The sequence below is a fragment of the Candoia aspera genome, chromosome 3, assembly GCF_035149785.1.
Source record: "Candoia aspera isolate rCanAsp1 chromosome 3, rCanAsp1.hap2, whole genome shotgun sequence".
Classification (NCBI taxonomy): Eukaryota; Metazoa; Chordata; class Lepidosauria; order Squamata; family Boidae; genus Candoia; species Candoia aspera.
Window position 1 is genome coordinate 50,987,118 of NC_086155.1, and position 269,246 is coordinate 51,256,363.

At 40.0% G+C, this 269,246-nt stretch overlaps 3 protein-coding genes and 1 long non-coding RNA gene across 5 annotated transcripts; 3 read left to right on the forward strand and 1 right to left on the reverse strand.

Moving 5' to 3' along the window:
- The first annotated feature begins 35,541 nt into the window (after positions 1-35,541).
- IP6K3 (inositol hexakisphosphate kinase 3) lies at positions 35,542-60,867 on the forward strand. 2 transcript variants are annotated; one of them, XM_063300100.1, is made up of 6 exons: positions 35,542-35,658; positions 42,780-43,175; positions 55,742-55,952; positions 56,894-57,072; positions 58,037-58,212; positions 59,443-60,867. In XM_063300100.1, the coding sequence occupies exons 2-6, from the start codon at positions 42,977-42,979 to the stop codon at positions 59,893-59,895; spliced, it is 1,218 nt and encodes a 405-aa protein (XP_063156170.1). In that variant the 5' UTR covers positions 35,542-35,658; positions 42,780-42,976; the 3' UTR covers positions 59,896-60,867. The 2 variants fall into 2 exon arrangements, with proteins under 2 accessions (XP_063156170.1, XP_063156171.1); XM_063300101.1 differs by lacking the exons at positions 35,542-35,658; positions 55,742-55,952 and having other exon boundaries at positions 43,087-43,175.
- Positions 60,868-66,182: 5,315 nt separating this feature from the next.
- Positions 66,183-70,507, forward strand: LOC134493241 (ubiquinol-cytochrome c reductase complex assembly factor 2). Its single transcript, XM_063297635.1, has 4 exons — positions 66,183-66,366; positions 67,427-67,501; positions 67,849-67,918; positions 70,089-70,507. Exons 1-4 carry the CDS (start codon positions 66,229-66,231, stop codon positions 70,181-70,183), a joined length of 378 nt encoding a protein of 125 aa, XP_063153705.1. The 5' UTR covers positions 66,183-66,228; the 3' UTR covers positions 70,184-70,507.
- Positions 70,508-71,050: 543 nt separating this feature from the next.
- Positions 71,051-204,403, reverse strand: ITPR3 (inositol 1,4,5-trisphosphate receptor type 3). The gene is made up of 58 exons (XM_063297634.1): positions 204,141-204,403; positions 171,025-171,095; positions 152,607-152,728; positions 142,452-142,538; positions 140,586-140,744; positions 139,894-139,992; positions 139,658-139,741; positions 137,693-137,839; positions 137,091-137,186; positions 135,626-135,670; positions 133,488-133,630; positions 132,520-132,619; positions 131,647-131,807; positions 130,842-130,983; positions 129,409-129,570; positions 128,651-128,823; positions 125,322-125,441; positions 124,537-124,719; positions 124,108-124,359; positions 123,643-123,787; positions 123,230-123,377; positions 122,670-122,866; positions 122,349-122,478; positions 121,774-121,831; positions 121,366-121,531; positions 120,333-120,497; positions 119,765-119,833; positions 116,324-116,449; positions 115,940-116,062; positions 113,642-113,842; positions 111,613-111,864; positions 110,755-110,880; positions 109,223-109,348; positions 108,565-108,685; positions 107,430-107,614; positions 106,721-106,869; positions 106,161-106,269; positions 105,802-105,892; positions 104,553-104,722; positions 102,403-102,577; positions 101,524-101,708; positions 101,017-101,217; positions 100,683-100,793; positions 100,014-100,109; positions 94,424-94,525; positions 93,469-93,555; positions 91,136-91,246; positions 88,084-88,276; positions 87,058-87,183; positions 86,234-86,406; positions 85,705-85,869; positions 84,863-85,055; positions 79,871-79,978; positions 79,299-79,420; positions 78,116-78,281; positions 76,184-76,344; positions 72,975-73,136; positions 71,051-72,385 (listed from the first exon to the last, which is right to left on the reverse strand). The coding sequence occupies exons 1-58, from the start codon at positions 204,227-204,229 to the stop codon at positions 72,317-72,319; spliced, it is 7,998 nt and encodes a 2,665-aa protein (XP_063153704.1). The 5' UTR covers positions 204,230-204,403; the 3' UTR covers positions 71,051-72,316.
- Positions 204,404-206,843: 2,440 nt separating this feature from the next.
- LOC134494856 (uncharacterized) lies at positions 206,844-214,902 on the forward strand. Its single transcript, XR_010067713.1, has 3 exons — positions 206,844-206,885; positions 209,661-209,718; positions 214,643-214,902. It is a non-coding gene; the product is annotated as an uncharacterized LOC134494856 (long non-coding RNA).
- Positions 214,903-269,246: the final 54,344 nt, after the last annotated feature.

Genomic DNA, 269,246 nt, shown 5'->3' on the forward strand with positions numbered 1-269,246 from the left:
TATACCCCCTATATTGCCCAAAATATAAAATTTCTAACAGCAGCACAATTCCCTGCCTTTCCGCAAAGGATACCTCCTCTTGCTTGCTTATTGTGTGGAGGAACAAAATGGTTACTACACAGGATTGATTTTTTTTTTATTAGCAATGGGTTTAGCAACAGGTTTACAAGGATTTTATTCCTGCCTGCCGATTAATGTAACAGTGGCAGAGACCTAATGCATACCTACTTTAAACAAATGAACAATTTATGGTATTAGAGCAACACAAATTCTAAAACCCTGTGCTCAGCCACAATGCAGGCAAAATACTGCTATAGGTACTGTCCCTCTGGTCTGTGCCAGTGCTAAGAAGGTTTGCTTTGGGTCAGCATGTGATCTGTTAACATGAAAGTACCCCAGAAGAAAGGTGTTCTTGCATATTTTGGGATGGTGCTGAGAACTTCTTCCCTCTGCTTGCCTATCTCAAGGCTGGTGACAAACTCCAAATGAAAATAGAAACAATTTGCAAAGCACACTGAGTGAAACCAGAAACTAATCTTCAAATTACCTGTACAATACAGATAAAAGAACAATGTGGTTGAAATCACTGCCAACACATAAATCACCACCCTTTTTTCTAACAGCTCTCTTTGTTCAACCCAGCTCATTCATTTTGGTAAGCAGCCCAGTTAAAAATACTCCATGATAGTAAATCTTCCTGAAGAAGGCTAAAGGTAGTTTAAAAGAGAGATTGTCCATGGTCAGCACACATCCCAATATTGTTTGGATTGATAAGTTACATTGCAAAAGTTCCCTTTCTTTTATTACCTTAAAATACCACCAAGTTTGGGTCATGAACACCTTTTCATATTTGACTCTTGTACTCTTGGATTAGTGAAGCTCATACTTGGAGCCAGACTGCGAGAAACACACACTGAAAATAGGTTTGCTACAAACTTACGTCTGTCAAACTTACAGTTTAATCTAGCAGACCATCTAGATTAATATAGCAGTTTGAAATTCTCCTTCTGAGAAGCATTGATTAGTCACAGAATGTTTGGAGCTCCTCTGAGAAGAGTCAATAGATGGTGGGGCAGGAGGGGAATCCTCAGTATAAAGCCTTTGGCACAGATTTTCTCTTTATGGACAACTTTATACTGGAGCACAATTTTCACTAAAGCAGAAAAGAAAAATGAGCTACGTTCCTGTCAAAGTCTCTAATACTAGTATGTTTAGCCCTGTTTTAGCCCCATTGATGGATGGTTATACAAAAGTCCCTGCATGTTTGAATGAATGCATTAGGCATGAGTCACATTTGGATCTGAACCTTAAGCAGTATTTCCTTGTACTCCTTGCCACTGCCCACTATCACATGCCAATCTGATTTATCTTGTCTGATGCTACTGGATATTTTTTGCAGATGGTCTTAGTCTTCATCCCACTGGCATCTGCAAAAGAAAAAAAAATCTATCTTGCGAAATGAAGGTTACCAATCTCTTGGTATCATCATAAAAAAAGATGCAGTATCAACTGTGTACTCTGAAATTTGTTTGTTTTTCAAATACAAGGATAATGAATATGCAGATTTCTGTGCAGCTTTGGTGTATTATTTCATCTACGGTCTCAAGCACCCCTTTTAATTCCCAAGTGACTCTGTCTTGCACAGTTATTGCTATCTTACATGATAATAAAGGTTGCACTGTTAGCAGTTGTTCATTCTGTGCCTAAAAATTTCTTTCTCTTAAAAATATTAATGTATATTCACATAATCAATTTAGGACAAATAAGCTGAGTAGGTAAACATGAAAACAGTTGCTTGAAATGACTTTATTGGTGAACCAGAAAGTATATGCTTTGTTTTTGATTCTAACTGAAACCACAGTGCAGGGCTGCCTCTCCATTAGGCTGAATGAGGGGATTGCCTTGTAACAGATGTTGAGCAACACTGGCAACTCCCCCCCCCCATCTGCCATTTTTCCAGCACCTCCACAGCCATACCCTCTCTTGGAGAATAGTATTACAGGAACCATGCAACCAGTCCTGCACCACTTTAAACTAGTTTCAGATATGGTGGGGGAGACTAGCTCATCATCCATATTGATGTACAAGTCAACTGGCAGTCCAATCAGCTTCTTCATGTGGTATCATTGGAGAGAACCAATTTGTCCTATACTTTAGACCAGTGTTTCTCAACCTTGACATAACTGGGTAGGGAATTCTGGGAGTTGAAGTCCACCCATCTTGGGTGTAGCCAAGGTTGAGAAACATTGCCTTAGACAGTCCTGTCATTAATGGTCCTTCTTCAAGGACACTCAAGGAATTGAATGCACCTAACAGCTGGAACAGAAAAACACTGCATTAACATAAATGCAGTACAAAACACGCAGATGACTTCATCATATTCAAGATGAGAGACAGGTGGGAAAGCAGGTTTATGTTAAAGATGGGAAACCGCTGGCCCTCCAGTAGCTCCAACTTGCATGACCAGTGGTAAGGGATGTTAAGAACTGAAGTTCATTAACAGAGAAGGAAGCCAATAGATACTCCAGCTGTGCTTTTAGCCATCAAGTTACCTTGCCAGGATGATATCTGCCCACATCCTGCAGATGTCCATCAACAGCCTCTATGTGTGGAGGCCCAATATCCTTTTTTCACATTGCAAAACAAGATTGCATCAGTGAAGTACGTTTTTTAAAAGTTTTAGGAAAATATTCAACCTTCTGAGGGGAGAGGGGAAATATTGGAGACATGTAGCATGTACCAAATCTGGTGCTCTAAACACCAGACCTTTGACTGGGAGCACAGAGGATATGACATGGTGGTTTATAGGCCTATATAAGCAAAGTAAACTAATGCAAACTTTGGATCACTAAGCCATGTGGTCTCGGAAGAAAAAAATATGTTTTATTGACTCGGTCCTCTTCCCACTTATATTTACTTAATTCTTCCTAGAGAGCAAAATACTGACAACATCTAGAATAGATTCCACATGACAACTGTATAAACAGTTCTCAGAAGGCATTCATCCATGTCATGCTAGATGAATTCCTGAGGAAAGGGAGCTTGCAAAGCGGGTGGCAAACGAAGGCAGAGCTAGAACATGTGATAACTAATAAGAGTGTAGATCAAGGGCTGATTTACTCAAACAGAAATGACTTTCATATATTCCATCCAATGGGGAAGAGAGTGGGGGCCATCCAAAGTATGGTTTAGCATTGGCTATGATCTGATGATATGATCCTTTTCATTCAAAGTGGTAAAACTAATTCCAAGAGTATTTTCTGTTTTCTAATATTTTCCTATATACTTAGCCACTGATTTTAATCATCATGTCTTGGAATTTCCTCGCGGTGGGGGCCAGCATCCAATAGACTTTCTCAATTATTTAAAAGAGCTCAGACTTTGCCACTCCTGTTCCAAAGTGTAAGCAGTGCATGGAGAAGGAAAAAGTGTGAACTACCCTTGATCTAATCTGATTTCTGAAATGTCACTGCAATTACAACCAGGACTGGAATATACTGCTGGTCACCAGTCACTTCACACAGTGGAGGTAGTCTGAAGGACAATTGGGGAGATTCATACAAAGGTAATTTGCTGTTCACCAACTCTGATCCTTTTTGCCTGTAAAAATGCAGCAGTGCATTTTTTAAAAGTTACCTAACATTTGTATGGATACAGTGAGCAACAACTAGAAGCCATAACACTATGTTTAAACCCAAGTGTATTCATTGAGCAAGTGCTAAATAATAGCAACATCCTGCAAAGCAGTTTTCCTCCATCTGAGTGTCCTTTAGATCCTTAGACATCAGAAAGCCCCTTCATTCCTCCTGTGTAAGAATCTAACATATGAAGCACGCTAAAGACTGCTCTAACAAACTATACAACTATTTCCTATACAACAATGTCCTGTATTTGCTTGCTCAAAATTCCCAGTGAGTCCAGCCAGGCATATTGTCCCATAACTAAGCATAGGACTACATTCTGTATGTTTTTGAATGTATACTTAAACAGGTAATGCAGAAATGAACAATCCAAATTCCCAGGGCCACATAAGTCCTGGGGAGGGAAGTGGGGTTGGATGTGTTCTACCATCTTTCAAAATCACCATCAAAGTGTAATTTAACAGAAGAGACAAAATAGCATACATAGAGAGTAAATCATGTCAAATGTTAATAAAGCCTCCTTCAATTCAAATGCAGCCAATGGCCATCCAAAAGCTGCAATCTGAAGTTGTGTATGAAACAAACAGATGGTGAAAATATATCCTATATTATCCCTATTGAAAGCACTCTTAACAGCAAACCTAGGTTTCCTGTCACTGCATGAATTGATCCCTGGGTGTTACATGGAATTACTTTTTCCCCCCTAAACTAATTGAGGTTAATATTTACAGATATACTTCTATCACACAGCTAAGATTGCCATCCATCAAAACGGGGCAGCCATGATGAGTCAAATCAGGACATAGAAATCTGCTTTAAAAATCTAGAGAAGCAGAATTACATGAGTTAGGCACAGGTATTTCTCTCAAAGCGTATTTTCTATTAAGTTCTCTGGGTGGAACCTGATTGCCATTAGTAACATCAAATCATCCTGAATTACTTTTGCTGTCAGCTTGCAAGGGGGGAAAAAAACTCCCAACAGATTTGTAAAGAGATGGTGAGTCTGATGTCTGTAATTAACAGCACTGCCTATAATGCTAACTCAGACGTAAGACAAGCACACCCCTTTGTTTCATTGAGACATTATCCACAGTAAGTAGGTATAGCATTGCAGTCCAAAGCTATTTAAAGAGCTGAGGTCAGTCCAGCTAGAAACATTGTGTTCTTCTGTGTGCATGTTATCAGTTTTCAGCAGATTTATATTCTGCATCAGATCATAATGTCAGGGCAATGTAACAGTGGCAATTGATGGCCTAAAAACAGTTGGGGCATAACTGATCATCAGCCATAGGTTGAATCCCAAATTGTCAGCAGTAAGCTACTGCAGCCTTTGGTCCCCCACTCTTGAGGTGATACCTAGGAAAAGTGAAATGTGAAAACACTCTGAGTTAGGAAAGTCTCTGTTAGTCTAGAGGCACAAGGAAGAGCCTAAGGCTGACTGATAAGAAAATTATTCCAGATGTTGCATTTTTGGCAGTGCTGTTCCATAAGCTAATGTATGTACAACTGGGAGGAGTTATTTCAAATTTTCCAAGGTTAAATAGAACCTAGTGTCTGCAATAATCTCATTCAGATCAGTTGAACTTAGTTAGCACAGCCTCCATTTTTGCTGTGAATATTTGTAAACTTGTGATTACAAACTCAACAGAAACATCTAAGCATCTCCAGCCTGCTGCATTTCCCCAATTCTCATATATTGGGGTGCATTCGACCAATGTCTCCAAAATATTAAATTGTAATATTGGACAATTTGCAAAGGAGCGAGGAAAAGAATTTCCATCGCTAGCCTAACATCAGTGTTCCAGAATGGCCAAAAATAGCCTACAAGCAACATGAATACAATGCTCTGGAAACAGAAGGGAATATAAGATAACAAGTGAACAAGAAAAGGGGTAGCTAAGTTTGGGTAATTTCCATTCATTTGAAATCTTAATGGAAGGTAATGAAAAAAAAATGCTCACATTACATCTAGAATGCACTGGCCAAATATTAAACACTGGCCACTCACGAAGAATATAAACCACAGATTAAGGTGAAGAGCCTTTTACTTTAGCAGATCAAAATATCAAGAAAATAACTCAGGAAATCTGGGCTGCCAAACGCCAAGAGAAATAATATCCTTGTGCCTGTCATTAGTGCTTATTAATATTCTTTTCATCAAAAGCAGGTTGCATCAGTGTCCTTTAGACAAGAGGCTGAATAATTGCCTTTGGTGCTTCCTGGCCCCTCCAGCTATGGTAATCTGCCTCGTCAGTTCCCCCAGGGAATTTGCAAAGGCTACAGCCTCACGGTATGTCATGGACTCTTGTTCAAGAATCCTCAGGTCTTCATGTTCTTTTTTTTTTGTATAATTTTATTACAGATTTTTTTTAAAAAGAAGGTAAAAACTAATACAAACTAATATAAAGTGAGAAAAAGAAAAGAAAAAAAATCAAAGAGAAAGCTAAAAGTGCAAGAAAAGGGAAAAAAGTAAAAAAAAATAGAAAAGAAAGAAAAAGTTACAAAGAAGTAGCTTCTGATCTTCTTTACAGCAATTAGAAGTACAATTATAAATTTACCTCTTACTCTATGGTTACAACATAACTCTTCTTTCTATAATCTATCCTGTCTAATCATCGAAACCATGAATCATAAGTTAATTTTTTTCTGTTTCACGCAAAAAGTCTCTAAGGAGTTTCCAGTCATCAAGAAACATAGATACTGCTTTTTTTCTGATCAAAGAAGTCAAGTTAGCCATCTCAGCAAGATCCATCATCTTCACCAACCACTCTGGTAGTAATAGACTAGAATATATGTAGCTCAGGGTTGAACTGTGGAGTCCTTGGTGCTCTCTGAGCTTGGTGCTTGCTTGCAGACGTTTCATTGTCTGATTAGGTACCATCATCAGTGCAAGTGAGGGTGGGGTTTGTTCCCTGTTTATATACAGTAGCTTGCCCTGCCAGTGTTGGTGGGGGTGTGGTTTTATCCTTGGTAGTACTTTGACTAGGGTATTGCTTTTTGCTTGATTGTTTGTCTCCTGGATAGTTCTTGGTTTGTGGGTAGTGCTGAACCTTTCCATCTTTGTGCATACAATAATCGTGCTGCAGCTATCATGTATAAAAGACGTCTTAATGATATAATAATTTGCAAAGGATGTATCTCTTGGCACTATAATATATTTAACATAAAATTTCAATCTCTTCAAATAATCATATGTTGTGAACTGCACACTTTACATCCATTTATCTTGGCACAGAAATAGCGCAAAAGGGGTCTGACCAAGCTCTACCATAACAATCTGAGCCCTCTTCTTTGATCTGATTGAAGGCCTTCCCATATTATTGAAATACAGTGACACTAATGCAGAGTTTTCAATCTGTATTTGGAACTTTTTTTTCCTCCTGGATCCATACAATAGATGTGTCAATCATGTATGAACAATCCATATTATCCAACAATAATGAGCCAATCTCTACTACATGAAGACTTAGTTCAGGCATATGTATCTCATGCTACATCATAGTATAGCATAAAACACTGTATATTTGTTAATCTCCTATTGCTGATCTTTTGCAACTCTCCATTAATGGAATCACAGCTTTATCAAAGTTAGCTAGGTAGAATGCCTCATAAAGTGATACATTAAATGAGTGAAATCCACTCATATAGCATAATTTGTTCACACTTCTTTTCTGCAGAGAGAAGCACACACTGAGAAACCGTAAGTGGCAATCGCTTCTTAAAACAAGGTGAAGCCTAACCACGCACTATAAAATAAAATACCGTGAAGCCTGAACACACAAATTTACGTGTTTTCCCACTTGCATGCCAGAGTCTACTACACCAAAGCCTTCCACCAAAGGCTTCTGCAGGGAGGACTGCTAGTACCCCTAAGACTTCCCTTAATGGATTTGTAATTGAGGGGTTTTCGTCCCCTAAAAGTAAAAAACAAACTTGTGCCTTCAAGTCAGTTTTTGACTCCAGACAACTGCCCCCCGCAGATTACTTGGCAGCATTTTTCAGAAATAGCTCTCCGGTTGCTACTTCCTAGATGCTGAGAGAGAGTGACTGGCCTAAGGTCACCCAGTTGGCATTGTGCTTAAGGCAGAGATTAGAACTCACCATTTCCTGGTTACTAGCCTGGCGCCTTAACCACTGCTCGGAACTAGAACACACAAAAAGGCAGAAATAGTGAGAGGGAAAACATAGGAGGTTTACAAATACACAGCAATGTCATCTCCTTCATAATGTAGAGCCATGGCATGATAAAAAGCTCCACCTGGAAACACCAGCATTAGTGCTTGAAAACATTGTAAAGCTGATCCAATGGAAATGTAACTCAGCCTAGAATGGATTCCACCAAGTTCTTCTATGACCAATAGAAAGTTGTGTTAAGACTGAACAGGGTAACACTGAGATCCAGTTGGAATTCTGCCCTTACTCATTAAGGTAGTGTCTTTGTTTGGAAAAAGGATACTTGTTTCAGTCTCGGGTGAATATTGCTTTTGAATTGAGGATGAGAGCTATCTTAACATGGGCAGTTTGTACACAAATCTGAGCTCCTGTACTGTACTCTTTCCCCACAGCTGGGTCAAAGGCCAGGCCAGAACTGATTGTTGAGTTGGATTCACATTTCCAGGCTGAACTGAGAAGAAGAAGTGTGCTGGGTATAAAACAGAAAAGATGCTACTTCCTTCTGTCCTGGCTAATGGCCAGTATGATATAGTGGCAGGAAGATGAGGACTACTGGTAGTCCTTGTTTACCAGTGCCTCGTTTAGTGACCATTTGCAGTTATGATGGTGATGAAAAAGTAACTTTGTGACCAATCCTCACATTTACGACCTTCACAGGTCTGTAAAGCAAAGGAAAGCTGAAGTAAGATCATAAGCACAGTTGCAATTTCACTTAGTGACCACTTTGCTTAATCACTGAGTTGCCGGTCCAACTCATGAGGTTGCTAAACGAAGACTACCTGTATAGTAATTCCAGGAGGACTGTGGTGTCCTGTGTTAATAACTGAGCTATAAAATGTTTCAGCTTTGGGGGGTGGGGTCTGTGTGTGTGTTTTCTAAGAGATAGGAAATCTCTTTGAAATCTGCCAAATTTGGACTTTCTTTAAGGTGATGTTGACAATAAAAGTCACAAGAAAATGGAAAAGCGTGAAGAAGGGTCCTGAGCAACTGAAAGCACATCCTGAAAGATATACTTGAAGCAGGGGGGAACTGGAGTGAGAAAACTCCATGCTCTATATTAGAACAACATTAATTCAGAAGGAAGTGAGCTAGATAATTAGAAATATCACAATGTTGAGCATCAGCAGCACAAGCAGACCAAAATCACAGAGACCCTACCAATCTCTTGGGACTACAAAGCAACTGCACACATATGCAGACAGAGCTATAGAGATTGGAAGGTAAAAATTGGCGGGGGGGGGGGGGAAGCTGCCAGACAGGCTACAGTAGGTTGACTTCTCTTGAGTCTTAAAGGGCAGGTCATTTTAAGGTGCTTTTCCACTGCTTAAATGCAGGACTTGCGAATAACTAGTTGAATCAGATCCTAAGGTTGGATCTATAAATAAGCTAGCATGTAAAGCAAAGGTTTCCTGAGGTTACTATTCTGCTACTGCATGCAACTAATGTAATTAACAAGCTAGAGCCAGATCATTGAAGCTTGTTCCAAAAATACTTCAGTACATTTCATAATTGTGACATTCTATTGATTATGATTAACAATACGCCATCAACCCAGTGTTAACTTGTAACAACCACCTAGACAGATTTTCTCCAGGATGATCTGTCCCCAACCTGATCCTTCAAGTCTTCCAACATTGCCACTATAACTGCTGCTGGTCATCCTCTTTTTCCCCTTCCTTTCAGCTTTCCTAGCATTACAGACTTCTCAAGAGAGCTAAGCCTTCAACTAATGTGTCCAAAATATGATTGATTTGAGGCTGGTCATTTGTGTCTGGAGAAAGAACTTCGAATTGAATTGTTCTTTTGTTCTCTAATCAATTTGTTTGTTTTCTTGGCTATCCATGAGTCTTCTCCAAGACCAACATTCAAAACTATAAATACTCTTTCTATCCTGCTTCTTTAAAGTCCAACTTTTGCTTCCATAGAGTGTCACAGGGAATACCATTACTTGCACTATTCTGATCTTTGTAGGTATAGCCACATCACAACATCTGAAAATCCCTTGATACCCCTTTGAAAAATTCCTCTCCTGATTACATTTCAAATGTCTTTGCTATTTACCATCAAAGTTGTTTCCAATTTTTTCCTGGTTTCTTTTACAAAATTCTGGAGTTTGCACTAATGCCACATATTTCCAAACATTTCTGTATCCAACAGTATGGAAGAGAATATAACGCCTTCTTATAATCAACCCAAGCCATTTGTAAGTTGTTGTTTTCTGCTCTTGGAGTTTTTTAGTATTATTTTATCAATCAGCAATTGATCTTTTGTTCCCTGTGAATTTTGGCGGTTATCACTTTGTTCAGGTGAACATATAATGAATTTTTGAATACGTTACTCAAAATTTCAATTGCTAATATACCAGTTAGCAGCTTGAATACTGTCGGCAAACAAATAATTGGCCCATAGTTACTTGCAACTACATCCATATAGTTATTAAAAATGTTCAATTTTCTTTGAAGTAGCCATGACTTACTGTATTAATTCTTTTGAGACTTCTTTGTCTTCATACCAAGATCAAATCTTTTATATGTAATAATATATATTTTTATGCAACTATGTAATCTGATGGGACCCAGGAAGGAGGCCTTGTCTATCGTAGTGTATGGAATTATACTCTTCTAGAGATTTATATGGCCCCCACCCCGACATTCTTTAAATAAGCCTTAAAACCTGGCTCTTCTCCCAGGCCTTGGCTAGAGTGTACAGTGATCCTTTTAAGGCAGTGTTTTTCAACCTTGGCAACCTTAAGCTGTGTGGACTTCAACTCCCAGAATTCCCCAGCCAACAGGAGAATTCCACACATCTTGTGGAAGTCCACACAGCTTAAAGTTGCCAAGGTTGGGAAACACTGCTTTAAGGTGATGATTGGTTTGTTTAAATTTTATGTACTTTTCCAGGTGCCTGCTTTTTGTATTGTTTGTATTTTATTGTTTTAAACTTATACTGTACACCACCCAGAGTTATGACGGAGTTAGGCAGCCTATGAAATAAAGGAAGAAAGAAAGAAATCTGTATATAGTTCCAAGCAAAGCTATTTTTGTAAGCTGAAGGTTGTGGGGTCAAATAATTCATTTTTTTTCAACTGTTTTGACAGTTCTACTGTTATAGCTCTGAACGCTCCATTAACTGTGGGGGTTAATATCTGTATTTCAATTGTTAAATCCTAATATTTTACAATCCTTTCCAGTTCCTTTTGAGATACTCTGCTGTCATTTGGTATTGCCACATCTATAAGTAAAACTTGTTTTTTTCTTCAACTACTGTGATATCAGGGGTGTTGTGTCTAGATGTTGGTCCATCTAAAAGTCCCATAAAATGTTTACATGATCATTCTGGACCACTTTTTAAATGTTATGGTCATACCAATATTTGCCAGCATCGAATCCATACTTTTCACATAAATTATTTGTGAAAAGACTTGTCTTACCTGTGCAATTTTGCAACAATTCCTCTTGTCTTTGCATGATCTGCATTCTTTTAGCTATTGACCAGGCAGAGATTTATTTTTTTCCAATTTTTCATTCACTGTTGTAACTGCTCAGTTTTGTATGCCACCTTTAATTCTGTCACATTCAAAATGTTTTCCTTGCAGATATCTATTAGCATTTTCTCCTTGCTTGCTTTTATATAATCGTTTAAGCCTCAGATTTCCTCCTCTGCTGTCTGCTTCGCATGCAACAAACTACAAACACCAATTTTCCTTGCTAAACACAAACAATCTTATTCACTTTTGGGGTGTCATGCATGCTGTATTGTCATAAGTTTTTAGAACTTGTGATCTAAAGCAGTGTTTCTCAACCTCGGCAGCTGAAAGATGTGTGGACTTCAGCTCCCAGAATTCCCCAGCCAGCATGCTTCAAATCACCAAGGCCGAGAAACACTGATCTAAAGCATCTAGTTCACCTTGTTTACAGCCCACAATACCTGCTGTAGAGTATATCACAGGGACGCCCCAAGTATTAATGGCTTAGATTGTATTATCACCATTCAGCTTCCACTTTAAAACTTTCCTTATTTTGATTATTTCTTTTTCAGGTGGATCTGTTCAGTTCCATCTGAGTATTAATTTCCTTTTTTATTGCCAGTACTACACATGTATCCAATCCAAATTCCATTTTGCTGTCATCAGTAATGTTGTAAATTAAACTTAAAAGTGATTGTATTTCTCTAGATGATTTTGCATATAGGTTCAAATCATCCACAAGGCCCAAAGGTGTTTCATTCAAAATTATTATCAATGGAATTGCAGCCATTATTAAAAAGTAAGGGGAACAGAGCCCTTGAAAAGTTCCTTTTCTGATTTTGACTTCTCCAAGTTCTATGTATGCTCTCAGTGTTGCTTTTCATTTATTCATTGCATTATTTTAAAACTTTGTAATTTTCTTATTATTCCAAAATTTTCCAAACATTTATGTAATCTAACTGTGGGGTAGGAAGTCTAATGCTGTTTTATCATCAATCCAAGCCATATAGAGATTTGTTTACCCTAAGCTGCTTGTCTCCCATACTGTTCCGAGCTGCTTCCTAAGTCAACTTCAGAAATTCCAGTCTGGGTTGCACTGGGTTTGCAATGGGGCTAAGCTGGTGCTCAGTCTGGATTAAAGCCACCACAAGTGCTAACTGGTTGTCCCCTTGTTTCTTGCCTTTCCCATCCCTCGCTGGATGTCTCTTTTGTGGACCGGTAGACCAGTGTCTGTCCTTTCCTTTTGGGGATTGTTCTTCCTCATTAGTTCCTGTGCTCTTCCTTTGCTTTCTCAGATACCTCTGCATACACATACACTTTCAACATTATCCACATTCCTTTTTTTTTTCTTTTTCCCCCCTTTGTAGTGCCAATGCTACAATTATCAAAGCAAAATTGAACAGGTTTTTTTTTTCATTTTTACATTCCTCTGCAGGTCAGTGCAAACATTGTAGCAAGAAAAAACTGATGATTCAACTTAAACAAATGAAGGAAAAGGAAGGGAAAATTTGCAATACTGTGGGCAGAGGGTGGAAAAGCAAAATCACACTTCACCCAGCTTGGGCAGAAAATGAAAGGGTGCTCACTGGGAGTTATAAGAGTTGAATGGGGCACGAATTAACAGATCATCATTGGATCAACTGCAGATTCCTTTTAAAAAACATAGTAACTGCTGACCAGCAGAGAACATCACTGCCCAGCAAGCCAGGATGAAATGGCTGTACAGGGCAGTGACCAACCACCAGAGGGAAATGGGTGTGCCAATCCCCACAGCCAATCACAGCTGGGGCTGCTTTTAGAATGGAACAAAGCACTGGAGATAATCCGCTCTGAAGAGCATAAAATGGCTCAGGACAGAGAACACCAGTTTTGAACCAAAGCTGGAAAAATAGGTATGAGGTACATTTGGAATGAGCTAGGAATGAGAACAGGACGACATCATCTGTTCCTGCATTCAGGAAGCAGTGAGTGACCCATAGTGGTGTTGGGCCGAGAAGAAAGTATGGATCTATCCTTAGACATCAAACTTATGAGTGCAATGTAACCTCTTCTTTACCCTGAACTGCTCCTCTGAGAGATAAGGAGAAGCCTTTTCTATTGCTGGTCCACAATATTTTTATTCTTATTCTGGTCCACAATTCAGGGAGTGGGTGGTACTGTGGCTGATAAACTATAATTGCCCTCTATATGTAACAGGAGATACAACTGGGCCTCAGGAACCAGTGAGAAACTGCTGGAGGGATTATATGAGAGAAAGCAGGGTTGACTCTTCAACTGCTTGCATTGCAGGGTTAAAAAAAAATGCACCTTAGCATGAGCATATACAATTCACTTTCTAATTCAGTATGTCACGCAGCTCACTTTCTAATCCTCTTTGATTTCCGTATGTCACACAGTTGTTAAGGCATACAGAGCCAATTGGATGTGTTCAGAGGACTTCCCCCCCCCCTTGTTCACTCCATTAATTCAGTACAGCCATTAAATTCAATCTCGTTCTTGTTCAGTAAAAAGCTATAACAAGCAGCTTTATTCTGAACAGTTACCAGAAGAGTGAAGAAAACCGGGGCCTTGGAATTACTCAATTTAAATCAACAGAATTGGATCAGCATGTCTGCTTTTGTTGCAATTAGGTCTTTCAGCATTAGGAGTAGTTTTTGCACAATCTACCAGACTAGATGAGTTTGGGGTGATTTGTAACTCAACACAAGCCATTGTCCTAATGCAAAGCAGACCATCATGGGATGTGGGTTTTTTGGCATAATATGTTAACAGAGCAACTGTGCTTTGTTAACTTGGATTTAGGGGTTAGCATGTTGTGTGAACCTATTCTAGCTATATATCTGGGGGAGATTTCAGAAGCACATATCTTTATTATGATGATAGGCAGAAACAAATTCTTCTGATGTGATGATGAAACACTATGGCTGCTTTCTCACATGTGATTTATAGCATCCTATATAATCATCCAACCATTGTTATAATTATGATGTCAGGCTTTATGTTAGCATGAAAATAACTGGCTAATGCTACAAGATAATGTAAATTACGTACTAGTAAAGAAATGGCCTAGGGTGGGAGGTTTGCATCTAGCATTTACAACAATGTAAGGCTATTTTCCCACTAGCAACCTATAGCATTTCCCAGAATCATCCCACCAGCATTGGGCCAAAATAACAGTAATGACAACAAGCTTTATATCACTTCAACGATGGCTGTATGGTACTATGACGTCACTACAGGTTTCTAGACAGGAAATGACCTCTGGACCTTCCACCTCTTCTCTAAGTACATGGTGAAGACTTCTCCTCCAAACTCCAGCCATCAGGTTAGTGATCCATCAGAGGAGAGAATGACCTCTTCTCCTGCATTATCAGAAAGCTTCCTGCTTCTCCATGCACCAAGAAAATGGCTGCATGGAGTGGTAATGGGTGGGTGGGTGGATTATTTATTTATTTATTTATATTTTGGATTTCATCACCACCCATCTCACTCAAAGAGCAACTTTGAAAAAGTCTGTGAAAAAATGTATTTTTATATTGGAATTGAGATGGAAATATAACAAAGACATCTCTAGCTTCTTTCCAGGATACTTATTTAAGTAAATGCTAATAATTTCCCATAAGCCTCCCCATAAAAGCTCATCATCATCACTTTTACTAGCTTATGTGACATCTGACTGAAGAAAAAACTTGACTTTTATGCCTCTAATATATTTATCATTTGCAGGGAGGGTAGTTATTTTGCCACCTGCAGACTGTGGCAGGCTCCGCAATGGGAAGAGGATGAAAGTTATCTCTTGATTTTTCTTCCAGATGTGCAGCTGCTTTATCCAGAGGTCTGGGGGAGGGAATGCAATTCTGTCAAGTTAATCTATAATTACATCCAGGCAGCCTAGTGATGGAAGTAGCCTCTGATGAGGTGAACAGCTACACAGAGAGGGAAACTGAATTTGTGGCATTACTGCTTCTGAGCCATGGCTGTGAATTTTGTTAGGCCTCTGCTTAATTATTTAATGGCCGTGAGCTTATTTCCATGATTGGAGTGGGGGAGAGGCAAAAATAAGGATGCACAGCAAAAAGAAAAGCATCCCAATCCAATTCTCTTAACTGGAAGGGGAGTGATTTCAGATAGCGGATACTGGAAATCATTGTGTGGGATGTCACAACTCCAGTTCTTTGATCCCATCTCCGGAAATGAGTTTAAACTTTAGGGAGAAAAACCAAGAATCTGAAGAAATTAAGTGTTCATGTCCTCATAAGCTGTGGCAAGTAGCAGGTGTTCTTGGATCCCACATGGTATTAACGAGAGACTTCTCTGAAAGAAGGCAACCAAGTATTGTCACAAGGGAGATGCAGAGAGCCAGAGCTGCATGTGGCCTGCTCCTCGGAGGAAAGCTTAATTGCCTTCTCTGTGGGAATGCTTTATCCTCAGCTCATGAAATGGCAATTCACAATAGGAATTAAGGCACTAGGACTTTGATGTGGAGTAGTTCCAATCTAAAACAGCCTATAAAGTAGGTTCTGAGTGGGAAGGCATGGACCACCTCCTGATTGTATAGCCTTCCATCTACATTAACCCAAGTAAGGCATTAATTTCAATGCTAATACACTGTAAATGACAACCCTAAGGAGTAATCCAGATAAAGCCATGGTTAGTTCCCCTCCTATCTCATGCATGGGTCCTGATCCAGTAGGAAAATGGGGTAATAAGCTGGACGGGGTATTTGTCTCTCCCAACGGCAAACTGCCTGTTTAGAGTTTCTTTCTGGAACTCCTGTTGAAGATTATGTGGGGATTCAATACTAATATGAAAACAAGAATCCCTGATGGCTTATAGGTATCAAAAGCTTCTCCCCAGACAGAGGTGTCTTTAGGATATGGTAAAAAAAACAACCCCAAGATGGTAGCCACAACAGAATGCACATAAAAGCAGGCAGAGCTTCAATCACATCATTGTGGGGCCCCATCTTGTTTTTTTCACCATATCCTGTGGACACATCTATACCCAGAGAATAAACTTTTCTACAGTCACCTTCAAGGTGAATCTAATATTTTTTACTTCCTTTTCTGAGTCTGAATAGATTTTTAGTCTGCAGTTACTCTACCAGGGTAGGGGTGCGGAATCTTCTGTTTATAATCTTTCCTGTATTATCCATTTTTTTGATCCTCTTCTTCCCATGGATCTATTAAGAATAGAATAGCTATGAATGTCTCTCAACTGATAGTATAAGATTCTTTATTTTATAGCACCCATAGTGGCTGCAGAAGTAATTCAGCATCTTCTGGAATCTGTTCAAGTTTTTTTCTATTCCTTTCACTGTCCAACAGGTAGCACAGAAATTTTATAATTCATCCATTTTTTGCTGGTACAAAATATCCCTCTCACTAGAAGAAGAATCCAAACTAGCTGAATAAGATGTTGATAGGTTTAATTAGTATGAAAATTACTAGAGGGAAACTTTTGTTTAGAAATTTGCCCTTGGTATTCCGCCCCCCACCATAAATCTCTGCAGTGGATCCTCTAGCAATGCAAGTCTCAATAAATTCCTGTTAGATCCAAATGCAATTCTCCTATAGACCATTTCCTTTTATTGTTAGTTAGATAAGTCTAGGGGGAGAGTCTTGACACCTAGTTGGCTAAATCCTTGAGCAAGTCAACTCTTTTCCCTTGAGGCTAAATAACAAGGGAGGACACATGCCTTGGTCACTTCCCATTTGGATTATTGCAATGTGCTGTACATAGGGCTACCCTTGAAGACCAACCAGAAGGTACAACTAGTCCAGAATGCAGCGGTACAATGCAGTGATGGTTGCCCCTAGGTTCACCTACATTATACTTCTTCTGTGTTAGCTGCAATGGTTCCCAGTTTCCTTCCGAGTGCAATTCAAGGTGCTGGTTTTACCTTTAAAGCCCTATATGGCATGGGACCAGGTTATTTGCAGGACCACTGCTCCCTAAGGACATCTGCTCATCCTACCAGATTGGATAGGGTGGCCATGCTCCTAGACCTCTCCCTTAAATGTTGCCATCTTATGGGACCTAGTAAGTGTGTCTTCACTGTGGCGGCCCCCGCCCTTTGGAACACCCTTCCTCCTGGAATTCAGCAGGCCCCCACCTTTTTAACCTTCTGAAAAGCGCTTAAGACCTGGCTTTTCCCCCAAGCACTGGGATAGGGTGAGATTTTTGAGATTACTTGTTATAGGCTGCATGGAAATTTAGCTATGGCACTAGGTTCTCAGGTTGTAATTTTTTGTTTTTAATATCTTTATTGTAAATATAATGTACGTTATTTTATCTCTTGATTGTGAGCTGCCCAGAGTTTGGTACAAGATAGGCGGCTATATAAATGTTTGAAATAAATAAATAAATAAATAAATAAATATTTATATTTCAAATTTCATCATTGCCCATCTCCCTCAAAAGAGGGACTCTGGGTGGTTTACAATAAAACTAAAATAAATACAGATTAAAATACAATAAAAACAGTACCACTTAAATATAAATATAAATAATTATAAATATGAAATTTCTAGAGGTGACGGACTTGTCCCTGGGGGAGCTGGGGGTGTTGACGACCGACAGGAAGCTCTGGCGTGGGCCGGTCCATGAAGTCACGAAGAGTCGGAAGCAACTAAATGAATAAACAACAAACAAATATGAAATATAAAATATAAAATTCAGGAGGGTGACATTAATAGTTCTTAATTTTAATTCATAAATACATGGGGGCCTCTTTAGGGTGATAACTAACAGGGTCTCGGAAGCATGCCTTCTCTGCTGTAGCTCCCGCCCTTTGGAACATCCTTCCCCTAGAGGTCCGGCAGGCCCCTTCACTCCTGGACTTCCGAAAAAGACTAAAGACCTGGTTTTGACAGCAGGCTTGGAATGGGAGGGGGAATAGTTATACCTGGGGATGGCTAGTGCCCTAAGTGATTTTGTAGGGCTTGCTACATTCACGGACTGATTAAAATCTCTTGCCACTTAGATTTTACTATATTCTTATTTTATTGTATTGTTATACTGAAATGGTTTTAAGTTTTAACTGCATTTTATTGTAAACTGCCCAGAGTCTCCCATGAGGGGGAGATGGGCGGTGAATAAATTGATAAATAAAAAAAATAATAAACCATCCCCAAGATTGATTACCACCCCCCCTGCCCCAAGTGAGATCGCAGAGCCAGATCTTCACCCCTTTCCAGAAGGCCAGGAGACAGGGGGCCTGCCTCACTTCTAGGGGAAGAGTGTTCCATAGGGCAGGGGCCACGGCAGAGAAGGCTCTCTTCCTGGGCCCCGCCAATCAACAATCTCTCATGGACAGGGACTGTAATATGCCCTCTCTGCCTGACCAGGTGGGACAGGTCGATGTAATGGGGGTGAGACGGTCCCTCAGGTACCCTGGACCCATGCCATGTAGGGTTTTAAAGGTGATAACCAACACCTTGAATTGGACCCGGAACAGACTGGAACCCAATGCAGCTCTCGCAGCAAAGGTTTTACGGGTGCCAAACTTTGGGCGGGGCACCTAAGATAGCCCGCGCAGCTGCATTCTGGACTAGCTGCAGCTTCCGGATACTATTCAAGGGTAGCCCCATCTAGAGTGCATTGCAGTAGTCTATAGGGGAGATGACTAGGGCACGAGTGACTGACTGGAGGGCTTCCCGATCCAGGAAGGGGCGTAACTAGTGCACAACACGAAATTGAGCAAAGGCCCTCCTGGCCATGACTGCCACCTGCTCTTTGAGGAGGACCCCCAGATTCTGCACCAGGTCTGTCTGGGGCAGTGCAACTCCATCCAGAACCAAAGATGATAAGTTCCCAGATATAGAGGAGCCCCCAACTCACAGCTACTCCATATTACCAAGGTTCACCTTGAGCCTGTTGTTCCCCATCCAGACCCCTACAGCCTCCAGGCACTGAGAGAGGGTGGTCACAGCATCACTTACATCACCCAGGACAGAGATGTATAGTTGGGTATCATCTGCATATTGATGATACCTCATCCCATGGTGACAGATGATATCACCCAGTGGTTTCATGTAGATGTTAAAAAGGAGCGGGGAGAGTACCGAACCCTGCAGCACCCCACAAAGGAGGGGCCATGGGTCAGATCTCTCGCTCACTATCACCACCGATTGGGACCAGACCTGGAGGAAGGAGGTGAACCAGCACACAACTGTGCCACCCACCCCCAACTCCCTGAGCCGACCCAAAAGGATACCATGGTCAATGGTATTGAAAGGTCAATGACTGCTGAGAGGTCAAGAAGAGCAAGGATGGATGTACTGCCCCCATCCCACTCCCACCAGAGATCATACAAAAGTGCGACCAATGCTATTTCTGTCCCATATCCGGACCTGAAACCTAACTGAAAAGGGTCCAGATAATCTGTTTCATCCAGGATCCTCTGGAGCTGCAGCACCACCACTTTCTCAACCACCTTCCCTAAAAAGGGAAAATGGGAGACTGGACAAAAATTGTCCAGCATGGTAGGGTCCAGCAATGGTTTCTTGAGGAGGGGGTGCACCAGCACCTCTTTAAATGCACCCAGGAACACTCCCTCCCACAAGGATGAATTCACCATCGCCTGGACCCAAACACACATCACCTCCTGGGCTGCCTTTACCAACCAGGAGGCACATGGACCGAATTGAGAAGTGGTGGCATTTACAGTCTGGAGGACCCTGTCCACTTCCTCAAGCCCAACAGGATCAAACTGTTCCCAGATAACTGGGTAAGTACATTCCACAGGCATCTCCACAGGCCATGCCAGATGCTTGGAATCCAACTTGGAACAGATCCAAGCGATTTTATCCTCCAGATGCCCAGAAAACTCTACACGGCCCTGCAGGTAGATGTAATGATTGCCTATCCTAACAGAGCCAGACTCACAAGCAGGTACTTAATGATATCTGATTTATTGTAAGAATAGTATGCAAATACAGAGAAAGCTGAGAATGAGTAAAAGCGCGCCAAATACAAACTAAAAACCCTCGGCTCAAAACGTAATCCCTCCCCTCGCCCGGCCGTAGCAAACTCCCCCCGCCCCCCAGGTGCTGGTAACCATTTTCTACTGATCCTGGGAAAGTAACCTTGAACACAATGAGATAACCCAAACACATTCCAAACCAGCAGCCAACAGATAACGACTCCCCGAGATGGAATCCTCCTCCCTTCCCAGATCAAACATGTATCAGGTAAACGACATGCGAAACGTTACGATGTACCAGGAACATTGGAACGGTGAACATGACAGTAGATCACTGGGCCCGCCTTTCCCAAAAGGAATTGAGTGATCTTAAACCGGACTGCTGGGCGGCATTCTGTGGATGCAATAAGAGTGGAGATATATTGACATTTCACCACTCTTACCGCCACAAGGTAGGCCTTAGTAGCAGCTCCAGCTTGTGTTCGGTCAGGTTCGGTCCTTGTCTTCCTCCAGCGGCACTCTAGATGTCTCTTAATCCTCTTCAGAACCCTCAGTTCCTCCATAAAGCATGGTGGGTGTCGGGTTCAATGGGACAAGAGAGGTCTCATGGGCACAATTGTGTCCAAGGCCCCAGCTGCCTCCCTATTCCAGGTGGCAACCAGGGCCTCTGCTGGACCATGCAGCAGAGAGAGAGAGAGAGAGCGTGCGCACGCTAATATTTGTGTGGCTGTGGCTAAAACTTCGTATTTTTCTTATGATATCAGCTCTTCATCTCACCTTTCCTTAACATGAATCAATGTTCTTAAGAAGAATCTGTTCCCTCATTCATCATATTGACAACAAGTATTGCTTTAGGCCATGACTTAAGTTTGCCTTTTAGTGATATAGCAAGCCTTGTTAGAAAAAGAAATACAATGTGCAACTGAACCCATAATGTATACTTTCCATTTCAACATTATAGGTTATCTAAACACATCAAAGGATGAGCTAAAGTTGTTTTTCCTGCTCTAGAGCACTTTACTGCTGTGAGTGAACAGTCAAGGATGTACTCTGTGGAGCTTGCAATGTGCAAAACAGTGACTGGACCACACCATTGTTTTGCTTCTCAACCTCATTCCCCTATACAATGAGCCCCTAGATGTTGCAGGTATCAGTGTTCCTCTGCAGCAGAAAGCCTTGTATATGTTGGTCCTTCTCCATAACTGTTCGTCATTGCTCATCCTAATAAATCTAAATCTTAAAGGGCCCTACCCAGAGAGGCTGCTATACAGTAGCTATAAGCTATGTAGTCTCTCCTTTCTTCCAGATGTGTGTAGAAGTTCAAAATGGAGCTTTTGAGCAGCACAGAGAAGTATAAATTCCACCTATACTAGGAGAATTGATATGCACAGAGGCATTGAATACATTTGATTGATTGATTGATTGATCGATTGGACAATCATGCAATGTTCTCCATGCTGAGATCCTGGGATATGTGCTAGAAATCAATTCCCATTGTAGTAAATTTCTTAGCTGTCTCCATTGGGAAGCGATGGCTGTTGCTATGTGTCCTGACTAACATAATCCTTGACTGGTAGGCTTTGATAGCGTTTCCTGGGTTGCTGTGGACATGACTGATGCTTCTAACCTATTTGGAGATTTTTCCAAACATTTTCGTTCTGTTTCCCCTTCTCCTACAGGTTGTGCCAAAGAGGAGTGACATATTTTCTCCCCTCCCCTTATGCTCCTGAGACAGGAGTATAGGATTGCTGTGAAATTAATGAACAATTGGCTATTTTTAATGGCATCTAAAATGTGCCATATGTGGTTGCCTCGTGATCTCATGCTATCTTAGGCAAGAACTGACCCAGGGGAGGTACTTTTCCTTGTCACTAAAAAATGAGAACTAGACTTGGCCAGCTTCTACTCTGGGACCCTTTGGCTGATAGGGGCAAGGCAGGGATTATCACCACTGTTTGGCCTAGTTACACGGTGCTCTTTCTTGGCCTGATCGGGACCAGCTGAAATGTCAGTGTAAGTAACACTGTGGAACAGGCTAGTAATTAGACAAGTCAGAATGAACATCCTCAAAGTTGCCAGGGACAGAGAGTGAGCAAACAAGCTGCGTCATGACTAAGAACTCATTTGCCATGGAAGAAAATGGGCCAGTTATAGATTTAAGAGTTTAGTCAGAATCTAGCAAGTGGCTTTTAAATAAATAAATAAATAAAATACATACATACATACCCATTGCCTGACCCCAATATATTGCCTGTTCTATTATGACTGCATTACTGTAATTCTTACTGCTGGTGGTTAATTGGTTATGTTGTTTTATTATATATTGCATTTAAATATTGTAATTTTGTAGATAGAATATTTTTATTCTATATTCTATGCTATTGTATTTTTCCTATGTATGTAAGTGCCTCTAGGAGAATTGTTGATGTGAGGCTTAAAATATACATGTTGTTCCAAAAGTCAGGCCCCTCAGGCCAATCACAATATGGTTAATTTTTTTTTCCAGAGAAAATTTACTTTACTTAGGAATGTTCAAAGGTCATGCATCAAACAAGTAAGGATGTATTTAGACAAAAATGGCAACCAAACATTTAATGTAATTTATATAACAATTTGTCTATGGGGCCTGGTTTTTGTATACCCAGCGTGTGTGTGTGTGTTTGTGTGTATGTATGTATGTATGCATACTACTATATATAGCATATACCTAAGGCAGTGTTTCTCAACCTTAGCTACTTTAAGATGGGTGGACTTCAACTCCCAGAATTGCCCAGCCAGCATGGACTCTGACTGGGCAGGTTATCTCCAGTGAAATGACAAAGGCACAATCTGCCCTGGTTATCTCAAAAGAATTTGATCCTCTGATTCCTGAGGAAGTGGACATGATCCGTGGAACTGTCAGCACAACTGCCTGTTTATTAGATCCTTGTCCCTCCTGGCTGGTGAAGGATGCTCAGGAGATGACAGGTGGCTGGGTCCATATGGTGGTGTCTGCCTCTCTGAGAGGTCTCCTCCTTTCTCTGCAGCTGGTTCCAATCAGGTTGATAGGAGGTGGGACATCAAGCCTAAAACCCCTAGTTTGTGGGGTGCCTAAGGACTTGAGGCTCTCATTCCTCCTGTTTAACATCTAGATGACTTGGGACCCCAAACCAATAGATGACCCCCCAATGGGGCCATTGGGGGGTCATCTATTGGTTTGGGGTCCCATATCATCAGTATGCTGATCATTTCCAGTTATACATCTTATGCAAACTGACCAAGCACTGCTGTTGAAATCTGGTCCCAGTACCTGGAGGCTGTTGGTGTCTGGATGGGGAACAACAGGCCCGGGCAGAACTCTAGCAAGACCAAGTGGCTTTGAGCATTGGGTCCTTCTGATTCTGGGAAATTTTCCATCTTTATTCCTAAGGCTGGGTTGTACTGCCCTGCTCAGGACTTGTGTGCAACCTGCGGTTCTTACTGGAATCTCAACTCCTACTTGAAAAGCTATAGACAAAAAGGCCTTTGCACAATTTCATCTTGTGTGTCAGGTGTACCCATTATGTGTCAGGTGCATCCATTCCTGGATTGAGAGGCCTTCCTCACAGTCATCATACCTTGGTCACCTTGCAGTTGGACTACTGCAACACAGGCTGCCCTTAACACTCACCAAGAAGCTATAGCTGGTCCAGAATGCAGTGGCACAAGCAATGATGGACAAGCTTCACTATGCCCATGTAATATTCCTGCTAGATGTGGTGCACTGGTTGCCAGTTGGCTTCCTGGTGCAATTCAAGGATCTGGTTATCACCTATAAAACCCTTCATGAGGACCTAGCTACTCGAGGGACTGCCTGTCTCCTGTAGTGTGTACCCATCCTATTCACTCTGATAGCGTTGGCCTGCTTCAGGTCCCATCAATTAAATAGTGTTATCTGTTCTCTTCTCTGTTGCAGCACCTGTCCATTGAAGCAGAAAGCCCCCCAGATATCCATGCAGATCTCACTGTGCCTGCCTTGTGTCCCAAAAAAAGAAAAAAGAAAAAGATCATCTGTACAGCATCTTCCAACAAAATGGATACCCGCTCAACTTTATCAAAAAAGTGCCTCACCACCCAACCCACTACAACCCAACCAATGGAAACTATGAAAAGGATAACACTGCCATACACCAGAAACATCTCAGAAATCACCCACAGACTGTTACAATCACATGACATCACCGTAGCACATAAACCAACTAAAACTCTTCAAAACATACTGTATTAAGCAAGCCAAAAGACCCAATAGCCCAAGAAGAAAAAACAGGAGTTATTTACAACATACAATGCAAAGACTGGAACAGCCACTATGTAGGACAGATAGGCAGAAGACTAGCAGAGCGCATCCACGAACACCAACTAGCAGTCAGAAGACACAGTGAGAACTCCTTAATTTCACAACACATGGACAGACTCAACCATAGTTTCAACTGGGAAACTGTGAGCATCCTAAACCAAGCCAAATCCAAAAACGCCAGAGAATTCCTGGAAGCCTGGCACTCAGACAAAGCAGCCATCAACAGACACATAGAGGTAAACAACATTTACATACTATTCAAAAGAGACAATAGAAAAGCCAAAAGACCAGTACACTCCCTTGCCAACAATCAACACCCAGATATGCAAAAATCAACACTAGGATTAACACCAGATGAACCATCAAACAGCACAATACACCCTAATCAAGGAACTATTAACTCAGGCAATCAACCAAGCAGCAAACAACAGCCCAATCAAAGAACTCCCAAGGAGAGAACAACACCCCTACCAACACAAGCAGGGCAAGCCACAGTATATAAACTGAGAGCAAGGCCCACTCCCTCTTTGCACTGAAGATGTTGCCTAGTCTGGCAATGAAACGTCTTCAAGAAAACAACAAGGCTCAGAGAGCACCAAGGACTCCACAGTTCAACCCTGAGCTACAAATATTCACTTCGATTGTGTCCCAAGCCTGAGACTAGATGGGTTGAATAGGTTCCCTTTTAGTATTGGGTACAGAGAAGCTATGTTGTGTCTTTTTGTGGTTTCCCTCAATATGCCAGTTATGTTTTATGCTTTGTTTTGTACTGTTTTATATTATATTCTGCCTTTAGTCTGTGAAGCTGCCGAGAGTTATCTGGGATCTGGGCAGCCAGGAGTGTGATAAATAAATGGTTTAGAGGTAAGAATCGGGATCAATTCTTATTTGTACAAGAAAAGATTGTGTTTAGGGACAACATCCTCTTATTGCATTTAGATACATATCTGAGAAAACTTCATTCTAGACATCACATGGATTAGCTGTGGCTCCAGTAGATTTTCACTTGCATTCCAGACTCTAAATGCTTGCAGCAACTAATGGGTTGAACTTTCTGTATGCTGGCAGAAAGACAGTATATAAAACTTTGACAACTTCTATACAGTACCTATTTTGCAAAGCGATCAATAGCTTCATTTGGAAAATTAGTTCATGCTTGCCCCAGACATGCCAAGAGTAGCTGGAAACACCTGCTTGCAAGTTTCAAAGGAACCTTTGTCTCCCAATAGATACTTCCCTTGTAGCATTTAGCAAGTTCTTCACCCTGGTGATTCTGGAAGCCACTGGCTGCCAATCTGTCTGGTTGCCTGTATTTCACCCATATGAATTATGTCACTGCAAGAATACTGATGAGGGTTAGCATGTGTTAAGTAACTGTTTTGTGCTAATTGAGTCAGCAGCAAAAAAAAACCTTTCTGAAAAGTCTAAGAAAATTGTAAATGTTATATGAGCTCAACTTTAGAAGGATGATAAAAGAAAACCAAACATAAAAAGCCAATCTATCAACCAGATGGTTCCTTTGCTCCAACAATGGAATTAGATTTTATAAAAGGTAAAAAGGTAAAGGTTTCCCTTGACATAAAGTCCAGTCGTGTCCGACTCTAGGGGGCGGTGCTCATCTCCGTTTCTAAGCCTTGGAGCCGGTGTTGTCATAGACACTTCCGGGTCATGTGGCCAGCATGACAACTCAGAACGCCGTTACCTTCCCGCCGAAGCGGTACCTATTGATCTACTCACATTTGCATGTTTTCAAACTGCTAGGTGAGCAGGAGTTGGGACGAGCAACGGGAGCTCACCCCGCCACGCGGTTTCGAACCGCCGACCTTCCGATCGGCAGCTCAGCGGTTTAACCAAACAGATATAATAATAACAGTTTAGCAAACAAATCCCAGAAGTGGTGCCTTTTTTGTCAGTAGCAAAAATGGCAAAGCAGAATACTCTGCCTTTAGAGATTTACTCATCATTTGACATAATTTTCTTGTAGGCAAAATCTTTCTTCATCAGAACATGTTGTGGACAGATGAGAGTTATGTAGAAATATGGAATGAACACTCACTGTGTTGAGTCTATAGCTGCTTCATAAGATTAGGAAACCAAGTTTAAGGGAGAACAGAAAGTGGGAATAGAATGTACATTGAGCCAATGTGTAGCCTGCATATTCACTCTATCACACAGTCCATTACTGAACAATTTATGCCTCATATAAATACACTTATTGCCAAATGGAAAAACTGTTTTAATGAGAAAACATCTAGATTCTTTGTTCAAAGCATAAAGCCATGTAAGCACATAAGAATCCTGAGAAGTCGTTGCATCTGACTGTGATGATCACACTGGCTGAGGAATTCTTGGAGCAGAAATCCACACTTCCAGAGGTTGTTCAGGCTAAGAAGGGCTACTTTAAACCATTTGGGTCACCACCAAGTCCTGCTTGACAAGGAGTTGCTTCAAATAGTTGCTGTCCAAGAAGCCCAGCATTGTACATCCTGCAACCATTGGGGAGATGGAGCACTAGAGGGGGAGAGGTCAGAAAACCACTGCTGGAAAGTATTAAGATAACCTTTCCTATGGTTCCACATTTCATGCCACAGAGAATGCCATAATGGTACAGTCTGGAATCTCAATTCTCTCTTCTACTCGCCAAGTTATAGAAAGAGATGAAATCATTTGGAAAAGTACTGCTGCACATCCTGACTGACTTTCCTGGGATGGGAAGCATTATGCTTAAGGGGCTACATCAGCCCCCCCCCCCAAATCCATTCTGAGTAATAAACTGCTTTTGCAGAAAGAGTAAATACTCTCTACGTTTTGTTTACTTGGCTTGAGGTTAATTGGTGTTGTATTCTGAGGTCCGTACATGACATGCTGTCCTAAGTTCATCTTTCTAAGCAAAGTATGGTTCGAACATTTGGAATCAATCAGGGAAAGTGCCCTTGGACTGGTAAAGTCCAACAATGAAATGCTGAAGCTTTGTTAATTGTTTTCAGGGTATGAGGTGGGAAGGCCATACTGCTGTAATTTTTATTTAGATGACTTTATCGCTCAAGCCTAAGGCTTTCAATTGGCTGCAGCAGTACTATACGTTTATATTGATCTCCACCATAACTGCCTGATATTCTTAGCACAGGAACTCTGACTTGCCTAAGGCTACCCAGAAAGTTTACCCCACTTTACATATGGTAGTAAATTAGCATGCAATTACTTCTTAAATCAGCTTTCTCCAAGTTGAATATCATCCCTGTCCACCACCAATTCCCAGAATTCTTGGCCAAAGCTGTGCTGGATGGTGCCCAGTTCAAAAAATGCTGCCCTAGATGCTGCTAGATATCTGTTACTTCGCTTTGTAAAATTTAGCTCAGTCAGTATATAGAAATGAAACTGCTGGAAGGCTATGTCCAAGCAGTCAGTATGTATGCTGGCTGATGCTGTTTTATGTGCGTAGGTGTTTTGTTGTGAGTTGCACATTTAGTGTATATCCTAAAGGACTGAGATTTGCAGAGAGGGGCACACACAGTACCTTTTTGCGATATGGCCATATTTACTTCCTATAGGCAGATCTGTGCCATGGTTATACTTCTGTATTCAGATGTTACCTCTGGAAGTAACAGACCAGAACTGCAACAGGCAAAGAGCTCCTACAGAGGTTTTAGCTATGACATGCTACTTTCCTATCTGTAGGCAATTTTAAGCAGAGAAAAAGGGGAAACATTCTAGACCAGTAATCTGGAGATTCTGGGCAGACTACCACTCCCCCAGTAAGACATTGTGTCAATGAATTACCAACCATTAGCTATCATTCATACCAAGGCTTAAGATGGAGTCATTATCTCCTTCATAAACAGACTGTTGTTTATGGTCCTGTGAATCTCCCAGAAGTATTCAAGAGAGTTTCTCCAGATTGCAAAAGAAAAAGTAAGATCAGAATTTAAATTTCCCCTTGCTTGACTTTCTTCATACCATTACACTGAATCTTTAAGTTCATTTAAACAAAGCTAATAACCTGCTTTCACCCTCTTACCCAGTCCTGATGTAGCCAGAAGAAAGATTAGTCAAATAACTTTTGAATTGCCTATACATTTTTAAAAGGCAGTCTATGGACTAGACATTAGAAGCAAGGGCTGAAGAGTCAGTTCAGCAATGACCCTGAGATGGGAGAGATGATGGTCTTTAGGTTATTCAGAGCGAAAGACCAAGATAAGTTTGATAAATTTACCCAATGAATGAACAAAGTATTCTACTTAAAAATAAAGCTTTCCAGAGTCTTTTAGAATTGACCATACATTCTTCTTCCTCGAAAATTCATCATTTTTCATACTGCAAAATTTGCTTTGCTACTATATTCCTCTGCATGAATCACTGTGTAGTGCTAATGATTAGTTATGATATATGTACCAAGAGGATCCAAAATAGACCGTACAGTCAAACAGGTTAGATGTATTTAAAAGAATATTGGGAATATGTAGCTGACCTAGATGCTTCCAGAAAGTTTAACCCCACACCATTCACTATACCTTTCCATGCCTTTCTATCCTTGCAAACCATGTTTGCTCCAACCATATTTATACACTGATTCATAAGTTGCCTTTTGTTCTTTAAACTTCTCACCCCTTTGTTTTGAAGGATCTCATCAACTTTATTCAATCATAACCTCTTTGGTGTTGCCCTTCCTCTCAATCCATGCAGTCTGTGTGTCTGTGTATGTTGTAATTGATTCTTCATCCATTCCCTCTGTGGCTACACCACCTCACCGCACTTCTTTCACACTGGTCACTACTCTCACACGTTCCTCAGTTACTGCTGTAGAGCAAAAAACTGGTCTGCAAACCCTTTGCCTGACATAAAGCCAAACTGCACTTTCTCAACTTTATGCATTGTCACCGCCCAGGCCCTTTCAGTCAGAATTCTGCCAGATGCCTTCCCAGGTGCCCTTAACAGATTAGTTTCCCTCTATGGTTTGCTTTCACTCTCATTACATTTCTCTTTGCACAAGGGAACAGAAACAGTATGCTTCCAAGCATTGGTCACAAATGCATTCTTTATACACATTAAATAAGTTGCATAGCCTCTCCATAAGCAAACCACATGTATATTTTAACATTTCTCCAGTTATACCACCAACACTCACAGCTTTTTTTTTCCTTCCAACTTTCTCATTCTTAGTCTACATTATGACTTCCTTTTTATCCATTTTTTTCTTGGACATTAACATTAATAGGATCCCCTTATTGGAGGGTTTAACATATGTTGTATCTGTTTTGTGGTGAGTTGTCTAGACTGCCATTTTGTTAATTCCTGTTTGTTATTTCTCTTATTGTATTTTTATTATTATTATTATATATATATATATATATATATATATATATATATATAATTTTATTTTTATTTATTTTCTATCCGGCTTTTATTATTTTTATAAATAACTCAAGTCGGCAAACATACCTAATATTCCTTCCTCCTCCTATTTTCCCCACAACAACAACCCTGTGAGGTGATTTGGACTGAGAGTGAGTGACTGGCACAAGGTCACCCAGCCGGCTTTCATGCCTAAGGTGGGACTAAGACTCTCAGTCTCCTGGTTTCTAGACCATTGCCTTAACCACTAGACCAAACTGGCCATCCAGAGCCCCTTTGGGCAGTGCTGAAATTAAATTTAATAAATAAATATGTCTATAACATTTGTTTTCAGTTCACTCATCAATATATCACCACTGTTCCCATACAGGTTTTGAAAATATTCTTTCCTGCCTTTCCTTAATTTCAACCCAAAACATTTCTTTTATTCTTAATTCCATTCAATCTACCGGAGGTTCTTTGTTGAGTTTTCTCACCCACTTCCAAAACAGCTTATTTCCACTGAAAGAGGCATTTTCTCTGCCCTTTTCCAACTTCATTGTTTCTTGCTCTCTTTGATTGCATTCTTTGTAGCTATCATTTTCTTTCTATACACATTATACTTTTTTTAGCCTCATTTTGCAATTTCTTATATCTCATCCACAGACTCTTCCATTTCAGCATTCTACCAAGCATCTTTTTCATATGTCCCACTTGCTTGACTTCACAAACGCAGTAAGTTCTGTAACATTCTATTCCAAGGAGCTTTCTCATCATCTTTTCTTATGTTCATTTTCCATTCATTCAATAAGGAAATTAATCCGTCTTCTAATACTTCTTGTGGGTCTCCCAGTTTCTCTTCTTGCAGTCATTCTACTTTCATTCTGGTTTCTTTCTTTCTTTTTCTTTTCTTTCATGCCCATTTTCCCCTAAGATGCATTCTTGACACTACCAAATCATAATCTGTCCTAAATTCAGAACCTTTCATCACCCTTTATCTAATTGATTTATTCATTGGATTAATTTATTCAACTTGTAGCCAGCCATAATCTGCCAGCAGCTGACAAACAAATATTCATCACATAAAATGTTCCCAGTAAATATGAATAAAAAATTATAAATAAAGACCTCCTAACCAAAGTCCAGAAAAAAACCAGCAACAGGCAGAATTTCAGCCTGCAGTCACTCAGGCTACAAAAGCTCTTTGGAACTTCTCAAGTCTTCAATATTTTCTAAAACACATAAACAATCAAATTGTGCTTTTAAATTTATATTCATTCTTTTGCCATATATGTGCATCAACAGACTTATGGTTAAATCATATATCTGAAATAAAGAAATCTTTTTCTAATCTGAAACTGATCAATCAGTCACCATTTCCCTTCATTCCTGGGTCTTCAAGTTATGTACTTTCTCGCCCTCTTTCCACCCATCCATTAATATCACATCACAGGTTGCATATTCATATTCATTCAGAATTTTACACCTTTTCCCCTAAAACTTATTCCTGTTTCATTCATTATCATGATCTAGTGGAATGTTAACATTCACTGAGTCACCAGCCTCTGAATCCCTACTTTCATATACATCCACAACAATGTAGGTAATATTAGTTCATACTTTTAGACATACATTGTAGCCCTTTCATTCATAATTAAACCTACCCATTTATAATAAAGGCGGGATAAAAATTAATTAAATAAATAAGTAAATAAATAACATATTTCCATGCATGTATTCAACTTCACAAGATCAGATCAGCTTCATTCAGATCTGTTATATCCTCCTCCTTTCTCTTACTTTTATGGACACAAGCATTCCTGTTTTTCTTCCTTTAATTTCCTTCCTTCCTTTATTTATTCTTTATTCTTTCTTCCTCTATTTATTCTTTATCCTTTATTCCTCTTACATTCTTAGTTGCAGTCTTCCATATATCATGTTTATCACCAAATGGGCCCATAAATATTGGCCTCTGGCATGTTACAGCTTTGATTTATCAAGATTTTCATATAATAGTAAAAGAAAGAGCAAACTAGGCCACACCTTAGGCATTCCCTGACCACATGCAGCATTCCCTGCTAACAATAAGAACACTGCCAGTCAGTTTGGGCAGTACACCCCACGTAGAGCCAAAATCCAGCTTTATCACAAGTATGCTATTACTATTATTGTGCTATTCTATGTAAGCTAAGATCTCTATTTTGGAGACTATCTTGCAAACCAACACACTCTTGCCTATATCCCACCAACTAGGAGGTGCATGCAGTATACTTAGGAATATGCAATTATGTTTCTGCAGTTATTAAAGTTATTAGCATACTCTGCTAACTTTGCAGTCTAAAACCATAGGTAATTCAGGGAAACCTTTAAAATGTGTATGTTTTTAACTGTTTTTATTTATTTATTTATTTATTTATTTATCTATTTTGGATTGTGTAAGCCACCTAGAGTCTACCAGAGTGGGCACCTATATCATCATCATCATCATCATCATCATCATCATCACTGAAGTGGTCAGCTGAGCAAGTAGAAATACATAACCACCCCAGCTGGTATAGTTCAACAAAACGGGGGGGTACCAACATGAAGAAAAATGATCAACAGTACATTTGTCAGTGAAAGAGAAACTGGACACTACCAATTTTGGGAACAGCATCTATGACATCTATGAACAGCCAGTTGGAATTTATATAGAACACACAGAATGTTCTTCACAGTTATGTTCATCTGCAACAAAAGTGGAAGAGGATGCGTCAATAGTGGTCAGGCTGACCTGCAAGAGTTTGGGATTTGTGTTTGTGTGTGTGTGAGAGAGAAGATCAAGCCCTACCTTATGATCTGACCTGGCCAAATGATAAGAATCTGCTTTGCTTTGGCTGGTTGTCCTGCAAGAGCTGCCTAATTCCAATCAGATTCCATTTTCAGGACCCACCACGGGACTGAATTCTGAAACATCCCCATAATTTTTGCAGTAATGTATCACTTCCAAGAACGTTCTGTGCATTCCATGTCCATGTCTAATGGCTGGAAGAGGTAAATTCTGCCCCTCCACCCCAACTGGTGGTGTCCTCTTTCACAAACACAGCTTCTCTTGCTTTTTGTATGCTTTGGAGAAATACCTACTTTAGGAGCATATCCTAGAGAAAAATGATATTCTAACGCTAAAAGTATTGGTTGCTCTTGCTGCCTCCCTCTGCTTTATTTCATCTCACTTTTCTTCTGCCTCAGCTAATTTGGCCTGTACCTCTCAGCATTTCATAGAGCCTTGCCACTCCCTTGCATTTGGCATGATCTGAGACTGGAGGCTTTGAACATTTGCCTGGCTCCCAAAGTGGGATCTATGAATCAGATTTCCCCACCCCCATTCCTTTTAATAGTATTCATAGTAACCTTGGCAGCTGGAAGTATAGCCCTGAGGGAAATTACCCCCTGTACCATCCCGTTAATTAAAAATATTTTCTGGAAGCTTCTATTTGCCTTGGAGGGTAAAAATATACAGGTACTCAAATTATATCTGTACATTTAACCATGGATAGTAGCAGTCTCAGAAGTCATTGGAAAGATAGCGCAGGGGGAAAGGATTATTCATATTTATTTATTTGCACACACTATTACATTGGCAACTACAATCTTGATCCAATCTCCCTTTTCTCCCAGCAGTTTTGAATTACTTGTTTAATTATAGTTGCTCTTATTCACAAATCTCACCTTCCACATTTTATAGTTTGGCCTATAGCAGCTCCTAAAGGAAGCTCGCAGGAGCAGCCTGGTTTTCCTTGAGCTAATTAGATTAGAGAGACTGACGTTGTTCCCATATTGGGTCTCATTGTATATTTTGAGGTAAATTAGTTAAAATCCAATATATTATCAATGTTCTTCTTGTCCATAGAAAACAGACCTAACACTGCAATACAACACTGAGTTTTTCTCTCAAAAGGGAAAACAAAATATTGTTTCTTAAACAAAAAGCCAAGACTGGGAGAGGGGGGCATAAAATGCTAAAGGGGGGCATCCACTCTCCTTGGGCTTATGAACATAATTAGGAAGCTGACAAAAAAAAAAAGATATTTTTACCCAGTCTACCTTCTAGCCCCTGTTTGCATTACATTCAGCTTCAAGAAAAAATGGAAATGGTATCCAAAGATGTCCTGATTGTAGACATAATCTACTTCTGTTTAAAGATTACAAAAATAAGAAACAAATGAAGTTCTCCTTTAGGTCATGCTCAGCTCCAAGTGATTTCTTGGTAGTTTTGTTGACCACAGGATAGAAGTATTTTGCCGCAGCCACCTTCTGAGGTGTTTTCTGGTTTCTCAATCTATCTTACAACCCTGATATTCTCTGGAGACCTTCCATCCAAGTATTAACTATGCCCAGCCCTGCTTAGTCCTGACCAGGTTGTCCAAGGGCTGCTTTCTGTTGAGACCAACAGCTCCTGCTTACTCCAACAGAAAGTACCATGTTCACCCAAATGTCCAACATCACCCAAATGTCCAAACTTGCATGAAAAATACCTCTAAGCAAGAGGAAGAGAATCCTACCAAATGCCTGTAAATCCGCCTAAGTTCAAAGATCTACTGGATTTCAGAGTTAAAACTAAACCAAACCACATGACTTACAGGCTCTACCCCACAAGTATCCAGTGAGCCCCATGTAAAAAGCAGCTCAAAGGGAGGGAGAAACAAACAAAGGAAGTAAAGAAACAAACACACAGTGATGGTGTGTGAAAATGATGATGGTCAGAGGTAGGAAGAAATGCTCTGAGGAACAGCAGCAAATGTGAATAAGGATAGGGTGGGGGAATCGCCTCCTATTGCTACTAACTAAAAGGCACCATGAAGCAGTTCTGTCTTTTCCTCCTTAATTGATTTTTCTGAGAGAGAGAGAGAGAGAGAGAGAGAGAGAGAGAGAGAGAGAGAGAGAGAGAGAGAGAGAGAGAAGTGATGGAGAAACCCAAGAAAATTACAAATGGAGGACCGTAGCAGCCAGACTCCTGGTAGAATTCTGCAAGCACTCTTATATCCAACAATGCTATTTGGGGATTTTACCAGTAACATCTAAGTGTTATTCTCTCCTTGTGACATTAATCAGCTCAGGACTGTTTCGAGCTTTTCAGTGAAAGAAAAGGTATTGGGGGAAGGGGGGCGGCTCCTGATTGCTATGTGGATGCATTTGTGTCGTTTTCCTGATAAAAATACAGAAGGGGATTGCCATTGCCTTTTATTCTGGGATTTGCTTTGTTTCTTTATTTTTGTTTCTTTACCTCCCAGTATAGCCTACAGCCTAGGGATTTCCTAGTGGTCTCCAATACTAACCAACTCTGATCACACTTAAGCTGTTTCAGAAGCATTGAAGATGGTGCTGCTACTTGCTGTGAAAAATACTGATACATGCTCCCACACAGAGGCAAGTGACTGTCATGGCTTCTCATGCACCAATTCAGTGGACCTTTGGTTTGTCCTGAGACAGCAAAATGGATGAGGCAGCCCACAATCACAGTTTTGTTTCCTTCAGTGTCATAGGTGTTTTTCTCTTTCCTCGTGTCTCCATTTAACCCCTACAGTCCAATTGCATCAGCTGTTGGCTGAGCATAACACATGCCTGCCAAGAATGTCTAAGAAGGTCAGGTGATGGTCCATGTTCCTTTTCCTCTCCTACTCGCAGCTCACACACTAAGACTACACAACCTAGCAAGACTGCCATGCTGCAAAGCAACCAAGCGGATTCATATTCCTGCTGATTGTGAGATACTCACAAAACCACTGGCGTCCATGCATGCAATGACTATCAGCAAAGGAGCAGCTAGGTGAGTAACTGTTTTTAATGGGATTGGTCTGTATTCATCATTTTTTTAAAACTCTAAGGAAAACTCTCCCATTTGATTCTGGAAACATGGTCTATTGGAGCTGATCTTTAAACTTTAAACTACCTTTTCCATTTGGATCAGGAAGGAGCAGGGCTGGTATGGGTGATGAGGGATGAAATTAATCCAGAGGCCTGAATAATAAATTCTCCCTAGAGATGGCTGTGTAAAATGTTATGATTTCTATTACAAACTAATTAAGATAACTAGCCAGCCTTTAGGATTTGCTAAATCAATTTTCTCCAATGAGCTGACTTTCAAACCTTGAGCTCTCATAGCTGATTCAACTGGCTAGAAATAGTAATTAAGGTCGATGAAGTCCAGCACATCTGGAAGGATATGACTGAAAAGGCCAAGAGACTGTGAAGAACTGCTTTGGATAAGTACAAAACTCAGTGTCTTCTGTGGTTGTAGGTTTTTTCCCTTTCCAGATCCTGACCTGAATGTTGCTGTAAGCATAGAGAGGAAATGAATTATTTTTATATGGTCAGTGGTCAGCTTATTCCATTAAAACACTAACCCTTCCTGAGTGATGTAGTTTTGGAAAGGTTTTCTCCATCCTTTTTAAATGCTTTTTGATAATCCTAGTAAAATAGTCATAGCCTTTGAAATCAAATGGGATTTGATACATTACAGGAAAAAGCTCCCACTAGTCAGCCAAATATAAACCTGAAGCAATTACCAAGAACAGTGTACATTAGTCTCCTAGTCCTACCAAAATATTTCTGACAGATGAGCTGCTAGAGGCTAGTGAAGGGCAGGCACCCTCTGCAAACATGTAATTTCTTCACTCCCACTTCCCTGCTTTGACAAAATCATCAGTGCAAAATTAAAATACAGCTGCAAATGTAAACCACAGAGAGACTTCAGGAGTTGGCAGTATAAGAAGCTAAATAAATAAATAAATAAATAAAATGATAAGCATGCTTATCTGAAAATAAACACTGGTACTCCCCATGGGTTCAGCTTCAAAGGAATGTATGTTTAAGCTTTGATGGTAGAGAGAAGTATATTTTTATTTTTTATTTTTGAAATTTATCATGAAGTTCAAAGTTCTTGTCTGCTCCTGGAAATTCCCTTTGCCTCATCAGTGCCCTCATCTCTTGTGTTTGTTTGGGTATGATGCCACCACTAAATTCGGACCACAGCTTGCTTTAATAAAAGCACTGTGGAAAACAATGGAGAAAGGAACACAGGTTTGCCTTCTCCCTGGACACCTTGCACAAAACCAAGGGGCATCTTCCAGATCATTCTAGGCCAGTGTTTGTCAACCTTGTCAACTTGAAGATGTGTGGCTAAGGAATTCAGGAAGTTGAAGTCCACACATCTTCAAGTTGACAAGGTTGAGAAGCACTGTTCTAGGCCACATGCTCAACCTCTTCAGGGTTGGGAGAAAGCAATTACTGTATTTGTGTCTCTGAATCAGAAGCAGATTTCCAGAATATTCTTTGATTCAGCTGGGTTTTGAAAGCCAGTTCTGAAAAGAATTGGCCCAAATCTACACTGCAAGGAAAATATTAAAGCCAGGTGCTTTTACCTGGCTGAAAGATTGCTTAGACAAGTATTCACAGGGAAATATGATTCAGAGCCACACCCTGTCAAATGCCTCCTTTGAGTCAAGCTTGACTCCTGGTGACTATGTAGACTTATCTATGTAGCTTTTTGGCAACAAAAGTGTTTGCTATGGCCTTCTTCCAGGATGTTTGTTCTTGTTTTTTACTTCCCCATCTATCTTATTACCCTGGGTTTTCCTTGTGGCCTCCCATCCATATGCTAACCAAATTTGATTCCATTTAGCTTTTCAAGAACAGACAAAGTTGGCTAGCTGCTGCCACCTGGCTGGGCTTAGCCAAATATGTATTCTGATTAAAACTTTCTGATATATAATTATTGCACTGAATATTTAGATCTGATGCATACCATCCTGGAATCCAAACTTAGAAAAGTTGTGGCTTATACCTTTTATAAAAAAATAATTAAAAAAGGAAATAACAAAGGATAGCCATAGAATATTTACTAAATGCACATCAAGCACTAGTGCTGCCATGCACACCTGATCTCACCCCCATTATTCCAAAAGCCTGGCAAGAGACAGAGCATCTTAATGGCCAATCAATCCAGGAAAATGTGACTCCCATCTTTTCTGCAATCCTCCAGCTTTGCAAAGCAGTCATATAAATCTTTCAGTGAAACAAATGGTATCTTTCTTTGCTTCATGTACATGAGGGATGCTGGGACTAGCTATAAACTTTATGAACATCATATTCTTTCAGGAAAGGAAATGCAAGATTAAAAGGGCTCAGGGTTTGTGCAAACAAGGATTTATGGCATCAATGCTGAAACCTGGCTCCTTGCAGAGAATGGAGCTTTTCATTTGCAATGCTCTTGTCACCAAGGATAGTTATTCTTTTAGATGAGGGAAGAGGAGCAAAAGCAGATTTAGAAATACACGGAAGGATAATGCAGCATCTAGTCATCATGCACGAAACAGCCACATGGAAATATGTAAAGAGTCTGCTAAAATTAAGCATATTTCCCCTCTATCTACAAGCAGCTGTTGATCAGACATTAAGTAATGCAGGTATAAATCAACAGGGAGCCTTCTGCGTATATATAACTCTGTGGCTGTAATGGGAAACTGAATTACACAGAGGAACAGTCAGCAGATTGCACCAGTCAACTATTTTTAGACGTCTGGAGCTAGAGCTTGGTTTCCTTTTCTCAGTGTTACTCTGCATGCTCTTAAAAATTGGAGCTTTTCAGGAAGGAACGTGAATGTGTAACAGTCCAGTTAAAGTTACTCTTGGGAGTAACATTTTCTAAAAATCTGACTACAGTGGTAATTACATTTGACCCCTAAGCCAGACAAAATTGCTTTGCAGCCTCCAAAATGATAATTCTGCATTTGCCATTGAATACAATGGTCAGTGAGCAGCCAGTACTGACCATCAATCTTGTTTCATTCGGAAATAGCACAGTTTGTTTGCAATGTTTCTGTTAAAATTAACCATCTCACAATAACGAGTGCTAGTATTGTGTTTAGTGCATCTGCAGCAGCCACATTACACAGTGGGCAGTCTAGTTCCAAAGAGGGTGTCATTAATACATTCACAATCAATATAGGCAGTTTGTATAGGGTGTGAAAGGATGGTGCTGGTTCTCCTTGCCTGAAAATCAAATTATTATGATTCCTTTGAATTTATGAGCAGAAATCAGTCCCGTAGCCTGTAGAAGAGCCCACACAGGACAAAAGGAAGAAGCTAAGCAGGTTCATTAGCTTCCCAGAACTGCTAGTCACTGATTCAGTCAATGAAGTTTGGAAATTGCATACCTTCAGAAATTCAGAGGAATCCAATCAACTGTTGTCCAAACTGAACACACACATGCACAGCCCAGCTCTTTTTTAAGAAGTTGTAAGCTTAGGCCCATTGCCATGTATAAAATAATTAAGCCACTTACATTATTTCAACCTATGGCCAAATGAGCTGCTACCATTTAATAGCACTGAGGAAAAGTTTGCATTTGTTTCACATGATGGTTTCTAGTCTATCCTTAGACTCTATGAGGACAGGAATGAAGAACAAGAATTTTGTGCAGTAGAAGGATTAGAATGTCCAAATATACAGAAGGACTACTGCTTCCTTTGCTGTTGTTATCAGAGAGTGTTTTAATAGATACTATTTGCTGAAATTTCTTCATAGTTGCAGACTTGCCCCAGTCTGCATGTGGCCTCCTGTAAGGTCAGCAAAACCATTTTTTAAAAAAGTTTATGAAATGTTGAAATGGCACATTTATTTGGAAACCGCTTGCCTTGATTCTAACTGAACTTTCTTCCAGTTTGTGCTTAAATTAAATTAAATTTAAATTTAAAGTTTAATGTAAAACACTTGCAAGCTCGCAATTTTACTGTTTAAATACTATAAGTAAAAAGCCACCGTGCAGCACACATCCAGAATTAACTGCATACACCCTTGTTCTCTGCTAGTTAAAATCAGCATTTTTTCTAGCATTTGGATGATGTTTATCTCTTGTCTTCCAAACTGAAAACATAATGTCTCATAGGTCTGGTACATAATACTCCAAGCATGATCTCACCTCAGTGTTATTTAAGAGAAGTATTGTACTGGCAATTCTATCTTCAATTCCCTTCTAAAGATTCCAAGCATGGAATTTGCCTTTTTTACAGCAGCTGCATATGGGTTGACATTTTCAATTATGCTGTCCATCCTGACTGCAAAATCCCTTTCCTGATTAGGCTCTGCCAGTTCAGTTCCCATTAACTTATATATGAAGTCTGGGAGCTTTTTTGTCCCACAGTCCATCACTTTACTCTTGTTTACCCTGAATTGCATTTGCCATTTTGATGCACAGTCACCAAGTTTGGAGACACCCTTTCAAAGGTCTTCACAGTTTACATACAAGTTTAAAAGTATCAGTTCCATTATGCCCATCTCACCAGTGTTACCTATATATTCCTACTCTCTTGTTTCCTGTTTTTCTAATCCTAATGGCAAGACATGATGGCATCTCTCCTTTTATTCCATAACAACTGATTTTGCTATGGTGAATGATTTTGTTTTTGAAAATCTAAGCATACAGTAACACCTTCTCTACATGCTTATTGATGCCCTCAAAAAAAAAAGTTGAGAAGACGAGCAAAACAATACTTACTTTTGCAGAACTCATATTGGGTTCTTTTCAGCAAGGCTTGTTCTTGTATGTTTGGTTATGTTCTCTTTAATAATACTTCAAATTCAAAATAGATGTGAGGATAACTGGCTTATAATTTCCCTTATCACCCATAAGTCTCTTTTCAACAAATTAGGTCACACTGGCTGTTTCAGACCTTGGTAACAGATGCCGAGGTTTAAGAGAAGTTGCATATTTTTGTGAAAAGGTCAACAATTTCATATTTATGTTCTTTAAGAATTCTTGAGTGAGTACTGTCTGGCCTGGGGATTTATTTATCTTTAGTTTGTCCATCAAATTTCTAACATAATCTCTCCTTATGACTATTAGTATCCGTTGTCCAGCTTTCCCCTTGGAAAACCCAGCTGAGGCACAGGCATCTGTTCTACACCTTTCACAGTGAAGAGAGAAATAAAGAATTCCATTCAGTTTCTCTGCTGTTTCTTTATCCCCCTTTAGCACTCCTGTAATTCTCCAATTGTCGAACTATCATTCTAACCAGTTTCCTATTCTAAATAACCTGAAGATTTTTGTCTTAATACTCTTTGCCATGTGTTCCTCTAAGTCTTATCTGCATCTTTCTTGATTATTTTGGTGGCCAAAGGATATGCGGGCAGGGTAGTGACATAATAATGTTGCTGGAAGAAGCAGAGATGGCTGGGGGGGCAGGGGGAGGGAGGTTGCCTGTTTCCTGTTTGTTTCTTACATTTTTCTAGGTATATAAACCTGTTTAGACTAATACACTGCTTTTTGTGTGAAGTTTCCCACTGAAAATTGGCAGGAGACGTAACGTTGTTGCTCAACAGTTTGCTGTCAAATTTCAGTGCCATAATCTTAAAACTGGGGACAACAATAAATAGGCTTGGAAACAGCTTGCAGGCTACCCATCCTGTAATGGATCAATGATAGTATGGAGCCAAAAGACATACTGCTGTTACTCCAGACCCTGAGCCAAATGAAGATGCCGGTACCACGGTCCTACCTGGCTCTACTGACCTTCCTCAGAGTTCTATTCAGAAACTAGTATAAGGCAGGTCATATTAGAATGCGGGTATCTCCCCCTCTCTAGTACCCACCATCCTCAGCCACAAAATCACAACATGTGTAGGGCATGATCACAGTCTTTATTGGCTATGCCTTAGGTACTGGGTGTACCTTGAAAGATAACAATGCAATGTTTCTTATGGCACCAACTTTATGTTAAGGCATCTTGACCTATTGCTTAACTATAGCTGGGTTCACATATTGCACTAAACCTTGTTTAGTTTGTTGAGTAGGCCACAGCCATCTTTGTCAGCCACAGTCCATAAAACTACATTATTACCTAATGGGAAATGTCAACCCAGTCTTCGTGTTGTGATGTGTGCAAAAGTGAAGGACTCTACCAGAACTGAGTGGGTTGTCAGTTCCAGAGGAGCTGTTAGGAATATCTATGGTATACACAGACAGGGTAAGAGAATGAATCCTGAATCTTTGGCAAGTAAGCTGTAGGAAGTGAGGGGAGGTTGAAACCCACCTCCTCTCCATCTATCTTTTTTAAAGAAACCATCAGATCAGGACATTTTACATCAACATGGAGGTACAACCACAGGTGTTTTTTTTTCTTCCTTTCTCCTGAACTGACATCAGGACATATGCTTAATTTATTTTGAATTCACAAAAAAAAAAAAATAAATAAAATGCCCTGATGTGACTTCAGGAGGGACAGGAAGAAAGAAAACCCTTCTCCAAGTCCTAGTGCTGAAGTAGGGAATGTCCTGACCTGAAGGGTCTTCTGGACAGATGGATGGTAAAATGATTCCCCGAGAGAAGGGTGAATATCCCTTTTGCTAACACCATACTGTTAAAGCCCAGAGACTATTATTCACAGAGCAATGTTAATAACTTTCTTGGTAGGGAACATTCTGCTCCTGGGCTCCCTGAATGAAGGTTGAAAAGCTAGTTGGGAGCAGCTCCCTGGTAAACAAATTAAGTATTTTTTTCCCCCAACCTGGATCCTCTTTAACAAGGAGAGAGAAGGAGTCCCATGTTAATAGGTTAGTGTTAGATGGCTGTAGGAATGCCCAGTTAGGCTGCTGTCAGAGCAGCTCTTAACCTGATAGCTCATCGAGCTTAACTTTCCACATTTTTTTTTTACTCAGCTACTGCTATCCCTGCAATCTAAGTAGGATCCATTTTAATCTTTCAGGCCTGGAATCCCAGGCAATACTGCCCAGACAATACTTTTCCCTAAGTGAGGAAATCATTTAACATGTGCAAAGTTATGGACCAGGGTACTTAATGTTATATGTTGTAACAATTGCACTAGGGAGTGGATAAGTGTGTGTGTTACAGGAGGATGAATGACACCATTTGCTTTTTTCTCTTCCCCTCAGCTATTGAATTTATCCTCTAGGGTGCAGAAAAGTTCTGGAAGGATTACTGAACTGCCAGGAGGTATACATGCTTTATAGCTGAGTTCACTTGCTGGCATAAAAACCTCAAGCCATCTTCTGATCCTAGTTAGAGGGTGTCTCCATTTGAGACCCAGCAACATTGTACAGAAAAAGACTCCAGTACCTCTGGTTACATCATGGTGGTGCAGAATAATCTGGATATTGGGGAAACTAGGAAAGGAATCCTGCTGGAACCATTCATCCACCAGGTTGGAGGACATATGAGTATGATGAAATATGATGACTGCACAGTCTGCAAGCCCCTTGTCTCCCAGGAACGATGGTTCTATGAATCTCTTCCAACAGCAGTGAAACAGTTCACTCCTCATTACAAAGGTAGGACTAAGACTCAAATCTTGAATGTACCCATTTGGAAATAAGGGCCAGTAGATTCTGAATAAATATAATAACGATCATGTTGCAAGGTTAATAGTGAGAGGTTAAGGACATGTGCTTAGCGAATGATGCTTATAAAAATATATCAGGAATACCACCTCTTCTTCTCTGGTTGCCGAAAGAGAAGTGAAAGCAACAGGCCTCACCATCTATAGTTAGTTACTAGACCCCGTCACACAGAGAAATGATACGCTGTTCAAAACCATTAATATATATATAGGCCAGTTGTTAGCAGCTTGTGAAAAGAATGAAACCTGAGACAAGAGCAAGAAAGTGACTGTTATGTCTTTCTTGGTATTTGTAAGGAAAGATGACCTTGAGATTCAGGTTGCTCTATAAAAGCCTCCCTGGAAGCAATTGCCCTGCCTTGGTCACCAAATTTTATGGACAGTCCAGACAGCATTTGTCATTTTTTCATATTTCTATCCATATGTCGTTGTCTGAGTGCCTCACATCTGGAAACACCTTCCAAGTTTCAGTGGAACTGTGTCTAAGACCCTGCAAATATAAAGCTAAGATACGTTATATGCAGGGGAAAATGAGTATGTGATGGAAGATGGCACATGCCAATGTTTAGATAATCTACCTTCCTAATAGGTAGGGTTTGCGCAGACTAAGAAAACAGAAGAATTACATATTGTGTGGTCTTACCAATTATAGATGCAAAGTGAGTCTTTTACATGAAGTTGAAAGTGAGGGAGTGAATTACTTCTTTGATATTTGAAATGACAGATGACACCATGGATCCTGTTGCCCAATTGTCAGCCCCTGGAAATAATTGCATGGAAGTTATTTTAGGATAAGGTTTGATTCTGGCGATTCTCATTATATTTTGGTGAGGCTGGATAAAAAAAACTTTAGTGCCTATCAGTCAGGATGCAGCCAATGTTGCTTTAATGTTAGCTTTGCATCAGATGAACAAACTCCTGTTGGTTAAAAGCTAGTTGCAGTTGGGATTGCAATCCCAGATGGTTAGAATGCTTTACCATTTTTACAGCCTCAACTTGGCGGGTGGCGGGTGTTGGAAACATTGAATACCCATCAGAAAAAGGGGAAACAAAAGGGATAGCTGAAGTTCTTTTCCAATACACAGAAATAGGAGAAGAAGCCAATTTAGTACCAACAGACAAGATCTCCAAAGTCCCCTCATTTAAGAGTTTTTTCCACTGATGTGGCAGATATTTCAGCAGCAGCAATATGTGTTTGTAAGTTAGTCCATTTGGACTTTGTAATGTTTTGTTTCCATTTGAGGAGACCATCTGTGCACATTATGCCTCCCATAATGAGATGTTGCCTCCTAGACTGGGCTGGGGGGGGGGGGGAACAAGCCCAAAGATGACTAGTAATGGGAAGGGGGGGGGGGCAAAATCTCTAACTGCAACCAAAAAAAGTATTTTTCCATAGGTTATTATTTTTTATAGTCTGATTTGTTTTAAATCATGTTATTTGTTACGTAAAAACTTGGCTGGGAAGGACTTAAATTGCAGAGAAGCTCCCCCTCTGGTTTTGATCATTGCCCTTTCCATATGCAGGAGGCACAATGATCTTGGACTGGAACCACCCTTGCATATCCCTTTGATGTTGTGGGGCTTCCAGTTGTCTTAGAAAGATGAGCCAATATTCAAGGAATTACAAATAAAAGCATGAGCGGGGTGGCAAATGAAATGATAATAAGCTTTAAACGACTTAATGAGATGATATTCATCCTTGCCCATTTCCTGGTGTGCGTAGATACACCATAAAGTGAAGTGCTGGGCAATCGATACATAATACCAGTCCAGACATCTTATCTAATTTTGACACTGGTATCTGGAGCTGAAGCTCCAAAGAAGTCGCACATGCTCCAGGATTTCATCATCTCTCAGCCACAAGTGTCTTTTATCAGGAAGACTGTGAGAAGATTTCTTTGCATTCTGTCATAGGCTCCTTAGAAAAAAGGTAGAATAAAAATAACACAGAAACAGAACACAAACAAGCTTTAAAACAGTAGAGGTTGGGTTGGATCCATTGCATGGTAATTATTTGGATGACTGCAATGTATTATGTAGGGGGCTGCATTTAAAGTCTATTCATAAATTCAAGTTTGAGCAGAATATAGCAGTAAGATTGCCAAGATTCAGGGTTATGAGTGTGTTAAGCCAGTTCTTCTCCAACCTCTCTGGCCCACATTCCATTTCTAGGCCTAAGCTGCTAGTCTGAACCTCACTGCCAATGTGGGAGTAAGATTCAGCTGCCTATCCGGTCAGTTTCCACATACAAAGTAAAGTAGATAAATGTCTTCTGCCAGCCTGATGGACCTTAAGTTTGTTATGACTGGGAATCAGGTTATCTGAAAGATTGTCTATCCAGTTATTAATATTTTCAGCAGAAACACTTCTCATTCTATAAGTTTAACATTTTTTCTGAAGCCACACTAGGGCCCTAGCTACTTAATAGACTTTAAGGTCTGGAAAACAAAACATAAATTAAAAAGTACAAACCAGGTCAATAAACCCATAGTCTAAACACAGGTCATTTCAAATCAGCAGTAGAATTTTGCATAATTTTGCTAAATTCAATTCATGCAGACTCAGAATTTGGAACAAGCCCATCTGTGTAAGAGAAAACCTCATTTTGAGATATAAAAAGAGCTTACAGTCAATAATTTTCAAAATGGGATAGGGAACAAAAACATCAGTATGAATTATATAATAAGAAATATTGCTGCTTCAACCAAAAATATTCTCCCATTCTCTCCAATTTTTTAATATATTCAGAATGCACATCACCTCAGCCATTGTTCATTCTGTCCTGGCTGTGGAGCAATGGAAGATGGGCTGACCCAATTAAAGCCCCTCCCACCCCATTTCTTTCTAAGAGGCAAGATTTAAACGTAAAATTGTCCCCTGGGGCTGGGCTGGCATTTTTCCAGCAGAGAGCGGTTTTGAAAGAGTGCCTGCATTTTAAGCGTTCTTATCTGAGCTCACTAGAATATACAATCACTTCCCACATCTCTTTGTTCATTCTCTTACCATTAACATGATACCATCAAGGTGGCTCATTTTCCCTTGAAAAATAGTGCATACTTTAGGGATGTTCTTTGTATTTAAAAATATAATCTCTCCCTTTCCACAATTTTGCAGAAAAAGCTATGAAACTTGAAGTCTTTTCACAAGTTCTTGCTCCCAACAAAAAGTTGTCTGAAATGCCAGGCCTCTGTAGCAGAGCTACCACATCTGACCTGTAGGAGTCCAGATGAGACTCTAGATGGCAACAAAAACATACAAAAATCTTTTCCCCCCCTATCATCTAATGGTTATCTGAATTTCTGCAGCTTAGATATGGTAGGACTAATCTATAAAAATTATTATTTTTCTTCCTGTCTTCTTTCTTTTTCCAGCTATTGTTCTCTTTTTACTGGCCACTAGTGTCCCCAAAAGGTTTTCCCCAATGGCAGATAAATTCATCCAGGCATGTTGTGCAAATTTTATCGATCAACAGCTCACTTACATGAATCTTGCACAGATAATTTCATGTGGAATGTATTCAGAGATATCCTTGTTGTGATACCACTCACAGGCAACAGGTTTTTTGTGGGCGAAAAAGGAACAAGGACCCCCCTTTTTCTTTTTCAGGATATGCTTTGTTACTTTTAGCAAGAAAGCATTTCATGTCTGCAGAAACCCCTGCAGGAATTTTCATAAAGTGCTGCCATTTTAAATAGGTTGATGCACTTTCACAAGAGTATATCACACAGGAATACTCAGGCTTCCACTTCAAAGGGCAGGCTGGAGTGTTAACAACAAATAGGTCCCCAACAAATACATTTGCTGGGAAGTAGAATGCTTCGTCAGGCAGCTGTGTGAAACTACAGATATGAAAGAACAGTTTTTCTTCATTTTGCTTCAGATATTCTGTGGAACATGGCTGTAAATTTAATACCTTTATAATGAGGATCTAGTTTTCCTACAGTGGAATTCCAAATTAGGAATACTAGAATGAAATACAAATTTCACTAACTATTCACCCACAGTTTCTTAGGGTATGCCACACCAAAAAAAAAAAGAGCATCTGGCCTAATATCAACATATCCTTAAACATCACCTTTGAAAGAATCTGAATGCTTTCCTAGAAAACAAACGTTCAGGCTGGATGTCAACAGAAATAGCTCTATACTTTTTGGCATGGATTCACCAGTGGAGTTACAGAGTTAGATATTTTTATAGAGTTGCATGTATTTATAAATCCTGAAGGTTTTGTGGTAGTTTAGGAACCATTATGTAATGATGTCACTTGGCAAACTTTGCCCAGCTACCACAACTTAAGTCTAATACCAGCTAGTACTATTTCAGAATGCCATTTCCATAGAAAGCAGCCTTTTTATTAATTTCGGTATGTACAAATTAGACAACCTTGAAACAAATGCCTTCCTTTGTGCAACATCTTCTCTCCCAAAATTTCTTGTCTAGTGTAGAGCTCACTATGAGATGAGACTTATTTTCAACCAGGTTTTGTTCAGGTTTATATTGCACATGGCAGTAAATAAATGTACCTATTCATTTAAAAATGCACACCCAGGAGCAGAGCTATATAGACGCACAGCAAAACAGCTTCTAAGAATTGCTGAGATATTTCTAACATATCTTCTGTAAATATTCTCTTCTGCCTGCCATTGCCATGTACATAACCGAACAGATTTGAGCACTGCAGAAGCAAATGTACTGAAACTATGTTGCATATGTTGATGGATTCCACAATCATATACTGCACATCTTGATGCCACAAGAGTCTTGATTGTTTATGCTGCAACAAGCTAATTGGAGTCTGGGACATTGTTTTATTTACAAGCCTTTCTCAACTCTCACTTTACCTGACTTTCTCCACTGTATCCATAGTACTTTCCAAATATAAATCATGATGTCAGGGTTTTTCTTCCCACTTCTGCTGACTTATCCCTAGGATTTATTTATTTTTTTCATATAGAAGGAGAAAGGTTACTTTAAGGATTACAGGCCACCTGGCCTACATTCCTTTCATTTTCTCTCCTGTGAGGAGAAGGGAGCTAGGGGGATGCATATATGGCAGGCAAGCATGCTTCAGGCTGCACCTAAAATGTGGGGGAGGCAAAAGCTTGGGAGTGGCCAAGAGTTTTTACCAGATTGCAGTTGTCGCCAGTGGACTGGCTTCACAGGAGCACCAGACATACCCTCAATAGGAGACTTTCAGTGTTCTCTGCATAGGATAAGATGTTATGATCATTTCTTTGGAATAAGTGGCAATTGCATAACTCATCCACCCTTCCAATGACTGTTGCCGTCAACTGAGTGATTAGTCTTTCACATTAGTGTATGCTAATTGCATCCCTTTAGTTCTACACAAAAGAACAGACCATAAGGTAAGCTAGTAGAAAGATTATCACATCATAATAGGCCAAGGTCTGTTGAAAAAATTCATGGTTTGCCAAACAGAGTGGCCAAGCTTACCCAAGATGCTATTCAAAAGATGCTATTCAAAACCAAACTACATTATGGCTTATCACAATGTGGAAACACCACCATAAGAACATTTTCTGGTTCTGTGGTCTCTCTCCAATGAACTGATGAACAGTCCTGGAACATCCAAAAGCTTATAACTTTGCAATATTTCACTTGGTCCTAATGTTGCAAGTTTTGAATTTTTTCCATCAGCCAGCAGCGGCATGAGCCCTTCATCCATACTGCATAATAATACAGTTTGGAAGCCTGAACAAGGGGAGGTCCACTTGTTCAGTTCTTTCCCACTCAGTTACCACCCTCTGGGTCAAGACGAAATTATGCAGGAAGTGGTCTTATGATGTCCCTCACCTATCAGAGACCTCCAAATGTTTCTTTTCAAGATAAGCAATTGGGAAGTGGCTCCCTTATATCCTAGAACATATGAAAGAGACCTTCTTTTACATTAATATATAAGAATTTATTTATCAAATTTTTAACACCGCCCATCTCCCCCCACAAGGAGGGACTCTGGGCGATTAGGAGGGACTCTAATCCATTCATATTAGTTGCATTCTGGTTTTACTACTGGCTTACATTTGATCAATAAAATGATTTGCCCTTTTTTCAAAAAAGCATTAATAAAAAACAAACCAGAATTTATTGCAGACTTTTAAAGACTCAGTCTGGGCTGGTTCTTAGAACCCATTCCAGAACTTGTCATTCTATCCCAGCTCATAAATTTAGGTTATTTTAAAACTGTTTTGCTTTAGCTATGGAATGTGCCTTTCTACCTGACAATTCAGGATTGAATCTGAATTTTTGGGCAAAGCACAAAAATAGACAGCTTGATTCATGGGTCAGAATCGCCTTCTCCTGTCTCTTCAGGTACATCCAGAACAAGCATTTTTAGGAGCGGAGAGGAAGCTGATTCAGCATGCCTGACATAAGAAGGAGGAATATATGAAGAGCTCTATCTTGATGTCATATGATCCAAAGACTAGGGGGATTAAATCTGACAGTGGAATTGATACACTATCACACCAAACCCCTCTGATACACAAAAACCCTTGTTACAGATATTTCTTCTTCGTTTTTATACATTTAGCACTGCAATACAAATGCCAGATGTTGGGTGAGCATTCTTTCAGATATAGTCCTGTATTTTCCCTGGTCTTGTTTAAACAGATGGGAAAAGGAACAGCATCCAGATTTCCTAGTAGGTGAGAACGGATGTTTAGGACATCTTGAAACGTCTGAGCTAGGAAAATGTAATGAATGTTAAATACAGGCAAAACAAAGTTAGTAGAATAAGATGCTGCTGCTATGCAGGAGCTTTTTTACTATAAAATTTTAAAGCAATAGATACATTCCCTGGCATCTTCTAGTGTATGAATTATCTTTGGAAATTGGCTACAAAAATACCATTTCTTGTCAATTGTTGATAAAAATGAGAATATCAATTGTTATTCTAGTTTTTGGAATGAAAAAGTTTGATATTCCATCACAGCTTCTACATTTGGTGTCTGTGGGTCTATTTAGTTTGTAGACCATCTTAACAACTGCTGTTGGTTCTAAAGTTGTCCCCTTCTTACATGCCCCTTCTATCCCTTGAAACGTTTGAGCTACAGACCCTAGCAGATTATAATGTTTATCTCCATATTGGGAAAAGTATTCAGGTTTTTTTTTATAAAGGTACAGCAAGAGATCAAAAATAGTCAGTTGGCAACTTTGCTTTGCCCTGACTTCCCAGTCTAAAACCTAGAATTATTCAGACACTGCTTCAAATAACTCATGTTGCTGAGGGGGACCTGACTAATCCTAAAAGAGCAATGCTATGTAAAAGACTCCCAGTTGGAGCAGCTGAGAGGAAGTTAGAGCTAGAATTGAAAATGCAATGCTTACTAAGTAGAATCTGTGATATCCTTGAGAGGTGTCCCACTATCATTGGTGTGTCATCAAAAGGTCAGATGCCTTATCCACCAGCCATGCCCAAAAGTAATCTGTCATTGGAGACTATGAGCTGCAACTATGTCCCCACCAGGCTTTATTGGGAATGGGATAAATATGTCAAGGATTGTCTGACACCTTGGCCATGTGAGCCCCATTTAAGTCAACAGGAGAAGCATGGCTGAAATATAGAATTACAGAGTACTGTTTATTATATGGTATAAATATTAACTTTTTTTCATAATACGGGTTGCCTTGTCACAACTTAGAGTTAGTCCTATGCCTTTTGAAAGTAGGAAGTGGGAAATGACTGAATAACTGTGATTTCTCCCACTCATTCCTCACCCACTTCCCCCTCCCAATCTTGTACGCATTTTGCTTTTTAGCAGGTTGGATGAAAGTATTGATGGAAGAACCAGTGGGAGAAGCTGCAGTTTCTTTGTCTACCGCAGCTGGGGATTTTAACAGTACAGGATGAATCGGTAGCAGACCTAAACTGAACATAAAGATCTAAGGCTTACTCAGACATACCGCCCCAAATTCTCTGCTGTAACAGTGCTTGCAAGCTTGTGGCACTATCTAACTGGGAAGGAAATGTTCTTTGAAATCTTTTGGACTGTGCACAATAAGATTAATTTCTTTACTACTGAACCCCTGAGATATATAATGGCACAAACTTGTCCTATTCTCACTATGGGGTATCTATCTCATTTTGGAAATCGCAGCAATTTTATATCTTAAAAATCCATTAAGCCCAAATCATAGCTTACTGACAAAATATTACATAACTGAAACAGACTTGCAGGATACCTGTTTATTTAACCATGGTTTTGCTCAACTATGGTTTGATGACTAAGCCATTTTTGGCTGGGTCCATATATTATACTAAACCATGAACATGGTTTTCAAGACCACATTGGCTTAGTTCACCCAACAAGCTAATCCAAAGTCAAACATGCATTTTGTGGCTGATCATACTGTTTGAACTCAGCTAGAGTATATAGAGCACTCTGTGTTCAAGGCAAGTGGCAGAAAGATTACTATTCTATTTCTGAAGATCAGACATCAGAGCAGGCCTGTAGATTACCCAAATGGTTCCAGTGTGCACAAGAGAGAAATATCAAAAGGCTTGAGGGGAGGGGGAAATAGCATGTTCAAGTTCAAAAGAGGCAAGGCTTGCCATCTTGCCAATTTTGTCGCCCCTCATGGACACTGCTGGAGGATCCTAAAGTTTTGCAGAAATAAATTTTTTAGGGGAAAACCCATAGTTATGGGGAGGACATGATGTCCTAATCATGGACATGGCATACTCAACAGCTGTGGAATGCTGACCATCTTTGGGGAAAGAAAACAGAAAAGAATGCATGGGAGAGAGATGGAACTAAATATTCTCAGGAGTGCCAGGGTGATTGACTGACAACTCCTGTGCTGTGATAGAATGTGAAAAACAAAGATGCCACTAGCCAGAGCCATCTGCAATACCTGTGTTTCACCAATAGGTGAACTGTTGGTGAAACAGTCACTCTATGTTTGCCATAGAGAGGAGACCACAGAAGTATTAACCTCTCTCTCTTCTTACCTTGTCTGCATTTTGCAGTTGGGTGCTTTTATGGAACTTTTAACAAGCCAAGCATTACTGAATAAGGTTTAAAAAATGTATCTTTCAGAACATGCTAGAGTTTAAAGTGTTTGCAATATTTTTTTCACCACAAAGATAAATTCATGCATTTTATGAATGCATGCAATCAGAAGCATAAAATGCTTGGCATTATTCTTTCATTAGAAATCCTAGGAAGCTGTATCTTTATGGGCAAGGTAATAATCTGATCTGTGCAAGTAGTCTGGCCTCTTCCATTACTCCCTTTCTTCTGTTGTATTACATTTGTTTCATCTTTGGACAAAGAATATAATTTTTGCTTGCACTATTCCTGTATAGGATTGTGGTAACAAACAAAAATGTGGATTTATTTATTTACCTATTTTTATCCCACCTTTATTATTTTTATAAATAACTCAAGGCGGCGAACATACCTAATACTCCTTCCTCCTATTTTCCCCACAACAACCACCCTGTGCTCTTTTTAAGGTAAAAACATATACTGAATGATTGATCTGTCACATAGTACAGATTATGTATTCTGCAGTACAGCAGATTTTTTTTTTTAGTAAATAGTTTTGGGGTTTTTTTTAAGAAAATCACTTTTACCATTTTTTTGGTTTATGGTCAACATTGCAGGTGAAAAAACTCCTTAATTTGCAATTACTGCCCAAGCAAGCAGTATTGAGAATGATACAAGTCCATTACCCAGTGAACTGTTCTGAGCTTTCAGCACTTGGGAAATGATATAAACATATGAGAGGACTGTTCTAATTTGATTGTGTCATGTTTGGAAGATCCTCTTCTAAAGTATTTCAACAACGAATTCTACTTTCTGGGTAACTGGCAGCCCCCACTTTTACTTTCCATGGTATATTATTTTTAGGCAAGGCAGTTTACTCAAATGTCGCAATGTGGGAAAGGGCTTGTTCTATTTTAGAACAAGCAAAGCAGCAGACTAGATACCTAAAGGAAAGGTTAAGAGTAGATAATAAGGCTACATACTATTTCTTAATCACAGCTTACATTGGGGTGAAATCAGAAGTGATCTTCTTCTTTGCCTGATTTGGATTTTGATTTCAAAAGATCATTATCTCATCTGAGAAAAATTAAAGGTGCCTCATGCTCTCTTGCCACTCAACAGTGAAGACCAAGGGGAAGACTGTATATAATAGTAGATCTGTAATTTGTAATCAGATAACTTCAAAATTGCTATGAAGTGGGCACTGGGATCAATTTGAAATGCAGGAATAGGGTGCTGAATAGGATAGCCGTAACTTCTCTTTTACAGAGGCCAGTCCTGGAATTAAAGAGCTATGTAGTCCAAGTTTGTTTTAACAATAAAGGATTTTGAAATCTCCAGCCAACAGTTACTATCTGGGCAACAGATTAAGCACCTGGTCATAGTCTTCTCCAGTATTCAGTGAGATGTAATATATTTCAATTTGATTTACAGTAATTGTTTCTAAATTTTTATCTATACATATATCTTAACTTGTGGAAACTTTATGCAAATTATAGTTCATTTCTGTCTTCTTTTTTGGTGCTGTGAAGATGGCTATCCCATCAGAATACAGACAACATTTTCTTGCCAAGATTCCTCTAAATTCCACTCCTTACCCAAATTGCAGGACAGGGAATCATACTGGAAGAAAAAAATATGGGTAGGGAAAACAGTTTTTAAGAAAGGGGGTTATTCTAGTCTCATCTGCCCACTCTACAGTTTAATTTGTATACTTCATTCTCTACTTTAGAGGGGGATTTGACACACTCTACATTTCAACACAGGGATAAGGCCACTGGAGTGTCTAATTTGCTTGCCAATCTCCTGTAATTCTGGAGCTTGAGAATGCAGCAGGGAATTTTGGATCAATGTCAACACAGAAGACAGAGATTGATTCTCCCCCATTCATGTGTTGACATCTCCACATACTTTAAAGGAATGGCAGCACACCAAAATAATATATAACTGTCAGACCTTCAGGGTAAAACAGGTCAGGAAACAGATACTACATGAAATACTGGGAACTCTATTTTACTGATATAGGCTATAACAACAGAATCTCGAACACCTGACAGCATTTCTTCTTCCCTTCCTCTTATATCAAACAGAGTCAAGGCAAAGCAGTCTTGAGTTTCTTTCTCACACTTTCCCGGCCTAAGTTAATGTTTTCCTAATAGTTGCTGCATTTCAAATTCAATCACTTTAAATTTCCTATTCATGTGGTTTTGGATAGAAAATATAAAATGATTGAAGAAAACATGTGACAAGTATTAAACTGAAATGAAGCAGGAATTTTATTATTTACCAATTTCTGTCACTCCAATGATTTCTTCATAGTTAACACTGTTTTCACACAACCAAAACAATGCCTGAATACATGGACATCACCAGATGGAGTACATAAGAAACAAATTGACCACACTATTCCTAAAAGGAGATACTGTAGAGCAGCTCAATTATAGCATCAAAAGTATGGCCAGGTGCTGACTGTAGATCACAAACTGTTCATGTGCAAGTGCCAAGTTAAGCTAAAGAAGAAGAAGAAAGCAAACCAGTTTCCACAATATGATCTTGACCCAGGATTTTCAAGAACATCAGGAATCACTTTGAACCTCATTGATAGAGAACCAGAGGAACTGTGAAATGAAGTTGAAGAAGTCATTAAGGTAGAATTTGAAAAGATACAACCAAAGATGAAGAACACCAAGACACATTATGCGAAGACCTAGCACTCTGGAGAAGGTTTTCATGCTGGGAAAGAGAAGAATAGGATGACCAGAAGGAAGGTATATGAACTTAGTTACAGTGGCGATGTATGCACCATTGAAAGGCCTGTAGGACCAGGTTAGGGACAGATTGTGATGGAGAAAATCTATGTGGTCATTAAGAGTCAACACTGACTTGATGGCACCTAATCAATCAATCAATCAATCAGTTTTCTTCAAGGCCATCTCTATACTCCTCTACAATGTCTCACATAAATGTGCTCTGAAATTATGTTAAGCAAATAACATTAAGCAAATGTTAAGCTGTATCTGATCAAAGGCTATCTAATGCAGCATCTTGTTTCCATGGTGGCCCACCAGAACATGATGGGAGACTCATAAGAAGGCTTGAGAGCTGTAGCGTTCTCTTAATTACGTTCCCTAGAAATTTGTATCAAAAGATTTGCCATTTCCGTTATTGGATCTGTATTACATACACATAGCTAATACTAGTCATTGCTAACCTTTCTTTCTATGAATTTGTTTATGATCTTTTAACATCATCCAAGGTAGTAGTCATCACCACATCTTGTGGCAACCAGTTCTATAGTTTAACTATGTGCTGTGTATGGAGAACTACCGTTTCTTTTATTTGCTCTGAATGTAGGGTTCTCAAATTAGCAGTGAACATTTGTTAAACTAGAAAAAAAAATCTTTTTCTGGGATTGTATGGGATTTTATGTATATGAATTTACATATCAATTCTCCCAGACTGATGCAATTCATTTTCCCACTTAAAGGTGTAATATCTGTACATCTCAAGAAGAACAGCATGGGAAATCTGAGTCTCATAGCCTGTCCACAAATAGATAACCACAATTCCTTGGATAACAGCTCAAAGGAGTGTTCAGTGACAATATGGCAGAAACTCAACCAAACAAACACCAGCAAGAAAGACCACACACATGTCAAATGGAATCACAGCCCACTTACAAATGTCATTGAAAGCAGGTAAGCAATCTATAGCCAGCAATGCAGCACAAAAGAAGAAACCTTAATTTTCTGGTTTCCATCCATTAAATTCCTGACAAAAATCCCATATTTAACTATGGGCCTTGCCCCACTAATAGGTTCTAGGGCTATCCAATCATTTTGAGTTGACAGAGAATTATACTAGTATGAATATTTTTAAATAATTTGTTAGATTTATATTGTACTTTTTCTTCCATTGCCAATCTCAATCCTGCTTGTATTGCCTCTGTTTCCAGCCCAGATACCTATCTCCCTCTAAGATAATAGATGACAAACAGATTTTACACACCTTGAGACTGCCCTTGGACAGCTTCACCAATATAGTAATTGAGGCAGATGAGTTTTTTCTATCTATTCTTCCTTTTATCGGCAGGAGAGTGGGAAGAGGCATCTTAAGCTTAAGAACATTTTCCTTTTATATAAAAGAGTACTTTTGGACTAGGTCTGAGTTATTTGCACAATTTGAGGGATTTATTCAAGATTAAAATGTTGATTCACTGTACTGTTCTTAAACTATAAAATAAAGAAAGATTGCCTATATTCATTAATCATAAAATTGATTGCTGGTCATGAGTAACTGATAACTGTGTGCATTACCTATATGTAAATAGTGCTACTACTGGACAGGTTACAATCCTTAGCATTCTAACTCACAATGAAGGCTGCAATTTAGTTCCCACATTCTTGAGAGTAAGTCAGACTGAACTCAGTGGGGCTTACTTCTAAGCAATGTACAGAACTGCTCTGTCAGACTGCAATCTGAATTGCACAGAAACTCACTTCTGACTAAATGGGTTTAAGATTATGTCTAAACTCCTGCTGAGATTACAAGGATTTAGAAACAAGTATATATTGCTGAGACTTACACTGCTCATATCTTCCTTTCGGACATTAAGCTAATCAGATTCCTTTGGGTCTAGCTGCCATGGGAAAGCACTACTGCAGACAGATCTTCAGTGCCACCAAGATGCATCATCACTTATGGAGGATGCCAATGGGAACCGAAAAGAAAATAACAGCTTTAACCCCTGGGGATTGCACTGCCACAAACAGCATCTAAACCGCATGTCTTCCAAGTATAATGAGAATAAGCTTCATCGTATCTTTTTTCTGAATTAGCTAAACATTGCAGTATACACTGTATATACAACTGATAATTTGTACTTTTTTATAGGTTACTAGTAATGTAATAAACATAAGCATAGAAGGGATAGTTTATCAAATGTTTAAGTGTATATGATAACGACAAAATCCACATCTTAAACCTAGATTACATATTGGTTATCTAGATAAACACTGATTTCAGAGGGACCAAGACTGCAGTAATGTACACTCTAAACTCGATGAGACTTACTGTCAATTATTTTGATCTGGATTTGCCTATAACAGGAAAAAATGCAGATTTGAATTTATTTAACATTTAACAATTATCAGAAAGGCAGCTGTGTTTCTCTATTATAGTAATAGTTAAAAGTGTTAACCTTGTTTATACACCCTATTTCTAGATATTCCTATAAGAAAAGTTTTGTCATAACATTTTTGGCAAACATTTGCAGGAAACAAAATTTGCATCTCATATATTTTGAGTTTTGCTGTTTATATCTGATGTGTAGCAACTCAGAGTTTTGCATTCCTATAATCCAGATTCCACAGTATTTAAAAGATTGCATTTCCACTAGAATGTTACAAAGAGACATGACAAAATTTGAATTTGTGCTGAAAGTCTTTTCAGCTATAATTTACAAAAACAAACAAACCATGCACTTAGAAATTCTATTCAATGGCCCATGATACCCACCTCCTAGAACTTATCTGAAAGCCCAACCATGTAATTAAAACTATCCATCAACCTTTGTGCATTGATTGTTGACCTCTCTAGGAGGAAATATTCCATTGACCTTTACCAGGGAAAGAAAATGATGGACAGATAGCTCTGAGACACAAGAATCTTGCCAGGATGAATGAGCTGAAATGGAAACAAGAAGCTAAACAGGGAAACTAACGAAGGAAAATTGCAAAGTAAATCTAAGTAGAATAGTTATTTCTTTAACTAGTATATCCAGAATTTCTGTTGCTTGAAAATGTTGTATCCAAATATAAATACCCATGCATTCTGGACTTAAAGATGGGAATCAGGCAGCATGGTGATGATGCATCAGAGGAGAAGAAAGCACGCCAAATTAGGAAATGTGAACAGAGTACATCAGCCTCCCTTGGAGTCCGCATCTGTGGCATGCAGGTGAGAAGAAATCTATTCTGAAAATTACATGTGTTACTATTAATGAGTACCATGAATTTACTGATTGTAAATAAAAGAGAAAAAATTAATAAATTAAAATATGGTTTTCCATCCAAGCATCTCTGTGTTAGCCTAGGTCTGTGCTTAGAAAGACAAGATATATCTGAAATGATTGTTGATTGAAGACAATTATCTGATGAATAAAAGTAAAATATACCTCTTCAGACCTAAATATAGTTTTTTAAAAAAAAATTGCAAAAGTTACATATACTTTTCTGAAATCTTCTGGGCAAAAGATTAGACCATATGCTGTTGAAAATCAGTAACAAGCGCTCCACAGAACAGCTATTATTAATCTAATAGCAATAGCAACAAAATATAATCTGGTATCAGAGATAAACAAGTGTATGGAGACCCAAATATACAATGACTAGAGTCCCCTATTCAGATAAGGAATGTCCAATTATTTAAATGCATTTGAATTACACTTATACCTTGGAGAAAGCTAAACCACAGCTTCTTTGCCACTGAAAAAATAAGTATAATTCATACAAAGTAAACATGTTAGAGCCGCAGATTTTATTTTAGGGTTTAATCCTCCTATTAACTACTTTAATTGAGAGAGACACTTTAGCAAATGATCTAAAGACAATCATCAACAAAATGAATTCTTGCTTAGTGGGAAAACAGAAAGCTTTCCTATGGCTTTGAATAATTGCAGCTGTGTAATAGTAAAGCAGTCATTTCTATCAGTGTTGCAAGTGAAAGAAAATTTCAGAATTGCCTGAGTGTAAATCTGTTTTGCCATCAAGCACTATTAGATTAAATTCTTTGCCATATACATTTTTAAAAGATAATATAGTAGCTATGAATATTGCTGGGTAACATGGAAACCAGTAACTGTCTCAGCCTAAGTACGTCATTGGTCTATTGAAAGAATACACTACAGAGACTTTGAAAAGAAAGACACTATACAAATATAATAAATAGCCTTAAAATGAATGCAAAACCTTGATCCCAGCTTGTACTTTCTCAACACTTCAATTCCCATATCTATGCAGGACATTATAATTCTGCCTTGCAGAGATGAAGATAAATATATTAAGCTTCTAACGCACACATTCAAAATGTACTGTTGAGGCTTTCAGAAGGAGCTACATAAAAGGACTTAACGAATTACAATTTGCAAAATAGATGGCTAATGTAGATTGTTATTGTTTTTAATTCAAGGTTTACCAGGCAGATACCGTCCAATATATTTGCAAGGATAAGTACTACGGACGGAAACTTTCACCAGATGGCTTCAAGCAAGCCCTCTGCCAGTTCCTTCACAATGGGAAACGTTTTAGAACAGACCTTGTGGAACCAGTTCTGTTTCAGCTGAATACTCTGCTATCTGTCATCAGAGACCAGAATTCTTACCGGTTCTTCTCTAGCTCACTTCTCATAAACTATGAGGGACTGGACAAAACAATGCCCTCAGACAGTGACTTTCAGGGGCGTTATCAGAACATAGGCTGCTCTGCTTCACATGGAAATAGCCATCCTAAAGTTGATGTTCGCATGATAGACTTTGCTCACACAACCTACAAAGACTCAAGGTATGAGGGACCAGATCTTGGCTATATTTTTGGTCTAGAAAACTTAATTAAAATTATCCAGAGTATACCCATGGGAGAATGACAACTGCTGAATTGAAAAAGCCGTCTTGATTTTAAACTGCAGAACTTGTACATTGGGCTGATAGTAGGAAGCCCTCCCAGCTACTACAGCAATAAAAAGGGCAGTTTGCTAAGGAAAGCTCAAATGATGCTATATGCCACTATGGATTGAGCAGAATTCCTCATAATTGTGAACCATTAGAAGATTTCCTTTTCTAACATTACTGTTGCCTATTCATGTCATTTGTGAAAAAGAATACTTGAAAAGAACTTGAAGAGTTAAGGACTTTTTTTTTAATGAAGTGCCATCCAGATTTGCTGGGCTAGCAAGGACCAAGCAACTACCAAGCTCATGAAAAGAGCTATGCAGATATGCTGGCAGGTCCTTAAAACAATTCAGCTTAATTCATCCAATTTGATGGGTTAAGAAGGGCAATCACTGTTCAACAAGCTTAGCTACTAAACAGCAATACTTTAAAAACTTTAATTCCTTGTTCCTTTGTATTCCATGCTAGTCTGTGCACCAAAGTATTTTCCAAGGGATAAGTACAATCAGAGCCACAATCAGAAGCAGTAGGTACCAGATATTCTCAGAGAAATAATGCAAGATGTAGATGGAAGAAGAAGAGACTTGTCACAGAGAGGGTGCAAAATCTGGAAAGGGCAGTTATTCATACCTTGATACTTCATGTTGGAGTTACATTGCCTGAGGAGTTAAGACAATCTTGAAATGTGGGTGCACTGATATCATGCTTAGGGCCCAAAAGTCATTTTATGTCAACATTTCTGTGCATGTATGTATTTTTTGTGCTTGTGGGTAACCATTACAACAAACTTTACAAAATGTTTACAGGAGTCTGGGATATATTATTGGTAAATAAAGCAGCACTGCTCCCACATCACATGGAAAACCTGTTTGAGTATTGTAAATGCAGAATATATTTAGAAATATGCAAACAAGATAGAATGTGAAACTGTAAATAAAGTGTATGGGTCCTATAACGTATTGTCTGTGTCTGTATTTCTTTTACGCTATTTCTCACAGGTCTGTCAGTATTTACATAATTGCTGTAAAAATCGTGTTTCCCTAGTTTAAATGCCAGACCTCCAGGGAAATCTTTTTGCTGTCTAGCTGCTTATTTAATGTGGCCTATGAGTAACCACAAATTGTGAAAGGCAGATTAAATCATTAGGACAAGTACATATTCCATTTAGCCTGCTGCCCAGCTGTGGGAAATTGATAGAAATTATTCACAGTGTGAATACAGCTAATGTGCAACTGACATCACAAAATCCAAAATCCTATTCCACATAGACAATCATAGTCTCTGGGTGCAAATGGCTTTATCTTCATTTGAGCAGCTTGTTGAATTCAAATCCTTATTGTGTCAAATATTTAAAAAATGATAATTTGACTTTAAGAAAGCAATGCATGCATATGTTTATTTTCTGCAACGATCTAGATTATAACTGTTAATGCAAACTTTAAGATATTGAGCTAGTTCTTCTGAATTAAGCATATTGACACATCTTTGATAGAACATCCTTCAACATTTCAGAGAATGCATAAATAAAAGTTGCAATCGTACCCTACTTCCAGGCAGGACATCCTATCAAGTTCAGTGGGATTTACTACAGCGTACAGTTGTTGATAATTGCGCTGTAAAACATCAGAGCTGTAAAAGCTTACTTTCCAGTAAGTCCCACTGAGCATTCTTAGGGAAATGGCATTAAATTCCTCTTTTTTTCTGAGTAAATCTGCATAGAATGGAACAACCCAGTTACATCCTAAATTTCCTAGTTAAATTCAGTGAGTATTATGACCAGATACATGGTTAAAATTATGTTGTATGTGCATTGAATAAAAATATTGCAGTTCTAGAATTACATCCAGCCCTTTCCTTCCTCTTAAAATGGGTCTGTCAGAGTTACTGATCAAGTTGACTGATCAAGTTTGAGCAATGTGGAAGTATAATAGAGAACACAGTGCCCTAAAATTATGGTGTGCCCTATGAAAAAACATCTGTCTAGCTATACTTCAAGCAGCTGCCAGCAACACCACCACAAGTAGGTCTTCATGAATGGTGTTATGCATTTGCTCTCAACAGTGAGAAGTTTCAGGGGTGCCTGCACCTATGAAGGGTTCTGCTGCTTTGTAAATACATCACTGGAAAAAGAGCAAGTGGAGTTGCCATATCATTAACACTCCAACAATTGCTGGGTTCCCTTCAGATTTCTAAGGAAACTCACAGTTCCCTCTTGCTTTGCTCATTTTTAGCACAGACCCACTTTTCCTTTCATACACATATCTCAGACCTTTCCTCACCCCAGCCCACTCTGCCCCACTAAAGATGAGTCATCCATTCACACCACTTGGCACCAGAACAATACTTTTTTTTACTCTCCAGGAAAATAAATTTGCACATATTTTAAGGGGAGAGGTAGCCTTCCATTCACCAATCTTGACTGGCTGGGCCATGCTTTAGCTAATCTGTTTGAATCCATTTATCAAATTTATATTATTATTATTATTATTAACATTATTATTGACTTTTATCCCACCATTCTTTATATTTTAGTCAACTCAAGGCGGCGAACATACCGAGTACTCCTGCCTATTTTCCCCACAATAATGCAACACAACAACAATTTTCCCCACAACGCCAACTATTTTCCCTAGAATAGCACCTGAGAGGTGGGTTGGGCTGAGAGAGAGTGACTGGCCCAACAGCTGGCTTTCAGGCCTAAGGGAGGCCTAGAATTCAGCCTCCTAGTTTTTAGGCCAGCACCTTAACCACTATACCAAACGATTTCCACCATCCCTCTCAATTTTATGACTCTGGGTAGTTCACAATACAAGCATAAAAATGAGAATTAATAAACAACATTGTTGTTGTTGTTAGTTGCCATCGAGTTGTTTACGACTCATGGCGACCCTATTGTCAATGTCCCTAAAACTATGGTTTAGTCTTTGATTTATATTTCTTCTCCTTATATCCATTCTTAGAGCACTCAATGTAACAGACATAATATGCTCCAAATGTCCCCATTAGTTGGGGATCCTGAAATAGCATTACAGAAATGAGATTGGGAGTGGGGCTCTATATTCTGCAAAGGGCTTGGCTGGATATGTGGTGAGGGAGGGCTGAAAGCTTTTGTATTGAGAGAGGAGAATCAGGGGGATTTAATATAAAAAAAATTAAATGCACTGGGAAATTGAAGGGACTGCAGAAATGCAGTTTGGACCTCATCTATGGTTGCCCAGGCCTGACCAAAACTAACAGCTACTTCTACACTGAGAAACAGCAAAGGGTCTCTTTGGGTCCCCTGCAGTTCTATAGGCTATACTTTGTGTAACCTAAAATGGCTATTCTGCCCCATCGGGTTATTCTGAAGATAAAAATAATGTTCCCATATGTCTAGTCGAATTCATAGTGACGTCATGGACCTGTCCATGTTATCTTGACAAAGTATGGAAGTGGTTTGTTGTTCCCCATTCCAATTTTTTAATTTCCCAGTCCAGCCTATAGTCCTGGGATTGCTTACTTGTCTCTCATCGAGGTATTAATTAGGTGTGACCCTTAGTTTTTTGAGAGCTTTTTCAAGGCCTAAAGAAACACAAACAAAAAAGGCACAAGAAATAAAGCAGATACTATAATAATAGGCAGAACCTTCAAGTCCACATATTTATTGCCACCTTCTGGCAACCAGTGATTGACCAGACAAGACTGGTCAGATCCAGCATACATTTTGTGCTAGTCTCACAAAGATTGTGGGGAACATATAAACTTATGAAGTATGCTGAGATTTTCAACATGCCATTTGTCCCTTTCTAAAAAATAAAATACATGTCAGCACTGGAATCCCTAATTACCAACACATATATGTGTGTGTGTGTGATTCATATACACATATACATATACCATTATAATATAAAAATGTAATATATAATAATATTATAACTATAACAATAATAGTAAATAATATATACAGGATGTACCAAAGGTACCCCATAGACAATTTAATATAAATTACACTGAATGTTCAAATTAGTTGTATTTTCTTCTAAACACTTCCTTACTTATTTGAGGCCCAACTTCAAACATTCCTAAGTACTGTAACTTTTTTCTGAAACAAACAAACAAACAAACAAACATATTGTGATTGGCCTATGGGGCCTGATTTTGGGTCCATCCTGTATATTTCATTACAAAACATAATGGCTCCAGATAAAGACTTTTAAAAGAACACAGAAAAAAAACCACTCTGATGTGACCTTCTTAGATAAAGCTCACTGAAGAGATTACAGTTCAGCATATCTATCCCTTCCTGGAACATCTTTCTTAAAGGATATTGAGCCTAGATTTTTTTTAAAAATCAGATGGATAATTCCATTATCTGAAAAATCTTTAGGAACATATATTGATATGTTGCAAGAAACAATGTTATGGCCTCTTAAAAGGCTAACAAATTGATCATCACAAAAGCCTGAATAAGCGAGAATCCATTTCATCAGACCTATGTCTTAATTGCTTCTTGTGCTGCACAACCCTTTCTTGGTAGCAATAAAATGGTAATAGGAAACTAATTTAGCATAACAGGGTACAGTAGTAGGGTACCATTATCACTTTCAAAATCAGATGCGAAGATGAAGACTTCATGCTCTGACCTTTGACATTGGAAGACACTATTTTTGATGCAGAACAAAGAAGAGAAGCAGAGGTTGCCTCTGTAGCAAGCTGGGGTTGGATCATGCAAGCAGGAAGTGCAGATCAGCTCACTGACTCCGTTGCTGTTCTTGAGCAAAGGAGATCCCATGTCTTCAAGGCCTCCAAAGCAGCCTTTCTCAACCTTTTGACCCTGGAGGAACCTTTGAAATATTTTTCAGGCCTTGGGGAACCCCTGCACATTCAGGCTCAAATATAGGCCAGGAGTTACAAAAGTATTATATTTGTTTCATGGGTAGGCCTGTTTATATCCATTAACGGTGTTCTTAAACAAAAAAATAAAGAATGAAACATACCTTTTTAATATGAACTTAATATGAAGTTGCTCAATTTTGAAATAATTTTTTAAATAAATCGTGATCTCCCAGAGAACCCCTAGTGGATGTGGTGGATTTCGGCGCTGCCGCTGGAGGGAGCACATTCCAAGGAGATAAAGAGAAGGCACAGTCCAGGAGGCAATGGTGGAATAACAATGAGGTTCCTGATAGCCCCGCCTTAGAGTCTTCCAGTTTATTTCCCCTTAGGTTAAGTTAGAGTAGCTTTAGTCTGGCAAGATTCTGTATGTACGGTGAGAGCAAATAAAGAACTGGAGTTTTGAATGCACTGACTCGTCATTGTTCTTGGGCTCCGCCAGAAGCCACTGTCAGGCCAAGCAGGGTTTCTCAACTAGGAACCCTAGTTGAGAAACTCTGCTCCAAAGAGTACTTGGGGTGTTTTCCCTAAAGGCTAGGGGACTTTGTATTTTAATATTTCTTCCAGTTCGTAAGAATAAAAACAGGGGGTACTATGCATTAATGAAATATTTGGTGGGTATAGAAAGCTGTGACAAAGCAGGAATGTCAAGGGGCACAAGTGCTTTTTATTGTTTACTGGGAGATTCTTCAGCACAGACAGGAGAGGATGTTTATTGCAAAATAATAGTATCTTTTTAAAAAAAATTAAGCTCCTGACCTTCAGTTACAAACCCTGACCTACCAAGACACTTGACTACATTGCCGAACTGTTAAAAAGATGCAGCTATTGATTCAACCACCAGCACACCGGAGCCTTGTTAATCCTCTCAGCAGGGGTGTTCACGGGAGGGGGAAGTGATGAAATGTACATCCTAGTGGAAATTCTGCCCCTGACGTTTTTCATGTGGGACAAGGCACACACAACGGCAGAAGAGCAGCGCTTGTGCTGTGATGATACGGCACACATATCGTCGTTTTGGTACCGTCATTCACTGTGGACTCCAGCACACTGAGGAATTCTGGGAGTTGAAGTCCACACATCTTAAAAGTTGCTGAAGTTGAGAAACTGGGTTAGAGCACGAATGCTCAAAGCCATTGGCCGCAGTCCAATACAGTGCGATCCTGGTGGATTTCTGATTTCATTTCTAATTTCTCATTTTCTCCCGTGATTCTTCTACTGTGATACCGGTGATTTAAACTACGAAATCCCCACTTTTAATCAACGCTATGATCCTGATGCCGGAAGTGCTACTCGCTTTGCGCAGGCGCAATCTCCGTTTCTCGGGCACACTTAATCAACCCGCCCAGCCCCGTAGACCAAACCGGAGTGACGTTGTCAGCCCGGCTAGATCACGTGAGCCGGCCGCCAATCGCGTCGAACAAACGTCCGCCAAGATGGCGTCGGCGCGTTACCGGCGCTTCTTGAAGCTCTGCGAGGAGTGGCCCGTGGAGGAGACGAAGCGCGGGCGCGATTTGGGCGCCGTGGTGCGGCAGAGGGTGATGCAAGCCTTCCGAGAAGGAGAGAACACCCAGGTGGGACCCAGGTTGGGCCGCAGCGTCAGGGGGCTTCCGCTGTAAGGGCTGCGCTGGGTGGTTGGCAACAGCCAAGGTCGTTTACCTTGCAGCTATGCAGCCTCTTCGTCCCGGGACAGAGCGAGGAAGTGTCTGTGCGCTCGCGCTCTTGGATGGATGTGTGCAGAAGAGGGATTCCGGCAGGGCCGCGCTGCGGGCAGGCGTTCCTGCGCAGGCAGCTATGAAAGGTTCAGAAGTTGCCCTTTTTCCACTGGTGTCCTTACCAGTTTATGAATGGGGATTAAGTGCTTAAGAGCCAGGCTCGCGAGTTGACTCGAAGGGAAGCCTCGATGTGTTTTTCAGTTCCGGATCAGGGAGGACTTGTGGGTCTCCAGTTTGCACGATGCTTCAGGAGTTTGTTTCTTGTTTTTAAACATCATGGAAGCATTTTCTCATGAGTAAGGTGAAAGAGTTTCTTATCTCTGGCATTGTAACATAGCGAAAACACATGTAATGATGAGAAAGATTCTCCCTGCCCAGAGGCGAGGAGATCATATCCAATGCCCGGACAGCTCCTAGCACTTCAGTGCAATGGAAAATAGACAGGCAACATCTTGGCATCAAGATTTTGCAAAATCTATCACTGTCATATTCTAGAGCCAAAATATGTTAGGAAAATGAAGGGACCTTCATCCAGCGCTTGTGGGACTGTAGATGTTGGTGTTAATCCACCATGGGCATCAGTTATGATACTGGATTCTATTTCCCAGTGATTTTTTTTCTTATGTTCATTATGTTGGCATATTTTAGGGCTCTTTACTCCATAATCACGTATCTACTCTGTTGATTATCTATATTGATCTGCAGAAGAGTGACAAATAAACAGAACTCACAGGATTCATATTAAATGCATTTCAGGAGGTGTTTTAATTTGATAACGCCATTGAATAGGCATGGCAGTTAAAATTGGGGTACATTTTGAACCTTCTAAAACATTAAGAACATACAGTCTGTTTTTAGCATGTTGTTGTAAACTTTATAAGATTTCAATTCCTTTTTTTCCTACACACTGTTCTTGCAGATTGCCGACCCAGTGACTTGTGATGAAATCTTTGAAAGTTTAGTCAAAATCCATACTAACTATTATAGAAATAAGGTGAGTTCTGTCATAGTGGTAAAGTATGATTATATGGTGACTGCTTTCTCTAGATAGTTTCTAATCCTGATACTAGGCAGACTGTTTAGATCTGTTCCTAGTCTTAGCTCAAGAAAAAGACAAGCCTGTTCTTCTAAAGTTGTGTATGATCTTTGAAAATAAAATCTAAAATATGTATGTGTGCATTTATATACCCAAATATGCACAAAGTCTGTTAATGATCATAACAGTACTGTAGCACGTAGCAAATTTATTTCATTCTTGGCATATGGTAAAAAATACCACTGTTTCAGGCAGGAGAAGGACAGGTGCGTATTTATATCTGTCTGTTTTTCTTTTTGGAATAGTATCCACGTCTGAGAGATACAAACTTCTCTGGAGTGCCAGTGGAGGAATGCAAGTTGGTTCTTGCAACAGGTATTAGGCTAGTAACTGCTTGATCCTATTTGCTGGGGCAGCAACATTTATTGGCATAAATCTAGTGTCTTTTGTACCTTCTCCTTTCTTCCTATGTGGGCTCTTTTCCACCCAAGAATTTCCTGCCACTAACTCCTTCTTGTCAACAGCCCTTCTGTGAATCCAAGCATATTCTAAAAGCACTTATAAAGGACAGGTTCAGTGCCCCTCGTTGAGCTTTGAATCTTAGTGGCTGTGAGTTGCATGTTGACATAAAGTGGTACACCATGATCCATTTCTAATCCAAAGAAGCTGTGAACAGTTTAACGAATCTTTTTTTGAAAAAATGCAATGAATCATTAAACATAAGAAGAGTACCCTTCGTCAAGGTGCCAGCATCCCATCTTCTAAGCTACTGTAAGCTTAATGGAGCAAGCTATTCTCCATAACCCCACCTGCCATTTCCATATTTCTTCCATTTAAGGTCACATGACTTTAAATTCAGTGGGTATGATATAATATCATTCCATACAACTCTTTCAGTATTTAATTGCCCTATTTGAGAAGCCCAAAAAAAGAAATGTATGTATGCTGAGCTAATGAGGCTCAGCCAGAAACGAGCATGTAGTATAAGAACTGTAACAGGAATTCCATTATCTATCGAAGCAAGTATTTGCAGCTCAGGGTTGAACTGTGGAGTCCTTGGTGCTCTCTGAGCCTTGTTATTTCCTTGCAGACATTTCATTGCCAGACTAGGCAACATCTTCAGTGCAAAGAGGGAGTGGGCCTTGCTCTCAGTTTATATACTGTGGCTTGCCCTGCTTGTGTTGGTAGGGATGTTGTTCTCTCCTTGGGAGTTCTTTGATTGGGCTGTTGTTTGCTGCTTGGTTGACTGACTGAGTTAATAGTTCCTTGATTAGGGTGTATTGTGCTGTTTGATGGTTCATCTGGTGTTAATCCTAGTGTTGATTTTTGGCAAGGGAGTGTACTGGTCTTTGGGCTTTTCTAGTCTCTTCTGAATGGTATGTAAATGTTGTTTACCTCTATGTGTCTGTTGATGGCTGCTTTGTCTGAGTGCCAGGCTTCCAGGAATTCTCTGGCATTTTGGGATTTGGCTTGGTTTAGGATGCTCACAGTTTCCCAGTTGAAACTATGGTTGGACCAGACTCAGCCAAAAGACCAGTGCACTCCCTTGCCAGCAATCAACACCCAGATATGCAAAAATCAACACTAGGATTAACATCAGATGAACCATCAAAGAGCACAATACACCCTAATCAAGGAACTATTAACTCAGGCAATCAACCAAGCAGCAAACAACAGCCCAATCAAAGAACTCCCAAGGAGAGTACAACACCCCCACCAACACAAGCAGGGCAAGCCACAGTATATTACCTGAGAGCAAAGCCCACTCCCTCTTTGCACTGAAGATGTTGCCTAGTCTGGCAATGACACATCTGCAAGAAAACAACAAGGCTCAGAGAGCACCAAGGACTCCACAATTTTATATCTTTTGTCCACTTTTTAAATTCTGCTTTCGGTCAACAAGATGCGAGGAATAGATCTAAATGTATAATGCCTCCTCTGTATAGGATATACTATAAGGCGAAAAGTTAGCTGTTATCATTCAAGAGTTTTCTATTGTAATGATTTAATTTTTGTGTATGTTTACACACAAAAAATTAATAGAATGCACTTAAAATGCCTTTGGAGTGGCATGGAGCTAAATTGTAGGCTTCTGTTCAAAATGTATAGAAAATGTTACTTTTCCCTGGCTGTAGAAATACTGTACTAAATGAAGAAAATATATTGCCTCAGGCAGTGAAGCAGAAACTAATTTAGATGGAAACTAATGTTTTGCATCTTAGGGTTTTTAAGGTGTACCTTAAAATGATTATTGCTTGTAATTGTGAATTTTCAACTGTGTGGATTGCAAAGGCATATGGATTAGGGAGGTAAAATTGGTTGTGGCTCCCAGTTGCATGCTGGGAGAAGTGTGTTAGTTATTCATTCATTCATTCATTCATTCATTCATTCATTCATTCTATAGCCACCCATCTCAACAAGTGACTCTGGGTGGCTTAGTCACCTTTATTTTGTGAAGCAATGTTTTAAATCAGTAGGCAGAAATATAAAACTTACTTTTTAGAAAGTATTCTATCTTAATTTATTCAAGTACTACTGTTTGCAGAACAACTGAAGCAGCTGGAAGAAGGAAAGTTTGGAAGATTGAAACGGTTACGTGAAAAATTCTCTGCCAAGCATCACAAAGAAGATTCCAAATAATAACTTAGTCTTTAACTGGTTTCCTAAAGCACTGCTTTTGCCAATATAGAAAAACCTCCTTGTGTACCAACAAAGGACAATGGAAAGCTATTCTGAAATGAGATAAACTAGCTCCATTTGACTACATTGGTTTATGAAGACTATTAGGAAGTCCAAAGTTGTATTTGAAGAACAGGAAATCATATAGTTATATTCTGTTGGTGTTTACCTATCTGCACTAGAGAATGTCGTCTTGCAACTGATGCGTTGGAACCTAACAGAGCTGTTGTTCATGTATTTTGAGAATCTAAAACGACAAAAATCTAACATTGGGATTCTGTGGAAGACATGTGTGGCTTCTTATTGTTAATTAGCCTTTGTGTCGTTTACTGGAAAGGCAGTGCTTCCTCTGGGAAAGAAGTCTGCCATATGTTGTGCAAAACTGAATACTGTCAGAACAAGTTTCTAAACTGTTTTGTGGCAGCTGCTTGTGAAATCAGTGAGACAGCCAAGTGATCCCAAGTTCACAGGCAGCTACATGTTTTCTATATACATAAAGTCCACTCTCGGCCAGGAAATAACAGCAAAGACCAGTGGAACTTGATAGGATCCTAAGGAAATTGCATGCCTGCTAGAACATGTATCAGCTCATAAACAGATCTTGTGGTTCACAAGTCACTGTGACCATGGTTCCATAAGTCCAGGAAGAAATACTTCCACAGAGAGAAAGAGGTTACAGCCTATACATTGGGCACAGGGTTAGAATAAATGACTTCTAAAATATCTTCCAGCTGTAACATTCTATGCTAATCTAATAGTTATTTAGAAAATTGGTCAACATTGGTTATGTGACAAATTTATGAAGTTACCAATATTACCAAGAGGCTGCTGCTTTCCATTCATTATATTGATTTTGTGTGTTAAACTTCAGGAAGTTCACATATTAACATTTAAACAGTGTTTGAGACACATACCAGATCAAGATAAATTGTAAAGCTGGATCTATGATTAGTGAAATCTTCCTAAATCTGCACAGCAGTCTGTATATTTGAAGAACACTCTGCTTTGGTCCAAATGTGAATGACACAGAAAGATTCCTTGATTGTTTCTAGTCTCCCCAGTAGACTAGTGCTAATGGACCAACTGGCCACATTCAAAATCAGATATACACAACATCTGTTGTCTACCTTTTGCATACATTTGACAGCAGCCTGCAGACATAGATTTTACAAAGGGCATTATCATACAAATATTCTAAATTCTGAGGAGGTTATTCTGTCAAGAAACTTCTAAGTTCATATTTTAGGACTTTTATAGTTGTAGCCCTACTGTTTTTTTTCCCCTCCCACTTTTTCTGCAGCTACATTCCATCACTGATACACACTAAATATAACTGACACTGCTGATAGTATCCGTGACGGTTGAAATATTTTCCCCCAAACTCTTAGTGCCTGGAAGCAGGATGAATTCTAAGAGTACTGTATACCATTCTATTGAGTGAACAAGGCACAAGTTGCACATTCATAGTACAGCACGAATGTGCAATCTTTCATTAATGTCCACAGTCTTGTCAATTGAAGGGAAAAAGCCTTTTCATGAAATCTATTATATGATTACTTGAACTATTAACTTAATAGAATATTTTCTTGCAATTTCTTCTTGGTTGAGATGATGAGATTCTAGACCCAAAATGTTGATGTCTCCAAAAGGCTTAACATGAGACACTTGCAAGGAGAAATCCATAAATGGTGACTTTCCATGTATCTTTGAATAAGTTAAAAAAGATAGCAAATTACTATTCACCGGTAAATGTCAACTGTATTTGCACCTGGCTATATAGCCATCAAAATGTAGTGCATGAAGGGAAGAAAAGGAGAAGGAACAGTTATGGGAAAAACCTTTCAAAGGTATGGCAAACTGAATGCATATGAAGAAACAGTCATGGCTTTAGGTTTCTTGCTGAATAAGATGCCTTCAATCAATCCTGCTTGAGATGAACAAAAGGTAGTGCTGAGATTTCACAAATCATCATGGCATGGACCAATGTTCCTTGTCAGTGAAAGCTTTGCAGGAACCTAGTACCAATACCTCTTCAGGAAGTGCATATATATATACATACTACAGTTTTAATTGGAAGGCTCGGATTTTACTGCCTCAGTGATTCATTGTGTTCTGAACATCCACAAAACCCATTCGTTGTCTTCGCTTTCTTTGCTCTGTCATCTGAAATTTGTATTTAAAAAAGGAACATTAAAATATGGTTCTTAGGTTTTCCAATTAAGTATTTACTGTATAGTTCTTGGGCTACAAATGACATCGTTTGCAATAGCATGTTGCAGACACTTCTAAACCCTTTCTTGGGTATGTCCCCACTTCATACATGTTATTGGTATGAATAAATATCCTTCAGAAATATCTACAATCCATTGCAGCTATACTTTGTACCAGAGAGTAAAGTGTTCCAAACAATTTTTAAAAATTGATAAATGGTTTCCATTAAAGATAAATCTTATGCAGATTACAAACTGAATTGGGTATTTGGTACAAGAAAATGGAAAGCATAATTTGAAAGGGCTATGAGAAGGCTTATTATTTCCTGCATAGTACGTTGTATTTCTGACCTTATACCTGAAGGTTTGTCAGAAAACCAAATGAGTGTTCTGTGCTTTTCTGAAATCAGGTGCATTCGTATGTCATTTTTTAATGAGAGACATCTTTTTGCCTTTAAAAAATGTTTTAACATCCTAGCCCATCCTAAGATTTGAAAAAATACACAGTCCAGTAAAAAAAAGAAAAAATCAGCTTTGATTACCTGCTCCTTCAGCTCGTTCAGCTGTGAAGTGAGATGGGATACCAACTTCATGGTGCAATTCAGTTTATCCTGTAGACATCGGATCTCATTCTGTTCCCCTTCACCTTCATTACTGACCAGGGACATGGCTCGCATCCGAGGGAACCAATCCAAGTTCTTGTTCTGCAGTGGTCATTGTAGAAACAGCAGATTAAGCACAGTTTAGGATTACTTAGTAAGACCAGGAATTGTTAGAAGCGTACAGTTTAAAAACAATATATGGTAAGGCCATGAAAATAAAACAGAATAAGATTTCCTTAGACATAAAACCTAAAATCGTTTTTTAAAAACCCAAACCAAGTCCGTCCTTAATATGCTTGAAGAAGTGAAAATACTAGGTAAGTGCCAGATGAGCCTTTCTGGGTTGGTACTTCTATTAGTATTCCTGCTCCTGTGTAGCTACTGACTCACTTGATGAATGAGTTGAAGGTAATTGTACCTGGAGCAAATCTCAATTGATGAACTTGCAGCTTAGGAGCTAAATGTCAGAGAACTCCTCCTTTAAGGTAACCTGGTCTCAAATCCTCTGGAACTCATACAATCAAAATAAACATTTTGAAATGTGTCTGGGAACATACTGGCAGCCAGCATAAAAATACATGGAATACTTAAAACGTTTTAGGCTATTTTGAGTAATTGCAAGAACAATGGGAGATAAACAGCCACCACAGTATTCCCTATTTCCAGGAACAATTCAATTTGAGCTGATTAGCAAGTTCTCTGAACCACCCAAATCACTAGTACTTCTAGTGGCAATGATGGATCTAACATTGCTTTCACATATATTACGGAGAGTGATATGTCTTCCAGAACAGAGTAAACATTCAGCCAAATAGCACAATTTATCTGTCTTTTCTGAATTGAATCTATTGGTCCTCATTCAGTCCATTCTGCTGCCTTAGCACTAGCTCAGAACTTCAACTGCCTTATCTATATTACATGTAAAGAAGAGGCAGGGTAAGATGTCATTTATGTATTGGTGGTGCTTCGGCCTGCATCCCCGGCTGCCGAGTAAATAGTGAAAATGTGAAACAATCACATACAGTAAATTCCATGGAAGAGAACAATATCCCACCTGCATGTTTCAGAATCATCCCATGTAAAAATGGAACCTCTGCAGTACGGTGGCTCCATATCACAAATCCACAAAGAATCCATGGCCCAATAACACTACACAGTCTCCTCCTTGACTTGGCAAAGGTCATCCCAGAGGATGACCAGGGAAATCCCTGCTCCCAGAACCAGTCCTGAAACTGGATTGAAATGCTTCCAGAAAAGCAATATTGGAACAGCCAGCCACCCTCCTCCTGATGTCAACCACAGAAGAGGAATGCCTAGTGGATGCCAGGAGTGGACCAGGAGTGAACGCTTCTTAGTTTCCCAACATGTAACCAACATGAACTCCAGAGTTGGCAGATTTGGGGTTTTCCCCACTATTTTCAAAAGAAAAGATTCCTTAAAAAGCAAGCATGGCCTCAAGGGAGGAAGAGATGAAAGCATTTCCAGTTTGATCCTGCTGGAAGAAGCAAACCAACACTCTGGATTTCTCAGAAGCTACTGCACTCTATCTCCCAAGAAGGAAAGCAGGATCATTCTATGACTGTCTTTTAATCTCAAGGAATCTATCTGACTTGAGCCAACTGCTTAAAAGAAATATTGACAACAGTTTAGTTTGCAATCAGTGTCATAGCTTGCATTCATAACTAAAAATTGCATTCTTTCTTACCCAGAAATAAAACTATGTTCAATTTCCAGGCATAATGAATAGAATCACTACATTAGATTCAGCCTTTATGTGTTAAAATCAAGCTGTTTGTGTTGTGCTGTGCACTAATTACATAACAATCATTGAATAGCATCTAGTGGAGACGTCTTTGCAGTGGACCATTTACAATAGACAACTTCTAATAATCTGATCCATGTTCAGGTGGGGAGAAAAAATAGTATGTTCAACATGTTCTGAATAGTTGCAGAACACTTTTTACTCCAACTGTGGGGGACAAACTTTCCTAAATTAATTTATATAAACCTTGCAGGTACATGGAATAATCAGCTCCAAGATGCCATTCTTCAACAATACAGAAGTGATTATGAGAAAAAAACAGTTTCTAACATACTTAATTTGTTTTTAAAATTATACTTTAAAACTATTGGCTCTTCACTAAAAATACATCTCAAGTTGAAAGAGGCACATGCAGGTGAATACTGCATTCTATACTACTACTAAATGTTTTACTTTTTTTCAGCCAAAGTTCATAGCCCTACTAATATAAAAAGTACAGGAAGGATAAACCTAAATTTTATAATTAAATTGTATGAAAATAGAGAAATACTGGGTTTTAAACACAGAACAAACATGTTCATCGCCTTTATAATTTAATGCGTTCCCAAATAGAAAACTGACACAGCTTTCTGACTGCTATGATAAATTTTGCAATTAGCTCAGTGACAAAACTATTATCATGTGTATCTCAGCAACATAAAGCTGGGGTGTATCTTCTTGGATTGACAGATTTGACCAAAAAAAAGTAAATAGTGCACAATGTAATAAATTCCCCTAATTTGAAAATGGGTTTACAGTTCACCATAGGGAATCTTGGAATGGTTGATTATAAATTTGTCTTTTTAATAACTTGTTAGCCACTCCTTAGAAGTTCAGACTTATTTTATTATGGGACAAAAGGCATATATCATGTATACACATTGAATCAATACTTTCTATGTCTCTATAGATGGAGGAAACAAAAGATAACAAAATCAAATTTATTGATATAAAAATTGAAAAAATAAGAGTTGAGATACAGTCCTATTTTCCCTCTTTCTTGACATTCATCTTTTCAGAAAAATCAGAAAGTTCTATTGTGAACTACGTGAGGCTTTTGTAATAATGTTTCTGAACAAATAGTAATCTTCTCTCCTCAGTCACAAACATTTAGGTTCTTAGCTTTGACCTGACTTCTAAAGTCAAAGGAGATGATAAATCCCCATCTGTAACAAAAATCATAAACCAAATATCCTAGGAAATGTGGTGTGACCTTCATAATGGACAGCATCTATAGAAGCTGGGACGGGGGGGAAGAAAACAATTTCAGGAAAATCAAGCAGACTTTCTCAAAGAGAATAATAAAAATTATTAATACTTCATTTCACAGAAGTTATACAATGCCTACCTTGACCATTTGTGCCACATAGCTCTCAGGCCCTGTGTAGTCTGTCTTATTCTTCACTCTCACCAGTACTATGAAGTACAGATAATTCCACATATTGTGTTCAAATTTAATGTGCTCTTCAAAGGATACCGTTTTGTTGTCAAACTTGTCCCTTTCAAGCCCTAAGAGGCAGTGAAAGCAAATGTTATGTTACCTAGAAACTGCTAGGAACCTCCATCTCTTTTGTAAAGGCTGGTTCTCCAAGAATTTTTCTTCAGTATTTGTCCTCCACTTATAGCCTATGGTAATCTGAATGTAGTAGGTTGGGCACTAACTAATGGATTGATGGTCTTGTTCATAGCGGGCACTTGGAAGAGACAGCCTTTGAGATGTTTTCAATCTAAATTCAGTAATTTGGAGCAGAAAATGAATGAATTGCAGTGGAGCAGAAACATTCATATGAGGGTGTTCAGTCTGGACACTTGGACAAATTACTGTATTTGTTAAAATAGGAATTCTCAAAAATTCTACAGGTAGTAGAAACCAATCCATCATTCCTTCCTACCCATGCTAAACATCTCTCATCCCAACACTATCTCCTGAGCTCAGACAGCTATGCCTGACTGACTGCTTCATATCTTCCTGAAATCTGGAAAGAGGAGGAAGAGTAACATTTTGGGGACACACTTTCATTTTTCTTCCTTTGGAGGGAGATGTGATAAAATGTTCAGTCCATTTTGGGGGTAGATTAAAGACATAAAAGGCACAATTGGTGCATTTAGATGTAGAACACTTTCATTGTAGGAGAACTGTGTTAATCTATGTTAGCCAAAAATCAGAAGGAGCCTGGTAGCACCTTTCCAGACTAACACATTTTATTAAAAGGCATAATCTCTCATAAACTACAGCTCACTGCATTAGATGCATGAAATGGTTAGCTAACGTGGGATTTAAATTGAGATGAGGCCTCTTATTTTAGCAAAATAAATACAGGACCACCAAAAATCAATGGTTTTGTTGCCACATTTCACTGGTGTAATCCAAGGGTGCCCTGGAAGCTGCAAAGTGGGTGTCAAGCCACAAGCATTAAACACAGAATTACTTCATTCCCACATGTTGGTCACATTCTCAAACTTAGAGCCTTGCGCTGCCACCCTCTAGTTCTATTCAAGACAAACTGTAGAACTATCAAATTGTGTCCACATTTAAAGAAGGTATTTGGAAGGACAACAGACATTCTCTAGATGATGACCTACAGATGTATCAGTCAATGAGATAGTGAAAATGAGTTATTACTTTCATTAAACAAATGCTGCACTTTCCACAAAAGTGTATGCCATAAATTGAGAATAATTAGATTCAATCCTTTAGGTTTTACTTTGTTGTTTTCTAAACCTGAGTTCCACCAAGTGAATTCTAATACAAAACACACACACATATATTTTTAGCCCAGGAATTTGTCTTTGAGCACAGTACCAAAGCTAAGCAGAGCTCCCAGTCATTCCATAAAATCCAATCCAATCCAATCCAATCATCTACTAAGTATCCAAGAATAATCTTACATATTGATCCTTTTAATATACCAACACAGAACACTTTCTTTATTCATAGATCTCAAAAACAGACTTCTACATTCTGCTATAAGAGCAATCTACTCCAAATTATCTTGATGCAAACTGGATAAACACAGAGTTCTTTAAATCCACCACACAACATCCTTCAGAAATACTGTTTCATATCACATTTACTTGGGAACAAGAGTTAACCCTGCTGGTTACAAAATACTTGACCAGTTTCTTCTCACTGTTGGAGAAGAGTTTGGGATTTAAACAGGTGCCTTGAAATGTAAGCCTTAACAAAATGTCTTCCACAAAAAAGAAAAAAGTGTATTCCTTGCAAATTCTTGGAGGATATTTGTTAAGTATAAGAACTGACCTTTCTCTAAGCACTTACCACATACAAAACAAGTTGTTTTCAGGATTTCTTCTTTTTTCTGCTTTTCACTCCTTAGATCTGCAAAGGTGTCAATGATGACACCAAATATGAGGTTTAGGACTATGATTATGACAATGAAGAAGAAGAGGAGGTCATAGATCACTCGAGCAGGGAACAGGGATTCCTTTAGGATTAAAAAAAAAAGACAGGGACAGCCATTATCAGTAAGTCTAGTTTCCAGCCTTATATCAAAAATATTGCCCACTAGAAAATGTTACAGAAAAATGTGGATAGTGGGAATGAGCACAGTATATTATCATAACTCCAATGAATATGAGATGGAAAGACTTGATATTGAAAAAGCATTAGCCTAGCAAGTGTATAAAGGAAAGGGCATCAGACAGAAAAGGGGAGAAGTAGTTTGGGGAGAAATTCCTAGAACAGGCGGCCTTGCTCATGGTGGCTCAGTCATCTCCTGTTTGTATTACTGTAATGTGCTCTGCATGGGGCTGCCCTTGAAGAGTACTCAGAAGTTGCAGCTGGTCCACAATGCAGTTATTTGATTCAAGGTGCTAATTATTGCCCATAAAGCCCTACATGGCAAAGGTTTGGGCTATTTGAGGGACTCTCCCAATGTCTCTGCTTGGCCAACTAGATCTAGCGAAGAGGGTGTGCTCCAGGTCTCTTCCATCAAACAATGCCATCTTATTGGACCTTGTTGTTGTGCCTTCTCAGTGGCAGTGCCTGCCCTATAGAATAGCATCCTCAGGGAGATCCAGATGTCCCCTGTTACTCTTTTGCAAAATGCTGAAGACCTGTTTCCCCAGACATTTGAACTAAGAAATTAGGCAAGCTCTGCTGCTGTTGGTGTGCTTTTCTGTGACTGGGGTTATTGTTTTAACCCTGAGCGCTATAGGTTGTATGTTATGGTTTGTGTTATAATCCTTTATGGCACCCAGAGCCACTGTTGTGAGATGGGCAGCCATATAATATTTTAAATAAATAAATAAGTGTTCAACTGAACATAAAAAGGAGCAACATTTAAAAGTATGTTGGAGACATGAGATAGAAACTTTTAAAACTATTTCATAGGGTTGCTTCAAAATACTGCATGCAATCTGGTGGACTCCGAAGTGTTCCTGATTTCAGAAGAATATAAAGTTTGGTGAGTTCTTACATGGATTGCCTCAAATTAACTCACATCTTTAGAAGGTTTTCTGAGTATATCACCCACACCACCTCCATTTCTCAAGCCATGATTCAGGACTGTAACTATGCACATGAGAAGCGTGTCACAAGCTCGTTCTGTATTATCTTCTTCTTCTGGAATACAAGCAACAACACAGCAGAAAATAAACAGACTAGTCTCTTTTAGTTAACCTTCAGAACTCTGGATTCTCTATATTTTTCCTAGCTGCTTGAACAATGTTTAGGGAATGTGGCTGCTTTGTCTAACGGCTCCTGTTTATAAGACATGAAGGAACATATTGGAGGAGGTCCCAAAAACAAGCTGTAACAGCTATTACAATAGAGCTGCTTTTAATTCAGAAGAATCTTCTTTTCTAGTCCTACGGCACTGGAATGATTGCCTACAAAGCAATCCTGCATCTTAAATAAGAAATCAAAAGACAGCCTTTCTTTGCCCTCTGACCTAAGGCACAGACTAATTTCACTGAAGACACACTGTCAATGTGCTCAGTAAAAGATGCAAGATTTCTCTTCATTCTTATTAGTATCCCTATCTGAGGGATCTGTTTCAGCAATCCCATTTACCTTGCAACACTTCAGGCACTGCATCAGGGGAAGAGCAGCTTATTTTATCACTACTGCAAGACTCCATAAAAGTGTCCAAGTTGCCTCGTATCTCCAAAGGATCTGTAGCTGGAAGTACAAGAGACAGTGGATTTGTCAAAACATCCCATTTCTGTTCATAATTTTTAAAAAGATCCAGAGAGTGGTTTCCTGTGACTAACACCTTTGACAATTAGCAGTGTCACATTTCTTTTCGATAGAACTATAGAGTGCAACCAGTTGTCCATGAAATGAAAGAAGAAAAACAACAGTGTATAGAAAGTGTAAGTTGTATAAAATGTATTATCTTGATAGTAATTTCAGAATTGGATGCTTTTTATGAACAAAATTAATATACATAAAAAAATATTTTTCCAGCAACAACAACAAAAAACCTGGATCCCCATTTGCATGTATTTTGTAGGCTGAAACCTACTATCTATGCCATGCACTTGTATTTTGAAATCTATCTGAAAATATAGCTTAATATATCTGGAGTATACACATTTCTGGAACTTAAAATCTTTAAGGCCTTAACAACGTTCTCCATTTGAACCTCTAATAAATGTTGCAAGGTGGATTTTGTGGCAGTTAAACCAGCCAATATCAGAACAGGCCGTTCTAAAATAGAATAATTCTCCATTATCAACTGCATTTTGCAGAATTTACGAAGTTGGTCTTTTGTTATTCTGCACTGATTCCTTCTTTCCCTTCTGAGTAGGTTCAGCACAAACTAATACAAGCAATATTTTTGGGAGGGCAAACACATAAAGAAGCCTCCTCCCTCCCTCTCAGGATCTTTGTCCCCAGTGGAAAGAACAATGCACAACAATTGTACAGATTTATTGAATCATTGCTTGAATACAGAGGTTCAGTTCCAGCACAGCTAATTAGAGGTATATATCTCTGATCAAGAAGAGCCAGTTTGGTGCAGTGGTTAAGGCAGCAGGCTAGAAACTGGGAGACTGTGTGTTCCAGTCCTGCCTTAGGCACAAAGCCAGCTGGGTAACCTTGGGCCAGTCACTCATTCTCAGCCCTAGGAAGCAGGCAATGGCAAACCACTTCCAAAATCTTGCCAAGAAAACTTCAGGGACTTGTCCAGGCAGTCACCAGGAGTCAACACTGACTCAAAGGTGGTGGCATCATCATCATCATCATCATCATCTCTGATCGACACAATTTTTCCAACCAGTATAAGCAGAGAAATTAATCTCTATTAGTAATCGTATAACTACCAAAAGTTGTCTTCTAGCTCCTTGATTCCAGAAAGGTTTTGCAGGGTAGAAAAAACAGAGAAGTAGCAGGTAAGGTAAAGGTAAAGGTTTCCCTTGACGTAAAGTCCAGTCGAGTCCGACTCTAGGGGGCGGTGCTCATCTCCGTTTCTAAGCCTTGGAGCCGGCGTTGTCCATAGGACACTTCTGGGTCATGTGGCCAGCATGACTCACGGAACGCCGTTACCTTCCCGCCGAAGCGGTACCAATTAATCTACTCACATTTGCATGTTTTCGAACTGCTTGGTGTGCAGGAGCTGGGATTAACAACGGGAGCTCACCCCGCCGCGCGGTTTCGAACCGCCGACCTTCCGATCGACAGCTCAGCGGTTTAACCCGCAGCGCCACCGCGTCCCTAAAGGTAAAAAGCAACAAATAAAATAGCAAGCTATAGAATAGAGAAGATTTCCATACATTCTATACAGGTGGTCCTCAACTTATAATCACAATTGGGACTGGAACGTCCATCGCTAAGTGAGGCGGTCATTAAGTGAGTCATGCCCGATTGTACCTTCTTTGCCACGGGTGTTAAGCAAATCACTGTGGTCATTAAGGGAATCACATGGTCATTAAGGGAATCCGGTTTCCCCCATTGACTTTGCTTGTCAGAAGCCAGCTGGGAAGGTCACAAATTATGATGATATGACCCCAGGATGCTGCAGCTACTGTAAATACATGCCGGTTGCCAAGCACCTGAATTTTGATCATGTGACCACAGGGACACTACAATGGCCATAAGTGTGAGGACTAGTCTTAAGTGACTTTTTTCAGTGCCGTCATAACTTTGAATGGCCACTAAACAAATGGTTGTAAGTTGAGGACTACCTATACACACACACGCACACACATAATACAGAGACCACTAGAGCTCCTTTTCATTCCTACTTCGTAACCTTGGACTCTGAGCAGCTGGTTTTCATCAGTTTTATCATGGAATGTTGTTACAGTTTAGAAAACAATTTAAGGAGTGATCTAACTGTTCTTGGGCAGTTCTTGGTCATGGAAGTTCATATGTTGAATTGACCTTTGATACTTTTATCCATTAATTATACTTCAACGTTTTCCTGGTCTTTTGCACATAATTGTTTTAGTCCATCCTAGCATGTTGTTGTATTTCAAAGCATCTGTGAGTTCAAATAAACTGAACAATAAGCTCAACATGGTCACTAGGAAAAGGCATTTGTTGAGCAAGCCTACAAAGAAGTCACACTGCATTACTCCCTGGTTCAGCTAGTGCTTGATTTCCAAAGTATCCTTCCAACAAATGTAATGAAGAACAAGATGCCCCAAATCCTTCACATTCTTTTTTTGAAATTCCATTTCCTGGGGAAAAGACTCCAAGCAAAAGGATTTATGGTACATATCTGGTGTAGTGGTTAAGGTGCTGGCCTAAAAACCAGGAGACATAATGTTGTGTCAAAGACTAGAATTAAAATTAATGCTATAATGGTTAATGCCCCAGCAAAAAAACTGTTGAAAAGGAAGTCATAAATGCTTTCTGAATGTTGAAAAAATTTAAGTCTGCAAGTATAGATAGTGTAACTGTAGAAATGTTACAATATGAATGTGGTACATTTAGGGAACGGCTCTGTGACTTGTTTAACCTGTGGAGACCTGGGCAGATCCATTTGCTATTCCCTCTCCTCTCTCCTTTGCTTAATCTGCTGAACTGGACTGTATAGTGGGTGAGTTGTCCCTTCACTTGCTCCTAAATTCATTACACATACTTTGATCTTGTAAATGGCAGAGTTAAAACAGAAGGAGAAATTTTCAATCAATAATTTTGCATTTAAACAGCCTGACTCAGAGACAGATTCTGTTGAATTGATGGCAAACCAATGCCTACTAACATCTCAAAATATGGTATAATCTTTCAGGAATGTATGTGTACTTGTGTATGCAAATGAAGTTGTTTTGTTGCCTAAAAATTCAAGTGATGCACTGAGAAGTATGGCCTTAAAAATTAATGTATCCAAGAGCAAAAGAGACAGGGAAAATGGAACAAATTACTGCAAGTTTCACATAAATTGTGAATAACTAGAGCATGTAGATGAATTAGTGTACTGTGGCAGAATGTTTACTAAAGTTAAGAAAATGGATGTAAAATATTAAGACCTGTAAAAGCAGATAAAAAGTTAGTTAGTAGTATATGGCCTAGTGTAAGGAGTCAATGTTTATCAAAAGAAGTGAAAATGGTGGTTTATAAGAGGATGCTTCTGCCTACTTTGTTATATGGAAGTGAGTTTGGTATGTCAGGAAAAACATAAAAATTAATTGAATCCCGTGGGAATGGGAATCTTAAGAAATGTGTGCATAAAAAAGGAAGAATGGTTAATGAATGAATAAGGACTGAACAACAAAATGAGTGATCATACGAAACAAGTATGTTGAGGTGGTTTGAGAATGAATTATGTTCAGATTGCAAAACAATTATATGAAGGAAAAGAAAATGGGTCAAAAGGAGACAGAAGACCTAGAAACTTATGGTTAGACAGGTTGATAATACCCTCAAGAGAGGTGAGAAGTTTAAAGAACAAAAGGCAGTGTATGAATGACATATGGATATTGCAAGGCTGGAGAAGTAGGGAGAGGTATAGCAAATGGTGTTGCTGTAAATAACTTTTAGCTATGCTTCCTTTTCTCTTTATTTTCTCATGCCCTCAGATGATGATGATGATGATTTCTTATCCCTCTCTGTGCTCCACATAATGTTGCTTGCCCTGAAAATGAATGGCATGATGGGTATGTATATATGTATGTATTTGCTGATCTGTCTCAAGATCTTAGATGAAGTCCAGCAATACTAAAGCATGAAGCACAGCCCATATAATCCTTGGCTTCGTGCAAAATAGGAAGAATTAACTCATTTCCCTATTAGTTTCAGTCTATCCTACTTGGACAATTAGGAAACCTCTCCTGAGGGTTCCTTCCTACCAGAAGTATGGAATGAGGAGGACTGACAGCAGGCTAACTCTGTAGCAGCTCCCCTCCTCTGGAATAGACTGCTGCTTGAAATGTGCAAGGATCTCTTCCTCATGGACTTCTGGAAGCAAGTGAAAACATGGCTCTTCCAGAGGTCTTTGGGGATTAATTGCTATATAGTGACACAACATTTACATTCTGATTATTTTTAGCTTTGTATTTTTAGTCTTTTTAATTTCTCTGATTTTAATCTGTTCTTAATACTTAAACTCTGTAAGCCACCTAGAGGTTTCAGGCAGTCAGATAACTCTCGTAAAGAAACAAACAAACAAATAAATAACCCCTCTACATACCAAACCAGCCTCATGTGGCACAGAGTGGTAGGCGGCAGTATGGCAACCAAAACTCTCCCCACAACCCAGGTTCGATCCCAGAGGAAGCTGGATTCTCAGGTAGCTGGCTCAGGTCAACTTAGCCTTCCATCTTTCCAAGGTCGGTAAAATGAGGACCCAGCTTGCTGGGGAAGGTGACAACTGGGGAAGGCAATGGCAAACCACCCCACTATAATCTGCCAAGAAAACATCGCGAAAGCCGCGTCCCCCCAAAGGGTCAGACGTGACTTGGTGCTTGCACAGGGGACCTTTCACCTTTTTTCACAAATACCAAACCAGAAGGAACCACTTCATGGTAACTATCAAATATTTTGTCCTCTCCAAGTTGATCAGAATTTCAGGATGGAAATGGGGATACTTTACTCAAAGTATGGAGTGTGAGCACAAACCTTTAGATCTGATGTTGGACAGTGGATCGACTTCTAAGATGAAGTCATCTTTTAGAAAGAGGAAGCCTACAATGGAGAAGAGGTAGACAAGGATGAGGGCCAGAAGGGCCGTCAGCAGAATTGAACGTCCATTTCGTGTCACGCTTTTGATGACATTGAATAAGGTCTCCTCACGATAGATCAAGTCAAACAGCTAAAAGAGAAAAAGAAACTTTCCTGTGTCAAATCAATACAAAAAGAACAAGGGTTATGAAATAATTTTCCACTTCTACAAGTTTTATTCCCAGAACTTACACCCTCATGGCCTTCTGGAAAGCACTTAAAATGTGTTTTTTTCAGCAAGCCTAGGGATACCCTGGTAATAGGGAGCATGCTCATTGGCTGTATTATATGTAATATTTTGTCTCTTGTGGTCTTGTTTTTATCCACGTTTATTGTTTTAATTGGTTTTAATTGGTTTTGTAGTATGTTTTAATAGTAGGTTTTATTGTATGCCACCTAGAGTCACTTTGTGTGAGATGGGCGGCCATATAAATTTGACAAATAAATACATAAACTTAAGAATGAGTAGTTGCAGGTGCAGAATATCAACATTCCCATTGTATTGATAAATATACTGAGTAACTATGAAAATATCTTACAATTTTGCAGATCATGAACAAGTTTTGGGATCTGTCTGCTAAATTCTCCAGTCTAAATTATATTTCTTCTTAGGCAACTTATAAAATTGCAGACAGACACAAAATTAGACAAAATACTAAGTAAGAAAATACTAAGTAAGAAAAAGCAAGGAAAAAAATCATTATTTTTCATTAATTACTGTGTTGATAAGATTATTGTACCAAGATGCTGTAGAAAAGTTCATGTACAAAAAGTCCCAAGACGCTGGTCAAGATATAGGCGACATGATAAAGAAATTCCATATCCATGATCATGGCTTTATATCCTCGGATGAATGTCCCACGATTGCCAACAAAGCTTACTACAAACACAATCTTATTTGTCAGCTGCAAAGCAATCACAAGATAGATATAGCTGAGGGCAAATATTATGTTAATTTGATACCTGTAGTATTTGACTTTTGTTTTTAATTAACTCTAATATAAAGCTATTTGTATTTTTAATCTTTTTCATTTGTACACAAAGAAATATCTTAATTCTATCACTGATCCCAGTAACTGCAATTTTTAAAAAATTCTTCTCTGTTTCAGAGAGCATATACACATACCCTGATATGTAACAACTACATCTCCTATTTATGATACCACAACATGTCTACTCAGATATGCATCCTACTGAGTTCAACTGAACTTCAGCACTTCAATAAGTGTTCCAACCTAAGCCTTATTTCTGGCTAACTAATTGACTTACATTGAGAGCTCCCAGTATGTTCAGAGTGAGACCAATGCCTAGATGATAGATGCATCGCAAAATCAGTGCCACAAGGAGTGGTCGGACACCATAGCGCTGAGTAAACAGAGCCATGATGGAAAAGCAGATTAAAAACCAGGAAAGCAGGGGAATCAATGGAGAATCCAACAATCCTAGGAAATTAAGAGACATACTTAAATAGCCATGACATTTATTAATAACAGAGCACCCACATAGCTTTAAAAAAATGGCACATGGTTGCTATTCCTGGGCATTACCTGCCAGGGAAGCAAGCCAGATACCAGGCACCCAATGCAAAGAATGGCTTGAGCAGAACTGTGCAGGTAAACTGCAAATGCATGACCAGCAATCCTGGTATGCAATGAAGATATCAGTGACTTGTACCTCTAGCCAGTTACAAAGGCATTACTGAATTGTGCTAGCTAGACCGTATCCTGATTTGGCTGTCTGAAATATTTATACTGTTTTCATCCCTAGCTGACTGGCTGTTGCTGGCAAAGCACCCCCTGAAGTTAAAAGGACACCTTTATTTTCGAAATCTGCATTCATAACCTACCATCTAAATGGAGTAATACATCCTACTAGGAACCAGCTAATACACTGGGTTAACCTGTTGATTTTGCAGAAAGGCTATTTCTGAAGAGTTTTATTTTTTCATGTTCAGAGGGAAATGCATAGTGGTTGTCAAAGGAAAGACTTCATTACAATTGGTTTAAGGGGATACCAACATACAGTGTCTCTGCAAAGTGATCTGTGAATGGCAGGAGGGGAGGTGATAAAGTCAAGCAAGACTGAATACCTACCCATTGAGGAGGCCTCAACATAAGGATAGAAAAAAGCAATGATGATGTTTATGAAGACAGCGAGATTGAAGGAAATACTTCCCCAAAGTGTCATTCTGCGGGAGAACCAGTACATCAATCTATTGCCTATGGAAACAGAGGCAAAGCTAAGTAAATTTTGTGCTTCTAAGTAGCAGCACAAGTTTCCCCAGAGATCCAGCAATCTTACTGCAAATATTCACAGGCCCAGGGATCAATACTCTTGCTTCCTCAATTCAATTGCAAACAGCATCAATTGCCTGAAAGTGGGACACAATTTCCAAATGCTATCATTTATGAGTTTATCAAAACGCGGTGTAATGCAGCACACACAGCTGAACAAGCATTATGTCTTCATTTTATTTTTGCTGCTTTTATCATCTGTAGAACACTGCACTAATATATTAATGCTTAAAGGGACCTACAACCAACCAGAGCAGACCACAAAATTACAAAACCTGATGATGCTGTGCCACTGTTGCACGGTTGGAAGGTGCTAGTACTGACTAAGCATTTAAAAGAAATTCTGCATAATTTAATTAGATTTTCCAGTATTAGGGAGCTAGCTAGCCTTTCCCTAATATTCAGGGAATGTCTTATTTCAGAGACATCCTCAGGCTATTAATTCTACTTTAGATATTTCAAGGGCAGCAAACAGAGAAAGCTGATTAAGCAGGAAGAAAATTCAGAATCATCAACACATATGGAAAGAAATAATTGTATGCTGGGATTGTGGCACAGACATCCACAAAAGTTTCCTACTTTCGTCAAAATAAAAAAAGGTCACACTGTGAGGCTGCACGCTCCCTTTTTGGGGCCTGCATGCAATACAATGAGACTATACAAGACTTCATCACTTCTGTTTCAAAGTCAGAAGAAGAGAAGTTTCAGTGATATTTCTATTTGACAGATGCTGCATAATGCTGCAGGAACTAAGCCAACATGTAGTTTGGTGCTCTCCAAATTACTGTCTGAAGGAGGACCCTCATTGCCTTGTTCTAGGCTTACTGCGCAGTTTCTTCTGCCATTCCATCTCATTGTGGAGGAAGGATGACTGCTCAAAGAAATCACTGACTTTGCTGCCCTGCTCATCCTGCTCTGTAGTAGTAAATAGACGGTATTTTGTCTCTTTGGTCAGGAACTGGCAGATACTAGGCACTGGAAAGATAATCTGCTCCATGCTTCGGTCCAAGCGCACAATCTGGGGAAAAAAAGAGTTTAAGTTATTTTTGTCCTGCAATCCTTAGACTTATAATTTTGCAAATGGACTTCTAGCCAAGTCTATTCTGATGGCTCATACACTCACACGCACACACAAGTATATAGTAGTGTCTCTTGCTAACCACTGTTGCAGTATTACCCTATGCTCTGTACTAGTGTAAAGTCTTAGTTAGGGGCCTAGTGCTCCAGCTTAATTTCTTGGAAATTCTGTTGGATAAACTGATGAGCTCATTTGTTTATCATTCCACATTAAAGATTTAAGTTAACATCTCAAGAGGCATTTTGTCTCCAGTGCTTTTCAATAACTGCCTACAGTCAATAATGGGCTGGATGAAGAATAATGAAAGATGGTGATGCTCCCTGCGAGACACCATAAATTCAGAGTGGTGGTAGATTTGCCTATTCTGAATGGGATTATACTCTCCCACAAGAAGTAGGTACAATGCAAGGGTTCTTCTCAACTGAATCTCTTTCTGATTTTAAAGACTGAGGCAATGGCCAGGAGCACCCGTTATCATCTTTGGCTGATATGCCAACTGCATCCTTTTCTGAAAGATAATGATCTGAAAACTGTGGTTCCCATGACCTCCAGGCTTGACTATTATAATGTACCTTTTGTGGGGCTGCCTTTCAGAAACTTTAGTCAATACAAAGCTCAGCAGCCAGACTGGTCTTGAAAGATGACCAAATGAAATAGGCCATATTATCCATGTTCTTAAATCACTGCACTGTCAATTCATTTCCAGGCAAAACACAAAGTGTTGGGCATTACCTTTAAAGCCCTTTACAGCTTAGGTCCAGCCTGTTTAAGATAATTCCTCTTTCTATATTAACCCTTCAGATTAAGATCATCTAAGAACGTTTGACTTAGTTGCTATAAGCTCAACTAGTTCAACTTCTCTGTTGGCACCCCAGCTCTTTAAATGTACTCCCTGCAGATATTCTGAGACACATTAGAGGGGGAATATGATGTTTCAGAGAAGATAACTGAAACAAGCAGAAAAAAGTGTGAACTTTATAAGCAGTGAAAGATATAAGTAGTCCTGCAATAAATGTTGATGTAATAGAACCTTACTGCTCGGGTTGGAGTCTATTTCTCCACTTAATGAGAATTGCAATATTAAAGCTAGTATCTTGTACTTGGTATGAAAAGGTAATACAGTTCTTGACCACCAACCAACGCAGAATGGATTGACTATTCTTGAGTTTAGAATTCCTAGATGTAAGTTCTCAACATCCCTTTGAACAGTAGTTCTCTTTCATTCTGTACTGCCATTTGTTGTTGTTGTTGTTTATTCGTTTAGTTGCTTCCGACTCTTCGTGACTTCATGGACCAGCCCACGCCAGAGCTTCCTGTCAGTCAACACCCCCAGCTCCCCCAGGGACGAATCCATCACATCTAGAATATCATCTATCCATCTTGCCCTTGGTCAGCCCCTCTTCCTTTTGCCTTCCACTCTCCCTAGCATCAGCATCTTCTTCAGGGTGTCCTGTCTTCTCATTATGTGGCCAACGTATTTCAGTTTTGCCCTTAATATCATTCCCTCAAGTGAGCAGTCTGGCTTTATTTCCTGGAGGATGGACTGGTTTGATCTTCTTGCAGTCCAAGGCACTCTCAGAATTTTCCTCCAACACCACAGTTCAAAAGCATCGATCTTCCTTCTCTCAGCCTTCCTTATGGTCCAGCTCTCGCAGCCATATGTAACTATAGGGAACACCATTGCTTTAACTATGCGGACCTTTGTGTCAGTGTGATGTCTCTGCTCTTAACTATTTTATCGAGATTTGTCATTGCTCTTCTCCCAAGGATTAAGCGTCTTCTGATTTCCTAACTGCAGTCAGCATCTGAAGTAATCTTCGCATCTAGAAATACAAAGTCTTTCACTGCTTCTACATTTTCTCCCTCTATTTGCCAGTTATCAATCAAGCTGGTTGCCATAATCTTGGTTTTTTTGAGGTTTAGCTGCAAGCCAGATTTTGCACTTTCTTCTTTCACCTTCATCATAAGGCTCCTCAGTTCCTCTTCGCTCTCAGCCATCAAAGTGGTATCATCTGCATATCTGAGATTGTTAATGTTTCTTCCAGCGATTTTAACTCCAGCCTTGGATTCCTCAAGCCCAGCATGTCGCATGATGTGTTCTGCATACAAGTTGAATAGGTAGGGTGAGAGTATACAGCCCTGCCGTACTCCTTTCCCAATCTTAAACCAGTCCGTTGTTCCGTGGTCTGTTCTTACTGTTGCTACCTGGTCGTTATACAGATTCTTCAGGAGGCATACAAGATGACTTGGTATCCCCATACCACTAAGAACTTGCCACAATTTGTTATGGTCCACACAGTCAAAGGCTTTAGAATAGTCAATAAAACAGAAATAGATGTTTTTCTGAAACTCCCTGGCTTTTTCCATTATCCAGCGGATATTGGCAATTTGGTCCCTAGTTCCTCTGCCTTTTCTAAACCCAGCTTGTACATCTGGCAATTCTCGCTCCATGAATTGCTGAAGTCTACCTTGCAGGATCTTGAGCATTGCCTTACTGGCATGTGAAATGAGTGCCACTGTTCGATAGTTTGAACATTCTTTAGTGTTTCCCTGTTTTGGTATGGGGATGTAAGTTGATTTACTGCCATTTATATTCTGTGATATTACAAGAGCTAGGCAAATGGTAGACAGAAGAGCTACAGAAAAGCTGCTTGTTAGGCTTCGTGTGATAAGTTGACCAGCTATTTGATAAAGTAGCTGGTACTGTATATAATTTCAGTAATCTGAAAAGGAAATCAGTCTGCCAGACATAAAAAATCTAATTGTATATAGAGCAAGCTAGGGAAAAGTGAATCCCACCTCTATCTGGGATGTGTGTTTCTCATAATAAGCTAATGGATCTTCCTCTTCTTCTTGGACAGGAGTTGTTGATTTCAGCATCTGGGTCAGCTGCTTGTTGTGCAGAATGAGCTGCAAGAAAGCAAAGAAAAAAATAATTTATATAAACTCACAAATCAGTTTAAAAGCACCCAAGGGAATCGTATTCAATTATACAGTAACAGCACATTTTCTCATATTTCCTAAAAATGACAAGCTTTTGGGAAATACTGGAGGAAAATATAGTTAGAGCAAACAGAGCTTGTGTTTCCTATGGGAGACAGCTATTCAATTTGCCACAGTAATTAAAGCCAAAGACTAATAATCTGTAAATTATAAATTATGAATCCCAAAAGAAATGGATTTACAGTGAATAGTGATCATCGTCTTGGACTTAAGCTATGTGAACAACAGACTGAAAGCAAAGCAATTGATTTTCTATTTCTGAAGATAAAGGGTGAGTTATATTTATTTAATTATAGGGCCATTTCTATATGAAGTCATACCATGAGAAGCAGGAAAGAGTTGTGCCCATATGAAAGTGATACAAGGATGTATAAGAAGTCAGTAAAGGTATCAATATTGAGTTTTGTGGTTCTTCTAATCTGGTATAACATAGCATCCATAAGGAGTCACTATAATATGAGTTCACTCATATTATAAACAAGGACTTTTCATGAATGATTGCCCATATTTAAATACTGGTGACAATGGAAATATGCAGTAAGAATTCATCACAGACCTACATGTTCCACTGTAGCCAATAATATGGCAAGTTTGTAAGAGAAAAAAATGAAGCCAAGATCACAGTTGCTTTCACTTAGAATAGGGTCAGTTTTACCTTTTAGAAAGGAAAATTACCAATACTTAGAGGCAAGTCAAAGTGAAGTATGGGGCCATTGTCAGCCCCACTGATTACTAATGAAGATTGCTCCAAATGACCCAGTTCATGGTTTCCCTTGCTTTACTGCCTATTTTACCAATAAAATTCAACCCTCACCTTCCCTCTTCACTAATATTGTTTGATTCCAAGTTCCAGACTTTAGGAGAATTCCAAAGTGTTCTGTAGAAGGGAGAATTTTACCTAGTGTGTCTTTTTAATATTATACTGCACTATAATAGAAGTAACAGATGAAGCCACATTGGACATTCCAAGAAAATTAATGCTTTTAGATTTGAGGCCGACAAGTTTTCAAAACTGCTTTGCCTGTCCAGTTTCCTTCAACCCCTAGAGGGAAACCAATTCTTCTCTTACCTCTTCTTTGACTTAAATTACAAGCGCAAAGTACAGAGTTATTGTATTGTATTATTATCTGCCTCTACTATCAATTGTAGAATTCATAACCTATTTCATACTGTATCATTTGGTTATCTTGACCCTCAAAGTTCTTGCCCAGTTCTCATAATTGAGCTAAACCCTAACGGTTAAAAAAAAAGTAGGCCTCTAACAAATATAAATTAAATGAAAATATCACGTTAAATCAAACAGCAAAAGCAGAGCAGCAAACATCCACAAAAGTGTCACAACTGTTGTCCAACTCCATAAATAATAGAATCTTTTCACGTCCCTTCAGTATACTTGAACACTATTTACAAATTCACAGGCCTTCTTTCTCTCCTCGTCTGCTTTTTCCCAAAGCCACTAGCTCTTTTTCTATACCCTTTTTTCTCAATATACTGCTCATTCTGCCATTATTAATATCATTATTATTTATTGGCCACCCAACTCCAGCAGACTCTGGGCAGCGTACAAAACTAGAAAAAACATAAAAGAGCTAAAAAAATAAAATCAGACAGCCCAGACTAAAATGATCCAATAAACAACAAAATCAACAAAACAGGAGCCTTAAACAAATAATAAACATCAACTGCAGGGCTGGGACCAAAACCAGATTTTCAAAGCTTTCAGGAAGAAGGGTACCATCCTTATCTCTGGGTCCCATCCTTATCTATGGGGGTTGCTGTTCCAGAGGGTGGGCACTTTGAATCTGAGCAAACTTTGTTTTCTTGCAGAAGGACTGTTTGCACACACTACGATGTTAACAGCTTTGCTTTCCAGTACAGAGTGTTTATAAATGCACTGTGACCAGAAGTATTTCAAATAATTGGTGTCTTTGATTTCACCATCACAAAACAATTAGTTAAAATAGAATAGCTTAAACAGTTGAAGCTTCAACATCTCCACTCCATCAAAAGAGGCTCTAAAATATGGGGCAAAGCCATTGGACTCTGTCACACAGGGATTGACACATTATCCAAATAGCATTTCCTAAACATCTCCCTTTTTAATGGGGACATTCAAGCCATTCATATACCATAGAAGAGATCCCTTCTTCCTCTTCCTCCTGAATCCGTTTCACAGGCTTCAAGAGATGCTGAAGCTGCTTATTGTGCCGAGAAAGCTAAAATATAAAGACAAACAACATATGTAGACTAACAATGGTATTTGAACTTACAACTGTCTCCATTTTTTTAGATGATTAAAACTTGCTTGAACTGAATGTTAAATTTCCAAAATTCTAATCAAGAATTTTATCAATCTACAGTATTGCAATGCATTCAACTATGTCAGTGTAAACTTTTCTATCTAAAACATGGGCTGCTAGAGTTGTATGGACTGGTCATTTAAACCATTAACAGTTTAATTGTTAACCTTCCACTGGATTCTAAGGATGGTTTAGGCATGATAGCTAAAGTAGAATAATAATTTTCCATGGGTAGATCTCATTGTGGGGTGAGTTGTACTTGGAGTTTATATAAACAAGTAAGTGCCTCATTTGCTTTTCTTTTTTCTTTTCCATACTGTGACAACTACATCTACCTGAATAAATTAAATCACTGTTCTCTGTTAAAGGATTAGGATTATGGGATAAGGGTACAACACTACAGAACATGACATAATCACACAAAATTATCAGAGAAATCTGTCATTGTATGAGTAAGTATTGAGGAAGGAGTATACTGTATACTCAACACTTAATGATCAATCATTTGGGGGCTGAAGGAAAACAAGAACTCCCAACCCTGTTTCCTTCTAAAGGAAGTAAATTACAATACATCTACTGATCAAGATTGGAGTGCTATCTAAACTGCAAATGAAGCTAACATTTTCCTATGATGGTTTTAATTAAAATTTTAATTAATCTGTCTAGGGCCATTCAGGGTAGTAAATGTGGGGAAAACACCCCTTTCTAATTTATCATACCAAAGCACTGTAGCACAAGAAGAGAGAGAGAGATTTGTATAAAGTAATAGATAAATATATGATACCTGTAAGGCTAAAATATAGATGTTGTGTCCAACTTCACGAGGAGAAACCTCAGAGTTTTCACATTCTTCTTCTTCAAGGTAGGCTTTCTTAATGACATCAACCTGCAAAATAAGGTACAGAAAATTGAAATATGGTGCAGATAGGACTGTAGTATACTGACTTCATACAAGCAGGAGGTAGTTGAATATATGATAAAGTTGATATACAAGCAAGGACCTACAACTTCTTATGGAATTTAGTATCTTATGAATCTCAGTTTTCATTCTTAATAAGAACCATTTTTAGCTCTTGCAAAAATATTGAAAATTTAAGATTACAGAAATTAGGCCTGATTAGAATTTGCAGAAGTCTTGTGATGAAATTAATGCATTAAACAATTCCTTATTACTGTCAGCACCTGATCATTCGAGCATTCACACAATCACAGTCAGGAGGCTGGGATTCCTTTAACTGTTTTAATGGAGCGTAATGAATGGTACAGAAGGCAAGCTGAGAATAAAGATTTCCCGCTCAAACCTAACTTAAAAACTACGTTCTCTTAGTTAGTCCCCTTTCCCATGAAACCATGTCATACCCCCTCACATCCAGATGGTATTCCTGGCACATCTCAATCCCGTGTCCTTGATGTCCTCCATAGCCATAACAAACCACTTCACACTCCAACTTCACACCCTCTCCCATATGGCGACATGGATTCCATTCCTTAGAGAAGGAAATGATGGTAGATGCTCCGATAAGGGTTTCTGTGAAACCTTTGATCGGGGGGGATCTAACAATTACATCCATATGGTTGCCCTTTCCTCTCTTTTTGTTGTTTATTCATTTAGTCGCTTCCAACTCTTCATGACTTCATGGACCAGCCCATGCCAGAGCTTCCTGTCGGTCGTCAACACCCCCAGCTCCCCCAGGGACAAATCCATCACCTCTAGAATATCATCTATCCATCTTGCCCTTGGTCGGCCCCTCTTCCTTTTGCCCTCCACTCTCCCTAGCATCAGCATCTTCTCCAGGGTGTCCTGTCTTCTCATTACGTGGCCAACGTATTTCAGTTTTGCCTTTAATATCATTCCCTCAGGTGAGCAGTCTGGCTTTATTTCCTGGAGGATGGACTGGTTTGATCTTCTTGCACTCCAAGGCACTCTCAGAATTTTCCTCCAACACCACAGTTCAAAAGCATCGATCTTCCTTCACTCAGCCTTCCTTATGGTTCAGCTCTCGCAGCCATTATGTTACTACGGGAAACATCATTGCTTTAACTATGCGGACCTTTGTTGTCAGTGTGATGTCTCTGCTCTTAACTATTTTATCGAGATTTGTCATTGCTCTTCTCCCAAGGATTAAGTGTCTTCTGATTTCCTAACTGCAGTCAGCATCTGCAGTAATCTTCGCACCTAGAAATATGAAGTCTTTCACTGCTTCTACATTTTCTCCCTCTATTTGCCAGTTATCAATCAAGCTGGTTGCCATAATCTTGGTTTTTTTGAGGTTTAGCTGCAAAGCCAGCTTTTGCACTTTCTTCTTTCACCTTCATCATAAGGCTCCTCAGTTCCTCTTTGCTTTCAGCCATCAAAGTGGTATCATCTGCATATCTGAGATTGTTAATGTTTCTTCCAGCGATTTTAACCCCAGCCTTGGATTCCTCAAGCCCAGCATGTCACATGATGTGTTCTGCATACAAGTTGAATAGGTAGGGTGAGAGTATACAGCCCTGCCGTACTCCTTTCCCAATCTTAAACCAGTCCGTTGTTCCGTGGTCTGTTCTTACTGTTGCTACTTGGTCGTTATACAGATTCTTCAGGAGGCAGACAAGATGACATGGTATCCCCATACCACTAAGAACTTGCCACAATTTGTTATGGTCCACACAGTCAAAGGCTTTAGAATAGTCAATAAAACAGAAATAGATGTTTTTCTGAAACTCCCTGGCTTTTTCCATTATCCAGTGGATATTGGCAATTTGGTCCCTAGTTCCTCTGCCTTTTCTAAACCCAGCTTGTAAATCTGGCAATTCTTGCTCCATGAATTGCTGAAGTCTACCTTGCAGGATCTTGAGCATTGCCTTACTGGCATGTGAAATGAGTGCCACTGCTCGATAGTTTGAACATTCTTTAGTGTTTCCCTTTTTTGGTATGGAGATATAAATTGATTTTTTCCAATCTGATGGCCATTCTTGTTTTTTCCAAATTTGCTGGCATATAGCATGTATTATCTTGACAGCATCATCTTGCAAGATTTTGAACAGTTCAGCTGGGATGCCGTCGTCTCCTGCTGCCTTGTTATTAGCAATGCTTCTTAAGGCCCATTCAACCTCACTCTTCAGGATGTCTGGCTCTAGCTCACTGACCACACCGTCAAAGCTATCCCCGATATTGTTATCCTTCCTATACAGGTCTTCCGTATATTCTTGCCACCTTTGCTTGATCTCTTCTTCTTCTGTTAGGTCCTTGCCATCTTTGTTTTTGATCATACCCATTTTGGCCTGGAATTTACCTCCTGTCATGAGTACTGATGGTGAGCTAGAAGGGGCCTCTATCCAGGGGGGAAAACGCATGCATAGTACTGAGGAATTAAGCAGCCATTCAAAGATACACAGATCAGACCCGCCTTAACTTTTAGGGTTTATCTGTCTGGGTTTTTCCCACGCTTCTTCAGTTTGTTAGGATTCTGTTTTATGTAGCTGCAGGTTAAACTGCTGAGCTGCTGAGCTTGCTGATCGGAAGGTCGATGGTTCAAATCCGCGTGACGGGGTGAGCTCCCGTTGCTAGTCCCAGCTCCTGTCAACCTAGCAGTTCGAAAACATGCAAATGTGAGTAGATTAATAGGTACCGCTTCGGCGGGCAGGTAACGGCATTCCGTTTAGTCATGCCTGCCACATGACCACGGAAGGGTCTACAGACAAATGCCGGCTCTTTGGCTTGAAACAGAGATGAGCACCGCCCCCTACAGTCGGACACGACTGGACTTAATGTCAAGGGAAACCTTTACCTTTACCTAATAAACACTAGAGACCTATTCCTCGTCTCAGTGTGATTTCTGACTGTTAGGACACCTCCGATGTTTCTAATTTTCTGGAAGAGGTCTCTTGTCCTTCCTATTCTATTGTCTTCTTCCACTTCCATGCATTGCTTGTTTAAAAATAATTCCTTATCTCTTCTGGCTAACCTCTGGAATTTTGCATTTAATTGGGCATATCTCCCCCTATCACTGTTGCCTTTTGCTTTCCTTCTTTCTTGGGCTACTTCTAGTGTCTCAGCAGACAGCCATTTTGCCTTCTTGGTTTTCTCTTTCTTTGGGATGTATTTTGTTGCCACCTCCTGAACAATGTTGTGAACTTCTGTCCATAGTTCTTCCGGGACCCTATCTACTAAGTCCAGGCCCTTAAATCTATTCTTCACTTCCACAGCATATTCCTTAGGAATATTAGTGAGCTCATATCTAGCTGATCTGTGGGTCTTCCCTAATCTCTTTAGTCTGATCCTAAATTGTGCAATAAGAAGTTCGTGATCGGAACTACAGTCAGCTCCAGGTCTTGTTTTTACCGACTGTATAGATGTCCACCACCTTTGGCTGCAAAGGATATAGTCAATCTGATTTCGGTGTTGTCCATCTGGGGAAGTCCATGCATAAAGCCGTCTCTTAGGTTGTTGGAAGAGAGCGTTTGTTATGCAGAGTGAGTTGTCTTGGCAAAATTCTATCAGCCTATGTCCTGCTTCATTTTGTTCTCCCAGGCCATGCTTACCTGTAATTCCAGGTGTCATTTGACTGCCCACTTTAGCATTCCAGTCTCCCGTGATGAAAATAACATCTCTTTTAGGCGTGTTGTCCAGTAGGTGCTGCAGATCCTCATAGAACTGCTCTACTTCAGCTTCTTCAGCATCTGTGGTTGGGGCATATATTTGGATCATTGTGATGTTAGATGGCTTGCCCTGAATTCGAATTGAGATCATTCTGTCATTTTTTGGATTGTATCCAAGCACTGCTTTCGCCACTTTACTATTAATTATGAAGGCTACTCCATTTCTTCTGTGGTCCTCTTGTCCACAGTAGTAGATCTGGTGGCCATTTGATGTGAAGTGGCCCATTCCAGTCCATTTCAGTTCACTGACGCCCAAAATGTCTATCTTTAATCTTGACATCTCACCAATAACCACATCCAATTTGCCCTGGCTCATAGATCTTACATTCCAGGTTCCAATGGTGTGTTGATCCTTAGAACATCGGATTCGCTGTTCACCACCAGCACCGTCGGCCACTAGCCGTCCTTTCGGCTTTGAGCTAGCTGCGTCATCACGTCTGGGGCTAGTTGAACTCATCCTCTGTTCCTCCCCAGTAGCATTTTGACCATCTTCCGACCTGGGGGTCTCACCTTCCGATGGTATACCGACATACCTCTGGTTGTACTGATCCATTTAGTTTTCACGGCAAGAATACTGGGGTGGGTTGCCATTACCTTCCCCAGGGATCGCATTTAGTCTGACCTCTCTGTCATGACCTTCCCGTCTTGGGTGGCCCTTCACGGTTTAGCTCATGGCATCACTGAGGTGCTCAAGCTCCAGCACCACAAGAAGGTAACGATCCTTTGCTGAAGCTTTCCTCTCTAGAGCTGACAAATTCATATTTTCCAAACTAATCATTTATACCATTCTGATCCTTATTGAACATTTCTCCAACATACTTGGAAAATCTTAAGGCAGCACAATTAGTATATTTTAACTTCTGACTAGGGATGTATAAATCAGTCTATATCTGGTCCATGCCAGCTTCACATGTGTTGTTTAATCATTAATCTGTTCTCTCAGAGTTCCATAATATTCTATGATTTGTAAAAAAAAAAAAAAAAAGCAATAAAATCCCTATTTTTCATTTGTGACTTTTTCTCATAGATACCTATGATATGAGTTTTTCCCAAATATTTCATTTCATGTAACTCCTTCAAAATATGCATAATGGTATGCAATTTTTGAAATGAGAAATATTTGAAAACAAATATTAGCAGACTGAATAAATTATATTCTCACCTATGCTTCAACAGATTTTGCTTGGACAGATTATATATTTTATTTGAAAAGAAATCTATGATGGATTTTTCTAATATCCCAACTGTTTTTAACACCCTTACTCCTGAATTAGCTGAAACAGCATCATAAGATCATGTTGGTTGATAAATCTCTTAGACTTTCAGTTGAATTTGCCAATGGGAAAAAAAAGCTGACAATGGTCTGGAAAGTTCCCAATGAGAGTGTATCCATCTATCACAATGAAGGTTGATATTGAAGCACTAGACAATAACTATGAAGGTTTATTTCAGTCTGGTGTAACATATCCAAGAATGGAAAAGTGCCCCCACTCCAGTTTTTAGATGCTTTCTTGAACCAAACAGTTAATAGCAACTGTGCAGCTCGAACATGACAAAATTTTGTTAGCAACGTTGTCTATAAAGAAATATGAGAAGCTGCTCAGGAATGTATATTCCTGTTAATTTTGACTTTCTCAAGAGTCTCCAAGGAATTCCAGGTCCCTTCCTTTTGTGTCTAGCAAAGTTGCAAAAATAGCAAGGATCAACATTCCTAATCTCCTTATCTTCCTTACCAATTCCTGGGGACGGAGGCTGATGAGAATCCGCTCAGCGTTCTCACTGTCATGCCTGCTCTCCATCAGGGCTAGCAAAAGTTTGGAGGCATTGTCCTGAAAGAAAGACAGCAGACATGTACTGAAAGTAAATGGGATACTGAAATAATCCATTTGTAACTTATTCGGTAATAAAATCATCCTTCTTTCATTAAGGTAATTTGTAGTACAAATTCTGAATCAGCACAGGGAGGTCCAGTCTAGACAAAATTCCTGCAATAAGCTTTACATAAACGCCATAGATCAGTGACAGAGTATGTACTGTACTGTATGTTGTCCTAGATTAAATGCATAGTATCTCCTGTTAAAAAGGAGTATCAGGGTATCAGGGCTGAAAGTCATTACCAATCTAAGGAAATAGTTCTGCATTAGACAGAACGATGGTCTTATGTATTTGCATTAATTATTTTATCACCTCTAGTTTCTTCACATTCATAGTCTGCTTCTAATTTACATTCTGACAAAGGATATGCATAAATATGTAAATAAAAAGTGAAACATGAATCTCCATGCTTGATATAAAAGGCTAGTCCCTTCTAATCCCATGATCAAAGAATATGTAGAAGAATTCCTTGCTAGGTCCTTCATCCTTCCCCACCCCATCAATGTATTTCTTGTTGCACCATTTACCTTCAGCTGAAGAACCAAATCCATTCTATATTTGCAGAGGGGGCTGATGTCACTGAGGATCAGGGCTGTGATTATATCAATGCCATTTGATTCATGAGTCACAATGCAGCTCTGTGGATTAATATATGGAGTTATCCAAATGTCTTACAACTCATTATTGCCTCAAAATCCCTATTCCAGATGGTCAGAAATTACTGAAAACACTAATGCCTTGTCCAGCATCTTGAGCAAGAAAGCAAAGCCAGTTCACTATCCTCCTGGACATTAATTCCAGCACAATTAATTTGCTTCATTAAGAATCAATATAATCCTATCCACAAGTGGATCACAATACCTGGTTCTCATGGCAGGGTCCTTGGCAATATTCTGTAAGTGTCTCCAGAGTCTGAGTGATGAGGGCCACATTGTATTCATTAATATAGAGGCCCAATAAACCCAGGCGTCCTGTAGTGCTACCACACATAATATCCAGAAACTGCAATGTTTCACACACTAAATTGTAGTTGGTCTTATTATTCTGGCAGCGGAGAAAGTTCTGTAAGATATATAGTAAAATGTTAATAAACATGTTTGCAGTGGGAAGAGACAGAAGATGACCTAGAAAGAAGGAGGGAGCCTACAGTGACATACGATTTTGAGTTATGTGATCCATGCCTTTCCTAGGCATTGTGAGGGTTTTAGCCTATTGCATGGATACCCCTTCCATGAAGAAGATACATTACTTACTGCTCCTATTAACAATTGGTAATTAGACACTCCTGCTGAAGTTATCAAATCACCAGGGTTTAGCAGAACCTACCTAACATGTCACAAAGCACCCTTTTCACTGTAGAACACCTACCTGGAGATCCCGGTTGTGATTTTCACACAGCAGCTGCAGGAAGCGAAGAATTGGCTCCATGATCAAGACTGACATACTCATTTCGTTATTCTGATTTCTGTCTCTGGCATCATGGGCTGAATGGAAGCCTACACCCATTGCATAACGGGATGGTGCATTAGGCAACATAAAAGTTGTTACTCGTTCTGCAAGCAAGAAGAGCTCGGATCATTTGCCAGCACATGGCCTGCTATATTTATCTAAAAAGGCTAAACCAAGCCATATTCTGCCTAACTCTTTGGAGGAAGCCCTATCAGCAGGCATCTCTTTTTACTGTACTGAACCTCTTCTTCCTTTAAGAAAACAGGCCTCTTTAAATTGTATCAGGACAGACAAAACATTCCTCTGACGTTTCAGAAAACAAGCCTCTTTAAACTATGTAATGTAAAGCTACAAGATGTATTTGTTCAATATCCAAAGCCTAATAGGCACTGGGAAATTGAACTCCAAGTTTCAGGCTGACAATAAGTACACCAAGGGCCATTCCCACACGCAATAATTAGATATTATTGTCAGCCTGTACTACTAAGGCAGTCTTTCAGGCAAGCTGTGATTTGGTTTTCAGGAATGACTGTATCAGCTAAAGATACTGCTTAGCAATGTCCAAGTAGACCTTACGTTTTCTGAACTCTTAAAAGAAATAACTATCCATAAAAATGGAGAAGAGACTATCAATAAGATGCAGGGCAGATCTTTGTTTAGAAATTGTTATTGCTCCTCAATTTTGAACTCCAGGGATGAATTGTATGGGGCTAAGCAATGTTTAGAGATAGTTCAGTTGGACTTAAGACTTCCTTAGCCAGAGGGTCAGCTCACACGAACACCTCACTTCTCACATACCTTTGCTGCTGTGATCAGGGGACTCTTTGTCTTCTCGAGGCTTGTTGCCAATATCACTCATATTCACAGTCACTGTGGACTTCACTTCTTGCTGTGCCTTCTTCATCCGGTCATGAACAACTTTAAAGAACTTTTCTGACTTCTTATCACTGGTCATCAAGTTATAGAATGATTTCTTCAGAGAGAGTCAGAAGAGAGAAAACAGGTGCAATGATTGCACTTCCCCAAACTGGTACCTCCAAATGTGTTCACCTCACAATCCCAAAAAGCATACTACTAAAATTCAAAACATCAAGAAGGCATTTGGTAAGCTCTCCACATTTTCTCAGATCATCACCAAGTAGGCCCATAGGTCTACCTCCACCACCCATCATGGCTGTGGTCAGCTGAGGCTTTCAGGTAATTATTTTAGTAAGCTTGAAAACGTGTAGACCGGGTTACCATCTGTGCTATGTGCAGCATTCCCTGGTAATGGTAAGGATAGTACCAGTCAGTTTTGGCACATTTTGCCAGTATGCTACAGGCACAATGAAAGCATGTTTCATTCATACAAAAAGCATGTCTTTTTGTAAACCACCCAGAGTCCCTCCTTGGGGGGAGATGGACGGCGATAAAATTTGATAGATAGATAAATGTTTTACCTTAGGCATGTCCATTCTATTCTAGCTAAGTTCTCTACCATAGAGACTACATTTGCAAGAGAATGTCCTATTGCTGGCGTGCTATCAACCAGGAAGTAAACACAGTACACTGAGGCATACTCAGGATATGGATATGCAGGTAACGTTTCACATTATGAAGAATTGCCTCACTGAATAGCAAACAATATGTATTCCACCTGGTACTACAATCATGTTAAGTTATCATTTGGTGGTCTAGTCCTCTCTGTAAAATTTAGGATATACATAATATTATTTCTCACAACCATATTTCCCCAGAAAAAGTTGACTTCAAATTTTAGAAGCATGGTGATTCATTGTGGAACAGGAAAAGTATTTTTTAATTAACCTTTAAATACACATATTTGTTTATAATAGAACCAATTTAGATATGTGCAGGACATACTTCCTGCTTCCAAAATAAAGGAGGATGAAATAGAAAAATGTTGAATTTGTCCTAGCAAGCCCTAAAGAATCCCAGCAGGGGGAGCAAATGTTATTTGAGAAAATTAATTATGCAGTTAAGTTTCTCAAGGAGGCAATAAAAAATGTTTGATTAAATGCTTTTCCAAGTCATTCCTTCCCTGTATGTCATCATCCCACCTGCCTGGGAATCTTTTCTAAGCTTATGTAAAATGAGATTTATTCCATTAACATGTTTTTGTGCTTATGATTTTTGTGACATATTCAAAACAATTGCCAGCAGTAAAACTATCCTACGGTACAGGTAGTCCTCGGGTTACAATGGTAATTGGGACTGGAATTTCCATCGCTAAGTGATGCAGTTGTAAAGCACGACGTCACGTGACTGCGCCACTTAGCGATGGCAATCCCAGCAGTCCCCATTGCCATTGTTAAGTGAGGACTGCGGGTTGTTAAGCAAGGACCTCAAATGACCGCAACTTGCAACTTTCTGCCGGCTTCCAATCAGCAAAGTCAATGGGGAAGCCGGCAGGAAGTTGCAAGCTGCGGTCACAACAAGCCTTTCCTTCTTAGGCAGCTTGCGAGCAGGCTGGCAGGCAAGAGCTAAAGGTGGGAGGATGAGCACTACAGAATGCAGATGGGTGCTAATGCTGGCGGCTGGGCAGGCACTACGGGTGGACATCTGCCAGTTTCCCCATTGATTTTGCTTGTGAGAAGCCGGCAGGGAAGGTTGCAAATGGCAATCATGTGACCGCAGGACACTGCAACCATTGTAAGTGCAAACCAGTTGCCAAGTGCCCAAATAGTGATCATGTGACCATGGGGATGCTGGAACAGCTGCAGCCGGTCGTAAGTCCTCCTTTGTTCAGAACCAATGTAACTTTGTACAGTTGCTGAATGAATGGACGCAATCCAAAGACTACATACCTGTACCCAAGAAGAACAACCACATTTGGCAGCTTTGCACCCACCATGGATAAGATGCTATATCCCACACTTAGGGAATGGCATCAGAAGTTATTCTGAATTTACAGTGCACCAGAACCATAATGGAAACAAATGCAATACCTGTATCTCTGTATTGCCCCCATCAAGCAGTCGAATAGCCAAGCGAATGCTCTCCTGAAAAATCTTCTCATTTTTGGTGTTCATGATAAGGTCAGACACCAACTTGGTGGCCCCTTCTCTGTCCAGTCGGCACTGAATGGCAGCAATGACTGACCAGTCATGGTCTTGACCTGTATGCAAACAAACATTAAGGAGAAAGGAGGCCATTCAACACATTTAAAGCATGTAACCATATTAATAAGGGAAGAAAAGCTGATGTACTGGTTAATGTAGCACTCTGGGACATGCAAATATTATGTTCCATTAGCACTTTGTCTCAGGCAGTTTATATAACCAATGAAGCAGAAAAAGTGCAAAACCATTAATGCAATTATTAGATATTATATCCCACCTTTATTTGCACAAATCAAGGTGGTGTACATAATGCTCTCACTTTTTATTTTCACCACAATAACACCTCTGTGCGATGAGCTGGGCTGAGAGTGAGTGACTGGCCCAAAATCACCATCTTAGCTATGCCTAAGGGAGCACTAGAATGCACAGTCTCCCAGTTTCTAGTCTAGAAACCTACACCAAACTGGCTGTCAATTAAACTGTATTAGGAGCATATTAATAGCAGCCTAAAACAATAATCTAAAAACAATTTGTATTCATAAAGATTATTTGCAATCTTGACCACTTTAGCTTTCAGCCTGTCCTCTGTGTGACCAAAAATAGTTCCTATGGTTCCCAGGGTAAGCTTGCAAGAGTGGAAATCCTTGTGCAGTCCTTTGTATCTCAGTGACATAGCATAAGCTTTGCACACAAAAGATCCCAAAGCTAATTCTTGACATTCATTGTAAACATGAGCTAGAAGGATCAATAATCTGACTGAGCAATAAACAGAATGCAATATATTAGTGATCAAGGTGAGACTAGGACCAAGGATGCCTATATTCACGTCCATTCGCAGTTTTGGAAGTTCACTGAATGACTTTAGGCTAATTACTATCTCTCAGACAAGGCTACCTCACAGGGTTTTTCTAGTAGGGAAAATTTGTAGGAGGAAGTGCTATGTATGCCACCTGGAAGAAAGCCAGATATAAATCTAGCTAAGAAACACATGTTTATTTAAAAAAAAAACCTTGGAAACATTATTCAATATCTGCTGCATACAGTCAAGTAGCAAAAAACAGCAGCTGAAGACATGCGTATAAGGAACTCAAGAAGAAATGGGAGAAGACACCATTTAGTACTGGATACCACTTACCAATCCCAGAAGGGTCAACAATTTCCCCTTTGGAGCCAGATTTTTTGGTCTGCAAGTAATTAGCCAAAAGCATTTTCCTCAATGTGTTGCCCTGGTTTTAAAAAGAAACTTGGTTGATCATATGTCATTGCTAGCTGGATGGTGAAAAGAGGATATCAGCAAAGCCATGGATCAAAGGCATATCTTGCAAAAGTTTTGTATAGACACAAGCCTTATTTATCATAAAGACCTTTCATTAAGAGGACACTCAAGCAAAACTGTTTACCCAGAAAGCCCAATGAAGAATAAGAGACTGCAAAAATATATTTGGTGAACAGACATTTACACCCAGGTAAAAATGAGCATTCTTAACTACTCACCCTGTCTCCATATTTGTTCCTCTTCACAAGCATTTGCTGCAGTGTCCTCAATACCTTGATGCAAAGCTTCTCTTCAGTTGCCATCAGGTCTTTGGTGTGTTGGACTAACCTAGTTGCAGAAAAAATGAATTCAAACCATACTCCTGCTATATAGAAATACAGTATTCACTCCACCACTGATAAAAACTAGCTGTGTTAAGAAATGGTCTGGACTCTTTGCTTAAGTAGGCAGTTTAATATAATTGCCACAGCACCTAAAATCTGTTTACTCCTCTTCCCAGGGTATGCCCTGTACTTTTCTCTGCTCTTCTCCTGTTTTTCAGGTGAAAATTCCAGGTTGCCATAAATTATGGCATGGAATCTGCTCAATATAAAAGCAAAATGGTCATTTCATATAATTTAACATGGTTGCTGTAACTGGACTGGTAGAAGCAGACAGTTCAGCAAATCAACAAGTGGGCGCTAGACCATATATATATATATATATAAGAACAATAATGACATAGGTTGGGAATGTTCTTCAAAGGCTACAGTTCTCTACAGCTAGAGAACCTACTTACTTAGAGAGAAAGCCACCACTTTCACAACGCTGATAGGCGTCAGTCCCTTCCATGAAAAGCAGTTCTGGACAGTGCAGGACATCCACCAGGACTGAGAGTTCAGCTTCAACTAGAGGTTGCAAGCGGTCCTCTAGGGCATTGATAATGTCCTGTAATGGCATCACATTTTCAGAGTAGAGCTATTATATATTTATTCATCCATCCATCCATCCATTCAAATTACTGTTGTGAGATCTTGAGATTACCCTGTACGACAGTGTAAAGCTCTTGGACTGCCTCTCTCCAAACTAGCTGAAGCAAAATAGATCATACAAAGTAAGCCAAAGGATGTTATATTTTATTTATTTACTTAAAACATTGATATGGCTACCCAACTCAAGCAAGGTGACTCTGGAAGGCTTACCAAAAAGAAAAAGAAAGCCTAACAAAAAGAATGCAAAACCGCAATACATACACCAACAACCATGAAACAATATAATAATAACATGGCAACCCAAACAACAGGAACGCCATCAACCAATCAGGGCCCCATCACATTGCAACCCAAATGCCTGCGGAATATACACAAATTATCCAAGCCTCCAAAACCAGAACTCTGAAGTACAGAATTTGAGTTACTCCAGAGGGTCATTTAAACTGTTGTTTTTGAGATAGGCCTGACTAAGAGACAAGCATGTACTGGTCCCTCAAGACCAATGCGATCGTGTACCTGCAGCTTCTCAATGATGTTCTTGTAGTCCCACTGATTGGTTGTAGCTGAAACCCGAGGGAAAGTACGTGATGCTGTCTTATAGTTGGAAGCATTCCTTTGGGCATTGCTAACTGAGCTGCTGTTTAGCAGGGAGCTGACATGGGCATCCAGATCCATGGGTAAGGCAATGGACCGGCTCTTAGCTGAAAGGACAGAACATTTATATTGAGTAAGATACTCTAAGTTACAGCACTGATGACAAGGGTGGTGCTGGGATAGTAAAGTAGCCATTTCACAGCAACCTTGGCCACTCTACCACCACAAAAATAAAGGTCACATTGTACATGATGTTAATTGCATACTCAGAGAATTCTTACAATTTTAATCTGCTATATAGTGAAGGAATATGCAATTCTTTCCTCACTTGCCCTAATTCTGTTTAATCTTCCTAACATGTCTGCAGTTATTTTTAAGAAAATATATTGTTAGAATGAAAGCTGTTTTTCTACCAGTGTTGGGGAAAGTAGAAGGAAGATCACTGAAATCATGGCTAGAGAGGAAAGGATTGATCATTCCTTCCAATCTGCTGTGATTCCCACCTGTCTAGAGATAAATAAAAATAAGCTTTTGTTGTGGAAAGTTACACAATTAAGCATTATGTTAGAGACCACAACTGACCATCTATACCATGAACAGCAGTCATGCAGATTCTTCAAGTCCTGTGTTTGGTCAAAAAAGGCAGGTCCAAATAGGGCATAAGATGCCTGCCCACAAAACTATATTGTTAAAGGATTGATAAAGTATTTGGTTTGCTTTCCTTACGTTTATTTATTTATTGGCTACAATTTTTATGCCACCTACATGAGCAACTTTAGGTGGCTACAGTGTGCATTAATGTGTTTTACAGTGGCAATCATAAATTAACTCCCACTCCCCATTTTATACTGCCGGGATGAAAAAAACTAGAAGGTGAGGATTTGGTGTGAATGAATTTAATTCGGTTCTCGTGCTAAAAGAGAAATAGCTCAGAATTCTTTAATCAAAAGTGAATGCCTCTAGAGGCAGGATCTGTTTGGTGGATCTCAGATAGATCCTGCAAGCCTGAAGTCTGCCCTCCTCCATCCCAAAGGAATGTATAGGTATTGCTCCTTACCAACCATAGCCAACGTGCGAATACAGGCTTCCACTGAGCTCTTCTGCTGCTGCTGCAACCAAGGACATTCCAGAAGTCTCATGGTAGATTGGAGGAGCTGCACCACAATAGTCTGGTGTGTCTGAAAGAGAGAGGAAACATTTAAGGACAACTTCTGAAATATTGCTTCTATTTCCATATCAGCTCCATCTAGGATGCAAAGAGATAAGACTATGAGATCCAGGACTGGAATGCCTGCATTAAACAAATGCAGTTGTGATATGGGGCATGACTCAGATCTGAACCAATATTCAGGTAGTTAATACTTTGCCCCACTCTGGGACAGTTAACTGGTGGCAATTAACTTGTCCCGATCCAAGATACTCTCCTCTATTGGCTTCTCAGAGTCACTAACAACAATCACAGGAAGTGATTTGGATGAGGAAAATGGCACAAGGGAAAAGATTAAATCTTTCTGTATTGATCTGATTAGCAATAGTTACCTAAAAACAAACAACCAAAAGGAACATGAAGCAATTTGGTATTGTCAATAGGTGTTATTTCTCAGAGTTACTGGGAGTGGCCACATTCTATGTTTCACATTTATATTTCAAACAATTATTCTTATTTACAAAAAGAAGGGAAAATGGATTCAGCCACTGTAAGATTTCAATTGTACCTGTAGGGAAGTGCTATTCTCAGAAAAAGGGGAGCTGAAGAATGCATTGATAGTGTCCAGCACCACTGTAAGCACATATTTCTCCAAGGCAGGATCTGACAAGCGCTTTTCACGTTTCTTACATACCTGAAGGTGGAAATCAAACACAGATTGAAAAGCATTAGGCATGCTAATTACTATCTAAAAAATCCTTACAACAGCTCTTTCCTATTATTAGCTTCATCCTGCAGGAGGCGGCTGTGGGTGTGACAGAACTGCCTTTCAAGCACCCTAATCATTTGTTGGCAGAGATGAGCTTTTTAAGTTCACAATTTTACTGTTAACAGATCTTAACAGTGGATTAGTTCATTCAGATAGCTGGACAGTTCCACAGTGCAATGAGTACAGGAGGCAACTGAAGCTTTTCTCCATTGCATGGCTTCAGTCTTCTCTGAAGGCAAAGCTTGGCAGAGAGTTCCCAGGGCTGTGTCTTCTGCCAAGCAGGAGCAAATGTGTATTACCTGTAATCCTAATAGCACAGTATAATTTGAGGAAGCCAATCCGTGACACACCAAATTCAATTACAATAAAACACCACCTTGTTCAAAGAATGGCATTCTGACCTGTGGCACACTGAAGTTATGAAAAGCTGAGTTCTTGAGCTCAGCATCCCATTATCCAACAGCAGTGTGCCAGATACCCAGAGGGAGTTCACAGGCAGGGCACGATGATGGCAATTGTGTGGATAGGCTCCAAAGCTTAATATTCAAAGGTTTACTGCATGAGAACAACTAGCTAATCTCTTTGTAAATGGGCACACAAAACCAGAGTGTTGCTTTGTTTCACTGTAGTGGGAAAGCCATGTTAGCCTACAACAGGAAACCATCAGGACTCCAATTGCACCTTTTTTGACTATTTTTTTTTTAAAGGCACAAGCTTTCACGAGCTGCAGCTCACTTCATCATCTCAGGGAACCGTAATGAAAAGTGTAACCAAAACATATTGGGTTCAATTCAGTGCAACTCAGGAGTGCTCTTTTGCATTTTTACATGAATATAAGAACAGCCCTGCTGGATCAGACAATGACCTACTCAACTAGATACTTCTGGGATGCTCACAAGAAAGAGATGAGACAAATCCCTTGCCACCACTGTTCCCCTGCAACTAGTATGCACTCCCAGAGCAGGAACTGGTACTTCCGTTTTTTTCTTCTGCTTTTGGTTATGGTTAGTTATAATGAATCATAATTATAATTAGTCATAATTGTCATTAATCATCTTCAAAGAATCACCAATCATGAAGGGGACTGAATCTGTTTTTGTTACTGGGTAACCAAGCACCTTTAGCAATGAATTTCAGAGACTAACAAAGTGTTACGCAGGAAGTTCTTTTCACTAATTTATTAAACTAGTTCAAGCTTCCCCAGACCAATGTCCTCCACGTATGTTCTGATAGCATCAATCTGGGGAAAGTGGAGGCATCAATTTATGTAGCTACCTGTTCACATATTTGAGGCAAAAGGATTTTCTTGTCACTTAAATTTCAACACTTACCCTGGCCATGTCAAGGGTGAAGTTCTCAAACAGTGTCCAGATGTGGTTGCTGGTATAGATCTCCTTCATCTCCACCTCTGTGTCTACATAGCAATGATTGACAAAATTGACATATGCAATTTTCACCTGAAAGATCAGAGTAAAAGGCATGGATTAAAAGATTGAGCATGTTGCAAGAACAGAAGCAAAGCTCCTCTACACTCATCACTCTTTTTTGGGGAGAATAGCACTTTCTTCTTTATTAGCACCCTTTATGCTCTTGGGAAAATTATCTACATCTGTAAAAATAAAAGGAAAAGAGGGATTTGAGCAAGTAGCACTTCATAAAGCCATCAATAATTTGACATCCTGCTTTTTTCTGAAAGATGACAGGGTATCAAGGAAGTTAATCCATTTTATTCTCATAAAGAGGCCCATACTGAAGATTAGGCTGAGAAATAATAACATAATCTTCATGATTCATATACCTCTGGTGGCCTCTGTGGTAAGCAAGATACTGGACAACTTAATTGCGAGCCTCATCCTATGACACCCTTAAGTTCTTCAAAGAGATAGAACCATGTGAGTCAACAGAGAGATCTTACTGTTATATATTTATAGTCTTACATTCTTATAATGATTGGCCATAAGGTCACCCAGTGGTCACTGAACAGGACTTTTCCAAGCCTGGCCATTCCTTACAGCTCAGCTGTTTTCTTACTTTGAGCAAACCTATCTGTTTTGCACAAGCATAGGTGGCATACATCTCAAAAATGTATTTTCTTCATATAGAGCTTGGCCTGATCACATGAGGATAGAAACCCAGAATCATCTGATAACCACAAAGCCACCACAAAGACACCTACATCCTTCCATTACCTCAGTAATGCAGTCTTCGTGAGTGACTACTCGCACCACATCCTCCAACGGAAGTAGAGATGTGCACTTGATTTCTGTGTATACATTTTTGCCTTCAGCGCAGGCAGCCAGCAAATCCACCAGAGAGATATGGTACATGAGGGGACTGTTCTCCTCTATCCCATCCCGAGATGCTGTCATCATCTCCAACATGTTGGCTAGGGAGGTCTTATCATTATAGAATACCACAACATCATCCCCAGCATTGGTAATCTACACAAAGGGACAAGGCATCTAAGTAAAAGAACAAGACTGCTACGTAAATATCTATTCTTTGGCTCTCTCCATCCTACTTCTCAGAGGTCATATACAGCTCACTGAGTTGAGCTCAATCCCTGGTGACTACATGGATACATTCATGTTGTTGTCTTGGCAAGAATTCGCCACTGAGTCCTTTTAGAACATTCTTTCAATTTTTCAACCTAACATATAGCCCTGAAGATTGTCCCTGATGGTCCTCCATTCAAATACTAGCCAGGTACAACCCTGCTTAACTTTCTCAGGTTCAGCCAAAGTCAGCTAGGTCCTGCCACCTTTTCTGTAATGCCTTAGTAGAATTAAAGAGTTTACTCATAATACATACAGAGCAAATCTACTAACAACAGGAGATATCTTCCTACCTTGAATCTTTTTTTCTCCTGTCCCTTATTTTTCAAGGCAATACAATATGAAGTTCCTGGGACTGAAATAGCCTTACCAGCAGTTAATAATGTGATCCTTGCTCATTTGGCTCCAGGTGCAACACATCCATATCATTTTAGGATATCACTTTCTCCTAAACTACATTGTTTGGGGCAGTATACCAATACTGTCAAATAAATAAATAAGACTCTATATCCTGGCACCAGCTGTCTTGGGACAAAGTGAGACAGAACTGTTATGCAACAGTTACTCTTCCAATTTTCAGTTTTAAAATTCCTAGTAATTTGTATTTGCCCTGGAAGTGGGAGGAGTAAGCCATACCAAGGAGAACCTAAGTCTACAGCTTTTTGATTTAATTAGAGCAGTGTTTTCCAACTTGGCAACTTTAAGATGTGTGGACTTCAACTCCCAGACTTCCCCAGCTATTCTGATCTTTGTAGTGCAACATATTCAAAAACCATCACCATACTGCTTAACAGAGGCATCCCCAATCTGGTGGTTCTACAACTTTTCCACCACAACCCCCATCATCCCTGACCATTTGCCATTCAAGCTGAGATCAAATGAGACTTCTAGTAAAAACGTATGAAGAGGATGGCTACAAAACAGCATACAAGAATAGAAAGGATGGGCAATGGATATGCAGAACTGAACATCTGGATGTAGCATCTGTCACACTGAGTAATAGCTATCCCTCGTTTCCCATACACTCAGCATTACTTTACAGCTCTGTTTGTCTTATATAGTTTGGCAACCAACTTATATACTAGAATAAATGTATAGAGTAAGTATATGTATTACAAATGTGCGAGAGAAATAGTTGCATTAAATAAATAGAACACTGTTGAGCTGCTAAATTGCTTAACCTGTCCTTACAGATTCTATATATTAATACCCATTTAAGAAATCAACCTCCAGTTTGGAAGACCATGGCCTCAGGTTCACCACGGTTCAACCCTTCATTAAAGCTTGGCAGATATTTGGAGGAAGACTTCACCTGATTATTTTGAGAAGATCAGCAAGGCTGACTTGTACATGTTATTTTTCCAAGGCTCATTTTAGTACTTTTTTTAAATATATTTTTTGTTCCAGAAGGCTGAGCAAGAGGTTCAGGAAGAACAAATATTTCCTGAAGTTCCTAATGCAGGAATGGGGATAGTCCAAACCAAAGCCTCACCCTGTGGTTTCTCAGGGCCTGTTATCAGATTACATTTAAGCTTACTTGGTTTCCCCTGCTAACCTGCAATTGCTGCTCCCTTACTGCTGTGTAAAGGCTTCCCTGTCTATTCCCATGTATTTTGACCTGCTGTTCTTTTCTATCCTCTTTCCCAGAGATCTGGAAGCTCACCTCAGTCATGATCATGTCCTGGCATTTCTTAATGTACTTGCCCTCAGCCTTGATGATAATGTGCAGAAACTCAAGATACTGAACATGGCGCCCATGTGTAGCCAGACAATGGATGAAATGTTGTAGCACCGTCTCGCTGATCTCAGAGCACAGCTGATAATTGTTCAGAAAGATGTGCTGCATTGTCTCTGCCTCCAGAAGCTGGCAGGAAAAAGAAGACAGGAGTTCGAGAAACAATTGCTATCACTCACATGTATCTAAACTCTATGGGCAACCTGTAGCCCAAGATAACATACATTTCCTAAAGCATTTGGGGGAGCTTCCACAGCACCTCCATAATTTGTCCCACAGTCCCTCTCATGTAATTTTTAACATGAGAGAAAGTAAAAATCATTAAATACATGGGGAGTGATAATATGATAAAAATTAACTTTTAATGACATTTAATTCAAATAATTAATATTTTTGCCTTAAATTCACCCACTTCTTGGAGCTTGGCCTCTCAGTACATTATTCAAAAGCTGAGCAGAGCCTTTGGCTCAAAAGAAGTTACACACAAGCATTACTCTTAATCATCTTCTTTTTAATTCATCTGTCTATCTAGTATCAAACTCAACTCTTAGGCAAACCCCAACTTCCAATCCCTTCTGGTGACTATGGTCAGGTGCAATCTCAAAATGTTGTGAGGATAAAATAGAAGGTGGAGAATAAAGCACCCAGCTTGTCTTAGACCAGGAAAGGACAACTTAAACATTTTTGGGGAAGCTGAGGACTGCAGTGTGGGAGGGACTACATCATTTCAGTGGGTGGGATTTTCTTTGCTTGTGTAATGGTACAGGGGAATGACCTTGGGAGACAGGGGGAAGTGTGGTGGATTTCAGTAGTTCTGCTGGTTCTCAGGAAGGAGGGAGTACATTCCAAGAAGGGGAAGGAGAAAAAAGGAAACATACAGTAATCCAGGGGGCAGTTGTGGGAAAATGAAGAGGTTCAGAGTAGCCCCACCCTAGAGTTTTCCCAGGTTATTTCCCCTTAGGTTAGGTAGAGTTGCTTTAGTCTGGCAAGATTCTCTCTATATGGTGTGAGCAAATAAAGAACTGAAGTTTGGCTGGACTGATTCTTTGTTGTTCTTGGGCTGGGCCTGACACGGAGAGCCACAGCCCAGGGAACATTTGGACAAGAGGCAGTTTAGCGCACAAAAGAAATGTCGATGAGATAAACATCTCAGAAGGGACCCTCCCTAATTTCTTGGGTTGTAAAGGTGAGGAGGGAGAAATGTACTTTCAGACTTGCAAGATTCTGTTAATGTAACCTTACAATAAAATAGAATTAGTCAATCTGGTTGTGCTTCCTTTCTGGACTACCACATTAGGCCTACAGCTTGTTAACTTGATAAGCCTATTTTAGGGCTTGTGTTGCGGTTTTATGTATTTCCCTCCTCAAAATAGCACGACATTATGCCATCTGTTTTCAACAGTCATGGTCAGAGGGTCCACCCAAGGTGGAATACAAACATTTAAGGAAAAAAATACAATTCATGTTTCATAAAGAATTATATTCTTCACAATAGGTTAGTTGAAAAAAAGTCCATATTAATTTGACTTTAGGGATAATATAAAATATTGTGCCATCTGAAGTGGACCAATAAGCCACCTGCATCCTCCTTATTCCCTACCACCCTTTGAAATGTTTTTGCTACCGCTTGAGGTTGTAGTAGCAAGCTTAGTATTTTTAAGGCATGTTATTGTCCTATTTGCCATTCTGAGAAAGGCATTCTTTCTCTCTCTGAAAAAGCTATTGTAGGAGAGGTCCTTATGGGCAGCATCTGTAGAGAACAACTAATTTAAACTTTAAACATTGTTTGCCACCAAGGCAAATATTCTCTGACACAGCCTTATTCAGAAACCCTTGCTGAGCAATGGAGAGCTTTACAGTCTGGAAAGCAAAGCCTTAGGAGTGCTGCCAACTGCTTTCCTACAAGCTAGTGGGCTGTAGTGACAGCTGTAATAGCTAGAGCTGCTCCAAAAAAGACATGGATGTAGGAATTATGACTGGACCCCCTAGGAAGCAGATGGGAAGCAAAATCTGCCACCCTTCTCAATCTGCTAAGTGAATAACATGGCCAGCCCTGTTTGGCCTTATACACCAATTGAAGCAATGAAACTATTATATTTATTGTAAACACTATGCAAGTTAATCTGAGCATAAATTGGTGAACTATCAGAATTCAACTTTTCCAAGTCACCTACACATTACTTTTTGGACATTTCCGCCTACTTTTATTTGTCCCTCCTTTCTTACCCCAGGAGTAAGGAACAAGTTGAGATGCTTATGCAGAAGAGTCTGATTTTCTTGGTTGCCAGCACAAAATTTCTGTAGGAACTGGTGGGTTAATCTTAAAATCTCCAACATCTTGGTATCACCCTGCATATGTTCAGAACAAAAGAAAGTCAGCTGCCTTGGAAAACTGCAGAACTTCCTTCTTTGGAAGTTTTCAAGAAAATGGAAATAAGGAACGATTTAGATATATAGATTCCTGTTTTTAAGGTGCAGAAAGGAAGATTGGACTAGAAAATTCCATGATTTATGTCCTTAAAATAAATGTATTATTTAATGAGAACCCAAGAGCCACCACCTGCTGTTATTCCAACCAAGGTATCCATCTTCCAACCCCCTTTTACCTACCTTCTCATAAGGGATCTGCAACAGATCTAGCATCACTTTATGGGCATCCATATTTTTCAGCAAACGCTGTTGTTTTTTTCGCATCTGCTCACCAACACCACACATTTTATTTAGTCGCTCCAGAATCTGGGGAAAGCAAAGAAAAACCTTTAGAGAAGCAGTATAAGATGCCCTCAAGTAATTGTTGTTGTTTATTCGTTTAGTCGCTTCCGACTCTTCGTGACTTCATGGACCAGCCCACGCCAGAGCTTCCTGTCGGTCGTCAACACCCCCAGCTCCCCCAGGGATGAGTCCGTCACCTCTAGAATATCATCCATCCACCTTGCCCTTGGTCGGCCCCTCTTCCTTTTGCCTTCCACTCTCCCTAGCATCAGCATCTTCTCCAGGGTGTCTTGTCTTCTCATTATGTGGCCAAAGTATTTCAGTTTTGCCTTTAATATCATTCCCTCAAGTGAGCAGTCTGGCTTTATTTCCTGGAGGATGGACTGGTTTGATCTTCTTGCAGTCCAAGGCACTCTCAGAATTTTCCTCCAACACCACAGTTCAAAAGCATCTATCTTCCTTCGCTCAGCCTTCCTTATGGTCCAGCTCTCGCAGCCATATGTTACTACAGGGAACACCATTGCTTTAACTATGCGGACCTTTGTTGTCAGTGTGATGTCTCTGCTCTTAACTATTTTATCGAGATTGGTCATTGCTCTTCTCCCAAGGATTAAGCATCTTCTGATTTCCTGACTGCAGTCAGCATCTGCAGTAATCTTTGCACCTAGGAATACAAAGTCTTTCACTGCTTCTACATTTTCTCCCTCTATTTGCCAGTTATCAATCAAGCTGGTTGCCATAATCTTGGTTTTTTTGAGGTTTAGCTGCAAACCAGCTTTTGCACTTTCTTCTTTCACCTTCATCATAAGCTCCTCAGTTCCTCTTCACTTTCAGCCATCAAAGTGGTATCATCTGCATATCTGAGATTGTTAATGTTTCTTCCAGAGATTTTAACTCCAGCCTTGGATTCCTCAAGGCCAGCTTGTCGCATGATGTGTTCTGCATACAAGTTGAATAGGTAGGGTGAGAGTATACAGCCCTGCCATACTCCTTTCCCAATCTTAAACCAGTCCGTTGTTCCGTGGTCTGTTCTTACTGTTGCTACTTGGTCGTTATACAGATTCTTCAGGAGGCAGACAAGATGACTTGGTATCCCCATACCGCTAAGAACTTGCCACAATTTGTTATGGTCCACACAGTCAAAGGCTTTAGAATAGTCAATAAAACAGAAATAGATGTTTTTCTGAAACTCCTTGGCTTTTTCCATTATCCAGCGGATATTGGCAATTTGGTCTCTAGTTCCTCTGCCTTTTCTAAACCCAGCTTGTACATCTGGCGATTCTCGCTCCATGAACTGCTGAAGTCTACCTTGCAGGATCTTGAGCATTATCTCAAGTAATAGCCATACTAAAACTGAGGGATGCTGATTTCTTCACCGTGACTTATGGTTATAGTACCAAAAGAAACTGAAGCACAGGTCCTTATTTATATGTTTACCCCAAACTTTCTGCACAGACCTCAGTAGTTTCACCACTACCACCACTTTAGTCCTACAACAATCCTGCCTGGTTGGTTACTGGCTCAGAGATACCACCTATCATGTTGCTGCATCTTCGCTCAGATAACTAAAGGTAGAATAGCACTCTTATGCTTCCCTCTAATCCTTTTTTTAATTATTCTTCTGATTGTGCTTATGCAGTCAAAGGCATACCATTAAGCCCATGAGAAGTACCAGCAGCTTTGAAACAATGCTAAAATACTTGCAAACAAAACAAACTAACTGGAAGAAAAATAACCCAGGAATGGAGCCTTAAAACCAGCTCTGTAATATCTCAGCAGCATGAAATGTTGTGGAGGGAGGTAGAATAGAAGGGAGTGAAATAGAAACAGGGAGGATGAGACAGAGTTTTTTAAAGGTACAGAAAGAACCATCTAACTGGATAAATTTTTTCATGGTTCACAATGAAATGCATTTTTCAATTCTTCTGGGATGGAAGAGAAAAATGACAAGAGTCATCAATGGACAAATCCAAGATTTTAATATAACTAGAATTGGTCACAACATGTATCCCCATTTTCCACAACATACATTCATACACACACACACCATTCTAAAATCCCCAAGGAGAGCAGCAAAGGATTTATTTTCTTTCAAACATAATTTTTATTTGGGGTAAAATAGAAAAATAACCCTACAAATGTGCCCTTCTGAAGCAAAAGTGGCTTGGAGCAGTAGTTTCTGAGCCCCTGGTACCATGCATTCCAGGTCTGGCAGGTCAAGCTCTGAGCAATTTATGGCAATCCTGTAAGTGCTGGTCAGCAGTATTAGATACCTTTGCAGGATAGCCTGGAGCTGAGAGCATCCCTGCCATATTATTCATTACTACTATTCCTATCTTGCAGATTAGTGATGGAACAGTATATGACAATCCTGTGGGGTGATTCATTTTTGTACTCCAACTGCATGTAGGAGGGCTAAGATGAGAAAGTAGTTTCAGCAGCCTTGCGATATAAAATGCTTCAAAATGAGATTTTTATCATGCAATTGTTCTGCCTCAGTTCACAGAATTTTACAGCGCTCCAAATGATGTTGTTTTTCATTTATAACTGATCTATGTTTTCTCACCATTGCTTCCATCTTCTTTCTTTCACCCAATCCAAAAATCAATTAAGGAAGAATTGGGGAATAGACAAAACAGCTGCATAATGTCTTTTGACTGGTAGTGCTCTGAGCTGTCTGTTTGGAAATAGCTACAGAATCAAGTACTGAGTTGCATGGAATACCTCATGTTCTGTTAATTTACATGCAAACTAATTGTGCTTCTCGGTGCTCAAACCCCAACAACTGTAAATGAAAAAAGTTAGAGCAGGAATTCCTATCATGGATGCTAAGGAGGTCCTTCTCCAAGCACTAGGAATAGGAGAAGTCCTGGGAATTTATAGAGGAAAATCTTGTCTCCCAGATGGCATTCAGCTCTGCTGAACTTGGACTGGATTAATCCTGACTTTATTTTCTTTTCAGTATGAAATAAAAATGTCTTACATGCTCAGGCAAAGAAAGCTGAGTTCTTTATGTACTTAACTGGTTGAACAGTATTAGGGTTTTGTTGCTATTTTGTCTTTTTGAGTCATGTACAATGCTCTGGGATCTCTTTTGAATAATGAGTGGTTTATATATCTTATAACTACATTCAAAAATAAAGATTTTAGCCTCCCAATCAAAGGCGCAGGCAACACATGTGTCCTGGGACTAAACTATAACAATGGGTTACAAAGCTCTCCTGTCCTGTAGCATGTTGCACTTGGCTTTGTTACAAATCCTCTTCATCCCCCATGTGCTTGAGTCTGCAATATTTTCCCATAGTTTTTCTAATGAGAGTATCAGATATAACTGCTTACCCCTTTTATGAGCTGATAGTTCTCACTGCTTTTTTCTCCAGGAGTTCCAGGTTCCTCATCTGTAGTACGCTGGGAGGATGAGAGGAAGAAAAGGAGTATTTAGGTGGCTAGCTATCAGTTGAAGGAGGGGAAATCCACCTTGGTTCACTTTCCATGAGCTGTGCTGTTACCATTCAATTGTCAAAAACTAGGCCAACTTTGAAAAGAGACATGCTATGCTACAAGTTAATATATTGGGTTTATGGAATTCAGTATCTTCTACTTACCTCACTCTGCATACTTGATCAAAGCTGTATTATCATCATCATCATCATCATCATTATTATTATTATTATTATTATTATTATTTTCCCCCATTGGTATTTTTCCCACTATTCTTTATAAGCTTAGGATTTTATTCCACAGTTGTTCAGACAGTCATCAGAGATTCACAACTGGCTCCCTGCCAAATATCCATTTGGTAGTGAATCCAGATTTGCTGCTACGTAAACTGAAGATCAACACTTCACATATTATCAATCCAGATGAACCTTTGTGTCTCCCAGCCCTGTAACTGGTGTGAATTTACCTCTTTCTTCTCCTTCTTCTCCCCTTCTTGTCCGTTTTCTCCCTTGGAGCTACCCTTCTTTTCCACCCAGAGCTCTGACTTTTCCACCATCATACGAAGTTTGTCCAATTCTGACTTGATCACTTTATAGTTCTCAACATCCTGAGCAGAGATCAGTAGCTGGACCTGGTTGAAGTTACCATAAAGAACATCAATTCATTCTGCTTATGCTACTGGCTACACAAAAAGATACAAAGTGAAGGTCTATGGCATATGATTCATTCATCTTTCTCATAATGTCTGATGGGATTTAAATCTGGGGACATATTTCTTTTTATGGTGATAACCTAGAGATGCTTGTAATCAACACTGTAGCCCCTTCAGAAATAATGTTTAAACAAGGAAGCCGCATTGCTTCCTGGCATGCAGCAGCTCCAGTTGCAGCCTCAACATCATCATCCTCACCTTTGTGAATTGGGCATAAAGTATGAAAGTGTAACATCCATCTGAAGATTCACCCAACTTTCTTTTATGTCAAAACTACTGTATGAATATGGGGGTTGAAACTACTGGAAATAGTGATGGTATTAGGGGTAAGACCAGCTCACAGAACCCTGCTCCTAATGACAGTTGTTCAGCAATAATAACATCATCATATTTTCTCTGCTGTTTCCTACACCAGCACAACACCTCTAGAAAAATGACCACTGGTTTTACATGGTTAGTGCCAACACATAATAATTCCTTCATTTACCACTTGAAATATGCTGGATCCAGCAGCTTTGATATTTTTAACATACATATCAGAAGACTATTGGCAACCCCTTGGTATATTGATGGCCCCTAGTATAACAAACTTCTCAAAATTGATAAAAAGTAGTGTTTTCTAGGTCCTTAGCTCATAGGTATGCCCGAAGAGAGGCAGCACACTCAACAGTGAAGCAAAAATAAACACAACATGTAAATTGCCCAAATTTATTCCATTGAGAATGAACTGTAAGATGAAAGAAGAGGACTCACAGAACTGCAAAATATACCCACCACGGAAAGTTACCTGCTTAAAGGTGTGTAGGACTTCCTGACGCTGACTGAAATGTTTAAAGAGAAGCTGAAGAGAGCCTGAGACAAGGGGTGGGTAATCATGCATTGTCAAATGGATTAGCACACGGAGAAACATACGCCCTCCTTCATCATCCACTTCTAACATACTGCTTGTTTTTCTGTAGCCCAAAGAAAGAAAGAAAGAAATCAGAACCAACCTCTGGCTTTGGACTCTCCATACTAGGGGCTAAATTGCCTTAGCTACAGAGCCCTGATAACTTGCATCTTTTTGAAATAAGAGATCCTGGCATTCATAATCTCCAACATGTACTGTACATTTTTGATTCCATATATACATATACTATATGGGAAAAGCAACTAACAGCTATAATGGAAAACTGACAGGCATAATAAAACTCACCCAATCCCAAACATTGCTTCGGCTTGCTCCCCAATCCGATCCAGATTCATTGTTGCAGCTGGAAGGAAAGGAATTGCATAAGAAAGGACAAATGTAACAACTGGGAGGTGATGGGGGACAAGAAAGAAAAGACAATGGAACATCTGAACTAGTTCATCAGTTGTTTCTCAATCACTGCTATATTTAACTGAACATAAGATTAGCTTTTCTCCCAAACAATTTAACCTTAGAATGTCTCAGATATGCTGAGGCTATAGAAAAGGGAGCAGATGAATTTTCTCTGCAGAGTCCTTAATTTGGGGGAGGGGGAGGGTATCTTAAATTCAAAGTCATCTTCCTTTGAGATGAGCATGGCCCTTTCTCTTTCTCCTTCTTTGTAATAAATCACTATGATCCTGCACATTCCCACTCCCTACTGATACTATTATCAAACAGTAGATCCAGATTTCCATTCAGAAATCAAAGATCCATCTACTTTTAGACCATTACTGAACACTAAGGCAAAAACGAAGTCAGAAAAGATTTCCTACATCAATTCAAACAGGGAGGAAGTACCAGGAGAAGCTGGAGCTTACTTGTAGAGTCAAAGGCTGGTGTTGTTCCATCTGCCGCACTGTCCTGCATGGGAAAGACTTCCACAAACTCCTTCTTGAACACAGAGAGCAAATAGGAGATCCTGTAATCCAGTCGCACATTTAGAATGAACTAGGGACAAGAAGAGAATATGAAAATATGATCAGTCTATCCCATTTCCAGACTTTTCTAGCCTTTTATTATCCCTTCCCCTTCTTATCTCTCAAGTCATTATCACTAAATGGCCACAGCAGAAGCAGCTACTGTGTCATACAGTCACAGCTCATAATATGTGATCACCAGAGCTACTGACTTGCTCTAACCTGCAAAATCTCTAGAATTTTCAGCTTTGTTTCCATCACTACTATGTTTTCATTTTCTATGCTTCTTCCCCTATCAGCTGGCTCAGGAACAACCACAGCATTCATGTTCGATGAACCAAAGATAGACTGCTTCCTGCTCAGCATCATAGTAGACATCATCTGACCAACACCATGGATAGATCTTCGGACATTTTTCCCTAGGAAAGAAACCACATTCCACCAAAGTTAATACTTGGTCCTATTTTCAGTCAGATCATTGAGAGTTTCTACAGCCAAATTAGGGATAAGGATAGCAGGAATCCCCCTTGTAATCACATATCTGTGGTGGATTTTTTGTACTGTACATCTCCTTCTCAATCAACATTCATTTAATTGTGCTTGTTTCATAGTTTGATTTTAAACTTAAAAGGTATACCTAAAGCCACTCAGTGTAATCTGACCATATGTATAAGAAATCTATCCCACTTTAAAAAAGTGCCCACTCTTTCCTTCACACATTATTAATATAAATGATTGCATTACTCTTTGTCTCAGCGTCTGTCAGGGCTTGCAGGACCTACCAGTCACATCATCATTATACATGGCCTGCATCATCAATTGAGGGTTCTGGACACAATCTATGATGCCAAGAAGAGTCCGTGTCAAGCGCAGAAGTTCACTGAAGCTGTAGAAGCCAAAGTAGATGAGGTTGTGGGCAAGACTGACAACCTGGAAAGACACCAGTTCAGTATAGGGGAAGAAACCAAATTAGTTGACTGTGGTAGTACATGTCAAGAGCCCTAGCTCTAGAACAACAGAAAGCAGTCACAATGAAGTCATTTTTCAAAAAGCCCTGGATTCTTCTGAGTACAGAGAAAGCCAATTCCCAAAAAACAAATGTGATCTTTGCTCTTGCCAGAAATTGAAATTGTGCAATTAGCCTGTCTGACATGGGAGGAAAACTCCCACAACATATCAAAGGCAAGTTTCTCACCTCAAAAGTCAATTTGTTTTTCTCCTCATTAGCAAAGGGAACTGCCTCGCTGACTACATTGTTGAGATAATCTTCCACAAACTCCATTGTGCTGGCAAACTTATTCTTCTTGTCATCTCTTGAGCTATTCACATTGGAATCGTAGCTACAGAAGTAAATGAACTGAATGAATCAAAGGGATATTGCTTCTAGTACAAACTACTTCCTGCCTTTCATAATGTACTAGTAGGATAACCCTATGCTTATTTATTTAGAAGTAAGTCCTACTGCCTACAAATGCATTTAAAACTGGAACCAAAATTATGTACATCAGTGGCTGCATTTATCCTACAAGACTATCAGCCACCTACTTATTGAGATCAGTACAAGGGGATGAATATGAACTTAGCAGGACCTCTTAAATGCTATGGCCTCTCTTCATACAACTCATTCCCTTTTCCCACACAGAAATTTCTAATGGCTTACTCTTTGATGGTGATAGCTGTAGGAATCTCAGTCCACAGACGTGCAAATTTCACAGGCATCACTTTCTCCTGTGGATCCCTGTCCACATGTACATGCAACATGAGATGGCAGAAAGAGGCTCGGAGGTCAAAGGGCAACATTTCATCTGCCATGCAGAGAAATATTAGCTCCACCCCCAACTGCTTGGAGATTTCTTTAATGGCCAAGTACTGCCGATCCATGCACATGCGGGCAAACAGCTTCAGCTGGTACCTGTGAAGGCAAAAGTAAAGATGTGAAAAAGAAAGTGAAATAAGGATGAGAAAGGTTAGTAAAGATTTGTCCAGCTTACAAAGACTGAGTGAGAGACAAAAGCTGATAAACTGGAAGAAAACTAGCCAGTGTTCAGACACAAGGAACACAAGGAGGCCACAAGAGCCAAAACGTTACCTGTAGTAACTCAGAACATTCTCATCATGGGCATTCCCTGCTCGTGCTTCCTGGGCTAACTGTCGGATGCTTTTCTCATGATGATCATTGTTTCTGTCAATCCAGGTCAACCAGACCTCCTCCTCAGAAAATTCAATACTCAGGTACTCATGAGTCTGAGACATCTCCTTCACAGGCCTCAATCTGAAAAACAAAAGTGCTTCCATTCACTTTCTAGGAAAGAAATGATCTAAAGCCATTTAATTCTGAGCTGAGTCAAATGCAGTGAATATTCTCTTCCTAACTGCCACCACACTACCTTTCTTTTAATCATTTTTCCTACCTATTTTTTACTACAGAATAATGGCTACATAATCATCTAACAGTTTAATCTTTGGAATATATTGAGTCCTTCCAAGACAGTACAATTAAAAAATACCATATGTAATCAGAATTCATGCCGAAAAAATATCTGCATTTGAAGGAAAGTGATCTTTGTGGAGTTTCCCTCTAACAGTGGACAAGGCTCGAAAGGTAGCCATCTCAGACTTCAGCTCAGTTTCTAACAATCCACAGCCACAATTTGACCAAATGAGATACAAGCTTACACTACCGCATCTCCTCTCAAGAGCATCTTAATAACTATATTTTAATACAGAGTTACCGATCCAACACATCCATTTTTAAATACTCCATTATAGGCTAAAAATGACTTAGTCTTGTCACATCAGGATAGCAAAAAGAGTTTTAGCAAAAGAGGATGGTAGTATCATTGCTCAGAGGAAAGGGGCACTCTGAATACTCACTCAGTTTGGATCAAGATATCAGTGTTCTTGTGGTCCAGTACACACTTGCAGATCAGCTCCTGAGTTACAGGAATGGCTACATGGTTTGATACACACAAGTCTGATAGATAGTCTAAAAACCTAGGATGTACAAGAAAGGTTCAAATTATCCTTCAAGCAATTTGATGGGCCTTTTAAAAATCCCACGTTGCACAGAAGACATAAAATGAAAAGGAACAAGTCACTGAATCTCTGTCATGCCCTCATCATATGATGGAACATGAACAGGATGGGGTATCCGACCACCTGGGCTCTGAAGAACTGGGCTAAACTGAGCACCAAAAGCAAGGTAAAATCATGCTTCATTGCTCCTGACTCTGGCCCTGCTGTTTCCAATCCTGATCTGGAACTTCAACTGCCCAATCTAAAAAACATCACTACTGTTGCACCAAAGGGCAGAAAGATAAAAAAAAAGAACCAGGTTGCATGAGGAAGCATCTTAGAAGGGACAACTCAGGAAGACTGTTACTCCTGAGTAGTCCAGCTTCAATCATCAGGGATGACCAGTGCCAAATATCCTTAGGTGGAAACTGAAGTTTCCAGCACTAAAACCTGTATCAGAAATCAGAAGCTGGAACAACTTCTATCAAGTTCAGTACTGCACTGATGTATTTTGATTCCATGTAGTACAGGTAGTCCTCGCTTAACAATGGCAACTGGGACCAGCAACTCCATTACTAAGCAATGCAGTCGTAAAGCATGACGTCACATGACTGTGCCGACTTACAGCGGCAGTCCCAGTCGCCATCATTAGGTGAATCCCATGCAGTCGCAGCATCCTGCATTACGTGATCGCATTTGCGACCTCCTGCCAGCTTCCCCATTGACTTTGCTTGTTGGAAGCCAGCAGTGAAGGTCCAAATGGCAATCACGTGACCACAGGATGCTGCAACCATTGTAATTGCGAGTAGGACTTCCAGTGGGGACATGGCCGACTGAACAGCTGTGTCTGTGAGCTCCGCAGACAGAACTGAGAGCAGCAGTTCTTTTTTGGGCTTGGACAGGCTTTTTCCTGAAGCCCATGAGCGATTTCACAGACAAAGAAAATGCTTGGAATCATCCCATATGCCCTCTGGAATGGTGACTTGCAGCCTGAGAATCACAAACAGCGTTCGTGCCAATTGGGTAAGAATTGCTGGGAGGCTGGGACATCATCATTTCCAAGCCACGCTGCAGCCTTAAGGGACACTAGGTCGAGCCACCCCATTTCTAAATCACCCAATTTATGTATTTTTTTTTATGTTATGTACCCTAAGAGAGACTTTCTATAGCAAGGAGAAACAATCTCTCTTGGTGCTTGTCATTATTTTTGGGATTAATTTTCAAACAACTTTTTAAGCTTTGGCCTGTTTTCCCATTTGGACATTGAGGAGGATTGAAAATAAATAATTGTCTCCCTGTTATTATTTTTGTATTGAATTTGAAGGATTTAACATTTTCCTAAATGTTGAATCTGCTGTTTCGAATCTTCAGCTTTCTGTTCACTTTCCCTGGGAGCTGCTTGTTAGCATACTTTCTCTTGTGTCAACAACTTTCAGAGATCTTCCATTCACTCATTAACTCCTACGTTTGTCGGTCAAGTGTCTAGGAGGCACCATAATCTACTGCCTGAAACACTGAGGATTTCAAGGAGACTTTCTCAGGGTTCCACTGTGACCTTTGCTGTGAGTTTAAACAGATCTTCTATGATACCTGTCAAGCTATTCTGCAAGATATTCAGGACACTGCTGAGGAGGCTGTGGAAGAAGTTGATTTTAGTGAAGATGGAGATGTTTCTACTGATAGCGAACTTGAAACTCTTGTTGTGCCAGATGACCAGATTTTGGTGTTGAAGGAGTTAAAAGAACAGACTGAATTGCAAATCACAAATGCAGGTGTTGTTGGGTTTTTTTATGGAATGTTATGGGAAAGAAGAGGCTCTGTTCTGTGGGAGGTTTTTTACTAAGAAGTCTGAGTTTCCAAGTGGGGCAGCTGGGCTGTTTGATTTCTGTATGAAAAATGCCTTGTGTGTAATATGGAGATATGTAAATGTTTTGGTTTATTTTGAGGTGGGGAAGAGAATTAAGAATGTTTATTTGGATTGATATGAAGGCTTCTATGACTTTATCTTTCTTTAATGATTTGGACTAAGATTTATTGGATTGCTTTTAAGGTTTGTTTGATTTTTAAGATGTATAATAATTGCTTGGTTTTAGGTTTAATAGGGTTATGATTGTTATAGTATTATTAATTATAAAAGTAAACAATTTAAATGTTTTTATAATTTGGTTTCTATTATAGTGGACAGAAATATATAGAATAGTGGTAGGAAGGAAATAATTAAATAAATGTTTTGGGGGGGAGTTGATTTGGAGAGGTGTATGTGTATATATATATTCTTTTAATGTAAGGGGAAGGAGCAATTGTGTTTAGTGATTTTTATAATGTACTAATGGAATAATTTATAGAAATAATGTGATCTTGGTTTGATATAGAGTAAGGGATTGATTATGGAATTTGTTGTATATTCTTGTTGTTGAGAGTCGGAAGTCAGCTCTTTATGTAATCTTCAAAATTCATTTTTCTTGTGTTTCACATTTTTTTAGTTTTTTTCTTTCTTTTTTTCTTTTTGTAGTTTTTTGCTTTTTTATAGTTTTTGTCTTTGTTTTAAATTTAATAAAATTCTTGGGAAAAAAGGGTAATTGCGAGCAGGATGCCAAACGTGTGCATCATGATCATGTGACCATGGGGATACTATGACAGCCACAACTACAAGGAGGAGTCATAAATCACCCTTGTTCAGTGCCATCATAACTTTGAACAGTCGCTGAACAAGTGGTCATTCAATGAGGACTACCTGTATTTACTTTCTTGGAGACTGATCCTTTACTTGGACCTGACAACATTTTCTGCTCTGGCCACTGAACCTCAGCTACCAATAAGGAACTTTACTTATCTCAGATTTTGGATTGGATTGGGACTAAGACTTTACCTATCAAATCCACTATAAGTGCCTCTACTGATGTTGACCCTGGGCTGTTAATAACTTTGTTAAAGCCTTCAGGACAGACCACTTCCCTTACAACTATTTAACTGAACCCTATTTTGGATTGCCAATTATCCAAACAACAAACAAATCAACAACCAGCCTAAACTCTTAATCTTTAACATAATCTTAATTTAATTAAAATAAACAACTAATGTCTTTTGACATAAAGATACATGTAGTTGCCTGTTAACTGCTGCAGAGGAAAGAGCTAGTTTAAACATATGCAACCCAGGTTGCCCCATTGCCAGTAAGGGACACCCACCTGGGTTCTCGATTCTTTCGCACCAAACTCACAAAGGTCTCCACCTCAGTTTTGGTTATGTGCTTTTCAAGAAGTTTACGGTTGTTATGCAAGAGGGCAGTGATAGTGTCCTCAGCCAAAATGTCATAGCCAATTTGGGACTGCATCATGCCAAACTGCTTAGCAATGTGTTCCTGGAGGAGAGAAAATCATACCTGAATGGAGCAATTCCATGTTAAAACTGTGAGCTAACTTAGCAACTACTGAATTCAAAGAGCCAAAAATGTGAGGAAGGAAGGAAGGAAGGAAGGAAGGAAGGAAGGAAGGAAGGAAGGAGATAGATAGATAGATAGATAGATAGATAGATAGATAGATAGATAGATAGATAGATAGATAGATAGATGCATGCAACAATGGCTTCATATATAACAATTCTCTTACATATTAGTTAAGGAAAAGAAAACTCCTAGAACAACTGAATCTTAATTGCTTTGCTTCTATATCAGTGTTTCTCAACCTCAGCAACTTTAAGATGTGTGGACTTCAACTCCCAGAATTCCCCAGCCAGCATCTTAAAGTTGATAAGGTTAAGAAACACTGTTCTGTATGGATCATTTATTCTTATTAAGATTAAATAGTCCAGGAAAAAAATATTTATTTATTTATTTTATTAAATTTGTCACCGCCCAGCTCCTCCCACCAGAAGGACTAATTCTCTATCTCCCACAGGATTTAGGTCTAAGCCAGCAGTATCAATATCATTTTTGGTAAATACTTACCTGGTTCTTGCGGTAGTCCTCCTGGGAGTGTCTCAGTACCCTATAGCAGAGCCGGAACATGTATTGGTAGGGAGCATTCTTCTGGTCAGACAGCTCCTCCAGGCGCACCAGTGGGCCTTCCTCACCCTTTTCCTTAAATGGAGCCTTCAGAATTCCAAAGATCTATTCAGCACAGAAGGGATGTTATCAGGCCAACTGGAAAGTGTATTTCTGCTGGGAAGGTAGGGTATTCCAAACCATCAGGTCTTGATTCTGGAATATTTTATACCTTCTTACCTATTTATGAATAAATTTACCTGGGGTTTACTGACTATAAAATCACTGAGTTCCTTAATCTGATCTGGATGGAGATAAAAAGTCAAGAGGCCAGATCAACATGTTTCACAAAGCTTCTATCTCAAGTAACAGTGAAATACAACAGGTTTATCCCCAATTCTAAAATAGCTACAGCACCAGATAGAAAATGTTTAAAAAATGTTTTTGTCAAAAAAAAAAAGAGGATACAACTTTGAGGCAAGATGCTTGTTTCTACAACTGTCCTTCCAAATATTTATGAAATGTGTCTCCAGCAGGAGACTTACTTCTGTGTCACCCTACCCAAGAGATCAAGTAATTGCTGGGTCTTTGTTCCATCTGCAGCTTGAGACATGGGAGATCAGCCATTGCTGAAAGGCATAAAGACATCCACAAGTCTGAGTTCCAGCTCCCCATCTGGTTCTTCCATAGGATTAGCAAAAACCTGCTCAGAATTGTTTCTATTCTGTTCTCTGGGGATTTGAGGATTTCCAGTCCATCTCCTCAAAGGAATGCTTCTCCACTATCCAAGTTGTCTCTTTTCAATCTTTAGTTTTGAAAATTACCCCTCCTCCTAAAATAAGGGTGAACACCCTGGTGCCTTCCAGGTGTATTGAAGTCCCAACAATCCCAGCCACCATGGCCAATGGCAAGAGACTACAGCTCAGTTTCAAATGAAGATCTCACTTTGAAGAATTCAGAATTGCAGACGCTCTTCCCAATATGTCTATTCAAACTGAGTTCAGATAGGAGAAAAAGTTTTCAAAAGTTGAACAAATTTGAAGAGGCAGCCCTGTTCACAAGCCCTGTCATTTCAGAGTAGGTAGGTCAAAAGTTGCAGAGTAGCTATTTCTCCAACTGATACAGATTCTAAGCTAATTTGCATATACCCTCCTACTGGAGTAAGCTGGGGGAATTGTCCATTCCCCACATGCTCCCATTATGATCCAGTGCATTCCTATATACGTTTACTGAGAAGAAAGCCCTACAATACTTAATGAAACTTACTCCCTGGTAAATGTATTTCAGACAGCAGCCTTAGAAAAGAACATCTGGTTGCAGAAGTATTCTGGAATATTGAAAGCTCTTCACTTAATACTGCAAGGAGCATGTCTCCTTTGTTCTGGAGGATAAATCACCTGCTTCAGAATGTTCTGCTCCCTCATAAGTTTCTGCCTCTCCCGGTTGGGCTTGGTAATAACAATATCCAAAACATTTTGACCGTTGTTGGGTACATCGCTGACAAAAAAAACCAAGTCCTCCAGCAGCTGGATCACAAATCTGCCAGAGAAATCATAATTAGCTTCATCAGTGAAACACACCCCTTAAATCAAGATCATGAAGAGTTATTTAGACAATAAACAGTAGTTTCATAGGAAACAAAGACAACACAAATATTAGTCATGCTTTTTAAAAAAAAAATTGCCTAGTTCTTTAAAATTCAAAGTAATTTACAATTTGAACTAAACTTTTCAGAATCTAAAGCATAAAATGTCATTGCAAAAATCAAAACAATATTTAGGCTGCATCATAGACATGAAGACATGAGGCCCAGTTTGGTCTAGTGGTTAAGTCTCCAGGCTAGAAACCAGGAGACTGTGAGTTCTAATCCTGCCTTAGGCATGAAAGTCGGCTGGGTAACTTTGGGCCAGTCACTCTCTCTCAGCCCAGGATGTAAGGCTCAGGTGACAAGCCAGTCGGTTAATTCCTGTCACAACCATTGGATCAACGTTCGGTTGATCCAGAAAAAAGTGGACTCTGCACCTGCGGGAAAAACACTAGGAAGAAAAAAAAATAGACATGAAGAATATCTTCTTGCAGAAAGAAAATTGGTATCTTGCAAAAGGGAGTCAGGTATTAGTCCTTCAGGCTAATTGACTTAATCCCACACAAACTGATTATATCTGTATATGTCCAGTGTTACAAAATACTTGCTCCTTTTACCTGCGGTCATTTTGACTAAGGAATCCTTCATTCATCTTCTCTACCACATTAGCTAGCATGTAGCTGGCATCATTGGCAAAGTCCAGATCTCGGATTTCTGACACTGGAACAGAAACAATGGCAAAAGCCTCTTTGTCTTCTTTAGTTGGGCAGGTGCCAAGCTGAAAAGCAGAATCATATAATCGAGTTCCACGCTTTGCTCAAATGTCTACCTTTGCAAATTATACTCTCTATAACTCATCCAGGTAATACTAAAGTTGCTTTATTATTATTGGTGCTAGCTATGGTGTTATTGTGTTCTCATGCTTTATTATCATGAGCCACCTTGAATATCATTTTCTTTAGACAGAAAAGGACCAGAACAGAAATATATTTTTAAAAAATAACTATAAATCCAAGAAACAGCTGTGGTTCTAATATGAAAATGGCCAATGAGGAGGATGGGACAGGTGACCAGTCCCGAAGGAAGAGAAAGGAGAGATTCTGTAGCTGTCCCAGTGAGGGCAGCAGGGAGAAATGGGAAGTTTTAGGCAGTCTGCAAGGCAACAAAGAAGCAGGATGAGGACAATGAACGTGTATATGTTTCAGATGGTGTGTATTTGAGAGAAACAAGGGGAGAAGAGAATGCAAGAATTCAGGAATGAGCCTGAAAGAAAGGAAAGTGACTGTGGTGAGTGGATCATGTGCATGCTGGGAGAGTAGGATGAATGGATTTGGGGTGTTGGGAATGTGGCATCAGAGAGAGCGAGTTGCTTAAAATTCCAAACACAGTGATTAGCGCAAAAAAGTACAGAAACCTCCAACAGGCATCTTTCCATTAGCAAATAGTTTCCTATATTAGCAGTATAGCTTCTGATCAAGGAAGAAAGATACCATAAGACGAATGGGCCGCTCCTCATCAGTATCAATGGGTACGTTCGTACTCTGGATCCAAGTATTGGTGCAGAGGTGACGCAATCGAACATAGGAATTTCTGAAAATGAATAGAGAATATTATTCCCAAGGAGACTTTCCATAAGGGCTCATAACCACTTTATAAATGGTAAGCATATAATCTTGACCTTGTGTTTCATCAGATAGACTTATTGCCAAGTCATTGTAATTTGATTTTAGGAACAGGAAGGAAGAATATAGTAATCACTTAGAGGTTCCACTGCAAGGATGATATTGAAGCAAATAAAGTCTTAAACTTCAATACCTGCAACAGGATGTTATATTTGTAAACTTTGGATTATATCCATTTCATAACTCAGTTAATGTCAGGAATAACCTTTAGAACACTCATGTCTAATTCCATATAGATAAAAAGAGGGGAAGCAGTGAACTTTGAAATGCATATATATTTACTGCTTATAATAAGCCAAAGTGCTTCTTGTCCTATTTTCTTGATTCCACTTCTGCCTAATGTATCAGAACACGGAGGCTGCTAAGGATCCTATATGCATGGAAGGTAGGAAGGAGATGGCGAAAGAAGTTAGGTAAATAATCGGAAAAGCTAAAACTGAATCTACCCTAGTCCATTACTAGAAAGCAGTTCAACAAGACAATCTTCGGCCAAGAAGGAATTGAAATGATCTACAAAACTTTCCAGTATTCTTCTTCAAATAGTATTTTTCTGGAACTACCATAGAACGTTAAGAGGGAGGGAGATCATCATTCAAGATATTGTAAGCATTCACTTACAGTGGATATAAAAAGTCTACACACCCCTGCACTGTAGATATGAACATTCTCCTCCTGTTCTACATTGCTGATGTGGTTTCTATGCCAAACACTTATTTCCTTCTCTAGATTGTGCCTGTTGTCTCTGTTCTCATTCAGAAAAATACGGATATTCTCACCGGGGGACAAAGGAATCAGTCTTCTGCAGTGTAGTGGGATCCAGTTCGAAAAGAGATGCTATGTCGTTACCATGGGGCACAGCTACAAGCCGGTACTTGATCTTTTCCCCTGTGAATCTCCGATTAGAACGATTGGTTCCTGCCTGCCACAATATAAGGAGGTTTTCAGTTCTGTTAGCAGGGCCACAAAAGCTCATGCCCCCCAGAATGGCCAACACTGCTTCATGGAATCTTTAGAGGGCTTCCAAATTCTCCAGCCATGTCCAGAAATACTCGTATCAGTCCTGCCATTGCTTAAATAATTAGGACGTCCAGTTTCTTTCGTAACAAGCACCAATCCAGTATATAGTAGATGAACTGGGACTGGGGTAAAAAACAGTAATCTAACATCTCATCAATTTACTATTAGAGACGGAATATTCAGTAAAAACCTCCTTTTAGATATATCACATTATGTATTTTTAAATATCTGGCTGCTTTAATATATAGAAAAAGAAAAGATAAACAAAAAAGGGAAAAAAATATAATACATATAAAAAATAGCTTGGTTTTTAAATACACCATTAAACTTGGCCACAAGGAGTAATACTGATAAATTTCTCCTTTATATCAACAAAGAGCCACTTTATAAGTAAAGAACAGATACTTCTCCTTAGTCATCTGGTATGGCACAGCCTTTCCGTCTGAAAAAAGTAACTTTTCATATACTCCCCATGCTCAATAAACACATAGTACTTTATACAGAGATAAATTCCAAAATTTTGGTATATAAATCTAAATCATATTCACATCCTTCTGAAAAACGCACTAACAAACTTATGGACATTAAACCAAAAGATGATAATGCAGCAAGAACATATCATACACATAAGTGTCTCCTCCATCATTTTGTGCTTTCAGCAAGAAAAAGTTGACAGCCAACATTTTTAGATCATTCTTTAAGGTATCCAACATGGAAGAAATTTAGTAAGATAATTAAGTCATCTCATTTTAAGAGCATAAGAAACTTTTAATACCCCTAATGAAGGAATTGTTAACATGGGGTATTCGAACTCTTTATTCCAAGGTTCTTAGAAATAAGTAATATCCACCTTAACAATAGTCTTTAATTGTTTACAAAAATACTGTTAGATTTGGAATTGTCCAAAACACATTTCAATGCTGCTAATGCGTTGGGACCAAACTGTGTATTCAAACAATGTTTTAATCTAATATATTACCAATGCAAGTTCTAGACAATCCAATCCTCTTGTAATAAACTTGACTGGCAATTCACAAGTATGAATAACCCTATTAGTGCAGAGTTTTAATAAAAACTGCAATTTTTAGACTGGTATTATCTGAAGTGTATGTTTATCATGGGCAAAAGAGTCTAAATTATACTTTTATTTCAGCATACTCCAGATATACTTTGAGGCATTTAATGCTGCAAATTCAGTAGGATTTTTATTAAAAAAATTAACCAAACCACTGCCATAATATCACAGGGGTCAAATAATAATGTTCTACTGATGTCTATGTTGGATTATGGATGGGAATTAGATTTAGCTATGACAATATTCTAATCTAAAAAAGGATCTAAAACTTGCTTAAAATCTTCAACCACAATTATCTGCTCCACATCTAAACAAAATATTCAAAACACTTAGAAACATCAGGATAGTCTTTAGTCGGGCCACAGTAATTAAGAAATGCAATTATTATTATCAGTAGTAGCAGTAGTAGTAATCATCAATCTTACTTCTAAATCACTTATTTTGTAATCCATTACAAATTTTGAAGACTTCTTAATCAAAGTTATTAAACCCTCAACAGATTTATATATTTGATCAACCCATCTTCTAGATTAAAAATATCTGTCTTGTGAAAAGACAAGAATTTCTAGTAAAAAAAATGACTTCGTGTTTTAAATTGCCCAATTTGGTAAGTATTGGGGCTTTGTACCAGGTATAGCGATTAATCTGAAATAGATTTATTTCAGAGAATTAGAAAGCCACATGCACACATCCTCTATCAGCAACACCCCAAAATCCTCCTTATTAGGGAGGTTAAATCTTGGACTCTTTCTCCTGCTTTTTCAAATCAACAATCCCTAAATCTAACCACCAAAAGCATTTCTAACATAACGGGCAGCTTACCGAGGGCTTGGTCTCTCCTACCTCTCCCTTGTAGCTGGGGTTTTCCTGAGAAGTTAAGGAAAGAATATCAGCATAGAAAAAAGAACGAAAATCAACTGATCTTTGTCTTTTGAAGTTCTAAAAAGCAGCTTATCAAACTTATTTTTTCTCTGAAACTAGAACTGAAGATCAGAGTGAACTGATGGTTCAAGTGATAGGGAATATCAATTTTTTTTCTGTAACATCCATTCAGTACCTGTATAATATGCTAAGAACATCTGGCAACTAGTGCAAGTAGTTGCTGGAGAAATTTTACTGTGCTCAAAACTAAAATAGCTTCAGTTAAACCTCCCTGCTTCAAATTTGATTGCTTACGGTTTTCACAACACAAAAACGTAAATTGAAGTAAACCTTGTGCTTCACATCAAACTTGCAGCTTGTATGCAAAGCTGAATGTTTCCCCAGTGCTCTTTCTGAAAAAAACCAAACAAATCTGGGATACGAAAAACAAGATGCACTGTGTGGGTGGGTGTATCCTAGCATATGTTGATAGTTTTGTAGCACATATAAGAGAATATGATTTTAAAGTCAGTAGAACTCCCCTAACACATATAGACAGAATAACATGAAGATACCCATTCAAACTTCAAGAAGGATCTATATGAACTCCCTCTGTCTCTCTCTTAACAATGTCTTACAGGAGGATTAAAGTAATTTCTCTCTGTCTGTATTCTATAATGTACAGTATTAGTCACATCTTATAATGCAATAAAACAACCTGGGGGAAAAAAGTAATTTCTCTCCCCAAACTAAATTGAAATTTATCTAGAAAATCAATTTTGTCCAAGGGAGTCTGTTGCACTGCTTAAGAATCAAACTAGTGGCAATTGCCAGCAGCTGTTCTCCATTTCTGAATCCGTATTATTTAGATTTCTTTATGACCAGTCTGATTGCTATGTCTTGGTACCATCTTCTCTCAAGGAGAAATTTATCATCTGATGAACGCAGTCAGCCTTCCCTTTCCTTGTTAGATGTCAAAAGCCAAGACAGGCAAGGGACAAGCATATTAATGGTTACTGAAATTGTTCCAGGACCTTGTAACTCATCTAATTGGGCCTGGTGGTGAACAGACAATCTCTTGTTAATGGAACTGGAAAGTCCAAATGCAAGCAATTTTATCTTCAAGATACCTTGCAAATTTGTCACAAGTTGTAATCAATTTCCTTTTAAAGCCAGAATATAAAACTCTTCACTACCTGGAACAGTACAGCTGGACAATATTACAAAAATGCAATTTCACCCCCACCAGATTGGTGTTTGTTTTATCTGTGATGTGAAATGTGTCCTGGAGAAATCTAAAAAGTTAGTTTCTGGCATTTTTGAGCCAGTGAAAATGTATTCATATCCATTGTTTCATGGGAACTGATACCACTGTCTTAATGTATATATGCACATAATATTGCTATAATTTATGCAGTTTTTTCACCTCTGCTGCTAAATAATTCCCAGTGGCAAGGTGTTTGAAGCGATATAAGCCATTCCAGTGTCCAGCTCCACCACGACAGGGATCATGATGGACTACCTGGGAAAAAACAGTCAGTATGTCATTAAATTGTAAGTTCTATCGATAATGCAGTGGCAAGTGCTAGCAGAATTAAGCTGCAATGACACCAAAAAGGTAATATGCATGCAATGACATATTACATATCATGTAAATGCAAACATTACACACCTGTATCCAATTATTGGACAGCAAACAATGGTATCATCATCCAAGTGTCATCCTTTGCCCCAATTTGCTCCCTCCTGCAGACACCCATAATCAAAGATGATCCCAACACACAAACAGGGAGCTTGAGTTTTGGAGAGCATGAATTATTGCTTGCACTGCTGTTGCTGCTATTGTTGTTGTTGTTGCTATCATCATCAACATCATCATCATCATCTAAATGGCCCCAGAATGTAATGCCCCAGAAATTCCACTTTCACCTTTTTTATCATAAGGAAAACTCAGGGCCAGGATACCAATACCCACATAATTATCAGGGAATAATAAAATAGGGAGTTACGGATACGCCTAACACTCACCTCAATTTCCCAGAGTGCATTGGAACTTGTGGCTGATGTTGCTGATTGCCTCAAGGTAGTTCGAAGGAAAACATGGAGCTTGCCCTTGTATTCATCACAAGTGAGAAATTTCTCCTGTTCTGCATGGAACAGTCTAACCACATCCCCCTATTTGGAAATGATAGAAATACCAGTTTCTATATACAAGTATTTTACATGAGATAACCAAACAGCATAATTTTCTCTAAAGGAGTAAATTTGTGGGGTGTAAACATAGCAATAGCGGTGTGAACATGTTGGACACATGCCTCTGCCATGCTGGGAAACAGACCAATGAAATTATTGGACAGGTTAGTCATGACTAACTAAAGATCTATGGATTTATGTGGAACAACTCAAAATATGCCTAAGACATGGGTGTTATCATGCATTTCTGGATTTGCTACATCTTGTAGCAGTCCAATTACAAATAAGAGTTTTGTTATGCAATCTTTATTAATAACTTCACTGAAGACTGAACAGCAGAAAAATAATGCTGCATACTTTGAACTACCCACAAGAAAGGCAGAGACATGTTTCACACCTACAGAAAACACCAAAAACTATTACTAAACCTTAAAGAGAAAAGATAATTGGTTCATCTTTCCCAGGATGCACAACCTCAGTCCCAGGATCATATGCAGCTCTTGAAAGCCTTGGATATGGCCCCTAGAGCTGCTTCAGAAATTGACAACAAATTGTCAATTTTAATATGATAGAAGAGAAGAAAAGTAGGAATAATTAATTCAATTAAACTGAAATTGAGGCTAAACTAATCAAACATATCTATTGTTTGTCTTGGCCCTGCCACTTTTGTCTTAACCACACTTAAAACTTGGGAGTCCCATCTCTAGCATGTCACTAAAAAACCAAGTGCATCCATAGCTCACAAAAATATTATGTACCTCCCAGGAGCATCCAGCAAAGTCAAAATGGTAGTTACAACCCTACAATCAAAGTGCATAGCCACCACCTTGACTTTTTTAAACCCTCTGTTGACACCCCTATTATCCCTGATATAAACTTCTATTGCTTACTTCTGCTGGTAACACTCCTCCAAGCTGTTAGATGGTCTCCTAGATTTGCAGCCTGCTAACAAAAATGGTAGGATTGCCTTCCCCAGTGTGGTGCCTTCCAAATATTTGAACTATACCTCCTGTTTTCTCCAGACCATGTAACCAATCCGAGTTATAGCCCAAACTATTTATAGGACACCAGGCTGACCTCAACTTTGCTTGGACATACAGTTTAAAGACTTAATTGCTTATTTAATAAGCAAGCATTTTTTAAAAAAAATATAAGTTTATGAAATGTATACTAAACTCCAAAGCAATCATGCAGTTTGACTACAACTGCAAGTTCACTGATCTATCCATATTTGGAACTTTATACAGGTGATACTTCAGCCTTTCCCAACTTGATATGCTGGGTGGGGATGATGAAAGCTAAGCCCAAACTTCTGGAGGGCACCAGGTTGGGGAAGGCTAGAATATAAACTATTATGACAATTCTCCTCTGCTTTCTGTAGCTCAGTAACATCATTCAGAATCTGAAATAATACTCTGGAGCTCTTTATCAAAATGCCCATTAAGATCAAAGAATCTCAGCCCCACTAGTTAAACTGGACCAGAAAATCAACCCCCCAGGAAGACTAGAACTATACTTTATTGAGATAGGCTGTAATAACAGAATCTTTCAAGTCTGATTATGTTTTACTTCCCCTCCTTCTTATACCCCAGTGAATCAGGGAGCCATTTGCCTGAGTCACTTCCGAATATTACCTTGCTTCCCGGACTTAAAAAATGTTTATGCCCTTTTTGCCTAGATAACGATTCTTACATATTTCTGCCAAGGTCTTCTCCCTTACACTTTACAAAAAAAGAACAATGCACCAAGAAGCAGAAAACATGCATAACAACTAAAGATGGATATGCACAGACTTATTACCCCTTTAAGCACTTCTTCCATATGGTCTCGGAATTTCATAAACAAGTTGATTTTCCAGCTAGTGTTGCAATTGACTGAATTCACCTAAGGAAAGCAAGGAATTACAAAAAAAGATATGACATACATAAGACAGGGCCTAAATTAAATCTCAAATAGCAATTGAACTCCTACTATAATTTTCTACACTCTCCCCACCCCAATCTTTGGAACACCTTTCTTCTCCCAGCTTCTGATACCTCTTTGCATCCAGGATTATCAGCAAGCTCATAGTTGCTAGCATGTAGTGGCTGCCCAGCATTCACAGGATTCAGAATCACTTTGTCTCCAACAACTACCTGAGGAAGGATCACATAATCGTTAGGGGGCATTAATCACAAATATGAGAAGCCCCTCCAAAATTTTCCCAATAAACATGACAGAAATTTAGGACTGAGGAACTGACAGCACAATCTCAAAGGATCATCTGTTCTGCATATATCATCTAAATTTCTTAAGTTTATATCCTACCATTCAATTCCTTGCAGCTAAGTACCTCAATCTATTTGGTCTATACAGTAGCTATATCACCCATATAAATCATAACTTGATGTAGCCATCAAATAAGGAATACACATTTCTGAATTTACATGATTCTACATCCCTTTGTTATCAGCTTGGCATAGTATCTCCTATTTGCTTCTTTCCTTAATAGGTTCGAATGCAAGAAATGTGGAAATTTCAGTCATGATATCAAGGTAGGGACAGAGAATACGTCATGAAAGTCCCATCACAGATTCCATGAATAACTGAAGCCAAGTTGATACCCCTTTGTAGGGTTCTTTGTTGTAAAAGTGAAACCCACTCCACTAAGAAGTACAGAAGCCTAAAATAATCCCTGTTTGTAAAGCCCATAGAGATCTATTGGGAGGAGTCACATTATCATACTCACGTTATCTCCATTGCTCCTCAGTTTCCAAAAGGGTTGGATAAAGAGCCAGGATCCTTCATTGCCTGTGGCATCAAGAGTTACCCTCATGGCATTCTTCTCCAGTAGGGCAGGGAGGCGCTTGTTTACTGTCAGATACTTATTACTCTTCATGTGGAGAAGCTGGAAAAATAAACATATAGTGCAAGTCAATACCTATTTTGAACCTTTTATGGTACATGCTAATACAGAGAGCTGGAGAGAAAAATTAAGTCCACATTCCACAACTATAGAGAGTATAGAGGATGACCTTGACAGAGAGGGAAGGTCCATTACCAAGGCAACAAACAGATAAACGTGGCTTAAGCCCATAAGAAGAGAGAAATTTCTGTTTCTTGGTTTGGGCTAACAATAATCATAGTGAAGAGGAAACATTCTATTTTATAAAGTACATGTTTTCAGTAGGGCAGATAATCTGCATCCTCAACCTCTTCTCTATTTGATGCTCCTTACAGCTTCATCTCAAACCCCCTTTAGTTAAAATCACAAGGGTGATATGAATCCTCCATGAAACAACAAACTGAGTAGCTTGATGGGAATATTAATTACAAAGTAAGATAAATCCTTTGACTTCAGTTCAAGTTAATGCTTCATAGTATGTCTAATAATTAACCTGAAATCATTCCCATATATTGCATCGCACTTTGTTCCAAAAGAGATGATTGTTTTTACAAGTAAGAATGTCCCATTAGGATAAATTTCAGCTACATAATGTAAAGACTGAGATCAAGAAACCAATGACATTCCCTGGTATCACCCAGTCTTATTGCCTGCCAAATGTAAAGAATGGATGATTGAGACAGAGAGAGAGAGACCGTATCAGTTGAGATAATATTCCATGATGAATTGCTGGAAGGCTTTTGCTTGAGTGATATGAAAAATGTGGCTATGGCATTGATCCATGAAAGGTGTTTAACACAAACACAGCTATAACTTGATGCTATCATTGTCAATGCTGCAAGCAACAATAATTTAGCAACCTAAATTTGAGGCCACTATTACAGAGGGTGTTAAAGGGCCAGCTATTTAATTTCTTCTTTCAGTTTTCTACAAAATAGGAAATGCATAAGAAACAATTCCATTCCTGATACACCAAAGTATCTTGAGTCCATCCTGGTCAAATAGTGACAAATTATCTGACCAAGTAACTAGACTTAGTGCACATTAGTTACAGCCCATACTCATTCTTCCACTTCTCCTTCATAATTTTATTTATTTATTTTGTATGGCATAGCAGAATGCAGCACTGTTGCATAAAAATCACAAAAACAATATATAAAAGTGTATAAAATATAGGGCATTGGGACAATAAATTATTTTAAAAACATGCAATACAAATGATGAATAAAATTATTAATAAATTAAGTTATGTACGAGCAGTTACTAAAGTAACGAAGCCTATGGCCAGATATCTAAATAGTTTAGCCATTGGACAGCAGTACCCTCAAGATGAAGTAGTTTTTGCAGGGAGCCAGGGAACTTCTGAGGGGACATTCTGAGGGGACATTCCTTCATAATGATATTATGCTTTGTGACTGAGGTAAAAGATAATGATAGGTAATATGAGAGTCATTGCCATGAACTGACATTCCTAAGAGAGTCATCCTTTCCCAACCTGGATGCTGTCTAGATGTGTAGACTTCAATTTCCAGAATTCTCCAACCAGCTTGGGTATTGTTAAGAATGTTGGGAGTTGTAGTCCACAGAACTGAGGGGCACCCGGGTTTGAGAAAGCTGTTCTAGGTAGACGTATTATTTATGCAATCAAATTAAAATGGAGATTTAGACTGGTAACTGGGCAATGGCCAAGAGAAAGCCAACATTCCATACCTGAATGACACTTCCATATTTCACCACATCTCCATGCACCTTCTTATTCTCTGTTTCATTTTGCTTCTGTTCCATCTGAGCTGCGTGCTGTTCAGAAATATAAAACATAGCAAAATTAATCCAATTACAAACTGTAAAAGAATGGAAAATACTTGTTAGAAGAGGATCAAGAATCAAATAGAGGCTGGGTCCACGTATTGTGCCACTTCATGATGGAGTTTGTTTGATTTTGGCTTTGTAGGTTATACAAACTTAGCCATTACGGTTTATAATTCATAGGTAATGGCTTTCTGAAAGTCATTTTGCTTCAACAGGCAACATAAACTAATAAAACTCCAGTAAAGCATTATCTGTATTTCAAGTTGTTTAAATCAGTACAAACTCTGCATACAGTTTCCTGAAGATATCAATAAAAAGCTGTAAAAGTTAGAGATGGGATATTCTTTTTTTAATTATTGAATACTGCAGGAAAAAGAAACGTTGCCCTTAGAGTCCCCCCAGCTGGTAAAGATTTGGCAGGAGGCTTGATGAGGATAAATATTGTGTTCTACATGGGGCTGCCCTTGAAGAATATCCGGAAGCTTCATCTGGCGCAAAACACAGCGGCACGGGCAGGTATGGGTGCCTCTAGAATGGCACACGTTACACCTCTGCTCACACGCTGCATTGGGTGTCAGTTTTTGCTTCCAGGTCCAAGTCAAGGTGCTGGTTTTGACCTTTAACCCCCTTCATGGCATGGGGCGGGGTTGTTTGAGGAATCATCTCTTCCTGATTCTTCAGCAAAGGATCGTTACCTTGCCGTGGTGCTGGAGCTTGAGCACCTCAATGATGCCATGAGCTAAACCGTGAAGGGCCACCCAAGACGGGAAGGTCATGACAGAGAGGTCAGACTAAATGCGATCCCTGGGGAAGGTAATGGCAACCCACCCCAGTATTCTTGCCGTGAAAACTAAATGGATCAGTACAACCAGAGATATGTCCGTATACCATCGGAAGATGAGACCCCCCAGGTCGGAAGATAGTCAAAATGCTACTGGGGAGGAACAGAGGATGAGTTCAACTAGCCCCAGATGTGATGACGCAGCTAGCTCAAAGCCGAAAGGACGGCTAGCGGCTGACGGTGCTGGTGGTGAACGGCGAATCCGATGTTCTAAGGATCAACACACCATTGGAACCTGGAATGTAAGATCTATGAGCCAGGGCAAATTGGATGTGGTTATTGGTGAGATGACAAGATTACAGATAGACATTTTGGGCGTCAGTGAACTGAAATGGACTGGAATGGGCCACTTCATATCAAATGACCACCAGATCTACTACTGTGGACAAGAGGACCACAGAGGAAATGGAGTAGCCTTCATAATTAATAGTCAAGTGGCGAAAGCAGTGCTTGGATACAATCCAAAAAACGACAGAATGATCTCAATTCGAATTCAGGGCAAGCCATCTAACATCACAGTGATCCAAATATACGCCCCAACCACAAATGCTGAAGAAGCTGAAGTAGAGCAGTTCTATGAGGATCTGCAGCACTTACTGGACGACACGCCTAAAAGAGATGTTATTTTCATCACAGGAGACTGGAATGCTAAGGTGGGCAGTCAAATGACACCTCGAATTACAGGTAAGTATGGCCTGGGAGAACAAAACGAAGCAGGACATAGGCTGATAGAATTTTGCCAAGACAATTCACTCTGCATAACAAACACTCTCTTCCAACAACCTAAGAGACGGCTTTATACATGGACTTCACCAGATGGACAACACCGAAATCAGATTGACTACATCCTTTGCAGTCAAAGGTGGCGGACATCTGTACAGTCAGTAAAAACAAGACCTGGAGCTGACTGTAGTTCCGATCACGAACTTCTTCTTGCACAATTTAGGATCAGACTAAAGAGATTAGGGAAGACCCACAGATCAGCTAGATATGAGCTCACTAATATTCCTAAGGAATATACAGTGGAGGTGAAGAATAAATTTAAGGGACTGGACTTAGTAGATAGGGTCCCGGAAGAACTCTGGACAGAAGTTCGCAGCATTGTTCAGGAGGCAGCAACAAAATACATCCCAAAAAAAGAGAAAACCAAGAAGGCAAAACGGCTGTCTGCTGAGACACTAGAAGTAGCCCAAGAAAGAAGGAAAGCAAAAGGCAACAGTGATAGGGGGAGATATGCCCAATTAAATGCAACATTCCAGAGGTTAGCCCGAAGAGATAAGGAATTATTTTTAAACAAGCAATGCGCGGAAGTGGAAGAAGACAATAGGATAGGAAGGACAAAAGACCTCTTCCAGAAAATTAGAAACATCGGAGGTAAATTTCAGGCAAAAATGGGTATGATCAAAAACAAAGATGGCAAGGACCTAACAGAAGAAGAAGAGATCAAGAAAAGGTGGCAAGAATATACAGAAGACCTGTATAGGAAGGATAACAATATCGGGGATAGCTTTGACGGTGTGGTCAGTGAGCTAGAGCCAGACATCCTGAAGAGTGAGGTTGAGTGGGCCTTAAGAAGCATTGCTAATAACAAGGCAGCAGGAGACGACGGCATCCCAGGTGAACTGTTCAAAATCTTGCAAGATGATGCTGTCAAGGTAATGCATGCTATATGCCAGCAAATTTGGAAAACACAAGAATGGCCATCAGATTGGAAAAAATCAACTTATATCCCCATACCAAAAAAGGGGAACACTAAAGAATGTTCAAACTATCGAACAGTGGCACTCATTTCACATGCCAGTAAGGTAATGCTCAAGATCCTGCAAGGTAGACTTCAGCAATTCATGGAGCGAGAATTGCCAGATGTACAAGCTGGGTTTAGAAAAGTCAGAGGAACTAGGGACCAAATTGCCAATATCCGCTGGATAATGGAAAAAGCCAGGGAGTTTCAGAAAAACTTCTATTTCTGTTTTATTGACTATTCTAAAGCCTTTGACTGTGTGGACCATAACAAATTGTGGCAAGTTCTTAGTGGTATGGGGATACCAAGTCATCTTGTATGCCTCCTGAAGAATCTGTATAACGACCAGGTAGCAACAGTAAGAACAGACCACAGAACAACGGACTGGTTTAAGATTGGGAAAGGAGTACGGCAGGGCTGTATACTCTCACCCTACCTATTCAACTTGTATGCAGAACACATCATGCGACATGCTGGGCTTGAGGAATCCAAGGCTGGAGTTAAAATCGCTGGAAGAAACATTAACAATCTCAGATATGCAGATGATACCACTTTGATGGCTGAAAGCAAAGAGGAACTGAGGAGCCTTATGATGAAGGTGAAAGAAGAAAGTGCAAAAGCTGGCTTGCAGCTAAACCTCAAAAAAAACCAAGATTATGGCAACCAGCTTGATTGATAACTGGCAAATAGAGGGAGAAAATGTAGAAGCAGTGAAAAACTTTGTATTCCTAGGTGCAAAGATTACTGCAGATGCTGACTGCAGTCAGGAAATCAGAAGACGCTGAATCCTTGGGAGAAGAGCAATGACAAATCTCGATAAAATAGTTAAGAGCAGAGACATCACACTGACAACAAAGGTCCGCATAGTTAAAGCAATGGTGTTCCCCATAGTAACATATGGCTGCGAGAGCTGGACCATAAGGAAGGCTGAGAGAAGGAAGATCGATGCTTTGGAACTGTGATGTTGGAGAAAAGTTCTGAGAGTGCCTTGGACTGCAAGAAGATCAAACCAGTCCATCCTCCAGGAAATAAAGCCAGACTGCTCACTTGAGGGAACGATATTAAAGGCAAAACTGAAATACTTTGGCCACATAATGAGAAGACAGGACACCCTGGAGAAGATGTTGATGCTAGGGAGAGTGGAAGGCAAAAGGAAGAGGGGCCGACCAAGGGCAAGGTGGATGGATGATATTCTAGAGGTGACGGACTTGTCCCTGGGGGAGCTGGGGGTGTTGACGACCGACAGGAAGCTCTGGCGTGGGCTGGTCCATGAAGTCACGAAGAGTCGGAAGCGACTAAACGAATAAACAACAACAACTCTTCCTGATTACATCTGCCCATCCCATCAGATCTGGCAGAAGGTGTATGTTGCAGATCCCATCTGCTACGGAGTTACATCTGGCAGGACCCAGGAGACGGGCCTTTTCTGCCGTGGTGCCCACCTTATGGAATACCATCTGCCTGAAATGAGATTGGCTCTATCCCTGCTAATTTTCCGAAAGTTCCTCAAAATTTGTTTATGCCATCAGGCCTGGGGCCCCAAGGTGCTGGTAAGTTGCTGAGGTGGCTCCATTGAAATTAGTATCTGCTGCCCTCTTTTTGCCTTTTAATCACAAATTTTAAATTCTCTGAATTTGTTAATTGTTTTTTATATTACTGTTTTATAGTTTTTATTGTACATCGCCCACAGTCACTTTTTTGTGAGATGGGCAGCCATAGAAATATGATGATAAATAAATAAACAAATAAATATTCTATGGGAACTTCACAAGAGTCCATGGGGCTCTAGAATGCCAGATCTAGAATTAAATTTGGGCTAGAATCAAATCTGGGCTTTAGAACTCAGAACTGGCTCCTGGGTTACAGCAGGAGCTACAATTAATTGAAAGGGACTCCTAATTCAGGAGCAAAGAATCTTTTTCAGATGAAGATCTTCTCTGAAAGCCACAGAAGGCATGCCAGTTGATCTGATGAGGCCACCAATTGGGCAAGGCTGAAAGAGTTTTTTCCTTCATTGCATGTGGAAACTGAGCAGATAGGATTAGGCTAGAAGTTGATGCATTTTGCCTTGCAGATGTTAACGCTTCCATTTCCACCTTTATTTTTGTGAGGAGGATGAGGGTGGAAATAGTACTACCAAATATCAATTATTTTACCACCAAATTTCATCAGAACTGTTAGGGGGCAGGGTACATGATACAAGTGGCCTGCAGATTGCAGGTGGCTCACATCTGCCCTAGTCGGTTAAGCAATTTTTTAAAAAACGTTGAATTATTTTTAACACCTATATATGCCTATGAAATAAGTAGCAAATAAAAAAAAAGATGCTTTCTATGTTACATAGCTTCATCATTCAAACACAAGAAATGCATGCTTTTTCTCAAAATGATTGTGTTGCAGTTCATTTTATCTGAACTTGTGTAAAAACAGCACAATTCTGCAGACATAGATCAAACTGCACTACTAATTTAGTATTTTTTTTTAAACTGGGTATTAACTCTACTATTAATAGCTGCTTAAGTTGGCCTATAGAAATGCTAGAAACATAATATATTAGTGAAGAAAAGCAGCAGAGAGCGAGGCCATTGCTTTCATAAGCTGTGAATATTTTTTCACATCTAGCTCTTTTTAATAAAAGCTAAAAATTTCAGAAGTCCATCAAAAGTATAAGGGTATTCGAAAAGAACCATGCACGGCTCATTTGCCTAGAAATTGTCTGTCTCAATCACAGACTCCATGGAGGATGTAAGGAAGGAGATTCCATTTCTCATATAAGTGAACTGAAGCAGAACAGTGCAACGAAGTAACAAGAGATTTTCACTTCAGTCAGTGCCCATTAAGTGGTACAGAACTGGTGCTGGTGGATTTCTGAGCCTGCCCAGGAAGAAAGAGAAGCCCTGTGAGATGTGAGGAAATCTCCATTAGAGCCATGAGTCAGCCACTTCAAAATCAGTGGCATAAAACAATCTTCCAGGTTGGCATGCAAATCACAAATCCATCCTGGCAGAAGTTGCTTTTTTAGGGTCGCTTCACTGGCAATCCAAAGCTCTTTTTTAAAAGGCAACCGTGTTTTATTTAATTAAATTGTAATGTTGGTAAACACTGGATTAATATTTGACTCGGTTTTCAGTCTGGCAGATAAAAGCAGAGCACACACAGCTTGGGGCAGAACTGTAGTTATAGAGAAATATGGGTGGCAAAAGGAACGGTAAGAAAAATAAGCAAATAAGCCCTGGGGCTATGGGGCTTGGACAGCGCACAGGAAGTATGGGAAGGAGCAGATAGTGAAACCGACCAAGATACGCAACAGAAAAAGCCTTCCTAATTGACTCATGCTGGTCCTAGAAATGGATCAGAAACACAACTGATGTCTCAGGAGTGGCCTAATGTTTACTCTTCTCTATAGTTCAGGCTTAATATTATTTTTAAGGATTTTGCTTCCTGTGGATCATAAACATAATTAAAAATAAACATGGGGATTAGAATCCAGCATTTTATACATCCTTCTTTTCTTGCTTGCTTGCAAGTGTTTAGCTCATGGAAATGCTGAAAGTCTTTCATGAAATCTCAGAAACCAGAAATTTGAAAGATGTCCATTATCTAGGGAAGGGCCTGCAGCTTTTCACTCAGCATTACCAGTAGAAGCACACTAAATTATGTAAAATAGTAATTATTCTGGGACATTTCTTTAATACAAAAATATAGGAACGATTAGTGAACAATAATGCAGTGAAGCCAAGAATTCAACATAACAAAACTCAATCTGTTTTTCACCTCATCCCCAAAGCCCTCCTGAACCAGAGTTAATTGCTAGTCTTCTAGGGCACAAAAGAGACAGCTAGGGCATTGCATGGGACAGGTGCAAAAATAGGAAAGAAAAACCTGTGATGAATTGATAACAGGAATTCAGGAAAAAGGACTTTTTCTTAGCATCTTAAGGCACAAGAGGGAACAGCTGTCAACAGGAAAACATTCTGATAATGCCAATGGAACTTAGCAGAGAAAAACATGTCCCTGTGGTGCTTGCTAATGCATGGATGGGCAGCTGTTTCATCCATAGCACCAAAATGAAATTCAGCTGCCTTCACTAACGCAGTGCCTCTCAAAAATGTTCATCTTCATGGCACCAGACTGGAGAAGGCTGACATGCAGATTTGTCTAGTGATAAGTCCAATTGAAACCAGTGGGAGCTACGTCTGAGTAAACATGCACTAGACAACATTTTAAGGCTACCTCTGATGGCTCCATCCAATCTCAAAGGTTTGGGAGAATAATTTCAACATGCTTTAGTCTTTCTATTCTTTTATTCTGGTACTGTTTATCTTTTGGAACTTTATTTCCTCTGATTGAAAAGCAGTAGTCAGCCTAATCCAGAAAGGGATAGAAAGATGTTTCTTGATGTATCTAATGCTCCTATGAAATTCCAGTTCCAAACATAAGACATGGTCATGATTTTTCAGTCAGTTTTTTATTGGATTTGCACTTTGCTTTTCTCTTTTGTATGATGAAGCACATGTATGATGGCTTATGCATGTACTAAATACAATAGGAAAAGTAAGAAAACATGCTTTATGTTAAGTCCTTGATAGCTTTTCCCTGCCAAATGCTTTTTTATTATATTTCAAATATTCATGTATTAATGTGTGTCCTTTCAGGCTAACTGCAATTGGTGATTGTGTGAATGAATACATTAACTGCATTGTGCAAGGTGAAAAAATCTGACAAAAATCCAGAAAAACGAGGAACAAGTAGGTCCTACTCTAAGCTATGGAACAAAATATAGGAAATGCAAGCTATTGCTCAGTCAGGCCAGCATTCATCCAACAAGTGCATTCCAAACACAGAGAAATTAGTAGCAGCAGCAGAATTCAGCATTTAGAAAGTCTTGGTTTCTGAAAAGAACACATATGCCTCTGGAAATGAATCTGGACACTTTTAGTTCATGTTCATTCAGTCAAGAAGATGAAATTGGAAGCGTGGCAATACATAGTAAAGTTTTCCTCCTCCTCCTCCTCCTCCTCCTCCTGCTTTCCAGTCCCATGCCTTAAAAGCAGGCTGACACATTGAAATAGAGCTCTCTCTATTCTGGAAATATAAGGGGAAGAACTTCACCAACTAAATGTTTATGTGTTCCACACAGTGAAAGAGACAGGAAGAGCAGAGCAAACAATCTACTGGGGGTGGCTTTGCTTTGCTTCCAATCATGGAGGTGACATAATTGTTTTCACTGGGACAAAGAGGATATGCGATTTGCCTTTATTTCACCTTGGGCTTTCTCCACTGTCTCTAATCTTTTCTGTTAGCCTCCTTCATCACTTACAAAAATCAGATGAAGTTTCTATACAGATGTCTCTTTCAACAATTTCAGTAACTGGTTGGGAATCTTTCCCAGTTTTTTCAAGTGATTTAAGTTTTTAAGAAGCAGCAGTGAAGAAGACCACTGCCTCAGAGCCTCCACTCAATATTCTGCAGAAAGCTGAGAAAGTATTGCCAGTCAGAGTGAAGTAAAGCTTATTTATCCACTACTTTTCCCTCTTAAAACCAAGGAGGCCTTGAATCTACTCTGATGGCATACTCCACTTTAACCTTGCTGCAGTAAAACACCTTCTTGAAGAATTGCACAGCCCTACTAGATAATGCCCTAAGGAAGGCAATGGGGCTTTAGCATAATGCAAACTCTGCCTCTAAACACAGCATTCCTGCAATCTGCTAAGGAAGATAGCTAGTCCAAAAATCATTACAAAATAAGTACTCAAAGATTAGACTAAGGGAATATAATCTTGAGAATACTTGCTGTCACCACAGTGACAGTTGCTCTATCCCTGATCTGTGCTTTTGGGAGACAGCACCCACCAGGGGCCAGCAGCATACTTCATGACTGACATTCCTAAGCACTTCTCCCTTTTCAGAATGCATATAAAGCTGAAGTCTTCACAAAATTCCTGCAGCACACACACATTCTTATTCTCTCTCAAAAACAAAAACAATTGCAGTTGTAGTCCAAACATGCCTGAAAGTCAGCAGGTTGGAGAAAGCTGAAATATTTAGGTCAGCGATTTAAAACATAATGGGGCACAACTTAGCAAACCATTGTGGATACATAAGGAACTTTCCATTGAGCTGAGACTTAAAAGAGACGCGTACAACAAATACAAGATGCATCTAACTACCAAGGAGAAGTACCAGCAAGTAGTTAGTAGCAAATAGCTAAATTAGAAAGGCTAAAGCACAAAAGAAATGTGGGCTCACAAGGGAAACTAAAAGAAATTTTAAAAGGCTTTTTTGGCTATGTCAGTAGTAAAAGGAAGAAAAATGAATGGTTGGGCCCACAGGTGATAGGGAAGAAATCCTTATTTCTTATTTTGCTCTGATCTTCTCTCAAAAGGAAACTATGTTCAAGTGGACCTAAGCAGAACAATTGGCAAAAGGAGAGCCTGGCAACCCCAAGTAAATAAAAAAGATGATTAGGGAGTACTTGGCTACCATGAACTTTAAGTCTCAAAGAACTTGTAGATGTCATTTCAGAGACCCTTGTTCTGAACTCTGAGAAACCACATAGATTGAGCCCAGTGCTAGAGGACTAGAGAAGGGTAAATATTGTTCCTATGTTCAAAAAATGGGGGAAAGACCTGAATAAGTACAGACCTGTCAGCTTGACAAAGAGGCAGGGCAAAATTCTGGGAAAGATTATTAAATAGTCCATTTGTGGGTATATAAACAAGAATGTATTGCTTGGCTGGAACCAGAATGGATATATCAAGAATAAGTCATGCCTAACCAGTATAATTTTTTATAAAATGACCAGTTATGTTCACCTGGGAATGAGGTAGACGAAGTGTAGCTTGACTTCAACAAAACATTCCACAAAGTCTCCTCTAATATTCTAGTATAGAAGATGGCAAAATGTGGACTGGGCTGAGCTACTGATAGATGACTAGAGGGTTGAACAATTGTATAAAATGGGCATGCATAAATGGCTCCAAGTCAAACTGGAAGAAAGTTTTGAGTAGCATGCCACAGAGTGCCATTCTAAGCCTTCTGCTGTTCAATATATTTGTAAATGATTTGGAAAATATGATTATTTTTATTTATTTATTTATTTATTTATTTATTTATTCGATTTGTCCCTGCCCATTTCCTCCGATCAGAGGACTCTGATTATCAAATTTGTAGACAAAATATAGGTAAGAAAATAGGGTAAGAAAAATGGACAGCAATACATTAAAAAAAAAGGACCTTAATGTCTTTGCGAATCACAAACTAATCACAGTGCAGTGGCAAAAAAGCAAATGCAATTCTAGGCTATATCAATAGCAGTATGGTGTCCTTCCTCTTGTTCTGTATTGGTCAGATTGTTCCTAAAACATGGTGTCCCATTCAGGGCATCACATTTTAAGAAAGACAAAGGAGAGCAACCATTTGTTTGATCAAAATAAATGTGATTAGCAAAAGGTGGTTTGGGAGCCTACCATACCTGAAGTTTCTGCAACAGTACTACATCAGCAATCTTGTCTTTGTCCTGCTTTGTTTGTTTGGCTTTCCAGTATTGCTTCTGAGCAGAGTAGCGGTTCATGGGGCATACTCTGAAGAGACAGTCTGCAATGAGAAGAAGCCAAGGAGTTAGAAAGTGGTCTCTCTAACATCATACTTCATTTCATCACGTTTATTATTTATTATTGTAATGGTTGCCTAATCCCAAATACTCAGTCTCACAAGCCTGGGCTTAAAGATAACTGATTTATTAAAGGAATAGTATGCAAATACAGAGAAAGCTGAGAATGAGCAAAAGCGCGCCAAATACAAACTTAAAAGCCTTGCTTCCAACCCAGTCCCGCCCCGAGCGCTCGTTAGCAACCACCCCCTCCCAGGTGCTAGCAACCGTTACATCTGCCTGGGAAAGTAACCTTGAACAGAGTTGCAAACCCAAACATACATTCCAAAGTAGCAAAATAAAGAGCACAGCAATAATGGAAAATACCAGCAAACGTTCAAGCATGTAAGACACGGAAGAACGGTTTGACATGTGAAACGTTACGATGTTAACAGAACATTGAAATGGTGAACATGACAATTATTAAGAGCTGCTGCACCTTTATATGAATAGTTACCATTGATAAGTTATTGATTGAATCTTATGCATACAATATGATACAAATCTAGAAAAAACCCTATATACCAGATAAAAAAAACCTTTAATGGTGGGGATACACCCACCATTGCTGAGATTAAAAGTTAACCAAGTTTCCCCACTCAAGTGCCCAAAAGCCATGTGAGAATACAAATTATCCAACAGCTTTTGTTGGATAAGAGACATTGTCACAGCAGATGACACACCTAGCCAGACTCGTCTGAACTTGGAAAGCTGAGCACGGCCAGGCTTAATTACCAATTAGATGGGAGACCACAAGATTCTGTAGACTAGATGTGAAATTGTGTCTGTGTGTGTGAGTGTGTGTGTCTGTGTGTGTGTGTATACACACACACATACATACATACCTACAGTATGGAAGAAAGCAATGACAAATCACTTCTGTATCGTTGCTAAGAAAACTGCATTGACAGATCCGTGTAGTCACCTGGAGCTGAGCGTCACTCAAGACAGCAGCTTTTATATATACATAAGTTATGACATTTATGACATTTTACATTGAGCAAATTGTCATAAATGCCAACTCCTCCACAGCTTATACTGTTTATAAGAAAACAGATTCTCATATATATTTTATAACTGAAACCAATTTTAAACAACATTGCACATACAGTTGTTAGGCAATGACAAACAACAGAAACCTTCTAATATGGAGTAAGACTAATTTCTCCACATCTTTCTCCTAATATGAAATACATATCAGAATAAATACAGGAGAGAGATAAAATTGACCCTGAAATGTCAGCCTGCATTTATTTAGCATGAAGGTAAACACGCAGTGCATGCCGATGGAACATATGTTCTTCATATTGTCCATTACAGAACAATACATGACAATAGTGAAATGCTTGGAATGCTTGGAATCAGAATATAATTTCTAGGTATAAAAAAGTTTACACAGCCAGCTGTTCTATGGGAAGCTGAACCCAATTGCCACACATACATGCATGGCACACTTTAATACCGGCCACAAGGCACTTCCTCTACCACCCTGGAGAGGAGCTTAAGGGATTGCAGGCAGGCCACTGATTAGCCACAGCATAGCTAGCCGACACCTCACCATCTCCTCCCTTTCCCCTGTCATCTCCCCATCCCCTTATCCCATGACCTCGAGTCCTCTCCTAGCAAGTCTCTTTCCTTCCCCTTGAGTAAAGCCCCCCAACACTCACCAGACACGAGCAAAGTGGATGCTAGTGAATGTATCAGGGGAAAAAAACATCACACCTTCCTCATGAACCCCATGCAATTCTTCATCAGTTCTGTACCAAAAGAGAAAGCTTTCTCCAATGCCCCCACTTCCATAAATGCCATCAGCACATTTGCTGACTGTTGTAAAACCGGGACAAAGAAGTTTCCCTCCTCCCTTTAAAAAAAAAGTTTTACCTCCCATGAAAAGAGGAATATATTCCTTGATTTTCAGGGAAAAGGAAGCCTCAAATATTTCTCAGGAGGCGCTACCTTTAAATGTGAGGTGGGGGGAAATCCAGATTTTCCAGAGGCAATAACTATCCTGCTTGATGAAGAGTTGAAGAAATAATGAAGGTATGGCTTCGGTGGATTTTGATTTTTTCCCCCCTCAAGGCCAACATGGCTATACTCCTTATTGAATGTGAGACTGGTAAGATTTTATTATCATTTTTTCTCTTTGAAAAATACCGTGCTGCTTTTTCAAGAGTTAGCTGTTTCTTGGGAAAGAATGCTTGAAGGTGAGGCAGAGTACTTTTCTAACAGAACCAAGTAGGAAGAACAAGAAGTAACAGACCCCTCACATTTATAAGTGGGACAACACCATGGAGAGAGAAAAAATTAGACTCAACCCTGCCCAAAGTTGAATCCAATTTCATAGCATTCTCCGTCTACCAAACTTTTGAGAATCACCGAGCCAAATAAATACTGTGACTCAGTGCTAATTCCAGTCGGCTTTGGAAACTTCTTGTGAGGAAGAAGCTCCCAAGTGGGTGAGATCAAAGCTCTTGATGTCACTCATTGCTATCCAGACACTTCAGATACAAAAAGAAAATCATTTCCAGTCTTGGATCACATCCCAAACTGCTGGCAAGCACATAATCAGTTATTTATATAGAGGAGGAGGAATAAGCCAGCAAAAACACAGTTCTCACTGGTTCTGGAGGGGAGCCATTTTTACATCTTGTTTCACAGGATTGTTTGTCTTGTGGGAAAGCCCCACAGCATGGAAGCCCTGGGTCATTACACCCTTGACGAAAAGATCCTTAGCAGGTTCTTTGACTTTGTTGTAGAACTCAGGTTCGCTTCTGCTAACAGCACAGGATCTGGTCAAACTAGGTCTCTGTATTGTCTTATTTCATGCTGGCAGTACATATTCATATACAATTAAATGTTCATTTGCCAAATCCCTCAATACCGCAAACCAGAAGCAAGGCAGAAGAGAATAATGCTAGGCTTCTCCTTGAGAAGTTTATTAGGATCATTAAGTTAGAGTTATGCATAAAAAAGAGTCCTGCCAGTTGTTCTACTTATGGAGGTAAGTATATGAGTTTCCTGCCTGATGGAACCAAACAGTAGAGGTTAATAGATCGATTGGGCTCTTGATACAGCTACATCCCTCCTTAATGTCTCCCAGGGCAAGAACTGAGGGACCCCAAATCATGTATCCATTGCTAGTAAGGATCAATGTTACATATATTTTTTGCGCTTTTCTCTATTTTCCTCCTCTAGCTACCTGAAAGAAAGCTAGATGATTTGCTCCCTCTATTTCTAATTTGCTCAAAATCAGACAAAGGGAAGAAAATAAAAGTAGCTTCCAACAAAAAAATACCAGAATTCTTAATAGAAAACATTCCTGGTCCCTCAACCTCAATTTAAATAAAGAAACAGAGAAGAGAACCAGATAATTAAAAAGGCCATAAAGAACTGAAGGTCACAGAGATTGGGTACTCTTTAATTCAGTGGTCCTCCCATTTTTTGCCTCAGCCAAAAACACTGAAGGAATATGTGTAAGTATTTTCATGTGCATCATGTATAGGGTTAAACTGCAGCAGTGATTCAAAGACTTCAATTTCGGTCTTTCCCTGAGGGCTGAAAAACAGGGCAAGACAGAGGTGTGAATACTTTACTAAAAGAATGTCAGCCTCCCATTGTTGATCCTGCTAGACGCTGCTGAGATTCTGGCTGGACTCTATAAACAACACCAGGCACGAATCCATTGTCTTCTTGCTGATGCACATGCATAACAGTATAGGGAGTGCAACAGTGGGGAGGGGTGTGTTGCCATCCTGCTCTGCATTTACTGTACACTGTCTGTTCAGTTCACTCCCACAACCAACCATTAAAATATCCATTTGGCAAAGAACAGGACTTGAATACTATCCTTGTTTTCTCCCAACATGTTCAAACATAAGGCTGTGCCGTATTGAAAAAGCCTTGGGGAAAGTTAGAGTGAGAGGGAACAGGAACTTGCCAGCTTCTGTTGTCCTGGCCAAGTCCTGAGACTTTATAACTGAACTCTGTGTTTTTAGCAGGATTCAACGGTTCCTGCAAGATCCCTGAGTTTTTGCATGCGTGTATCTTAAAATCTACTTCATTTAAGAAGTCTGCGTCTCTGTAAATATGCACAGTCAGTATCTTCCCAGTAGCTGTGACTGGGTTGTATATTTTGCAATAAGAAGTGGTAAGTATGTAGCATTTCCATGAGTCAGGATGTACATGTTTAAAAAGGAATGCTGGAGCAATCTTCAGTGACCCAGTTATTGGGGTTTCAAGCTAACAACAGTCTTGGAAGGGTAAGAAAAACATGGTCTCAGAAATGCCAGGATCCAAACAAGCTATACAAGCAGAAAAGAAACCCAGTCCTTATATTTGTATTATTGCTTGCCCCTCCTTGCTCCTCTTCCGGAAGGCCTTGAAGACTTGGTTTTGTCAGCGGGCCTGGGGACCCCAGGTTACTTCGGAGCCAATCAAGCGGCTGATATGAATGTGTTTGCTGCCACCGTGGGGTGTGTATTGTGTTTCTATGATTTTTAATTCTGTAAGCCACCCAGAGTCATGGTGGTGAGTTGGGTGGCCTTATAAATTTGTAAGTAAGTAAGTAAGTAAGTAAGTAAGTAAGTAAATAAATAAATAAATAAATAAATGACAAATGTCATAAAATAATTGTAGTGGTCAATAACCTGCTTCATTACGCAGCTCTCATAAAGTACATAAAGTAATAAAATTCAATTAATACAAATATTGCATAAAGCAAGAAAACATAAATATTTCCAAAACCAAACTAATGGTAAAACCTGGGATATAATGGGATAACTGGGATTAAAAAAAAAAATTTTCCCATCACAGATTTAAAATGTCTGGGACAGGGAAAAAAAAACATTTTGTAGCAAAAAAGGGATCAGATGAGCTCCCTATGAGAGCTGTTCTGCTGCTCGGATACCATCAAACAAAAGCTGGACTTATTGTGAAGTATTTTTCTGGCCACAAAAAGAAGGAACCAAAAGCAAAGGGTTAACTCCACATCTTGTCTAAAAGGCAAGACTTGGGATTGTTTCCCAAATAAATTATGCAGTTCCTATACACAGTAACTAAATAGGCCCCCAGTAAATCCCCAAACCTAGAAATACTGTATATGCCATTAATTTTAATATCCCCATCCTAAAGTCTCAGTGTTTGATAACTTAATACATACCAAAAAATTATCTGTGTGTGGAGGACATAGCCCACCCCAACCCCCCATGGATGTCTCTTCAAAGATATCATGCAAAGTTTCAGATCAGACAGTTTTAATAAAATGATTTTTTCTGAGTTAGAAGGATCAGTCATTTCTTTTTTAATGCAATGGTATTTTAATGAGTTTAACTGTGATAATCTGAAATTGCTCCAACTGAAATCGCACAGTATCAAGAAGAGAAAAGGCACTTGAGCCCTAATGGCATTGACTTCAGGGTCAGTACACTAAATCCAAAAGTGAAAAAGCTTAAATCTCTGTAAATATGTCCTACATGTTGCTAGCCTTCTAGAATTGCAAGATTAATTCTGTTTCAAAAGCCTACACTACAGCTAATGTCACATATCCATGCAGAAAGGTTGGGGGCACCTGAAAATATTCCATTCCAACATCAGTGTTTTTCTACTGTGATTCCTTGTGCGTTTCCAACAAGGAATAAACAAGAGAGGACATAAGGACAAGACACAAGAGAATAAGGCAGACATACAGTACATACATGTGAAAATAAGAGGACCACTATTCCCGCCAACTGCAGGGCTGCCTCGCTTTCCACATCAAATGCAAAAAAGAACAATGCTTTTAATTTCACATACCATTGGTAGCTATAGAACTAAATTTGAAAGCAAAGGGACAGAGCTGACATACCTAGATCAAATGATAACAGAAAAAAAATTAACAAGCCACAAACAGACTTGATATATCCTGTTTAAACCTTCAATTAGTTGGAAGCTATTCTCATTCCATCAGGCTTATCTACAGTGTTTCAGAATGCATACCCTGCTTGGAACAGATACCATCTCTCCCTTTTGAGCAATAGGTCAAATATGTTTCAAAAGAATTTAGGTTATGCTTCCCCCCCACCCCCATCTGCTTGTTCGAGCTTGCTTTTTCCTAAAATTTAGCATTCTCTTTAACAGAGAAAGAATGCAAACATCAGGAAAATATCGTTGTAAGCCGCCCAGAGTCACTTGCTGAGATGGGCGGCTATAGAAATTGAATGAATGAATGAATAAATGAATAAATAAATAATAGCAGAGAGAAAGCTCATAGTGATATAATTAATTTTTTTACTGTATTTATACTGTTATGAACTTTGACTGTATCGTGTTTACTTTCTATTAACCATATCTTTGGAGATGCTATGCCAGATATGTTTTAAAGTACTACCGGTACAATAATCGTCAATTAACTTAAACAGAGGTTTGGAAAACATATTTAAACTGTCCTAGAAGAAAGATACATGCACAGTTTCTATACTTCAGCAGCTGCAACGTGCAAAAACACAACTTTGTAGAACGCGGCACTATTGTGATCTTAAGCATGCATCTACATGCAACTGCATTAAAAAGAAGACATATAAATCTCCATTCAAAAAAGTAACATCTAAATCAACCTTCCAGAGCTTGGTAGCCTTTAGATGTACTGGGACTACAACTCCCAGAATTCTTCAGCCATTGTGTAGATGCAAATAGATGCAGGCTACACTAAAATTTAGATTCTAAGCTAGAATTAATCATTGTAATATTACAAAGGCATTCCTAAAAATGTGAGGGGAGGGAAAAGAATAGGAGCAAGAATTTTCTAGGCGCAGGTATTGGAGGACAGGACCATCATTAGTAAAAAACCTGTGCCAATCCTTTCCATGCCAAATGGTTGAAAAAGCTCTTTCTGTAAAGTTTCGAAAGGAGTCTCACTTCTGAGGGGAAAACCCCCAATACAGAGAGAAAATTGAGTTACCAGGGTTGGATGCAGAAGGACTGGAAAACAGGGTTTTTAGGAAAAGAAGTACAGGGATTCAGTTTGTTTGTGGCTGTGTGGTTGGTTTGGCCATTACATACTCTTTTTCAGGCCAAGAGCTGCCCTACCCTTTTGCTGAATCATCCCCATTTCCCTTTGGACCAAGACATGAGGTAGCCAATAGCTAAAGACAGACTTCAGATTCAGTGACTCTTGCATGCATGGGAAATCATTACCAAATACTGAGTCAAGGAAGGGGTGGCTAAAGTATGCCAAATGGGAGTAGTCCAGATTAATGCAGCTGCTTCAAGCCTGTTTGCTCAAAAGATCTCTGATCTCCTGCCCCTCCTCCATACCAGGCTATTTCTACAGAAAAGCAAATGCCTTTCTATGAAAGAAAAGTGCTTTCTCCAGTAATATTTTTGTGTTCCTGAGATTGTTGATATGGAGGCCTTGCCCTCACCACAATCCTCAAAGCTGCATTAGGTCGCTTTAACTTTTGAAACTATATTGCTCGTTTGTTTTTTACAAACAGCTGGAAATAGAATGATTCCATATGCAGCACTCAATATGGTTTTGTTATTTCAGTAATTCCTATCCCTAAACCAAAATCCTTTTATAAAGTTTACTCACAATTAAGTTCCATTCACCAATGTCTCCTTTACTGTTAATTAAAATTTCCTCTTTGCATATTCAGCCTATTACACTTCTTCATATTCAGCACCACTTAATTGTTCAATTAGTATTCCCTGAGAATAGGGGGAAGCTTTTTTTTTCTTTTCTAGTGAAAGAGCACTAAATATCATGCAAGAAAACAAGCTTGACTAATTAAGAAGTAATTTATCACTAACCAGAGGATGGGGCAGAGCAAATGACAAACCAACATCATGCTGGTGAGATGCAAATACTCCTTCCATCATTTTGTCAAAAGCGCTGGATCCTGAGTACACCTGTGTTGCTAACCCTCTAACCCATCCTGAGATCACAGAGATCAGCAGACATGCTACAAGTAGATGTTTAGTTTTCTCAAAAGGTAATAGCAGTTGATGAGTCACATTTAGAGAACGCTAATTCCATTTATGATTTTGAAAAATACATTTAAAAGGTGGGAACTTAGTGAAAATAGTAAGGAGATGGCTATTGAAGCCTCAAAAAATTTTTAGGATGGGCAAAAGAATATATGGATTGAGACCAAGTCCTACAACAATGTTTCAATGTCAAGTTAAGGATTAACAATGTCAGAATACTATGTAAGAGCAAAGAATATAAAACTGACTTGTTTGATCAGGGATAAAAATAGTAAGTACTTTTATAAAATACTGGAAACCCTTTATGGACTTTTTTCTGAAACTGGACAGAACTGTCACTGATTTTGGATTTGCGGATTGAAATAGATTGGGATATGGGAAGAAGTGATATATGGGCTGGGATAAGGGAAGAAGGAACACATCATGTGACGTGCTGGGCTTGAGGAATCCAAGGCTGGAGTTAAAATTGCTGGAAGAAACATTAACAATCTCAGATATGCAGATGATACCACTTTGATGGCTGAAGGCAAAGAGGAACTGAGGAGCCTTATGATGAAGGTGAAAAAAGAAAGTGCAAAAGCTGGCTTGCAGCTAAACCTCAAAAAAACCAAGATTATGGCAACCAGCTTGATTGATAACTGGCAAATAGAGGGAGAAAACGTAGAGGCAGTGAAAGACTTTGTATTTCTAGGTGCAAAGATTACTGCAGATGCTGACTGCAGTCAGGAAATCAGAAGACGCTGAATCCTTGGGAGAAGAGCAATGACAAATCTCGATAAAATAGTTAAGAGCAGAGACATCACACTGACAACAAAGGCACGCATAGTTAAAGCAATGGTATTCCCAGTAGTAACATATGGCTGCGAGAGCTGGACCATAAGGAAGGCTGAGTGAAGGAAGATAGATGCTTTTGAACTGTGGTGTTGGAGGAAAATTCTGAGAGTGCCTTGGACTGCAAGAAGATCAACCCAGTCCGTACTCCAGGAAATAAAGCCAGACTGCTCACTTGTGGGAACGATATTAAAGGCAAAACTGAAATACTTTGGCCACATAATGAGAAGACAAGACACCCTGGAGAAGATGCTGATGCTAGGGGAAGTGGAAGGCAAAAGGAAGAGGGGCCGACCAAGGGCAAGATGGATAGATGATATTCTAGAGGTGACGGACTCGTCCCTGGGGGAGCCGGTGGTGTTGATGACCAACAGGAAGCTCTGGCGTGGGCTGGTCCATGAAGTCACGAAGAGTCGGAAGCAACTGAATCAGTAAACAACAACATGGGAAGAAGTGTTATATGGGTTGGGATATGGGAAGAAGTGATTTATGTAACATAATTTCAAAGGGGGAGGAGAGATATCAGGTTTGTTTGTACCTGCTATAAAGAAGATTGGAAGTCACTTCTTTAAATATCTTTTTTTTTTGTCTTTTTCTTTTCTTTTCTTTTCTCTTTTCTTTTCTGCACTTTCTATATTTTCTTTACATTTCTTTTTCCTCTATTTCTTTTTCTCTCTTTAATTTCATTTTGTATTAGCTTTTATTAGTGTTAATTTTTTTCCATAAAAATTATTAAAAAAAGAGAGAATGCATATACCAGTCAACAATGGCATCCTTCTGAGGGAATGCTTGCAAAGCTTCAGCTACCCAATAGTTTACTCCATCAGGAAGAACAAACAAGCAGGGCAAGCCCATATTTGGAGGTCTCCAGAAGAACCTACAAGGACATTCAGTCACTTCACACTTACACCAGTGATGGAAGCCATGGAGTGGCCTAGGCTGGAATGAGGCTGGGTCTTTATCCCACCACCACTAATGTCATCCAGTTCATTGGAAATAAGGTGGGGCAGGAGCTGGCTCTTCTCCTTGACCCACTACGAAGGACTTCTGACTCTCTCCTCCATCATGACAGCCCACAAATACAGGGAGAGGCCAGCCTAAGCCTTGCTGCAGTGCTGGAAAACAGAAGATGCAGCAGTTTCCCCAATGACAGAAGGAAACAATAATTTTGTCACCAAGCAGATATAAAACTGCCTTCCCAAACCCAGTGTCCTCCAGATACGATTGGAACAGGAATACTCAAAATTGCTACCTCTTCAGTTTGATTGTTTTTCACTGCTATGGCCCTCTACACTCATGGAGTCAAACCTCCAGGGAGTCAAGGATTCCAGACCACCAATGCAACTCACCAGCCCTAAATATCTACCTTGGCAGCAAGACAATTTACTAATGCTAAGCATTTGCACTGAGATATTTCTCTTTGGTATTTGCCACAAACTGTAATGTTATTTAGTATGCTGGAACAGTGGATAATGTGTTCCATCTTAAATATCTATCAGGCTTAAAGGCTCAGGAGGCCTTTGTACTGTAATCCTTGTTTTGTTCAGTTTTTTTTCCTCTTTCTTTCAAATTATCTGTTGTTCTTGGGTGGGGCTTCCTCCCACTGTGTGTAGCAACTAGCATGAGGTGGCTCTGATTTTACTGGCAGCCTGTAAGTCAAAGAAACAAAAACAGCCCTTCTGTTTAAGCAAGCAGTCAGCTTTTGAGAGGGAAGGGAAGAGGGATAAAAACACAATGTACAGCTTTGACAGGAGCTGTCAGAGAAATAATGATGAAAACAATATTTGGGGGGAAACATGTGGCCAAATTTCCCATTAATCCCTGAGCAGATTTAGAGAAGATGTTTATTCAGCCACTCCTGTACCTTTTTCCTACTGATATCCATTACAAGATGAGAAGGAGACACTCCACCAAAAGCCTTGGGGGAATGTTCCTTCAACAGATAAATTGTATCTTCTCAGCTATGCATTCAACGTTCATTCCTACCTTTTAATCAAACTCCCAGTTTAATTATATTGCCAAAAGGTTTACAGAGCTATCATCTCACATATACATAGCTTAGCAACCAAACCATTGTCATGTTCACCGTTTCAATGTGCTTGGTACATCGTAACGTTTCGCATGTCATTAACCTGATGCGTGTTTCATCTTTGAAGGGAGGACAGTTCCTGCTAGGAGAATGCTTATCTCTTGGCTGCGGGCTCGGAATGTATTTGGGTTATCTCATGTGTTCAAGGTTGCTTTCCCAGGCTAGAAGGGATGACAGTTACCAGCACCTGGGATGGGTGGTGGTGATGCTGCTGGTAGGGAGGCGGGGTTACGTTTGCAGCGAGGGTTTTTAGTTTGTATTTGGCGCGCTTTCTGTCATTCTCAGCTTTCTCTGTATTTGTCTCAAGTTTCCTAATAAATCAGATTTCATTTAGCGACTTCTTGTGGGTCTGAGTATTTGGACTAGGCAACCATTACATAAAGCTGAGAATCTCAAAATTTGAAATTCCGCTGGCTCCTTTCCAGGAAAAGACAAGTTTGTCCAACCCTGTGAGGGAGAGTGCTGGCGATGAACGATCCTGACATACTGCTAGTGGAAAGTGAGGAGTCGAGTGAAGGGGAACCGGACTGGACCGTGATGCGCCCCGACTGGCCTCCCCAACTGGGTGAGCTCTCAGCAATTCGAGAGGAGGCGAGTTCAGGGTCAGAAGGCGAAGCAGCGGGCATGAAAACCGTGCCGGAGACCACCGTAACCACCCCGGGCGAATTGGTCACCTGGGATGAAACCCGGGGGGACGTTTCGGTGGTGGGGGGCCCATCCTGGAGGCAGAGGTACCCGCTATCCCCTACAGTAATCCAAGTGCCGCCAAAAGGGGACTCCCCCACTCCGGACCGTATCCGAGTGCTGGAGTCGAAAATGGACTCGTTAGAACTTATCCTGAAACAAATGAGTCTGGACCTGAGTTCGCTGAAGGAAACGCGGGAGGGGTCAAGCCAGCGGCATTCGACCCCTTCGTCCCATGGGCAGTCCCCTGAGCGGAGAAGGGCAGCACGTCCAAGAGAAGGGGACCAGGCTGTCCAAGTGGAATTAGCGTCGCCGCCCGTAGCGTCGCTGCCCGTCCCTGAGCGGCGGCAGGCAAGAGAGGTTGGACCCACCGAAAGCTCAGTGGGGGGGCGCAGCCCGTCGGCGGGCAGAATGAGGGACTTCCCTGTCAAGTTCGATGGGGACCCGACAAAACTCTCGTTCTTCCTAACAAATGCCAAGGCATACATGGAGGAGTGGGGGTCGCTCTTTCATTCAGAAAAAGCGAAAATTATCACCATTGCTACCAAACTTAAAGGGAGGGCGGCAGACTGGTATGTACAGATGTGCCAGTTGGAAGCGCCCGAGCTGGAAAAATTCAACGAGTTCCTCTGGGCTCTACGGCAGCACTTCGAGGATCCCTTAGCGAAAGAGCGGGCGAAGCGTGCCCTGAGAGAACTCAAGCAGGGATCGAGATCGGTGGCTGATTATGTGCTGGAGTTTAAGGTGCTGGCAGGGAAGGTGGACGACTGGTCTCAAGCAACCATCATCGAGCTGTTCAAGGATGGCCTGAATACAGAAGTGCTACGCTGGTCCTTAGGAAGGGATGACCCGTACAGCCTGTACGAGTGGATCCAGCTCGCTGGGAGGGCTGAACACGCACATGAGGTGTTCGCCCAGAGGAGAACCGCGAAGTCGGGGCGAGATGGGAAACCTAGTCACCCGCTGGGCGCCGGGGGAAGAACCGGTCAAAGATCCTGGGAAGAGGAGAAGGAGAGGCGTTATGCGAAGGGGCAATGCCTGCGATGCGGTAGAGAGGGACATCGTGCGGCGGCGTGCCCGAGGGCGAAGGGTGATGAACGACAGGGGAAGTCGACGGCAAAGTCTCCTTCCCTGCCGAGGAAAATGAAAGCAGTGGTGGCCGAGAGTGAGGTGGACAGCGTACCGTTCTATGAAGACGAGGGGGAACCGGAATTATTGCAGCCGGCGGGAAACGCCAGCCACCTGCTTTAAAGGGCGCCGCAGGGCAGGTGGTGGAAGAAGGGCGCAAATCTACGTTGGTGAGTGGCAGTTATCGCATTCTCACGGTGAAGTTAAAGTTGGGCTCCCAATCTAAGACAATAGAAGTGTGGGCCATGATTGACTCGGGGTGTTCACGGTGTTTGATGCACCCCGATGTGGTAGCAGCCCTGGAGCTACCCACCTTTCCATTGCAGCAACCCATTGCTTTTACGCAATTGGATGGGTCCATGGCTGGTGGCAAACCAGTCACGCATTTCACTGGGCTAGTGGCCTTACAAATGGGTAGCCATCGGGAAGGGTTGTCGTTTGTGGTGGCTCCGGTGGGGTGTCCCCTAGTGGTTTTGGGAGTACCCTGGTTGGTCCAGCAAAATCCTCAAATAAACTGGGTTTATTGAACTGTCACCTTTAAGGACGGATTTTATCAAGCACCGGAGGGAAGGGAATCCCCAGAGGAGGTGGTGGGGGTAGCGGCAGCTGCGACTCCGTATTGCCCGGCCCCTCCTCTGGAGGGCCTGCCGGTGGGCTACCAGATGTTTGCTGATGTGTTTGGAGAGAAAGAAGCGGATCAACTGCCCCCTCATCGGAAAACAGACTGTGCCATTGAACTGGTGCCTAACACCCAATTACCTAAGCCAAAAATCTACTCAATGACGCAAAAGGAATTAACTTTGCTTCGAGAATTTGTGGACAAAAACTTGGCTTGTGGGTTCATCGAACCAGCCAACTCTCCGGTGGGAGCACTGGTCCTCTTCCGCCCAAAGAAGGATGGGACATTAAGACTCTGTACCGATTTCCGGGGGCTAAATGCAGTCTCAATATCCAATCAATATTCCTTGCCTTTGATAAAAGATAATGTTGTCTCATCTGGCCAAAGGGAAAATCTTCTCCAAACTTGATTTGAGAGAAGCCTATTACCGGGTAAGGATCAAAGAGGGGGATGAGTGGAAAACGGCATTCAATTGCCCATTGGGAGCGTTTCAGTATAAGGTTTTGCCTTTTGGTTTGGCTGGGGCCCCTGGGGTGTTTATGCAATTGATCCATGAGGTACTCCATGAACATCTGTTTAAAGGGGTATTGGTGTATCTGGATGATGTATTGATTTATACTGAAACTATGGAAGAACATGTATCTTTGGTTAAACAGGTGCTTCGCAAGCTCAGAAAACCTGAGTTGTATGCCAAACTGTCTAAATGTGCCTTCCACCAAACACAAATTGATTATTTGGGGTATAGGATCTCAGATAAGGGCATTGAAATGGATCCTGCCAAGATCCAGGCTATCGTAGACTGGGAAAGACCCCGCACCCGCAGGCAACTTCAAAGTTTCCTGGGGTTCAGCAATTACTACAGATTATTCATAAGGGGGTTCGCTGAGATTGCCTTGCCACTAACTGAATTACTTCGAACAAAAGGACTTGGGGATACTCGGAGAGTAAAAAATCCAGGCACGCTGCTGCAGTGGACGCTGGCTTGCCAGGCAGCGTTCGATCAGCTAAAGGCGTCCTTTACCCAAGAGCCAATCTTGCAACACCCTGACCCCTCCAAACCTTTTGTGGTTCAGGCCGATGCCTCTGATTATTCCATTGGCGCATTGTTGATGCAAGCTGATGGGGCAGGGTACTTAAAACCATGTGCCTACCTGTCCCGTAAATTCTCTGAGACTGAAAGACGTTGGCATGTATGGGAGAAGGAGGCGTTCGCAGTGAAAGCGGCTTTAGAATCTTGGCGACACTTACTGGAGGGGGCTAATCACCCGTTCGAGGTGTGGACGGACCATAAGAACCTAGAAGCCCTCAACACCCCCCGCAAACTGAGCCCGAAACAAGTACATTGAGCTCAGTTCTTCAATCGATTTAATTTTCAATTGAAGTTTATCCCGGGGAAAAAGAATTTCTTGGCGGACGCCTTGTCCCGGCAACCTCAGGACTCCTGCACAGCTCCAGAAGTGGTCAGCACTCTGTGGACAATGCCACAACTGGGAATGCAGGCTGTGACGCGCAGCCAAACCCGTGCGCAGCAGCCAGCCGCCGGGAATTCGGGGCCGCCAAGCACTTTGTCAATTCCCTCTCAGTTGCAACAAAAGTTTCTAAAAGAACTAAAGACTGATACTTGGTTGCTGGCCAATAGAGACAATGTTACCTTTGACCGGGGTTTCGCTTGGAAATCTAACCGTCTCTACGTCCCTGAGAATTTGCAAAAAGACGTTTTGCTCCGTTCACATGATGACAAGGTTGCGGGACATTTTGGTTTTGTAAAAACCTTGCACCTAGTCCGGCGGCAGTTTTGGTGGCCCAACTTGCGCAAAGATGTAAAGGAGTATGTCACCTCTTGTCCTGTGTGTGCTATGTCAAAGCGTAAAGTCGGTAAACCTCAGGGACTCTTGCAACCAGTGGCTAGTCCAACTTGTCCTTGGGATGAGGTTTCTATGGATTTTATTGTGGAGTTACCTCCTAGCCAGCGCAAAACAGTGATTTGGGTTGTAAAAGACTATTTTTCTAAACAAGCCCATTTTATTCCGTGCGTATCAATTCCTTCCACCCGCCAGTTGGCCCGCCTTTTCCTTGTACACGTGTACAGGCTACACGGATGTCCCTCTCGCTTGATTTTGGACAGGGGCACACAGTTCACCTCTCAATTCTGGCGGGCGTTCCTCAAACTGTTAGGGACTAAGCAAGCCCTGTCCACGGCATGGCATCCACAGACGGACGGAGCCACGGAGGCGCTCAACTCCACGTTGGAGCAATACCTGCGGGCTTTTGTGAATTATCAACAAGACAATTGGGTTGACCTCCTCCCTTTTGCTGAGGTGGCCTACAACAATGCGGTTCATCAAAGCACCGGCCAAACCCCTTTTCGTATTGTACATGGCAGGGACTTTGTCCCCATCCCTGATCTGCCACAGCCCTCCGTCGGACCGGCCTCGCTGGCCGATTGGTCAACGCAACTAGCAGAATCCTGGCCAGTCATCCAGAAGGCATTAGCTGATGCACAGTCGGATTACAAACACTATGCTGACCAGAAGCGTGCACCTCACCCTGCCTTTCAAGTGGGGGACATGGTATATCTGTCTACTAAGTTTATCAAGTCTTCTCAACCTTCAAAGAAATTGGCACCTAAGTTCGTGGGTCCTTTCCCCATTATCGCTCAGATCAACCCTGTGGCTTTTAAACTTGATTTGCCGCATAACCTGAAACGCTTACATCCTGTTTTTCATTGCAGTTTGCTCAAACCAGTTACCCGTTCTGACAGATGGCACGATCAACCTCCGACTCCGCCCCCCATCATGATTGACGGACAACAACACTTTGAAGTTAAAGAAATTTTAGACTCTAGACGCATTCGCAATACACTACAATATTTAGTTCGCTGGAAGCATTTCCCTCATCCTGAGTGGGTAGCTGCCCATGACGTGGCTTCCCCTATCCTTGTTACCCGATTCCATTCCACATACCCATCGAAACCGGGTGCCTAATTTTTTTGGGGGGGGGCGGTATGTCATGTTCACCGTTTCAATGTGCTTGGTACATCGTAACGTTTCGCATGTCATTAACCTGATGCGTGTTTCATCTTTGAAGGGAGGACAGTTCCTGCTAGGAGAATGCTTATCTCTTGGCTGCGGGCTCGGAATGTATTTGGGTTATCTCATGTGTTCAAGGTTGCTTTCCCAGGCTAGAAGGGATGACAGTTACCAGCACCTGGGATGGGTGGTGGTGATGCTGCTGGTAGGGAGGCGGGGTTACGTTTGCAGCGAGGGTTTTTAGTTTGTATTTGGCGCGCTTTCTGTCATTCTCAGCTTTCTCTGTATTTGTCTCAAGTTTCCTAATAAATCAGATTTCATTTAGCAACTTCTTGTGGGTCTGAGTATTTGGACTAGGCAACCATTACAACCATGCTCTTTAAGTTACCTGATTATTGGCACTATGTCTATTACTTTTACTCTGCTTGTATTTTGTAAATTACCTGAGGACGGTACAGAAAGTAGCTGGTGCAGCACAGTGGCCATAAGCAACTAACACAACTGTTCCATTCTATTGCTTTGGCCCTGGCCTGAATGATTTCTCTGCTGTCTGAAATAGGGTTGCAAAGCTGCCTTGCAAAAGTGGAGCCAAAAAGAAAGTGTCATATGAAGCTGGTGTAGCCTTCCTTTCCATACCAGAACAATGATGTGGATCATGTTGAATCTACTATATCTCAAGAGCAGCATGTCTCTAAAGGAGCCTATTCTTCATCTTAGGGCCTACTCTTATCCTACCCTGCTCTACAGAACTGCTTCTATTTAACTGGGAGCAATTACAGTATGCCCTAATGACTTGAAAGAGGAGTTATGGTTGGATACTTTAAGATAAGATGCAAGAGGAATCAAGATTTAAAGGGTTGGGCCTGTTGAGATGCCATCAGTTTGACATAACAATGTCATATGGAGCAGAGGACTGCCCTGTTGGAAGAGGAATAACAATATTTGGCCTAGAATATACTATGAATACGATGGACTCTACTAAATCTTGTGTGTATCTTCTTACATCTATTTTCATTTGCTGATCTACATCTATGCTATGCTCTTCAAGCCCAAAGCATTTCCTGGACAACAATACCAGGTATAAATGTGCACAGAAAAAAAAATGATAATCAGATAGTCCCCCAAAGTCCTAATGAGCCAGAAAAATCATCAACATTCTAATCTCTTGGGATTGAACAAGTGTGTTGATGGCATTCTGCCTAATTATTCCAATTTGTCAATAAGAACACCTAAATGACCCAAAGAATTTACCTCAACAGAGTTTTTTACATTAGTTCCAAGCTTGGATTATTGGCCTGACACTACTTTAACATGACAAAACTGGAACCTAGGATTTGTTCTTCTCTTAAGCATCTGTGTTCTTAGAAGAACAACATGCCATGCATCCCTGTTAAGCTAGAATGTTATACAAATCATGGATAGGTATTCCTAGATTAATTTTGCCATTGCCTCAGGCAGTATGACCTACTCTACCTTAGCTGATTTTGGAAAGCTAAGCAGGGTCAGGCTAGGACTTAAATGGGAAACTACCAAGAAATACCAGAGCTATAAACTAGACTGAAAAGTCAAAAAACATCCCTGAAGATACCGAAGGCAAACCATCTACATCTTGTTGCCACAAAGTCACCTGGGATCAAGTAAGAGACTTTATAGTCTTGCTCAAATCTAAGACAGAAACTAATATTGCATTGTTTAAACTGGACTGGAAATTACAACTTGAACACATAATAGTTTATTATATACAGCTGTTTTCTGTAGGATAGAGACATTCATGTCAATGATGTTAGAATCTGATATTATTGGTATCTGGACTAGCACCACTGGAAACTACTTTGTCTATATAAAAACAACTGGGTAAAGAATCTAAAATAGTGATATGTTCACCCAAACCTCTCTTACCTCGAAACTTCTTGGGTGGATTATCTAGATCACCAGCTGCTGGTTCCACCACACAGCGGTCATCCACCAGCCTGCAAAATAAGACGAAAAAAACATTGAATGTTTTTGAAGTTGTTTTTATGGTTGTTTTGTACACCACCCAGAGTCATGCTAGTGAGATGGGTGACCATATAAATATGATCAATAAATAAGAAAAAAAATCAAATTTACTTTGATTTATTGTGGTATTTATAATTTCACTAACCATTCTCTGTTTTATCATTCTCTCATCCACTTTATTCAGCCCTATAGGGTCTAGCTAGTGTTCTGTATTTGTTAAGGCTGGAAAAATAATGCAACTTGGCAATGCAAATTTCTACAACTAGTCTCAGATTTTGGATGTATACCATCACCTCTTAGAGAATCATATTTTGGGGTACTTACGCAGTCAGACATTGGGTAATAAGGTTCAGCTCTGTGCAGAAATATCAACAAACACAAATGGAAAACTCTTTTGGTTTTCAATGGTAAACAGAAATGTCCTAACAGAAGTCTTAAGTTTTTCTATTAAGGAATCATCCAGGACAAATGTTTAACTAAACTGCTGGCAATATGAATGTTTCAAACTTTTGTCCCCATGCTTTAAAAAATTTCCTTCTTATAATATAGACTTAAAAAAATAATATTAGAACTAAACTTGAATAGTTAATTGTCATTTAGCACAAGGTTCTAAAATAGATAACTAATGCAAAAATATTTTGGGTTGAAATTTCAAAATGATTTTGGGGTAATTTTAAGACTCTAAATAAGCTGATTTGTGATTTTAAACATCTGGAGTTTAGCCATTCCACATTCTTGACTCACTTAAAGCATGCATATTGAGTATACCATCTTTCTGGCACCATATATATTCGGAGGAAACTCATTCTTACTGTCAACCAACACTTCTAAAACATTCTAAGAATTACAACTGTTTTGTTTATTTGCTTCACACTGTAAATTGGTTAACTATTAATCTCTGTCACCTACTAAATCAGGATTTGTCCACAGGGGTGGGCTATGCTAGTTCTAAAATCTCCCCTGTTCTCCTGTAAACTCTGTTGCTGGGTTCAAACATTTCACAAACCACAACATAGCTTGTTCTTGGTTTAATATGCTGTGTAAACACATTCAAATATGTCTTAATAAAGCACATTTAAATTTGTATTTGCTTTGTATGCTTATGTGAACCTTAACTGTATTTTCAGATCACATTTCCTATCCATTATTTGGTAAATTAAGAGAGAACAGCTTGCTTATACAATCCCTCTGCCAGTCCCAGGCATGTATACATTTCTTCTAGGTTTCAGGATAACCCTACTTATCTGCTCTGATGCCACAGCAAGCATCAGAGAAAGGTAGTACAGATACTAGATTAGGATCAAAAAGCTGGTTATCTGTACCTATTTGCCAGCCATCTAGCGGTTGGTCAGATTTTTGAAAGTAGAGATGGGAGATCTGGACTCAATGGGCAAAGTTCAAACTGTTCTTTTTCCATCATTTAAAAACATGTAAAAATTAAAAAATCAATAGTGTTTAACTGTTAGCAGTTCTGTATATGGCATGGTTCAACTAAGACTGTAGTCTGCTCTTTCTTTCTCTTACTAAAAAGCATTATGGGAAAGCCTTGATTGAACAAACCTACGGTGGAGGTCAGGATCTATGGGCTCATCTGGAAGCAACCATGGCACATGAAAGATTGTGACTTTAAATGTACGAGTAAATGGTAGAGAATATGAATTAACAAATGAAATGAAATCAAAAAAAACGTGGTGTATTGTGTGTTTATGAACTAAATAAAAGGCAAGTGCTTTAAGAAGGCTACAATGCCACCAGCTGCCTTGTGGAAAGAATTCTTGAAGAGAGAAGAAAGCAGGTGAAAATCTCCCCCTGAAGTTCTCTCATCCCATCCATATGCAGTGACATTTTCATCCTCCACCCTGTGAGAAGAATCCCAGAATTTTGAGGGTTTAAAAAAAAACAAAAAACTGTTGTATGTGTGTTTATTCAAGATCATTAATGTTGCTTGTAAGCTGCTTTGGTTAGATCTGAATCTTGAAAGGCAAGATGTAAAATAAGAGTAATCAATCAATCAAATTAAGCCTGACAGATTCATGTTGGCACCCCATTATTTCCACTATCATTTGCAGCTTTGCATTTCCACATATAGCAACCGCTTTATAAACTCTGGGGAGTTAAAAAGCAGATTGAGAGAGCAGACTGAAGAAACTCGAAGACAAGGAAATCAAGACAGTGAGCACACAACCTGTGTGTAAACACAGATATTTCCTCTGAAATGTGTGACTTGGACCACAGATTAATATGATTTTATTTTAATTTTATTGTATCTAACAAAATTAACAATATAATGTTGCCTCAAAATTAATAATCATGCTAATTTTTTTTTAAAAAGAATGGAAATTATATTATAAATGGAACACTTCCAAAAAAATGACTATATTGTTTAAAAGTCTTCTTCCTTACCCCTTTATAAAAAAAATGTTGAAAAATGGAGTTCATTGTTGCAAATCCGGGATAGAGTTCTTCCAATGATATTCAGTTAGTCAACTCCTATTTCCCAAACTCCCCACAATTCTTGGTAATTCCAGATATTAGGAATTCAGCGAAGGAAGTATTACTTACAGTAACTTTCCTTCTTTATGACAGATTTCAAATATGGTAAGTTTTTTAAAGTTGATCTTCATGGCTGCATAACTTGAATTTTCTATGTGTTCTTTCTCCCCATTCCAGAGATTCCTCATAATGGAACTCAAGAAGCCCCTGGATGTAAATATACTTGCTTTATACTCAGGTAGACATAGCCCACAACCCACAATCTACTTCACTAGAGATATCAGGGATTGATTCTGGAACCTTTTTCATGCAATTGGTGAATTCTGATATTGTGTTATTGTCCCTCCTATGTGTCTAGGTTCACACTTCATATTAAGCCATTCTTTTTTATACCAAGTTTGCTGACCAAGCTATAAGAGCCAGGTTCATATACAACACTAAGCTACAATAGCTGGGTTCACACTTTACAATAATCCATAAAGAAATCACATTACAGCTTAGATCAGAGTGTGAATCCAGCCTATAACTTATTCAGTCTATCTAGGCCAATAGTTCCCAACCTGTGGTTCATAGGCCCTACTGGTCCATGCAGGCAACCCTTGGGGATGAGGGAAGATAATGTAATAATAATTTAATCCCATACATGTTTGGTGTATAATAATCAAGGCTGCATTATTTGCAACGTAATTTGCTTTATAACCATCCTTGTGTAATACCACATTCTTTCAATGAACTATGCCTGTAAATAAGCCTGTTAAGTTATTTTTAAAAAGCTTGCATTTTTAATATTTCTTCACATATATCAAGCATAGGCTGTGCTAAAAAACATTTAGAAATAACTTGCTTATATGATACCTACAAGAGCTTTCAGTGAAAGTACACTTGTCTGCATAAGCAAAAGAATGGAAGTAGCTGGTTTGGCTAGCAGCAGTTCCTAATGCGTAAACATCATGTGCCATTAAAAAGTTATTTTCTGTATGTCAACAGAATCAGTTTGTGGTATAATTATAGGACAGTTTGGCAAATGGCTTTCTCAGGAGTGCAGAAAACAGAACTCTTTAATGTATTTTGGCCTGAAAGCTTCCAGTTACAAGATGTCTAAAACAACTGTCACCATCATTCAGAAAATATCACTACCAGACCACAGACATCAGGAATATTATCTTCTCCATTTCCTGCTTTGGTATCAGGACATCATAATTTTGGGTTGCAGGTTTAACCACTATAATGTAGCAGTTAATAAATTTTAATCATTCAACATTGATTCCTGAGTAATCAATGAGGCTGAGACAGAAAAGCATAATGACATGCCAGTTATATAAACGTGCTCAAAAAACTGTAAAAAGTTTTTCCCCCTCTCCTATTGCATAAGGTGTTCCTTGAAATAATCCAAAGTAGTTTCAACAAAGCTATTTTTATTTAGTTCCAAAGTAGTTCAATAAAAAAGGTATCAATGTATTCTTAAATTCCACAATTTCCAGAATACTGATAAAAACTGAAGGGTTTTTAGTCAGTTATTGCAATATTGAATATTTTGTATAAGAAACTCCTGCAGTAGATTACTGTCTGGGGGGAAGACTCCTGTTCTAGCCAGTCAAAACTACATCCAGGACATTCTGTGTCATTCATAGGGCCAGTCTGGTTTAGTGGTTAAGGCAACTGGCTAGAATCCAGGAGGCCCTGAGTTCTAGTTCTGCCTTAAGCCTGAAAGCCGGCTGGGTGACCTTGGGCCAGTCACTCTCTCTCAGCCCAACCCACCTCACAGGGTTGTTGTGGGGAAAACAGGAGGAGGAAGGAGTATTAGATATGTTCCCTGCCTTGAGTTATTTATAAAAATAATAACGGTGGGGCAGAAAATAAAATAAATAAATAAAGACAAAGCAAGCTTTATATGCTATAATGAAAAGAAATCAAGTTCTAGGACATTATTTGTTGTCAGTTTGGTCTAGTGGTTAAGGTGCTGGGCTAGAAACCAGGAGTCTGTGAGTTCTAGTCCCACCTTAGGCACGAAAGCCGGCTGGGTGACCTTGGGCCAGTCACTCTCTCTCAGCCCAACTCACCTCAACAGGGTTGTTGTTGTGGGGAAAACAGGAGGAGGAAGGAGTATTAGGTATGTTCACTGCCTTGAGTTATTTATAAAAAATAATAAAGGGATAAAAATAAAATAAAAATAAAATAAAATAAAATAAAATAAAATTCCCTGAGCATACTCAATCCTCCATGGGTTCTTTATTATTATTCAAATTTTGCTACCGCCCATCTCCCCCAAAAGAGGAACTCTGGGCGGTTTACAATAAAATTAATACTATAATAATAAATGATTAAAATCCTATAAAAGCAAATTACAGATATAAAATACAATATAAATAAATATAAAATCCAAGAAGTTCTTTCTTGTTTCTCCTCCTCGTCCTCGTCCTCCTCCTCATGGTTTTGGTTTCCCCTAAAGATTATCAGTGTTTCTTCACATTTTGGGGTCCCCTCTTGCTGACAGATAATTCACTCATGTTCATAGCTTTTGTTTTCAGAAATCTATTTTGAGTATCAGAAGTAGAATGACTATTTAGCACGGATGGGTGCGATTATTCAATTGCATATTATCTTTCTCTTGAGACACATGTGGCAATGTCTCATCTGCAAACGTCACATGTCTGCCAGTTTCCCAAGAAGAATTTTTAACTTCCCCAAATAAAATAATATTTTAAACTTACGAAAATCCTGAAAAAATTCAAATGTCTCATGTGACATCTTGTGAGATTTCTGGAATCAAATGAGAAAACCTGAGTTTTCTTTTGCTTGTCTTTCTTTTTTCCTTTTTGGTGCCCAAGTCATCAAACAAATTTTTCCAATGGCCTCTGGAAAATTTCCAGTCCCTGCATTATACATACCTTCTTTAGCAATAAAAAGAAAAGACAAATATCCATAAATAATCCACTGATTAATCAACTTTCACTTGATAGTCCTAATCTAATAATAATCCAAAGACTACACATTGCAAGATATACAGAAAATAAATTAGTTATTCTTTCTACTGAAGTCTTCCCTTCTTAAATATATAGGATACAGTATTCTGGTGTTGATTCTAGAAGATCCTTTAAAGAGAATTGAAATATTAATAAGCAAATTAAAAGAATTTTGTGCATTAGCAGGTTTTAAGATTAATAAACAGAAGACGAAGATGTTAACAAAAAATATGAAAATAGAAAATCAAACAGAATTGATTAATAAAACAGGTTTTAAGATTGAGAAGAAGTTAAAATATCCAGGTATATTATAATATGAACTGTATGTTGTTTCAAAATAACTATGTTAAGACATGGAATGAAGTTAAAAATATATGTTAAGGTGGGAGAAACTACAACTGTCATTGTTGGGGAGAATTTCTGTGATAAAAATGAATGTCTTGCCTAGAACGATGTGTCTGTTTCAGACAATACCTGTTTTGACAACTGATGCACCATTTAAACAGAGGCAGAAGGATATATTTAAATTTGTGTGGCAGGGGAATAAACCACAAGATAACTATAAGGTGTTAAAAGATGCAAAGAAAAGGGGAGGATTGGGCTTACTTGATTTGAAATTGTATTTTGCAGCTTGCTGTTTGGTTTGGATGAAAGAGAGGGGTTGTTGAGAAATAGAAGGCTTTTGGAGTTAGAAGGACATGACCTGAGATTTGTCTGGCATGGATATTTGTGGTACGACAAAGTCAAGGTTAATGTGGATTTTAAAAATCATTATGTTAGACATGCCATATTGAGAATATGGAATAGATGCAAACCCAGGTTGTACCCAAAAACACTTTTGTGGCTCACAGAATAAGATGCATTTTATAGACAAGAAGTAATAGGCAAACACAAATGGCTACCTTATCATGAGATACTAGAATTTTGTCAAGGGGAATGTAAAATAAAATCAAGAGAAGAACTGGTGGCAGATGGATATAGTTGTCAATGGTTCTCTTATTTACAATTATTTATTTATTTATTTATCAAATTTGTCACTGCCCATCTCCTCCCACCAGGGGGACTCTGGGCAGTTTACAACAATAATCAATAAAATCAATATACAATAAAAACACAATATATAAAAACCCAATATCTAAAGATACAATTACAAGTAAATAATAATTATAAATAAAAATAGAATCCAAGTGGCCAATAAAACTCAGTCCTTGTATACGGCGAGCACTCTAGGGCACTAGCCATCCCCAAACATGATGATTATTGGAAAGCTCTAAAGTAAATAAAAGAATTGATGGTTTTGAACATTGTAAGGCTGAGTTTGAAATAGAATTGTGTACAAATGATGAATATGTAATTGCTAAAATGCATAAACTTTTACTGAAATTTGAAGAAGAACAAGTGAAAGAATGTATGATAAAGTGGGCTAAAAATTTTGGTTATAATATACAGATGGAACAATCGGAAAATACAATGTGGCTGAAAGGACTGAAATTTACTCTATGTTATAATCTTAAAGAGAATTTTTATAAAATGATGTATCATTGGTATATGTTACCAGAGAAATTGTCTAGAATGTATAAAGGCACTTCAACTTTATGTTGGAAATGTAAACAAAAACAAGGAACATTTTATCATGTTTGGTGGACATGTAAAAAAGCTATAAAATTCTGGATTTCAATACATACACTGATTCAGAAGATGTTAAAGATTAATCTACAATTAAGACCAGATGTTTTTCTTTTAGGATTGATGGACAAACAGTTCAAAAAAAAAGTTATGGAATTTTGTTTTTGAACATGATACCTGCAGCAAGATTATTGTATGCACAATAACGGAAAGATTCGGCACTATCCACAATGTAGGAGTGGTTGGTGAAGATGATGGAACTTGCTGATATGGCTAAATCGACTTATTTGATCAGAGAAAAGACAATATCTATGTTTATTGCTGACTGGAAACCCATTATGGACTTTTTGCATGAAACAGAAACAACTTATGGTTTATGGTTTTGATGATGAGACAGGATAGGTTATAGAGAGAGTTTTGTTGTAACCATAGAGAAAGAGGTAAATTTATAATTGTACTTATAACTGCTGTAAAGAAGATCAGAAGCTACTTCTTTGTATCTTTTTCTTTTCTATTTTACTTTTTCCCCCTTTCTTGCACTTTTAGCTTTCTCTTTGATTTCTTTCTCTTTCCTTTTTCTAACTTTATATTAGTTCTTTTTAGGTTTTATCTTCCTTTTTAAAAAAATCTTTAAATATACACACACATACATACACTGCATATATGAGTGTGTGTGTGTGTGTATAACAGTATTCTAAAGGTAATAAATGTGAAACTGTTAATACATAAATGAAAAGGAACATATATCATTTAAATTCAAGTAAAGCAGCCCAAGGTGTAATACAGTTGATAGGTATCAACTTACGATAACCTGCTGTCTTAGCTCTGACACATAACAACACAAGCAAAAGCTTCCAAATAATTATCTTCCTTTCTTCCTTATTTAGCTTTTGCACTTATATCCCATCTTTCTCTGAAAGCTCAAGACAATATATCTGAGTTCTTCTCTAATTTTATTCCTATGACAATCATCTTGTGAGATAGATTGGGCTGGAAGAGTAAAGGGCCAAAGTCATACGGTGAGATCTAGGGTCTGCCTGGTCCAAGTCTAGCACCTCAACATATACGTTCTATTGATTCCTCAATAGAAAGGCATCATTTGTAGGTATAATTACAGTACATCTGTACATATCAATGAAAAGTGACTACATTAAAGAGATGAACCTATTGTGAATTAGCATATACAATTTCATTTTAGTTTTCTCTAACAATAAAAAGCATATCCCTCCCCCTAAACTGCTTCCACAAAAGTGATACAGTACACTGGATAATTATGTAAAAAAAAAATGTTATGGGGACTTCATCTGGCCCATTATCAGAATCCAAATGTTGAGCAACAAGTTGTTTTTGCATTGGGAAGTCAAGTTCCTCTAGTAAATCAGGTTCCACCTGCTAGACCATTTTGTTCTATCTGTCTCCACTGCAGTTCTTCTTCAGGTCATAAAAAGAAGAGCTAACCTGGTGTTTCCCAACCTAATACTTAACCTGTGATGGACTATAAATCTCAAGATTTTTAGCAGCATGGCTATAATAGGAGTGTAGGTTGGGGAATAGTGAACTGGCCATTATCAGCATTGATGAAGTCACAAAGATTGAAAAGAACTGCTAATCTTAAGATCTTAGAACAGTTTAGAGTAGGCTCAATGGGAAGAGTCAGAATGGTTATTGAAACTTAAAATGTTTGTTTGTTTGTTTGTCTGTGTCTATCAGAGACAATCTTGATCCAGACCCATGGCTGGATTGTTGAAGATTCCTAAACTGCTGGCAATGTCACCAGCTCAACATATCTAGATGTGCCTACTATTCTCATTTTATAAATTTTTCCAGCTTGCACAAATGAAGGGAGATCTTTTCCTCTGTTACCAAAGGTCTTTTTTTTTTCCATTTCCATAGCTTTCATCATATGCATAAAACATAGTGCTTTGCTGAAAAAATCATGTTTGGCAGGAATTATGGGAGATGCACACCTGGACGAAGGCTGCTTTCATTCACCTTTTGACACCTCAGTACTGACTTGTTGATCATTCAGTACTGTAAAACAGATCATTGTTTTTTTTTAACCAAAAACAGACTGGAGATTGCAGTCTTGGGTGGAAGAGAATGAGAGGAGCTGCTTATCCCTTTCTCTTTGACAGTGAAAAGTGATATTCCTCTCTTCCTCCTTTAATCCCCCACTGGAAGCCTCATGGAAAGAGGCTAATATTGCTTTAATACCAAAAGAGGGACAAGATCCTTGCCTGGTAAAAAATTATAGACCAATATCATTGTTGAATAAGGACTACAAAAAATTTGCATCAGTGTTGGCAGAAAGAATGAAAAAAGTTTTACAAAAAATTATTCATCAGGACCAATGTGGATTTTTACCAAAAAGACACTTGAAAGACAATGTAAGAGTGGTCTTGGATGTTATAGAATATCTACAATACCATAATGAATGCGAAGCAGCTCTTATCTTTTTAGATGCAGAAAAAGCCTTTGATAATTTGAACTGGAGTTTTATGTTTAAAGTTATGGAAATAATGCACTTTGGAGATATCTTATTCAAGGAATCAAGGCAATTTATACACCACAAAAGGCAAATATTGTGAATGATGAATTAACTGAACCATGTCAGATACAAAAAGGAACAAGACAAGGATGTCCTGTATCACCTCTGCTATTTATCTTAGTACTGGGAGTTTTAAACAGAGACATTAGAAGTGACAAACGAATAAATGGACTAAAAATCAAACAAAAGGAATTTAAATTAAGAGATCTTGCTGATGATTTAGTTTTGATATTACAGGATCCCTTGGAAACTGCAGAACATCTGATGAAGAAACTGAAAGAATTTGGGTCATTGGCAGGTCTTTAAGTAAATAAACAAAAAACTAAAATGTTAACTAAAAACATGACCCTGTCCAGTCAAGACTTACTGATGGGTAAGACGGGATTTCAGATAGAAAAAAAGGTCAGATATCTGGGGGTAATTTTGTCAATTAAAAATAGTATGATATTTCAAAATAATTATGTTAAAATTTGGAATGATGTGAAAAAAGATTTGATAAGATTGGGGAAATTGCAATTGTCTCTCTTGGGAAGAATATCTGTGATTAAGATGAATGTTTTGCCTAGGATGCTGTTTCTTTTCCAGACTTTATTTATTTCAATTTCTGTCACCACCCATCTCCCCCTAAAAAGGGGGACTCCGGGCGGTTAAAAGGAGGACTTTGGGCTGTTGACAAAATTTACCAAAATTTACCAATTTTGTCAACAGATTTACCATTTAAATTTAATTATTTAATTAAAATTAAATTAAATTTTAATTTAAATATAATTATATTATAAATTATAATAATTTAAATTTAATTAACAGATTTACCATTTAAATTTATTTTAAATTTTAATTTACCAAAATTTACCAATTTTGTCAACATATTTATCATTTAAAGAATGGCAGAGAGATATTTCCAAATTTATTTGGCAAGGCAAGAAACCAAGAATTAACTATAAACTGTTACAAGATGCCAAAGAACGAGGAGGTTTGGGTCTGCCTAATTTGAAATTGTACTTTGATGCCTGTTGTTTGCTTTGGATGAAGGAATGGATTACCTTGGAGAACAAGAAATTACTACAGCTTGAAGGACATGAATTAAGATTCGGGTGGTATGCTTATTTATGGTATGACAAAGTTAAAGTTAACAAAGTTTTAAAAAATCATTTTATCAGAAATGCCATACTGAGAATCTCCAAATATACCTTTATGGTTGTCACCTCAGGAAGCATTTATTAGAAGAGAAAATGTAGGAGCTATAAGTTGGTTAAGAATTTTGGATATAGTATCATGTTGGATCAATGGGAGAATATGTGGATGAAAGGTTTGAAATTTATGCTGAATTATAATTTGAAAGAAAACTTCTATAAGATAATGTATCGGTATTTAACTCCTGATACGTTTTCAATAATGTATAATGGTGTAGCTAATGTCTGTTGGAAATGTTTACAGGGTGAAGGAACCTTTTACCATTTTTGGTGGACTTGTGAGAAGGCTAAAAAGTTCTGGGACCAAATATGTATTACTATTCAAAAGATTCTTAAAGTAAATATACAAAGAAAACCAGAACTTTTTCTTTTGGGATTGATGGAAAAGGAATTAGAGAAACAAGGAGTGTTGCTGTTATACATGATCACGACTGCAAGATTGTTATATGGACAATGATGGAAAGATCCACAAATACCTACGGTTGAAGATTGGATTGTTAAACTAATAGACTTGGCTCAAATGGCTAAATTAACAGCTTTAATAAGAGATCATTCTGTTTCTGCATTTATATCAACTTGGCAACTGCTTTTGGACTACTTGCTTGTAATAGAAAAAAAAATGATGTTTTGATTTTGGGTTTTAGAGATTAAATGGTTTGCTCTAATAGAAATAATGTTAAGATAGGTTAATTAATTGTAAGAGATTAGATTTGTAAACTTATCTATATCTGTAACGGAGAAAGTTGGAAGTCACTTTCCTTTTCTGTTTTCTTTCTACTGACACTTTTATGGTTTGTTCTTTTTTCTTTAGTTCTGTTTTCCATCTGTTCTATATTCTCTTTTGTTTGTATCTTAACTATATCTTGAAAATAATAAAGTTTTATTTTAAAAAGTGATACTGAAGATTTTTTTTAGTCTGACACATTTCTTGTCTTTGTTGCACTTGAAACAATACCAGGAGAAAAATGTAAATCTAGTACTAGTCATTTGTGAAAACACCTTAAGGGATAGGGATACAAACATCCATATTAGACAGTATATCCCAAACACATGGAAGGCATTTTTGTGGCACTGTGGAAAGGTTATGAACCAATGTTCTTAAGTCACCAATATCAAAAACTAGTTGAATCAAAACCTCTCCAAAGTGGAAAAAAAATGTTATCTATTATATGAAAGACTACCTCTTCAACTTGGCTGGGTTTGGCTTTCTGGTTCATAAGTTCATCTGAAATTTTGAGAGAACATTGGGGGCACTCTTGCAAAATGACTGGCATGACAGGATTGTCAGAAAACACATATCTACCAAAAGCAAAATTCATGAGGTTACTCTCTGATAGGCACCCTATTATCTCAGAGTTCTCCCTACCAATCTCATTTACTCTTCTCCTTTTTTCTTTTTCTTTTTCTTTTTTTGCTGGACAAGTGACCACATTTCCAAATAAAGGTCTGGATGGCAGCCATCTATCGTTTTTATTTTTCTAAGGTTATCCTTGAGATGACCTTGGGCACAAAAAACAGTCTCAGAATTAAAGTTAATGCTAGAGGTTGTCTTGTAGCTTGTCAGTTTCTCTTTACCATGCATTTTTTTTATGAAAACCTTTTTTAAAAAAAATAACATTATGTGAGGCACGAAGCCTGGCAGACAGCAAGGGAGGTGTTTACAGGTATACGGGTACAATACTGTCTTCTCCTGTCCTAGATTGTGGAGTCCAACTTTTTCCCACTTGATGCCACTTAGATGTTCTGGAATTACAACTTCCAAAACTCTCATGACCCTCAACCAGCTTGCCTGAGAACACCAGTCTGGAGGAGGCAGTTGCAGGTATTCAGAGTATTTCAGGCTCTCAGAAACACCCACCCACCCCTGCCTTTAACATTACAGTATACTAGTGGGGAGATACAGGACAGAGCTAAATACAGACAGGCTGAATAAGTAAACATACATAATCACTGTAAAATACACATGCACACAACCATTTTTTGAACTGGTCCTTGGAACAAAACAGTTGTTAGCAGCTGTTATCTAAAGAAACAATTGCCCACCTCTCTGATATGCAAAGAGCCTTTGTTTCATTTTCACAACAGCTGATATGTTCCTTTTTCAAAGAAGCAAGGGAAAAAAGCCCTCTTAAGAGATGAGAAATAGATGCAGACATTTAACAGCCTTGGCCTCTTGAGTACTTTGGAACAAACCCAAAAAACACACATTGTTTGCCTCAACTCATAAGTGAGAAAATACATTAGTATTTTATAGACTCTTATTTCAACACTTTGGAGCTACTTCAAATAATGAAGAACATATAGAAACCTTTTTCTCTTTCATAAGCTTACCATCTGTAGGCCCTTCCCCTCTATTGCCTTGCCAGCTAGAACTTGGATTGCTCTTCCTAATTCACTTGGAATGCCCCCTCCATGCATGTACACACACACATGCACCCAAGAGCCCAATATGGCTGATGTAATACCAGTGAAACCAGAAATACATGGAAAGAGGATGAATAGTACCTGCAGTTATAATGCTCTTAGACCACACCACATACATGAAAGAAGACATCAGTTGGCATGCAACTAAAACTGAATAACATTCATTTCTAGTATCTAGCGTAACCCTGTGAAGCAAATGAGCATCAAGCTAACAATCGGGTCAGCAAAGTCAGAATATGGCCCAGGCTCAGTACCAAATGTGTAATGTATGTGTCTGTGGTGTTCTCACAGCACCAAGAGAGGAATCAGTATTTAACTTGTTTACCCTAGATATATTAAAGACTACTGCAAAACATGCAGCAGACACTTTTAGTTGCACAGATTACCTTCTAAATAATTGTTTCCTAATTCTTAATAGAGAAACATGAGATGGCATTTCTTACATCATCAATGTGGTCCAGTAGCTGCCAGCAAGAATCACAGGAGCTGCTACGTTAGCTAGTTCTTTCAACCCTTTCAATCCTTTTGCGTCTTCCTCCTGACTTTTCTAGATATTTAACTCTTGCTAATTTGCTAGCTTCCATCATGTCATCTGCTGCCATCACTTCCCCTTTGCTTTTGAAGTAATGCACAAACTATTACATTCAGTTAAAATGTTGACAACCTTCTGGGTATTGCCGCCTTTTTTCAGTTTTATTTTTGTGCACCTGTGTATGTGTTAAACTGATGTCCTGCTTTTTCTCCCGGATCTCAAGGCAGCTTACCTGGGGATCTCCCTCCTTGTTACCAGGACAACAATCTTGTGAAATGAGTTGGATTGAGAGGGACTGGCCCAAAATCATCCAGCAAGTTTCCATGGCTGTCGTGGATCTGATGAGTTAGAACAGACTTTGGGGATGAGTAACTTAAGTACAGATACATAAAAGCCTATCAGCCAAGTTAGAAGCAGCTAATGAAAGACATGGACATGTGTTAATATGCTGGATTTAAGGACAGAAGACAGTTGTGGATGAAATGCAGGTTGCGACTTGCTGCAGGCAGCACCATGGGGGAAGAGTAGTGAGATCAAAGTAGGAACTTTTGTCTGAAAGGCACAAAACAAGTAGCATGTAACTTATGCTCCTTTTCAGATCCCAAAATGTTTTTTGCTGTTACCATTGAAAAACATACTCCATGCAATGTGTTGGTCTTGGTGATTAAGATCTCGAAAGATAAAATTGATGCCCTTAGTGCTCAGAGTCAGAAAATGAATGTTTTGATACACCTAAGGAAGGCTGGATCTCTGCAAGAAATGTTGAGAGAAATGCTGCAATCAATGTTAGAGGGTCTGGCCTAACCGTTCCCTTCATTATTCTGCAGTGTAGGGCCCAGGCAATGACATCCAAGGGGGCACAAGGGGGGAAAAAGAATGATGAAAACAGCATTGTGATGCAAGCCCCACCCCTTTTGTACATGTGTCCTGACACTGCATGCTGCTATAACAGGGATGGAATTTGCAGGGCAACAGCAGAATGCTGCTTTTGTCATTGTAGTCCTGGCCTCTGCCCTTATCCCATTAGCAATATTGCATACACTTTCTGTTCAGGTGGGACAAATGTTACATTCAAGAATCAGGAAGAAGATATATAATGAAAGTATGGTTAGTGCATGTGTGTGTGTGCATGAATATTCTAACAGACAGAATATTCTAAAAGGAATAAGAGGTGAGCAAGTGGGGACAAAGGCAACCAGATTCATGGAAGTTCCATCTCTAAATAAAGATCACTGTAAATGTTATGACCCTGGAAAGAGTGGTAGGACTGTCTAGACTGAAGAACCCCATTTTTACTAATGTTTCCCAAGAAAGACTTATTAGCAGATGGCCACCACAAGATGATCCTTGCCTGAGCATCCTAAACTGGACATTCTGTTTAGGAATTCTGTGAGTTTAAGCTCACACATCTGAAGGACACCCAAGGGAGATGTAACTATCCCTAAGACAATGGGCCAGGTTAACATATGAGCCCACTATAGCTGTAAATATATGAATGCCATGCTTTGTTCCCAGTGTAGTATGTATTTTATTTTTCTATTGTTACTTTTGTACTGCAACTTCTTTAACCTTGTTAGCTGCCCAGAGTGGGGAGCCATATAAATTGAATGAATGCATGAAGACACCTTCGTTCACTCCATGGAACCCAGAAGACAGAGCATTTAAAAAATTTTGTGAAATATCCTAAAAACACAAGAGGCAGCTTAGCAAGCTTGCATACAGGTACACTTCAGTTAGAATGATATAAATATCTGCCTAGAAAAAAAAAGAGCAATTAAAATTCATAGCTGTTTCCCATCCAGTCTTTCAGTTCCTCCTGTTGCCCATTTGTACCAGCAGGAAAAACAGAGAGCAAATAACGACTGATAGGAAGGGAAAGATCAAAGGTGTATATGATATTCTTCCCTTATCTCTCCACTGTGAGAAGTTTCATTCTATAAAGAGATTTAAATCCACCTATGCACATTACTGTCCAGCTACGTTGCAGGACATGGGGGACTTTGTTCTATCTTGAAAAAAAGCTAAGCAAGATCAGGTGGATAACAACTGCATGGTGGACCACCAGGGAACTCTAGGGCTATAGGCTAGTCTGGAAAGTCAAAAAAGGATATTGGAAGAATATTTATTTATTTATTTACTTGATTTATATAGCTGCCCATCTCACTTTCATGTGACTCTAGGTGGCTTACAATAAAACAAATAAAAACACAAAATATATAATATAAAACAAAAATAAAAACACATAGCAGCTGGATATGATCTAACCTATCATCCAGGAGACAAGCTCTAACCGACGCCCAGGGCCCCAGGCTCAAGCATAAAGCCAAGTTTTCAAGGCCTTATGAAAGGCCAACAGGGACAGGGACAATCAGGGGAATGATGTTCCAAAGAGCAGCTGCCACAACAGAAAAGGCTCTCCTTCTGGGCCCCACCAGCACTCCCTGGCTGACAGTATCCAGAGCATGCCCTTCCTAATGGCAAACCACTTCCATATTGCTGCCAAGAAAACAACATGGATGTGTCTATGGGGTTAGCAAGAGCACTGTGATGAAATATTGGTTCAGAGAAGCAGGAGGAGAATGTCAAGCCATTATAGAAAATTTATCTGACTAGGAGAAAGTAGAAAGCACACGAAAGAAATTCCAAACAGCTTCACCATGATTGTGTAAGGTATAAGTTGAAGTAGAGAGGGGCTTTGACAAGTTTTCAAGGTTCTGTTACAATACCCTAACTGCATTAAAGTATGTCCCAAGACTCCTAGTGACTCAAGTATCCTGATTTGCCTACCTCCAAGGGCTGACAAGGATCCACATAGCTTTTGAGGCAGTATGCCTTCAGAGAGTGGCTTGCAAGTTCATAGGTTTAAGACTCATCCAAGGAATGAAAGAATCCTCCCAAGCAGCCAAGGGCAGGGCCCAAGAAATCCAACAAAAGCTGGCACAACCAGACACTGGCCTCTTGTAGCAAGAGCTTCAGAAGCAGAAAATGGGAACTCAGACTCCACCAAGGAAAGTGGGAGAGTTCTCCACTTACCACCCATATGCCTAGGAATAGGCCATAAATAAGCTGCTTTCTATTCAGTCCCCATAGCACATCCTCATGGAATACTGATTGGGTTCACAAATCATGCTAAGCCACAGTGTAACTCATTTGTACTTCCTTAAAGTGTACTTCCTTAAAGTATAAAGGTAAAAAATGAAAACTGAAGAAGATGTGGCCTTCCAAAATGTTTTGATTCCAACTCCCATCAATCTGCCCCTCCGCCACATGGCTGACAGTAAGGGATGCTGGTAGTTGCAGCCCAACATCTGGAAGACCACAACTTTCCCTTCACTTTGCTCTGCAAATGTCAAGTATTGTTACCAAATTTATGGCACATGCATAGCAAACCCTCCCAAATGTCAGGAATAAAAAATATCCCCCCGCCTCCTTGGACTTGGCACAATTATTTAAGGATTGGAAAGCAACACCATATATTTTTCTCTCAGCAATATAATCAATATTTCACACATAAAAAAGACACATGGCTGGTTTTATCTGCTTTTTTCATTATGCTAACAGAATGGAATAATCTTCAATGATAAAAACAGATGAAACATAGGCATACCCAATCTCACTAACGTGTCACTAATATTCACCTTATAAAGAAGATCTCAACAGCGACTAAAGGAAGTTTGACACACATTTATCATTTGTCGTTTCCTCCCCAATTTTACAATTCCCCAAAGATCATTTGGAGTAATGCTGTCCTCTACCTATATGAACAATGATAGCACATCAGATCCATCAGCACTATACACACATGCCACCCAAAGTCTGAACTGGACACCTCTAAAAAACAGATGGGGGAATCCTTCTATCCTCCAACCTCCCTCCAAAATTAAAATGTTCAAAATTTACTTTGGTGTTAATATAGATAAGTATTTCTATAGAATTTCAGTTTAGCTTTTTTATATTATTTATTTCTCTTTACATAGCTGCTATTTACTCAGCGCATGACTCAGGGAGGCATACATCATCAATAAACTCCATGTTAACAACACAGTAAACAAATAAAGTATGAAAACGTAAGGACACAAAGTCCCAGAAAAAATTCATCCACAGGATCATACTACTCCCTAACACAGTGCCTGGGGAAAGAATCAGCTCTTTAATGCCTCTTGAAAGGCAGGGAGGGTCGGGGCCATCGTATCTCAGGGAGGATGGGGTTCCCTTGTGGGGATTAATGACAGAGAAGGCACATCTCCTGGGTCCCACCAGATGACATTGCCCATGCAGTGGAACTTGGAGTATGCCATTTCTCTCAGATATTATTGGTCAGGTAAAAATAACTGGAGACAGACAGTTCTGCAAGTAACCCAACCCTGCAGTATGAAGGATGTCATAGAAGAGAAGCAATACTTCAGACTGTACCTGGAAGTTCACTAGTAACTAGTACAGTTTGTAAAGTAGAGATATTACATGGGCATATTGAAGTATGGCCATGACTACCTGCACCACTGCATTCTAGATCAGCTGCAGCTTCCAAGTGATCATCAAGGGCAGCCCCATGTAGACCATATTGCAGTAATCCAATCAAGAGGTGAGCAAGGGATGAGTGACTGTAAGCAGGGCTTCCAGTCTAGAAATGGGCAGAATAAGTGCACAAGTTGGAGCATTCTCCAAGCCACAGCTGCAACCTGCTCTCCAGCAGGAAGCATGAATCCATGGCCCCAAATTATGCCCCAGATTTGTTTGGAGCAGTGGGACTCTATTTAGAACCAAAAACAAAAAATCTCCAGATCCAATTGGTCCCAAAATCCACAGCCACTCAGTCTTAGGAGGGTTGAGTCTGAGCTTCTTTTCCCCATCCAGGTCCCTACAGCTACTGAGACAGAACCTTGCAGCATACCTTGGAGGGCCAGGGTTCAAGCTGCAACAGGAATGCATGTTTGTTCCTGCTTTCTAAGCAGAGGGGGTGACCAATAGTTTGTAAATCCTGCTTTAAGGGAAGTCATCATGAGGAACTCCTCCCATGACCCTTTTCCAGCTAGGTGTGGGAAGCTAAAAAGTGTGCAATAGCTCCAGGGTAGTAGAAATGATAAAACAGGCTCAAAAATACTGAAAAGATAAATTTGAAAGACTGAGTCAGCCACAAGGTATAAAAGCAGAAGCTTCTTTGATAGGGGAAGAAGAAAACATGGGGGAAATCCTAAGGCAAATTTGGCACAGCTTTGTTTTAGATATATACAAGTGATGACTGAGTGACTGAGTCCAAATCTAAGCCTTGAGAGGCCTGTATTCATTTGATAGTGCAATATTCTAATTGAATAGTGTGCTGCTTTACCTATTAGGATAAAGGAATTCATGCACACCATCAGCAATATTACAAGTTTTTACTTGAACAAAACTTTCGCATGAATGAGTCAAAAGAAGCCATTATTTTTATTTTAATTCTATAAGCTGCCCAGAGTCACCGTGTGTGAGTTGGGCAGCCTTATAAATTTGTTAAATAAATGAATGAATGAATGAATGAATGAATGAATGAATGAATGAATGAATAAAGGGGTTGAGTATGTTCATCCTGAAAAAGAGTAAGAACTGACATGATAGTATTTAGTGGGCTGCCACACAGAAAATGGAGCAATTTTGTTTTCTGTTTCTCTAGAAGATCAGATTGTGATACAGTATGTTCTGTGATCATGAGCTGTTCAGCAGTAGGACATCATCCCCCTGAATCAGGTGGGATCTCCATCTTTATAAGTGCCAGCAGAGCCAAGATGGTCACTTACCAGTAGCAGGTGTTTTTATTTTTATCTCTATTTTTATTGATTGTTGTGAGCTGCCTAGAATCATTATATAAACTAGGCAGCCAGAATAGATAGATAGACAGACAGACCGACTATAGAGATAGATGATGATGATGATACCTTGACAGACAGAAAGACAGACAGACAGATAAGAGAGAAAGAGAGAGAGAGAGAGATGATAGATTATCCCTGCTGAGATAAATCAGAAATCAATGTATACACTGCTGATATTAAATCTATATTTCAGAAGTATACATATTCCCTTTTGGGCACAGTAGACTACTTAACCCTGATAAAAATGCACATCTTTTTTATTTCTGCAAAACTCAAAAGGACAAGGGAAGAGGATGCCAAATGATTTTCCAGACAGGAAATTGTTTTCTTTTTGCTAATTCCTGATTCTGTGTTACTATTTTAGAAAATAACAGAAAACATTCCTTTGAACTAGAAAAACATTGCTTCAAGTAGCAGATGCACTTTCAATTTTACCCAAACCATGTACTATGAATATGAAATACTTAATATGGTTTACAGAAGAAAATTTAGCTAGACTATAAGGCATTTGGAGGCTAATACAAATACCATAGGCCATACAGGATTCCTTATCTAGATGTTACAATCAAAAAATTAATGCACCATATCTGAGGAAGTTTAACTAGAGCTAATTAGCACTGGTCCTGGCTAATTACTACATTGTCCCAAAAGGGAGCTCACCAAAATAGAAACCCTGCATTTCTGTAGTCACACAGCAGCAGGGTTGATTCTGCAGAATGTTAAAATGGGACAGTTCAAACAGCAGAGAACTCTGCTTAGGACTCAAAACATGAAGGAAGAAAAAACACATATGAGGCAGAGCCAGCAAACTGAGCCACCAGGCCCTCTGTGACTTCCTGAACCCCTTTCTGCAGCTACTAGAACCCCATAAAACCACAGCTGCCTAAAATTAGGGATATGGCTCTCCCCACGTTGTGGTAAGCAACACTCCAAACTTGTAGTAAATCCCCTAAAATAAGCATAACATACGTTTACCTGGCCCTGCCTACATGCCTGGCAGACCTTTGCTCACTTGGTGTCATTGCCACCCATCCTCACCCACACAAACATGGGAAGACAGTCACCCCTAATACAAGGTGCAATGCAATGGAGGAAAGGATTCGATGCATGTACCAAGATACAGAAAAGAAATGTCACCAAGTGAAGCTTTTTCTCAGATCTAAATCTGCCAACATTCCCTCTTTGGTCCTCCATTTTGTTTTGTCACTGAAGAGGAGTAATTTATGTGAGTGGAAACAGACTAAAGTATGGTGTCCCTCCAGAGCCATTCTATGCTTCCCACTAGGGTTAAATTGGTGGCTCTAGAAAGCTAAACTAACCAGAACTCTGACCTGGCCCAGCAGATTTTTTTATGTTCTTAACTAGCATATATGTCATATTAAATTATCCTAGATTTGTCTTATCCAGTTAGAGTTTCAGGGTGGAAGCTCCTGTCACAGGAAGCAGCAGCATCTGATCCATATACACATTTCAGCATCATATTATTCAACAGGGCACCCCCCCTCTTGTTTGTTCAACATTAAACAGACTGTTTCAAGATCAAAAGATAGCACATTAGTTCTTAGCAAGACACAGAGAGAGAGATCTTTAAAAGCCTGTGGCATCCAAATGATACCACTAACATTAAAAGGATTACTTTAATATGAGTGTCAGTTACCATATGAAAAAAAGAAACAAAGAACAAGAGAACTGGGTGCTGAAAGAAATCAGCAATCAATATTGAAGATAATTTTAGAGGAGGCATGAGATACACATGTGTAACGGAATGTGAGAATGACCTTGGAAGATGGCGGTGGGGGTGGGGGGGAGATGCTGCTTAGGGAATGATTTGATAAAAGAGGGAGGAGCCCGCAACTGAGTAACAGACAGAGAAAGAAACTTAGAAAGGACCCACCCTAACTGGTTAGGTAGTAAAAAGGGATGGCAGGAGATCTGTACTTTCAGACTTGCAAGATTCTGTTAATGTAACCTAACAGTAAAGTAGAAGTAGCTCATCTGGTTGTGTTTCCTGTCTGGTTTACCTGGGAGGGCTGACAATGTGTAAGGGAAACAAACCAGGCCAGAAACTCATAGTATTTTGCTAAAGGCACTGAAACACTCATGAATTTTCAACCAAAATTATTTCATGTACAGTATTAGACCCACTATTTAAAGTACAGGTTTCCAAAACAGAGCACAAGGGTAAGGGCACAGTGGTACAGTACAGGCTTTGCAAACAGAAAACAGATACAGCCCCTGATCTGGTTAAATTAAAGACTCAGGAAATAGGTGATGAGGAAGTCAGCAGCCTCAGAACTTGGAGAATCTCTGCTAGTTAGAATAGACAAGGTTTGGTAAATAAACAGGCCAATCCACTATAGGGAAATTAGTTAATAACTTTCTTAAAAGTTAGATATGACCTTATTACATGCACCAATTCCACAATCCTGTAAAAGTTCCCAAGAGACCAGCTTGGAATTAGCATTTTTATTCCCAGTATATCTGTCTGCCATGAGTCACCTGGGTTCTACAGATCTGACCCATATTAAATCTATTTTATTTTACTGCAAGAATGTGCAGTCTTGCAGGTAGCAGAACTGCACACTGCTTCCCCTCTATCTGCATGTATGTCCAGTGGAAATATATGAAAGAGTTATCTAAGTACATTTTAACACATGGACAGTGACTACACAGACTACAGTTTCAGGTCCCTCTTTAAATGTACAAGTTCTTCACATGTACGTAGATGCAGAAAATTTGATGAGAATCCACTGGGCATATACTGTATCAGAGAAGTAGGAAACTGACCATTGTTCCACCAAAGTACCCACTGAATCTAGAACACTGAATCTAGACCAGTGTTTCTTAAACTTTTTTTCTTAGGACCACACTTTAAGAAACATTGAAATAGACTAGATAGATATAATCACATGCTGACATGCAGACAAGTTTGCTTTATCTCACCCTGATGTGATATACTGCTGAATGTTTTAGGCTGACCATGCCTGGACTACAAAAATCCAGACTATCATGTGGTGGCAGCAAAGAAATACAAAAAAGCAACTATTTGCTGCCATGTTGTTGCTCTTTTGATTATTACAACCCAGATATGATAGCCCTATGATGATTAAAAACTGAAAAACATTCTGCTTAACTTCCGTTCAAATCAATTTCCAACACTGCATTGCTCAAGTACTGTATCTGCATATGCAAATGTGCTCTTTTAAATGGCCAATACAATACTTATCTACCCCTTATTTTTTCTAGCCTGGCCTTTACCAATCTAGTATGGCCAGACATGCTGTTGTTCAATACCAAGACCTGCAAAGTAGAAGATTCATAAAGGCTGGACCTTATCCCATTCTGCAAAGGTACAGACAAAATGCCAGATGCAAAATGGAGTCGTAGCTGATCATGATAATACCACTGGGGGAAGGAGGAAACTGCAGCTTGGACAAGGAAAGGGTAAGAAAGAATTTAAATGAATTCAGGTCTCTAGGACCAGATGGATTACATCCTAGCATACCGAAAGAACTAGCGGAGGAGATCACAGAACTACTCTTAATAAACTTTGAGAACTCCTGGAGGCCTGGCACGGTCCCAGAAGATTGGGGGAGAGCCAATGTCATTCCATCTTAAAAGGTGGGGGGGGAGGGGGAGAAGAAGGATCTGGAAAACTACAGGCCTAATAGCATGACATCTGTATTGGGCAAGGTCTTTGAACAGATTATTAAAAATCATATTTGTGAGCCCTTGGACAGGCATGCTGCAGTTAACAGAAACCAGCATGGGTTTGCTGCAAACAAATTGAGCCAGACAAATCTTATCTCCTTCTTTAATATAATTACTAGATTAGCAGATTGAGGAATGCCAAGACATAGTGTACCCGGATCTCAACAAAGTTTTCAACAAACCCTCATGATATTCTCCTTAATGAAATAGTAAAATATGGGCCAGATTATGCTACTGTAAGATGGACTCACAACTGGCCGAATGACTGCGTGCAGAGTGTTCCTGATAGCTCCACTTCCGGGGGGGGGGGAGTATTGAGTGGAGGGCCACAAGGTTCTGTCCTGGGCCCTGGGGTATTCAACATGTATGTCAGTGACTTGAACAAGGGAACCGAGAAGGTACTTATAAATTTTGCAGGTGTTACTAAGATGAAAGAGAAAAAACCGAGAAGATTCAAAAAGATCTAGACAGGCTTGAGCAGTGGGCTATATACACAGTATAGAATGGAATTTAACAGGTAGAAATGTTAAGTTCTGTATCTTCTGGGTAGGAAAAATGTAAGGGAGTCCTGGCTTGTCAGTAGTACACGTGAAAGGGATCTACTGTAGGTGTCCTTGTCAACCACAGGTTAAAGGTGATTGACAGTATGATGCAGCTGGGATCCAAGAACAGAGTCTAGATCACAGGAAGTATTTTTCCACTCTATTTTGCACTGGTCAGACCCCACTTGTACTACTGTGTCCAGTTCTGCACACCACAGTTCAGAAAGGACAGAGATAAATTCAGAGGAGGGCTATCAAAATGGTGAAGGATCTAAAATCCAAGCCTTCTGAGGAGAGTTAAGGATCTGGGTATGTCTGGCCTACAGAAAAGACAAAGTCTTCCAATATCTGAAGGGCTGTTATATAGAAAAGGGAGCCAACCTAATCTCTGTTGCACCAGAGGGCAGGACAAGAACCAGCGGCTTCAAAGTTTAAGGAAGGAGATTCAGGCTAGACATTAGGAGGAACTTTCTGACAGTACAAGCTCTCAGCCAGCAGAACAGGTTGTCACATGACATGGTGAATTCTCCTTTGCTAGCAGTCTTCAAATAGAGGGTGGATGGTCATCCATCAGAGATGCTCTAGTGGATCCTGCACTGAGCAGGGGATTGGACTAGATGACCTTTACAGTGCCTATGATGTCAGGTTTCTAACACAAAAAGGCCGTCACCTCTATGATGTGCTTGTCAGTAGCCAGAATCATCTGGCTATTTCTGGAAACAAAATACTCAAAAGGCAATTCTTATGTCCAGTTAAGGTTTAATGTGTTATGAAGATTTATAAATGCACGTGTAAATTAAGGGAAAAAATATTCAATCTACATTTTTAGCCCAAGTGGGAATCTGAAAAAAGCAAGGTCTATGCAGCAAACACACACAGCTTGGAAGGGTGCATTAGTTTATGTGCAGGATCCAGCCACACAAACTAAATGCAGAAGACAGATGGGAAGTGCTCTCCCATTTCCTCCATCCAACCATTCAGTCAATACAGATAATGTTGTGACAAAAAGGATACCATTGAGTAATTGCATAACAACAAAAACAAACCATCATCACTCATCATGATGTGATAATTTTATATATTCAGATTAGCTGACAATAGCTGCAATTAGATTCATGTTAAATTGCTATGAGTAACTGCCCCAAACTGCAGGCCTCTATTAAGTATTCTGTGATGTTCCAATACATATTTCTTCTTAGGAATTGTCAAAGGATACTAAAAGAAATGCCACATTGAATGGATGTATGACTCTAATCTGGTAAAAAACTATCCTTCTGTTTTTCTGAAAATGCTAGTAGCAATAAATATGATGTGATGTTTGTAAGAATTTACTCTATTTATTTTGTTGATATGTTATTGTGCCAGGCGCATAATGCAAAAAATATTTGAAACCAAACACTGGGAGAGAAATGCTATTGATTGCTCTAGTAGAGAACCGTCAACTGGATCTGGATGGGGGAAGTGTGCCTCTCCTGGTCCTTCTGGACTTTTCAGCAGCATTCAGTACCATCAACCATAGTATCCTTGTGGACTACCTGCAAGGGGTAGGAATGGGAGGCACCAATTTATGATGGTTCAGCTTCTACCTGAATGAGCAGTTTCAATTTGTAGTCATGGGAAATAGCTGCTCCAGTGTGGAATGTCACAAAGGTTAGCCTTCCCCTCCATGTTATTTAACATCTATATGAAGCTGCTGGGTTGAAATGTCATTCGTATGGTCATGACATTCAGTTATATCAACCCAGGCCAAGATGGAGATGCTGTAGATGTCTTGAACCAATGGCTATGAGGATCTGGATGGAGAAACAAGCTCAGACTAAACCCTAGCAAAATGGAGTTGCTGCATGTTTATAGTCACAGTTACCTGTTAACATTAGCCCTGGCAATTGTTCTTGATGGGATTGCACTCTCCTGAAGATCATGATTAATGACTTGGGGAGGTCCTCCTGAAGTCATGATTCTTGTTCAACTAGCCTTTGCCTAGCTTCTACTGGTGCAACCGTTGCAGCTCTACCTAGACTATGATGCTCTTGCAACAGTACCTCATGCTATAATTACCCTGCAACCCGACCGCTGCTACATGCTTTATGTGGGACTACCTAAGAAGACAACTCAATAGGTTGCAATTTGTTCATAATGTGGAAGCGAGGCTGCTCACTGGGGAAACGCATCATTGCAAAATTGAATCTGTTTTGAAGTCATTGCACCAATAGGCCTCTAGGTGCAGTTCAGTGTGCTGATTATTATCTCTAAGCCATTTATACATGGTACTCAGACCTATGAGGTACTGCCCTGCCAAGTATAATTTTGGGCATGCTAAAGATTCCATTTCCACAGGAACTGGGAACTTGGAGTAGGAAAGAGGCCTTTTTAGTAGTAACCCCCAATTGTTTTGGTAGTTCTTTGGCCCCTAGGGTAATTGCAGAATGTCCATCTATTATTGTTATTGTTATTGTTACTACTACTATTAATGATATGTGGACGTTTTGTATGGTTTTTAGCTCCTGAGGTATTCTAACGGTTCCTTATGTCCACCACTCAAGGTTGGACAGAATAGGGCAGTTTATAAATGATGTAAATAAGTACATACATATATAAATGGCAAACTTTGGAAGACATTTAATTTGTCCATCAAAGGGACTGTTAGCTTTAGGATATAATTACCTGAAACACTGTGACCATTTTATGTACACCATTATAGTAGCTTGTGATATTTCAAAGAGCACTTAATATTACTAAATAAAACTTGTATTATCACTTAAAAATAACTTTCAGGGCTGTACGAAGTTGACAAGAGTTGCTTTGCTTTGATGAAGATCTGTACAAAACCCATCACAGCTGCTTTACGATCCAACACTCCCCCTCCCATCCTCCCTAGAAATGAACCCACCATGGTTTGTGTTGTCCAGGGAGATAGCTAGAAAAGGCTTTTTCACATCCAGCCAGCTACTAGAAGTATCAAAGTAACCTCAGAGCAACCAAAGTGCCTCAAGGCAATTTGTGTCACTTCACACCTTGACAAGGTTAATTTATGTCACCTCCATGCCAGAAATGCCTCACTGATGTAAAATACAGCCACCTCACCCACTCCAATGTGTATACACAGCATTCTATTATTAGCACCTATAATAATCTAAAACTTCTGAAAAGCTGAGTGGAGAATGAAATCCGTACTCTGGGCAAACTATAGTATACACCAGTGTTTCTCAACCTTGGCAGCTTGAAGATGGGTGGACTTAAACTCCCAGAATTCCCCAGCCAGACTTGCAGGCTGGAGGATTCTGGGAGTTGAAGTTCACCCATCTTCAAGCTGCCAAGGTTGAGAAACACTGGTATATACAATAGATGCATCTTTTAAATTACTTGTACATCTTTTGACAGAACTCCAGTTGTCTTCATCTGTTGCACGGCAATATTTGCAAACTGAAATATAACACTGTTGCTATTTTAGGTCATAATTTGAAGAATACTGTATTAGGCTGTTGATTTTGTTTAGTTGAAGTCTGAGAGACTCTCCTAAATTGGCCACAAAATCTTTACATTGTTTTGTTGTTGTTTATTCGTTTAGTCGCTTCCGACTCTTCGTGACTTCATGGACCAGCCCACGCCAGAGCTTCCTGTCGGTCGTCAACACCCCCAGCTCCCCCAGGGACGAGTCCGTCACCTCTAGAATATCATCCATCCATCTTGCCCTTGGTCGGATGCTGAAGGCATAATAAGTTGGAATACAGATTTTCTCCTTGCTGTATTTAAACAATATTGGTTTAATCTTTTATCTACATTATTCACTTATCCTTTCATCAAGAAAGTATAGATGATACAATATGAAATATTTTTATTGAACTAAGTGCAAATATTGGTGATGTAATTGTCTGGGTGCAAATCTGATATATATGTTTATTATGAATCCTGTCTTTTACCTGTTTGGATATATACTAAGGACATTTTTTTCTCAGATCCTTCCTACTCAATATGACCAGAGATGATTTCAGGGATATTCCTGACAGTTGGCCAGTTAGAAATAGTCAAATGTTATGACTATTTCATTAGTCACTATGAGTAAAATTAATTATTAAAACAGCCATCTAAAATTTTGCCAAATTTTCACTCATTTTTACGAACAAAAATGTGGGATATAAATTTGATATTTAAAAAGTAGCTTGCCAAATCTCAACCCCAAATTCAGAGTTTGGTAAAGTTTGACAAGGCTACAAGTTCTCCACTCCTTGTATATGGCATGCAGTACTATAACTTTGGTAGCTAGAAACCACTCATTCTCTGAGTGAGATGGGCAGTGAATAAATTTGATATATAAATAAATAAATAAATAAAATTCCAAACATCTGTCAATAGCAAGACACAGTCACAGAATTCTGCAATAATGATTACCCAAAATTCCTACTCTGGACAGAAATAAACCAGAGGAATTAATGAAATCCATGTTAATTCTACTAAAATAAGAATGCCCATTTGGAATTGGGTGCATAGCATACCGTCAAAACCATTTTTGCATTCATTATTTTATTTTAATATCATGTTTCTTGCCTCTCACCTTACCTGTTCTTTTATAAGAGTAATGTAGAGCCTTCAAAACTAAATCTGAGGTTAAGTGAAGGCTGCAACTGGCAGTTTTATTTAGCCTTGAGGTAATTCTGATTTGACATATTTGGTCACAAACGGATTCTTCTGTTGCAAGAGAACAACCTTTCATTTTTCAACAGAGCCTCTAATTGTCTCCTGCGTTCATTCCAACCTTGTCATTTCATGTAATTTTAGCATTTTGGCCAGCTTTCAATGCCACTCTTAGCAAAGAACATGAGCTAGGATTGAAATTTAAGCACAAAGGACCTGATCTAACCAGAGTTAAACACTGAATTCAGTTAAACAGATCTGACATTTCAAAGATGAGCAACCTGAGGCGAAGGGCTTTTCCATTTCTGCTTGTTCCTCTCACTGACTGGCTGCACGAGAGAGATTGGAAGGGCCAGTGAGAGTGTACTGTAGTTTTCTTCCTTTTGGACCATCAAACCATCTAGCATTTGCCAACTCAAGAAGCTACAGATTGTTCTTGACTTCATTTCTAGCTTATTTCTCTGGCATGACTTCAGACAACATGCTGATCAAACCATGGATACAGCTGTTTGTCATCTGTTAGCTATGCTCATAGGCAAGATGGACCAGATCATTGTACATCAGCCTGCTGTTCAATCACTACCAAGGTGAAATCCAGGCAAATTCTGGTTTGTTGTGTCACTCCAACATGGTTAAGGTGATTATAACTGCTATAAAGAACATTTACACAATGAAATAGAATTCATGGGAAACTTTAAGTCAGATATAAATGGGTATCCTGACAAAAAACGTATTTATAATTTTATCCTGGGCATATTAGAAATCCTCTCATAAATATCAAAGATCAGATATCCTGACTAGCGAGTTCATGGCTGTGCCTTAGCAGGGACCGAAGGAGGGCCTGGGAAACAAGCTACTTCTTGTTCTGTGAGTTCTATGAATCTGAGTGTCACTTCCTCAGCTGACTTGCTTTACTTCATCCATTCCCACCAAAGTCCTTTTCTTCATAACAAGGAAATTCTATAACATCCTGATTTTATGCAAAATCTAACAGAACAAATTTGAAGACACATGATTTTGTCTCACATGAATATCTAAAATGCCCCACAACTATGTTCATGGACTAGGATCATCAGCAAGCCTCAGAGATCAAACTTTCAGGAGAACATTAAGTTGCCTACCGTTGGTTACAGAGCAAGTCAGATAAAAAGAGAGAAAGAGAGATGGATAGTCTGCCAAGTGTGAAGCAAAGAAAATAAACAATAATTGGAAAGGAGATAAAGATATTGACTGCATTTCAATTTATCAATTTTTTATTTCACAACTACTCTTCGGAGGCATCCTTTCAAAAAGTAGCATAAACTATATTAACACTGATTAAATACTGCACATTTACTACTTAATTCTATTTTTGTTTGTTTACTTATTCCAATCAGCTTCTGTTTCAAGCAACAGCATTGATATATTTGATGTAGATGATTATTCTGGTCTAGTTAATAAAAACTTGCATTCAAATGTTCAAGCCTCAAATTCCACAGCAACAAAATCTAACGAAGGATTTTCCTTAGACACCCTGTGCTAAGTACAGTAGTGTAGACAAGTAGTTTAGCCACTTTGCTTCATCGATGAAAGTTCCTATAATAACTTTTACTCTGTTCTATATTATATAGCTGTGTTGTAACCTATCTACTTTTATCTGCAGAACTGCAAGCATCAGGTCAGAATAATAATAGTTACCTTTTGGAAAATTTCACTGCCGTTTTATGTGTTATCCTTACAACACCCCATAAAGCAGGTCAGTATTATAATCCCCATATTACATACATGAAGATAGGGTTCAGGGTTTGTTTGTTTGTTTGTTTGTTTAGACACGTAGTGCATTCAAATCTAAAACTCCAGGCTGAAGGCTCATTACTTAGTCACAGTAGCTAACTAGCTCTCTGGTATGGATATATTTCTCCCTTCGGTACTCCAGGACAAAGGAGGAGGTTCTTTCATTTTGCCAACACTTGATGGACTGGATAAATTTGGCACAAACTGGATGGACAACGCAAAGCACTTCAGAAAGAAGAGCCTGAAATCTTTTTGTGTTCTTTCTTTCTTTTTGGTGCCTTTGAGTCAGTGTTGACTCCTGGCGACTGCCTGGAAAATCCCGGCAGTTTTCTTGGCAAGATTTCAGAAGTGCCTTGCCATTGCCTCCTTCCTAGGGCTGAGAGAGAGTGCCTGGCCCAAGGTCACCTCGTGCCTAAGGCGGAACTAGAACTCACCGTCTCTAGCCTGAGGCCTTAACCACTACGCCATGGTGGCTCTCATACACAAAGATAGGGTTATGCAGAAACCCTCTTGGCCATGGCTGCCATCAGCTCTTCAAGACCCTGTGAAAATCTACCACCTTCCATAATACTTCATTATGTTCATTCCTTCGTGCAGGCAAGTGCACCCATCTATACTTCTATAATTATATATTTACTTATCTGTATATTGTTTAAGGATTGAATAATAATAGCTGAATGTTATTAGCCAGTGTTTACTTATAGGGAGACCTTGCAGTAACTCCAAAGAGATCCAAGGAAAGAATTCACCAAACCACCATGTCATTCTGTGGTATACCACAAAGACCACAACAGCTCTGGACAGGTACCACAATCCTCACTTGTACAGAACATCTGCAGTTGATTTCTAAACAATAGTTCTTTCTTCTAGAGCTTTAGTGACATGGATCCTTGGGGAAAATGTTCTTAGCCGTATTTTGCTATGTGAAAAATAATAGTTAAAATACCCTGTTTTCAGAGAAAGTGAGTATGATTTGTTTTGTTTTTTGTCACTTAGGCTCTACTTGCTCCAGTCCAAGTGCATCTAATATGCACTAGATTTTTTCTGACATGGATCTACCTCACTTAATTCTGCTAACAGCTTACTTGGATCTCACAAAGACATTGCAGGAGTATAGCAAGTACCCATGTCAACATGCTCTTAGAATAATCTTTATGAGATCTGCTGTCTAGCCAGAAACAGGCTGCTAAGAGATGAGGCTGAAAAAGAATGGCTTGTTCTGCAGATGGTGCTAAATGGAACCATGGCTGGGAATCCTAATAAAGATCACATACCTACTGTATGTGAGATCAATTTTAAGTAAGATCCTGGGCAGAGAGAAGCGAAGGATTTACCCAGATCCAACCAGTCAGATTGCCTTGCTACTTTTCTTTTCTCACGAACACTTATGGAACACATGGATCCCCAAAAAAAGAATAAATTAGTACAGCTGGATGGCAGTCATTGGCAGTTTCCAAGTACTGCGTACTGACAAGTTACTTGGCATGTTATGTCACAGTTTGTAAGCACTGATTCATCGCTGCTAATTAGCATTTATTCAGCACCAGCCCTAGACTAGATGCTGTAGAGAACCCAGAAGTGCCTGCCCAGCAGCCTTATAAACTGAAGAAGAAGACAGGGACAAATGTGATTGAAGAGATTTGGAGAAAGGAGGAACAAGAGTGGGAAGATTAACTGAAAACAGACAGCATAAAATAGGCGAGGCCATGTTGGTTTGGAAAAAAAGCCTACATTTCGCAACCGTTTTCTTTTTTAATGAAAACAAAAGCAGGGCCTTCTATTCAGTAGAGATTTGCTTTAAATCTGCACAATCTGCAGGCGGTATTAAGGGCATCAGTAATTTGGGACTGTCAATTCAGGGTGAGATTAGAAGCATCACTGAAAGGAAATGAGTGAGTGAAGCACTTCTGGTGAAGGAGACTGTTGCCTTTACAAGCGTATCCTGCGTTAATATGCCAGTTGGGCGTCTTTGTGCAAGTAAGTTGGTGGCTGTAGGCTAAAGGGCTTTCAGGCTAACTCCTGTCTAAGGTGACAAACATTTCCATGACTGCTGATCCTATGGATAAGCAGCCACCTACCAGGGCAGAGCTGGCTTGGATTCTCCCATTTTAAAAATATATTGTGTGAATGTGTGAATAGGTTCCAACCAGACATAGCTTTTTTTTTCCCCCTAAAGTATTTATACATCCTTGTTGCAACAGTAGCAATTCCTACGGCCCAGACCAGCTGCCCACCACTCTTCCAAACCTCCGCACGGCAGGCTCAAGAAACCGACCGGAGTGATCGGGACGCTCTGGTCAGGAAGCCCAGACCCCTGCTGGTTGAGAAATCGACTGCAACCCGCTGCAGTCCCGTTTGGACAAGCCCGGGAAACTCCCCCACCCCCAGACTCTCCACCAACAACCTCCTCGCTTCATCTAAAGACAGAGAGGCGAGATCCCAAGCGCCTCTGAAGCGCAAAAACTCTAAAAGAAAGACTAGACGAAGGTGGCTGTGGAGTGGGAGTGGGAGTGGGAGTGGGGGTGGGGGGGGGATTCCCCTTCCGAACTTTAGAATGGAACTACTCCGGTTTGCAGTGTGGCTGGCACTGTTCTCAGCTAGGCACCTAAGCGTGGTTAACACTCTTGTTACGGATGGGGGGGGGGATCCGTTTCCTTTGTAAGAGAGCCACCCAACTCGTTTCCCCACCCCGCCCCCCTTTTCCTCCGCGTCGGAGCGGGTACTGCTCCTCACTCACCCCAAAGTGCTGATGAAGCCATTGACCGACCCTTCGGCGTACAAGGAGACGATGTCCCCAATGTGCAAAAAGCTGGACATTTCATTCATGATTCCAGCGGCTTGTCCCGACGCCTTTTCTTCTTGCCTTTCCTTCACTTCCCAACAAAGTGCTTCACCATGTGCCCGGCGGGGCACCAGGAACTACTAATCCAAAGCCTCCTCCACTCGATGCATTGGCAAGATCCCTCCCGCCAGTTTACACGTGGTTGTGCTTAGCCAGGTCGAGGTTACGCTCAACAGCAGCGAAAAGACGGGATTGGAACAGGGCTAGCGCTGTGCGCTTGGGGAAGTAGGGGGGAGCTGACGGGTTGACCAAAGATTTGCATGAGTTCCCACTGACACTCTCTCGCGTACAGCTTTCTACCTGCAGCCAATAGAAACCGATCAGGAAGTCCTGATGAAATATTCAATGCAAATTTTGACGGCGAAGGGTGCAGATGGGAAGCCACACCCCTACTAGCTGCACCTCCCACCCGCCGCAGAAACTTTTCCAGGCTCGAAAGCGCCCAGAGGAAGGCGAGGAGGATAACGGCGCTTCTCGCTTGAGGCGGAAACGAGAAAAGGGGCATTAATTAATTCCCTCGTTCCCTCCCCCTAAACCTTAGTAAATTCCAAAGCGAAATATCTCTTAGCATGTCCCGGAACCACACAGGATTACGCAGGCAAGGCAACGGCGCTAGGTTTCTCCCGCACCGCGAAGAGACACGCGCTCCGTTGGCTTCTCTTGCCTGGGTCAATATTTGATCTGCGTGCCTTGACTGTTTTGCTCCTTCACCTGCCTGGTGCTCAGCATCCGACTGAAAAATGCTTTCATTCACGCAGCGCGCGCGGCGCCGCAGTTATTTCTGCCGAGCTGTTCAGCAGAGGGGGACAGGAGGGGAGGAAGGACTTTTGTTTTGATCGCTGCTGGTTCACGTGGCGTGGAAATCGGAAGAGCGCTGAACTTTATTTTTGCATTTTTTGTTCTTTTTGTCTAGTCTCCCTGGTGGGTTTTGTAAAGCGGGCGCGCGGGCTTCCTGTGGCGGCAGGCGCTGCAGCTCACCCTCCGGCGACACAATAAAGGCGGAAAGAGATGCACGGGTTGCTCTAGCTGACTCTCCCTTTTGTTTCGCTGGGCAATTAGCAACAGCAAAGTTTGTTTTTTAAAGGGACCGGAGCCCTGTTCGTACATGCAGTTCAAGCCAGAAAGGCACTGTCCGAGGGGGAAGAAAAGAAAACGAGAAAGGTTTTGAAATAAATAAAACCGGGGGATTCTTCTACTGGACGACCCAGATGAAAATTTCTTGAAATAGCTCAGTCATATCAAAGAAGGGCTTCACTCCGGGTGGCGCTGGGGAAAGGGAAAAATCTGTATCAGGGACCAGGAAAAAAGGTTTGAAAACGAAACTGCCAACATGGCAAACCCCTATATAAGTGGATGGTGCATTTGCATCCGGAATAACGAGTGCACTTCTGGTTGCCACACTTGGCAAAAGTATACAATTAAAGTGGGGGGAAATGCATCAGCAACAGAATTGATCAGGACACTCAAATACCTTCTTTACTAGAAAAGGCTATACTTTTGGAAGTCTTTAGCTTGGAAAAAAATGTGACGGAGGGAGGCTGTGAGCAAAGTGCATACATCCTGCATGGCATAAAGTGAACAGAAAAGTTTTCTGCCTATCTCAGAACCTAAGACCTCTGGTCTGCCAATGAAGCTGCTTGAGAGCAGATTTAGAACAGACAAAAGAAAGCAGGTTTTCACACAGCACCTCACTGATTTAGATGGCTTTAAATGGGGATTGGATCAATTCAGGGAGGAATCTCTCAAGGACTATTAGTCTTGAAGATTCAGGTTACCTCCATGTTGCAGGCAGAATGCTGGGAATAAGAACAGAAGAAGAGGACATCTCCATCTCCTGCTCATGAGAGCCATGGTTGGTCACTGTGGCAAAGAAAGTGCTGAACCAGGAAGGGCTGTCGCCTGACAAGGCAGGACTTTGCTTATGTTCTGATTCAAAACAAGCAAGAACAGGAATTGTTACTTAATGGGAATGTTAAGATTGCCTTTTGCTGATAAGACTCCTTCTGTTGTTATATACAGCAGCTTGACCTATTCAGCCTTTTGAAGATAGCAAAATGCAATGATGAGAAGTAGATATGCAGTGATGGGGGGAATGTCACCTTCTGGGAGTTTGTCTGCGCTGCAGCTGGGAAAGGAACAACAACCTTGTTATACAAAGCAGCAACAATACATGCTTTGTTTCCTTGCACTAATCATTCGTTTCCAAAGTGAAACAGCCTGTCTTTAACCCATAGAGCAGTCCTCTAAATTGTTGCTCTAATGCCCATCTTCCAAGGAGCACGGTTTTAAATTTATGTCTTCTGGGGTATCTGTAGGGTGTGGTAAAAAAAAAAAAAGGCAAGATGGTGGCCATGATGGTGCCATTGAAGCTCTACAAGTTTTTTATGTGGGTTGCACATAAAAAGCAGATGGAGGTTCAATCACACTGTCATGGACATCATCTTGACTTGTTTTTTAATCATTTCCTGCAGATGCCTCTACATCTCCTACAGTTGTAAGGAATTTAGGCCTAGCAGAGTATTATAATGATAAATATGTGTGGGATCTGGACAGATGAATTTACTACATCTATTCCTCCTTTTCTCCAGGAAGCATAGGGCAGCATTTATCTAACTCTGAGGGCATATCTGCAAGGCTCAGGTGAAATATCTTCCTCCCAACCTCTGGGCTGAAAAATGAACCATCATAAGTGTTGCTCTTTATACTGACATTCCTAGTCATTTGCTGCTTAATGGAAGTGTCTTCATTTTGCTTCTACAAAGAATGTTAAAGAAACAGTGGATGCCTATGGCTTCATTTCCCTCTCTTCCCACCAAATTTCACTGTTTATTGTGAAAATATCCACTAATCATTTCTCCTTACCTGGGAAATGGGATTTAGGGAGGAGGTGAGTTTTATCAGATGGCTAGACCAGCAGGTTTAGCCATTTGTCAAAACTCACTCCTGTCTTGGCAAGGTTCACACAGGTGCTTTTCAAAAGAGACATGGCTAAGAAGCAGAACAGTAGAACCCAGTTCTCTTGTCTGCTTAACTGTGTAGCCTCTCCAACTTATCAGTTAGCTGTTAGCCAGATTTCTTTTGAACAAGCAGTCAGCCATCTCCCAACCCTGTCTACCAGATGAGAGTTGGCTTATGCCTTTTAAGCTGGAAATGGATCACCAAATGATTAGATGTAAGGTGGGAATGCCCTTAAATCTCCCATCCATGATGCTTCCTGTTGAACTCATTACAATGCAATTGCTCTGGCTTATCTACTGAAATTGGCATTGCCAAAGTTGAGGGGTGCTGTGCAGGATGCCCTCTTCCTCTCCCCAACTCTTTCCCAGGTTCCCCTGCTTGTTTTCTTTTCCCCTTTCTCTCTCTCCTTACACACACACAGAAAAAGGAAAGGGTTAGATGAGGAGGGCACATGACAGAATCCTTGAGGAGGAGGAGGAAAAAGTGAAGGTGCTGAATGCTGAATTTACAGGTCCTTTGTACTGCATCATTAGTCCAGTACTAGAGCCCCAATGTGTGTAGCCCTCCCAAGTCTTCCTATTACCTCTTCAGTCTTCTTTCCGCATGCACACATACACATAATCTGTCAAGGAAAAAAGAGGCAGAACGATTGCAATGTTTTTGGAATGCTAACCTCATATTACTGGACTTTAAACCTTCAGAATAAACAAGCACCTTTATGCTAGACTTTTGGTCCTTCTAAGTACTTTTCCCACTATTGGCTTAAATACACTCCACCCATTCTTGAGACACGCAAACCAATGCTGATGTAAAATTTGCTGTTATCCTGCCATTGCCGCATCTGTTCTGAGTCAGTGCCAAATCAGGGCAATGCAGCAGGAATGGAATGGACTTCCCTATAGGACTCTGTTGCGTTTCTTCAGACTGGTTTGACTGCCCCTCCACCTACAGTCCATTTGGTCTTCTCCTAGCTGAAAATAGCATGAAATAAAGAAATGGGGGAAGACACCAGAACAGAAACAGCCCCAGAGAGGTGGAAAGCAGACCATGCCATTATTGTAGGTCCTGAGCTGTATTTTAGGTCCTGTAGCATAGGAGAATTGAAACTAAATAGCCTGTTACTACAGAGAAGTGTTTCTCAACTTTGGCAAATTGAAGGTGCTTGGACATCAACTCCCAGAATTCCTCAGCCAGCCATGCTGGCTGGGGAATTCTGGGAGTTGAAATCCACACACCTTCAATTTGCTAAGGTTGAGAAACACTGCTACAAAGTGAGGAGGTGGAAAAGTGATTGAAACTGACAAATGTGGGGAAACTGACGAACCAGCAATACTTTGGTTTCCATTTAACATTATCTTTGGAACATTACAATGAGAAAATTTGGGACTGCTGCATTTCAGAATAATGTTAAAGCGGAATGGTGCAAAAATGCCCTTCTTCTTTTCCAAACAGAATATTGAAGATCTGGTAATGTCCAAATCCTGTTAAAGCAAAATAGTAGCAATACAGCTCTCCTTCCACAAATAAAATAGTGGAGGTCTGCTCTTCCCCGCCTTGCTGGAAGCCTGGAGGGAAATTGGTGTCATAAATAGGGAGAAAGAGAGATGGTGGGTATGAAAAAAGTGACTAACGGGGAGGACAGACGCTGGAAGAGAAATAACTGCAGTAGTGGTTGGCTAGAGACCCAAGAGGAAGGGGCAGACCTGCACCTCCCAGCACTTCCAAAATACCTCTTTGATCATACCTACAGCTGATCAACTGTCCTCACCTCCAAACTAATGGGTGACAAAGCATCACAGGTTTTACCCATCTTGAAGCTGTGTTGGAAGAATACTGCTTCTATATCTACCAAGTTCTATGCCTTATCTTTTTGAAAAAAATCTTAAATTAACATGCTGCAGAACAAACCATCAGTCCCAAGCTTAACCTCTGAGTCCCATGTAGAACCTAAAAGCATTTGTAGAAAATGAAGTGGGGAGTGGCTATGGCCAAATGCTTTGTTTACCTTCCAGGTAGCTTTTGAGTAGCCGCCCTCTCACAGCAATCCTTTGGTGACAGTGCCCACGAAGCACTTGCCAATTTATTCAGGCCTGAAAAAGTTGGTGATCTTTGCTCTGAATTCACGAAGTCTGTACAAGGAACAAAGCTGTCACATGGTCATCACAACGGTGGATTCTCCAGAGAACTCTCATTTTCTCTTCAGCCAGTAACTAGCTATCAGTTCTGTGGCTATAGCCTGATTTAGGTCCTCTTTGGTATCTGGGAGAAGGCCGGGCAACTTTCGCAGCAGATAGGATCCTCCTCTGATCCACATTTTTATATGCTGCCTTTTCCATTTACCTTGTCACTGTTGTAATAACAAACATATTTAAAAATAGATTCCATTCTTTTTGAGAACAAAGAAACTGATGTTGGACTTCAAGATTATTCAGTGTTCTATTTTTTCCCCCTTCCTAGATATGACAGACCTGGGAAATCATGTGATATACTTTCTCTAGGGAAACTGAAAATACAGGTTTGTCAAGGAATATTCTTCTTCTTTTTTTTTTAGATCAAGGCAAATTTAGAAACATTTATCCCAGAAAATAGTCAGAATTAAGTTAGGCTTTAGTTGCATTGCTGTTCTTGAAAGTGGATCTCACTTTTATGGACTGTACTGAACATTTCAACAGTCATACAGAAAAACACCACTAATACCTGTTACATTTTATGCTACTCTTAAGGAGCTGAGGCAGCTGAGCATGTCTTCCACATGCAGCCCATCACCTTTGTTATGGCCAGAATCCTCACCCAAGGTCACACAGGCTGTCTCATGACCAAATGGGATATGTACTGCGTTTCCCTTGTGAGATCCTAACCTTTAACAACAGCAGTCATTCCCTGAAAATGCACTTTGGAATTTTACTTTCTTGTTTAATTAATTTTAAACAATAGAACCATATTGTTGGAAGAGGCCAGTTTGACCACTGAGTCCAGTCTTCTGTTCCATCCAAAAATCCAAATCAAATCATCCCCAACAGATGGTCATCCAGCCTCTGTAGAACATATCCAAGCAGAGGGAAGCTTACCACCTGCTTAGTCAATTAGTTCCAAGGGCAACCTGCTTTTGTTATTATAAAAATCAATCAAAATCTGTTTTCCTGTAACTTCAGATCATTTTTCTCTGTCCTACATTCTGGGATGATAAGGTGCTTTCTGGCCTACTTTCAGATTCTTTGAGAGTACTGTGATGTATTCCAGCTTCCCCTGTCCTCCACTGAGATTCCACAATTCTAATTATCTACCTCACAGCAAAGCAAATTACACACAAATCGAGCATTGTGTTTCTCACCTCATACTGCTGGGTTGGATTAAATAAAAATAGTACAGCTATAAGGCTCTTGTCCTGTTCAGTGACTGCCTTGCTCTTGTCATCATCTGGAAGGAATCTCAGGATATTTCCACCTCCCAACCCCACAAAGAACTTGCAGAGAGACACTGTGAGCCAATCAATGCTTTCTTTCCAGCTGACCAGCAGGAGTATCAAATAATCCATTTCCTGGCCCCTGACTTGCCACTGGACCTTCAGTAACAAAAATCCCTTTGCTCTCCACCAAACAAAAAGGAAATAAAATAGCTAGTGACCCTCTCATCTGGTTTTGTAGTACAGGAATCTGTATGCATTGGCGTGATAGTTTGTAAAATAATTCTGAGAAGCTATGTGAGGGATATTTTATCTTTTATAATGATTAATGTATAATAATTTATTATGATTAATATTACACCAGGCACAACCATGTTTAAGTTCATCCTCAGCCATGGAACCTCACTGAATGTCATTGTTCTACTGTTGCTCTCTAGAGAAGGCTGTAATGCTGGGAAAAGTGGAAGGAAAGAGAAAAAGTAGACAATCAGCAGTAAGGTGGATGGACTCAGGTACAGGGGCAATGGGTGCACCATTGGAAGACCTGAAAGACCAGGTTAGCACCTGTTCTTTTCATGAACAAAACATTCAAAGATATTTTATCCACATCTCACTGCCCTTCATTATTTATTCTACCTTTGCAATGAATTCAGAAATCTGCCCACTTCTGAATGCATGTCACCTAACCCAAGTCATGGTTTACCTATGGCTCTGTGCTGAATAAGATACAAATTTGTGCATGCAGTTCTAATACAAAGCACATATTTTGTTTGCTATAAATCCCATCATCTCTGATTAGGTCATTGAATTTTTAAATAAACTAAAGATCCATCTGCTAAATATTTCATGCTTCAGGATACCTTAATTCAATAGTCTCATTTATGTAGAAAAGATCTATTTTGTGGGGGGGGGTAGTGGAGGAATTCATTATGAATCAAAACCAAGGGATTTGTTTACAGAGATTAAACTTTACAAAGAAGAATGTGGGAATCACTGAGAAAGAAGATGCTGATGGTAGAGAAGGACATAGACAGGGAAAATCACATGTTGTTTATGCGCCATCAAGTCGGTGTTGACCGTTAGCAACCACATAGATTTTCTCCATGATCACATGTTGATTACATTTATTTATCATTTTGAAAAACATATGTACCATCTGAACAGCTGAACAGTCAGACCCGTTGGTAGATGGGAAGTGCAAGTTTAGGAAGCACAAGACTGAGTAATAAAAAGTATAGAACATGAAAAGAGTTGTGTATTCTCATGAGATAATTGCACAGGCTCCTGCCTTTCTGGTCCCATCTGCATAAAATGGAATGCACTCTTGTTGCTTCCAGCCCTATAATTGAGAGAGAGAGGGAGGGAGGGAGGGAGAGAGAATCTATAAATGTATTTCCTTCCTCAGTGCATGTAAACTAGAGAATACATTAAAACAGGAGTGTCTCAGGAAAGGAAGTGACTTCAAGAGCATCTCAGGATGACTCAGTGTGGTTATGGCAGCAGAGTCATTGGTCTCCAAGACACTGTCTCTTTTGTTGGCTCTGTCATATTCCTTTTCCATTTGCAATCTCTCACAAGGAAGCTTTTCAAGATGCGGATCCTCAGAGGACTGACGTTTCCCCTGGCTGCAAATCCCCACCACTCTGTGCAAACAGCCTTTCTTGAATCAGTTAGACTGTGTCACTCTTTCCATATAACAGTTAACTGGGTATCCTTCCAAGATTATACTGATCACTGTACTAGACTTAGGCACAGACCCCTTGGCTCTGGTGTGACGTCACATAGGAAAGAATGATGCCCACCTTGGCTAGCATATAGGGCCACATTAAAGCAAAGAGCTGGGTACTAGTGAAAACTGGGCTAGATTTGAAAAAACTAATGAAAAATGTTGGAGGAGAAGAGGGTAAAATTTTTAAAAGCTCAGATTAGTGTGGTAATAATTACAGGTGGGATAACATGGTGTAATATACTTGAGTGGAATTAATCTACCCCAACTTTTTTGAAAGCTGTCTTCACAACATTGGAGAACATGTTTGAGAAAGGCAGGAGGAGAGGACAGGAAAACAAATGAGACTGCGTGTTCTTGAAAGGCATGCTCTGCAAAAAAGGAAGCCAACTTTTTGAAGAAAACATTATTAATATCTAATTTCCCCAACCCCAGTGGCTTCTTAAAGACCATGAGTGGGAAATTCTGTAGTCCTGGGGTTTTGTTTTATTTTTTGTTTTGTTTTGTGCCTTCAAGTCAGGATTGACTCCTGGCAACTGCCTGGACTAGTCCCTGCAGTCTTCTTGGCAAGTTTTACAGAAGTTGTTTGCTATTGCCTCCTTCCTAGGGCTGAGAGAGAGTGACTGACCCAAGGTCACCCAGTTGGCTTCATCCTTAAGGTGGGACTAGATCTCACAGTCTCCTGGTTTCTAGCCTGGTACTGGCCAAACTGGCTCTCACTAGTCCTGGGGTTGCATTCCCCCGAAATCCAAATTTTGATGGTACAGCTGCTGATGGTCAACAATATGTTTCCTGATATATGGACCTGAAAATTAGGGTGCACCTTAAAATAAGCTGACTACAAAGAAAAAAGGTACTGTACCTCCAACTCCATCCCTCCTCCCAGAAAATCCCCAAAATGGACAAATCACAGCCCAACCCCCATGCATGACACAGTCCTGCCTAGTTTGCACTATCATCTTCCCACTGTGACCATCACCTTCCCAAGTCACCGAAAGATTGCCCAGCATGGTTTAGACTGTAGATCTACTATAAACTGAACTAAAGATGGTTGGAATGTTGTAGATTCTTTTCTTTTCTTTACATCACCCTGAGATTGGAGGAGGTTTTAAAAGATTTGAACTCTGTTTTGCTGCCCAAAATAAATATGTAGTTGAAACCTCAGTTTAGAGAATTACCATTCCACCTTTTTCTTCCTAACCACAATGTCCAATAAAGACTTTTTGAAACTCATCTATGATTTTGTTAAACTTTAGTGAGACAAATAGGGTTATGCCTGCAGTGCATGACAACTGTGGACATTCTATAGAAACGGTTGTCACTGAGTTACTAAATGCTCTTCAAAAGATCAGGTGAAATGGGTGTTATTGCTTACATTGAGCTTAATGGGACTGTGTTTCCATTTCAAGGTGCACCTTGGACCAGTTCATCTTCTGGAATAACTTCCAAGTGTCCCATGGTAAATGTGAACGGTAGTACCCAATTTCAAGCATACTAGTATTGTGCTTAGTTCTAAGAGCAGAGTAAATAAAAATTATTTCTACTACTATTACCTGCAAAATATAATAACTTTCACTGGATGGGATATCAGGGCACTAATCTGCATGTAACAATGTCTTTTTGCATTACATATTAACTGGTATTAAAGCAGTCCATGCCAAAAAAAATTTGGAGATGAAACAGCCAGAAATGTGAAAGTGAAAATGACTCTGTGTTAAAAGGAACAGATGAAACACTGAGCTCTTTGTCTTCCTAGCCAAATCTGAGAGAAAAAGAATTCTCTAGGGAGAGAAAAATATAAAAGAAGGAATTCTTGGCTTCTGAGACAAATTTTCTCCCACCCCAGTGAATTCAGCATTTACTCAAAAGCACAATGTAGTCTAAGAAAGATGGGCCTTCTGTAGAATCTTTCATGCTATATTTACCCTCCCACTAGAGATATTTAGGGTAATAAAATGTGACCTGAAAAAAGAGAGAGAAACAGAACAAAGAGATTCATCAATAGTTCTTTTTTATCTTATTCATACTTCCTAAATAATGCTTGACATGACTCTACAAAAGAGAAGTCTCAGGGAAAAACTGTGCTGTGCAGGAAAAAACAAAAGAGAAGCTTTGGATTTTATTCTTTGTCCCCTTTGCCTTGCAGTTGACCTATGAAGCTACCCCATTGCCTTCCAAACAGAACAGAACACAGAAGTCGGCATTTGTTGCTTCAGTCAAGAAAGGAACGGAAGGGAGGAGAATTCTAAGTAAAAGTGCTGCTTATGACTCAGCTTGGTGACCCTGATAAGGTTTTTTTTTAAATTTCAGCTCAGGTTGCAACAGAACAGGGCATACCAAAAAGGTCCAGGAGGGAGTCGATTGGTGATGGGAAAAGTCCTACAGTTAAACCTGCTACCTTACTGCCCCTGCAGTGCCAGGAATGGTGGTTGTTTTTGCACCTGCTGATCACCTGCTGAAGAAGATGATCAGCAAATCTGAGGATTCAACCAATCATATTCCATATGATGTATTGGACACATATGATCAGGACAGCACCGTTTAGCAGGGAATCCAGCAATTGAGGCAGGATTGGGCTCAGTAATGGGGACAGCAAAAGTTATGCTGGTTTAGTTTTCTGTCACTAGCTCAGCAATGTGAAAAGGCCCTAATTTGCTTATCTAGAACAGGACTTCAATTTGAACAATCTTATTTTTCCACTACACTCACGCAAATAGTTGGGAAATCCAAGCAAACCATTATGAAATTATAATTGGTTCCTTATACTCTGTAGACAAGAGGGGATGATAAAGCCATACTGAAATGCAAACATATGCCTGTAATTTCTCAGTGGGCCATGCTGGGGATTTGTGATGTAAAGGGTTGCATAGGATCAATAAAGAAAGTTTAAAATGCCCTTTGATGCTGATAAGCTCTTGTTCCTGTTCCGGGATATCTGCTGGGTGTGGTCAAAAAAGTCAGGATGATGGCCATAGTGGTGTGATTGAAGCTCTGCCTGGTTTTTATATGCAACACACACAAAAAGCAGGTGGAACTTCAATTGCACCACTGTGGCCACCATCACGAATTTTTTTACCATACCTGCCGAAACCCTGTTCCAATACATACAACAAGAAGTTGCTACTGAGTTTATGACAGGTTTTATTTTACCACAGCACAATTTGCCATTTGCTGTGAATGACAATTTCAGTAAACCAATTGGCAAAATGTTTCCTGAAAGTGAAATTGTTAAGAAACTGAGCTTACCTGGCCTACCGCATTGGAAAAGAGAGCCTAAGTCCACCCAAAAGAAAGTTCTGTTAATTGCAAAAAAATCTGTTCACTTTCTTCATTTGGGCTTAAAGAAGACTCTCCACAGAGGCAAAGACAGTTTCAGCTACAGCGGTGTTATTTTGTGGGATCTACCCCCCTACAGCTCAGCAGACAGATTGGCTGCTGGCAGCAGGAGCAAAACAGTGCATGGCCCCCTGATACAGGCAGTGCCCCATTTGGGGGCAAGTATGGTAGTCCTTGTTTAGCAACCACAATTGGGACTGGCAACTTGGTTGTTAAGTGAAGTGGTTACTAAGTGAAACTGTGACTGTGCTTATGATTTTACTTCAGCTTTCCTTTGCTTTACAGACCTGTGAAGGTTATAAATGTGAGGATTGGTTGCAAAGTTACTTTTTCATCACTGTTGTAACTGTGAATGGTCACTAAATGAGGCAGTCATTAAAGGAGGAGTACCTGTAATGGCCACAGCAGCTGGCTCTATAGCAACTTCATGATGCATCTGAGTGAGCATTAATGAAGGAGCTGGCTGAGGCAACAAGCTTCTCTCAAGATCTGCAGGCCTTAGACTGAATGGAGTGGCTGCTTCAGACAGGGAGTCACAAGGGTAGGAAGTGCAGGCTTGGGTTCAATTTGCCACTGTCCAAATCACTGTGTGGCTTACTTATTGTATCTAATGGATACATCAGCTTTGGAGCTAGGTCACAATCCAAAACTGACTTCAAGTCAGTGCCAACTTTTGGGGAGGGAAAAAAACTCCTTGCTTCCCCTCCAATGGAGCTAGAGATTAACCCTAATGTGACCACAGATTTAGAACATGTCCTCCCCATTTTTCACTGGAATACATAAGCTTTATGTGACAGGGAAACATTGTGGTTAGTATGCAGTGAGGAAGGAAGGGACAAGGGCATTAGGAATTCATTTGCCTGCTGTCAGATGGAACAGCAACTGCCCGAATTGGCTTGGTATTTTAACCTAAGGCAAAGAGGGCTTGTTGTGACAGAACCAGGATTAAAATCCAGAGAACCGCTAGTCTGGAAGAGGTGATCTGGAATAACACCAAACTATAGAGAAGACCTGGTGTGCTTTAGCCCAAAGTTCTTCCTTCTGAGCCATCTGAACAGTTGCAATAAAGCCAGTCTCTATTGGGGAAGACAGTATTTGTCATTCAGTGCAGCCACTTGCTAATCTTTAGGAAACAGTTACTGAGTAGGTTACTAGGTGAAAGGATGTGATGCAGGAACCTCCCATGCCAAGGAGCTTTCCTGCCCCAGCCCTTCACATTTGCTGGGCTGCATTTATATTTGTACAAGTTCCTGCCCATTCCACAGTGTTTAAGAATCCTTATCAGGGGTTGGCAGCCTAACCTACTGCAAAGTAATTCAGACCATGCCAGTGTCATGCTATCTGATGGCCATAAAGCCAGTCTATTGTGTCAGAGATAATATAAAATGCACATGCTATTTATTACAAACATAGTATAAGGGTACCTGCCTGCTGTTGGTAGACACAAATAGAATAGATAAATGCTTGCAAGCACATTTGGGTAGAAAACAGGAGAGGGGGTTAAAAACTACAAAAACCAAAATCAGCCTAGAAACAATAACCATATAAAAAAGCCCAAGAAAAAATAACATTGCAATATATACAGTAAATCTAAATGTAAAAAATAATAATTGGGGGCTCAGATACAGCTGCACAATTTAAGCATTGGTATCTGCAGGGGCATATGTGGGGGGTGGAAGGGAGGAGAGAAATGATGAAACAATGTTCATGCCCTGCCCATTTTGTAGGTGGGTCATGATGCTGCATGTGCCTATGAAATGGGCAGTGCTTGTGTTGCATCATCATCATGTTTGTTTTGTCATTTTGATGAAACTGTTAGGTTCTGTGGATGCCTCTGGGGCCCTGTAAAGTAAGAAGGCAAAAGAAATTCTAACTATGTATGTTTGATGTTAAGATATGCTACTGGATAAATTGAATTCTAATGTTGTATTTAGGAAATAGCCAGATATTGGAAATTGGTGGAGGAAGAGGAACAATCCAGTTTGAGAAGACTCATTATTCATCTTATGCTTATTCCTACTTGTGGTCCTTCTCCCTACTTGAAAGAATCTGACTGTCCTATCATCTTGTCCTTGTGAACATTTTTATAAATAAAATCAGTATTCTATCTAATAAGGAGATGGTCCAATAGAGTCCAAGAGTTTGTAAGCTTTTTTTTTTTTTACTGCTAATTCCAGAAGATAATGCTGGGAGATTATTGCTTTATCTTCCTGGCAGTTATGCAACGGGATTCCCCAAGCCTGTTTTATCCTTCAAGCTGTTTTACATTCACAGGAAAGAGCTGGGAGAGCTTTCCTGGTGATGCAAACTGAGGAGTCACCAATATGTGGGTGACACCAAGTTCTCTGTCCTTTTCATCAAATCTGGGTGTTGACATTTCAGTCAGTCCAGACCAGATGGAATTATTGTCAGGAGATAGTTCCCAATTGAGTAGTGTTCAACTTTATTTTAGGACCTAGAAGGTCAGTTTCAGAGTATGATATGCTCTTAGATACAACATTTTTCAGTAGTAGCACTGATGGCCTTTAGTGAATTAGCCAGTGTTTCTCAACCTCAGCAACGTTAAGATGTATGGACTTCAACTCCCAGAATTTCCCAGCCAGCATTTTATGGCTTGCTGACTGGGGAATTCTGGGAGTTGAAGTCCACATATCTTAAAGTTGCTGAGGGTGAGAAATACTAACTTAGGCTGAAATATGTACTACAACTGTACTGATAAAGGATAATTGATAATTATCTATACTTTGCAAATTTCTCTTCTGGAACACTGAAATACCATTGTACATGGAACTGTCTTTGAAAACAACCCCAAATCTATAATCTTTCCAATGTAAGAAGCAAGATAGTTAGCATGGTTATTACAACAATGCTTTGCCATCTGCAAAGCAATTGCAATTTAAAGAGCTGTTATTAACCTTTATATACTTACCCATATTGTAAGATCATCTTCTGAAATACATTTCTGGGTACTTTTGTGAAATGAGTTTTGAAGTGTGGCTTTTCTTGATTAGTACTGCATTTATTTGTTTCTTTATTCAATTATTATATGTATGAGGTGACCTGTGTTACTGTATTTATATTTTGCCTTTCAACCTTGGGATAACCCCCCAAAATTAAAACTGAACATTTTAAAATGACATAAGAAGATGATTTTTAAAATTGTGGGGAAAAAAACCACCCTCCCCAGAATGGATCACTTGGTGAACCATTGTTATAGCCCTTAATAGCCCTTTTAGTGCCAGGTGCCTTTTATTTTCCCAGTCAATTCAATCTTAATTTGAAAAGCATTTTTATAGCTATGTGACTGACGCTGTTCTCAGACGCTGTTCTCAGTCAGCTATGTGACTGACGCTGTTGATTTTATCCTGTTGCCTTTATTTTCATGTTATGTATTTATTTTTATGTTTTAATTGGGCAGTACATTAATAAAGGGACGCGGTGGCGCTGAGCTGCTGAGCTTGCCGATCGGAAGGTCGGTGGTTCGAATCCGCGTGACAGGGTCAGCTCCCGTTGCTAGTCCCAGCTCCTGCCAACCTAGCAGTTTGAAAATATGCCAATGTGAGTAGATTAATAGGTACCGCTTCGGCGGGCAGGTAACGGCGTTCCATTTAGTCATGCCAGCCACATGACCACGGAAGTGTCTACGGACAAACGCCGGCTCTTCAGCTTTGAAATGGAGATGAGCACCGCCCCCTAGAGTCGGACATAACTGGACTTAATGTCAAGGGAAACCTTTACCTTTGCCTTACATTAATAAAATAATAATGTAGCCCAATGCTCATTTTCTACAGCGTTTATATTCTAGAAAATAAAAAAATAATTTATTTCTAATTTATAGAGAAATAAATTAAATCAGAAATGAAGCCAGTGAATTCTGTTTTTAAAATACACTTTTTACCCTCTTGGCATAACTCTGTGTGATTTGCAAGTGCTTTGCCCTAGCTGAGGTGACAACTTTCCCTTGGGAAATTCTTTTAATATGAGAGTAAGAATTAATGAGGACTCAGCTATAGCAAAGAATAGCGGTACAATTAACAGCTGCTGTTTGAAACCCCAGATGAACTGGCAGTGGGACAGAGATCTCAGCTGGGTGGAAAAGGATCAAGGTCAGGGGAAGCCTGCAGGCATTAACCAGCAGCTACCGGAAATCATAGCCTGCTTCATTGGCACGGGGATGGAGAATTCAGGCCTTTCTGGGTTAGACTGCAACCAGCTTGAGGGTACCTACTCAGATTCCCTAGGAACTCCATTGGCAGCAAGCCCCAAACTGTATAAAACATGCAGAGATAATTGCTTATATTTTACAAAAAGCGCACGCAGAGGCATAGTTTGCACAACTAGCTAAGGCAGGATTTTTTTAAGCATGGCTTGCTGAATGCGCCACAGAGATCTGGTTTATACATAACAGCAAGATACAGTGGCTGAATTCACCCACTGCAGTAAGCCCCAAACAATCATGTTACAATTTAGAATGATGTGTAAAGCTAGGCTAATTTCTTTGTACCTGTAACTTCTTTGTAAGAGGGATATTAACGGATTGTTGGAAAGTTCCCAGCTATTTAGCATGGCTAAATTCTTCCAGTATTAAGGGACTGATTCCATATATTTCTGAAACAATTTAGTTCTGTGTCCAGGATGGGCTAGTAAAGATAATCTCCTCACAGAGGTCAAGGCCAGATGTGATATGAGATAAGATCCAATTCGATATCTTCTGCAATTCAGTTACAGCCCACCACAGTCATTATGTTGCTTCAGCTAATCTTTTAACACTTGTTAAAACTCACAATCTGTATGAGCTCACTGTGCCAGTAGCCCAAATAAAAAGCACTAAGAAATATGGAAGAACCTTCAAATATCTCTGCTTTCTGTTTCTGTTTGAAGTATAGTTTAAAAAACCCTGGAAATGTGGGTTTTATAAATAGATAAAACATCTCTTTTATTGAATTTGATCATGCTTTATTGCTGTAACCAGCAAATCCTGGTCTGTGTGCTGCTAGCAGTCCTCATTACCCATTTTCAGTCCCTGAAATTTTTGTCCAGATGTTTTTGCTGTTTTTATTCCAATATAACAGTATGAGAATACTGATGTGTATTGTTTAACTCTTAACTCTTCTTGCAAACCGGAGTGCTTAAAAAACTAGAATGATTTTACTAATGGTTTCTGTAGCATAATGGATAGTGAGGAACTCTGGATTGCTTCTTTCCTAACAAACCAGAAGTTTTGGTTTGTTTTGGGAATCCAGATTGTTAGGAAAGTAACAAGCGAAAGTTACTGGTTCACACTTAATGCAAACATATCATGGAAGAAGTGATTTTGGTTTGTTTAGCACTTCCACTGGCAGGACAGATACAGTGGGTGGTTCAACCAAAATTCTGATCCGTTTTATCCTTATGTCCAAATGCATGGAAATTGCTTTAATCAGCTTCAGTATGGTAGGTATACCTATTCCAAACCACTTTTAATGGGTAAGTTATTTGGGACATCCAGAATTCTTGGGATAGAAAAGCACAATTGTGTAAGAATGACACCCAGTTTTATTTCTTCCTTCTTAGGCAGTGTTTCTCAACCTTGGAAACTTTAAGAGATATGGATTTCAACTCCCAGAATTCCCCAGCCTGCAAGCTTGTATAGAGTGTGGTATTGTATAGAATCCCAGGAATTCCAGGAGTTGAAGTCCACATCTCTTAAAGTTGCCCAGGTTGAGAAACACTGTTCTAAGGACTTGCATCCTCTTTCATTATAAACCTGTTAAGCTAACTTTCTAAAATAATACACACGTAATTGCAACTGCAATTATCTCAGCATTCAGAATCCCTCTGCCCCCTGGAGAGAGTGCATGGTGTTTCTGCTCTGAATGTTCAGAACATAAAAGAGTCAATGAAAATATATCTTCGTGTCAAAAGAAAACAAGAAGTATTCTACAAATCCTTCCAGAGCCAATTCCTGACAATTATTACCAACCTATGCAATAAGTTGCAGAGTTAGTTTCTGTTCGCCTCCACCAACAACTGAAGGAGGAAGGGTATTATTTGTAGGTTGAAAAGGATCTTTAAAAAAATAAATCTGGAAATGTTCAGATTGTAGCCATTAAATATTTTACCCTGTGCTGAAAAAGCCAGAATGTCTTGTTCTCCACCTCGATGGTAAACTAGATACTGATAAAATAAGGGAAGCATGCAGGCATTCTGATCACTGTAACCTCAGCAGCAGAATGTGAAATATTTCATTAATTTCTTGCAGCTATGGAAAATACTGAGATGCCTTGTATATACATATACATACACATATACATATGCACGTACATATATAGGTGCAAGCACAGGAAAATTATATTTTCATTATATAAGATTATATGTCAAAATGTTTGCTTTGTCACGTGTACATGTATCTGGAATTAAATGAGGGCAGAAAGTCCTTCTAGGACACAGTCCCACACTCAGAAAAGCCAAACCCTTCTAGAACTCTTCCTAGAAGGTATGAACAACAAATGAAATGTGTCCACAGCCCAAAGCCTTGCCACTTGGTTCATGTGCTACAAAGAGTGTGCTACTGTCTAGCAGTCTAGGCTCCGGGTTAATTCAGTAGCCTAGTAAAGCATGCTGGTATTCAGCAGCACTTGGAAGCCTTGTGATTATCCCAATCTTTATTAAAGCAGTTCAGGCAAAAAAACAGTGTTCTGCAGGCAAAATTGCATTGGAAGGGTAAATTGGAGCTTGTGTTAACCAGTTAAATTAATGAGTTGACCCACTGATGGGGATACAGTAATTCCTGTGTAAATTGGACCCAAATCGTTGCCCACCTCTGTGTGAGAGTCTTCAGAGATTATACCATACTTCAGTTTTTCCCCCTCCAAGCTAAACAAGCCCAATTCCTTTAATATATTGCTCTCATAAGAATTATCTTCTATATGCCACTTATTGCCACCCCTAAACCTATTCCAGTTTGTGCTATGCCCAGAAGAAAACACAATTATTTCAAAGTGCAGAGTGAACTGGAACTATTATTTCCTGTGGTTTGTAAATGTTGATTCTATTAATGCTGCCAGAAACCACATTAGCCTTTTTTGCAGCAACAATAAAGAGTGACCATGTTGATTTTTTTTTCTCTGTTGTAACTATTAGCTAGACAAGCATCTCCAAAATGCAGTATGTCTCACTATTAATGAATGAGGAAACAATGTTTCTGCTGGTTCCCATAGGAAATCAATTTCCCTTCCTTCAGGCATAAAACAATGGAATTTGTGTTGAAAGCATTAAACTGGGGAAATGCTATTTCTTTATCACATGGGATTATCACAGTATCTTTGCATTTTACTCTCTAGAATATTTTTAGACCAAAGGAGAGATTATACAGGTAATGAAGGAGCCACTCTTTGTTTATTGTAGCCCCAAATCTGCTTTATATGTTGTAACATTTTAGCATGAAAGATACTTAAATATACAAATTGATGTAAAACCTATGAGCTAAAACTAGCAAATAACAGTTTCAGCAAGAGTTTTTTTTATTTGACATTCATGTGCTGAGAAATCATAACTGGACACTATTCTCTAACGTGTGTATATCATTCTGCTATACAATAACAGCAACAATAAAGTCAAGTATAGTCATTGGACATTATGATCTGTAAGAGACCTTCATTTATTTTCCTACAGAAAAGAACTTTCCATATAAAAATAGAATAGTATAACCCAAAGCATCTCTGAATAGTCACAAAACACGGGGAAGGAAGAGGTTTATCTCTTTTCTTGAATGTATAAAAGCTTTTCTTCTAAAGAGGGAAAATAAATTGTCTTTTCGGTATATATTTTTATTTTGTATTTATTTTCTATCCCGCCTTTATTATTTTTATAAATAACCCAAGGTGGGGAACATACCTATTACTCCTTCCTCCTCCTATTTTCCCACAACAACAACCCTGTGAGGTGAGTTGGGCTGAGAGAGAGTGACCAGCCCAAGGTCACCCAGCCAGCTAAGGCAGGACTAGAACTCACCGTCTCCTGGTTTCTAGCCTGGTGCCTTAACCACTAGACCATATGCCCCCTCATTCTCAGACTACACTCATTTTGTATTTTGATTTAGCCTAACCCTTTTCTATCCTTCCTAAATAGGCACCATAGAACAAGTCTAGATCTCTAACTATGGATATCTTCTAGTTTTGAACCAGAAATAAAGTTATGATTTATGATATACCCTTGGAAGCATGAAACTAAGATATGGCATACTGTATGTATTAACCAAAAGAAAAACTTATTTATTAGATCTCAATTATAAATTGGTGTTGAGATTTTTGGGGGGACGGGGAGCCATGATTACAAACCCACCCAGCTGTTTTTTAACTCTTAGGAATACATCCTCCAGGAAATCAGCTAGGCATAGTCTGATGTTTGACCTTACTATAAGAAACTGTTGTTAACAAAGCCCATTAGATCCATACACAACAGCTGGACAATGCCACACCCACACATCTGTTGACTTAATTATACAGTACTCAGCACTCTAATTGACGTTGTGGCATTAGAGATTACAGTGAAACCTTCCAAGTTTGTTTACTTACTTCTCTGTAAGTTGATCAAGAAGTTCTGATGAACGTATAAGCCATGAAAGAATACTCTCAACAGAAAGAAAGAATGAGTCTCTGGTTGCAGGCATAGCCTATAAAAATTGAAATATAATGAATGTTATTTACAGAATCAAGACACTTCTTTAATAAAAACACATTGAAGGTAATATAATATTCCATTTCCCACCTTTCATCTCAGTAGATATAAAAATACTTTATATTTTATAATATACAATGAGATATACAATGCTGTTCAATTATAGTTGGGATGTAGTTTGGCTGGAATTACTTTAATCATCATCATCATCATCGCACTTATATCCCACCTTTTCTCTGATTGCTCAGTGAGGGTCTCCCCTAATTCTATCCTTACAACAGTAACTGTGAGCAAAGCTGGGCTGGAAGAATATGACTGGGCCATTGTCACTATTAGGCTCATTGGTGAGTGGGAACTTGAATCTTGCAAACTTTGGTCAAAGTCTAATATCCATTATACTACACTGTTGTCCTTTAAAAAAATCAATTTTCAAAATTAATTTTCTAAAACAGTGTAAACTAAGTTATCAAATGGAAGTATGAACTTTCTGAGTTGATTGAAGACCAAGTGTCATACTAGAAAAAAGCCACAATCATGTATACTGGGAACATTCAGTAGCAGATCTCTAAATTACTGTGGAATTCAAATCTTTACAACTGATACTGCCTTAAAGTACTTAGATTTTTTTTACGTGTACAATTTATTTTCATAAAATATATGAAAACGGTGCTACAGAAAATGAATGTTAGCTCTGGATATAGAATAATTATAGATTAAAGGGAAAGAGAGGTTTTACTCTGTTGGTAGATATCTTCCTAGAGTTCTCTTGAAAGAAACAATAATTATTACAGCAAGCTGCCGTTAGTCAAACTGAACCTGTGAACACACCCTAGTCTGTCCACCGTGGGAGTTTTGCCAAGAACCACTCCCTTCAGCTCAACTCTAGACAATAAAAATGGAAAAGGAAGGTTTGTCAGATATTCCAGCCTTAAGTCCAGAAATACAAAACTTAATGAATCATGAAAAAATCCTGACAACCCAAGAGGTAGTGATGGTGCAAGGATACAGTTTTGAGAAAGTTTCTATAACTTCCTTTTGAATCCATAAAATCAAGTCTCTTATATAAAAGAAAATGTATTTGATAAAAGGAAAAACTGCAAGGAAGAACAAGGAAAGGTAACAGCCAAGCATGCAGAAATTCCAAATAAAATCAACGAAGTCAATCTAACTAAACTGGTTACATTTCTTTATTTTCCATTATTTATATGTTGCCTCCATCCAAGACTTAAAGTGGCTTACCACACCATAAAACCATAAAAACAGTTTTAAAAGTTATAAAATAAAAACAATGAAACAAGAAAATAATAGTAACTTCATAACATCTTGGATCAAACCATGTCTCTGCCATCGTTCTTGAGCCAGACAGTCTTTCTTTCTTTCTTTCTTTCTTTCTTTCTTTCTTTCTTTCTTTCTTTCTTTCTTTCTTTCTTTCTTATTTATTTAAGAGATTTATATGGCCATCCAGCTCACTCACAGTGACTCTGGGCGGCTTACAAAACTAAAACCCCAAATACAAAACCCACTACACCCCCACTCCCAAAGGTTCTGCAAAATAGGACCATCTTCCAAAGCATCCTAAATGTTAATAGACAGAACACTATCCTGACCTTGGGAGGGTAAGCTGTTCGTAAGTGAGGGGGCCACAATCAACAAGGCCTGCTTCAAGCCCCCTATTGACATTCTGGAGTGCAGTATTTATAGCATGTCCTCTCGGTTTGCTCATTCTGTATGGGCAGATTCTACCCAGAGAAGATGCTCTTGGGTTTAACCAGGACCCAAGTCCTAAAGGGCTTTATAGATAATGGACCTCAAAGCAAAATGGCAGCCAGTGTAGCTCCTGCGGTATCAGTGTTATGCTGCAATAATAGCACTTACCTATTAGCAGGTTGGCAACTGTGTCTTGCACACTCTAACTTTCAAATCATCTTCAGGGACAACCCTCTGTAAAGTGAAATACAGCAGTCTAAACATGAGAGAGGGGCATGAGTCACTGTTGGCAGAGCTTCTTGCTCCTGCATTGCTCTAGGATCTCTTCTGCTATTTCATCTCCCAGAATTCTTCAACAGAGGAGGGCCCCTGCATCTGTGAACCGGGAAAAACTGCTCAGTGACAAGATCATCTAGCATGCTTGTTATCTGTCATGTTCCCCGTTGCAAGGCATCCATGCATCACAACGGGGAACATGCCTTTCAGGAAGGAGGAAGGGATAACCCTAATCTCTTAAGCACTCAAACACTAAAAGCGATTACAAGGACAAAGGAAGCACACCTTTGCCCGGACCGGAGGACCCATCAACAGATCGGCGGAACTTCCACACATTACCCTGGGGGACGCACCTGCACCGGACAAGGAGAGAAGACAGAAGAGACCGGCAGTGATCACCCTAATCGCCCATCAACAGACCGGTATCGTTTCCAGATTGCCCATCAAGGATCCAGATCCAGCTTATGGGACAATGAGGGGTGGAGGTGGACAAGGTCCACCACGCGGGTATATACGGGGTACCCCACAACCACGCCCACATTCCCGTCTTTTTGCGTGCGTGCACTCTGTACTCAATAAACGGAAATCCTTAGCCCCATCTAAATGAGTCCGCGCCTTATTGGGAAACAAGGCACCCGTTACATAAAGACGGGAATCGAAAAAAAAAATTTCCACCAGCACCAATCTAGATCTGATCTGTGAAGGACCCGAGTTGGCGATGAACAGAATCAACCGACAGAGCGGCGGCGACCCAAGGACGGCGACAGGTCACCCGGCTCCACAGAACGAGCGATCGGAAGGACCCATACACCCTGACACTGCGAAGTCTGGGTAGGTTTGGGATCGAGCTTGGAGGAGGAGACCGGGAGGAGCAGGACTCTCGAAGCCACGAGAGAGTCGCAAGGCGAGTGGGTCACCCTGGATGAGACGGCGGGATCCCTGCCCGGAGCGTTCGGGCCGTCGAAAGAGGTGAGAGAGCACCGGCTCATGACAACCCCAGGAACTGAGGGAAGGCGGCGGAGCGGATGGCCCACGGACGGCTCCCAAGCTGATGAGCGGCTCAGCATGGTGGAATCGAGGCTGGAGTCGATAGAGCAGCTGCTCCTGAGGTTGGCGATCGGGTGGGAAGCCCGAGGGACAGGGGAGCCGGGACCAGGCTCCAGAGGCATGTCACCCCCCCCAACCTCCGAGATGAGACATCTGGGGTGGGGACGGAGGTGGCAAGAAGAGGACGCGGAACCAGGCAGAGGTTTTCATGGCGAGCCGAACAGGGGGACGTCTCCCCCCACATCCCAGAAACGCGACGTCGGGGTCGAGGTTGGAGCAGGCACGAGACGGGAGCAACGCCACCCGGAACCCGGCCGAGGGAATCCCCACCAAGAGAATGGAGAATCCCAGCAATCCGGGAGGTGCCAAGATGCCCAGAGGTGAGGTGGAACCCACCGGGAGCAGGTGTCAAAGACCTCGGGGTCAAGTTCGACGGAGACCCGACCACGCTGTCTTTCTTCATCACAAACACAAAAAATTACATAGAGGAATATGGACAATATTTCCGGACCGAAAAAGGCAAAATCAACACCATAGCAAACAAACTAAGAGGGAGGGCAGCTGATTGGTACGTACAGCTGTGCCAAGCAGGGGCTCCAGAACTCGATCATGTCGACAAGTTCATATGGGCGCTCGACCTACATTTTAGAGATCCCCTTGAACAGGACAGAGCAAAAAGAGCCCTAAGGGGAATTAGACAGGGGCAACGTTCTGTGGCAGACGATGCCATGGAATTCCAAGCCCTGGCTGGAAAGGTGGAGGACTGGTCACAATCGACCCTGATCGAGCGTTTCAAGGAAGGTCTGGACCTGAACGTCTTGAGGTGGGTGTTATGCAGGGACGACCCTAACACTCTCATTGAGTGGATACGGCTAGCTGGCAGGGTGGAAAATGCCCAAGAAACGTTCCTGCAAGCAAAGCGGACAGCCATGCAAATGACGACACGGGGACCCCGAGCCGTGGCCGGACCGGCGAGACCAGCACCCCAATCCTGGAAGGAGGAGAGGGAGCGGCGATTCGCCAAGGGGCAGTGCCTCCATTGTGGGAAGGAAGGGCACAAAGCCACATCCTGCCCAAATGCTAAAACAAACGACAGCAGACCGAGGAAACCACCGGGTAAACCACCAACACCACCCAAAAAGATGCCAGCATCTACTGGGGAGGTCGGACTGAAATCTTTACCCTACCCCATTGAAGAGTCAGAGAGCGACGATGACGAGCCGGCGGGAAACGCCAACCACCTGCCCTAAGAAGCACCAGGGGGCACGTGAAGGATCAAGAAGGGCGCAGCAACAGCTGGGTGAGTGAAAACTGCCCCACCTTGTAAGTCAAGGTTGAACTGAAATCACAGCTGAAGTCCGTCAAAATTTGGGCCCTGATCGACTCGGGCTGCTCCAGGTGCTTAATGCACCCAGACCTGGTGGCCGATTTAAAGCTCCGCCGCTATCCACTTCAGCACCATATAGTATTCACCCAATTGGATGGATCAGCGGCGGGAGGGGGCCTGGTCACCCAATACACCGATGAAGTGGCGCTGCAGCTCGGCAGCCACCAGGAAAGCCTGCAATTTATCCTGGCACCGGTGGGCCAACCCTTAATAATCCTGGGTATCCCGTGGTTGTTGCGACGGAACCCACACATCAATTGGCAGACCAGGACAATCACCTTCCCAGACGGCTCCTACCAAGCGCCTACAGGGGATGAGGTCCCCCGTGCTGCGGTGGGGAGGCCAGCGTCCACAACAACGCATCTGGAAGCAGCGGACCTGGCAGGTTTGCCAGACAGGTACGCGGAGTTCGCAGATGTGTTCGGGGAGAAAGAGGCGGACAAACTCCCCCCCCCCACAGAAAAATGGACTGCACAATAGAACTGGTTCCCAATACACCCTTACCGAAGCCCAAAATCTATGCAATGACCCAGAAGGAGCTGGCAGCATTGCGGGAATTCGTGGACAAAAACCTAGCATGTGGCTTCATTGAACCCGCTAACTCACCAGTCGGAGCCCCAGTCTTTTTCAGGGAAAAAAAGGATGGGACATTGAGGCTTTGTATGGACTACCGTGGCTTGAATGCCGTGTCCATATCAGACAAATACCCCTTACCCCTCATCAAGGACATCCTAGCACACCTCTCTAAAGGCAAAATATTTTCCAAACTGGACTTGCGGGAGGCTTATTTCCGTATATGGATACGGGAGGGGGACGAATGGAAGACGGCTTTTAATTGCCCCCTGGGGTCGTTTCAATATAAGGTGTTACCATTTGGTCTGGCGGGGGCACCAGGAGTATTTATGCAACTTATTAACGAGGTCTTGCACGACCACTTGTTCAAGGGGGTCCTCGTCTACTTAGACGACGTGCTAATATACTCAGAAACAGAAGAGGAGCACGAACGCTTGGTTAAGCAAGTGCTCAGGAAACTCCGCAAAGCAGAGCTATTTGCCAAGCTCTCTAAGTGCGAGTTTCATAAATCACAAATTGACTACCTGGGTTACAGAATCTCAGCAAGGGGCATCGAGATGGACCCAAGTAAGGTCCAAGCCATCCTGGCATGGGAGTGCCCACGCACGAGGAGGCAACTACAAAGTTTCCTCGGTTTTATGAATTTTTACAGGGGTTTTATCCAGGGACTGGCAGAAATTGTGCTACCTCTAACCAACCTACTCTGAACAAAGGGCTTGGGGGACACGCAAAAGTCACGGAACCCGGGAGCGCTCCTGAACTGGACAGCTGACTGTCAAAAGGCTTTTGAGCACCTCAAAAGCCTCTTTACAGCAGAGCCAGTACTACAACACCCCGACCCCACCAAGCCTTTCGTGGTACAAGTAGACGCTTCTGATTTTTCCATTGGGGCACTCCTGCTTCAGCGGGATTCTGACAATCAGCTGAAACCCTGTGCGTACCTTTCCCACAAGTTCTCAGAAATGGAACGGAGATGGCACGTGTGGGAAAAGGAGGCATTCGCTGTCAAAGCCGCCCTAGAGGCATGGCAGCACCTCCTGGAAGGGGCCACCTGCCCCTTTGAGGTCTGGACAGACCACAAAAACCTAGAAGCTCTCAGCACCCCAAAACGCCTCAGCCCCAAACAGGTTCGCTGGGCGCAGTTTTTCAGCCGATTTGACTTTAAGCTGAAATTCATACTGGGGAGGAAGAATTTCCTAGCTGACGCTCTCTCCAGGCAGCCCCAGGATGCCAGTCAGGCATCCGACATTGTAGGCACTGTATGGACCGACACACAGCTGGGTTGCCAAGCCGTTACGCACGGCCAAACCAGGACACAGCGCACCCCAGCACAGCCACCCGCAGAGGGAGGGAAACGCAGGTCAATTTCACCTAGCTTGCAACAACAGTTCGCTCAAGCCCTCAAAACGGATACATGGTTGCAAACCAACCAACACAATGTATCTTTCACAAACTGTCTGGCTTGAAAACAGAATAACTTGTACATGCCAGAGCAATTGCGAGCGGAAGTTTTAAGCCGCTCACACGATGACAAAACAGCTGGGCACTTCGGGTTTGTAAAAACACTGCATCTAGTCAGACGACAATTCTGGTGGCCCACTCTTAGGAGGGATGTAAAGGAATATGTCGCTGCTTGCCCCACATGTGCCATGGCCAAACGAAAAGTGGGGAAGCCCCAGGGACTGTTGCGGCCGGTAGCGAGCCCCTCCCACCCTTGGGAAGAAATCTCGATGGACTTTATTGTGGACTTGCCACCCAGTCAGAGAAAAACGGTTATCTGGGTGGTAAAAGACTATTTCTCCAAACAGGCACACTTCGTACCCTGCGCCTCCATTCCCTCCGCGCAACAGCTGGCACGCCTCTTTTTAAACCACATCTATAAATTTCATGGCGCCCCCTCCTGTTTGGTGACGGATAGGGGCACAAAATTTACTTCCAAATTCTGGAAGGCATTTTTAAAATTAATTGGAACCAAGCAAGCACTGTCCACGGCTTGGCACCCCCACACAGATGGCTCTACGGAGATTCTTAACTCCACCCTGGAGCAATTCCTACGCTCATTTATAAATTATCAACAGGACAACTGGGTAGACCTGCTACCCTTTGCCGAGGTGGCCTACAACAATGCAGTGCACCAGAGCACGAGTCACACCCCATTCAAGGTAGTATATGGTAGAGACTTTGTTCCGATCCCGGAACTGCCCCAGCCAGACACCCCGCCCTGCTCCCCAGATGACTGGGCGGCACAACTGGCCACGGTTTGGCCTGTCATCCAGCTGGCTCTCTCAGATGCTCAAGCAACATACAAAAAGTTCACGGACAACCACAGGGCGGTGCAGCCAAACTTCAAAGTGGGAGATAGGGTCTACCTCTCCACTAAGTTCATCAAGTCTCTGCAGCCCTCAAAGAAACTGGCACCCAAATTCATTCCCAATCATAGAAATTATCAACCCAGTGACTTTCAAGTTGGAGCTACCACACAACTTGAGACGCATACACCCAGTGTTCCATTGTGCCCTACTAAAACCGGTCACCCTTTCAAAGTGGCACAACGAACCCCCCCCCGCCCCCACCCATCATGATAGATGGACAACAACATTTCAAAATTAAGGAGGTACTAGACTCCAGAAGGCTAAGGGGCACTCTACAGTACCTTATCCAATGGAAACATTTCCCCCACCCTGAGTGGGTGCAAGCACAAGAGGTCTCAGCACAGCGGCTTGTCAAATGCTTCCACGAAGCATACCCTGACAAACCGGCACCTTAGAGTTTTCTTGGGGGGGCAGTATGTCATGTTCCCCGTTGCAAGGCATCCATGCATCACAATGGGGAACATGCCTTTCAGAAAGGAGGAAGGGATAACCCTAATCTCTTAAGCACTCAAACACTAAAAGCGATTACAAGGACAAAGGAAGCACACCTTTGCCCGGACCGGAGGACCCATCAACAGATCGGCGGAACTTCCACACATTACCCCGGGGGATGCACCTGCACCGGACAAGGAGAGAAGACAGAAGAGACCGGCAGTGATCACCCTAATCGCCCATCAACGACCGGTATCGTTTCCAGATTGCCCATCAAGGATCCGGATCCAGCTTATGGGACAATGGGGGGTGGAGGTGGACAAGGTCTGCCACATGAGTATATACGGGGTACCCCGCAACCATGCCCGCATTCCCGTCTTTTTGCATGCGTGCACTCTGTACTCAATAAACGGAAATCCTTAGCCCCATCTAAGTGAGTCCACGCCTTATTGGGAAATGAGGCACCCATTACATTATCTTTGTATTCCAGAGATCAACTAGGCTCAGGGCTGAATTGCTCACCAAGCAAATTCTGAAAACCAATATGCAATTCAGTTAGTTGTAGTACAGTTAACATAAGAAAGGTTTAAAACAAAAGGTTTAACAAAAGGTTTAAAAAGTTGATCTGATTGTTGGCTGCAGGAGATGGAATGATCAGAAATGGTAAACAGAGATTTTGATTAGGGGAGAGAAAAAATGCTTCTTGTTAGACAACTTGGAGTTACTAAGGAAATTTCTAGAAGGAAGGAGGTCTCTCCCAAAGAATAGTCAAGCATATGAAAATTAACATGAGTTAGGAATGATATTTCTTCTTTTGGATGCAAACAGTAATCCAAACACATTTCTCAGACCTCTGGTTAATAGTACTTATTAGAAGGTTACAACAAAACATTCCAGCATGTACTCTGCTTTCAAATGATAAATCTCTATATAAGCCAGCCGGGGCGGGGGGAGAGAGGGGGGCAACACTTTGATGCATTTTGTCATGCTTAAAGTAGTGGAGGGGCAGTGGAGCTTGTCTTTTTTGTGAAGGCATCGCAATCTGAATCTGTTGTTTTGTTAACTGTTGCTACCGAAGCAACAATGGCTAGGAGAGAGAGGAAGACAGAGGAAAAGAGAATTCTGGGAGTTGAAGTCGAGACATCTTAAAGTTGCCAAGGTTGAGAAACACTGCTTTAAGTCAAAAAAGAGCAAAAGACTCATAAGTAAGCAAGAAGTGAAAAAGTAAAACCATGAGGCTTTTCTCCTGCAGCACTTTGCCCAGCTGGGATTCCATGCCCTGCAGGTAACAATGGGAGAGGGCAGCTGGCAGTGCGATTGACAGTTCAACCGAAATGCAGAACAAGAGAAGCTGACAAGTTTCTCCTGTGAGGAAATAGCACAGTGAATCAGCTGGAGAATGAGCAAGGCCTGGAGAAGTAAAAGATGGAGAAGCAGACTAGACATCCAGCCCAGCAGGAGGAATCAAGCAGCCAGCAAAACTGCTACACAGAGACATTTGAAAAGGTTCTGTTGTTGCAGTGAGCATTTTGTAATCTGAGGGTCACAGTTAGCTGAGGAATAGGACATCTGTTTTTTGTCAAGATCTCCCAGAGGATCATCACCACTCTTCCTCTGCAGCCTTGGATTTGCAGCTGCACCTGAGCCCAGATGGACAGTCTTAGACAGGGAAACACCTCAGTTCTCACCCAGCCTGTTCAGGAGGTTGCCAGGTTCCCCAGGTCAGCCCTCTCCTCCATAACAAAGTCATGGAGCTTTATGATCTCACTCCAGACAGATCTGGCAGTGAACAGCAAAACCTGAGGCTGAGGCTCATAGTACTTTGTTTCCCAATTGGAAACTTAAAAGCCAAGAGAAGGGACTGCATCATATGCCTACTCCCTCTTCCTCTGCAATGGAGTGCCAAAGTCTCCTGCCATACTTCCTTCTGCCCATCCCTACCCCTTCCTGGTCCCTCCCCAGTCCAAACTCCCCAGCATCTGCCACCTATTACTTGCCTGAAGAGGATAATAGGTTATTGAGTTTCAGATTACATGCAAAATTCAATACAGAGGGAAATGGATAAGCGAGATCGTTTTGTCTCCTATTTAGAAGCTGTTAATTAGGTCCTTTTCTTTTGTTTCTGGTGTTTTGTTTTCTGAGCAATCATGACACATTTTTATAGAAAACAGAGATAAAGGGGAAGCCAGTCTCTTGTGGGAGACTGTTTTGTATAGTCAAGAAGTATTTTCCATTTCTGATGTCTGAGAGCTAGCCAACAAATAGAAAATTGCCTAATGGCTGAACCCATCTTTTCCATGACCTGATAATTAAAATAATAAAAAGACTAGTTAGTTTTCACTAGTAACCAATTATGTGAAAAGAGTTTAGACCTGAGTATATTAAGAAAGAAAAAGATGAACATTGCATGATTGGGACAATTTACCAGATGCTTGAGGTGGCATTGCTGAGCCACATCAATGTGTACCATTTTGTCACAGAATTACTACCATTTCCAGTTATCCCACAAAATACATTATTTGCTGTAGTAGATCACAAAGAATCCACTGAGTGTGAGAGAGAACATCCGCTTGATTACCTCATCTGATGGATAGCATAGTAAGATCTTTAGGAGGAGATTGCGCACTATTTAAAATTTTGAGACACACAAATGCCTGTGAAATTGCCATTGATATATCTTGAATAGGTCAGATTAATATCTCATTAGAATGCTTTTCACTATCCCAGCTATCACTGAAGTTCCACACATATTTGAACCATACGTACACTTCTTAAAACCAAAGAAAAACCCAAGCAAATTCATTATTCTAGAAAAGGTAGACTCATGTGCATCAATATTTCCTGTTGCTGAGTGGGAATCTAAGGCCACAGAAAATCTGAAGTGAGATTTTATGTGACAGGCAATACTGAGATTTTAGGTGCTTGAAAACCATGGTGTTTGTGAAGGCAGGAGTGCTGGTAGAGCTGCTGCCATCTGAATATAGACATACTGTATGTCTGCTCGGAAATACAAATATTGAACTGATTGCTCTGTTATTTGCATTTTATTACTTGTGTCTGTAATCGCATATGCATTACAGTGGCTTCATTGGTCTGACTTCTAAAATATATTGGCACGTTCTTCTAAAGATCTTTTGCCCCATCTGTGTGATCTCTTTGGGCAGGTAGGGGAAATGTCTGTCACTTCAGTTAACTCTCATCATAGCAAGCAGCCAAAAATGTTACTTCCTCACAGTTACTGAAGAAAATTTGCAGCTCTTCTATTATCACCATAATTCAACTGAACTATTCCTGAACCACAGCTTATTAATTTTGTAGTTGGTTAGGTAAATAAGTTAGGTTTTAATCCAGTGGAAACACTTACCACTCCAGTTAAACCAGAACTAATGAACATGTTTGTTCTTCAGATTTTTAAAAATATTTTATTCTGTTTTGAGTTTAAGAATATTATAACATCAATTTGTAGAGCAACAAGGATTATGATAAAAAACAGAACGGAAAAGGTTAGGGTATGATTAAACTCTCCTAGAACAAAGGATGTGTCTAATCTATAAAGAACTGAGTTCTCTGTCTGTAAAAGAATCAGCTTAGCAAAACTTCCATTTGCTTGGTTAATACCTCCCAGCTACGGAACAGATGTAGAAGGAATGTTCACACCATGCAAAACTGGCCATTAAAAAAAATGTAATAATACAATGTCCAAAATCAATATGAGAAGCCAGTTTGCTGCCCACCAATTCAGGAAGAAACAGGGAGTGAATATTGTGATTGCCTGAACAGATTTGGCTGGTTGGCATAGTGTACTTTAGGATTGTGTGAGGTTATTACAGAGTAGAGTGCTATGCTCTTGAAAATCCCTGACTTTGTGGTGAAGCATGCATCTGCTTGCTCCTACATGACCACAAATTAGGGCTTGCAGTATTCCTTTGCTTGGTGCAGACATGATGTGGTAATACTGACTCAATGACTAATGATTCACACTTGAGAAACATCAAATGGACAGCCACTTCACAAATTCTGATACATAGAGGCATCTCGAATGCATTCTGTAACATGCCCCCCCAAAATTCTTTTTCTGTAGCTGGGTCACACAACATTTTAATATCCAGGCAGTGCGCTTTGCCACAATCAAATACACACAGTTATGGCATCTGTGGAAATAATTAGGAACAATGCTTGCCTTGGTAAATGCATCCTTGGTCCAGCTTCAGCCAGTTTATATAAAGTCAAGAGAGAACATGAATAGCTGCAGGGGCAAAAATGCCATTATATCTTTTTTATTGACAGAATATTCTGTGTGTGTGTGTGTGTGTGTGTGTGTGTGTGAGCATGTGCATGTGCACACACAAATGCACCAGGATAGAATTGTTTATAAAATCTGAGAAGAACCACCTTCTGGTGATCACCAAACATGATGAAGCAATGGAAAGTTCTCACAATAAATAAGAGGAACAGAAAATACAAATAGCAGGTTTATTGGGAAATGTAGACAATGATAAGGCCTGATTGAAAACTTCTTAGTGTTTTAGGTTTAAATTCACTTCTGACAAAACAATCCTGTATATATCTATTCAAAAGTGTGTTCCACTGAAATTACAGGATTTAATTCGCATTTCTCATGTAAAAAAAGCAGTCTTCAGATGTGCTTGATCCTTGGTGATTTCTTGGACAGATCATGCAGTTTTCTTGGTAATAGTACAAACATCTGTTTAGCTTCTAGGCTAAACAGGGTCATTGTGGTAGTGCCACTCTCTGAGACTACTTCTATATGATTGCAATCTGAAAAGGTTTACCTATAGATCATACATAGATTAATGTATTTTTATGCCCATGTAAATGGGTATCAATGATAGATTAGTGCAGTCATCACAGTATAGGAAAGCATGGAGGACAGAAGGAGGCTTAAATCTTTCCATGAACATTGCTTCACTAATCCAAATCCTGCTTTTTTCTTTTAAAAAAAGTTGCAGCTCATTTATTGGAATCTGTAATTGTTTGGTTACACATTACTTCTTTGTAATGATGTATCATGGGTAAACATTTTTGAGAAGAAAAAAGAAAAAGAAGAAATGCTGTAAAATGCTGGTTTTACCTTGGCATACCCCACCAAGTCAAGTGTCACTTCAGAAAATGCTTACAGATTCAAATACAACATTTCCTAACCCCTATCACATTGCACTTAAAATCATAGAATCATGGAATGTAAGGGTTAGAAAGGACCTTGGATAGCAACTAATCCAACCCCCTGACAAATATAGGTGTCAGATCCCTCGGATCAAAAGGTTCACAGAACCCCTTATCTAAGGGGAAAGGTTTTGCAGCAATCCCACGATAGCAAAACAGCAGGGCATTTTGCTTTTACTAAAAATCTCCACTTGATTAGGCGGCAATTTTGGTGGCCCTCCTTACACTCTGATGTGCAGAAATACATCGCAACCTGCCACGTCTGCGCCCAAGCAAAAAGGGAGGGAGGGAATCCCAAGGACTTTTACAGCCTGTCGCCTCTCCCAAAGCCCCATGGAAAGAAATAGCCATGGATTTTATTGTGGATTTGCCTGAAAGCAAAAATAAAACCATAATTTGGACAGTCATTGATCTCTTTTCAAAACAGGCACACTTTATTCCTTGTGCCAAAGTCCCAACAGCTCAGCAACTTTCCAAAATGTTTTTGCAATGTATCTACCAGATCCACGGTTGCCCAGACCGCATGATCTCGGATCGTGGCATCCAATTTACTGCCAAATTTTGGCGCTCTTTTTTGAAATTGATTGGGGTACAACAGTCCCTTAGCTCGTCTAACCGTCTGCAGACGGACGGATCTACTAAACAAGGCCAATCTACTCTTGAGCAATTACTTCGTTGCTATATTAGCTTCCAGCAAGATGACTGGGTTGACCTCCTTCCTTTTGCTGAAGTCACTTATAACAATGCCGTACATCAAAACACTGGGTTCTCCCCTTTTCATATTGTCAACGGCCAGGAATTCATTCCTATCCCTGAGCTGCAACTCCAAAATCCCCCAGATTGCTCGGTTGCAGACTGAGCAACTCAAATTGCTACGGACTGGCCCATCATCTGCAAGGCACTCAATCATGCCCAAGCATCTTGTAAAAAATTTGCTGACCGCCACAAACACCCTGAATGGAAAATGAAAGTAGGAGAATTGGTTTACTTATCCACCAAGTTTTTGCGGTCTCAACAACCTTCTAAAAAACTAGCGCCTAAGTTTATTGGTCCCTTTCCAATTACCAAAATCATTAACCCAGTTACTGTGCAATTGCAACTCCCTCCTACATTAAAATGCCTTCACCCTGTTTTACATTGCAGCTTGCTTAAGCCAGCTCCCGAAGCTTGGAAGTGGCACCAGCCTGTGCCAGCACCACCACCTATTATGATCGATGGCCATCAATACTTCAAAGTGAAAGAAATTTTGGACTCTCACATTTATTGCAAAACTTTGCAGTACTTGATAAAGTGGAAGCATTTTCTAGACCCTGAGTGGGTTGACAGCATTCATGTTAACGCTCCCCTTCTAACAAAAAAGTTTCATGCAAAATATCCTCTGAAACCTTCCCCTTACTAACTACAAACCCTCACTTTTTCCTCCCCCCCCCCATTCTTTGCATTTTGGTTGTCTGTTTTTTTTAGGGCGGGGAGATATGTCATATTCCTCCAATCAAAAGGTTCACAGAACCCTTATTGGGGCATCTTCCTTTAGTGTCTTATCACTGGGACCAGACTCCATGTCGCCAGATGGGAGGGGGTCTTGGGTTGGAGTGTGAAGTGGATTATTATGGCTAGGAATTTATGGTGTTCACACATCAAGGCCAGTGAGAGGAGATACATCAGAAAGCCACCTAGATTGGGAAGGGGGGTGACATGCTTTATTGGGGAGTGGGGGGAAAAGTAATTATGTGAATGTAGTTTTAAATGTAGGTTTTGCGCGGGAACTTTCCATTCGCAGCTTTGCTCTTGTACTGCTCATTTCGCTTCATTAAAACAGTAAAAGGAGCTTGGACTCTAAACTGTTATTGTGTGAATGCTTGAATGTGCCAGTGCTTACATTAGGAATTCAGTACTACAGCATCTATAACAGATCACCATTCAGTTTCTGTTTAAACCCTCCAGCAAAGGAAAATCCACCATATCCAAAGGCAGTCTGTTCCATTGTTGAACAACTCTTATAGTTAAGAAATTCTTCCCAATGTCCTGCTGAAATCTACTTCTTGTAATTTAAACCCATTGTTTTTTCCGTCTTTTGGAATAACACTGAACAATTCTGCCCCTTCTTCTAAATGACAGTCCTTTAGATACTTGAAGACTGCTTGAAATGCCATTGTTAGGTCCAACACTACTATTTGTCAACCTGAATAGCTCATACCATACCATATATTGTTGTATGGCCCTGATTCTGGATTCAGAGAGCTTGTCTTCTAGATGTATAATGTCTAGAAGATTCTTCTAAGAAAGCAGCTATAACCTTTTGCACAAGTCTAATGGACAAGTAATGGCTGCAAAGATATAACTAATGAAATGGGCTATGTCTAGTTAGTTCATGGGACAATTAGTGCAGGACAGATTACTGAAATCTTAACATTTGCCATATTGTTGTTTCCAGTCTTTCTTAAAATTTAAAGTTATGAATAGAGCTATTTATCCTCCTAAAACATAATCAATAGAACTTGCACAAAAATAGTAACTGTTGTATCCAGAAACCTCTAGGAATCTGCATATGAGCTGAAAACTTAATCCTTACACAGGATGACATAGTATTTCCTTTCATATACTTTCAATATTCAGAAGGGCCTTGGGCTGGTAGAACAGTTCTGGCCTAAGTCTCACAGCTAGCAATTAAAAAGGCAGAGATCCAAGTAGAGAAAAATTAAAAGATTCATTTTCTGGTCTAAGTCAGCTGTGTGGTTAGAAAGAGAATCAAAGAATCCGAAAGTTCAAGACTAAGAAAGCTTCTTCTGCACATAAACCTTGACAGCAGCTGCCTGTAATATATAATATTGAAAATGATTGTGTCTGCTGTTTGGTCAATACTCCCAAATGCCTGATCAAAGTTATTAATGTTAATGGAAAGAATAAATGAAGAAATAAGTAGAATGAACAAATTTGCTGTCCCCCAAATTATTTGCAAAATTCTTCCCTGTACATTTTAATATATGTTTGTGGAATATTTTCTATCTTTCAAGATTTTATATTATTTTAGTTTTGTTTTCAATTATTTCAATACTGTCTTCCAGTAACTATTACTGATATTGAAAAACACTTTGGAGCACTTGATATTTTATACTGGAAAAGGACCAGCAAGAAACTGTACAATGCTTAGAGTTACACAAGGGTTATTCAGTGTTTGAGGTCAAAATTAACCTTTAAAAATCTAGATTATAATTAATATTTTAAAGATGAAATTAAAATATTTTAATAGCATGTGCATGATAGCATTGTGTTTTTAATATCAGTATGAAGGAATCTATGACTCCGCATCAAGCAGGATATGCCTTCCTTAATTTAGAAGGAATGAGGAGGAGGAGAAAGGAATGAAAGTAATACCTTTAAGGATATAGTAGGAGATTTTTCCTCTGATGTGAGGGGACAATCCTTTAAAAAATAGGAAGCTATATTACATCTTCTTCAGCCATGTTTTTCAGAAGAAGAGTTAAACAATTCGCCTCTTGTGATGAATCTCTGTGACAAATGTCACCTCAGCTATGATAAAATGTTCACTGAAACCCCTTTCCTCTGTATGTTATTTCAGTGGGGATATTTCATCAAAGCACAATTGCTGTTGAGTAGGCATTTGCACTGAATGCAGTGCAGTATCCATTGTGTTTAATGTGTGACTTTAAGGCACTTGCCAATTTCTAGCAATGCAAGTGTATAAAATGTGAGGTGTGTGTTCTATCAATGTAGAGCACTGCAAGGTTCTGCCAGGTTTGTTTCAACTTATTTTTGAACAGAGAAATCTATAGGAAAACAATGTTTAAAAAATAAAAATGGCTGCTATGCACAGGCTCGGATTTCATTTCGGTACATCTTAAGTAACTTTAAAAATATAGTAATTTCCTGCCCATTAGTTCCTTCTCCCCCAAAGAACTGAGACCATGGTGTACAGTTTCCTATGCAAATTAAACTTTCTTTTCCAAATTAAACTTTTCAAGCCATAATACACCAGGTAAAAGGATTACTTAGTGTCTCTTTTTATTTTTTCCCTTTATCAGCACCCTATTCCTCACGATGTTCCAATGAGGTATAACTTTCCCAGTCCCACTCCCAGACAGGGAAGCCAGATAATTCTGCTCCTCCACTGATCCCCTGCAGCTGGACCTTAAAACTACTCCTTACAGGATGAATCATAATACTCACTGAAAAAACTTTTATTTAGTAGTGTTTAGAAATCATGATTACCCCAAAGAACTGTTATAAACACAGGCAAAAAACCCAGACCAAAAGCCAGAATATTGACAGGAGAATAGACAGTTGGGGAAATGAATCATGTGCCTTGTGAATGAGCTATGTGTCACAGTGCCAGGATGAATGCTCAACACAACAGTATCAATTCATTGTAAAATTGTATTCTAGGAGGAGAGAAAAAAACAGAGTTGGTGGTGTAAAACAATTTATCTGTCTGAAATATATGCTAAAACACATTTGCTATTTTTAACAGACTTATTCCACAGAAAATAAGAAAACATAGGTAATGAGTCGCTATTTGTTAAATGAAGTAAAGAAAGAAAAATGCACCAAAAGAAATAATTTGAAATGTCCTAGTGGGTAGCAAATACTTTTTTTCAGTACATCTTCCCTGTGCAAAGTTGAGAAGGGTGAAGCTGGCAGACTCAAGTTGAATCCAGCTGTGTCTTCTCATGACACGCTCTAATAAGGGTAGAAGAAAGAACATTACAAAAGTAGTCTGTCATTCTGTTGTCTCATTCTTATGTTTGTTACAATTTTTCTCTTGGTGTCTAACCACTCTTGAGAAACAGTTGAGGCCAAGAGGTAGTGCCTTGCCAAGGACATGGCCAGCTTCTGATTGGTCCACCTCCTATGTGAATGAGCCTTTGCAGTAGCACTTCTGGCAGAAAATACTAGGAGCAATCCAATAAGCATTGAGTTATTAAAAACCGCCATTTCGATATCCCACAGTGTACCACCCAATAACCATTGCTTTGGGCATCATAGGTAATCAAAATGAGGGCCACCAGACCCCACCATCCAATGCTGGAAAAAAGATTCTCCAGTTTAAGAGCAAGTTATAAATTTTCTACCAACCAGCTACTGGTCATTTATCTTACCTTTTCACAATCTTCTCCAAATTAGTGCCCTTCAGGTATATTGGTCTACAATTCCAGCCATTGACCATTGTGGCTAGGAACTTTAAAAGCTATAGACCAAAATATAGGGAGAATACTAGCCTGGTAAAGACTAGCATAACTCATAATCAAACTGTTCCACTTTAAGGAGATGCAGCATCTATGTTTCTGACAACTATATGACACAAAATGTTGCTTGCTCAGTCTCCAATCTCTAATGCTATTACTAATTACAGCACTTAAAGAAAGGGAATACTGTTAGAGGGTTCCCTGGGCCATGCAGAGCTGCAGTTGGCCCAGGCCATACTGCCACCTGAATGGGACAAGCAGAGAACGCCTCATGAACAGGCCTCATGGCTTTCATCGGCTCTAGCTACCTGCCTGCAGCCATTGCATTTTGAAGGATTTCAAATGGCAGCTGCCTTTTATGATGATCAAGAAATGAATAGGAGTTTGTTTCCAAAGTGGATTATGTTATTTATTGATTGGTTTACATTTACTGGCCACCCAAATCCCATAGACTCCAATGGTAGAAAGTGGAAGAATTCAATGAAATGGTAATGATTCTTCCAACCATTCTAATCCATTAACCTCTGGCAAAAATCTCATAGAGATTTATGGTTAGATTGTTCCTGAGCAGAACATAAAATACATCACCATTCTTGAACAATTACACTTTGACAAAAGAAAAAGAAAAAAAAATAAACGAGAATAAAATAAAATAAAATAAAAAATAAAAAAGAAAGGGAATAATAAGGATGTGTTTGTGTAGGGTGGTAAATAATAAATACATACACAAGCTGAGTAGCAGGCATTATTGTATGCTACTACATTCCAGACATTTTTTTCTGCATATGGAAGAGACAGTTGCTCTCCCTGTGTTTTCTGCCACCCGTTGTTCACTGTAGATATTTGGAGTTTGTGCTTAGCAGAAGCAAGATGACAGCCTGGTGCTCTCATGATACATTGGAGAATAGATTAGGAACTTAACAGTCATATATTGCACAAAGTAATATTCCAGAAGACATAATCTCATTCTGAGCCCATCAGATATAAAGTTGGAAAAGAATCGTACAGGAGAGTATTATAACCAAGATACAGAGTCTGGATTGGAAAAGAGGCTGTCTCTTGATATGACAGTCTTCTCATATGACACCAAGCCAGGATATTTTAGAACATGCTTTGTTGAACAAGTCAATTGCTTTTTTCCCCACATTATGCTAAACCACAGTGGATGGCTTTTTGTATTGTGCTAAACATAACATGGCTAGTTTGTTTTTGGCTTAGCATGATGTGTGAACAGGGCCATTGTCTCCAAAGGTAGCTTTTCATTAGGATGAAATATCTATAATTCCCTTTTCTGGCCAGTTTCAAATGATAGTTCAAAACATAGGGAAATGATGAAGGGAATTCAGTTAGAGAATATCAGGCAATTCTAATTTTGGAACTGCTGAATCAGTACGTGTCTGCAACCCGGACATACAAGATGTTTCTGTCTAAACTAGTTCTCAGCATCTCACATTTGGCAGGAAGTGGTGTGAGACCAGTGAGGTCTTGACAATTACTATCTCTTGATTCCAAGGCTCAGATGTTTTTTGAGGAAAAGATGCCCACACCAATGTATGGAATATTGCAGCCATTTTGTTTGTTTCTCAAACAAAAAGCTACAGTACTTGAGTATACACTGCACCTTAAGGTGCTTTGGGCTTCCACCACCATTTGATCCTGTATCTTCATGCGCTATCTCACAGTCACCAGCCATTTCCCTGATTTCATTTTCAGGCAGCCTTGATTGGAATTGAAGCAAGGGAAGACAAAAAGAAAATATATTAGAAGGAAATCTAAAATTGCTACAACCTAGCAAATTCTTGCTTATTATAATTTAAAGTAGAAGGGTCTTTCTTTGGATCACTGAGTTCCAAAGTCTAGCATAGTCCCTGTCAATCTCTTCTCTAAATCTCAATGCTATAAACAAACAGCTTCTACAAAATGTATTGAACAAATGTCATTCTCTGCTTTCAAGACTTCCATTCTATAGGCTTAACATAAAAGTATGTAATTTTAAAGCAGCTGAAAGAACATCAACAACTTTCAGAAGAACCTATTGAACTGCTTCCTAAAAGTGAATGATCAGAATTCTATATAGATTTTCCCATAAGGATTACATATTGTACCTTATTAGCAGGTTCTCAATGCCCACGTAAAAATCACTAAAACAGAAGAATAATGAGAGCTTAAGACAGCTCATCACATTTCACATTATTTGGTTGCCTGTTCCTGTGATTGTATTTCTAATCTATTACACTGAGGAAAAACATGCTGCTGCATGTAGAATGTAAGCATAATAGGGCATAAAAGGATGTGTGCACACTAGGTCTGGCCAGTTATCCAGCTAAGGGTCAATTTAAACACCATGAAATAAGTTTCTTATGATCTTAACATTAGGATAATGCAACACAAATTTTGTACCATGGCCCAGAGAATGTTTAATAAAGGTTGCTTATGATCCTCTTACTTTTGAAAATGAGACTCATATGGTTGGTCTTCTATTATTTTCATATGTTGATCTGGCATATTATCAATATTTTATAAACATAAATATATACTTAAATATAAAACAAATAAAATATAATACTGCTAACATGACATTGGATCAATCTCCATATATTAAAATTAAATATGTTCTTGATCATATCCACTATATTTGGCTAAAATAATAATCATATAACATAGAAAAGATACATTTATACTTAGTTTGTAGGAATAGATTTTTGATATGTGTTGTTTGTCAATATTTAAAGTCTGGGAGAGGTTTCCCAACATAAGGGCGAAGAACATTTTCAAGCAAAGATTTTCAGAGTTGTTTTGCTTGAAACATAATATGTCTCCCTGTAGGGGAGTCCTCCTATAGGGGAGAGATGGGCGGTGAATAAATTTATAAAATAAATAAATAATATTCCAGACCCTTTTTTTTTTCAGACTCCCCCCTTTTAAAACTATATTCTCTCCACCTTCTCCACCCTTCCTCTGCCCTTTTAAAAGTACTGTTATGATTATTGTGTTGCATTTACTAAAAATATTGGTTGATACTATCGGAAACAAATTTCAGTCAAATTATTTTAAATTGGACACTGACACCAAGTGGTCATACCTAGCATTATCCCCAGATGCTACCTGTGCTCCAAATTCAAATTTACTTTTTACCTTCCATCCACTTAGTGAAAATTTTAAAAGCTTTCTTTAAGGAATAGGTCTATCAAGTTGCCACTGTTCTACTCTCGCTCACTCACTCATGTTATAAATTCCTAGAGAACTTTCATTGAAATACAAATATGGCTTCAGACAGGAAATGTTTATTAGAATCATGGCAAGCAGAGAAACAAACTTGACTCTTCCAATTTCTATTGCACCTAAGATGTTATTTATGTAATTAAATTGCAGATTATTTATAGAACTAAAATTGCTTTTGCTTTTGCCTTACAAATGGTATTGACGTTACTCAATGTGCACAGTCCAGCCAACAGTTATTGAAGTAGCTGCACTGACAGAATTTGTTTAGAAACATTCATTCTGCCCTCAGCAACTTTCCTATTGGACTAGCAGCAAACTGAGACACCAGTTTCTCTGGAATGAGCACACTGCTTTGAAATATATTACTTTGTGGATTAAAAAGAAAATAAATTGCTGGACTTCTGGAGGGGAAATGGTGCACTGAACAGCTGTGCCCATGGGATCAGTGCGCAGAACTGACAATGCGGCAGTTTTTTCGTGCTCAGGCAGGTTTTTCCTGAAGCCAGGAGTGTTCTTCCAGAAAAAGGAAAACACCTGGCATCACCCCATCTGTCATCTGGATGGCTGTTTGCAGCCAGAAGATCACAAACAGTGATGGAATGATTTATAGAAATAATGTGATTTTGGTTTAATACAGAGTAAGCGATTGATTATGGAAAAATTTTGTATATCCTTGCTGTTAAAAGTCAGAAGTCACCTCTTTCGGTAATTTTGAAAATTTTTCTCATGTGCTTCTCACTTTTTTATTTTTTTCTCTTTTTTCTTTGTAGTTTTTTTTTCTGTAGCTTTTATCTCTGTTTGAAACTATATATATATATATATATATAGTTTTCCATATGTATATGGAAATAAATTGCTAAGCCTGCTCAATGGCCTCCAGGATGTTGGGTGCCCACTGAAGGAGACAGAGAAGATGATGAAAGGGAATTGTGTTTTTTGACCTCCAACAGGCAACTTATACTGGAGGTAAGGATTAGGGGTGGTGAAAAGGATGTGAGTTCATGGGTTTAAAGATCTCTCTTCTCTGCACAGTATAATAATTAAAAACTAAGATTTGGGTCTGTCAGTCAGTTCTTATTCTTTTTACATATATAGTACAACAGGAAAAGAGTGGGAAAGAAAAGGTGATCTTTGTCCTTCCTTTTCCTAAGTCTGCCCCCACAGGTCTGTCAGACTTCTATGCCATGCTAACTGGAATCCCCAAAAAGATGTTTGTCAGGGTCAACTTTCCAACATGGTTCTTTTCAGAGTCATTGGACTATAACTCCCATTATCTGCAATCGGCATGATCCATACTTTTGTTACGCATTCCTAATTATTACATTCCGTTTTTTAGCTAGGATGTAACATTGCAGATAGCTTCACTTTTGGGTCAAAAGAATGAGAGCAACCCCAAAAATATACTTACCCCAAGCTGCAAGAAACCTCAGGGGAATTTGATAAGGTGACATGAGCCTTGGGTGTTGCGATTCCATATATCATAAGATCCAGCGTGGCTTCATCTTCAATTACTGGTTGTGTTGGAATATCCTGAATATTGGACTACAAAAGAGTACAGGGAGAACACAGATAAGGAATTATTTGAAATTGTCCACTGCGTTACCTGGATAATTAAAGCAATGTTTTTGGGTCTACGTGATTACAAGTTATATTCTATTAATATACAGTGTTTAATTATATTCAATTAATATTCATAGTCACCCAACAATTCACTTTTCATTTCAGACAATTTTCAGTGTTTGATTTTATGTGGGATTGTATGACTGCGCTACAGTTCTATTATCAGCCACAGCTTGCCACAAAAATGATATTACCAAAATGAGCTAAGATTACATTGGGAAGCATACATATTAAATGTGCATGTGTGACAATCATTCCCCTGACATTCCATTGTATACTTCCATGGATGGGTAGTTCCAGTGGAATCTGCAAGACTTATTTCTAAGTAAATAAGAGTCATTCGCCTAGTAGGTGGTCATATAAATTGAAGAAATAAAGCCAACGAACAGATAAGCAAAGAAAACTAAACATACGTAGCATTGCACTGATGTGACAATGTGGCTAGCATTGTTCTCAGTGGAGGGGATGGCATTTTAAACAACCTTTCCTCATACTGAAGACAATGGAAAGGATAATCTTTGCACCAGGTCCAAGGCTGGTGCCAAGTTCCACCATCAATGAAGGTGTGAAGTATATAAGCACTATAAGATGTGGTGAAAAGCAGTATACAAAATATAACAGGAGTAACCCTGGCAACTTTGACAATGTCTACTGATTTACCAGCAGAATAGCTCTGCTAGTAGAGCAGGTGTTGCAGTGGGGTCCCTGTCAAGTAGTTTACATTCTTTTAGAGCTTCTTTAAGAGTCTCTTTCCACTCTTGCAACCCACATTTACTGCTTTTCTCTCACAGAGCAAAAATAGAGTTTTCAGGTGCATTTATATAAATCTATATCAAATATCAGCAAGAGGTGCTATAAATCCAGCAGAACATTCAAATCTACAGTGGAATTATTACAGCACAGAGGACAAAAGGGCAGATCTATCCAGAAGGATGAAGAGACTTCAATCATTTATAATACAACAAGACTTTCATTTACTTTCTTTAGAAAAAGCAGAGGTAGGATAATACACCAAATATTTAGTCAAAGTAACAACTACTATTAATATTTTTACAAAGTATATTCAAAAGTATGCTTTGTTTGGGTACACAAAAGGCCTATGATGGAAGGTTATTTTCATGTTCTTAAAAGTCCTCCTTCCATTTACTGCTTTGCAATTCCACATTTTAAACAATACCAGCTCTACATCTGAACAGAACCAACCACCATGGGTGGCTACAGTATAGAGCTTTGACTATTTAAAGGATACTTCAGGCCTTTCTCTGAATATTCACTTTTCATATTTTACTGCTTTTATATTCTTTCCAGTAACACACTATGAGGTAAATGGAGTTAAACTTAAAAGTTAATAAAAATCTCAATATTTATACCACAGCATGCCCAAGATACTTTGTTGGTTGAAACAAGTAACAATTCCTCTCCCCACCTACATTCTACATACAGAAATTAACTAGAGCTGGTGGATGAATTTTACAAAATTATGGGCAACAGGTCACAGCAAGTGGTGGCACCTAACTGACCTTGCATAAGCACCAAAGCTCATGGATGTACTTGGATGGAAGATTCTCAAGAAATCACAGAACTGTAGATTGGATTAGGAAATTAAAAATGCAACCCAGATGACAATGGCAAACTGCTTTTGTATCATAGCAAGAAAATGTCATGGACATGCCCATATTGTTACCAGAGGTTAAACCTGATTGGGGATTTACCTTATGGGCATCAGATTATTTTAAGAGAGGCTGTGAGGAACACCCCCCACCCAAGGGAAATGGCTAGGGAATTCAGGAATGGGAGGGGAGAAAGTATCTCCACCTCCTCCCTTGTGTCAGGCCAATCCAGCTTCCTGAATGACCATCACTATAGAGAAGGCTTTATTTCAAGTCTCAGCCAATTGCACCTCAAAAGTGATGCAAAGCAATGCAAAAGCCCTGAGAACAATAGCATGGGCAGCCTCCTAATGTCCCCCATTTTGTTTTTCTCATAAGTGTTCCAAAATTGTATCAGTCCAAAATATTACAAAATGGTTGCACTACAGAAACAGCATTTTTCATCATGGCCATCATTTTGTTTTTCCTACTGTGTTGCACACTGATAATGTCCAGGACTTTATGAGAAAAATAAGAAAGCATACAACAGCCAAACTGTAGTGATTCTCCCAAGTCACTGCCTTTTGATTCAATTTTTACAATTGTTTTCATCTGTAATGAAGGAGGTAAATGTGTCTGCCAATTAAGGAGAGCACTCCGTGCATCTAATGTAATAGGTTGTTGTAATCAGGTGAAACCTACATGTTATAGTTTATCTTTACAAAGTGAGGCCCCAAAGGGCAAAGCTGTGAAACTTTTATGGAAAAGATAGTTGTGCTGCTCTGTTTTCAGAAGTAGACACATAGCGGGCTTAGTAAAGCAGGTTACCTTTCATCATCCACACAAAGGCTTAAAGATACACTTTTAAAAAGTAAAGGGAGTTAAGAACCAATGCAAAAAACTGAAGGCTTAACTAAAACAGAAATGTTAACAGCAACATTTAATTAGAAATAGCAGTTTAGGGGAGTGTACTGCGCAGTGTGACAGACTTTTAAAAACTGTCTTTCTACTGAAGATCTATAATTTCTGCTAATAGGAGGAGGTACCCCTGACTATGGCACAGGCCCATTTCATCTCATTCAGCTTTGCAAGACACAATCATTAGGGCAATGTTTGAAGATATGATTCAGCTGTAAATGTATTTCAAATACACGTTAAAAGAAGATTTGCTCTCTCCAAAGTATTGAGCCCCATCCTCTTTGTCAAGAACCACAACTGCACAGGTTTCCATCAGAATACAAATCCCTCAAGGTCAGGTTTCTGAATGATTCCCTTATGTCACTTGTTTCGGTAAAAGTGTCTCACACATTCACTAGAATTCCCAGGTGACTGTTTTTTTTCTTGTAGTTTGTAGCAGGACTGAAACCTGAAGCATTGTGGTGACTATGCAGCTGGGAATATAGGGTGCAAATCCTTTTGTCATTTGCTTAGCCTTTCCATATTTCAAGAATGTAAATGCCTCAAAGAAGTCTGCTTTACCATGTATTAAGCACAAAAGTATTGCAGCTATAACTGTTCTTTCTTTGGGATGAATTTTTATATAAACTCAGATCACCCCATTTGGACTTTCTAAAAAGAAGACATTCTGGAGATGTCTAATGTACCACTTGGAAAATGTATTGATTCATTTCTGCATGTATATCCTGCCCTTTCTCTTAGAGCTCAAGGCAGCATATATGGGAGGGGTCTCCCGCATTCTCTCCCCAACCACCACCTTATGGTGAGCTGAGAGCAGTTGGGCTCAAATCATGCAGTGAGCTCTGTGGTTGACTGAGGACTTCAATCTGGGTCTTCCCTGTCAAATTCCAACATATTCATATACACATACAAACTCATATGCATACATTTATACTCTCATGGGCACAGACACACAGACTCATACTCCCCACTGTGCTCCTCCTGAAGTTTGTTCCTTTCACTGCACATCAGAATAGTAGTAGTAGAACCACAAGTAGTAGGAGTTCTAGTTGGAGTAGTAGAATTACTGCTTATAGTAGTAATAACAACAACACAAGAAGTTTCTGGTTCCAGGAAAATACTTTGAGTAAAGGAAGTGGGGACAGGGTAAGATGGCCTATCAGCACCTCCTTAAACCTCCATTTCCTGGAGTTTATTTATTTATTTATCTATCAAATTTTTATCACTGGCCATATCCCCCCCAAAGGAGGGACTCTGGGCAGTTTACAATAAAAACAGAGTTAAAATTCAAGACAATTACAATAAATACAATAAGAATAAAAATATGATAAAATCTAGATGGCTGAAGGTTCTCTATCAGAGAAGAGTTACTGTGAGAATCTAAGAAAAAATGTGGCTTCATTAAGGAGGTCTTCAGACAGAGGCTAGATGGTCATGTTCCATGTTTCAGCCTCTAGAGGACCCTGCAGTGAGCAGCAGGTCAGACAAGATGACCTCTAAGGTACTTTCAAACTCTAAGATTCTACATCTTTGATCTAATGGAATACATCTCTTACGTTCTCAAGCAGTATTCTGGGAATCGTGGAATGTGTGTAAAGTCTCCAGGGCTTTGCTTATCCTATGAGTTTCTTACCTCCCTAAATGGAATTATTATCTTTTTTTTTTTTGGTAATATAAAAAAACCTCTTGCAGCAGCAGCAGCAGCAGAAAGAAAAGAAAAGAAAAGGCCTTTCTAAAAGCTTGCTGTCTCGTAATTACCACTTTAGAAGCAGGAAGCCTCCGGCGCTGCTTGTACATATTGATGAGTCTGTTCCAGGGAGAGAGCTCTGATTTTGGAGGTTCTATTTGTACATCTTCTACAGAAAAGAAAAGCCACAGCATTATAACGGCTTTCGACAGTCAATGTTTTTCCAGGCTCTGCCTCTTCGCTCACCCCAGACAACAAAAGTAAAATGCATTTTTCTCAATTTATTTCTATGGTGCAAAGAAAGCATGTCAAAAATCAGGAGTAATTTAACGTAAACAATTGCTTTCTTGCCCAGAGTGGTAGGACATTTGCATCTTGAAATGGGAGTGCCTTTCTATCCTCCAGCAACTTACCAGACTTAACCTGCCACTCCCTCACCCTTTCCCTTGGCTCCATTCACTTAAGATGGTGTTTTCAACCTTGGGAACTTTAAGATGGGTGGACTTCAACTTTTAGAATTCCCCAGCTGGCTTTGCTGGCTGGAAAATTCTTGGAGCTGAAGTCCACCCATCTTAAAGTTCCCAAGGTTGAGAAACACTGACTTAAGAAATGGAAAGAAAGAGCCCTGATTGGGAATATTACCTAGGGAGAAAAACACATTTTAGGACAGCCACGTTGGTCTATGGTAACCAGAAATCAGAAGTTGGTAGCACCTTTTCTGACTAACACATTTTATTAAAAGGAATAAGCTTTCGTGAGCACCTGATAAAGTAAGTTGAAGCTCATGAGAGCATATGCCTTTTAATAAAATGTGTTAGTTAGAAAAAGTGCTGTAAGACTCCTTCTGATTCTAGGAAAAAATATAGTATTTCCTTCTTCAAATAATACAAGAATAGGAGTAACAAAATATTTCTATCTAGGAGAGCCAGCCTTGAGTGGGTCCATAGAGTCAAATGGAATGTAATACTCCCAATAGTTCATTTCTTACCCATTTTAATGGCCCTTCTAGCACAATACAGTGTAACTTGCCTCCTGATTTATTTAAATACAACTTTAAACTCTCAGTATTTATGTATCAAATGGGATGCAACCAATCAGGTTAACAACAACTATTTGAAAAATGGATCAGTAGAACCGTCTTCCATTTTTCACCTTTCAGTAGATGCTCTGTTTCATCTTCAACATTACAGTCCTTAATATCTGCCATGGATCCAGCAGCCATGGAAATTCCATCATCTGCACATGCAACCGGGGCGATTTCATGCCTAAATCCAAAACATGATTATTGTAAGAATTCCTCTCAAGAAAAAGATCCTTACACTGATTCTTTACTCATGGGGGGGAGGGGAGGTTTGTCCCCAATTATCTTCCTATGCCCAAATCATTTATTTGTTTGTTTATTTGGTATATCAGTAGTACTGCGTACATGTAGACAGGTATATTGCTGGACTGAATAAAACCAGCACTGTTGATAAGCAATGTTATTCAAGGTAGGGAAGGAGAATGGATTGGAATTCCTGGGATCAGACCTATCTGGATGCTATACCCCTTGTTTGTCTATATAAATTAAGCTATTAATCTTTTTTTAATCAGCCCAGTGACTCAGTCCCCATGATTATAATTATGGAGGGTGGAAAACTCTTCACTCAGAAAAGCTTACATAAAGCATTAATCCTGATATCATTGCTTATGTAAACCTTTCTACTCAAAACTACCTTCACAGGGTTACTAATTCTATTAATTCCTAATTACTACTAATTCTCACACAAAAGCTCCAGAAGAGATTTAGTTTGTGGAAGCCAAATTAAGATTGCCATATTTTATTTCAGAAAACTCTGAAGAAAAGTAATTTTTTTTTCTTTAGTGCAACATACTTTGGAGTGTGTTCCAAGGGCTTTTGCTCTGTGAAAGGAACATTCTCTTTTTTTGCCCCAAAAGTTCTGGGCTTCATCAGTCTGCCAGGAATTGGGGCACCATATTGTTAGAAGGTGGAAATCTTCCCGTTCATTTCCCAAGCCAGGAACCAATTGAAACCTCTAATTGGCTGAATCAGAAATAAGTTTATTAGTATACAAAGCAACTCAAAATAACTCCATATATGGCTGCCACCCCATACAAAGAGATCATTTAGTATTTATACATCTAATGACACATGAATACATTAATTTCATTTGCCAATCTGCTTTAATCTATTATCATACTAATATTTTATGTATAGCTTCAGGGTAGGTTTAGTTTGAAATAAAATACAGTTACTTATCAATAGAATAGAATACACTATTCATTAGTTCTAGTCTATTTGTCTGGAGCTAACCTTGAATGTATTATTTCAATGGAACAGTACGTTCCTTTCTCAAACGTTTATCTAGTTGCTAGTGTGAGAGAAATTCCTGAAGAATTTCTAATGCCTTTTGTTTCTATCACCGAAAAATTCTTACAATAGGATGAAATAGGCTGGGCCTTTCACTGAGATTTCAGCCTTCCATCCTTCTGAGGTCGGTAAATTGAGTACCCAGCTTGCTGGGGAAGGTGACGACTGGGGAAGGCAATGGCAAACCACTCCGCTATAGTCTGCCAAGAAAACGTCGCAAAAGAGGCATCCCTCCAAAGGGTCAGACATGACTCGGTGCTTGCACAGGGGACCTTTCACCTTTTTTTCACTGAGATAGCTGGCTCATCTGAGAGGCAGCAGCTCAGAGACAAGCAAATATGTGCAATGTTGCCACATGAACTCTGCCAAATGCCACACTCACTTCTGCATATTTCTCAGTAAGGGCAGCTCTCCAGCGAACAACATTACTATTATCATGTATTCATTAGGTTTATATCCTGTTTTAGAGAATACATGTGTCCTCCTGTGCTAAATCTAGTTCTGCTGGATTCTTCTCTAACTTTGCATCCTTCACTCTTGGCAGCAAGTCAAAATGATAACAAGTGGGTCCTGTAAAACGCTGGCAGGCTGCCAACTCTAGTAACTCTTCCTTCCCTGCATGTCTTTCTGGATAAGAAGCCTCATACAATGAGCTTTAGTTAGCTGAAGTCCCTTATGCCATCAGTTCAGTGTATGATATTCTATCTAAAGGAAGGTTAACAAGGAACCCTATTATCTTCCCATTCTTAGCCAATCATAGCCAAATAATCATATGAACAACCCGACCTCTAATGAGTCCCTAAGGTAATAAACTAGAAACTAATTAATAGAAGTCCTTATTGTATTATTATCTAATTCTCTGTTCACATTCTGCCGTGAATGAGACAGGGCTTAACTGAATTGTACCAGTCAGTCCAAAAAGACAATCACTTTTACTTGTCCCTGGTAACACAGAAAAGAGCCAATCTCAGATTCTCCACTGTGAAGAGTAGCAGCCTACTGAATGTGGGTCCAATCAAAAATATTGATCCACATTGTGCTGTGTAGCCACAAGACTGGTGGCATAATACTTACTTTCCCAATGTTCCTCCATCACTAGTCTTATGCTCCTTCTCTCCTGCAGCAGAAACTCTTTCACTGTTACCTAGCATAGATTCAGCAAAGGGATCTGTGTCTCCGGGGTCCGTCCTGGGCGAGTTAAATAAAGCAGAGAGCTTGTTCTCCTCCATAAGGGCAGTGTCTCCAAGAGTTACTTCCTTCATCAGGGGAAGCTCTTCAGTGTGGCTACTCATTACCACCTGGCAGATCTCACTGGAAGAAGTCCTGGGAATGCAAGGCTCTTGGCCTGGGATGGCCACTTCAGTATCCGACAAGGGATAGTCCAAGAGCTCACTTTTGATGTCATCCTTCTCTTTCACACCTGCCTTAGGTCTCTCCCCCTCTTGTGTGACATGCCTGCTGCTTCCAAACAGGTTTCGGAAGAACTGAAGCACCCAGGGCCTGTTAGAAACTGAGGAGGCTGTGAGAGTATCCATTGTGGGCCACTTATGGGACTAGGTGGCTGCTCCACTCAACAGATTGGAAGCAGGGCTTCAAACTGAAAACCCAACTGCTCAGAATCCTCTGGGAATTCTGAAGTTCTCTAGGGGGGCAGGGCTAAGAATAGGGCCATCCTGGATTCATCATTTTTACAAGTTGTTTTTTTTTTTAAAAAGGTGGCCAGAAATTAAAGAAATCTTGGATCAGATGTCCATCCCTCCCATTATACTTCCTTAGCCTGGTGGCTTCCAGCTATATTGGATTGTCTCTCATAACCTCAATTCCCCCAAAAATTGGGAGATTATAATGGTCACAAACCAACACATCCAGGGATTCTATAATGAGGAAGGTTTCTAAATAAACAGCTGTGTCTTGGACCTAAATTATGAGTCTCTTGGTAATTCAGTAACATTTGAATAATGTTCTTATGTAGGAGATATCAGGATACATACAACGCAGCACAACACTGGGCTGCATCATTCATCCAAATATCCCAATGTTGTCTACTACTGTCTACCAGCAATCTTTCCAGGATCTCAGAGAGAAATGTCCTATCTTCTGTTGTTTGACTCTTTTAAATAGAAGTGCTACAGACTGAACCAAGAATCTTCAGATGTAAGGCATATGCTCTACTAGCAAAATGTCAGTATCTTCTGGGATAACTCTAGGATAAGCCTAGATTTGTCAGTATACTTCTACAGGAGGAAACTGTGTGTGTGCTCGTGTCACTTTTCAAGGAATGTTCTCCTAAGACAGCTCGCAATACTATCAGACTGTAACATCAAATTGCAGTCTATACAAGCAGTGGCAGGAGCAAGAGAGAGAGCACAAAACAGTACGGAGCTGTTAAGACAGCCCTGCCCCACCACTTTGTTTGCCAAGGACAGCAACGGATGCTGGTTTTTCTTGCATGGCTGGTGGGAGAGGCAAGACAGACACCAATAGCTCCACTTCGAGTGCCCCCCTCTCCAGTAAACTATTAGAACAGCAGCCCTGCCTTTCTTTATTCCCAAAGCACAGTAGAGAGCATCTATCAGGACAGGGCAAATTTATTCTGGCATTCTTCATGCCATCTTGGAGATTGAAGACAGGCACATTAAACCCACTGTCTGGATATGCCAACAGAGTGCTGAATTCTGGAGGTGCAAACTCATATTTTGTGGGCTTTCAGCCCTTCAGGTTCAGTTCTCTCTCTGTGAATATGTCTGCTTTATCTGGATTAAGTTCTTTTAAAATTTCAAATACAATTCAGTTCTAGACATACTCTTAACCCCCTACCTTCTCTCAAAATTGATTAGTTTCAATTTATAGTAATGATTTTTGAGCAAATCCTACCCAGCCCCACTCAGTAACATTTTCAATAGTTATTTTTAGTTAACTGCAGCAAAGCTAATATTGTTGTAAATAAAATAGGAGATCCTTGGGCTGGCAAGACTTTAAATTTTCAGGCTACTATTCTAGAGCTCTTAATAAACAGGAGAACATATTATCTATAATGTATCTAAAACCAAGTCAAAGTTCCAGTCTAAACACTCCTTCCTTTTAGCTTCTACATTACAAATACGATCAACAGCAAAATTAAACAGACGCTTTGCACTTAGATTTTAACAGGCCACCACATCATTAAACTAGGGGCTATGCATAAGAAGTAATATACCAATTCTCACTGGAAGGTGTAGGATAGTGCTAGTTATGTATCAGGCTCATCACTGCTTAGCTTTTGAGCCCAAACAAAGATTCTGCCACTCGCAATATCACTGCGCAATTACATGATCAATTACAATTGCAACTTCAGAGCCCTGGAATTCTCTGGCAATCTCCTATCCAAGTATTAATCAGGCCCAACATTGCTTAGCTTCTGAGCCCAAACAAACATTCTGCTACTTGCAGTTGTGATTGCTACAAGCACAACTGCAACTGGCAGAACCTTTGTTTGGACTCAGAAGCTAAGCAATGTTGGGCCTGATTAATACTCGGATAGGAGATAGCCAGAGAATTCCAGGGCTGTAGGCAAAACTGGCAAGTCAAAACCCCATCCTGGAAGAAAGCGGTGGCAAACCACTTCCATCTTCTTGCCACAAAAACCGCATGGATAAGTCCATGACACCACCAGGAGTACAACTCAACTTGAATGAATCTTTATATTTTTATCTGGTTACAAAATTGGCATGCATCTGATGCAGAGGAGCTCACGAAATTTTAAGTCATGACTTTAATTAAATTCTAAGCCATATTAAATGTTTTAGATCTAGTATGCCACAAGAATCTTGGTCATTGGCTGTGCATTCCAAATAGGTTTAAGTATGCTATCTGCATAGTGGCACAAGGATTATTCGGCAGCATATCTGAAGAAACGTTTCTCCTGTCAGATGTCACATAGTAAAGATGTGTTTGATTTAAGGAACACCTGATGAATGCTCTATCCAGGTCCCTGCAAGCTTCTTTCTGCCTTTGAATTGGCATAACTCTTATCAGATAGAATGTTCTGTACAGACTACATGAATAGCCAACTGCAGTGAGGCATCACACTCATTCATTTTTCAGAATAAAAAAGCCTCATAGAAATACTAAGAAGCTTATACCCAACTTCCAGAATCATCAGTGATTATCTTCAACAGCTTCCCTATTACTTATTTGGGTACATTAACTGAAGTAAAAAATATGGCTGCATCAAGGCCCTAGTTGAAGCAAACTGGATAATTCATCACCCTCTACAATGTTACATGCAAGTATCTCTTCTTCCCATAACCCATCCCTTATCCATACACAAACCAAAAAATCATTAATATTTCAGTCCTGGGGCCAGCAAAAAGTCCGTAAGAGGATCCCAGATTTATACAAACGTGTATTATTTTAACCTTGATCAAACAAACTAACTTCATACTCCTTCTTTTTGCTTCTGACAATCTTAATCTTTAGTTCATTCAGATGTTGTCTGTCCTAACAGCCAGGAACCACGCTGAGACAAGGAATAGGTCTCTAGTGTTTATTTACTGCTACATAACAGAGAATCCTAACAAACTGAAGAAGCGTGGGAAAACCCAGACATATAAACCCCAAAGACTAAGGCGGGCCCGATCTGTCTCTCTTTGAATGGCCACCTAATTCCTCAGTACTACGCATGTGCTTTACAGCCTGGATGGGAGCCCCCTGCTCGCCATCCTCACTCATGACATCACCCTCCCCTCCAGATTTACATTCCATTTCAGCCCCCTCCCTTCCAGAGTTCCTTCCTCCCTCCAGAGTCTCATGAGAGTCCATCTCCCCCTCCAAGCTCCCATGGGAACTGGGCAACGATGGAAAGTCTTCAAAGAAAAACTCCTCCAGGGACGAATCAGTGCTGCTCTCCAGGTCTGATAACGCGTCTGGCCCAGGTGGCCGCTGCTGGAAAATAGCTAGATAATTAGAAGAGTCGTCCCCCCTCCCCCCTGGGAAATGCACGCCTGAGGTGGAGGGCTGCGGGCCCCCCCCCCCCTCTGTAACTGGAGTCAAGGCTTCAGGCGGGGGTGGAAGGTGCAAACTTACGAATTCCTCTGCCTGCTCATCCAAGTGAGGAATCTCTGGTAGAGTGCGAGGCTTGGGTTTGTGAGGGAAAAGCTGATGGAATCGATGAACCAGTGCTGGAGCATGTACATCTCTGGCATTCTCCCATGTGCACTCTTCCTCAGGGTACCCTTTCCAGTGTATGAAATATTGGATGCCCCTTCCCCTCCTCCTAGAGTCCAGAATTTCCTCAATTTCGTATTCCTCCTCCCCCTCCACAATTACTGGAGGTGGGGGGGGCAGTTGCAATCGTAAGGCACTTGGGGGAGGGTCTTTGGCTAGCAATGATCTGTGAAACACTGGATGGACTTTCATGGATGCTGGTAGCTGTAAACGAGAAGCCACTGGATTTATCTGCTGTACCACAGTGAAAGGGCCCACAAACTTAGAGTCCAATTTCTTGGAGGGTCTGGTAGAGTTCAAAAACTTGGTAGAGAGCCACACTCTGTCTCCTACTGCAATCGCTGGCCCCTCTTGTCTGTGAGCATCTGCAGCTCTCTTGTAAGCACTCTTTGCCCTGTTCAGCTGCTCCTTTAACAACTCCTGTGCGGCTTGTTGCTCTTTAAGAAAATCAGCCGCGGCTGGAACAGTTCCCTGCTGGGAGGAGGTGGGCAACACCCGAGAGTTAACCCCGTAGAGTGCTTGGAAAGGAGACATCTTGGTAGAGGCCTGCACAGAGTTGTTATAAGTAAATTCTGCCATGGGGAGCAGGGCTGGCCAATTGTCTTGCTGATAAGTGGTGTAACACCTGAGATACTGCTGTAACCATTGGTTTTCTCGGCTTGCCTGTTACTAGCAGGATGATGCGCTGATGACAGGTGGATCTGGACCCCTAATGATTGGAAAAGGGCCCTCCAGAACCTGGAAATGAACTGTGGGCCTCTGTCACTCACCAAGTGATTCACCATGCCTCTATACCTAAAAACATGGTCCATGAACAACTGCGCTGTGGCTGGTGCAGATGGGAGGCCCTTGCAAGGAATAAAATGCGCCGTTTTTGTGAATAGGTCCACCACCACTAGTATGGAAGTCAGCCCCTGGACTGGGGGTAATTCAGTGATGAAATCCATGGAGATTGTATCCCAAGGCCTACTGGGGGTGGGTAAGGGTTGCAAGAGTCCTGTGGGCTTCCCTGGGAGAGGCTTGGCTCGTCTGCAGGTGTGACAAGAAGCAACGTAACCCTTTATGTCTGCAGTCATCTTAGGCCACCAGTAGTCTCTCAGAGCTCTATGGAGAGTTTTGAAAACACCTCCGTGGCCTGCCGTTTGGTGGTCATGGCAGTCTCAGTACTTCTTCCCTCAATGAAGGGGGAATATATAATCGCCCACTATGCCAGAGGATTCCTGCCTCCACATTGAATGGGGGGGCAGTGTTTTGCGGGTCCCTCTGGAGGTCATCCATCCTGGCCCTGGCATACGGGTCCTGTTGCTGCTGAGCTCTGACTCTTGTAAATAGGTCCTCTGCTTGTCTGCCTGCTGCTAAAATCTCTGTTTGGTTCCCCCTCATAGACTGATCAAAGTTGTGAGGTTGTAATATAGTAGCCTGTACCTCCTGGTGAGTGGCGGGGGTTGCCTGAAAAGATCGAGACAGGGCGTCTGCCAAGCAGTTTTGCGCCCCGGGCACATAAGAAATAACAAAATTGAAACAGGAGAAAAACTGGCTCCATCTGATTTGGCATAGGGTGAGGGATCTGGTGTTTTGTAGAAGCTGTAAATTCTTGTGATCAGTGCAAACTTTCATAGGAAAGGCTGCACCTTCTAGCCAGTGCCTCCACTCTTGGAATGCTGCTTTAATTGCCAGCAACTCCTTGTTAAAAACATCATAGTTTCTCTCTGCTGGTGAGAGCATGCGTGAAAAAAAGGCACACGGAAGCAATGTATTCTCGATTTTGTTTGTATATTGCAATAACACTGCCCCAATGGCAATATCAGAAGCATCTGAATGCATTATGAATTGCTTCGTGGGATCAGGGTGTCTTAACAGTGGCTGGGATGCAAAGCGTTGCTTAAATTCTTGGAAGGCTGCTTGCTCTCTCTCCCCCCAAATGAATTTTGATCCTTTCTTCAAAAGCTGTGTGAGGGGTCTAGCCCTGTCACTAAAGTTTTTTATGAACCGCCTGTAGAGATTGCAAAATCCTAGATATCTTTGTACTTCTTTAACATTTCGGGGAGGTGGCCAAGAGAGAATTGCCTGGACCTTAGAAGGATCCATGGATATGCCTTCTGTTGATACTTTATAGCCCAGGAAATGTAATTCAGTTAAATCAAAGGCACACTTCTCTAGCTTGGCGAATAGCTTGTTCTCTCTCAGTCTTTGTAAGACATTACGTATATTGGTTACATGAGTTGTAGCATCCTCAGAGAAAATTAATATGTCATCTAGATAAATGACCAGATACTTATCTAGTAAATCAGAGAAAATTTGATTCATAAATCTGGAAAATATGGCTCCTGCATTAGACAAGCCAAAGGGCAAAACAAGGTACTCAAATTTACCAAACCTGGTGTCGAAGGCAGTTAGATATTCGTGCCCCTCTTTCATCCGGATCAGATTGTACCCATTCCTGAGATCCAACCTGGTAAAAATGCATGCTTTCTGTAAACAATCCAGCAAATCAGAAATTAAAGGCAGTGGATAGGTTTCTTTTTTTGTTTGTTTATTTAAAAAACTGAAATCGTGGACCACTCTCATGGGTGTCTCCTGGGTTGCAGGTGCCAACGGGTCAGGCTTCTTTGGTACGAAGAAGGTAGGAGCAGACGCTGGGGAAGTAGATGGTCGGATGAACCCCTTTTGGAGATTAGAATCCAAGTAATCCTTTAAGGTGGCTAGTTCTTTGGGAGACATGGGATATTGTTTCCTTGCTGGAATCCTGGCTCCTGGTATCAACTCAATGATGCAATCACAGTCCCTATGGGGGGGTAGTGCCGTGGCCTCTTGTTCGCTGAAAACGTCTGCGAAATCTGCATACTTGGCTGGCAACTGGACCCCCCCTGCTTCCGTGACTGCGTTGGCTGCTGGAGAGCGGAGAGCGGCTTGAATCTTGTGGTGCTGGCACCCCTCAGCTGGGAAGGAGATTGCTCCTGTAGCCCAGTTTAGCAATGGGTTGTGGATCCTCAGCCAAGGCATGCCTAGGATTACAGGCACATTAAGCGATGCAGTAACGTAAAGCTGGATCCGCTCAGTGTGGTCTCCCGTAGTCAGTTGCACCGGTTCTGTGAACCTTCTAATCGGCCCTGCCTTGAGGGGCTGGCCGTCAATGGTCTCCACTTCTATGGGACATGGCAATTCTATGGTCGGGATGTTGAAGTCTTGTACGGTCTGCACATCAATAAAATTGGTTGAAGCTCCAGAATCCACAAGGGCCTCTAGCTTGACCTGATGCTCTGGGTTGACGTGCATTATTACTGGTAAGTAGTAAAAGGATTGCCTGGAATCCTTGGAATGAGCCCTCCTTAATTGATTGATGGTCTCCCTGCTGAGCTCTGTGGAGGGAGACCGACGGAGTTTCCCTAGTTGGAAGCAGAGGCGGAGATGGCTCTTGTTTCAGCTGCTTGCCCTGGGGGTCTTACTGAAGTTGCTTGGCTTCTCGCTGGGCAAGCTCTCACCATGTGCCCCTGGGCTCCGCAGTAAAAACAGAGGGTTCTCTCTCTCCTTCTCTGCCTCTCAGCCTCGGAAATAAGCCTCCTGCTCACCCTGATCTGCATCGGCTCCTCTGGTCCTGAGTGAGTGGATGCCACGGAGAGAGCTGGAAATCCTGGAAGTGTTCTGAGGGCCCTGTTTCTCCCCGGCTGCATCTGTCTGAGCTCTTCTAGCCTGGCATCTATGACCACAGACAACTGATATAAGGCTTCTAGGTTAGCTGGTGTTCCCTGGCGCACTAATTCATTCTTAATTTCTTCATCCAACCCGTTTGAATTGGTCTTTTAATGCACTCTCATTCCAGTCCAGATCTCCTGCTAACAACTTGAAATCAGCAATGTAGATTCCCACCCTCTTGTTACCTTGCTTGAGCTTCCGAATTTCCCGGCTGGCAGTGACCTCTCTGATCAGGTCGTCAAAGTGTGCTCGGAAACTTGCCAAAAAGTTCTGGTAGTCGTTGAGAATCGTGTCGTTGTTCTCCACCATGGGAATAGCCCATTTGGCTGCTGGTCCCTTTAGCAGACTTAGGATGAAGGTGACTCTGGTTCTGTCTGTGGGAAACTCTGCCGGTCTGCTGTCGAAAAACATAGTGCACTGTGTGAGGAAGGTTCTCAACTGTCCTGCTTCTCCTCCAAACTTCTCTGGTAGACTGCCCTGGGATCTCAAGACTACTGGCGGAGCTGCTGCTGCTGCTGCTGGCGCCGGTTGTAGGTTAATCGGAGCTGGTTGTTGTAACTGCTGTAGCATGGCAGCTTGTAATGTGTTGACCTGTAGATCTACCTGTTGTTGGTGTTGCTGCAGGGCTGCTGCCAATTGTTGGATGGCGAGCCGAATTTCTTGGTTTTCTGAAGACATTTCCAAATGTCTCCCCTTTAAATTCTTTGTTCCTCCCTCTTTCGATGGGAGTAAGAGTTTGTTAGGATTGATGTCTTAACAGCCAGGAACCACGCTGAGACAAGGAATAGGTCTCTAGTGTTTATTTACTGCTACATAACAGAGAATCCTAACAAACTGAAGAAGCATGGGAAAACCCAGACATATAAACCCCAAGGACTAAGGTGGGCCCGATCTGTGTCTCTTTGAATGGCCACCTAATTCCTCAGTACTACGCATGCGCTTTACAGCCTGGATGGGAGCCCCCTGCTCGCCATCCTCACTCATGACATTGTCGTGGGATTTGATCTCTCTTCAAGTTTTCTTTTTCCCATTCAAAGATTTCTTCAAGGCTTTAACCAATTTCTTTTGTAAGTCCAGTTAAAAGTCCTTACCCAGGTCAATCTCTTGGCTTGTCATTTGTATTTCCATGTTAGCTATTTTCTCTGTCTTATAGTCCATAATTTGTTTATTTTCCAGTATTTATGCAAATTCTTTATGTTCTGATATTTCTGCATCAGGCAAAATTTGTTTCATCTCTTTATCTTGTAAATCTTCCAAGATGTTCTCTTTCACATCAGTAATTTCTTTAATATCTTTTAGACATAATCTATTCATAGAAGCATGCATCATTGCTGAGATTGAACCTGCTATTTTTTGACCCGATTCTTCAAAAATCTCCTGAAGTATTTCAAATGTCAAAGCTTTTTCTGTCATTTTGCAAGATCCAATGCTGACCAATGACAAGGGACAGGCTTTTCACTTTTTCCCCCCTTTTCCCTTTCTGCCTGGAATCTTTAGTCCCCTCTAGTGTTCAATTTCTAAAATCAAAAAGTCTCAAATTTCTGTTTTGATTTAGGATAGACTAAACAAGTTAGTTCACACAAAGGTGCTGTTTATTTATATAATTATTTCCAAAATCTTATAGCAAAAGTACTAATATTCCATTATTCTGGTCCCTTAATTTGTTTATAGCTTTCTTAAATCAGATTCTTATTTTGCTTTTTGCCATTTATTTCTAATTCTTTAAGTTCTTAAGCTTATAGTTAATTTTTCTTTTATTCAAGAATGAAGGTAAACTCACCAGGTGGCTTTTTATACTTGTCGTTTTGAAGATCTCTAATATCCTTAAGGTAGTTGAATAGGTAATTTCTGAAAGTGATTAGCAAGTGAGTTAGTAAACTCAGTGTCCTTTAAAAGGCTCTACTACAGTTGAGAGCATGATGGTTCCCTTTGTCTCCCAACACTCAAACCAGTGGGAAACTGCTGTCCTGCAATCTCCTCACAAGAATCAGCCATCCGGAGCACAAGTGGGCAATCTCCCATCCTCTCATCTGGAGAGGTTCCATGGGACCGGTCTACTCACTGGTCCTTCGGTCTTAGCCACGGTCATCATCTCTGCTCATTACAGAGACATCTTAGCTTGCCATTCCTCACCCAGAAACTCTAGTACTCTCTTTGCTCCTGTTTAACATCTACATGAAGCTGTTGGGTGAGATCTTCCGCCGCCATGGAGTGAGCATCATCAGTACGCTGATGATACTCAATTACAGGTAATCCTTGACTTACAACCACTATTGGGACTGGAACTTTAGTCACTAAATGATGCGGTCATTAAGTGAGGCAGCACATGACCATGCCCAATTTTACGACTTTTTCTGCCATGGTTGTTAAGCAAATCACTGCGGTGGTTAAGCAAATCACATGGTTTTTAAATGAATCATGTTGTCATTAAGTGAATCCAGCTTCCCCCATTGATTTTGCTTGTCGGAAGCCAGCTGGGAAGGTCGCAATGGTGATCACATGTCACTGGGATGCTGCGACTGTCATAAATACATACTGGTTGCCAAGCACCCAAATTTTGATCACATGACTGTGGGGTCACTGCAACAGTTGTAAGTGCGAAGACCAGTCATAAGTCACTTTTCAGCACTGTCATAACTTTGAACTGTCATTAAATGAACAGTCATAAGTCAAGGACTACCTGTATGCATCTCCATCCCTGTGAATTAAGCAATGCTGTCGATGTCCTGTCCTGGTGCCTGGAGACTCTGCGGCTCTGAATGGGGAACAACAGGCTTCAGCTGAACCCTGGCAACACTGAGTGCATTTTAGGGCCTTCAGATTCTGGGACTTTACCATCTTTAGTATTGAATGGGGTGGCACTGCCCCAAGCAGACCCAGTGCGCAACCTGGGGGCCTTTCTGGACTCATGACTCCTGCTTGAAGAGCAGGTGGCAGTTGTGGCTAGGACGGCCTTTGCACAACTTCAAATTGTGTGCCAGTTGCATCTGTTCCTGGATCAAGAGGCTCTGCTCACACTTACTCATACCCTGGTCACCTCCTTGAATGGGCTTCTGTAATGTGCTCTGCATGGGGCTGCCCTTAAAGAGTATTCAAAAGCTTCAACTGGTGCAAAATGCAGCAGCGCAAGCAGTTATGTCTATCCCTAGAATGGCACACTTTATACCTCTGCTCCACAAGCTGCAATGATTACCCATTTGCTTCCAGGTCCAATTCAAGGTGCTGGTTTTGACCTTTAAAGCCCTACATGGCATGGAACCAAGTTATCTGATGGACTGCCTCTTCCTGATTACCTCCACCCTTCCCATCAAGTCAGGCAGGAAGAGCATGTTACAGGTCCTGTCTGCTAAGGAGTTCCATCTGATGGGACCCTGAAAGCAAGCCTTTTCTGCTGTAGCACCCACACTTTGGAACATCATTCCCCCCAAGGTGAGGCTAGCCCCAACCCTATTGGCCTTCTGGAAGTTTCTCAAGATTTGGTTTCTCTAACCAGCCTGGGGATCCCTTGGAAACAAAGAGGTTGCAAGATGACTTTACTATGTATGAATTTTTAACACTTTCCAGTGGTCTTATTATATGTATGTTTATTGTTTTAAAGGCTATACAAGATATGTTTTGTTGTTCTTTTTATAGTACGCCACCCAGAGTCATATTTGTGAGATGGGCAGCTATGTAAATTTGATAAATAAATAAATATTCAGTAAAACAAACAAATAAATAAGATCTATACAACAAAGGAACAGTCTGTCTATAGAAGTTGTGGGTTCTCCATTTCTGCAGTTTTTAGGAATAGGCTGGACAAGATTTGCCTATAGAGGGTTGATGATGATCCTTGCAGTCCCCACCAACTCTACATTTCTATGATTCTAAGCATTCCTACTATATAGTCAGCAACCCCTTTGATCTGGAAACCTGCAGATTGCTGAGAAAGGTCCTGCACCAGCCACACACACAACATGCACCCAACCCCACACTACCCATGCGCATAAACTTCACAACTCTTCCTCTTTGCTCTCCTTCCCTCTCAGTGAGCCACTGCTGATGGCTGATGTTTGGCTACCAATGGCAGCAGGAAACCCATGATGTCATCCTTATTAGTTCAGTGACCAACCAACTAAGAGGAATCAGATTGCACTCAGCTTCCTGCTGCCCTTAATGGCCAAGCAAACTGCTTCATGCTGAGCAGCTAGCTGGGGGTAAAACAAGCTGTGGCTCTGAAAGCTACATCTTTTGTGTATCCATGTGACTGGTCCTGTGTGTTACCGAAGCGACTTGGAAAACAGCTTTCCTCCAAGTGACTTGAACCAGAATTTCCAGCATTTCTCACAGTTGGCCATGCTGGCTGGCACTGCGGGGAGTTACAGTTCAATGTTAACTAGCAGGGCAGACATTTCCCCACTGCATACAATCTGGGGACAAGAATACCTCACACTTTTTTGTTACAAGTTCCTGTGACTAGTCCTGTCAGCCAACTTTCAAATGCCATGGCATCTCGTGTGCCAGATAGAAACAAGAGGTGGATGCTATGGAATGACAGATGCTGTTCACCCAGGCCTTTAGAAAGGGAGACGGAGACCCCTTGTTTTGTTTCTATCCAGTCTGTCATTCTTGCCATCTTTTTTTTCGTCTTTTTAATTGGTTTATTGTAACAGCCTTGTTTTGATTGTTGTGAGCTACCCAGAGTCATTGGGAGTCAGGCAGCACACAAGAGAGATAGACAGGCGAGTTTGCTATATACTATCATGTGGTACCAACTTACAGATGCTGTAGCAGGTCGGTATTTATTCATTTATTTATTATTAAATTTATACACCGCCCATCTCACTATAATAGTGACTCTGGGTGACTTACAAATAAAAAGTCTCTGTATGCAAAAGCAATCAGATACTGTGCTACTACATGCCTTCTAACACAAACATCAAATAAATAAATTTATATATATATATATATATTTATTTCAAGTTTAGTCACTGCCCATTTCCCTCAGAGAGTGACTCTGGTCAGTTTACAATAAAACAAGGATAAAATACCAGTTAAAATACAATAAAACAATAAAACAATGCAATAAAAACAATCATCTTAAATAATATATTCCAAGGAAATAAATGGTAAAAAGTTCTTAAATTAATGTACAGGAGCATCATCAGGGTGCTAATATTAATTAATATTAATCATGAAACATTTAAGCCATCTTTTTGTGGGTATCAGATACAGATTACAGGTTCATACTATTTGATTGAGGAGTGAGAGAAAGATGCATTATGTTGCCCCTTGGGTTGTTTAATACATTTATCAACACGTGCATAAGGAATGCTTGGGGTGACATAAGAGGTATGTTGATTGGGGATATGAATATACAGTATATGGACTTTTGGATGCAGTTGATGCTACATTGTTGGCTAAGAAGCCAAATTTTTTGCAGCTGATGTTAGATACATTGTTTTATGCAACATGGAGATAGCTGTTTTTGACAGGGAAAATGAAGTGAATGGATTGCAAGTTAAAAGAGAAATGGGGGAACATTAGAGTAAGTAGATGATATTGTACACTTTGGTAGAATAGCTATTAAAAGTTAGGAAAGGAATGGAGAATTTGTTTGTTTTTTTGCCAGGGTTTATATGTTGACAGGATACTGAGCAACTTACATTCCCTACTTATGTAAAAGGGTTAAAATACAACAATAGTATAATAAAATGAAACAAAACTACAAAATAGTAACAGCAATTGCTACTAAAAAAAGACACTAAGGCCACCAAGAAGAAAAACATCAAACTGTAGCCCAGGATGGGGGTTCTAAGCTATACTGGATTCCCTCCTAAGGCTTTCTTTGTGTTTGTGGCTGGGAGGGTGACACTATTAAGATATTCAAATACTGTTAGAGCATACATGGTAATATGGTATTTGTTGCAAGGAATGAATGTTTGTCAAAAGAAGTGAAAATGTATATAATAGTGTATTTCTATTATATGGAACTGAGAGTTGCATCTACCAGGAGCAGCATAAGAAATAAGTTGAGAATGGGATATTAGGAAGCATGCATGGTAAAACAAGGATAAGGCGGGTCAAGAATGAATGGGGGCTGAATCAATGTGAATTGAATACAGAAAGAACAAGCGCAAAACAAGTATGCTGAGGAGTTCTAGTCCCGCCTTAGGCATGAAAGCCAGCTGGGTGACCTTGGGCCAGTCACTCTCTCTCAGCCCAACTCACCTCACAGGGTTGTTGTGGGGAAAATGGGAGGAGGGAGTATTAGGTATGTTTCCCACCTTGAGTTATTTATTTATATATAAATAAAGGTGGCATAAAAAATATCTTAAAAAAAAGAAGAAAGTGAATGAGTCAGAGAAAGAGGTGAGAAACTTAAAGAACAAAAGACAATGTAGGAAGTGGTAGAAGCAAAGATGGTTTTCAAAGAGAGGCAGAGAGACACGGT

What these genes read in the sequence shown, in the direction of transcription:
- LOC134493241 (XM_063297635.1), top strand. Translation starts at nt 66,229, where the DNA reads ATGGCGTCGGCGCGTTACCGGCGCTTCTTGAAGCTCTGCGAGGAGTGG. An exon ending in GAGAAGGAGAGAACACCCAG is followed by an intron (nt 66,367 to 67,426) that starts GTGGGACCCAGG and finishes CTGTTCTTGCAG; the next exon opens with ATTGCCGACCCAGTGACTTG. An exon ending in CAAGTTGGTTCTTGCAACAG is followed by an intron (nt 67,919 to 70,088) that starts GTATTAGGCTAG and finishes TACTGTTTGCAG; the next exon opens with AACAACTGAAGCAGCTGGAA.
- ITPR3 (XM_063297634.1), bottom strand. Translation starts at nt 204,229, where the DNA reads ATGAATGAAATGTCCAGCTTTTTGCACATTGGGGACATCGTCTCCTTG. An exon ending in GGCTTCATCAGCACTTTGGG is followed by an intron (nt 171,096 to 204,140) that starts GTGAGTGAGGAG and finishes CTTATTTTGCAG; the next exon opens with GCTGGTGGATGACCGCTGTG. An exon ending in GTATAATGATGATGTGACTG is followed by an intron (nt 122,867 to 123,229) that starts GTAGGTCCTGCA and finishes TTTCTTTCCTAG; the next exon opens with GGAAAAATGTCCGAAGATCT.
- IP6K3 (XM_063300100.1), top strand. Translation starts at nt 42,977, where the DNA reads ATGGTGGTGCAGAATAATCTGGATATTGGGGAAACTAGGAAAGGAATC. An exon ending in GTTCACTCCTCATTACAAAG is followed by an intron (nt 43,176 to 55,741) that starts GTAGGACTAAGA and finishes TCCCACTTAAAG; the next exon opens with GTGTAATATCTGTACATCTC. An exon ending in ACAAATGTCATTGAAAGCAG is followed by an intron (nt 55,953 to 56,893) that starts GTAAGCAATCTA and finishes CTTTGGGTCTAG; the next exon opens with CTGCCATGGGAAAGCACTAC.